Genomic DNA, 210,791 nt, shown 5'->3' with positions numbered 1-210,791 from the left:
GGCAGGCAATAACTATGGAGAGCAGGGAATGCTCTCCCTACCTGGCCTCTAGCATGTAACCCTACCCTTGCCTCTCACTACCAGGAGCATCTGGAACAAAGGGGGTTTGCTTGGAGTTAGGCCCCATTTTACTGGTTTTCATTTACACGTGAGGTCCACAAGCCCATAGAACACAGCCCTCCCTGACATCACTTCCCCATAGACCCATGCTAGCTGCTAGGAGAGGCTACGAATTCTGCACATTAATGAACTATTTTATTGGTGGGTGGGGCAGGAGCAGGGGATGCGTGGGGGCAGGGAAGAAAAGCTGGCAACTGAAGGGCAGGATGGCTGAGAGTGTTTGGGGCTGTGGTGGGGCAGGAAGGAAGAAGGGTGCAAGTGACTTGAGACCATGGAAGCCACACAGCTGGGCTCAGTACAAGATTAATAGGCTCTCTGACCACAAAAGTGGACAATGAGAGGAGGGGGGGTTGGGGCACATCGCTCTAGTAATTTCTAAAGAAATGAGTTAAAGCAAGATACAGTAGAATCTCAGTTAAAGAGCAGGGCTATGTCTGCACTGGTGTGATTGTGTGCCAGAAGTATGCAAATGAGGCTAAGCATGCAATATCGCTGAGCCTCATTTGCATATCTAATGAGCCACCATTTTTGCAGAAGAGGCTCTTGCGCCAGAAGGAGCTGTCTACACTGCCCCTTCTTGCACAAGAAAAACCCTCTTGCACAATGCCGTTATTCCTGAAAATAATCAGCGTAACGGCATTGCGCAAGAGGGTTTTTCTTGCACAAGAAGGGGCAGTGTAGACAGCTTCTTCTGGCGCAAGAGCCTCTTCCGCAAAAATAGTGGCTCGTTAGATATGCAAATGAGACTTGGCGATATTCCACGCTTAGCCTCATTTGCATACTTCTGGCGCAAGATCACGCCAGTGTAGACATAGCCCAGGAGTTACAAACTGAGGATATATTTCCCTTATGGGGTAGATAGACCCTATGCGGCTCACTTATTTCAACTCTGGTACTCCACAAGAACAAGATGTGTAACGGAAGTGGATGAAAGAGTTTCTTCTATTGACCTAGCATACTGTGGACACTGCAGTAAGTTGATCTAAGCTACACTGATTTGAATTATACTAACAACATTCAAATTGTGTAACTTTGGGCATACTATGGCTACATCTAGACTGCCACTTTTTTCAGAAAACAGTACACAAATCGCAGGCTGCATTTTGCATACCATTTTCTCAAGTTTTTTTCAGACAAGACTTTTCCAAAATTTGGCCTGTCTACACTGGGCCAAGTTTCGCAAAAGCCTCCTCTTTTGGAAAAGCCCTTCTTCCTCGTGAAATGAGAAAGAAAATTTCCAAAAGAGTGCATCTGCTCTTCCATAAAAAACATCAGAAGAGCAGATGCATTCCCTGGACGTGGCAGAGTGCCCAGCACCAGAGGAATCCCAGAAAAACTCTGTAGTCTAGACATAGTTTATGGGGATAAATCTGTCTATTAGGGCAGCTCTACAATACTTATTTTGAACTGGAGGTATGCAATTGGACAGCAGTATAGACAAACTCTCCTCCCCTTCCCCCTCCCCCCGAAAAAAAGTACAGTACTGTTTAAGCTTTTAAAATGGGAAGCTGTAAAATACTGTCAAGGTAAATAAACTGTTTCTGTCCTTGTTTTGTTTATATTAAGATAGTTAGCAGTATTTTTCTTCTATATTGTGAAGCCTCTTGTTGTAGTTGGCCTATGTTACTTTTGAAAGAACCGTAACATTGTCTAGAATTTAAAATTTCAGAATTAAACAGCCTTAATTACCAATGAGTTCAAAACTGAGGTTTTTCTGTATTCATATCATGAATTAGCAATGCTGAAAGTTTAAATGCTTGAGACTAGTCACATTTCTGTGAACTGTACATACACCACAAAGTTAGATCATTTTGTTCCAGTGCAGAAAATCCAAATATATGGTGATTAGGCATCATTCAGTGTCTTAATTTTAAAGAAAAATAGGACTTATGGAAAACATATTGTAGCTTAGTTAATTAGATACAGCCCAATTGTTTCCTTCTAAAACAGGCCTGGGCAAAATACAGCCCACAAGCCGCATCTGGCCTACCAAGCCCGGTGAGGCAGTGGGGAGCCCCCGGCAGCCTCCCCTACTTGGCCCACCGCCCACTCAAATGGAGCTATGGGGTGCTGTCTCTTTGTGTCCAGAGAGGAGGGGGAAGATTCAGATGCTGCTCTGCCCCCAGCACAATCCTATGAGCCAGTTTCTGGACAGAAACTAGTCAGTGGGAGCTACCTGTTTGAATTACAGGCAGCCATGCTCCTGCTCACTCACTTAGGTACATAGCAGCAGGAAGAAACATTTTAAACTCTGTAAGCGGGCTGGTTTGGCTGCTAACTGGTAAGTAGTCTGGCCAGAACCTACCTCTGGTACCCCAGCTCCTCCCTCCCACAACCCTTTGCCCCCTATTCCCACCCTGCTATGCCACATGCACCTATACCCCCTCCCAGAACTGGCATCCCAGTCTCCTGTCTGAGATCACAATCCCCTCTTACTCTAGGTCACATCCCAAAACCTGCACCCCAGTTCCCTGGCCCATGTCACAATTGTGTCCTTCACCTAAACTCCCTCCCAGACTCCACTCCCTACTACACCCCAATCCCTTACCCCAAGCTCCCTTCTGCACCCACCTCCATCCCAGACCCCCCTGCCCTCCCACCTCTTATTAATATGGAAGAGGGTGGCCCTCAACCACTTTCAAAAATCTTAGAGTGGCCCCCCATCAAGACATGCCTACCCCTGTTCTAAGACAAGGAGGAGAGCTGTAAAAATCAGTGAATACTGTGCAGAGTCCTCTGAGTTACCAATTGGCCATCACACTGGAATTTAACAACTTTCAGAAGCCTTCTATTTCAGTGATCAACTAATTTCAGTACTAATGGGAATACACATTTTGATAGGCTCAAATACCTGTAAATAGAAGATAGCCAAAACAAATGTGCCATACTTGATCAGGCTAATAATGTGTCCCTGCTTTATAGCCATTTATCCTTCCTGTTGAGAACCAGCCCTGAAAGCAAAAGCACAGGAATCCAAATCCAGTTCTGCATATCTGAGATGGTCACTGCGTTTTTACTTATTTTTTTTAAGACATCTTAACTATTTTTAATGTAGCCTACAAGATGGAAATCTAGAGTAAAGTTTAGTCCATAGCCTAAAATGTAGATAGAGGATACTCCATGTATAAGATTAACTTTTAAAGCTATCAAAGCACCACCTCATATTAGACTTGGGGCTTTACAGTCTTTTAAATATAAGTTTTCCTATCCAAATCCAGAATATCTTTGAATTCACTGTCTCTGAAATGTGAACTTTTAGCATATAAATTTGGTCTGAAGTATCTTGTACTTGGATGACTATGTACATGTTCCATCTTAAGTAATTGAGTTTCATGTGACAACATATTTAGTTTTATGATCAGTCTAAGTTGTAGTTGCACAAACTAAAGCATAATCAACTTTTATAAAATAACCAGATTTTATTTTACATTTTTAGTAAATCATGTACTAGTCAATAGCAAAGATGCGACTGTATACACTTTCATTATTAAAATCACATTAGTGTCATCACAGTCTCACATAAGAGACTCCACTTGCTGTGCAACTCATAGTTTTGTGGACATACTCTCAGCAAAGTACTTGCTAATGCTGCGGTTTCACTTGGGCAAAGTTTACTGCCAGTTAGGTTCTTTTCTAGTTCACTGCACATTGCTGGTGGTAGCCACTGCTCCGGCAAATCTATGTTACAAGCTTCAATTCTTCCATGCTTTACTTGTATATCCACTTTAACTTCAAGGAGAGACTGTTTATACACCATGTTAAAGCAAGTTCTAATACTAAACTTTGGTGTCTTGCCATATATCCAGTCCCATGTTTGGAGTTCTTTGGTTTTCATGTTAATTCCAGGGAAAACTGTCTCATCACCTGGATTTATTAAAGTAATACAATGGTCAATTTTATGGCATCTCGCATATTCTGCAGCAATAGCATCCATGACAATCTCACATGTTAAACTAGGATCCTCTTCAAAGAGATTTTTCACTAACGCAGGCATGCTAGGAGTGGCATTGCTTTTTATCCCCTTGTAAGGACTCTTCAGCACAGAAGATAAAAGAAACCTATCCGCATTGCATAGTAAAGTGCAGTGATGGTAAGCTACAGTCCTTCCTAGCTTTGCAGCTGTACCTGAGATTTTAAAATTCCCATTTAGTAGCAGATCATATCTCTCGGTGGCACGCACATCAAACTGGGGTCGCAAGGCTTTTAGAGCCCTAACAACTAATTTTAGGTTTTCCATTCTTTCATATTTTTTCTTGGATGTGAAGAAAGTCAAATTGATATTGCCCAGATCATGGTAAACTGTCCCTCCCCCACTTCTCCTTCTGGCTAATTTTATGTTTTTTTCTCTCATTATCTTGAGATTACACTCTTGCCAGGGATTCTGGTGTCTCCCAATCACCACAGTGGGAGAATTTCTCCACATGAAAAGAACATGTCTATCCTCTAAATTCATATTGTCATGAACCCAATCTTCAACTGCCAAATTCTGATAAATATCACTAGAAACAGACTGTATAATAAGTCCTCTGTTTGCTGAACACCTGAAGCCAGCTGCTGGAATCTTGAGGCCATAATGTAACTGAAAACAGTTCTTCATGGATAACAGGATTACCATATTTTCAATACAATTCTCAGAAAATTTGCAGGAGACAGGTCTATCAAAATTAGGTGTGAGATGTTCATATTCTGCACTCTTTTAGTACAAACGCATTACTAATGGCAGTCATGCCATAATCTCTTTCTTCCCTGGATATCAAAAATAGAGATACCACTGCACTGAATGTTTTTACAAGGTGGTTTTCCTTCTTCCAAATCCAAGGATGGCACTGGGGCAGGGCCAATATCTAAGATGGGACTGCAGAAAGTGGCTTCCACTTGCTGCATGTTACTAGAAGCCTGCGGAGGAGAAAAATACAAAATCTGATATTTGTTTGTCCTCCCGCATGGAAGCTTTACAACACTGTCATTACCAGTAAATATTTAACAATACAATCTACCATTAATGGACAGGTTACTTTTTAAGACGTCAGTAAGGGGTCTAGCTCATTAGATGTAAATTGCCAGTGTGAAGGGTCTCTCGTCGTCTTATCACGACGCCCCCGCGCTGCCTCAGGGAGCGGCGCGGACCCAGTCCGGCTCCACGCCCCGTTGCTCGCCTGTCTGAGCTGGGCGCGGGCTCAGCGGCTCCCGGGCGGAACGTGCCCCGCCATTACCTACCGCCCAGGGGCCGGGCAGCGCTGGGACGCAGACACGCGGCGGGCCCGGGTCTGCCAGGAGAGCGGGAAACCCCACGCGGCCCTAGGCCTGGACTGGGGGTGTCAGTCGTTTCCGGCTCACCCACGTGTGCGCCGGGGCCCCTTATTTGAGCGTCTCTCCTGGGTGCGCTTCCCAAAGCCTTCCGGCCCCGCGCGGCAGCTGGGGTTTGACGTTCCCCTCCTCCCCCCCCCGAATCGCCCGGTGACCTGGGGGAAGAGAGAAGAGGAGACACCGCATCCATCTCACGGGAAGGGGGCGGGGCTTGCCAGCCGAGCCCTGCAGGTCACATGATCGGGCGCGATCTTGGGCTGGGGGGAGCTGGCTCTGCAGAGCTGCTGTGGGTGGCCCCGGGCGCCGCGAGCTGCGCGGCTCTGCGTCTGCGGCATCGGCCCGGGCTGGGGTTAGGCGGGGGCTTTACGCTATGGGGGATCGGCCTCTGCTGGGGCAGGAGACAATCCCCTGTGGTTTGGCTAAAAACCCCAAACGAGAAAGGACGGGAAGAGCTTGGCCACTGGAGAGGAGTACTTGTCGCAAAGCCACCGCTCCATTCAGTCTTTGGCCTCCTGGGAAACTTGCACAACGGCTTCAATAAATGAACCTTGGAAATTGAGCTCATAGGCTGTGTCTAGACTGGCCAGTTTTTCCAGAAAATCAGCCGCTTTTCCGGAAAAACTTGCCAGCTGTCTACACTGGCGCTTGAATTTCTGCAAAAGCACTGACAATCTCATGTAAGATTGTCAGTGTTCTTGCAGAAATACTATGCTGCTCCCATTCGGGCAAAAGTCTTTTTGCGCAAAACTTTTGAGCAAAAGGGCCAGTGTAGACAGCTCGGATTTGTTTTCTGCAAAAAAGCCCCGATTGCGAAAATGGCAAGCGGGGCTTTTTTGCGGAAAAAGCGCGTCTAGATTGGCACGGACGCTTTTCCGCAAAAAGTGCTTTTGTGGAAAAGCGTCAGTGCCAATCTAGACTCTCTGTTCCGAAAATGCTTTTAATGGAAAACTTTTCCGTTAAAAGCATTTCTGGAAAATCATGCCAGTCTAGACGTAGCCATAATGTTTCCTGATCTTAAAACCCAGTCGAACCAATGACTTCATAGTTCATTACAACCATTTTCCACCCTACTAGCCTTCCTTTGGCCTATCATATATATATATATATATAGTAGCCCAATGTCTGTGAGTCTGAAATGCTGGCTGTTTCCTCTGGGTGGCGCTGTTGCCTGAAATGCTGGCTGTTCCCTCTGGGTGGCTCATGCTGCATAGGGAGTGTGGGGCCCAAACGGCCACTTGTTCCTCTACGGCGGCCCAGCTGAGCAGCTCAGAAGTCAGCCAAGCGCCACGGCGGGAGGGGAAGGGAGGGCGGGACGGTGACGTGTGGCATGACAGCGGCTGCAGGCCCCTCCCCCTGGCCATGAATGTCACTGCCCCGCCCCCCCTTTGCCTCCCGCCGTGGCACTCGGCTGACTTCTGCGCTGCTCAGCCGGGCCGCCGCGGGGGAGCAAGTGGTGCAAGCGACCGTTTGGGCTTCATGCTCCCCATGCAGCACGGGGAGTGCGGAGCCCAAACGGCTGTTTGAGCTCCATGGTCCCCCGAGTGAGAGGCAGGAGGGGGAGGAGAAGAGAAAGAGAGAGGCAGGAGGCAGAGGAGAGCTGAGAGAGAGAGAGAGGGAGGGAGGCAGGAGGAGGAGGAGGATAGGGAGAGAGAGAGAGAAGGAGCAAGAGACCAGAGGCTCAGGAGAGAAGACCGATGTGGAGGAGAGACCTGAAAATCCCGTCTTATGACGGGCTAATTGGTTAGTCATATATATATATATATATATAGTAGCCCAATGTCTGAGAGTCTGTAACAATGAAATGCTGGCTGTTCCCTCTGGGCAGCCCGTGCTGCATGGGGAGTGCAGGGCCCAAACGGCCGCTTGCGCCACTTGCTCCCCCCAGTGGCCCGGGTGAGTGGCGCAGAAGTCATCTGAGCGCCACAGCGGGAGGCAAAGAGGGGGTGGGGCGGTCACGTGCGGCATAACAGCAGATCCAGGCCCCACCCTCTGGCCGTGAACGTCACTACTCCACCCCCCTTTGCCTCCCACTGTGGTGCTCGGATGACTTCTGTGCCGCTCAGCCAGGCCACTGCGTGGGAGCAAGTGGTGCAAGTGACCATTTGAGCTCCTCGCTCCCCATGCAGCATGGGCTGTGGAGCCCAAACAGCTCAGGGCTCCGCGGTACCCTGAGAGGCAGGAGGAGGAGGAGAAGAGAAAGAGAGAGACAGGAGGCACAGGAGCGCTGAGAGAAAGGGAGGCAGGAGGAGGAGGAGGAGGAGCGAGAGACGGGAGGCTCAGGAGAGAAGACCGAAGTGGAGGAGAGAACTGAAAATCCTGTCTTATGACGGGCTAATTGACTAGTAACTGCAGAGTTGTTAATTGCCCATTTTATCCCGAATTATTTATTGCAACCCTGACAATATGTGCCTGACAATATGTTCCACTTGTTTTTGTATTTGGTTGTGGCCCTCCAGTTACCATGCTGAGGCCTGAAGAAGAGTTTTGTATAGCTTAAAGCTCATCTCTTTCACCAACACAGTATGGATAAAAGGTATTATCTTGCCCTCTTTGTCTATCTCATATCCTGGGATCAACATAACTATAGTGTTTTTGAAATAGACATTTGAAATCTGTTTCCTTTTATTTTAAGTGTCCCTAATTCACTGTAGGAGTCTCTCTGATTCTGAATATGCCTCTAATTTTCCAAGTGTTGTCCAAATAATTTTTCACACTTTGCTTTCCCTATCTGTAAAATTGAGCCAGTAATCCTTCCAGTTTGTAACTGTTTTAAGATTAATCTTTGAAAAAACCTAAGTGCAAAGTATTCTTTATTAAAATAGCCTTAATTTGATAACCATTGTGTAGTTTCTCTATAAGCTTCTTCTCCCTTCAGGAATGTAACTTCAAGAGTTTATTTACTTTTGTGGAAAGGTAGGGATTTTTTGTTCTATCGCATTATAGATGATTGAGAAATTTGTTCATGAGTTTGTCTTCATTGTGTTAAAATATTAAAAATCAATAATGATCAGATATCTGATTGTAAAGTTCATATTCCACTAGGTCAGGGATGAGCAATATTTTTTTATTGGAGGCCAGTCCAATAATTTGGAAAGTGGCCAAAGGCCGCATTCTTCCATTATATTGATGGAGGAGGTGTGGGGTCTAGGTTAGAGGTTAGACACAAAAAGGAGCTTGGGGTAAAGGAGGGAGTGTGGGTGAAGGATGCAGTTGTGACCTGGGGCACTGGACTGAAGTGAAGGGGTTTGGATTGTGACCTAGGGCAGGGAATTGGAGTACAGGAGGGTGTGCAGGAGTTTGGGTTGTGAATTAGGGCAGGAGGGACTGAAATATGGGGCAGCGGATTCAGATGCCAGATCTGGGAGGGAGTATGGGTACATAATGGGGGCAGAGCATTTGAGTATGCGGAGTAGGGAGGCAGGAGTAGGAAAGGTAGGGGCTAGGGTGCCAGAAACAGGCTTTGGCCAGGAAACTTACCAGCCAGCAGCACATTCCTGAATTAGCCCCCTGCCTGCGCTGCCCCTGCACAGGCTGCAATCACGTGCTCTGTGAATAACTATGAGCTCCTTGTGCTTCATGGCTGCCTGTTATTGAAACAGAAGCCAGCCAATAGGATTGTGCTGGGGGTGGGAGCAGTTCCTAAAGCTTCCCCCTCTCCCCTCAGGGCTCAGTTTTTAAAGTGGAACCACTCTTCAGATGTGTTTCTGAGTGGTGTGTGGGTGGGGCGAGGCAAGCGGATAACCTGCCCGCTCCCTGCAGCTTTCACAGGCTGGATCCAATGGCTTGGCAGGCCGGATCCGGCCCATGAGCCGTATTTTGCCCAGGCCTGCACTAGATAGTGGCAGATAGTAGAATATGGCTGTAAAGCAGTTCCCACAAGGGCTGCTAGAGTTTGTCACCATTACTTTACTAGGACTGAAGCTGGCCAAGGCAGAAGGAATGCATCTTCATGTATGGTTTGATATACGAAAATGAAGGAGGGAATGGTGGTTCAATATTCCACATTATCTAAAGATAATAGGTTATGGGATAGACTGAAACAAAAGATGAATGTGTGTGTGATGGGACATACTCTGTCCCACTGTCAGCAAGCCTAACAAGTGTCCCTGCATTCAAGTACAGTAAAACTCCACTGGTCCGGCATCCAATGGTCCAGCACTCCTGATGGTCCGGCACCATCAGGAACCCAGAAGTGCTCCAGGCAGCCAGACAATTGGAGCTGCTCTGCCCCCAGCTTCCCCGATTCAGCCACTGCTGAAACTGACCAGCGGCTGACTCTGGGAAGCCCCACGGCAGCACCCCAGCTGCTCTGCCCCGGGTCTGAGACGTTTGTCCAATGTACATAGCAGACGGACACTTTCGGCACATGATAACATAAATTATATTTCTGGATGCGCAGGAATATGTGTTCTTGATCTTATAACTCACTTGGTTAGGTCCAATAATGGTATCAGCAGAATGAATATGTGGACAAAGCTGGCAACGGGGTTTGTTGCAAGGGAAGGTACCAGGGTTGGTATTAGTGTGGTATGTCCTGTGGTTGTTGGTAAGAATCATCTTGAGGTTAGGTGGTTGTCTATAGGAGACTATGGGTCTGTCTCCCAGAGCCTCTTGGAGTATGGTATCCTGTTCCAGTATAGGCTGTAGTTTCTTGATAATGTGTTGGACAGGTTTAAGTTGGGGATTGTAGGTGATGACAAGTGGTGTTCTATTGTTGGTTTTCTTGGGTCTGTCTTGAAGTAGATGGTTTCTAGGTATTCGTCTGGCTCTTTCAATTTGCTTTTTTATTTCTCCGGGTGGGTAGTTGAGATTTATAAATGCTTGGTAGAGATCCTGAAGCTTCTGGTCTCTGTCAGACACTTCACCAAAGGATTAATGCCCACAAAACAGATATCAGACAGGATCACAAAGAAAAAACAATTTCTTGCCATTTCAACCAGAAAGGACACTGTCTCAACGACTTAACTACCTGCATTCTGCTACAAAGACCTTTTACATCTGCACTTGAAAGGGAATCCTCTGAACTGTCATTCATGCTAAAATTCGACACTCTCCGGGGGGATTGAACAAAGACCCCAACTACCTTATCCATTACAAAGATAGCTTCCCCAATTATCACCTCGAATACCATTAGCTCACAGACATCTACCTTTCCCCACCTCTAATATCATTAACTGACAGACACTTACCTTCCTTCCCCCCCCCCCATATCCCTCTTCTGTTCTGAAATGTGATTTGTCCTTTTCATATGTGTTCATTTTTTTAATTGTATCCTTTGGTATATATGGTTGTGACTATTTTCTTCCACTATTTGATCTGAGGAAGTGGGTCTGGCCCACGAAAGCTCATCATCTAATAAACCATCTTGTTAGTCTTTAAAGTGCTACATAGTCCTGCATTTTGCTTCAGCTACACCAGACTAACACGGCTACATTTCTATTACTAGGTACATATAGGCGTTCTAACCATTAGCTTCCCAGCATAGGATTCCTGAGCAGTATCATCCTGACATGGTTAAATCTGGCCAATATATGGGTTTAATACGTGCTCCGCTTCTCCCTCAATGTAAAGAGACCAAACACACTTGTGGTAACCAAGCTGAGATTTTCCCCAGACACCTTACTCCAATGCACACATTAAAATAAGTTTATTATCTACAAAAAATAGATTGTAAATGACAGCAAACAGATCAGAGCAGGTTACTTAACACATTAAAAAACTGCAAATTGAGCTTAATATGCTAGATAGGTAGGATATTAACAGGTTGAACCTCTCTTGTTCAGCAACTTTTTAGTTAGCTGGATGTCCAATTATCATGGGTGCTGCTAAGTTTCCCACAGTCTCATAAAGTTTGTTTACAGGCACCAGTCCTGGCTCTCAGTGTCCTGTGCTATTATTTTGCTTTAATTTACTCCTAAATGTCTTCTAAGAGCCCAGTAAGCAGTGGAAGTGGTGGCAATATTGCTATACAATATTGACCTCCCGTGGTTCAGCAAATTCTCTGGTTCGGCAACGGTCAGGTCCCAAAGGTGCCGGACTAGAAAGGATCAACCTGTAGCAAACTGTCTTTGCTTTGTAGCTTGGGTTTCCCAGGATTTCAAACACAGCCTAGAAATCCCTTTAGCCTGGGTCTATCACTTCCCCAGTTCAGGCTTTGTTCCTTAGGTGTCCCAGGTATGTTGTTGTAGGGAGAATGAGGAAAAATGATGTCATTTCCCTCTTTTGTATCTTCTTCCCACTTGCTGGAAAGGTCCTTTGTTGTGACCTGAGTCAAACAATTCCCATTGTGTAGTACTGTCTGAGATGTTTCTATTGTACCCAGTTTCTGGGGTAATCCTTGTGCTTGTGTGCATTTCTTCGACAAGCCATTTACATTGGCCTTTTTACTGTTGTACATGAAAAGCTGCTTGTGGATGTTTTCAGCCTCACATGTTTCAGTAACACATACATAGCCAAACTTCATAACTTCACATATGATAGCATATTCAATTCACAGAGATACTAATGTCTAGCAGATCAAGACTTTTAGAATAATATCTCACAAGGTGTACTTTGTGCCAAACATATCCTAATTATACAACAGTGTTCAACAAAATAAGGGAATGCCAGAATGTCACAAGGTCTATATGTCCAATAGGTCAAAAGAACAAAATAGGAAAGGAAGTCTTTCTGACTGGGTATTTTATTTTGGTTCAGAATGTATCAAGATATATGCAAACTCTTCTCCATCAACAGAAGCCACTGATGCAATTAACATTTTGGCAGGGGCATGAGGAGCGGTGCACCTCCTGAGGGCTACAATGGGTCACCTATATTCATCTGAGAGCTGATATATGATCCTATATGGGAGTCACCTGTGCTGAAGAAAAGAAGGATTTCTGTCCTTTGAAGGAAAGACATGCCAGGGTGTACCTCGCTGGTCTGGCACCTTCGGGACCTGACTGGTTCCAAATGAGGGCTACGTCTACACAGCTTCCCTCTTCTGCAAAAGCCTATGCAAATGAAGTGCGGATTAGCATATTACCACACTTAATTTGCATAATTAATTAGGAGCTGTTTTTGCACAAAAAGGCACCATCTACACAGCACCTTTTTGCACAAAACCCCCCTCTTGTGCAAGAGCAGTTCTTCCTGAAAAAATGAGGAAGAACGGCTCTTGCGCAAAAGGGGGGTTTTGCGCAAAAAGGTGCTGTGTAGACGGCACCTTTTTGTGCAAATACCTCTTGCACAAAAACGGCTCCTAATTAATTATGCAAATGAAGTGCATCAATATGTAAGCCGTGCTTCATTTGCATAGGCTTTTGAGGAAGAGGGAAGCTGGGTAGACATAGCCAAGGATTTGCTGGTCCAGGAAAGGTCCCTCCCTTCATGGCCATGCTACCATCAATGCTAGGGCTCCAGACTGCCCCCACTGCTGCCTCAGCCCCACTGCTGTTAGGGCCAGAGCACCATGGCCAGAGCTCCACAGCTGGGGCACAACTCCGCAGCTTCCTGGCTCTGCAGCTGGGGCTGGAGTTCTGCAGCCAAGGTGGAGGGATGGAGGCTGGAGGTCCACAGCCCGGCTAGAGCTCCCTGGATGCTGCTGGGGCTGGAGTGCCCCGGCCACTGGAGCCAGAATGTGGTGGAACTCCAGGGACACAGCCAGAGCTCCCTGGTTGCTGCTGGGGTCAGAGCTATCTGGCTGGGGCTGAAAGTCCACAGCCATGGCCAAGCTAGAGCTCCATGACCATTGGGGTCAGGGAGCTCCAGTGGGGTCAGAACTCCACACACACTCTCCACACACACATCCTCCACACACATCTTACGGCACTCCTGCCCCGCTGCCAGAGATCTTTCTTCCTGGTCTCTGTGGTCCAAGAACATCCATGGTCCATGCTGGACCATGGATGTTGCTGGACCCAGGAGTCCCAGTTAAGGGAGATACAACCTGTACCTCCCTGTAATAGAGTCCTCACAGGGCCAAGTGGTTCAGTGGGTAGTGCAGCCAATATCACCTCGCAGTGGGGAGTCCTGTCAGTCCAGTTCCTCACTTGAGCTGTCCATGCCTTCTTCTTATCATGGAGGGACAAGGGGACACAAGATTGGAATGCGGTTTATTCCCCTCTTGCAGTTGGTAGAAGATTCCAGGCCCTTTGACTCCACTGAGCTCCCACAGGACTCTATGAGGATCAAAAGTGCCCTCAAAGATATCCTCCCTGGATAACTTCTTACTATCTGTCTCTTCCCATGGCTCCAAATCCAGTATAAGATAACAAAAGAAAAATGAAAGATAACTAAACTTTCTGTCCCTGTTGGTCTCAGCATGCAGCCCAGTTCCTCACAGGAATGCTTTTTCAACACCTTTGTCCAGGAGCTCTTAGGGCAGGTCTGTCATTCTCCCCACCCTCCTCCTTCTGAGCTTTGTAGTTTCCTGTAAACTACTTCTTCAGTTGAAAGATGCTCTACAGGTGGAGGGGTGGGGCTATTTAGATACAAATTGTCATTTGACCACTTTGGGACCAGTGTGTTTTTGTATACCCCATCACACTTCCATGAAGAATATTCTTTAAGACATTTGATCTGAGGTAGATGGGAAGAGTGAACATTCAACAATAATAACATTTACTCCAAAGATTGCCAAAATATAGGTTGTGATGCCAAAAGCACATTAGATAGGGTTATTTGACTCAACTATTAAACATTTTTTGGCTTTTATTTGGTAGATTAAATAGAATATTTTATGCCTTATCCAATTGTTCAGGCTGGATCAAGTCCTGAATTATACCATCAAACTTTATTCCACATCAGTCATTTCTAACCCATCATTTTCTTTAACATAAGTCACAGAGTGCAATGCATTACTAGAATAAGACTTTGTGTGAGTTTCTTCATTACTTCTAATGCTGTTTTCTGTCTCTTCAAACTTATTTTTTTCAGTATTTTGGAATAAGGCAGTCCTGGTTCCTAACTGGATTCCCTGAGTGTTGTGCAGTAAATAATCCTCTGTAGTATTCCCCATTTTTGGATCATTCTGTAGGACTAATATTGGAGTATTGGATTTACTGAAGCAGAAGCCCATGGTGCAATTTCAAGGCAAATCAGAGGAACATATACGGAGGCATCTTGAAGGTCAAAAAACAGGGCTAGCCAGGATGCTTTGCTTCAACTTGATTGTTATAAACATCCTATGCAGAATATTAGAAAAATATTTGAAAAAGATAAAGTATTAGGAAAAAATAGAATGAGTACAGGAACTCAGTTAACACAAATTAAAACAAAGGGGAAAAAATCTGCTTCTCAGCTGATATTAATGTCATGTTATTGGAAATAGGATAAGCATAAGAGTCCCGATGTACATTAAGTAGGAATTAACAGCTACATCTTGTTTACAATAAAAATTGTCATTATCTAAACCATGGGTTCCCAAACTGGGGGGTATGAAGAAATTCCAGGGGGGGGTGCGAGGTGACCCAGCCATATCCCTCTCACCCGTCAATCCCACCCCAAGTTTTGCTGCTATTTTTTTGGGAGTGGAGGTGTGAGGGTTTCTCAAAAATCAAAAAGGGGGGCATGATGCCAAAAAGTTTGGGAACCACTGATCTAAACTAAGGGCATGTAGTATATTGATTTAGTTAAACTGTGGTAAACCCTTGCATGGACTTCTTAAATTGATGTAAACCTGTCTGATATCAATTTAGTTACATCAGTAAGGAATCATAGCAGGTTTGACTCACTATGTGTCACCTCCTTCTGGCCTGTCCTGGGAATTATCTTTCACCATCCAGAAATGTCCTCTTCTGGTTGGTGTTTCGCCTGCTGTTACCTGTCCCTTCACAATCTCGTCCCTCCCAGACAGCACTGCCCCTTCTCCTGGGTACTGTCCTGTGACAGCAGCCATATTCAGGAGTCCTCCCCACCTAGGGAACTCAGTTACCCTTATGCCCATCACTTTCTTCAGAGACCCATTGCCATTCTTCATCTAGCCCCTTTCATCAGGACCAAACTGGTCGGAACTGGCAACTCACAATGAGCAACAGGGACGGACCTGCTTCCTATTCCTTTCTGGCTGTCCCTCTGCAGCCCTAGTACTTTCTTAGACCCATGTCTTTCAGCCTGGGAGTTAGGCCAGAACTTCTTTGGCTCCCCCTGGTGTTTCTCAGCACTGCTGTGCCCAAGGAACCTTTCCTTCAGTCCTTTTGTTTCCAAAGTTGGAGCGAGATGAGCATGTCTATCTACACTAGGAAATTATTTTGAAATAACTAAATTTGAAATAATAACTCAAGAAATAACAGAATTGAAATAGTATGTCCCCACTACAGGGAGCCTCAAAATTAGTCCAAGGCAGACTATTGTGGATGCCCTACATTGACTAAGAGCCCCAGGAAGCACTGGGGAGTAATTACTTTGAATTTCTCTGGGGAGTAGTTATTTCGAAATAGCAGCAGCGGAGCGTCCACACTAACACTATTTCAAACTAACTGTTTCAAAATAAACATTCCCCAAGGAAAGCAGGAGCACAGATTTTGAAATAACCAATCCGTTATTTCAAAATAACGGGCTGAGTAGTGTGGACGCTCTGCTTATTATTTCAAAATAAGGGGGTTATTTCAAAATAACTCCCTAGTGCAGGCCAGGGCAGAGTGAGCTCCCTCAGGCCAGCTGTCTTTTTATACAGGCCAGCAGAGCTCTCATTGCTGCCTCAAGCATCCCCCTCATTGGATGTTCAACCCCTTGTTCACCAGTGTGGGTGACCACCCATCAAAGGGATCAATTTAAGGATTGGGCCTTATTTATTAGCCCCCCAGGATAGTGTCCCATATCCTTTCTGCTTTGAAAGGAGCACCAACATATCTATATGCCAATAGACATATTAATATTAAGAATACCTTCTTCACTAAGTGCTCTGAGGAATTTATAATCTTCTTAATTTGGAAAGTCACTAATATATATTATTCCCGTACTATTTTCGATCTAAGGGCCTCACTCTTTTTTGACCTCCTATGTAAAAGAGTACCCTTTCAATCTCTCCTACCACTAATGTTATCTGTTTATCTGTGTAAGTTTTTATCTATCTATATTTAAATAAAAAATATTCTTTTTCTTTATGCTGCTTTTCCTGGTCAGGGTCATAGTGGCTGAATAGAGAGTAGGGAGGTCCTTATCTCCTTTTCCTCCCAAACAGGTTCCAGCTCTTCCCAGAGGGTATGTCTACACTACCCCCCTAGTTCGCACTAGGGTGGTTAATGTAGTCATACGGAGTTGCAAATGAAGCCCGGGATTTGAATTTCCCGGGCTTCATTTGCATGATCCCAGCCGGCGCCATTTTTAAATGCAGGCTAGTTCGGACTGCGTGCCGCGCGACTACACGCGGCACAAACTAGCTAGTTCGGATTAGGCTTCCTAATCTGAACTAGCTGTACACCTCATTCCACGAGGCATACAGCTAGTTCAGATTAGGAAGCCTAATCCGAACTAGCTAGTTTGTGCCGCGTGTAGTCGCGCGGCACGCAGTCCGAACTAGCCTGCATTTAAAAATGGCGCCAGCCGGGATCATGCAAATGAAGCCCGGGAAATTTAAATCCCGGGCTTCATTTGCAACTCCGTATGACTACATTAACCACCCTAGTGCGAACTAGGGTGGTAGTGTAGACATACCCAGAGAGAGTCCCCAGAATTCTCAGGCTAGAAATATTATCCCTCCAGTATGTCATGGGTTAGCCTTGGGGCCTCTGCCCAATGGGATGTGACTAGTAGAGTTCCAACGGAAGCCTCCTAGATGGCATCCTTATCAGGTGCCCAAACCACATCAACTAGCTCGTCTCAGTCTGAAGGAATAGCAGCTCTACTCCTAGGGCCTCCCAAATAACTGCGCTCCTCACTCTATCGGGGGGTATGTCTACACTACCCCCCTAGTTCGAACTAGGGGGGTAATGTATGCATACCGAACTTGCTAATGAAGCCCGGGATTTGAATTTCCCGGGCTTCATTAGCATAAAGCCGGCTCCGCCATTTTTAAAAGCCGGCTTGTTCGAACCCCGTGCCGCGCAGCTACACGCGGCACGGGCTAGATAGTTCGGACTATGTAGTTATTCCGAACTATCTGCACGCCTCGTGGAACGAGGTATACAGATAGATCGGAATGGCTACATAGTTCGAACTATCTAGCCCGTGCCGCGTGTAGCCGCGCGGCACGGGGTTCGAACAAGCCGGCTTTTAAAAATGGCGGAGCTGGCTTTATGCTAATGAAGCCCGGGAAATTCAAATCCCGGGCTTCATTAGCAAGTTCGGTATGCATACATTACCCCCCTAGTTCGAACTAGGGGGGTGGTGTAGACATACCCTTGGATAGTAAGTCCAGCCACCCTGCAAAGAACCTCATTTCTGTCACTTGTACCCACAATTGGCGAGGGGGTGTAGGGTGTGTGTATGTATATACAAGATGTAAGGTGGGTATTGCACAATATGAAAATAATATTTACATAAAATAATATACTTATAAAAAGCTTTCAGTGTCCTAACACAACTAATACAACCAAAAAACAAACCAACCCCAACATCTTTAAAATAATAATTTAACCTACAAAAAAACCCCTCTTCATCAATCTGGGAAGCATGCCCTCAAGTCCTTTCCAAACAGTCTCTCCAATAAATGTATTCTGCAGACCATCTACAAAAGTTGCCAAATTGGGGCTATTTTGGACCAATGTGGGGAGCAAACTCCTATCAAATAGTATCTATGAATTCCTTCTGCAATTATAAAGTGCACACAGTATTTCTCTCTCTCGTCATCATTTAGTAGGAACTGGACTTTGTATGAAGTTCTCTCTCTCTTTTAATGCAGTCTTCATACAGGAAGGTGAGGTCAAATCTATCACTATGTTCCATCTCCTCTGTAAACAAAAGCATCTCTGCCTAACTGATGCTCTATCTACGCTCATTTCTATCCTCCTGCTTCCTAATCCTCACAGATCACAGCTAATCACACCATCTCTGTCTTTCCTATCTTTCAAAAGTGCTGCTGTCACCTCTTCTCCTTCTGAAAACACTCTTCTGTATAGTGTCCAGTCTCCATTTCCTCACATTTTGGTTGGTGCACAGAAAATGCATTCTTTATTAGCACTGTTCCTTTAAGAGATACTCATTTTAGTTGGATTTCACTTAAGAGAAAAAAAATCAAAAGTTCAAGAATAAAGCACAGATAAAAGATATTTCCCCTACAAATGAATTTTTCATAGTGAAGAATTTCACAGAAGGATATGAAATCATGTCCTGTAATTTCATTTCTATTTTGGAGACTAGATATTGTGTTAGATAATACAGATTTTCTTATCCTATACTTTCTGCTGCGACAGAGATAAAAAGCAATTATGATGCTAACCTGTCAGAGATGAAAACAAAGAGAGGAAGAGTGTTCCTGATACTGCCTGGAGGATTCTTGAGGTATAGTTGCTCAGGCTTCGCCCATGCTTTGTGGGTGGAGTTGTTTTTCAAAGATGCTGCTAGCTCCTAATCCCCAGGGGGGAATTGTCTCTGTCTAAATACAGGTATGTGTTTATACAGATGCTCAGTGGTGGCTAGTGGCAAACAGTTTGCCATGCAGAATGTCCTGGATACAAACTCCCTGTGCTAAAACCTGTTGGAGGAAGAGATGGTTCAAGTCTTTCCCATTCTCCATCAGCTCAGCTCTTGTAATCTTCAAAGAAGTTTGTCAGGAATGCCACCTTCACATTTTTCTGGACAATGGCAGGCGTTAATGGTGCAAGAGGTCCCGGGGAATGACAAATCTTCTTGTCCCTTAACACCTCTGATGGTAGGGGGCAGGGCTCCACAGCATTGAGAGCCTGGGACTCATTTCCAGTTTGTCTTATGTTCCTAAAAGCTCATGCCTCAGAGTTTCAGCTGGCCACCTGCAGGATCTGGAAGAGATTTTTCTCCCAGTGTACTTGGGGTCATAGACTCATAAAATACTAGAACTGGAAGAGACCTTGAGAAGTCATCCAGTCCAATCCTCTGCCCTCACAGCAGGACCAAGCACCATCTAGACCAGTGTTTCTGAAAGTGTACCATGGAAACACTTTAATTGGCCTTTCCGGTTTATGTACAGGTGCTACAGCCACGGAGCCTCGCAGCTCCCATTGTTTCCTTTTCAGCCAAGAGGAGCCGCGGGAAGCGGTGTGAGAACCACTGACCTAGCCCCATGTATCCTGTATTCCATCAGCGATCAATGTCAGATGCACTGGCCACTGCCCTCTTACCACTGACCCTTTTACCTGCTCTTGCTCCACAGGCACGTTTCAATTCCTTCAGGCTGTGAGCGTTGAGCATAGGCTGTTCTGATGAACCAGCTCTTGCTTTGATAACTATTTTCAGTATCGCTCCTCGACAAGTGCAGCGGTGAGTCCCATGCACCAGGTGAGATAAATGCCAAGAGAGGGAGCTTAGTTGCGGGGGCAGGGAGGGACTATCAGAGCCACGGTCTCATCTCCAGGTGTGCATCAAAAGCATCTCTTGATTTTGTAAACTTCTGGCGGTTATTTCGGGGAGGGCGGGGGAGAGCTGACTCTCAAATGACCGTCATAACAGTATCCAGCTCTCCCCCGCCCCTAGGCTCGGCACATTCAAGTCAATCGCAGCAGGCGGCTCTCAGGGCATTAAGGAATTGCCTTTGAAACCAAAAGCGCGTCTCATCTTCAGCCGCGCGGGCGCTGGCCAGAGCGCAGAGCGAAGGGGATTCATGCTGCGGTGGAAACTCCCTGGGCAGCTCCCCGCAGCCCCGAGACCGCAGGTGCAATTGTGCGTGGGGCTCTGAGGCTGGGGTTCTGCCCCCCCCCCCGCCCCATCCCGTGCATTACCGGGGCCGCAGCGAGCTCCCTGGCTCTGCAAAGGGGGGCTATACATAGCCATTGGCGCCCGGCTCTGCAGCGACGCTGCCCGCACGAGAGGCTGAAGGGCACGGGGCTAGCGCGCGCCGCACGACCCGCTGTGTGCGCGAGCGACGGTTGGGGGGGATGGAGCGCGCGGCTTAGAACGGGGCGGGGGCCGGGAGAGGAGCGCAGGGCAGCGAGGGGGTTAATGCAGCAGGTAACAGGAGAGGCGCAGGGGGTGGGGGGAGCCGGTGGCTCCGAGGGGCGGCTGGTCGGAGCCCGGGGCAGGTGGGGGAGCTCTCTGAGCAGTTGCCCCCTCCCCCCGGCCCGGGTGGCTGCGGGGCTCTCTGATTGGGCTGCCGGGCGGGAGCGGGAGAGGCGGGCGGCGAGGCGGGTAAGTGCGAGGGGGCGGCGGAGTCCGGCCAGAGCCGGGGGAGCCGCCGCCGCCATGAGCGCCAGAAAGTCCCCGGGGCGCAGGAGGAGGAAAGCGGCGCGTGCCCCACAGGTACAGACCCCCCCTCCCCGGATGGGGGGGGGGAGCCGGGGACCCGCCCTGCGCTGCGCGGGGGTGGGGGGGGGAGCGCCGCCTGCGCTGGGAAGACCCCCCCTCGCCCCTCCCCCACCTGCCCTCTCCTGTAAGACCCGGCGCGGGGCGGGTTCCCAGAGCGCGCGGGGAGGGGGCAACAGCCTTTGCTCCCGCGCCGCCTGGGGAAGCGAGGCGCGGGGTAGCCCCGCAATCACCATGGTGACGGCTTGACTCTAGGCAGGGGGCATGGAGAGACGTTGGGCTTTGAGTGCCCGTAGCGTCCTGTGTGGCTAGACAACGATGGGTAAGCGCCTTGTCTTTACTGCGCCTCTTCTATGCAGACAATGGAGTTCGCTTTAACACCCCCCCCCTCCCCCCACCAAGCCATGGCCAAATCTGCACGGGGGTTTGCAGAAATTTCAGAATATAGTAGCACGGGCTCGAGAGCTGCTTGCTCACCGTAACAGTGATCAGGATGGAGAAAAGTTATTTTCTTTACTGGTTAATCTCTGTCCCCCTCCAGTCACCCACAGCGGCTCAGGCAAAGAGAATTCCGAAAGGTTATTGCAGCAAGACCTTCTGGTCTAGTTACTTTCTCAAGACAGTGGATAGATAGAATGTTTCCCGCAATGAATAAGTTAGGAAGTTTCAGTAAGGGACTATGAAAGCATCACTTATGTTTTGTCGTGCCCCTCCCCCCCAGTAGATCTGATCTAGAAGTTTAGAAAGAAATAGCTAAAAGCAAATTTATCCAGGCTTTGTTAGATACTTTTAACATGTGAAAGGCTAGTTTTGCTTTTTTCATGGCTGGATCCAGTGATTTCTAATTTTTTTATAGCAGCAGACTCTAACCCTTATACAGTATTTTACATCTAATATCTTTCATTGCAATTTGTGATAAATACTATTTATTTTTACATTCAGTAACTGATTTTTATTTTTATGTGCTCATTACTAGGCAATCAGGGTGCATGTGTATTGTCTGTGATATAAAGTGTATCATTACATTTTCTTCCAAAGCATGACCACTTTTTTTAACTGAACCAATTTACCCCATTCATTTTTATAGCGCAATCCTGTTTCTTTGAAATTACCGTATTTTCCGGCGTATAAGACGACTTTTGATGTTAAAAAACATCCCCCCAAAATCGGGGGTCGTCTTATACGCCGGGTATGCGGCTTTGCAAAGCCGCGGAGGGGCTCCGGCGGCGGGGCAGCTCAGGCGCGCCTGGGATGCCCCGCCGCCGGCTTCCCCCGAGGCTTTGCAAAGCCGCGGAGGGGCTCCGGCGGCGGGGCAGCCCAGGCGCGCCGGGGCTGTCCCGCTGCCGGGGCATCCTCAGAGGCTTTGCTCCCGGTGTCCCTGGTCTGCTGGAGACGGTCCCCAGCAGACCAGAGGCACCAGGGGCAAAGCCGAAGCGGCGGCGGGGTGCCGCGCTTCTGAGGCTTTGCTCTGGCAAAGCCTCAGAGGCGCGGGACCCCGCCGCTGCTGCGGCTTTGCTCCCGGTGCCTCTGGTCTGCTGGGGACCGTCTCCAGCAGACCAGGGACACCGGGAGCAAAGGAGGTGGAGGGGCGCTGGGGTATAAGACGAAACCCTATCTTTTAACTAAAAAATTAGGGGATCGTCTTATACGCCCAGTCGCCTTATACGCCGGAAAATACGGTACTGGGGAAATTCAAATTTAATTGGAGTAGACTCAAACTCTTAGGCTATGTCTAAACTATGATCCTCCTCAGCAGGAGGAAATGCAAATGGAGCGCTCATTTGCATATATCACACTCTCGTTTGCATTTCCTCCTCGGATTCCTTTTGTGCAGGCGGTTTTTGTGCAAAAAGCACTGGGTAGATGGCTCCTTTTTGCGCAGAAAAACCCTTTTGAGCAAGATCCTTATGCCTCCCGCTGACATAGATGTAGCCTTAATTACTAGCATTTGTCTTATTTTTTAGTTTGTTTAAAATGCTGAATACATGTGGTCAGTTTTGCCATTTTTTATTACAAAAACGTTTCTAATAATTTGACTCTGTAGAGCTGGTTCTCTACTAAATTTGTCGTCCTATAAAATTATAATAATCTACCCACTACTGCCTCAAAGAGTTTGTTGTATGTTTTGAGATCCTTGGGCTTATTACTAATGATTCATTACTAATAATCTTGTTTATTGTGGTGATGCCATAAAGCCAACGAGGCCTCACAGTGATAGCCTCTGCCCTGAAGAGTTTACAGTCTAATGGACAAGATAGTTTTGATTTTTCAGGACTAGATGTAGTCGTTATTTCAGTACTATTCCAGTTGGTAGGTGGAGCTGCACAAATAGACTTTTGGGCTTTTAGGGCACAACTACACTGCAGTCAATTGTATAGCTGAAGTAGAAATAGCTTAATTTGGTCTTTGGCACAGCAGGAAGTCAAAGGAAAAACGTTCTTCTTTCAATTTTGACTTCTCATACTCCTCATGAAATGGGTGTTACAGGAGTCCGAGTAAGAAGTCCTCCATCCCAAAATTATTTTGAAATAACGGCTTGCTGTGTATATGTGCACTTTGTTACTCTGAAATAACATCAGGGTATGTGTACACTAGCCACCCTAGTTCGAACTAGGGTGGCTAATGTAGTCATTCGAACTTGCAAATGAAGCCCGGGATTTAAATATCCTGGGCTTCATTTGCATGTTCCCAGACACCACCATTTTTAAATGCCCAGTAATTTGAACTACCTGCCCGCGGCTACACGCAGCACGGGCTAGGTAGTTCGAATTAAAGCTCCTAATTCGAACTACTGTTACTCCTCCTGCAATGAGGAGTATTATTTAAATCCCGGGCTCAGATATTTAAATCCCAGGCTTCATTTGAAAGTTCGAATGACATCATTAGCCTCCCTAGTTCGAACTAGAGTGGCTAGTGTAGACATACCCTCAGTTATTCCAAAAGAACACTGCTGTATAGATGTACTCCAACTTTCTGCAGTTTTGACTAGACTTTCTCCATCCCGTTCTGTTTGCTCTAAACCTCTTTTTCTCACAGTGCATTCAGTTTCCTCTTCTTCCCTGCCCCATCACTTTCACCTCCATACCCTTTTCTTTGCATTCACTTTATCCCCTCAGAAGGAACACCCCTTAAAAACAACTGTAAAATTAACATAGTATGACGTCTTCTGCCATCACATTGTTCACTTTGCTTGCTTGTTATACTCTTTTATTCTGGGGTGTCTCTAGCTGGCTTCTCTCTATTTCTTTTTTCTATAATTTTTGACACAACTGATAGGCGCATTGCACTTCATTTGTGTAGGAGGCCCCAATCCTGCAAATACATTGAAAGTTACGTGCTTGTGGAAGAGTTTGCAAGGTCAGGGCATATATTTGGTATGCAACAACATTAATTCATGCACATAACTGGAGTTTTAGCTCAGTAATTTATCTTTTGGATTTACAACAGGAATTTGTTTCACTCCTGTGAATAATCAGTGGGTATTCTGTAAGGTTCTATTTTGGATCCACTGCTTTGTTTTTCCTTCATTCTGATGCTTTACGTATCATTTATATATGAACTGTAACTTTATTCATTTATATATGAACTGTAACTTTATTTTGTTTTAGGACAGCAACAGGCTGCTTTTATTTCTTATTATGAACAAAATATAAGTGTTAACAATACTTTTTTTGCTTCCAAGCAGTATTCTTTTGTTTTCTGCATTACGGATCCAGCACCTACAGAAGTCAATGGAAATACTCCAGGGCTACGTCTAGAGTGGCATGATTTTCCACAAATGCTTTTAACGGAAAGTTTTCCATTAAAAGCATTTTTGGAACAGAGCGTCTAGATTGGCACAGATGCTTTTCCACAAAAGCGTCCGTGCCAATCTAGACGCACTTTTCTGCAAAAAAGCCCCGATCGCCATTTTTGCGATCGGGGCTTTTTTGCGGAAAACAAATCTGAGCTGTCTACACTGGCTCTTTTGCGCAAAAGAACTTTTGCCCGAATGGGAGCAGCATAGTATTTCTGCAAAAACACTGACAATCTTACATGAGATAGTCAGTGCTTTTGCGGAAATTCAAGTGGCCAGTGTAGACAGCTGGCAAGTTTTTCCAGAAAAGCGGCTGATTTTCTGGAAAAACTGGCCAGTTTAGACACAGCCCAGTTGATTTCACTAGTTTTGGATTAAGTCCTAATTCCCAGTTTTATAAATTGTGGTTTAATTTATGTTTTATATGTTAGTCAATAATTAAAATGTGTGGATTTTAATATTTGTAATATTTTGTGTTTGTTACTAAATTGATGTAGTTGTATGACTCAGTTATTTCTTAGCTTGACTATTGTAATGGCTTTCTTGTCCAACTTTCCACTTTTTCCTTTTGGTATTCAGGCTGTTCAGAAGTTTGAAACTAGTTTCCAATATATTCTTTTATTACTGCTTTATTCAGGTTATACCTAAATCTACATGTTTTGTTAGTCTATAAAGTGTTACCACACCATTTGTTTTTTAAGTTTATCCTATACAGACTAACTTGGCTATCCCCTGAAGCAACTGGTAGAATTAGGTTAAATGTAAGGATTTTTGTTTTTGTCTTTTGTTTGTGGTTTTTTTTTTTGTATATTTACACACAGTCATTTATAGAATCCTGTTTACTCTCACCTTCAGATTTGAGTCTTATTGTTTCCCAAGTGAAAATATTAGGCCTTTGTAGTGTGAGGCCCTTATGATATACATTTTCTCTTGAAATGTTTTTTATATTTGCTTTTATGTTTGCTATTTTATTATCCTTGTAAAAGATGGTGGCTATTAATTGATGCCAAAGAAATGGAAAATCTGTATGCTTTAGAGTTAAATCACCCTCCCTAGTCAGTGGAGCTAGAGACTAGTGACAAAATCTAGGTTGCGTGCGTGGGGTTGTAGAACAATTCTACTACACGATCAGACTAAACTAAACCCTTTTGTTTGTTTTTAAAAATGAAATGGACAAAACTTTTAGCTTCTCTGGTGCATCCTCTTAGATCATGAACAATGTTAGTTCAGGAGGTTCTTACAGTGTGTGGTGTTAAGTACCTTAAGGGGAAGTGATATGAAATATCTACCAGGTAATGTCTTCTCCCATTTTCAAAGGTCACAGTTCATAATTGATGCCTAAATACCATTCCACAGATGGATTTTTTTATACTATTTTCCATTTCCCCCAAAAGGTAACAACAAGAGAAAATCATAGAAGGGATCCAGCATCTGACAGTGAGAAACCTTTTAAATTGGAGGAAAAGGCTAAGAACAAAGACAAAGTCATCCATAAACTGTATTTAAAGGTTGTTTTATTTTCTTCTTTTTGCTTTGGTGGCAGTTTGTAAGAAAAGGAATTCTGATAATTTTATATAATGGAATAACTCGGCACTAACATTAGTTATTTAAATCAGTGTCACAATCTGTAGAGCTGGCAAGATTTTTCTTACTGAAGAGAGTTACTGAATCAAATCAATCTAGTAAGCTTATCAGATAGTCAACTAGTGATGCAACTAGTTGCTTCCCCCTCTTGCTGCCCCTATCAGAGAGATAGGAAGCAAGGGAGGGGAGCAGGAGCCGGTGTTGGGGAGAACCAGCTTTAAAGCTGGTTCCCCCCAGCACTGTCTACGGGGAGGACAGGGACAGAAGGTAGAGGCACAGTAGGAAACGGTGCAGGGACTGAAGCAGTCTCTACTCACGCTGGTTCTGCTGTGATCCTGTCTGAAATATTTGAGAGCCCCACTAGGGCTCGTGTACATTTCAAAGGCTCAGGTGCTGCAGGGAATGCAGGGCCAGTCCCCTGCTGACCCCGTGCTCCCTGCTGGGCTTCTGCTTTTGAAGTGTAGAAAGAGCCAGGCAGGGCTATTGCTACAGTTCAAAGTCAGAGGTGCCCTTATCGCTTAATCAAATAGGTTAATCAAATGACCTGTATAGCATGCTTCTGGGCCTGTTTATTTAGCCAGGTTTTGGAGACAGAGAGGATGATATAGGTTGCGTGCGGGGGTAATGGAAATTTTTTTTACTGTGGTTGGTTAGTTCAAGTTTGAAGGTGTTGAGAAGCTGCTGGTTTCATCTTTGTTGTTTTTGTCATTTTTTATGTTGTTTATGCTATAACTATAAAGACATGTAAACAAATAATGTATTCCCTCCAACCAAGTGTGCAGATTTTGACCTCGCTGACATTACTTTGGTTTTGTCTGAAGACTCAGCAACTTCACCTTTATCCATTCTACTTCTTAACTGTGTTAGGTTAATCATTCCAGTGGACGAGCTGGATCAGTTGTGGGGGAAATGTGAAGCTGATTCTCTTCAGTTGCAACTCATATTTCCTTGCTAACTCTGTTAATATTGTATATGAGTTGAACAATAGGGGCGACAAAATTAGCCCTGGCAGTATCCCAAATGACAAGGATGTTGATATTTCTTAAAATAAGAACAGGACAGCCTGGAGCTCACCTGAACTGCCCTCCCTCTCCTACCTGTTGTACGAAGCTTGTAAGAGTTGCCCTCCCCATGCTGCCAAGGGCTAGCGTAGACCTAAGCTCTACACCACCCAGAGCTGGGGCTGACCTGCTGAGCTCTCCACTAGGACTGTGGCTAGCCTCCTGACCCTTTGAGGGTCAGCTCTGAAGGCACCAACAGCAAGTTTCTCCACACCCTTGCTGATGGGCACAGTTGCTTTCAGCTGTGTCCTAGGCAGAAGCCACCGCTCTCTGTTTTACTGCTGGCAGACAGTGCTGCCTTCAGCTCATCTCCTGCAGCAGCTGCTGATCTTCACTCTGCCTTACAGTAAGAATGTAATAGTATAGTTGTTTAGCCAATAAGCAAAAATGTATTGGTTAATGCTGTAGAATACATACATTTTCACTCCCCGTCCATTGCCAGAAAATATTTTAGCAGGCTGGCCAGCAGCCCATTTTAGTTCCAGCTCATGCTGGGTCCAGGAGTTCAGACCCGCCCCCTGGACAGGGTCTGCTGCCACCCCTCACTACTACCTCTGATACAGAGGTAGCAGCATGGGGCGACAGGCAGTCAGTCCGCGAGGAGAGGTGGTTTCTAAACTGGCTCCCCTCATGGACCAGCTCCTGTCTGGCACCCCATGCTACTGCCTCTGATACATCTGGCCCCACCCCCAGGGACTAAGGAATAATCGAGTAACTGAGAAGAATACGTGAGGTTAATTGACTATTCAATTAATCAATATTTAATATCCTTACCTTACAGACAGCACAAATGCATAGTTTTGGTGATAAAGTAGGGATGGCTGAGACAGTGAAAAAAGGAACTGTTCCTGCCAAAATGGAACATACGGTCTCCCTACAATAGATAGAATCCTCTAAAAGAAACATTTCACCCACACCATTTGAGGCCTCGCAGATAAGAATGATTCTGTTGACTGCTATTCATGTCTGCAGATACCCCAATAAATTGTTGTGGTTATTGATGTTGATTGCAGCTGACTGATCCAATAATAACATTAGGAACACTTAAACCTTACCAATTACTATGAGATTCTTCACCAGTGCAGTTTTTATTCCATGCTAGGTCTAACACCTGACTGACTGAGATCTCTAAAATTTAAGGATTCAAGCGATTGCCTGAGTGTCTGCCACAACTTTCTCAGTGACCTTCCCCAAAAGTGAGAGGGTCAGAGTAAACTGAAAGGTGGCAAGGTCACAGGCATATGATTGTTTCTGAAGCAGTTTCCTAAATGTAAGCGGGGGAATGGTCCCGCCCTTGTGGGGAACTTTCCTGGCTTCTATACACCCCGGTGAAATGAACCAGCGAAAGGATCTGAGTCCCCGCTCCCACTTCCTTTACCCCACGGCTCCCTGATCCTGAGGGCTCCCCCTCCACTCTCCTGAGTAGCAGAGCCCTTGAAACCCCAACAAGGCTGGGCCCAGGTTTCCTGGGGCTTAATCCCTGACCTTGTAGTCACTAGGGGCAGGAGTTAGGGTGTCCCCACTCCGAGGTGCTCTCTTTACACTGCAGGCCTTCTTGGCCCAGTGATCACTTCATAAGGTTCAAAGCAAATACAATTTATTAAACATCAACTGATTAAAGAGAATAGAATAAGAAACAATGAGAATGGTTAAATGAGAACACACAGCCCTGCTCTGTAGCACAGGGACATCAACACAGCAGTCTGCAGAGTGTAAGGACAGTTCACAGTCTCTTCCTTAGAAGCCCTGGATGTGCTGCAAGGGGCTGCAGGCTGGACACGCTTGCACTGGCAGCGACCACACAGCCTCAGTCTCTAAGTGGCCAGACCCCTCTCCCAGTCCAGAGCCTTTCCCCACACTTTGCAGGTCCCAGTAGCTCACCACATCCAGCTGCAGGCTGTGCTGCTTGGCCAGTTCCAGCTCCTTGTGTTGCTTCTCTGTTCCTTTTGGCTTTCTGAGCACTGCCAGTCTGCTGCTCAACACAGGGTCTGCACTGCTTGGCCTGTCTGTGTCTGGTTCTGTCGCTGCAGGACTTCTTCTTGTACTCCTCTTTCAGCTCTCTGTCTTTGCAGGACCTCTTCTGCACACAGCTTGTTTGTTCAGAGACAGAGCCAGAACAATCCCCACTTACAACCTGTCAGTCAGGCTGAGCTGGAGTGTTGACTGCTTTCCATTGTCTCTGGGGTCTGTCAGTCTCATGAACCCTTCCCCTTCTGAAGCTGGTAAACCAAAAAACTCCCACAGAGTTTTAGTAAGGGGTAACAGTCCCCTTACATAAAGAACATTACATATCCTGCCCTGCCTTTTAGGGAGATAGTAACAGTCTTCACCAATAACGGACCTAGTGTATTCCTCTAGCTTTTACCAGATGAAGGACATAGATCCCACAAGCAGATAGTGGAAAAGACACCTGCAAACACCTCTGTGAGCAAGACTAGTTGATATTCAGGCAGAGCTAAAGAGCCTTTCCTCTCCCAGAAGTATTAGAGGAATACTGCTGTAGCAGCTCAGTTTGTGAGGGTGACAAAGGGTGTCCCCAATGCCAGGGGTTACATGTCACACTGGGAGTCCAACAAATGGTGTACACATTGTGATGGGTTCGGTTACAGAGATTTCCTTGAGACTGACACTTGAGATGCTGAAATATCACTCAGCTCATCTTCCTAGGTTTTATTAAGCCAGGCCCTCCTGCCTCCTTCAACACTGACACAATGGTGGGATTACAACCCATAGCAGTGTAATACAGATGTTAATAATAGCTCAGCTGGCTTAGTTAAAGGGTCTTGCCACAGTACCTAAATTTACAGCCCCAGTAGGACCAGAATCTTAGATAAATGCATCCAAGTTTTATACTGAGCAAGTTAATATTGCCCACCCTCTTTCTTGCATAAGGAGAGATATGCACAGCTGCTTGCCCCTCCAAAGAATCAGTTATTTACACTGAGTTTATTAATACACAAAAGTGATTTTATTAAAAAAGTAGGATTTAAATGGTTGCAAGTAATAGCACTCAGAACAAAGTAAGCTACTAAGCAAAATAAAACATACCAAGTAAGCCTAATACGCTAAGAAACTTGTTCCATGCAATACCTTACCCTAATAGTAGTCATCTCTTTCACAGGCTGGAAAGCCTCCCAACCTGTGTCTGATCCTTCCCTCTATTTAGTCTTAGATATTTCCATTAGTCATCTTGGGTGGTAAGCAGGGGTGTCCTGACATCTGGCAGCTGCCTCTATTGTTTGGTTTCCCACCTTTATGTAGATTTTTGCCCAAGGCAGAAAACCCTTTGTGTTCAGTTTAAATTTTTTTTCACCTTCAGTGGAGAAGTACAAGGACCAAGATGGGTCCCAGCATCAGGTGATCTAAACACATGTCCTTGTGGCTTCTCTCAACCACTCCTTTGGACAGGTCCAAAGGAAAAAACAAACCCTTATGTAGATTGTTGTCCTTATCCATGAGACATCAAGTTTCCAAACTTTCCTTAATTGCCCTCACTTAGGATGCCTATATGAGTAAAACAGGTTTATACTTCATATTTTCTAATTTCAAATACAGGAATGTTACATGTACACAAATAAAATATACACATTCAGCAGATTACAACTTTTCAAATGACAAAAGAAATGTCATTCATGAAGCATATTCCAATTATGCATATTCAGAAGCACATGTCCATAAAGCAAATGGATAGATAGCCCTGTGAGACACATCACATAGAGAAGACAAGCAAAGAAGCTGTGGAGCTGCTATCAAAAGTTAACAGTTAGGATGAATGAGACACAGAAGCAGATTTCTAATTTCAACCCTGAATTTAGCAGTCTGCTTTCCCACTGCCATTACCTTTGTATAGTCATTTACATCTGTACAAAATGTTTCTGGTGTAAATTAATGAAAAGCTTGGGCTTGTCATTGTCTTGCTATGCATTCAGTTTAGTGTAGATAAATATTTCTGCTGGGAAATGCCTCCTGTGTATGTCTTCTAATATTAAGAAAAGTAAATGTCTTTGTTCTTCTTGGTCCTAGTAGATTGATGAACTAAAGAAGAAAAACCATGAGTTAGAGCAACATGTTATGCAACTGCTTGATAAAAAGCAGGTGGTGGAGAGTCAGGTGGACAGTCTGACTAATAAGAATGAGTATCTGTGCAAAGAACTTGCTGTAGTTGATGAACTAGCTGAACAGCTGGAAAAAGAAAAAGAATTAGTATTGGATACTGCTGACCAGGAGCTTGAGGAAGCAAAGGTATTTAATTCGAAATAAAATACACATATTATAGTGGGAGCCAGTAAGTTTACAAAATTCAACCTTTTGGGCTGAAACTTTATAGCCATGGTCTTTGCCTGATGGTAAATTATTTTTGTTTGTCTTAATTTAAAATATTAATTTTAAAACTCACAAATGAATAAAGGAGAGAAGGAGTATTGGGGAGTGAAAATTGGAACATTCCAACCTGGTAAGTGTTGAATAGAGTTCCCAATAATGGGTTAGACTGAATGTCCAAGGGCAAGGAATTATGTTTAAACTAGCTAGAGTTACCCAGCGTTGCTTGGGACAGTTGATATAACTGAGGTGAAGAGCCTGAGAGGAGGGAGGGGGAAGGGAGCCGTGTGCCTGCTGCTGGCACCCGAGCCCACCCTCCACTTCCTTGTCCCTCCACCAGCCTTAGTGAGTGACTGTCCCTGCTGCTTCCCCCGGGAAGCCGCTTCTCCCCGCACTGCCAAGCTCTGTGCAGCCCCGGGGAGAGGCGTTGGTCTCTCATCTCTTCTCTCCCACAGTCCCTTAAAACCTCCTGGATGACAGGTTATCCCTCTGCCGGCCTTAGTGAGTGACTGTCCCCACCGCTTCCCCCAGGAAGCCGCTTCTCTCCTCACTGCCAAGCTCCGTGCAGCCCTGGGGAGAGGCATCCATCTCTCATCTCTTCCCTCCCACAGTACCTTAATACCTTTTTCTGGACAAAAGGTTATCCCATGTAAAGTTTGGTTGCAGTAGCTCTCATAGTGTCCAAGTTATTAGACCACAAACAGACAAACATTCTCCTTTATATATTAGATTAGGAATGTTAAAATGTATTTATTCTGGTAAACACGTATCCACTGAAAATTTCAGTAGTTGCATGTTACATGCAGAGGGAAGGTGGTTTTAAGCAGATGCAAAGCCAGCAGTACCGAGGGAGCCCTGCATGTAAACATGAAGTTTAACCGATGAGCCCAGGCTTATCGGGTAACTGTTTACACTTCCATATCTCTAGTTTAAATTAGGGAAGAGAGGTACCATTATTGGGCCTAACCAAGTGAGTTATACGATCAAGAATACATATTCCTGCGCATTCCGAAATATAATTTATGCTATCATGTGCCGAAAGTGTCCGTCTGCTATGTACATTGGACAAGCGTCTCAGACACTTCGCCAAAGGATCAATGCCCACAAAACAGATATCAGACAGGATCACAAAGAAAAAACAGTTTCTTGCCATTTCAACCAGAAAGGACACTGTCTCAACGACTTAATTACCTGCATCCTACTCCAGAAGCCTTTCAAATCTGCACTTGACAGGGAATCCTCTGAACTGTCATTCATGCTAAGATTCGACACTCTAATTGTCGGGCTCAACAAAGACACCAACTACCTTACCCATTACAAAGATAGCTTCCCCAATTATCACCTCTAATACCATTAGCTCACAGACATCCCACTCTCCCCACCTCTAATATCATTAGCTCACAGACTCTTACCTTCCTCCCCCCCACCCCCTGCATTCCCCTTTTGTTCTGAAATGTGATTTGTCCTTTTCATATGTGTTCACTTTTTTTTTAATTGTATCCTTTGGTATATATGGTTGTGACTATTTTCTTCCACTATTTGATCTGAGGAAGTGGGTCTGGCCCACGAAAGCTCATTACCTAATAAACCATCTTGTTAGTCTTTAAAGTGCTACATAGGCCTGTATTTTATTTCAGTTAACTGTATGTGTGAATGTGTGAGAGAAAACATTAGTGTTTTGTGGCTTGTTGAATTTATTAAAAAGAGGTCCAGATCCTCAGATGATGAAGTAAATTATCAGAGTTCAACTGAAGTAAGAGGCAATATGAAACTTACACCAGCTGAAGATCTGTCCTAGGGTGAATATTTAGAAAATGAATTTTTATAGTAAATTATATCATTCCCATATATTGAATTAAATTTTGTGCCCATCTACATAAAATGGGAGAAGAGTAACTCACATGAAAGACAACAGCCAGAGCTTCAGATTTTTGTAACTTATTTTAGAACTAGAAAATCCATGAAGGTCCCAGTTGTGCATCATATCCATCTGAACAGACCCCTGTGCTTGTAAGAAGTCCTGTTGGGCTCAGTGAGACTTTGGGTGCACTCAGGGTTGTCCTTTGTGGGATGCAGGGCCTAAGGCAACCCCTACCATAGGTCCTGCCCCCAATCCACCCCTTCCTTAAGCTCCATTCCTGATCCACCCCCATTGTACCCCTTGCCTGAAGCCCCCTGCCCTGAGCAACATGAGCCAGGAGGATTACTATGGGTGCCAGATGCGGTGTGGCAGCAGGGGTTGGGCTTCCTGCACTTACTATGGTGGCAGGAGCTGGAGTGACTTGGCAGCCTGCTCCACTCCACCCTACCCACTGTCCATTTCTCAGCCTGCTATGTTCTGCTTCACCGTGGTGGCGGGAAGTGGAGTGCCCTGAGGCTGCAGCCAGGTTGCCCTGCTTGCCACTGCCACAGATGAAGCAAAGCACAGTAGGCTGGGAGATGGGTGGCAGAATGAAACGGGCTGACTGGTCGCTCTGGCGCTTGCTGCTGCTGTGAGTGCAGGGAGGCCTGCCTCTGGCTGCTGCCCATGCCAGACTCCCCAGGTAATTCTCTGGGCTGCTCTGGGCCCCGTGGGTACCATTCATAGGACAGTTGAAGCGGACAATGCAGGAGCGCCCAAAGTGCAGGGCCTGGGGCAGCTACTTCAAATCATCCTATGGACAGGGTGGCTCTGGGTGCACTTAGAAGTCTCCCTGGGTATGTCTACACTTGCACTCTAGTTTGAACTAGGGATTCAAATGTAGGCATACGAAATAATCAGTGAAGCGGGGATTTAAATATCCTGTGCTTCATTAGCATGATCTCGCCGGCGCGTTACTCCGAATGCCAGCTGTTTCGAAAGTGAAAGTGCACGCCGGGACCAGTTAGTTCGAACCAAACCCCTTGGTTTGAACTAACGTTACTCCTAATTTTTTGTATTAAAAAAGGGGTTTGGTTCGAACTAACGCGTCCCGGCGTGCACTTTCACTTTCGAAACAGCTGGCATTCGGAGTAACACGCCGGCGAGATCATGCTAATGAAGTGCGGGATATTTAAATCCCTGCTTCACTGACTATTTTGAATGCCTACATTTGCATCCCTAGTTTGAACTAGGGTGCAAGTGTAGACATACCCCCTGTCTGGAACTGATTGCAAGATTGAGGCTGTAATGACTGGAATATAGTAATTTAAAATGGCTGTAATTAACATTTTATTGTGGGTTCTGGAAGGAAGAAAGTAGCATACATTCTTGCCATTTTTTTAAATGTCCACTTCTGTGACAAAATGGTTGAGGGATGAAAGTTTTAATAGTTGTTGTTAAGAAATGCTTTTGAGCATTCTGCTAAAAATCCTTTTGATTTCACAAAGTGGTAAAAAAATATATTAACACTGTTCAGAAGAAAGGTAGGCTGTGCTATGCCTGTGTTGTTAATGTAACTACATGCTTATTCATCTTAGTCCCTTGGAATACTCAAACTGATACCATTTCCAAAAATTTATTGAAAATGCAGATCTGGTAAAAGGGGATCTTGAACCTTGTTCTTACTCAACCAGATAGACACTGCTTCTTCTTTGTCCTGATCCTGTACAATTTATGTAGGGTAGGGATGTAAAATCTTGTATAATTAGTTAACCAGTTAAATGCTACTGGCTGGGGCTACTCCAGCACAGCTGCTTCCAGCCCCACAGGGGGTGCTGGCTCCGAGCCTGCTTAGGCTGGGAGTTGGCAGCCTTGTGTGGGGATGGAAGTGGCAGTCTGTACCCATCTCCTGCCCTTTGGCTTCTGCTTCTGCCTTGCGTGAGGTTGCCGACTCCCAGCCCGTGTGGGCTAGAAGCCAGGAGCCCCTTGGGGCTGGAGTAGCCCTCTATCCACAGTAGGCGGTGGGTGGGCATTAAGGGTGATGCTTGCTAGGTAATCGGTTAGTGGGTTACCCGTTCACATCCCTAATGCAGGCAACTTTCTAATTGACTGCATTGTTTTGTTTTAATTAATCCTTTAAAGTTTCATCATCTTAAATGGTGTCTCCTGTCCAACAAACCTGGAAGAGTTACAACTAGATGCTTCAAAAAATCAGAAAATTAGACAAAAATGCTGTAATTTCATCTTACTATCTGTAAATAATACACTTCATCTTTATTATTTTTTATTCTAGACCCAAATTAGATGCCAGCAAAATAATATTAGAAAGCTGGAGCACACAATCAAAATACTTAAATCTGTAAGTTAAATCCGTATTCTTAGTATTTTTGCAGCTATTCATTTATATAGGTTATTACTTTCAAAGAGCAATTAATACCAATATAAGTACACATGTCTTTTTGTTTTCACTGGTAAACTAAAAAATAAAGATTATGGAGAGAATTTCCATTTTGGTGTATATTTGTAAATCTCATTTTTAAATTGTGCTATAATTAATCTTTTATATTGGATATTTTTGAGAGTTTCATTACGTTTTCTACAAAATCCAAATTTTAATTGCTCTGAATACTCCTAAACAGAATTCTGTGTATATGTGAAATGCAGTCAGTATTTTAGCCTTTAAACAATTATTTTAATATTCTGTCTTATCCAAATATTAATAACTACAAAGTTGCACAATGACATTTGGAAATATATGCAAATATATAAACGTCTAATAAATAGTTTATCAGCAAGAAAAACTTCTAAAAATGGATGTATATACTGATAATTTGCTTCCAGATTAAATTGGTATAACTAATAGAACTCTTTCATTTAATTACAAAGTAATTTTTTGAAGTTATCAAGATCACATAGACCTCTTACCATATATGTAGTAAACTTTTTCACAAATGTCCATGTTTACAGTATAAGGCTTTTGGTACTTACACTTGCTCCTTAGACCCCAATACTTTAATGAACTCCCCGTCAAAGGATTCCTTTTCAGTCCTCACTGCCAGATTAGGACCTTAATGGCTTTGATCCTATGAGTAGGAATTGTGGGAATTAAGAGCCCAGAAGAGCTGGACTCCAGGAAAATTTTTCTGTGATCTTGTCATTAAACACTGGCAAGCAAAATAGCCTTTTTGTGTTGTTAGTTGTGCTAAATTGAGACAGGTATTTATAGCACATCTTAATTTAGCACATTTATAATGACACAAAAAGGCTATCTAGCTTCCTGTGTGATTAAAATGACCTGATATTGAAATGGGATTTTGTCAGCCAAAACACAGGAATGGTGTACAAATCTTATTTCATGAGTATTCAACACTTTTTAAAGGTGACTTGTAAAACTAAACATTTGGTTTATCGTCCAACAGTAATGAGTGCATATTTAAAACACCCTTTCAGGCTCTCTTCCCTGCTATTTCTTTTCCATTAGAAAATCAGGTTCTCTCGATCTTGTGTTTCCTGAAAGAATCTGTTGATGACTGGAGAACTAATAGGTTTATAACATAAATGGCTTTATGTTATAAAGGTCAAACTGGAGTAAAAGAGAAAGTGATTCATATTCAGTTTAACATGTATTTAACTTAAATTAATTAAAAGCACTTAGGAGAAAAGATATCATTGTTAAAGACTCTGCACTTCTTCCTGCTCATATAAAGGCTTAACTTCCGCCCTCCCTCCAAGTCCACATCTGAGACCTCCAAATAGTTGTCACTCAAAACTAAGGAAGATGTCACTCAAAACTAAACTTGACATTCCTAGCCCTTTTAAAGTTATAAAAAACAAGCAGAAAAATGTGTAAATCTTTACACATCATTTAAAAAATAATCAAATAAACCACACCAATTTTTCTTTGCAGTTTCCTTTAATTAACATAATTACCTACTTTTCAGTTGACTGTCACCCTCAAAACTCACCATCTGCTACCCACACCAGACAAGATAGCACCATGTTTTGCCTTGTTGCAGTAGTAGTTATATTACTGTCTAGTTATGACAAGTCAGTAGTTTAATGGTGTTTCCTGTTAACTTGATGGTACTGTATCAAGGGTTAATCATCACTTCCCCATTTTGTCTTAGAGTTTATTAGCTCAAGACATATTACCTTTTAAGCAAAAAGCATTCTCAAGTGGCCATCTAAGTATACACAATCTTTGTTATAACTGGGATGTTGAAAGTTTCAAAGAGAACTCTTGTAAAAGGAAAAGTAGTTCAGAGATAAGATGGAGGAAACTAAATAACTTAACATCCTGTTAGATCAGCAATAGAGAGACATATTTGAACTTGGGGAAATGTTTCGGAATATGAATGTGCAAATATTCAGGCAGGGCTTCAAAATAATGAAGCCACATTTATTTTAAAATAAATAGTTACCTCACTTTAGTATTCTGAAGAGTATGTTTATCAACCTTGTGTTGAAAAATAAGTGTATTACATTTTTCAAACCTATTTCAATGAACGCATTTTTCATTTTGGCACTTAAAGGTTATTTTAGAAACAGAAACTGAAAAAGTACTAGGGAAATCTCCTTCAAGACTTGATACCTTTATCAAGGCATTGGAGGAGGACAGAGATTATTATAAAAGTGAAGCTGAGAATTTGAGGAAGATGTTTCAAAACACATCTTCAAGTCCTAAGCGCAGCCCTACTCGGAGCACCATTTCAAAACATTCTTCACTTATCCAGGTAAGTCTGGAATATATTATATTATAGCAACAATGCATTTATCTTGTACTGAAATCTGGCTGCTGGGCTCCGCTGATGGTACCAGCTGCTGGGCCTCCTGCCCCTGGCTGGTTTCCACAGCTCAGGCTGCCAGGCTCTCTGGCTGGACTCCTGCTCCACTGACCAGGACTCCCTGCCTTCAGGTGGCCTCCGCCGCCAGCCCCAGCCACCAAGCTTCCTGCACTTGGGCCGCTGATCTCTGCCACTAGCCCAGCTCTGCTCGTGGCCCTACGTCTGGACTCTGGACTCCAGGGCCAGCCCACAACATTTTGGCATCTGAGGCAGGAAGCTCAAATGATGCCCCCATGTTGCCTTGCTTGGGCCAAAATTTGAAAGGTCTCAATTCTGCCTTCTTCCTGTTCTACTCTTCTCATGGCACTCCACCATCTCTGTGCATCTAGAGCAGAGAGAATACATATGCACCAGCAGCAGACAAAATTTTCTACACTCTGGGTCCTAGTGGTGTCCCCTCCCCTCTCCCGCCCCGCCACAGTCTGGCACCTGAGGCGGCTGCCTCAGTTCGCCTCATGGTAAGGCCAGTCCTGCCGGACTCCCAGCTGGCTGGGCTCTCTGTTCTAGGGGTTCTCTGGTCCAAAAATATACGTGAGTCTGCTGGACCAGAATGTACCAGATCAGAGAGGTTCAATTTGTATAAAATGAATAGAGAATACTGAGTCAGATTGATCCGAGACTGTTTTTGCATATGAAAGAGATTTCCAATCTCCATTTAATTTTTTTATTTAATATATAATATTGATAGAAATGACTATGCATTTAGGTTTGATTGTGTTGAATCTGTTTGATGCTAAGCTTTCTACTTTGTGTGTGTGTTGTTCAGAAGTAGTTTCAAACCCTAAAATACTGGAAATGTGTAAAAAAATTTGTTTCTCATTATTAAACTTTTTTGACATTTTTAAGGGAATGAGTTTGGATCCAGAAATTATGAAAATATTCAGAGAACGTGAAGAACTTAAGACAATGCTGGAAAAATATGAGCGCCATATGGCAGAAATTCAGGGTAACATCAAGGTTCTAACAGCTGAGAGAGACAAAATCATCATTCTTTATGATCGGGTAATTTTATTCATAGGAGAGTGAGACATTGGAAAAATAATATTTGCAATACTTTAAAGGAAAAAATATTTTAGTCTCTTGCATTAGAAATTTGGGCCTCATCTACTCTGGAAAATTTTATGGTTAAAGTTTATCCCTTTTTTGGGTTGGCCCTTAAGTGGGTGTTTTAGTCCCCTTGACTTCAATTTAAGTTTGTTCATGAATGCTGTCCTAAATAAGGATGGTTTTCTGAACTGAAGAATACATTCATGAGTCAATACTTTCAGATTATGATCTGATTACTCACAACATTGTTGAGATACACTTGTATCTTTACTCACATGTCTTGTGATTTAAATCTGGTCAGAATTTTTTTTAAACAGTGATTTTTTTTTTGAAAAATCAAAAACTCAATTATTTATGCCAAAAATGATTTGTGCATGCTACTGCAACATCTTATGGGAGTTGTAGTACGAGTACTTCATGCTTTTATTTTCTTCTATAGGCCAAGCTTCCTTTTCAGACTATATCTCCCATGAAGTACCATAGTCTTTCTTGAAGAGAGCCGTAATGCATCATTGGAATGTTCAGGTGCTTAGTTTTTTTCATGAAAAATCTAAATTTTCTGCTTAAAGCAGACTTTTTAGCAAAACACTGAGTGAACAATCCAATTTTCTGTTAAGTTTTAATGGACATTTTTTATCCGGCCTTACTTATAAAATAGGTTGTCTGTAATACAGTACATTATCTGTTGCACATTTCCAATATAATATGTTTAACAGGCACAGGAAGAAATATCCCGACTTCGCCGAGATGTTATCAAGTCCCCCAAGACTTCTAAAAATACTATAACAGCCCAGGCTATCTTGAGGCGTGTGGAGGCAGAAAGGGATACAGCTCTTTCTGACTTCCGAAGGATGACCACAGAACGAGATAGCCTCAGGGAGAGGTTGAAGGTCTGATTTTTGTCCAACCTTTTTATAAGCATAATAGTATAGTTAAGTTTGCAATGTAGTGTTCATTTGATTAAATATACAGATTGAACCTCTTTAGTCCAGCACTATGTGGTCCAGCATGCTTTTAGTAAACTGGATGTCCACTTATTGAGGGTGTGGCCACGTTTCTCATGGTCCATAAGGTTTGTTTACAGCAACCAGTTCTGGCTTCTCAGTGTTCTGTGCTAATATTTAGCTCTAATTTACCCCTAATTGTCTTCTAAAAGCCCAGTAAGCAACGGGAGTGGTGGTAAGGTTGCTAGACAATATTGACCTCCCATGGTTCAGTAATTGTCTGGTTTGGCAGTAGTCAAGTCCCAAGGGTACTGGACTAGAGTGGTTCAGCCTGTACTAAATATATGCAGTGAATTTTAAAAGTAATGTTTTGTGTGCACTTTTTGCTTCTGTTTTAAACAGATTGCCCAGGAGACTGCATTTAATGAGAAGGCTCATCTGGAACAGAGAATTGAAGAGCTGGAATCGACTGTTCAAAATGTAAGGAAACTGTATCTTATTTAAATATAGATTTGTTTTAATGTCATAAAAATGACATTTATTGTTAAAGGTCTTCAGGTATAGGTTTAGTGCCTGCTTTTTACAGGCATATATACAGGCATACGTGCCCTCATAGTCCCATTTAAATCAATTTGACTGTTCAAGTGAGTCAAGTATTCACAGGATTGAGCCCTTAATTTATAAAAGAAAACTTTAATAAAGGAAATGTAAATATTAAGTATATAATTTCAAAGATTATACTGTTTTTTGAGGAGTAACATTAGTCCGAACCAAGGGGTTTGATTTGAACTAACGTGTCCTGGAGTGCACTTCCTGGTTCAAATCAGCCGTTGAATGGAATAATGTACGGGCGAGATTATGCTAATGAAGCACGGGATATTTAAATGCCCGCTTCATTAGCGATTTCGGTCGGCTACATTTGCATCCCTAGCTCAAACTAGGGAGCAAGTGTAGATGTACCCAAAGTGAGATTCTAATATACCAATAACTGAATATTACTTATAAGCAGCACTTATATTAAGCTAAATCCCACTAGAGTGGAACTCTAATAAATATTCTTAAACTTGTGTGATCCCTGAGCTGCAGGGCTTCATTTCTGCGAGAGACCTGGGGGTGAAGAAAGGGTCTTTGAAAAATAAACACTGAGAATTTAAGTTGTGATTACAAGTTTAAATAATTGATCTGTACCCCACATCCTCTTGGAAATCCCCTTGTTTAAGGGACACCCTTCTCTTTCTGAAATTTTCTTGATAAACATGGAGATTGGTTCACTGATATTCTGATCTTGTAATTTTAATGTTGAGAGATCTGATGAATATACATGAGTCCTATTGATTTGCTCTCAAATGGTTTGACTATTGATCAAAATAACTTAGGGTGTGTCTAGACTACATGCCTCCTTCGACGGAGGCATGTAGATTAGCCAGATCGGAAGAGGGAAATGAAGCCGCGATTAAAATAATCGCGGCTTCATTTAAATTTAAATGGCTGCCCCGATCTGCCGATCAGCTGTTTGTCGGCAGATCGGGGCAGTCTGGACGCGATGCGCCGACAAAGAAGCCTTTCTTCATCGGCACAGGTAAACCTGGTTTCACGAGGCTTACCTGTGCCGATGAAGAAAGGCTTCTTTGTCGGCGCGTCGCGTCCAGACTGCCCCGATCTGCCGACAAACAGCTGATCGGCAGATCGGGGCAGCCATTTAAATTTAAATGAAGCCGCGATTATTTTAATCGCGGCTTCATTTCCCTCTTCCGATCTGGCTAATCTACATGCCTCCGTCGAAGGAGGCATGTAGTCTAGACACACCCCTGGTGAATCAATAAACTAAGAGAGAAGAAGGTGCAGAATTGGTAGGGTATTTTTTTCTGCAAACCCTTATACTAGGTGGAGTCAGTAGCGGCCAGGGCCAGGCTCAATATTTAGAGGTTCCTTTCCATTGATACAACATAGAACTGGCTCTAGCCCCCACATAGTAATTTGAGAAAATTACATACCAGCTCTGGGCACTTCTGAGAGACAATACTTCTTAACCTGCAAGTACAGAGGCTGAGTGTAGAAAAACTTGTTATGAAAGGAGGAAAGTCCCCCAACATTAATTAGGGTAAATTCCACAAGAGGATTGTTAATAACAGAATTGTGAGCAGGACAATTCTGCCTCATGTTCTGCTTCATGTTCTTTAGTTCTGCAACCAAAAGTTCCTTTTCTGTGCCCCTTTACTCCTTCACCGGGCTGGGGGCCGACTGGCTAAGCAGCAGTTTGGCAGAAAAGGACCTGGGGATTATAGTGGATGAGAAGCTGGATATGTTACACCAGTGTGCCCTTGTAGTCAAGGAGACTAATGGCATATTAGGGTGCATTAGGAGGAGCATTGCCAGCAGATCTAGAGAAGTGATTATTCTACTTTATTCAGCACTGGTGAGGCCACATCTGGGCTGTGTCTAGACTGGCAAGTTTTTCTGCAAAATCATCTGATTTTGCGGAAAAGCTTGCCAGCTGTCTACACTGGCCGCTTGAATTTCCGCAAGAACACTGACGATCTCATGTAAGATTGTCACTGTTCTTGCGGAAATACTGTGCTGCTCCCGTTCAGACAAAAGCCCTATTGCACAAATCATTTGCGCAAGATGGCCATTGTAAACAGCACAGTACTGTTTTCCGCAAAAAAGCCCCGATCGCGAAAATGGCAATCGGGGCTTTTTTGCGGAAAACTGCATCTAGATTGGCCATGGACTCTTTTCTGCAAAAAGTGCTTTTGCGGAAAAGCGTCCTGCCAATCTAGACGCGATTTTTCTGAAAATGCTTTTAACGGAAAGCTTTTCCATTAAAAGCATTTCCAGAAAATCATGCCAGTGTAGACGTAGTCCTGGAGTATTGTGTCTAGTTCTGGGGGCCCCACTACAGAAAGGATGTGAACACCTTTGAGAGGGTCCAGCAGTGGGCAACCAAAATGATTAGGGGGCTGGAGCACATGACCTATGAGGAGAGGCTGAGGAATTTGGGCTTATTTAGTCTGCAGAAGAGAAGAGAGAGGGGGGATTTGATAGCAGCCTTCAACTTCCTGAAGGGAGGTTCCAAAGAGGATGGAGAGAGGCTGCTCTCAGTAGTAACAGATGGCAGAACAAGGAGCAATGGTCTCAAGTTACAGAGGGGGAGGTCTAGGTTGAATATAACAAAAAACTATTTCATTAGGAGAGTGGTGAAGCACTGGAATGGGTTACCTAGGGAGGTGGTACAATCTCCATCCCAAGAGGTTTTAAGTTCTAGCTGGGATGATTTAGTTAGGGTTGGTCCTGCTTTGGGCAAGGTGCCAGACTTGATGACCTCCTGAGGTCTCTTTCAGTGGGGGATTCACTATACCCCACTCACAATGGTTGTTCTTGGTCAGTGAGGACCCAGGGTTCTGAAGCACATCTATGTGAGTTCACCCCCATCCAAAAGAGAAGGCACCTTGCTTGCTCCATAATCTGAGCATTTGGTTTGGCTGGCTGCCATGTCAGCCACTGCTCCTCACTACCTGGCCGCCCTGCCAACTTCAGTCCTTGTAGACTAGCTGTCCTGCCATCTGCAGTTTCTCACTGCCTAACCAGCCACTTGTCGACCAGTCACCTTCTACTGCCACCTGCCTTCTGCTGTGACCTCTGCCCATTAATCTTTTAGTATTTTTCAGATCTTTGCAGGCTGAGCAGAAACTCTCTCCCATTTCAAGTTATTTCAATTCTCAGTGATTTTTTACACTTTGCAATCAGAAACTCAGTCCCACCACAACTGATTTCATTTTGATTGAGCATTTAAAATAATAGAGGCTCCTAATGAAGTCTGTTTAGCAATTTCTTTGAAAAGTGGTGAGAAACAAGATAAACTAGTCTAAGGATCTCTATAGAGAGCCCACACCTCCTGGCTGGGACACCTGTCTCAACCTCTTTTACTTTGGCAGGCTCTGGCATTCCAGTTCCTGGTTTAACAAGGTTCTTTCTGCTGAGGGTGACTCCCTCATTCAGGACAAGTCATCTGCTTCCCTGTATTTACACAATAAATATAACAATATTGATAACATTTTACTAGCACTGCATTCAGTATTAAAGTGATTTGTAACCCAAAAGACATAGTGATCACTTAAAACAGCTGCATTGTTCAACCTGCTGGATATATTGACATAATAGGTGGGTTCATGTAAATACAGTTTGCTCCTAAAGCTTCTTCCACTTCCAGCTAGCTGTCAGAGGAATTAATTCAGACCCTGATTACATTTAGAGTGTTAAAACTTTCAGTAGATTGGAGCAGATGATTTCTTTAAATATTAAGCAGGAATTGTTTACTAAACAAGCTATCATCTTTTTGAAATAAACTGATTTTAATGATGGTTTACAAGGAATCATAATTGAAATTCTGGAATTAGTCTTTGTTTCTGGATTACAGAATTGAGAGACTACAAGGATAGCTTAATAAAAATTAAATTGGAGCCGTATGCTCTACCTCTCTGTTGTGTATTTGCTCAAGAGAGAGTGATGTCTAACATTTTTGATTCAGTGATTTTACTGTGTTGTGATTCTTTCACTCATTATCATGTTACATTATCCCACTCTGTGATTTTTAACTCTTTTAGGCATGATATGGCTTTTTTGGATAGGTATAATAATCAAACCAAGACTTTCATTAACATGGCAAACTACTACTAGAGATGAAAGATCTGACACTTCCTTTCTATGATTTGTCTCAGTCAAATAATATTGTTTTGCCAGTGCTGTTCTGTGCTAAGTACATTGATATAGAATCATAGAATACTAGGACTGGAAGGGACCTCGAGTCCAGTCCCCTGCCCTCATGTCAGGACTGAATACTGTCTAGACCATCCCTGATAGACATTTATCTAACTTACTCTTAAATATCTCCACAGATGGAGATTCCACAACCTCCCTGGGCAATTTATTCCAGTGTTTGACTACCCTGACAGTTAGGAACTTTTTCCTAATGTCCAACCTAAACCTCCCTTGCTGCAGTTTAAGCCCATTGCTTCTTGTTCTATCCAGAGGCCAAGATGAATAAGTTTTCTCCCTCCTCCTTATAACACCCTTTTAGATATCTGAAAACTGCTATCATGTCCCCCTTCAATCTTCTCTTTTCTAAACTAAACAAACCCAATTCCTTCAGCCTTCCCTCATAGGTTATATTCTCTAGACCTTTAATCATTCTTGTTGCTCTTCTCTGGACCCTCTCCAGTTTCTCCACATCTTTCTTGAAATGCGGTGCCCAGAACTGGACACAATACTCCAACTGAGACCTAACCAGCGCAGAGTAGAGTGGAAGAATGACTTCTCGTGTCTTGCTCACAACACACCTGTTAATGCATCCCAGAATCATGTTTGCTTTTTATGCAACAGCATCACACTGCAGACTCATATTCAGCTTGTGGTCCACTATAACCCCTAGATCCCTTTCTTCCATACTTCGAATCAGCCCCTGAGCACAGAGTAGAATTTGAACACTAAGAAGAAATACTCTGTACAAGACATATTTCTGCAGTTCTTAATGTCTAGTCATTTTACTCCTATAGCTTGACAGTGACCGTTTGGAACAAATATCAAAAATAGCATTGATGAAAGAGACCATAGATTCTGTGGAAATGGAGATGAAAATATTGGCTAGAAGGGCACTGGATTCAGAAAGTGAGCTCAGCAGACAAAAAGCAGAATGTGCTTCACTAAGGTACATTAAAGCATACACATAAAAATGATTGCAATTATAAAATAATCATGTATCCGCTGTGTTTCAAAGCTATTCTGTTAATTTAAAGGAGCTCATAACAGTGTTCTTATGAGAGGCCCTCATCTTGGTAATCAACTCTCTTCCTTTCCCCTGCCTTCACTTTGCTCTGATATAGCCTAGATTTGTTGACTTTCACAGGATGCTGCAAGGTATATTTATTTTCTCTGGCTTTTGTGAAAGGTAACATTTGATAAGAGTTTTGGTTTATATGGGGTATGGGATTTTTCTAGGAATGGATAAGGATTAAGTTTTGTTGGATATTGTTGAATCAGCTGCTAATTTTTATTTGTTTTGTAATTCCTTTAAGACCTTTCTTTTCTTCTATAAATCAAAGTAAATATAAAAACAAACATACATTTCATGTAATAGCTAGATTTTCAGCCTCCTCTAGCTGCCCTCTGTTATTGAGAGAGGCAGCAAGAGGGGTAAATTATATTGGAGCTTCTTATAAGACTAGAACTACCAATCTTACTGGAGATTCTGGCCAATACTAAAAGCTGCTAGTGGGACAAGAGGCATGAGCTACACTCAGGAGAGAAATAGTGAAGAAGGCAAATTTGGCAGCATGTGCAGGAGGAAAGAAAGATCAATAAAGGGGAAGCAAGATCAACAAAAGGGGGAAGCATGTACAGAGATGTGGAAAAGAAGAGGAGAAGGTGGTGCAGAATCATGTACAGAAGAGAGACAAATTTGTTGGTGAAGAGTCAATATGGTTTCTGCAAAGAGAAATCATGCCTTACTAATCTATTAAGAGTTCTTGGAGGCAGCCAACAAGCATGTGGACAAGGGGGATCCAGTGGATATAGTTACTTAGATTTCCAGATTGATAACTGGTTAAAAGATAGGAAACAAAGAGCAGGAATAAATGGTTAGTTTTCAGAATGGAGAGCGATAACTAGTGATGTCCCCCCAGGATTCATACTGGGATAAATCCTATTCAATATGTTCACATAAGTGATCTGGAGAAAGAGATAAACAGTGAAGTGCCAAAATTTGTAGATGATACTCAGTAAATCAGTGGTATCCAACCTTTTTACATCCAAGATCACTTTTTAAATGTCAGAACAAAGCCAAGATCTACCACCCCATCCTTCCCCCAAAACCCCACCCTCTCCTTGAAGCCCCGCCCTCTGTTCTCCTCCTCTCCATCACTTGCTATCCCCAGCCCTTATACACTCTCATGATACGGCTACACTGCCGCTTTTTTTTATACTGTCTTGACTGGGCCAAATGTCAGAAAAAACCCTTCTTTCGGAAGCCCCCTTATTCCTCATGGAATGAGGAATACAGGGGTTACCAAATGAGCATGTTCGCTGTTCTGCTAAAAAAAGTGGAAGAACAAATGCATCCCTGGACACAGAACAGTTTTTCCGGGATACCGCTGGAATCCCGGAAAAACTCCTGAAGTCTAGCCATACCATCACTAGGTTGAGACAGGATGTGTGGGCTCTGGGATGGGAATGAGGGATTTGGGTGTGGGAAGGGGTGAGAGGTACAAGGTCTGGAAGGGAATTTGGATGGAGGAGGAGGTGGAGAAGGGGATGCTGGCTCGGGGAGAGGCCTCCAGGATGGGGAGTACAGGCAGTCCCCGGGTTACGTACAAGATAGGGACTGTAGGTTTGTTCTTAAGTTGAATCTGTATGTAAGTCGGAACTGGCATCCAGATTCAGCCGCTGCTGAAACTGATCAGTTTCAACAGCGGCTGAATCTGGACACCAGTTCCGACTTACATACAGATTCAACTTAAGAACCCCAGCCGTCCCCAAGTCAGCTGCTGCTGAAACTGATCAGCAGCTGATTCCAAGAAGCCCGGGGCAGAGCAACTCTGCCTCAGGCTTCCTGTAGTCAGCCGCTGGTCAGTTTCAGCAGCGGCTGACTTGGGGATGCCTGGGGCAGAGCAGCTCGGGTGCTGCTGGGTTGGTCCAGTAGCGCGGCCGCTCCTCGGCGCTACTGGACCAACCCAGCAGCACCCCAGCTGCTCTGCCCCAGGCATCCTGATTCAGCCGCTGCTGAAACTGATCAGCAGTGGCTGAATCAGGACTCCTGGGGCAGAGCAGCTGGGGTGCTGCCGGGTTGGTCCAGTAGCGCCAAGGAGCGGTGCTGCGGGACCAACCGGCAGCGCCCACCTGCTCTACCACAGGCCCCAGGCTTTGCTCCACGTCTCCCTGGTCTGCTCAGGGGGGCACTAGCTGCGTCCCCCCCACCAGCAGACCAGGGAGACGCGGAGCAAAGCGGCGGAGGACCCGGGGCCGGACCCGCGGCGCTTCCAGATCAGCGCCGCGGGTCCGGCCTGGGTCTTCCGCCGCTTTGCTCCCCGTCTCCCTGGTCTGCTGGCTCCCCCAGCAGACCAGGGAGACCGGGAGCAGCTTTTCTTGCCCCTGAGGAGGCGGGCGGCGGGACCAGGCGTCCCGCCGCTCCAGTCCTCTGGGGCGAGAAAATCCCCGTTCGTAACTGCAGATCCGACGTAAGTCGGATCCGCATAACTCGGGGACTGCCTGTATTGGGTTTGGGTTACTGAGCAAGCCACATGCTTGTGGATGTGAGGGTGCAGGAATTTGGGTTGGAGTATGTGAGGGGCTCAGGGCAGGGAGGTTTGGAGTGAGATGGGCAGTGTGTGGATGGTGCAGATTTGCAGGTATGTGGATGGTGCAGGAGTGTTGTGGCAGAAGACTGAGGATGTGGGGCTGCAGGAGTTTGGGAATGTGAGGGGCTCAGGACAGGGGTTTCCAGTGTATGATAGGCTCAGATCTAGGGTCCAGGGCGTGGTGTACAGGAATGTTATAATGCTGCGGCCAGATGGGGGCTTGGCCCCAATTGGGGGTTTGTAGGCCAGGCTTCATTTTTAAATAAAATATTATGTCAAACACAAAAAGTTTCTGCATTGTCTTTATTTATGAGAAGGGCGGAGAACCTGTTCTGAGTCAGGGGTCACTGACCCACAGAAGTCAGTTGGAGCCACACAAGTAAGATGCAAAAAAATAACTCCTCCAGCACTCCCCCACACCTCTCTAATGTGGCCCCAACTGTGGTGATGGGAGCAGAGGACATGGTACTGGGGAAGGGTGCTAGTGGGGTCTGCGGCAGGAGATGGGATGCCAGTGGAAACAGGGTGCCAGTGGGTTCTGCGGCAAGGGACAGGGATCAGGGAACAGGGTGCCATTGGGTTCTGCAGCAGGGGACGGGGGCAGGGTGCCAGTATGCCACAGACCTGTGCCACAGGTCCCAGTGTGCCACAGACCTGCTTTGTGGTACAGCGCTGGCTGTTTAGGGGAGGGGGAGCAGCCTGCGCACTTCCTCAAACCCCAGAAGTGGCACGCAGCTGCTGGACTTTCGTCCACCCTGCAGAAAGCCGGCACTACTTCCTTCGTTGTTGGAGGTAGGTAGTGAGGCTTCTTCAAGGTGGGGAGAAATGGGAGGGGTCCTCACCATCAACTCGTCGGGGCTTCACGATCGATCGACGGGTTGCTGACCATGGCTGTAAGTGCACTTCTGTCATGATTTAATACAGTGTAACTTTCCTGTCCCAGTCTTGGGCAATTTCTAAGGAGAGCTTGTAGCTGATTAAAAGCTTTGAAATCTTACTCATTATTTAGTGTATGTTCTCTTGAAACCCCTCTAATTCTATGGGATTTTTGACCGGTATGGACTAGCCTTCCTACTAAAGACAAAGATACATGTTGATGCAATATCCAAGATGATCTGAAATATCTTGAATTTCTGATTCGCTTAACTTCAGCGATTGTGGTGACATTACAAAATGTGAGAAAAGCCATATTAATATACAGTGTTTGTATTAAAGCTGTCACTCTTAATACTTCTACAGCTTATTAAATGAAAAGACAGAACAGAGTCTTTCAGAGACACAACGACATCTTGCTAAAAAAAAATATGAATTACAACTTACCCAGGAGAAAATTATGGTTTTGGATGAAAAAATTGGTGAGTTAGATATTAGTTAAAATTAATAGTAGTATTGTTTTCTCTCACTTCTTCCACGTTATATAAAAAATGTTTGCTCCACAACTTTATTTTACACTATTAAGTGTTCCAGTAATACAAAGGCAAAGAAATTAATTCATCATCAGAAATTCAGCATTAAAATAGTCATTTATTTTATGGCTAAAAGGTATATGGGTACATCAAAATGCGATTTTATTCTTATGTTCATCAATAAACAGAAAATAATTTTCAGTTCTTAGGAGTTTTCTCCTTATCTGAGATGAGCTTAATTAAGATAAACTGCTCATTAGTTGAACAATAAGTTTTGTTACCCATCTACTTTGTCTGGGCTTATCAGTAATATTTGTTTACACAAACCATGACTCCCAATCCTGCAGGATACTGAGACAGCACTTCTAAAGACTGTTCCTTTAACTAAGGATGAAAGTTACCAGAATAAATTTTCAACTGACGTTCAGAGCAATATGCTCAAGTCAGGAAAAAGAGAAGGGTGCAAGAATGGTGGGGCAATCTGAGGATAATTGACCAAACTAGAACCCAATTAAAGAGTACTGTATAACCACTTTCTAGATCAGTCAACATAATCTATACTCGCCAAAGTAAAATGCAGCAGTTTACAAAAAAAATATTTTTTTACAGGTGGCAAAACCTACAGTTAAGATTGTTCAACACTTTCTGTTGTGTCATATTTTGTTTTCAGTTGCTTATGTGTACCTGTTGTGATTGTTGGGAGATAAGGGACCTCCTTCCTTCCCTCCAAACTAAAAATCCCTTAAACCAAGAGGAACCCATGCCACAAATAAATTCTGGGGGCAAATAGGAAAAAAAACCAGGTACTGGAGTGAAAGTCAAAGTCTAACAATTAGGAAACTGGGAGGGGATACAGTGCAGAGAACTCCTGATAGTACTCATGTTCCTCTGAGGCATCAGAGGAGTCGGTGTACACTGCCCAGAGGAATTCTGTTCAGATGTGTAATTTAACAAGAAATCTGAATTAGGTTGCTGAAGGTGCATCTACACAGCAGAGGTAACTCGAAATAAGCTACGCAAATTGAGCTACATCCATTGTGTAGCTTATTTCAAAATAGTTTATTTTGAAATTGGGAGCATCTACACAGCACTTATTTTGAAATAGGAGGACTCTTCCTCCGACTTCCCTTACTCCTTGCACAATGAGGGTTACAGGAGTCAGAGTAAGAAGTCCTCCAGCTTGACAGTATTTCGACATTATTTCAAAATAACTGCCTGCTGTGTAGACACAGGTTATTTCAAAATAATGTTGCTGTGTAGATGTGCCAGGAGTTGCAGAGTATACCTTTTGATGGTATGTGCTATTTGTACCACTGGGGCAGGCAAGTTGAAACCCACCCATATCTAAAGGCTCACCCCTCAATTGAGAGCGAGGAACCATTAAGCTGAAGTTACAAGAAAATAGCTGGGGCAACAAAAGAAAAAACAGGAGCAAGAGTGAGGTGAAAGATAAAGAATTCTGAGGGAGACAGTAAGCAGAGAACTCCTGATAGTGCTCATTGCTACTCTAGGGATAAATTGAGAGTCCCAAGCAGCCGTAACAGCCTAATAACAGATATTGAGTATGAAAGTAAACTGATGAACTACAGGTGAGAGCCTGAATTACATATTACCATGCCCCCGCCCCCAACCACCAAATCATTTGGTTATATTCTGGTGGAAGGTGTGCAATGAATGGAAAGAGTGGTCTCATGGTTGAGGCAGCTGAATGCTGCCCTGGGGAATTTGATTCTATCCTTACTCTGCCATTCAGTTCCTGTGTGATGCTAGGAAAGTCAATTAAACCAAACTTTTTACAAGTGATCACTAATTGTTCCTCATTTTCTGGGTGCCAAACCTGAGAGCCTGAGGCCTCATTTGCAAATTTGAGAAGCATTCACAGCTGCAATGGAATTCAATGTAACTTTTCTTTGCACATATAAAGTGCTATATTATACTATATACAAGTTCTTGGTGTCTTACATTAGTCACCTTGGATACTTTTGACTTCAATATATTTTTACATCTTAGTTCCTTGTAGTTAAATAGGGACAATAATGCCCTTTTATCTTACAAGGATGCTGTAAAAATAAAGTAATGTTACAAGCATTCAGATAAGTACCAAAGAAAAACTTAGGATGAAATTAGTAACACTGTCTTCAAAGCAGAATGTGAATGGTATGCAATAATTTAGTCTTGGAGCCACACATATAGAAGGAGAAAACAGTGAAACGCTATTCAGTATTTAAGTGAGCACCACTTATTCTATATACTAAATGAGGCAGAGAAAAACGATGATGATATAACTAAAGAATGTATGATAATATGTATGCACAATGGGACTGAACTAGAGTAGCACAAGCAACCTTAATTCTGGTTATAACTTTTTTGAATGCTTGATATTACAGTCTTAATAATTTTCTTTTAGTGTAGTTGCCTTGTATGTAAAATGCATAGGCATGTCACCATTTATTGTGTGTCATAGGCGTGTGCATGGGGTGTGCCGAGTATGCCCAGGCACACCCTAATGTCTGGGGCTAGCCAGAAGCTGCTGGAGGAAGAGGGGGATTTGGGATGGAGTGCCACAGCCCCTCACTTTAAATTCCTCGCAGCCATCTACTGGGCACTGTGGGGCAGAGAGAGCGCGTGAGTGGCATCCTCAAACGCCGTGCAACTGGTGAGAGGGGAAACGCTGGGAACTTTAAAACCCAGGAGCCCAGCTCCAAAAGCAGCTGGGGCCCGACTACAGACGGCAGCTCGAGCCATTTTTGCAGCCCGCGCCCAGCCCTACAGCACCGCACAGCGCCCCGGGGGCACCCCCGCCTGTCCCAGCAACACCACATGGCGCCCTGGGGGCACCCCCACGCGTCCCGGAAGCACCTGGCCCTGCAGCGCCCCAGGGGCACCCCTGCCCGTCCCAGCAGCACCGTGCAGCGCCCCGGGGGTGCCCCTCCCCAGCCGTTCAGCTTGGGCTGGGTCTGACTCCAGCCCTGCAAGCTGTAAGGCAGAAGTTGAAGGTAAGGAAGGTGGGGGGGAAATAAGAGGAAGGGGTGGGAGAGGAAGGGTTTTTTGCAGTGGGGGAGGGTAGAGGAAGAAGAAAGGGGAAGAGGTGGAAGAAAGGGAAGGCACCAAAGCAACAGGGTAGAGGAGACACAAATGCTAGGGGCGAAGTGGAGACAATGAGGAAAAGAGCAGGAGGGGAGGTGTCGGTGGGAGGTGGGACAGGGTGATGCTGGAAGAGGAGAGGGTAAGGGCATTGGTAATTGGAGAGGGAGGTGCTGGGAGAAGGCTTGACAGAAGGTGTAGGCATGAGGAAGGTGGGTTGGAGCAAGTCATGTGTGAGGGCACAGGGACATGAGAGGAATGGGGGCAGAGGCTGGTGTGGGGATGGGCATCAGGGGAAAAAAGGCAAAGGGAGCAGGGGCAGTGAGGGAAGGGGGAGGCACCAGGAGGGTGCAGGGGTAAGGGAAGGTGCAGGTGCCAGGAGATTCTGGGGGTGAAGCAGAAGGGCAGACACCTGCAGGGGAGGGACCGGCACCAGAGGAGAGAGGCAGGGCAGGTGTGTAGAGGGAGGTGTTAGGAGAGGGGATAAGAAGGGGTAGCTCACATGATCAGAGTGGGGCTACTGCAGGAGTGGGCACAGAGGGGAGAGAAGGGCTGGTGGAGGGGGAAGGTCTCAGGAAGGCTGAGGGCAGTGAGAAGGGCAGGAGTCAGGACAGCAAAGGAGGGTGAGGGGCAGCAGGCATCAGGGGAGCTGATGGAGCAAGGGGAGGAGACATGGCAGCAGAGTGGAAAGGTAGATATTTGTTAATAACTTGGGTGCCACAGTGGCACATCCAAACAAGCCACATGAATTCAGTACTGGTGCACAACACAAAATTCATTCAGCTCATGGGAGGAAACTTTCAGAGGGAACACTCCTTTCCCAGCCTCTCCACTCCCACATTAATGTCACACACATTGGGTTAATGCAATTGCAGGATAGTTGCATGGGGGGGGGGGCAAACTAATCCCTATTGGTAGGAGGATGGTGGGAAAAGTCCTTGGGGGGGGGGGGTCACATAACACTTTTTACTTTTGGTCATGTGCCCATCTTGCCCAGAGAGGGTTACCTCCAGAGGTGTGGCTAATGGGGGTCAGGGGCGTGGTTAACAGGGGCCAGGGGTGTGGCTAATGGGGGGTCAAAGTACATTAAAAAAATTCTTTGGGTGCACACCCTAATGAAATGTGCTGCGCATGCCTATGTTGTGTGTCAAAACATTTCATTAGTTATTTCTTGACTACTAGAACTTACGATAATTTCTTACAAGTTATAGGTAGAGCATGGTCTATGTTTGCTTGACTGTCCCTCTAATTCATGGAGGACAATCTTCAGAAGTTTGAGAACTAGAACTCATCTTCTGGCAAGCAAGGACTGGGGCTTCAGCCCCACTCTTGCTGAAGCCCCAAGCCCTGGCAAGTGTATCCTGCAGGGCTTCAGCTCCAAGACTCTCCTCCCTTCTCAGAAAAAGACCTCAGCCTTGACTCCCTATTGGGCAGAAATCCCTACTATACCACCACTGTTGTAAGACAAAGCTCTCGATTTTTTTCTCTCCCCTCCCCCAAAGTCTGGTAGGTTGAGGATGGAGAGATTTGGGGAGGAGGGGCTCTGAGTCATACTCAATTTGCATGTGGCTGGTGAGCTATAGTTTGGCCACTCCTGAGAGAGTATGTATATGTAATCCTTCTGCCAGGTGGAGCCGGCAGCAACCAGAGTCGGGTATCTAGTGTTTCTTTTCAACAATACAACATATAACAGGCTTGCTCCATCCCCTTAGTGATGTAGGCACCTCTGAGATGCACTACATTCCCACTTGCAAGCACAGTCTGAGTGTAAAAAAGAAACTTTTAAGAAATGAGAGAAGTCACCTGACATTAATTAGAGACTATGCCAAAATCAGGATTCATAACATAAAACTATGAGCAGGACACTCACCCCAGAGTGCATGGTGCAAAGTCTTCTGCCTCATGCTTTTATGTTACGCAACCAGAAGCTCCTTTTTTGTGACCCCGCTCTGCTGCCTGATCATTCTCCACTCACAGTGGTTGTCCTTGGTCAGTGAGGACACAGAGTTCAATGGTGTTAACTGTGTGAGTTCACTTCCCACCTGAGAAAATAGGCAGCTTGCTTGCTCTACCATTTGAGCACTTGCCCTAGCTAGCCTCTCTGCCAGCTGCTGTTTCTCATCACCTGGCCACCCCACCTGCTGTTGTACCTTGCTGTCTGGCTCCCCTGCCAGATGTTCCTGTTTGACTCTTTTTTGCCAGCTGTCAGTCAGTTACATTCTGCAGGAACCTCTGTAGGTCAGTGTCTTAGTGACTTTTAGCTCTCAGCAGGCTGGGCATAAACACTGCCTCATAACAAGTGATTTCAACTCTTTTAGAATACAAGAAATAACAAAATAATGAAGCCTATTTAGCTCTATCTTTGAACTGTGGGGAGGAATCAATTAAAACAGACAGGGGAAGGGACCCTTAGGGAGAGTTCACATCTCCTGGCAGGCAGCCTGTCACACCTCTCTGATTTTCATGGGGCGCTGGCATTTGAGCCCCTGGTGTTAATGAGATCCTTTCAGCTAAAAGTGATCCCCTCATTTGGACCAGGATCAACACAATTCTGCTCTTCTTTATTCATACAATAAAGATAACAACACTGATAACATCATTTCACTATCCTGGCATTCAGCACTAAAGTGATTTGTAAACCAGAAGCCAAAGTTCATCACTTTGAACAACATAGCTCTTCTTCTGGATTTCTTGGTAGAGTAGGTGTGCTCATGTAAATACAGTTTGCTCCAGAAGTCTCTGCCCTTCCCCAGCTAGCTATCAGAGGCAAATTCATTCAGACCCTGCTTACATCTGTATGTGTGTAGCTGCAGTGCACCTGGGAGCCCTGCTTTTCAGCACTGATGCTAGCTCTGCTCTAATTAGCACTCTGCTAATTAGGACATGCTAGTTCTGCTCTAATTAGCACTCTTAAAATGTTAGTGTGGATGCAGTAGCACGGGGTGTGGTTTGGGCTAGCCACCGAAGTATATACCCAAAGGCTGTGTCTAGAGTGCATCCCTTTTCCGTAAAAGGGATGCAAATTAGACACATCGCAATTGCAAATGAAGTGGGGATTTAAATCCCCCCGCTTCATTTGCATAAGCATGGCTGCCGCTTTTTTCCGGCTCGGAGCTTTGCTGGAAAAAAGCGCCAGTCTAGACGAGGGATCTTATTTTAAGAGGAATAAGGAATCTTTTGGTAAAAGCTATATTTTCCAAAAGATCCCCGTCTAGACTGGCGCTTTTTTCCGGCAAAGCTCCGAGCCGGAAAAAAGCGGCAGCCATGTTTATGCAAATGAAGCGGGGGGGATTTAAATCCCCACTTCATTTGCAATTGCGATGTGTCTAATTTGCATCCCTTTTACGGAAAAGGGCTGCAGTCTAGACACAGCCAAGGGGTCTGGCATCACTGTATTTAGACATCTAGCCCATGGTGCCATGTCCACACAGTTATTTTTAGAGCATTAACTTGTGTAGAGCTAGCATTTGTCTGCTGGGATGCATGCTCCTAACTGCAGTGTAGATTTAACCTTACTGTCATATAGCTCAGTTACAGCCTACTTAAAGAGTCTTGCATTATTTATATGACATTTTATTGTGAATTTGTTAAGTTTTCTTTAGTTACTCATTCTGAATACTCTTGTGTGGAATACTCACTGCCCTTTTTGGGTTTTAATTAGCACTCAGGCATGGGCATTGAGTATGTTAGTAGTCTCATTGACATTAGTGTGTCTATTTCTGTATCTATCATTATGCTTAATTGATTTGCTGGTTCTGGGCCTTAGTTGTGTTTTCTTGTTGTTTAGAAGTATATCAAGCTATGTGAAATGGAAAATTAGTATTTTAAACAGAGTTAATGGGGCTTTTATATGTGCAGATAACTTTTCAAAACAAAATCTTACACAACAAGAAGAGATCCATATTCTCAAAGAAACTATTGCTGAACTGGATACAGAAAAGGATTCCTTACAAGAATGTATGGATGAAAAAACTGAAAAAATTGCTTCCTTTCAAGAAACCCTGGCAATTAAAGTATGTTCTTGCATGTACATTTCTATATATTTATTAGTATTAAAATATTTATCATAATAGTTATATATGCTAATGACCCATTAGGTCACCTCTTCATTGGGATCTCAAAAGTGCTATCTGTTAGCCAAACTCTGCTTCCATTAAAGTCTATTAAAAAAACTGTTGACTTCAATTGCAACTGAGTTAGCCAGTGTTGAGTGCCCTGTCCTTCAGTGTTTTATACAGTCTAATTTTAACATTGTCAAGATGAGGAGGGATAGTTCAGTGGTTTAAGCATTGGCCGTCTAAATCCAGTGTTGCAAGTTCAATCCTTGTGGAGGCTGTTTAAGGATTTGGTGCAAAAAATTGTCAGGGAGGGTAGTTGGTCCTGTTATGGAAGGCAGGGGACTGGACTTGATGACTTTAGTCCCTTCTAGGAAATAGGTAATCTCCATTAATTTAATTTACTACTTTTCTTGGGTGAACCAGATTAAACTACAGGTTTGAACCTCTCTGATCCAGCACCATAGGGACAGGAGTGGTCCCAAACTAGGGAATTTGCTGGACCAGGGGAGGTCAGACATCTGGGCTCTCCTAGGGCTTCCCTCCTGGCTGCTGCCCTGGGAAAACCCAGAGGCCTGACCTTGTGTGGCCTATTTGCCTGGCACTGCTGCCCCCAGCCTGCATACCTGCCCTCCAACCCCAGGCAGAGTGTCAGCTGCTTCTGGGGTTCCCCGGTTCTGCCTTGCGCATGGTGGCAGCTGCTTCCAAGGCTCCCTGCCCCCAGTCATAGCTAGGTCCCCTGTTGTAGTTCCAAGTTAGTTTACCTTGTTTTCTTTAAAAAAAAAAAAAAAAGAAGAAAGCTAATTAAAATCTCCCCTCAGGGGGTTTGAACCTGCTCCCCCGCAAAGCCTCTGTGAACTGGGGCTCTTACAGCTGCTTTAAAAAAAAGAGAGAAGAGAAGAAGACGACAGCGACAAAAGAAGAGACAGAAATAAATAAAGACAGATAAACAAACAGCAAAATAAGAGAGGAGGAGGAGACAACTAGATATGTCTGGCTCCTCAGGATTTAAAAGATGTGAAAAGTGCCGCAAGCCAATGCCGGCTTCAGACGGCCATGCAAAATGTATCCGGTGTCTGGAGGGAAACCCACTCACCCCAGACCTGTACACATTGTGCTTCCCTCATGGCGAGAGCCAGAAAAGACAGAGAGCTCCACCTGAGAATGATTTTATTTGAAAAGGTTTTACAACCTACTGAAGAGCAGGGGGCAACCTGACAAGAACTCCCCCCATTTGCGAAAAGTATTTCAAGACAGAGAGTCTCACTCTCTTCCACCTTCCTCCTCCCCAAAACACAGTGGAGGAGAGGCACGGGGCAGTATGAGGACCCCCGCTAGTAAAGCAGTTGGAAGATCCTCTCACTGAGCACTGGAACCAGTGCGTGCTTCCTTGGAGCTGGCAGAAGCCCAAGAGCACTCTAAACAGCCAGCACGGCAGGAAAAGCCAGTGCTGCTTAAAGCCATGGTGCCGCTTAAAGCTGCGGTGCCATAAAAGAAAGCAGCACACGCTGTAAAGCTGGCACTGACTGTACACCGACCGCCTGCACAGATAGGCAGCCAGACGAGGCTGCTATAGAACAGCCTCAAGCCTCTGCTGAAAGTCACAGCAGGCAGCAACATCCATGCCTGCCTCCTGCAGACCATTCACCTGAGAGATCTCTACCCAGATATTCTCCACATAGATCTAGGTCACCAATATCACTTCAAGAAGGTCCTTTATCTGATGATGACTGACACACAATATTCTCCTCGCGTCACACATTCCCTAGGAGATCGTGTTCATATCACTACAGGGGCTGTACCGCAGCAAAACACCTGGCACCATCCTGGGCTTACCCACCCCCACCTTATCCACCACACTGGGAGCCCTGGGACCATTGGGACCCATATAGATGCTGGTCCTCAACCCACTCCACACCATTGAGGAAAAGGTTGCCCCAGCCACAGTCCCTACCTCCTACAAAGCATTCAGAGGAGGAGAATGAACAAATTTCAGATAATGAATCAGACATTCACACAATGGATGTGATGTGCTCTGATAACCTGGCGTCACAAGCAGATGAGGCGGTTATACTGTCTGACTCTGTAGCAATTGATGACCTCAAACAATTTCAAGAATTATTTAAGAGTAGTGACAAGTCAACAAGTTTCCCTGCAAGAAGTACAGGAAAAACAGCACCAATTGCTAAAAAACCTATACCCCACCTTACATGGCAAAATTGCCTTACCAATAGAAGAGGCAATCATGGAAACTTCGGAAGAACTGTGGAAAGCACCTACATCCATTCAACCAACTAATAAAAGGGTTGACAGAAAGTACTTTGTTCCCCCAAAGGACAATGAATTTTCGTCTGCACATCCACAAGCAAACTCATTAGTTGTGGAATCAGCACAACAAAGAGCTAAGCTACTGCAATACAGAACCAGCAACCAGGACAAGGACCACAAGAAGTTAGATTTATTCAGCAAGAAAATCTACTCCTCTTTCACCTTACAACTAAGAAGCTCAAATTATTCTGCTCTGCTAGCAAATCATGATTTTGACAATTATTCTAAATTAGGAGAACTGATGCCACATCTCCCAGAATCCGAAAGATCAATTCTTAAAGCAATAGTCCATGAAGGGCATACAATCGCTTGCACCGCTCTGCAGACTGCAAAGGATATAGCAGACATCACAGCCAGAGTGACAGCTACAACGGTGGTAATGCAGAGGGCCTCCTGGCTACAGTCCTGTGGGGTTCCCCATGAACTCCAACCCAAAGTAGAAGACTTGCTATTCGACATGTTAAAGTTATTTGCGGCTACGACGGATGAAATTCTCCACAATAGCAAAAATTCAAGAACCACACTTCGCACTTTGGGCATGTGCACACCATAAATGGAAATGTTACAACCCATATAACCCATACAACCGAAAAAGATACGGGCAATAGAATCGACCACAGAGGTCCTATGCAGATACCAGACCAAGGCAACGGGGTCAGAGAAGGCACTCCAACCAAGGCAGCCCTCCAACTACTCAACCCTCAAAGCAGCAAATTTGAAGATGTGGTTGAGGGTCTGCACGACCTCCCTCACGATCTGACACCAGGACAACATGGCCATCTTTTTACCCACATCCGTTCCTTCCACAATGGGAATTTATAACATTGGACTGCTGGGTTCTAGAAATAATTCGAGTAAGCTATACCATCCCATTTACTACTATCCCACCAACCTTAACCTCTACCCCACCCCTCTTCAAGGACCACTCTCACGAGACCCTACTAAAACAAGAGAGCAATCGCCTCTTGTACCCATGAGAGGGTACCCGAGGAATTCCATGGAAAGGGGTTCTACTCGAACTATTTCTTGACAGAGAAAAAAACGGGGTTGGAGACCTATATTAGACCTCCACAAATTGAACAAGTTTCTCAAGAAACAACGTTTCAAGATGGTCACACTCACAATGATCATTCCTGCGCTAGATCAAGGGGACTGGTTCACAGCCCTCGACCTGCAAGACGCGTACTTTTACATAGCCATCCATCCAGCACACAGACGCTACCAATGCTTTACCATTGGATTAGAACATTTCCAGTACAAAGTTCTCCCTTTCAGCCTTTCATCAGCTCCGAGAGTATTTTCGAAGGTACTAGCTGTTGTTGCTGCATACCTCAGATAAAAGAACATCATCATTTTTCCCTACCTAGACGACTGCCTTATAAAGGGATCATCACGGGACGAAACTGCCTCAATGATAAACACAACCAGAGCCCTCCTCAGTCGTCTAGGCCTTCTAGTCAATGAACACAATCAACATTGCATCCAGTCCAAGACAAAAAGCTTATTGGCGCACGCCTGAACTCAATCACAGCTTGAGCATACCTACCTCGACAACATTTTAAAACTATACAAGAAATTATAAACATTATATTTGCAACCCCTACCACCACAATACTTACCTATCTCCAGCTAATGGGCAACATGGCTGCCACTACTTACGTAGTTCATCACACTCACCTACACTTTCACTGCTTTCAACTTTGGGTAGAAACCATTTACATCCCATCACAACCTCGGAACAAAAGGTTTACCAGTCCACCAAATGTCCTCGCATCCCTATGATGGTGGACAGTACTGGACAATCTTCTGACAGGGGTTCCATTCCAACAAACCAAATACACTATCCAAATTACCACAGACGCATCCCTCCTCGGCTGGGGAGCGCATATAGACAACCAAGGGGTTCAGGGCAGGTGGTCTCTGAGCGAGACATCACTACATAACAACCTCCTTGAATTGAGGGCAGTAAGGGCCTGTGCACATTTTGCTCCTGAAATTGCCAATCGAATAGTCCGCATCCTAATGGAGAATATCTGCATGGAAGCTATCCGCCTGTGCAACTGGTGCATCCGCAACCAAGTCACTCTCATAGCATCCTCCCTACCTGGGGTGAACAACACCAAAGCGGATTCTATCAGCCGCAACTTTACCTTAGACCACGAGTGGGAGTTACACATGGAGGTCACCAATTCAATATTCCACCAATGGGGATGGTCATCTATAGACCTTTTTGCTTTTACCTGGAATACCAAGTGTCCCCAGTTCTGCTCATGGGCGGGACTTGGCAAGCATTCTCTGGAGGATGCCTTTCTCATCAAATGGACAGCCCCCCTACACTACTCCTTCCCCCCCATACTGCTCATCTCAAGAGTACTACGCAAAATCTGCAGAGACGAAGTCATAGTCATCCTGATAGCTTTGTCATGGTCCCGTCAAACTTAGTATCCATACCTCTACAGGCTAGTAGTTCAGCCTTCCTATCCATTACCACACTGGGCAGATCTTCTATCTCAGGACAATGGGAGGATACTGCACCCACAACTCCATACCCTACATCTTCAGGCATGGCTTCTCTCTGCTTCACAGAGATAGAAGACCAGTGTTCTCAGCAAGTGAAGGAGATCCTCCTCCATAGTAGGAGACCATCCACATGCAAAACTTACCTTTTTTTTTTGGACAGCAGGCCAAAGTAGAACCCTGTATCTCTCCATTAAATATCATCCTCGACTACATTCTAGACCTTATAGCATTGGGACTGTCAATTTCTTCTCTAAGAGTCCACCTCTCTGCAATAACAGCATTCCACACCTCAGTGGATGGCTTCTCCATATTTGCCTATCCTATCATGAAGAGATTCCTTAAGGGACTTCACAATATATACCCACCCCATAGGTCCCCACCTCCCTTATGGGACCTAAATCTTGTCCTGGATCCCCTCACCAGGCCTCCCTTCAAATGACTAGCTACCATGCCACTTCCTTTCCTTGTTATGGAAGTGTGCTTCCTGATAGCTGTTACCTCAGTTAGGAGAGTAAGTGAACTTGGGGCATTAATGGCAGAACCCCCATACACAGTTTTCACAAAAGATAGGGTCACATTGAGGCCTCATCCGGGATTCCTACCAAAGGTCTGTATGGTATTCCATCTGAATGAACCCATCATACTACCTACCTTTTCCCCAAAATCTCATGTCATCACAAAGGATGCTAGCTTACATACTTTAGACATTCAATGGGCTTTGGCCTTCTTCTTGGAAAGAACGAAATCATTCCGCAAATCCCAAAGACTCTTTATTTCCATCACTGAATGATCCAAGGGCACACCCATCTCATCACAATGAATTTCAAAGTGGATATTGACATGCATAGTCAGATGTCACATCCCGGCCAACAAACCACTACGATGCCAACCACAAGCACATTCCACTTGAGCTACAGCTGCTTCCACAGCCTTTTTGAACAATATCCCCTTAAGAGACATTTACCGGGCAGCGACATGGTCATCAGACCATACCTTTGCCAAACATTATGCCATCTTGCCACACAGTCCCAATTCAGTGGTTGCTACAACAGTGCTCTCCATCACCACTAAAAACTGACTCCGGCTCCCTCCAGCCACCCATATTGAATACCGCTTTGTAGTCACCTGGGGAGGGTTGTGGAGCACCCATGGAGACGCCACTTGAAGAAGAAAAGAGAGTTACTCACCTCGTGCAGTAACGAGTGTTCTTCGAGATGTGTGTCCCTGTGGGTGCTCCATGACCCTCTCTTCCTTCCCTCTGCTCAGAGTTATAGTTACTTGGATGGAGACGAGGAACTGAAAGGGAGGGGATTGAGCCGTGCACTAGCAATGAGGCGGGAGCATCTCGAGACACCCCCTGCGCATGCATGGCCCAACCCGGGAAACTGCTTTGCAAAGCTTCGATCTGCGGCTCAGGGCGACCCTTCACATGGAGTGGAGCACCCACGGGGACACACATCTCGAAGAGCACTCGTTACTGCACGAGGTGAGTAACTCCCTTTTCCGCATTCTTTTTTTGAAATGTACAAGAGCCCCACTTCTTCAGAATCAACACTCCATGTCAATGTAATGGAACTACACACAGTTTGCAGTTCCTGTGCACACTATATGCCTCAAATCAAAGACAAAAACATATAGATGATGACAGATAATGTAGCCTGAATGATCCACATAAACAAACAGGGAAGAGTGAGATCCCACTCCAAGGCCATAAAACTCCGGACATGGTATCCACAACTCAATGTCATCATATCAGCCACCTACCTACCAGGATCTCAGAATATCATGGCTGATGCATTAAGTTGAAGTTCTTCTTTAAGTGGTCCCTGTCGGTGCTCCACTGACGGTGTCGGGCTCGTCTCGGCGCCACAGCTCGGAGACTTTCAATAGCTGTGTTAAACCGGGTTGTGCATGCACGATCCACGGCTCATGCCATTCGCACCCTTTGATCATCGCATGCACCCGGCTCCTGCTCAGTTCCTCTCAACTGTCCTCGGCAACAGAGGGAGCTCCTTTCCCTTCAGCACTCTTTCAAACCCCTCAGGAGATCTATAAATAATTAGCTTTGGCGTCCAAGTGGTCTTTCTCAGCGCCAAAATTGGCTTCAGTGCCGACAAGCGGCACCCACGCTTCAAAGGTGCCAGCACTGCTCCGCTCAATCCTGAAGGTGGCGCTGGAGCAACAGCCACCCTCTCGGGCAGGGTCGGCTTGGAAAGAAACTCCACCAGCACTGGCAAGCAGGACGGTGCCGATGTCAGTACCGCAGAGCAGTCCCAGGGTGCAGACAACTCTGGCATTGGCAGAGGAACTGTAGCCTCTAGTAAGTCAAGTGCCGGCACAGGAGGAGGAGCCAGCACCGGTGAAAACAGCTGCAGAAACACAGAGGCAGCAGAGTCCTTGTTCCCTGTCTCCAATGTTCTTACCGGGACCCTCCCCTTCGCCTCTGCTATACTGGTAGCCACTCCAAAATGTCTACCGTCAGGACAGTCCCAGACATCACTACTACCACAGGCACTATTTGCTGTATAGATCCCGCTCTCATTATAATGACCATTATAGACATCGATCCTACTCCCCGCCACAGAGATGGTCAACACACTATTCTCATTCTCCGCATCCAAGTTACAATAGACGATATACAAGCTGCAGATTGTCCAGGTACTGGTCACCTCACCCATCTGATCGATACTACGACCACCATTATGATTCCTCGTATTCTTTGTGTTATTGTTATTGCCAGCGTGCACATCAACAATCTCCACGCTCTGATCCACCATCAGTGTGATACATGCCACCACAGTCACAACATAATCGCCAACTGACCCCTCCTGTACGCAGTCCGGGTGCACCCTCACAGCAGTCTGAGCTAGAAGAGGGCCAACTGTCGGAAGTGGAGGACTAACACATAGAGAACCCAATTCCTGACCGTTCATCTTCCTCTCCTGATGAGGCGGTGTTCCCAGTGGATATGTCTCTGCCGGATGATTTCAAACAGTTCCAGGAACTTTTTAAATGGGTGGCCCAGTCCCAGGAGGTCCAATTAACAGAAATACAAACAAAACAGTATTGGCTACTGAAGAATCTTCACCCAAAACAGAGTGCGAAAGTTGCCATCCCTATCGACGAAGCCATCATGGAGGCTGTGGAGGTCATTTGGCAGACACCAGCGTCGGTACCACCAACCTGCAGGAGAGCAGACAAGAAATATTTTGTTCCTTCCAAAAATCTAGAGTCCCTGTTTAATCACCCACAGCCGAACTCCTTGGTGGTAGACGTGGCACAACAGCGTGCCAAAACACCTCAGTACAAGACAACACCAGATGTCAAAAAGTTAGACATATTTGGTAAAAAAAGTATATTCTTCCACAACCCTGCTCTTATGCATAGCAAATTATGTTGCCTTGTTACCTAACCACAACTTTGATAGCTATGAGAAGATAGCACAGCTCCTTTAGTATCTGCCAGAAACCAAGTGCCCCCTCTTAAAGTCCTATGTGCAATAAGGTTTTGCAGGAGTGTGAGTGGGCTTACAAATTTCATTAGATGTGGCAGACACAGCGGCCTGCACCACTGCGACAGCAATAGCTATGAGGCGCTCATCCTGGCGGTCCCCAAGGAGCTTGAGACAAAAGTGGAAGCCCTCCCGTTTGATAGAAACAAACTATTTGCTGAAAAAACAGACGAGGTCCTCCATTCGGGAAAGGATTCCTGCTCAATGCTCCATACTTTGGGGATGTATACACCTCCCTTTAGGTGCAGGAGGTACTATCCCTATCAAAGGAGGTACGACTACCCCTTTCAGAGGCAACAACATCAACAACGACCTATAGACCAATCTCACCCAAGACAATGCCCACAGCGCAGATGACCCCAACCATCCTGTACAGCCAACAAGCAAAATTCAAAGCAGCAAGTTTGATGGTTCTGTCGAGGGCATGTAGCAAGTCCTTCCAGTAAAGATCATAGAGCAGGTCACCTACCTGTTTCACCATCGACTTTGATCTTTTCAAGCTCAATGGGCAGCTATTACATCAGACCGCTGGGTATTACAACTCATGGTATCTGGGCTCACCACCCCCTTTACCAACATACCACCGACAAATCCACCAACCCTGTCCATCTTCAACGACCCATCTCACGAGACCCTGTTGAAAGAAGAGGCCCAGAGTCTGCTGTCCATAGGAGCTATAGAGGCCGTTCCTTCCAAGTTCAGAGGAAGAGGGTTCTAGTCACGGTATTTTCCTCACAGAGAAAAAAAACAGAGGGTGGAGGCCTATCCTTGACCTCAGGAAGCTGAACAAGTACCTCCGCCATCAAAGGTTCAAAATGGTGTCCCTTTCCACAATAATACCATCATTGGACAAGGACAATTGGTTTGCAGCCCTCAACTTGCAAGACGCGTATTTTCATATAGCTATCCATCCAGCTCACAGACGTTTCCTCAGCTTCACCATTGGCGACAATCATTTTCAATACCGCATGCTACCGTTTGCCCTTGCATCAGCCCCCAGAGTTTTTTCAAAGACTCTGGTGGTTGTAGGGGCTCACCTGCGGCGCAGAAGCATAATCATATTCCTGTATCTTGACAACTGCAAAGGCACATAGAGGCTAGAGACACTACACATGATCACGGTAGCCAAACAAACCTTCCAGTTGCTTGGACTCATAATCAATGAGCAAAAATCGACCACAGATCCCACGCAGATTATGAATTTTATAGGTGCATGACTGGATTCCACCACCTCTCGTGCATAATTACCTCAAGAGCGTTCACAATTTCATGTTAATGAACCTATCGTTTTGCCAGGCTTTTATCCAAAATCGCATGCCTCTGCTCAAGAATTGCTACTCCATATCCTCCATGTAGGTCAAGCTATAGAGTTTTATATCGACAGAATATGAACCTGGTGCAAAACCGACCGCCTAATGGTATCCATAGCGGATCGCTCCAAGAGCAACCCATTAACTTCCCAGCGTCTTTCAAGGATCATAGTTTCTTGCATCACTACCTGTTACTTGATCCGCAACAAGCCCCTTCAGACCTTACCTAGGGCACACTCCACCAGGGCAATAGCAACATCCACTGCCTTTGTCCATGGAGTCTCACTGCCAAACATCTGCAGGGCAGCCACATAGTCCTCAAACTTGACCTTTATGAACCAATACGCAATAGTTCAGCAGTGGGCAGCTGATTCCTCGGTGGCTTCAGCAGTACTTTCTGTCATTGAGAAACCTTAACTCTGGGAATGCAACAGGAGGTACTGCTACATAGTCACCATCAGTGGAGCACCCACAGGGATCACTCGAAGAAGAAGTTACTCACCTTAGCGCAGTAATGATGGTTCTTCGAGATGGGTTCCTGAGGGTGCTCCATGTCCCGCCCTTTCTCCCCGTTCCGGAGTTGTTGTTTTTTGTATCTTTGCAGATACCGAACGGTGAAAGGAACTGAGCGGGATCTGGGTACACGCGATGATCAAAGGGTGTGAATGGCACGAGCCGTGGATTGTGCATGCGCGACCTGGCTGAACACAGCTATTGAAAGTCTCCGAGCTGCGGCGCCCGACACCATCAGTGGAACACCCACGGGGACCCATCTTGAAGAACCATTGTTACTGCACGAAGGTGAGTAACTTCTTCATTCTTGACTATGAATGAGAAATCAATGCCTGAATAATCCAGAGCATATTTCATCTATGGAGATTTCCCCACAATAGACTTCATCAGCACAAAACAAAACAGCAAATGTCCAGCTTTTTCCTCCAGAGTGGGTCTGGAATCAGGATCCAGCAGTGACGCATTTTTCATTCCATGGCAAGCATCTCTTCCACATGTTTTTCTTCCCATCTCATTGTTGTCCAGGGTCTTGCACAAGATCAGAATCGATAGCATCAGCATGGTCCAGACAAAGCTGGTATGCATACTTGAAACAGGGGTCATCATGTATACTGCATTTCTTCCCATTTTTTCCAAATCTCTTTCAGGATGCAGGTCAGACTTCACACTGAGATTTAGAGTTGCTCCATCTCAGAGCCTGGCTCTTCAGTGGTTCCGGGGTAAGCCGATAACTTGTTCTGAGTACATTAAAGATGTCCTCTTATGCTACAGAAGACTTATATTCCACATATGCTTCCTAGGCAAAACAAATAACTCCACTGCTGCTTCCATACCAGTGGTCCTAGACTACATGCTCTACCTTAGGAAATCCAGACTTTCAGTGCATTCACTGTGGGTGCAACTCACAGCCATTACACCCTTTCAAGACAAAGTGGACAGTCTCAAAGTTTTAGTCTTTTCTCCCCCAGTTATCAAAGATTTCTCCAGGGAGTGTGCATCCTCTACCCAGAGCCCTAGTACCCTATGGAACCTGACTTCAGTACTTCAGTCTCTCACAACTACCCCATTTGATTCTTTGGCCAAATGTTTTCTTCTACATCTTGGCTTGAAGGTGGCTTTCCTAGATGCAATCATGTCTGTGAGACATTTAGGAGAAATTTGTGCTCTTATGACTGGACCACCCTATGTGTTTTTTCTCAAAAACAAGGTAACTCTCAAAGCTCACCCCAAAATTTTCTCTAATATTTCTTCTTCCTTTCACATCAGTCAGCCTATCCACCTTCTCAAAGTCATCCCTAAGCCTCATAAGGACAGGAAGGAAGTGATTTTGCACACCCTGGACATCAGAAAGACAGCAGCCTTTTATCTAGAACAGGCCAAATTGTTTAGGAAAACTACTAAATGGCTGTTCTTCACCATGGACTACTTCAAAGGCAAAACCATTTCTAAGGAGAGTCTTTCCAAATGGATTTCAGATTACATTCAGCTCTGCTACCAATAGTATGACCTACAGGCCCCCTCACAGGCTACAGTACACTCCACAAGATCTGTAGTGACATCAGTTGTCTTTTCAGTTCTGCACACTTCATTAACAAAAAGATGACTAATGAGATGAATACAGGCAGTCCCCAGGTTACGTACAAGATAGGGACTGTAGGTTTGTTCTTAAGTTGAATTTGTATGTAAGTCGGAACTGGTACATATTGTAGGGGAAACTCTAGCCAAACATTTCTCCAGAGCTCAGTTTTATTCTCCCACACCTCACTTCCCTCAGTCCTTTATTCTCAAGCTGAGGTGTCTGCTGAGAAAATCCGCTCCACATCTCCCTGGTCTGCTGGGGGAGGAGGGCGCTAGCTTCGTGTCTCCCTGGTCTGCTGGGGGGAAGCAGCTAGTGCGGGGTTGCCTCACCCCGTTTGTAAGTAGGGATCCGATGTAAGTCGGATCCATGTAACCCGGGGACTGCCTGTACTTTATTCCCATCTCAGAGGGATAGCTGCATAGACTGTAACTTTAAAAACAATGAGTAGTCATGTGGCACCTTAGGCTAAGTCTACATACAAAAAAAAGTCAGATTTGCGTATCTTTTCCCACTTTTTTTCCAAAAGAGGCTTTTCTGAACTTTGGCCCGTCTACACAGGGCCAAATTTTGGGAAAAACTCCTCTTTCGGAACATCCCTTATTCCTCTCAACTGAGAGGAATACAAGGATGCCGAAAGAATATGTCCATTTTTTCAGAAACTGTTCCAAAAAAGTAGATGTGTTCCTTGGACGTGGTAGAGCTTTTCCAGGATACCTCTGGTATACCAGAAAAGCCCTGCAGTCTAGACATAGCCTTAGAAACTAACAAAAATATATAATATTGTGCGCTTTTGTAAGACCCACTTTATTAGATGAGTTGTTCGTACCATAGCTATACAGTAATGGTCTATATCCTTCCTTTCCCGTGAATTACAGTTTTGTTTATTCAGCCCAAAATTGTATTGCCCTTTTTTATTGCAGTTGGGTCTGAATAATAACATCCTTTGCATACTAATGAGATGAATACTTTATTCCCATCTCAGAGGGATAGGGTTTGTCTACATAAGAAAGTTGCACTGATTTATTTAATTTAAACTGAACTCCGTATGGACATTATTATTTCAATTCAAGAGTGTTCAGTTGAGTTTAAACTTGATTGTTCGTTAAATCTAAAGTGAAAGAAATCACTCTTGAAACATAAATAAACTTGTCTACACCAGTTTTAACTAAATCGTTTTAAGGATGCTCAGTACCTTGGAGGATGGCCCATAAGCTAGCAGCATAGCAGCAACAACTTTCCTGTTACACTGGTCTACAATTTTTTAGAAGTCGTCTGCTTCAGAGATAAAATGTGCTATGTATTTTGATGTGCTGAATTCAAATGACAGTTAAAACAACTGATTGGCTACTGTTTCCAAGATATTTAAGTTTTTATTTTATGTCTATGTATATTGTGTAGATAGTAGAGTTTTAATCATAAATTGTAAACCTAGGTCTTTTCATGTGTTTATGGTTGCTTTACATGATAATATTTCACCTGTCCAGTTTATGTAACACTTTAAAAATCAGCAAAAGGGTTATATAAATAAAATGTATTATGAAACAAAAGGCAAAAAACTATTATGTACATAGTTTAGTCCTATTCAGTGTCTACTCGGTGCTTCTTGGCTTGTCTCTTGTATTCATTAAATGGAGCATCTCTTGTCACTGTCCAGCAATAGTCTGCAAGCATTGATGGGCTCCATTTGCCCTGATAGCGTTTCTCCATTGTTGCAATGTCCTGGTGAAATCACTCGCCGTGCTCGTCACTCACTGCTCCGCAGTTCGGTGGAAAAAAATCTAGAGAGTGCAAAAAATGTATCTTTAGTGACATGTTGCAACCAAGGCTTTTGTATGCCTTGAGGAGGTTTTCCACCAACAACCTGTAGTTGTCTGCCTTGTTGTTTCCAAGAAAATTTATTGCCACTAACTGGAAGGCTTTCCATGCTGTCTTTTCCTTGCCACGCAGTGCATGGTTAAATGCATCATCTCGAAGAAGTTCACGAATCTGAGGACCAACAAAGACACCTTCCTTTATCTTAGCTTTACTTAACCTTGGAAATTTTCCATGGAGGTGTTTCAAAGCTGCTTGTGTTTTGTCCATGGCCTTGACAAAGTTCTTCATCAGACCCAGCTTGATGTGTAAGGGTGGTAACAAAATCTTCCTTGATTCAACAAGTGGTGGATGCTGAACACTTTTCCTCCCAGGCTCCAATGACTGTCGGAGTGGCCAATCTATCTTGATGTAGTGGGAATCTCTTGCATGACTATCCCATTCGCAGAGAAAACAGCAGTACTTTGTGTGTCCAGTCTGCAGACCAAGCAAGAGAGCAACAACCTTCAAATCGCCACAAAGCTACCACTGATGTTGGTCATCGTTTATGCACCTCAAAAGTTGTTTCATGTTGTCATAGATTTCCTTCATATGGACTGTATGACCAACTGGAATTGATGGCAAAACATTGCCATTATGCAGCAAAACATCCATGACTTCTAGGAATAACATGATGCAATTCATATAATGTATGACACAATACCAGCTTCAGATTGCATCATTCATTATTTTGCCAAAAAAGCAAGTACTGTCCAAACCCAGTCATAGATTTATTCATAGATCCAGTCAAAGATGTATTTTAGTCATTTCTGGTTTAAATTGAGATTTCTTCCCTTAATAACTCACGGTATGTCTACACTACCACCCTAGTTCGAACTAGGGTGGTAATGTAGGCAACCGGAGTTGCAAATGAAGCCCGGGATTTGAATTTCCCGGGCTTCATTTGCATAAAGCCGGGCGCCGCCATTTTTAAATGTCCGCTAGTGCGGACTCCGTGCCGCGCGTCTACACGCGGCATGGACTAGGTAGTTCATGAAACGAGGAGTAACGGTAGTAGGAAACGAGGAGTAACGGTAGGTAGGAAGCCTAGTCCGCACTAGCAGACATTTAAAAATGGCGGCTCCCGGCTTTATGCAAATGAAGCTCGGGAAATTCAAATCCCAGGCTTCATTTGCAACTCCGGTTGCCTACATTACCACCCTAGTTCGAACTAGGGTGGTAGTGTAGACATACCCTCACTTATCCTCTGCCATTTGCAAGTCAAGGGTCGTATATACTGACCCAACAGCATATCTTGAAAACTAGAGCCAATCAACAATTTTAAGCATCATTTTCATTCTCAGTGACCCAGAATTAGTAAATGTTGACTACATTTATTTCAGAAGCATTTTGGCTGTAGAGCAGTGTTATTGAAGCATTAGGAAAAATAAATGTTCTTTCAAAAATTGTTTCTCTTTATAGGGAATGGGGCCCCGAATCATAAATAAATTTGTGCCAGTTAATCAGTGGACAAGATCATCTTATTTGCTCCGGTAGGGGGGAAATGTGTCCATCCAGTTTTGGGTCCTCTCCCGCTGGACCTGTCTCTGCTGCTTTTGTTTGTTGTTCCTCCCCAAAAGCAGCAGAATGAAATTGATTTGATTCTTATTGGTATCCCTGCTGTCAGCACAATTAAATGGTAGCAGCAAAAGCTGACACTCATTAGTTTTCATTCAGCTGCATTATAAGTAAGTTTTGAGAAGACAGAGCTAATTGTTAGTAGTCTTCCAAAGACAACACTGTGTTAACATTTGGTTCATATTCAGGAAATTATCTTTGTAACCATAGAGGTTGAAGAAAGGAAAGTTTAAAAAAAATTAGATTCTGCAGAAGTTAATATTATTGATTTCTCCATTTACCAGTGACAAGTAAGTAATTAGACTTTTACATGTGCTGGCCGTAGTAATGTACTGCCTTTATGCCAAAGTATATAATATTGACACAGTGATTCTCTATAAAATATATAGTGAAGTTTTGCAAAATCAGAAGGAGCTTGTAAGTTTCAATATAAACAATTAATCAAGCATTGAAATACTGACAGCCAAGAAGAAAAACAGTATTTCTGATTTTGCTCAATCTTTTTCATTCATTAACTAGGAGCAATAAGTTTTACTAAACGTTTTATTTCTTTTCAAGGAAGAGACCATTTCAGGTTTGAAGGATTTCATTTCTGAGATGGAGCAATCATCAAAGTAAGTCTCAGATTTCAAGTACAGCATCATAGAGGTTTTAGTTTGACTACTATAAAATATGTGAAAATATTACATTGTGAGCATACACACTGAAATCAAAATGTATTAACAAATAAATTATTTCTAATCTATCTTCTTACTGGAAGATTTGCCTGGTGTTACTTGGTTCCTTCAGGGATGAGGGTGTGTGGGGTGCAGGAGTCAGGACAGGAGCTTGGGGATTTGGTAGGCTCAGGGCAGGGGGCTGGGCACATGAGGGGTGCAAGAGTCAAGGTTGGGGGGTAAAGAGGGACTCAGGGCAGGGGACTCAGGGTGTGGGGGGGTCAGAAGTCAGGGTTGGAGATGAGGAGGGGCTCAGGGCAAGAGAAGGGGGTTCCAGAATGTATGGAGTTGGAAGGTATGTGGGGGTTCAGGGCAGGAGTGGAGGCGGCAAACACAGATGGCCCACCATCTGTCCCCTAAAGCTGGCCTGGGGCAGCAGCAGCCACACTACCTGGCTGCTGGTTTTTCCCCAGCACCAGCTTGGCGTGGCAGTGGCCATGCAGCCCAGCTGCTCCCTGGGGCTGGCCTAGGGTGGAAGGAGCTGTGTAACGTCCTGCCAGCTGCTCCTTGGGGCTGAGGTGCTTGCAGCTTCCTCTGGTCATTTGAGAGAGTATAACTGTCCTTGCTATCACATCCTTCCCTTTCTGTTTGATGAGAAACCATCACATCCACACACATCCCATTGTCCTTGCACAACCAAACCCTTATCTTGCTTTAAGTTAGGATAAGAGGAAGCAGTATGCCAAATTTAGTTGTCCTCGCTTTTACCCATTAGGAGAAGTTTTTGAACAATGGACTCACAGACAGACAGATGCACATTTCTAAAATATATAGTAAGAAGATTAAATGTCACTTTTCATTTTAGACCTGTTTTGCTTAATATTTATTTGTAAACTCTTTCACTCTTTGAAAACATATCAGTCTTGGTGGATTAATTATTATTATTTTATTAATTTAAATGCTTATTACATCCCTATCTTATTTGCTGCATAGACAGTCTGCTGAAGCTCTTTGCATCTGTGAGGAAGATATAACCAGATTGCGCCAACAACTGGATGAAACCAATAATGAACTTGCTCAGACTGGAAGGGACAGAGAATCATTAGTTCAAGAGAACGATAGGTTACAGGAGCAACTTCATAGAGTTAAGAAGGAAAATCAGGTATGTCTATGTACAAAAAACTATGCTGAAAGGTAAAATTGCATATTTCCCAAAGTGTTGCATGTAATTTATATGCTATTTATATGCAAAAGAACTAAATTCAGATCTGCTGACTGGTTTATAATCTCAGCTCTGATATTATCATGCTCAGTTTCCTCCTACACCTCAATTACCTTCTGCAAGGGGTGAGAAATAAGCTTTTAGGTCAGAGATTCTCAATTTTTTTTTTCTTAGAGTAGATTATAGAGAGTATCTTCAGGGACTACTAAACTAATTTCTTACATAGAAAAGTAATATTAAGAAAGTATTTAGTACTTTAGTTGTCTTTTGGGTGACACATTCTTCTCCGTGTGCTTGTTCACATCGATTTCAGTTAGGTGTATGCATTCTGGATACATGATCATTGGAAAGTTTTCTCCTTAACTGACCATTGGGTCAGATGTGGAGCTCCTTAGAGTGGTGCCTCCATGGTGCTTAATATAAAGCCCTGCTGACCCTTCCCCCCTTTGGTTGGTTCCTTCTTACCTCCATGATGATCACTGGAACAGTGTTTGTCTTTCCTGGCAAGTGCTCCTTTATCTCGTTAGTTAGTTCCCTTGGGTATGTCTACACTACCACCCTAGTTCGAACTAGGGTGGTTAATGTAGGAAACCGAAGTTGCAAATGAAGCCCAGGATTTAAATATCCCAGGCTTCATTTGCATCTTGCCGGGCGCCGCCATTTTTAAAGCCCCGGTAGTTCGGACTCCGTGCCCGTGGCTACACGCGGCACGGAGAAGGTAGTTCGGATTAGGTTCCACCTGGGTGGAACGAGGTGTACCGGTAGTTCGGATTAGAGAGCCTAATCCGAACTACCTAATCCGTGCCACGTGTAGCCGCGGGCACGGAGTCCGAACTACCGGGGCTTTAAAAATGGCGGCGCCCGGCAAGATACAAATGAAGCCCGGGATATTTAAATCCTGGGCTTCATTTGCAACTTCGGTTGCCTATGTTAACCACCCTAGTTCTAACTAGGGTAGTAGTGTAGACATACCCATAGTTATTTAAAGTTTCTCCTAGTTAAGAGTATTCTGTTTTGATTATGGACAAGGGTTCTATCCTTTCTCTTTCCGCCACTTCGCTCAAGAGCATAACTCAGACCAGGGGTTTAAGCTATGTGGCAAGTCTATGCCAACAAGTGACCCACCTGATGAGTGTTTGAAAAGCCTCACAGAAGTGCACCAAACATAAAGCTGTAAAAATTGTCATTTCGACAAGGACCAAGAAAAAGAGGTATTTTAGATTAAAACAAATCTTAATAGAGTCTGCTTTCTGACTGCAAATTGTGGATCCAAGTGAATCAGTGTGGAGCAGCCTAAAAAGCAGCCCAGTGATCCTCAGCACCATAGTGTTCCTTGCACTGTTCTCATTCGCCGATGCCACGTAAGCAAAAGGAAAAGGCTGAGCAGAGCCATTCACCAATGAGGGCATCTCAGCCTTCAAGGCTAAAAGTAGTTTATCCCCAGTAGGAACACTAAGCATCCAAGACTCAGGGGCCAGGGCTATTGACTTTGGTTCCCATTGTGCTTCTGTCAAGTCAGCATCTAATCTGTATCCTCCAATCTCAGGTGGAGGAATTGGATTTCCCATCCACCCTGACACTTTTGAAGCTACCTCATTGAGATGGCGGTGCTGTTAAGGACAAGCGTTCAATGCTGCCATTAAGGGGGAATACAGCTATGTTATGCCATTTTTCCTCAATGGCCAGAGCTGTTCTCCTAGGTGCCAGTCCCACTTGCTATCAATCCCAGTCACAGTTGGTACCCCCAGCATGAATGAAGTAGCACCATTTCTGGCACTGACAGAATGGCAGTGATTCCTGATCCTGGCCAAGTATCGACAATCCTCATTGGCACACCATTCAGCAATGGCACATTCAGCAGAGGTTGGTGCCTCCATAGTTTTCCAGCTCCAGATAGGAGCTATCAGGATTAGAAGTAGAATATGTTTACTCTTTTCTCACAGGTATGACAGCCAATACCTGCCTGTAACCTAAACCTGGTATTAGCTAGACTTATAGGACCGCCTTTTGAGCCATTAGTTACTTTTTCTTTACTCTCTCCTGGAAAGTGGCTTTCCTGTTTGCGGTCACATCAGCCAGGAGGATGTCTGAGCTGAAAGCACTAACTTTGGACCCTTCTCCTCCCTTATAGAAGGCCTTCTATAAGGACAAGGTGAAACCCAGCTTCACCCACAGAGCCTCCTGTGAATATAAAGGTCTGCCTGTGAAAGCAGCTACTCACTGGAAACTCCTCCTGACTATGAGACTGCACCACCCCCAACTCCATCCCCAGCTACATCTCCTGTTTGGGGCACTGCAGCCCCACTAGTAGCAAAGTTGGTGACAGTACAGATGCATGGCTGGGAAGAGCTGCCAGTACGGGACACTGGCTCCTGGGAGTGGTGACACCATGCTTGTCTCCTTTAGCCGCAGCATTTTCTGGGAATAGAGCCCTGCGAATTAGTGGATACCAATGTCTATCCACAAATAACTGCATCTGTGGGTAGACATTTGTATCCATGAAGGGCTCCACTCATCCAGCCTTCCTCCTCTAGGTGGTGACCTGGTTCCATATAACACCAGGCAATTGTCTGCCCATTTTTTACCCCAAGCAACACAGCAATGCTAGAGAATGACAGCTCTAAGCACTAGATGTTAGAAGGGCACTATCATTCTAAATCGAGTGCACCAAGCCATTCAGAAAATCGAACTGTTTGTGGCAGCAGTGGATAGCATGAAAGGGCTCTCAGTCTCAGTGTTTCTCTCACAACACGATGCTTACTTTTGACAGAAGGGTTTTCCAATGATTCCTTAACTCTAACCCTATCTCTGGAGAAAAACTTGGAGGTCACCTGCTTGGAATTGATATTAAGAAGCACTTGAAGAAAAAACACTCACCTTCTCGTAACTGTTCTTCAAGATGTGTTGTAGCCAGGAATAGCTAGTGAGAAGGAACTGAAAGGGGAAGACTCATCAGGCTTAGCACAGCCAACCCAGTGTGTTCTGCTAAAAGAAAAACTTTCTGATGATCATACACACAGTGCATGCATACCTGATTAAAAGGGATATGAACAACACATCTTGAGGAGATTTCTTTCCTTTTAAAAATAAGTATTACACTATTATTTTTCATTCTTCCTTTTAACTCTCCCTCCCATGAGTTTTGTTCCTTTTTCTCCTCTTCTTTCTTGCACATGTTTCTCTCATGCATGCATGTCTTCTCCCCTGTGTATGTTTCCCTGTCATCTGGTTGCCCTCTTCGCTCTGAAGATGTTTTCCTGCAATTTGGTTCACTGTTCTTCTGGGTGTGCTGCCTAGTCACCTAGTGGTCTTCTCTGATGTCTTGAATGTTTTATTCTTTTCTTTTATTGCCATTCTTCCTTGCTTGTGCTAGATCATTTTGCTAAATAGAAGCTTGAAGGAAACTCACATTTGCTCTTCTCTTCTTAAATAGCAGTGGTATAACATATGCTTTATTTTCTCACAGAAATTGCATTGATTAAATATATTTCTGAATTGATTTTATTAAAATTAGTGCAACCTCTCCTTGTGTGGACATTCTTAAAAGTAGAATACGTATTGGTATTTGGTTTAATTTTTGTGTGTAGACCAGCTGGGAGAGAGAGCAAAACTTTGTTGCGGCTTCTTGTTTCAAGTTACTTTGACAGGGTTCCAGATTTTTCTTTGCAGTGATGAGTCTAGATTCCTGTGGCAGCAGTTGGAGGGAAGAAAACCAGCCTCCTGTAATCAGTCAATCTTCATTAGACCAATAGGAAGTGCTTTGTAGATTTAATCATTTTGCTCTTGCCCTATGGAACAGTTTTATCTTGGACTCTGTCTCACAAATAAATCAGAACTTTTTAAAATCCTATCTAAGAGGTTACCTCTTCTCCCCTAACCTTTTGTTATTTTGTTGAAGAGCTTTAGCACCAACTATCTTTGCTCCTTTTTATAAATCATTGTTCTTCATTGAGTAGTGTCCCCGAGGGTGCTCCACTCGAGGTGCTGGGCTCATCCTGGCGCTGCAAACTGGAGGAATTTTTCATAGCAGTAGCCCCCTACCGGACTGCACATGCGTGACTGCTTCCTCGTGCCTCTCAGCTGAGCGCGGTCCGGTCCTGTCAGTTTCTCTCCAACCGTCCGCAGCCGCAGACGGAGTTACATTAGACTCCCTTTGCCTCTCTGAGGGGAAAGGGAGATCTCTTAGTTAGACTTTGTTTCTTGTTATATGTAGATTAGTTGTTTCAGTTATAGTTGTAGATTAGTTGTAGTCCCGTTTTTTTGTTGTTTTTTTTTAAAAGAAAACACAACAACAACAACCGTTTTTCTCTTCTGACGGTCAGTCCATGCCTAACCAGCATTGACCTGACTGAAATTGACTTAAAAAAAAATAGAAAGGAGGGAGAGCAGAACGACAGGATGCCAGGATCACCTGGATTCAAAAGGTGTATTCAGTGCCTGGAGGCTATGCCGGTCTCCGATGGGCATTCCTGCTGCGTGAAGTGCCTCGGGGACTCTCATGTCCTGGCAAAGTGCAGCCATTGCGCAAATCTGACAGCTTGCGCTAGAAGGGATCGCAAGCTGAGGCGGAGAGTCCTTTTATTCAACAAGACTCTCCAGCCTCCACAGATCTCTGAGTTGCGTTCTGCAGATGAACATCACACTGGATGAGAGATCCCCCATGGGATCCAGAAGACACTTGGTGGCAGAGCGGCAAAACCGGGGACCTCTGGCTCTTCGCCAAGGTTCCCCGCAGACAAGTCGGGCAAGGGTCGCAGCTCCTCGGCCCCTTCTGTAGCCCACCATAAGGACTCCGCTCTGGCACCCAAAAAGGGCTTGCGAGCGGAGTTGGTGCCAGCAACGGCTCCAATGGCCGCTGTGGAGCCGGCAGGGGAAGCCCCAGCACTGAGGGTATGTCTACACTACCACCCTAGTTTGAACTAGGGTGGTTAATGTAGGCAACCAGAGTTGCAAATGAAGCCCGGGATTTGAATTTCCCGGGCTTCATTTGCATATTTCCGGGCGCCGCCATTTTTAAATGTCCGCTAGTTCAGACTCCGTGCCCGCGGCTACACGCAGCACGAACTAGGTAGTTCGGATTAGGCTTCCTTTTCTGAACTACCGGTACACCTCGTTCCATGAGGAGTAACGGTAGTTCGGAATAGGAAGCCTAATCCGAACTACCTAGTTCGTGCCGCGTGTAGCTGCGGGCACGGAGTCCGAACTAGCGGACATTTAAAAATGGCGGCGCCCAGCAATATGCAAATGAAGCCCGGGAAATTCAAATCCCGGGCTTCATTTGCAACTCCGGTTGCCTACATTAACCACCCTAGTTCGAACTAGGGTGATAGTGTAGACATACCCTGAGACGTTTTGCACATGCGCAAGTGTAGCCAGCTGTACCAGCACCCGCAGGGCTTTCCCTTGGTGCCATCCCATGCTCCCCGGTGCCAGAGGCACCAGCACCGAATACAGCACCACAGCAGAAGACTCTGCCGGTGCAGCCTGAGGCTGTGACGTCATCACCTGATCCAGCGACACCGAGCCTGAGCTCTGCAGAGGATCAATTTACAGAGCCTCCCTTGCTGCCTGCCTTGCTGCCACAAGCGGCTTCCCAGCCTTCCTTCACTTCCTCAGTGCCATCCAAAAGGCAACACAGTTCTGCACGGGTCCGGACACCATCGCTGACACCGGACCGTATGACCTTCTCCCCTGGAACTGACTCACCTCCCTCGTTCCGTTCTGATACCCATCGTCGTCGTCATCGTTACACGCCTCCCAGAGAGCACTACTATAGGTCACCTCGTCGCTCACAGCCATGTCGACACTACTGGGACCACTGTTCGCGGTCTCCTTCTCGCTACTCCAGGAGATCCTTATCGCCACGGTCTCCAAGACATCCAGTATATTCTTGTCGCTACGACACGCTCAGAAGACACAGCTGGTCTCTGTGCTACGACAGGCGGTATGACCGATGTTACCACGAGTGCTCTTCCTTTTCGTCTCATCACAGAAGGCATTTGCAGTCACGCTCACCGCTGTTGTCTCGACCTGAGTTTCCACATGCTCCAGGTGAGTCTGCACATTATGTCACTCCACCGTCGTCTGCTGGAGATGTGGATTCAAGCTATCAGGAAGACAAGCAGGACCACACTCCTCATCAGGGGCAGCAGTGCCCTGATTCTCCAGCACGCCACTCCTCTTTGTCGCCTGATGATGCAGTGGTCCCTGGTGACTTGTCTCCTACGGAGGACCACAAACAATTCCAGGAGCTCTTCAAAAGGGTTGCTCAATCCCAGGACATCCAGACCATGGATGTGCAGCAAAAACAGCATCGGTTGCTAAAGAATTTACAACCCCCCCAAAAGTCGAAGCTCACCTTTCCCTTTGATGACACTATCTTAGAGGTTGCCAATGACATCTGGCAGACTCCAGCTACATCCCTACCAACTAATAAGAGGTCAGTCAGGGTATGTCTACACTAGAAAGTTAGTTCGAACTAACGGACGTTAGTTCGAACTAACTTTCCTATGCGCTACACTAGCGCTCCGCTAGTTCGAATTTGAATCGAACTAGCGGAGCGCTTAGTTCGAACTAGGTAAACCTCATTTTACGAGGACTAACGCCTAGTTCGAACTAGCTAGTTCGAACTAAGGGCTGTGTAGCCCTTTAGTTCGAACTAGTGGGAGGCTAGCCCTCCCCAGGTTTCCCTGGTGGCCACTCTGGCCAACACCAGGGAAACTCTATGCCCCCCTCCCGGCCCCGGACCCCTTAAAGGGGCACAGGCTGGCTACGGTGCCCGTGCCAGGTGCAAGCCTGCCAGCACCCAGCTAGCAGACCCTGCACCTGGCACGGCACAGAGCCACCCACCCGATGCCCCCCAGCCCACCCCCTCTTGCCGGGACCAGGCTGGCGGCTCCTGGGAGCTTGCCCTGGACCGCAAGAGGCGGGCACCTTCCTGGGCTAGTGCGGACATCGTGGACCTCGTCCACGATCTCCGCACTAGGCACAGGAAAGTGGCCGTCTAGGGCAGGAGAGCTGCCAGCCTGGCCACCCAGGACCAGGTGTGCATGAAAATCAAGGGGGTCCACTGAGACCCCCGACACTGAGCCCTGAGCTTACAATGGCCGTCCTGGGTCAGACCAAAGGTCCATCTAGCCCAGTAGCCTGTCTGCCCACAGCGGCCAACCCTAGGGACCCTGGAGGGGATGGACCGAAGACAATGACCAAGCCATTTGTCTCGTGCCATCCCTCTCCAGCCTTCCACAAACTTTGGGCAGGGACACCACTCCTACCCCCTGGCTAATAGGACTCCATGGACCCAACCTCCATGACTTGATCTCACTTCCCTTTAAACTCTGTTCTAGTTGTAGCCTTCACAGCCTCCTGCAGCAAGGAGTTCCACAGGTTAACTATTTGCTTTGTCAAGAAGAACAACTTTCTCTTACTAGTTTCAAGCCTGCTACCCATTCCTTTCCTTTGGTGTCCTCTAGTCCTTCTTTATGGGAACTCATGAAGAACTTTTCTGAATGCACCCTCTCCACCCAACCCCTGCTTTTAGAGACCTCTATCCTGTCCCCCCTCCGTCTCCTCTTTTCTAAGCTGAACAGTCCCAGTCTCTGTAGCCTCTCTTCATCTGGGACCTGTTCCCAACCCCTGATCATGTTAGTTGCCCTCCCCTCTCCCAGCCTTTCTCTTCCCCTCTCCCACCTCCTTTTCCCAGTCTCCCCCAGTTTTTTTCAATAAAGACAGAGTCAATGTTGGAAGAAACGTTATCTTTATTTTGTACATCAAGAAGAAGGGGGGCTAGGGAAGGGCAAGTGGAAGGAGGTGAGGGAGGAATGGGGTACGAGCCCCCGATGGGGAGGACTGGGCTGGCTCTGCGGGCTTCTGGGGGTGGAAGCTCTCCTGCAGCCCCCCAATTACTCCCTCTCCCCAGATGGCAGCCTGCGGCAAGTGCAGCCGGGCTGATGGCCGAGTGGTGTGATGTGCCCAGTGTGGGCACTCAGGGCACTCCAAGCCAGAACTTCTTTGCAAGCGGGGCACCCCTTAGAACTGTGTGTCCGGGGTGGGGGTCGGGACCCTTTAAGCGCAGCCCTCGGCTAGCCTGAGACAGTATCTCCATGCTCTAAGTCCTCCTTTTATGCCCTGCCGGCACTGCTTCCGGCCATCCTTAAGCCCTGTTCAGAGTCCACTCAATGTGGACTTACTAGTTCGAACTAGCAAAACGCTAGTTCGAACTAGTTTTTAGTTCTAGATGCGTTAGTTCGAACTAGCTTAGTTCGAATTAACTAATTCGAACTAAGTTAGTTCGAACTAGCGCTGTAGTGTAGACGTACCCTCAAGAAGTATTCATAAGCCAGAAGGGTATGGAGTTCCTGTTTACACATCCTCAGCCCAACTCCCTTGTGGATGCTGCACAACAAAGAGTAAAAATGTCCCAGGTCAAGAATGCTTCTAATGACAAGGAGGCTAAACGCCTGGATGTCTTGGGCAGGAAAATATATTCCTCTGCTACGTCAGCTCTGAGGATGTGTAACTTTGCAGCACAACTGGCAAATCATGATTTCGACAACTATTCAAAGCTGGTCCCTCTATTTGAACACTTGCCTGATTCCAAGCACCAGATTCTTAAGGCAGTAATCCAGGAGGGCTAATCAATCGCCCGAACAGCCTTGCAGATTGCGCTCGACACAGCTGATGCAGCCGCTAGATCCACAGCTTCGGCTATAGTCATGCATCGAGCGTCTTGGCTACACCAGGCCGCTGTTCCAAAGGAGTTGCAGGCCAAGGTGGAAGATTTGCCTTTCGATCGCCAGTCACTCTTCGCCCAGTCAACCGATCAGGTCTTCCACTCGGTCAAGGATACACGTACAACTTTAAAAGCACTTGGAATGTACACACCTCCCTTCAAGCGTAAAAGATACGTTCCTTACAATAGGCAAAGGCCTTTTACTTATGTGACACCTCGAAACAAGCCATATGAATAACAGAGGCCGAGACAGCGCCCCCAATAGCGTCATCAACAGCCTAACAAAGCATCCTCCCAGCAGCAGGGCCGGCAGAAGGTTTGATATGTTGATCGAGGGACTGTGGACCACCCCTTTGACAGACTCCAAACATCACACAAGGAGTGTTCCATCATCGTCTCAGGCCCTATCAACATCGTTGGGCTCTCATATCCACCGACCGGTGGGGTCACGATGTAATCATCTCAGGATATGCCATTCCCTTCACTTCTCTTCCCCCTTCCTTCTCCCCTTCCCCGTCCCTTTTCAGGGACCCCTCTCAGAAGACTCTTCTTCACCAGGAAGTCTCTCGCTTGCTCACGTTAGGAGCGGTGGAAAGGGTACCAACTCGCTTTGTGGGAAGAGGATTCTATTTTCGTTACTTCCTCACCCAGAAGAAGTCAGGGGGTTGGAGGCCACGTTATCTTCGATCATTCCTGCTCTTGACAAAGGGGATTGGTTCACGTCCCTCGATCTTCAGGACGCTAACCTTCACGTAACAATACATCCTGCTCACAGAAGATTCCTTCGTTTCGTAGTGGGGTCTGACCACTATCAGTACCGTGTACTACCCTTCAGTCTCTTGGCGGCCCCATGAGTTTTCTCCAAAACCCTGGCGGTAGTGGCGGTTTACCTACAGCACCTCGACATTATAATATTTCCATACCTAGACGATTGCCTCCTGAAGGCTTCCACTGTCGATGAGGCCACGAGGGCGGTGTCCACCACTACCAGTCTATTTACAGCCCTTGGACTCATAATCAATCTAGAGAAGTCCTTCCTGACACCAACTCACGACCTGGAGTTTATCGGAGCAAGACTCGAGTCCCTGATCGCGAGGGCATACTTGCTCTAAAGAGGTTTCATCTCATACAGGACTTGGTGCAGTCAGTATCAATTTCTCCCAAGTCCGAATACTCACCTGTTTACAGTTGTTGGGGCATATGGCAGCCACCACATATATGGTTCCGCATGCCAGGCTTCATCTTCGCAGTCTTCAACATTGGTTGTTCACCATGTACACACCTTGGATGCACAGTACAAACAGGGTGGTTTAGGTGCCAACGCAGGTCCAGACTTCCTTGGCATGGTGGGACAGCTCCAACAATATACTGGTAGGGGTCCCCTTTCATGCCTGCAAGCCAGCACTACAGATCACGACAGATGCCTTCCTGCTCGGTTGGGGCGCTCACCTTCAGGAGCATCGGGCAAAGGGTCTCTGGATGCCCCAGGAATCACTACAACATGTAAACTTTCTCGAACTAAGGGCAGTCTTCAATGCTTGCAAGCATTTCCTCCACATAATTGGAGGTCACTCAATACAGATTCTCACCGACAACATATGCACGGTGTATTACGTCAATAGGCAAGGAGAGGCATGCTCCCGCTCTCTTTGCGCAGAGGCGGTATGCCTGTGGAATTGGGCAATTCACATTTTCCAACTCTGGGGCTTCCCCAGTGTAGACTTGTTCGCCACCCAACACAACAGAAAATGTCATCAGTATTGCTCACGAGCTGGCATCGGCAAAGGCTCCTTGGGGGATGCCTTCCTGCTGGACTGGAGTCATCATCAATAGCTGTACGCCTTTCCTCCTCTTCCACTCATCCCGAGAGTTTTGGAGAAAATAGCAGCAGACGGCGCAACAGTAATTCTGATAGCGCCTTTCTGGCCCCGACAGGTCTGGCTAACACAGCTGTTGAGAATGTCAGTTGCCGAATCACGACGGCTACCGAAACTGTTCAACTTACTGTCTCAGCAGCACGGCACAATGCTTCACCCAGCCATCGACCGCATGCACCTGACAGCGTGGAACCTAGCTGGCTCCAAGCATCCGAGCTCTCCTGCTCTCAGGACGTGAGGCATGTGTTGATTAACAGTAGGCGGCATATGACACGTAAATCCTACCTCCATAAGTGGCATTGTTTTTAGTCATGGTGCTTGGCGAAGGATCTTGACCCTCTGTTGCTGCCTATACAACAGATCCCTGACGATGTGATATATCTAAAGGCAATGGGAATGGCGATTTCTTCCCTAAGGGTATGTCTACACTACCCCGCTAGTTCGAACTAGCGGGGGTAATGTAGTCATCCGCAGTTGCAAATGAAGCCCGGGATTTGAATTTCCCGGGCTTCATTTGCATGAAGCCGGTCGGCGCCATTTTTAAATGCCGGCTAGTTCGGACCCCGTGCCGCGTGTAGCCGCACGGCACAGGATCCGAAGTAGCCGGCATTTAAAAATGGCACTGGCCGGCTTCATGCAAATGAAGCCCGGGAAATTCAAATCCCGGGCTTCATTTGCAACTGCGGATGACTACATTACTCCCGCTAGTTCGAACTAGTGGGGTAGTGTAGACATACCCTAAGAGTGCATCTAGTGGCAATTTCGGCCTTCTGTCTTCCGGTGGACGGTCATTTGGTGTTCACTCATCCTATCACCAAAAGATTTCTGAAGGGACTCGGCAATTTATATCTGGCCCACAGGACCCCGCCAGACCCGTGGGACTTGCCGTTGGTATTGGACACTCTGATTCGTCCGCCCTTTGAGCTGCTGGCAACTTGTGATCTACAAACACTCACGATGAAGACGGTGTTCCTCCTTGCCATCACGTTGGCCCGTCGAGTGAGCGAATTGGCGGCTCTTTCAGCTGATCCACCGTACACGCAGTTCTTCAACCATGCAACAATACTGCGTATCCAACCAGCGTTTTTGCCAAAGATCAACTCTGTTTTCCTTATAAATGAGCCCATAACCCTTCAGACTTTCTACCCAAAGCCTCATTCCTCATTGGAGGACACACGCCTGCACACTTTGGATGTCAGGCAAGCACTGGCCTTTTACGTTGACAGAACTCAGATCTTTAGGAAGTCTCAATGGCTTTTCCTTTCTACAGCCAAACGTTCCAAGGGCAAGCAACTCTCTGCTCAGTGTATTTCCCACCTGGTCGTCGCTTGCATCACACGATATTATGCCTTGTGCAACAAATCTCTTCCAAGCGGACTTTGTGCTCATTCCACCTGGGGCATAGCAATATCTATTGCCTATCTTTGCGGAGTTCCATTGCAGGATATATGACATGTGGCAACCTGGTTGTCTACCCTCACATTCGCTAGACACTATGCCCTCGTGAACGTACTTACCTCTGATTCAAGTATGGCCCAGGCTGTCTTGTCTACAGCACAGGACCGATAGTTCCGAAGCACTCATAGGACAATTGAGCACTGCTGTGTATTCACCTCGAGTGGAGCATCCTCGGGGACACTACTCGATGAAGAAAAGAAAGTTACTCATCCTGTGCAGTAACATCTGTTCTTCAAGATGTGTGTCCCCGTGGGTGCTCCACGTCCCATCCTCCTCCCTGCTTCGGAGCTCCTATTTATATCTTTCAGATGCTTCTGGTTGGGAGGAAACTGACAGGACTGGACCGCGCTCAACTGAGAGGTGCGAGGAGGCAGTCGCGCATGTACGGTCCGGTAGGGGGCTACTGCTATGAAAAATTCCTCAGGTATGCGGCGCCGGGACGAGCCCAGCACCTCGAGTGGAGCACCCACGGGGACACATATCTCGAAGAACAGACGTTACTGCACAGGGTAAGTAACTTTCTTTTTTTGTCTTACATTAGCCAACTATGTATTTTTTTGCAGAATGTTGTTTTGTAACAGATTTAAATGTCCTTTTATGACTTTGATAAAAAATGAATCTGAAAATTAACTAGAAGTATAATCGTGTTAATATTTTCTGATATCTGTTTGAACAGCTGAAAAGTTTGAGTTTATAATTTTTTGCCTCTTTTAACCATAAAAAACTATGCATCAAAGTAATATTCAATAGTTCTTCGAGTGGTTGCTCATGTCCATTCGAAGTAGCTGTGCGCGCCGCGTGCACCACATCTTCCGGAGCGTTTTCCCTAGCTGTACCCGTAGCGCCGGCGGGGCGCCCCCTGGAGTGGCGCTGCCATGGCGGGGCATAAGTACCCCTGCCGGCACTGCCCCACCTCAGTTCCTTCTTACCTCCGTGTCGGTCGTTGGAGCGTGTCTCTCTCTATAGCGGTTAGGCTTAGATAGTTAATGGTTCCCGTTTCTCACATTGTAAATAGTTGTGTAGTTAGATAGTTAGGTTTTTTGTTTTTTGTTCCTTCCCCCCTTGTGGGTAAGGAATGCCAGAGCCGCAAAGCTTCAAGGCGTGCGCTGACTGCGGGAAGTTTATGCCCAGGGGCGACCCACACGACATCTGTCTTAAGTGTCTGGGTGAGGCTCATTTGGCAATTGCCTGCAAAATCTGCAAGTCTTTCAAGCCTCGTACGAGGAAAGAAAGAGTTGCCCACTTGAAGCTTCTCCTCATGGAGACGACGCTTCAACCGGCGTCGCCGGACCAGCCTGCGGTGCACAGTGCACCGGCCTCCACGCGCGAGGCCGCACACCGGCACCGGGCATCGACGTCAAGATCCCGGCACCGGTCTCACTCTCCACCATCTAAGAAGGTGAAGAAGTCCCGGGGCAGGTCTCCGTCTAAGAAGCCGACGTCGGCTGGACACCGCACCAGCAGTTCACCGGTGCGTGTTTCCCCTCCGGTGCACCGTCGGCACCAAGGGGGTCTAGTGAGCCCTGGTCACCTGCCCTCTCATCGCCCATCTACGCCGGACACCTTTGAGGCGGCGCAGGACCTAATAAGTCTTACAACCTCCCCGCCATCATCGGTTGACTCGGACGGGTCGAGGTCGCCCCCGGTGCATGCTCGGAGGGCACCGCCGTCGCCCATGCATGGCCAGGGTCGGCATGCTACAGTGGCTTATGTGTCAGGACCAACCCCGGTGAGGTCTGCTCACGCTACTACTATGGCACCCTTCACGACGCCGAATCATTACTCTCAGGGAGCGTCAAGCCATGGCAGGTCGTTGCTCTCCAAGTTGCCAGAGCCCCGCTTGGGCGTACCGATACCATACCCCCATGGCCATGTGGCCTCCCAGGAATCGACGTCCGTCTCCGTGCCGTCATCAGCACCGGCATCGATCCAATGGTCTACCCCGGTACCGGGCCTGGGCACACCGGTACTGCTTCAGTCGGGCACGACTCAGTTGGCATCGAGCCTGAGCACCTCGGTGCCATACCTGCTGGCCACGCAATCGGCACCAGGCCTAAGCACCCCGGTGCCGCAGCTTCTGTCGGCGCAACCGGCACCGGGCCTGGGCACCCCGGTGCCGCAGCTTCAGTCGGCGCAACCGGCACCGGGCCTGGGCACTCTGGTGCCACAGCTGCACACGGCGCACCCGGCACTGGGCCTAGGCACCCCGGTGCCGCAACTCCAGGCATCGCAACCGACACCGAGCCTGAGCACCTCGGTGCTCCAGTTACTGGCGACGCAGCCGGCACCGGGCCTAGGCACCCTGGTGCCACAAACGGTGCAGCTGGCACCGAGCCTGAGCACCTCGGTGCCGCAAATGACATCGCAAACGACACCGGGCTTGGGTACCCCAGTGCCACAGCTTCTGACGGGGCAGCCGGCACCGGGCCTGGGCACCCCGGTGCCACAGTTGACTGCTTCAGCGGAGTTCGCTGCACCAGGCCTGGGTCCCCCGGTGCCGCACTTATCAGCGGCTTTTACGGCACCGGACATGGGTCCCCCGGTACCTCAAACGGCACGTCCTCGCCGCGCCCACGCGGGCAAGCCAGAGTCGATGGCCAAGTTTGCACCACACTCCTCGTCGGTTCCCCCTCGGCCTGAATCTGATTACTCTTCTATTCGGACGCAGTGTCAGTGCGGTCAGGGTCTTCGGGAGCTTCCTCGACCCACAGGTCCAGATCCAGGCACCAGAGGGACCACAACCAGCAGATGTGGCCCCCTCATGCGCAGTGGCCTTTTTGGACTCCCTGGGCCTATCATCAGTGGCAGGGACAACCACTACCATCTATGGGGTCGGAGGCTTCAGGGCACCGTTCCCGCCCCTCTGCGTCCCTGTCTAGGGCGCCTCCTCCCCCCTTCGAGTGCCGCAACAGGACCCTGTGGCACCGCAGCCACCGGTACCGGAGACAGGCTCTCCAGAAGCTCAGAACGTCCAACCGGCTCCGCAGTTGGTCACAACCGCTCCCCTGTTGATCCAGGAGTCGTCGTCATCATCCTCCCCCGATGAGGCACTGGCAGACCCAGCGCCCGGGCTACCATCAATGGATTCCAGAGCACATCAGGACCTCCTGCGGCGCATGGCTTCCAACCTGGCTGTCCCGGTTGAGCCCATAATTGAGGATACCGATACGATGGTAGATTTCCTCACTGAGGACACCCCTGCACGCTTCGCTCTACCGCTCAATAAAACTGTTTCAAAAATTACTAATGCCCTGTGGCAAACGCCAGCAACTCTGACTCCTACCCAAAAAGGGGTAGAAAGGCATTATTTCGTCCCGCAGTCGGGTCACAAATTTCTCTACTCCCAGCCCATCCCTGGATCATTGGTCGTTCAGGCTGCGGCCCAAAAAGAAAGGCTTCCCCAGCCCGGGCCTTCTCCGAAGGCAAGGGAGCCTAAGAAGCTGGACCTGTTGGGCCGCAAGGTCTACGCTACGGGTGCTCTGCAGCTCCGTATCGCTAACCAACAGGCGATGCTGAGCAGGTATGCTTTCAACACCTGGCAGGCGGTTGAAAAATTTAGAGACCGACTCCCGATGGAGGACTGCCAGGAGTTTGCAGCTATGACTTCCGAGGATAAGTCATTACTTGAACTGCCCTCTAAGCAGCTTTGGACACCGTGGACTCGGCAGCCCGCACCATGGCGACGGGTGTCGTTATGTGCCGTGGAGCATGGCTCCACGTCTCGGGGATTCCCTCGGACGTGCAGCACACCATACAGGACTTGCCCTTTGAAGGGAAGGCCTTGTTTTCGGAGCACACAGACTCCAGGCTCCATACCCTAAAGGACACTAGGTCAACTTTGAAGTCCTTAGACATACATATGCCAGCCACGCAGCGGCGACAATTGCCGTATAGGCAGCAGGGTAGAGCGCAGCCACAGGTCCCCTGTGGGGATTTCTACTGCTCCCGGGCCTCCGGTGGAGGTTCCGGGGCGGCTGCGCACCCTCAAGGGCCTAGGGGTTGACGTTGTCGCCCCAGGTCAGATTCCCAGCGGGCAGGCCCCCACGGCCCTTCCAATCAGGGCAAGCCTCAATTTTGACGTGGTGTTCGAGAGTCCCGTACCAGTCTGCCACCCTGGCCCCCCGTTTGGGGCCCAGCTTTCCCGTTTTGCCCAGGCATGGGCCCAAATAACATCAGATGCCTGGGTCCTGAACAGCGTACATACGGGCTATTCTATCCCGTTCCTGGGCCCACCGCCTTCAAAACCCCCTACCCTGTCCCTAATAAGGGACACCCCTCACGAACACATCCTATTTCAGGAAGTGGGGGCACTCCTCGGAAAAGGAGCAATAGCAAGGGTTCCCCCGCATCTGCGGGGCAAGGGGTTCTACTCCCGTTATTTTGTCATCCCAAAACCAAAAGGGGGGGTTCGTCCTATCCTGGACCTTCGATACTTAAACAAGGCGGTGGTAAAACACAAGTTCAGAATGGTGACTTTAGCCTCAGTCATCCCAGTGCTACAAATGGGCAACTGGTACGCGACTCTCGATCTAAAGGACGCCTACTTCCATGTGGCTATCCGGCCCAGTCACAGGAGGTTCCTCCGGTTTATGGTGGGCCGTTATCATTTTCAGTTCACGGTACTCCCCTTTGGGTTATGTACTGCACCAAGGGTATTCACAAAATGTATGGCTGTGGTTGCCGCCTTTCTGCGCAATCGAGGGGTACACGTGTTCCCGTACCTCGACGATTGGTTAATCCGAGGTCGCTCGTACGAGCAGGTAGAAGCTCACGTGTCACTCATAAGAGCTCTCTTCCTAAGGTTAGGGCTCATGATAAATGTCGAAAAGTCATCCCTGACCCCCTCCCAGAGCATAGAGTTTGTGGGAGCCCTCCTCGATGCGAAGGTGGCAAGAGCGTTCCTGCCCCACAGCAGGTTCCTCTCCATAGTGGAGCTGATTTCAGAACTAACCCGGTCCCCCATCACGACTCCTCGGGTCTGCTCCAGGCTCCTGGGACATATGGCGGCATTCACTTACACGGTGCGACATGCCAGGATGAGGATGAGATCTCTGCAGGCGTGGTTGGCGAAGGCCTTCTGCCAGTCCAAGGGTCTATGGGACTCCATAGTATCAGTGCCCCCCGGACATTCTGGACTCCCTACTCTGGTGGACCCAGGAATCCGTGGTGCGCAGCAGGGTTCCCTTCAACAGCCCTCCCCCCTCACTGACGCTGGTCACCGATGCAAATGACCTGGGATGGGGTGCACACCTTGGGTGCCACAGAACTCAGGGCCTCTGGTCCCCTTCTGAACGGTCCCTACACATCAACATCCAGGAACTGCGGGCGGTGAGGAGGGCCTGAGAAGCATTCCTGCCGAGGCTCTCCCACAGCTCCATCCTGGTACGTATGGACAACACTGCAGCAATTTTCTACCTCAACAAGCAGGGTGGGGCGCATTCGCCACCCCTATGCAAGGAGGCCCTGCGTATATGGCACCTGTGTGTCAAGCACAATATCACGCCTCAGGTGGAGTACCTCCCCGGGTGCAAAAACCTACTTGCAGACACACTGAGCAGATCCTTTGGAGCCCACGAGTGGTCGCTCAAGGACTCTGTCCTCAGCCAAGTTTTCCGCAGGTGGGGCTATCCCCACCTAGACCTGTTTGCCTCGGCATGCAATGCGAAATGCAGGAACTACTGTTCCCTGCTGGGGCTGGGGGAATATTCCCTGGGGGATGCCCTGACGACCGTGTGGCCAAAGGGCATTCTCTATGCTTTTCCCCCATTTCCGCTAGTTTCCAGGGTTTTGACCAGAGCGAGAACTTTCAGGTCCTCGATCATCCTCATAGCCCCCAGGTGGCCCAGGCAGTTCTGGTTCCCCATCCTGGTGGACATGCTGACCCAAGACCCTATAGCACTCCTTCCAGTTCGGGATCTGCTAACCCAACCTTGGGATGGGGGAGTAATGGTTCACACGGATCTCCGGTCTCTTCACCTAACGGCCTGGTTTATCCGTGGTTGAACCAACCAGAAAGGGAATGTTCCCGACAGGTACAGATGGTGCTCCTTAGCAGCAGGAAGCCCTCTACTAGACGGTCGTACGCTGCCAAGTGGCGGCGCTTCTCGTCTTGGGCGTCCCAGAGAGGAGTACAACCGTCCTCGGCCCCTATTCCAACTATTCTCGACTATCTCTTTCAACTCCGTTCTTCTGGCCTGTCCTTTTCTTCTATTAAAGTCCATGTGGCAGCTCTCTCCGCCTTCCATGTTGGTACGGCAGGAGCCTCTCTTTTTTTCTAACCAGGTGGTTAAAAGGTTTCTTACTGGTTTGGAGAAATTGTACCCCTTGGTGAAGGCTCCATACCCTGAATGGAACCTCAACCTGGTTCTTCACAGGCTTATGTCCCCTCCTTTCGAGCCTTTGGCTACCTGCTCACTGAAGCACCTTTCATTGAAGGTTGCTTTCATAGTAGCCATTACGTCTGCTAGAAGGATATCAGAGTTAAGGGCGCTGACTATAGAGCCGCCCTACCTTGTTTTTTCACGTGATAATGTAAGGCTATGGCCTCATCCAACCATCCTTCCGAAGGTGGTGTCTCCTTTTCACCTATCTCAGGAGATTTATCTACCGATGTTCTTCCCTAAACCTCACGCATCCCCTAAGGAGCGTGTTCTACACTCCCTGGATGCCAAGCGAGCGCTTGCTTTTTATATTGACCGAACCAAATCCTTCCGTAAATCCCAACAATTGTTTGTTGCATTTGGGGATAAGGGGAAAGGTTCACCTATTTCCACGCAAAGGTTATCAAGATGGGTGGTGCAATGTATAGCAGAGTGTTATCAACTGGCTGGTAAAACCCCACCCAGGGTGAAGGCACATTCTACCAGGGCGCAGGCATCCTCGGTAGCCTTTGGTGCCCAAGTACCTATCACAGAAATTTGCAGGGCAGCCACCTGGTCTTCCCTCCACACGTTTGCAACACATTATGCGCTACCTCAACAGGCCAGGGAGGATGCAAGGGTGGGCTCTGCAGTCCTCGAATCTGTGATGTAAATATGTAAATATATAGATCTGGTTGTCTTGTTCTGGGTTGGTGAATTGTCACTGTTTAATTGTTCAAATAAATCTGTTTATTGTTCACCTTCCTTTTTGACTCTGGTGCTAAGACTGTTCCGACCCCTCCTCCTTGGGGTTAGCTTGGTAGTCACCTACTTCGAATGGACATGAGCAACCACTCGAAGAAGAAAAGAACGGTTACTTACCTGTAACTGTTGTTCTTTGAGATGTGTTGCTCATGTCCATTTGATTCCCACCCTACCTCCCCTTCGTCGGAGTATCTGGCAAGAAAGAACTGAGGTGGGGCAGCACCGGCAGGGGTACTTATGCCCTGCCATGGTGGCACCACTCCAGGGGGCGCCCCACCGGCGCTACGGGTACCGCTAGGGAAAACGCTCCAGAAGACGTGGTGCACGCGGCGCGCACACCTACTTCGAATGGACATGAGCAACACATCTTGAAGAACAACAGTTACAGGTAAGTAACCGTTCTTTTACCTGATAATAAAATGGAATAAGAGTCTAAAGGCATATGAAGAGTATGTTAAATTTGTGGAAAAACTATTTCTTCACAGAGTGTATACCAAAAATTTGCAAAGTGTCAGAATGAGTTTGATGATATGAAGTTGAAAGTGCAGGATTCAAGCACAGATATTGCCAGATTGAAGAGCACTTTGAATTCTATGGTAAGAATGAGTATGTAGGTGAGAAAATTAGAAAAAACTACATAGGTAACAAAAGCTGAGTTGTAGTTTTAATTCTTTTGCATTAGGCAAGCAAGGAAGAAGAGTACTTTACTGATTATTGTTGTTTGTTCGGGGTTTTTTTTTAAGCCCATAAAATGGGGTACTGGATGATGCAGGAACTGGGTGTCTTGCATCTCCAGGTCATTAATTTAATACCAGACTGGATCAGTAGTGACTGAAATGTAGCATCTAATTCAGGGCTACTCAACTTTGGAAGCTCCAGGGGCCATAATGATACAGCACATGCTGAGGGCCTCAACTTAAGTGTAGTTGCATCTATAAGCAAATATATGCAAATAGCTTCTTTCACACCAACGGGCATGAATACATAGATAAGGCAAGACTACACAACATGCTGGCCCTATTTAAGTCAGTTCTGCTATTAGTAAAATGCAATATTTACCTGATTTCTACCCATATAACAGCACTTTTAATGAACAATGCTAGTCTAGGAATTTAACTACTAAAACGCATATCAACAGAAGACCATTATATTGACTACTTTTTTTGTTTTGGATCCCACCTGCGGGCCGCGTGTATCCAAACTGCACCACGGGCCGCAAACAAATGGGCCGTGGGCTGCATGCGGCCCGTGGGCCACATGTTGAGTAGCCCTGATCTAATCAATATCCAGGGACTTTGAGTTCAGTCACAAATCTCCTGTTTGCTCCCATGGTATTCTTTGGCTCTATTGGTTTGGGGAGTGACTGTACACAACACAATGGGAACACAATTCCCATTAATAATAATGCTGACACTATTCCATGAAATGGTTGTAATTCACCAGATTTTTTTCAATATGAACCACTCCAAGTATATTTCAATAATCTCTCTCTTTATAAATATAAAAACATTTCCTGGGGGACAGAGTGATGTCATCTGTGTCCACATGCCACCACCATCACCTGCCTCCATCCTCAGCCGCTTGCTGTGGCCAGTCTCAGTGCCATTCCCTGCTGGGCATAGGCTGCTCTGGCTCCTGCTTTAATCCCCAGGGGGTTGCACTGCTGGGGAGGAGCTGCTGGGGATGGGTTCCCTCCACTATCTGTGCCCTCAGGCTGTGCAGGGTCCCCTCCATCATCTGAGCCCACCCCCCACTCCTTTGGGCCACAGCTGGTCCCCTCTACCATCTGAGACCCCCACCCTCCGGATTGCCCCACATCCCCTCCACCATCCAAGCCTGACTCCCTCCTCAGACCTCTCACTCATTCCACTGAGACCTTGCACTCCCAGGTTGCTCCTTCTCCCTCCCCCCGTTAGGGGGTGGCAAGCATAGAGAGCAGGGGGTGCAGCCCCCTACTGTCTATAAATGTTGGAACTTGTAACTTGGTATTTCTAGGATTTAGTGCACAGAGTTGAAAATCACTTATCTGCAGAACTATGACATTATTCCAATCATTTATGTGTCTGTTCAGGAATTTTTAATTTTAAAATATGAATGAGGCATATCGTTATATTGAAGAAATTCATTTTTATCATTTAACTTAAAAATGTGGTTATAGATAAGCCCATGTAAAAAGATACAAAACATTCTGACTCTTGAGAAACCTTTTATTGGATGTCCTGGCTAAAAGGGCAGACACTTTTTTTTCTTCCCTATAGATATTATGCTTCCTGTTTATTTGATATTACTCAGTACAGAAATCAGGGGTTTTTTTAATCAAATTCTGTATTTTAGGAGAGAGAGAACCGTGAACTTTCAGAGAGCTACCGCAGGGCCAATGAACAGGCAGAAAACTGGGAAACAAAATTTCACCAAGCAGAAGGAGATTGCAGCTCTGTCAGACTGATGCTCCTCAATACTGAGTCTGAGAGCCGTAGGCTGAAAGAAAGAATGGAGTCCCTTGAAACAGAGATTGAGCAAGTAAGCTGGCATAGTATCTTCATAGATGACCCTGATCCAAACAGTGCCTGGCAATATCTTAACTCTACAGTTGTTTAAATATTTCTTGTAATACCGTCTTCTACTGTATATTGCACAGAAGGAGGGGACAGAAGACAAATTTGTATGAGGAATCCTAGAACATGTTGTCACATAGGTTGGAATTCTGTTAATCACTGATTTAGGAGGCTCTTGATAGAATTTACACTTCTAAATGCCTAATTCCCATTTGAAAATGAAATTTAAACTCCTGAATCAGTTAGGCGTTACAATACTGAGCATAGCAACAAATACCTTTAACCTGGGACCAGATGTTTGGGGGATTCAGTAAAACTGGGACAAAACCCCAGTTCTATTAAAACTAACTCCTGTTCAATTAGAACTGTGGGTTGTAACCTACCCTTTAAATCAGCTTCCGTCCTAAAGACTGGAAGATAACTAATGTGATGCCAATATTTAAAAAGGGCTCTAGAGGTGATCCTGGCAATTACAAATGGGTAAGTCTAACGTCAGTACTGGGCAAGTTTGTTGAAATAGTAGTAAAGAATAAAATTGTCAGATACATACATGAACATAATTTATTGGGGAAAAGTCAACATGGTTTCTGTAAAGAGAGATTGTGCCTTACTAATCGACTAGAATATTTTGAGGGGGTCAGTAAACATGTGGACAAGAGGGATCCAGTGGATATAACATACTTAGATTTCTAGAAAACCTTTGATAAGGTCCCTCACCAAAGGCACTAAGTAAAGTAAGTTGTCATGGTACAAAAGGGAAGGTCCTCTCATGGACTGATAACTGGTTAAAAGACAGGAAACAAAGGATAGGGATAAATGGTAAGTTTTCAGAGAGGAGCGAAGTAACTAGTGGGATCCCCCAAGGATCTGTCCTGGGACCAATCCTATTCAACTTATTTATAAATGATCTAGAGAAAGGGGTAAAGAATGAGGTAGCAAAATTTGCAGATGATACCAAACTGCTCAAGATAGTTAAGACCAAAGCAGACTGTAAAGAGCTTCAAAAAGATCTCACCAAGCTAAGAGATTGGGAGACAAAATGGCAAATGAAATTAAATGTTGATAAATGTAAAGTAAGGCACATTGGAAAAAAATAATCCCAACTATACATACAATATGATGGGTACTAATGTAGCTACAACTACTCAAGAGAGAAATCTTTGAGTCATTGTGGATAGTTCTCTGAAAACATCCACTCAGTGTGCAGTGGCAGTCAAAAAAGCAAATAGAAGGTTAGGAATCATTTAAAAAGTGATAGAGAGTAAAACAGAGAATATCTTAATGCCTCTATATAAATCCATGGTACTCCCACATCTTGAATATTGCATACAAATGTAGTTACCTCATCTCAAAAAAGATATATTAGCATTGGAAAAGGTTCAGAAAAGGGCAACAAAAAAGACTGGGGATTTGAAATGGGTCCCATATGAAGAGAAATTAAAAAGACTGGGACTTTTCAGCTTAGAAAAGAGGAGACCAAGGGGGGGGATATGATAGAGGTCTATAAAATCATGACTGGCATGGAAAAAGTGAATAAGGAAAAGTTATTTACTTGTTCCCACAATATAAGAACTAAGGGTCACCAAATGAAATTATTAGGCAACAGGTTTAAACCAAACAAAAGGAAGATTTTCTTCACTCAGCACACAGCCAACCTGTGCAATTCCTTGCCAGAGAATGTGGTGAAGACTAGGACTTTAACAGCTCTTTAAAAGAGCTAGATAGATTCATGGAGGTTAGGTCCATCAATGGCTGTTAGCCAGGATGGGTAGGAATGGTGTCTCTAGCCTCTGTTTCTCCAGAGGTGGGTGACAGGGGAGGGATCACGTGAAGATTACCTGTTGTGTTCCCTCCCTCTGGGGCATTTGGTATTAGCCATGAGAGCAGACAGTCAGGATACTGGGCTAGACAGACCTTTGGTCTGACCCAATATAGCCGTTCTTAAGGCCTCAAATTGGAACATACTTGGTAAACCACGATGTGCTCTGCCTAAACAAGGATGTTAATGAGAAGACCTGTGGCTGTGATCTTGTGAATACTTCTTTGCTGTGATTTATTTTTGGTCACTTCCATAGGAACATCTCATTTTACAAGTAACAGCAATGTAAGTATTATTCACAATATCTAAATATTCATTTTTTCTTTTTCAGTCTGTTTTCTGTACATACAAAGTATTTATTTATTGTTCAGATAAGTAGTTCTGCTATGAAACTAAAGATCAAGCTGAAAGCAGAATTCTGAAGATTATCCACTCCACAGCACTGCAAAATCCCAAATGGATTCCAAAGTGTCAGTGACAACTTTATGATCATAAACAAGGTTTTCTGTAGTTATTCAATACAAGACGTGTGAAAAGTTTTATTTTAAAATTTACTCTAAAATCTTTCAGAAGTTCTAAGTTTTACAAAAGAATGCACAAGGATTTTTTTATTTTCCATGGAAGGTTTCTCAAAATCAATATGGATTGTTTTCTGGCAATATCAGGTTTGTGCATAGTATTAAATAGTTTTTAGTACAAGTAGTTACTTAACTTAGACCATTTGGTTTTGGCAGCACTTATCAACAGAAAAAGCCTACAAGTCACAGATTTCTACCATAAACAAGTCTCTCATGAAAATGGAAGAGGAACTTCAGAATGTGCAGCTGGAGAAAGTCTCTGTACTTGCGGATCTCACATCTACACGAGAGCTATGTATTAAATTAGACTCTAGCAAAGAACTACTAAATCGGCAGCTAAACTCTACAGCTCAAGAAGTAGAAAGGGTATGTAAAATAATATAAAATGAAATTTAATTTTTCTTCCAAATATATAAGAATTTTTTTGGTGCCTTGGGTCTAAATTTTCAAAAGGACTGGTGATGACTTGAAATGTATCAAAAGGGCATGGTCTTCAGAGGGCCGATGCACAGTACTTTCTGAAAATCGGGCCCCTTGAGGTGTCTTAAGTTGAACATCTCAGAAATGGAGTAAGCTAAAATTATTAGTCACTTCTGACAATGTGAACCTAAGATTTTAAATCCATATACCTGGTGCATCTTTCTTTGGAGCAGCTGGTTGCTAGCACAGACTTTTCCCAGAATTAATGTTGAGATGCCCAAACTCTGAAGAACCTGGCTGCTTTTCATACTGCTCAAATATTTTCAGTATAATGCTTCCCCTGTCATTCCCTGTCTTTTTTATTTTCCTTTTGTCCCTCCTCCCAACATAACTAGATCATTCCTCTTTTCTGTCCCTGACTTTCAGCATTTTCCTTTATTTTTCCTCTCCTTTATTACAGACCCACTACCTTTAAAGATAATTCTGTGAGGTCTGGTAGTCTCTTTGCTGGGTTGTAGGTCAATTGTTTTAGTCGAATCTTGCATATTCTGCAGCTTTTCATGTCAAAGTAGTTCTGATAGGGGAAGCCACCTTCTTCTTTCATATGGCTGGGATAGGTAGCAATAATTACAAATTTATATCTAAGCTTGATAGCCAGAACATTGCTTCAAGCGTGAACTGATAAATGTTCTTCAGATCTCCTGCAAAAGAATGTAGGGGACACTCAGAGTATGTCTAGACTACGTGTTTCTGTCGCCAGAGCCATGTAGATTAGATTACTAGATGTACCCAAATGAAGCGTCGATTTAAATAATCGCTGCTTCATTTAAATTTAAATGGCTGCCGCCCTGAGCCAATCAGCTGTTTGTCGGCTCAGTGCGTTAGTCTGGACGCTTCGCGGTCGACATCAAAGGCATTTGTTGACAGCCTCGTTATGCCTCATGGGATGAGGTTTACCGGGGCAGTCGACAAATGCCTTTGATGTCGACCGCGGAGCATCTAGACTAGCACGCTGAGCCGACAAACAGCTGATCGACTCAGCGCGGCAGCCATTTAAATTTAAATGAAGCGGTGATTATTTAAATCACCGCTTCATTTGGGTATGTCTAGTAAACTAATCTACATGGCTCTGGTGACAGAGCCATGTAGTCTAGACATACCCTCAGATACAATTTGCAGGGGAAGCCCTATACTGTATAACTGGGTAGTTAGTTATTTTTTGTCAAGGTATAAATTTCTTCCATTTGATGTGAAGGCTGTACCTCAGGAATCTATTTATGAATGTGTGTAGCTTATGATTTGAAGACATTTTAGTATGCCAGGTCTTGCATCCATATGTGAGCACACTCTTCACATTTGTGTTGAAGATTCGCAGTTTCGTCTTTGCAGATATTATTTGTGAACTCCATATAGGACGAAGAGTCTTGAATGCAGCTGTTGCTTTCCCTATCCTAGCACTGATATCCTTGTCTGTTCCTCCGTCTCTGCCCATAATACTCCCCAAGTAGATGAACTACTCCACATCTTCCAGGTCATCCCCTCCCAGTGTGATGGTGTTGTGGTTGGACTGGTTGATCTTCATTGTCTTGGCCTTTCCCTTGTTAATGCTCAGTCCAATCATTGAGGCAGTTTTTTCTAGTGTTGCAACCTTTTCTTCCATGCTTTCGTGGACATTGTCAGCAAAATCAATGTCCTCTAGCTATTTGAAAAGTGTCCACTCAATGCCCCGTTGATGGCCATCTGTTGTCCTGCTCATAATCCAGTCCATTGTGATCAAGAACAGGAAAGACTTTGTCACAAATGAGGAGCTTTGGAACAGAGCAGGACAAGAATCACTTGTCATTCAAATCAAGAGTAGAAAGTGGAGATGGCTAAGTCACACTCAGAAAACCATCATCCAGCATAGTCCGTCAAGCTCTCATGTGGAACCCGCAAGGAAAATGCGAAAGAGGAAGACCTCGGACAACCTGGAGAAGATCTGCTGAGATTGAAGGACAACAACTGGGGTACGCCTGGAGTCAGCTAGAAGTTTTGTCTCTAGACAGAGTGAAGTGGAGGAGACTTGTAGATGACCTATGCTCCACTCCGAGAACAAGGGTTTAAGAAGAAAAAAATTTCCTCCGGAGAAAATAATACAAAAAACCCACCATGATGATAATATGTAAATAAAAGATTTCTGGGGTCCTTTCAAAAGCATCTGGCATTCTATATTAGTAGAACCCTATGTTTATACAAAAGTTTGTATCCTGTCCATGATCTACAAAAATGGTCCATGGATATAATGTGGATTTCTACAGATTTGCAGGATTCTATAGTTTAAGCCTGCAATCTGCCTATTAACTACCCTCTGTATGAGGGCTGAGTGAGATTACCAGATTTGCTGGATCCTTTCATGAGCTCATCAAATAGGAGGGCTATTAGTGATTGTGGAGAGGAAGGAATGTTGCAGAATCTGTGTCTCGCTTTTCACATCGTTTATGTACATTTTACCCAAAGCTATGTATTCTCTGCCACATAGGTCCCTATTTTCTACAGCATTCCATTACAGAAATTAGCAACAAACTAAAAAGTCTATGGCAGCACGAAGTATATGCAAAATTGGAAATGTTTATGAATTAAAGTGGTCATGAATAATACTGTTATTACAGTATTCTACATATTCTAGTGTGCCTTATACCATGTATTTCATAATTACATTTATGCTGATTCCAAACTTTTAACATTTTCCATGTGCTGCAGATTTTTGTATTGATCTATATAGAACTACACTGTGAAAATTGAGAGGACAGGTAACTGAATTTTTTGACTGTGGGGTAGTAGAAAGCTGGACATCTGAGACCTGGAAAGATGATTTACATTTCAGCAGCCATCCTGCAATTTTAAATTAAAAGTTGAAACAGTACATTAAAGAATGGCTAATAGGCTAAATAGATATTAATGAAAGGCCTGTAAATCTTGTCTTTCAGCTGCAGAGTGAATGGGAGTCTTCTCGTTCTGAAGTAGAACTTCTCAGGAAACAACTAGCTAATGAAAGGATCTCTATGAAAAATCTGGAATCTTTGCTGGTGTCTAACAGAGAGAAAGAATTCCAGTCTCAAATAGCCAAACAAGAAAAGGAATCTGAAATTCAGCTTCTTAAAGAGCAGCTTTTGCTGTCCGAAAATAAACTGTGAGTAAACGACCAAGAGATAAAAGCTACATTATTATATGAACAGAACTAATTTTTGTCTGTCTTCTGATGTACATACATATATTGCTTATTTTCATTTATATTTTTGAGCAGTTAGATCTGAATTTTTTTTTAGATGGAAAAAGTTGAAGATTTACTCCCTGGTTTGGTTTAGCAATTGTACCATACACTATGTTTCCCCTTTAGATTTTTATTTAACTCCTTTTTTGAATTGTTAATTTGACCTGCACTCCAGTACAGCCCTTAATGACTAAATTGTGTATATTGATGTATTTGGAAGGTTATAATAGCCCATTTTTTCTTAAGCACATGCAATTTTATATCCTTTACAGTGCTATTCAGAGTAGAGATTTTGCCCAGCTCAGAAATACAACAACTCAGCTAGAGTCGGAGCTAGATATCACCAAAAGGCAGCTGGGAACAGAGCGCTTTGAAAGGCAAGTGTACGTTTTTATACTACTCTTAATCACCCATGTTATTTTAGATGAAGTGTATAGTACAATTAGACTAATTGAAGGAAGATGGCCAAATATTTAAGGTACTGGGTGATGTGGGTTCAATGCCATTGTGCTGCCACCGTATTAGTTTTATTATTTATAAGCAGTCAAATCAGGGTCCATGTTTATTTTAATTCCAGGGCTATGGCAAAAACATGCAAACAAAATTTTAAAATTGAAAAATGTTAATTGAAAAACTGTTACCCATAATGCTCCTATAGCCAGTTGATCATATTGTAATACTTGAATCCTAATAGATCAATACAACTGCTTTTCAAACAAAACAACCTCTTGACAGTTTTCATATGCTTTCTTTCCACACCATCCACACCTTAACTTTGGAAGTGCTAGCTAATCTGAACAAACCTAGAAAGGGAGGAGAAGAAAGAGAGAAAGTAGAGGAAAAAGGAGCATGGAGAAGAGGAGATCTATAGAAAGAAGAGTAGGAAAGCCAAAAGAAGGAAAGACGTTAAAGGAAATAGGGTATAGAGGGATGGAGAAGGAATACAGGCAGTCCCCGACTTATGCGGATCCGACTTATGTCGGATCCGCAGTTACGAACGGGACTTTTCTCACCCTGGAGGATGCGGGCGGCGGGACCGCTCAGACGTGCCGCGGTCCCACCGCCCGCGTCCTCCGGGGCAAGAAAAGCTGCTCTGCGTCTCCCTGGTCTGCTGGGGGCGGCCCCCAGCAGACCAGGGAGACGCGGAGCAAAGCCGTGGAGGATGCGGGCGGGACCGCGGCGCATCTCGGCGGTCCGCCGCCTGCGTCTCCCTGGTCTGCTGGGAGGGCCTCCCCCAGCAGACCAGGGAGAGGCGGAGCAAAGCCTCGGAGGACACGGGCAGCGGGACAGCCCAGACACGCCGCGGGCAGCGAGACCGTGGCGCGTCTGGGCTGTCCCACTGCCCGGGTACTCCGTGGCTTTGCTCCGCATCTCTCTGGTCTGCTGGGAGGGGCGCACAGCTAGTGTGCCCCCCCCCCAGCAGACCAGGCTTTTCTCGCCAACGCCTGGGGTAGAGCAGCTGGGGTGCTCCTCGGCACTACTGGACCAACCCGGCAGCACCCCAGCTGCTCTGCCCCAGGTGTCCCCAAGTCAGCCGCTGTTGAAACTTACCAGCGGCTGACTACAGGAAGCCCGAGGTAGAGTTGCTCTGCCCCGGGCTTCCTGGAATCAGCCGCTGATCAGTTTCAGCAGCGGCTGACTTGGGGACACCTGGGGTAGAGCTGCTGGGGTGCTGCTGGGTTGGTCCCCGCAGCGCTGAGGTGCGGCGTTGCGGGGACCTACCCGGCAGCGCCCCAGCTGCTCTGTCCCAGGCGTCCAGATTCAGCCGCTGTTGAAACTGATCAGCGGCTGATTCCAGGATCAGCTTCCTGTAGTCAGCTTCCTGTAGTCAGCCTCTGGTCAGTTTCAGCAGCAGCTGAATCTGGACGCCAGTTCCGACTTACATACAAATTCAACTTAAGAACAAACCTACAGTCCCTATCTTGTACATAACCCGGGGACTGCCTGTACAGGAAACTCTGAAGTATTTTGAAAAAAAAAAAATTCACTGGCTTCGCCTATAGAAAAATGCGAGGCAAATAGTTCTCAACCTTTTGATTTGATCTCTTTGTAATTAAAATAGAATTATAACTGATCATGGGCTATACATTTTCAAAACACAGTCATGGACATCATCAACCTCATTTTTATACTGAAAATAAAGGAACAGGATTGAGTAATTTAACCATTTGCTGATGCTACATGAGTAAAATCTCTTTAAAGAGCAGTTGCCTTTTGATCTGGAGACATGCTTGCCACACATAGAAATATCTCAGAAATCCATGGTCCCTGGTTATGATAAATATCAGTAATATAAGCCTTCTGGTAAAATGCACATCTTATATTTCAATTCATTTATGTAAACAATGACAACATACCAAGCTATGGAGTTGTATCATATGCATCAGATTTATGAAACAAAATTGGTATTCCTGCATAATTTCACTTTCTCAAGTCAATTTTTATTGTTCTACAATGGTGGAGCACATACTTTTCCTTTCACCCTTCCCCCCCAGTAATGGAATCTGTCTGCACCTATCCTCCATTCATAGTGTGGACTCTTTGGATAAAAAATTAGCAGTTGCTTAGCACCCACCAAAACCCAAGTGCCTCACACCAGCTAAACAATGAGAAGTCCTCTGGTACCTTACAGACTAACAGATTTATTGGAGCATAAGCTTTCGTGAGCAAAGACCCACTTCGTCAGATGCATGTAGTGGAAATTCCAGAGGCAGGTGTAAATATACAGACAAATGAAAAGAGTACCAATCAAGAGTAAGGCTAGAGATAACGAGGTCAATTCAGTAAGGGAGGATGAGGTCCACTTCTAGCGCTGATGTGGAGGTCTGAACACCAAGGCTGTGTCCAGACTCCATGCCTCCGTCGACGGAGGCATGTAGATTAGCCAGATCGGAAGAGGGAAATGAAGCCGCGATTAAAATAATCGCGGCTTCATTTAAATTTAAATGGCTGCCCGATCTGCCGATCAGCTGTTTGTCGGCAGATCGGGAGAGTCTGGACGCGATGCCCCGACAAAGAAGCCTTTCTTCATCGACACAGGTAAACCTGGTTTCACGAGGCTTACCTGTGTCGATGAAGAAAGGCTTCTTTGTCGGGGCATCGCGTCCAGACTCTCCCGATCTGCCGACAAACAGCTGATCGGCAGATCGGGGCAGCCATTTAAATTTAAATGAAGCCGCGATTATTTTAATCGCGGCTTCATTTCCCTCTTCCGATCTGGCTAATCTACATGCCTCCGTCGACGGAGACATGGAGTCTGGACACACCCCAAGAGAGGAGAAACTGCTTTTGTTGTTGGCCTTTAAAATGCGATTGTACCTTAGTGCTTAAGCATTTGCTCCAACCCCTCAGACAGAGACAAACACCTACAAGATCTTCCCCAAGCATTTTTAAAACTACAGTACCCTCCAGAGGAAGTGAGGAAACAGATTGACAGAGCCAGATGTATATCCAGAAGCCTACAAGACAGGACCAACAAAGAAAATAACAGAACACCGCTAGCCATCACCTACAGTCCTCAGCTAAAACCTCTCCAACGCCTCATCAGTGATCTATAACCCACCCTGGACAATGATCCCTCATTTTCACAGACCTTAGGAGGCAGGCCAGTCCACACCCACAGATAGCCCATCAATCTGAAGCAAACTCTCACCAGCAACTATACACCACACCACAGTAACTCTAATTCAGGAACCAATCCCTGCAACAAACCTCAGTGCCAACTCTGCCCACATATTTACACCAGTGACACCATCACAGGACCTAACCACATCAGCCACACCATCATGGGCTCATTCACCTGCACATATACCAATGTAATATATGCCATCATGTGCCAACAATGCCCCTCTGCCATATACATCGGCCAAACTGGACAGTCCCTACGTAAAAGAATAAATGGACACAAATCAAATATCAGGAATGGTAACACACAAAAATCTGTAGGAGAACACTTCAGTCTTCCTGGTAACACACAGTAGCAGATTTTAAAAAACTTCAAAAACAGACTTCAAAGAGAAACTGCAGAGCTACAATTCATTTGCAAATTGTCTACACTACAGTGTTATTTCGAAATAGCTTATTTTGAAATAACGCGTCTACACACAAAATGCATTTCAAAATAGCATTTTACTATTTTGAAATACTGCATCCACACTGAGTGGACTCTGCATCACATTTAAGGCTGGCCGGAACCAGTTCCGGCAGGGCACCAGGTCAGGACTTACTGTGTGGGGCTGCTGCCTGAGGCTATGTGAGGTCTGTGCTTAAAGGGACCCCCCTGGAGAGCCAGTTCTCAGGTTTCCCTGCTTGCTTGTCTACCTTGATGAGGGACAGCAAAGCATTTTGTCTCTGCATGCTCTGGTTGCCCTCACTCAGGACATCACAGCACTCTGCAGCATGGAGCCAGAGTTGCCCCTGGGCACTCTGGTGCTTCTCTTGGATGTGTTGCTGCAAGCCTGGCTGCACTTTCTGCAGGCTGCCATCCAGGAGGTCCATCAGGGGGCTGTCAGTATCTAGGAGGCCCTGAGGGAGAGCTTCCACCCTGAGAAGCACTAAGAGCCTCCCTGGTGTGCCCCACTGGGGGCTTGTGCCTCATTCCTCCCTCATGTCTTTCCACTTACCCCTCCCTAACCCCCTTCCTGATGTAAAATAAAATACACATATTTTCATGAACACAAACTCTCTTTATTTAACAAAACTGGGGGGGAGGGAATGAAACTCTGGTGAGACTGGGGAAAGGAGGTGGGAGAGGGGAAGAGAGAGGGTGGGAGAGGGGAGGAGGAAACCTGGGAGGAGGGAGCTGGAAGGGGGAAGCAAGGGAAAAAAAGGGGAGGGGAAGCTCAGGGTTGGGGGTCTCGCCGGACCAACTTGATTTTCATGCAAACCTGCTCCTGGGTTCGCATATGGCCTTTGGTGGCCAGGCTGGCAGCTATCCTGCCATAGACGGCCATGTTCTTCCGTCTAGTGCGGAGATCATGGATGTTGGGGGCACCCCCCCAAACCTGAATAAAGTCCATGATCTACGCCCTGGACCAGGAAGGCGCCCGCCTTCTCCGGGCCCTGGCAGGCTCCTGGGAGCTGGCAAACTGCTCCTGGGGAGCAGTGGAGGGCTGGCTGCCAGTGGCTTGCTGGCTCATGTTTTGGGGCCACTGGGTCAGGGGCAGTGACTGCTGCATCTGGGCTGGCAGGCTCGGAGATGGCATAGGCACTGTGGCCAGAGACTACCCCTTTAATGGCTCCGGGGAGCAGGGGAGGGAGTGGAGTGTTCTTGGTTGAGGCTGGAGTGGCCACCAGGGCTCCCTGGAAAGGCTGAAGGCCCCCTATTTCGAAATAGGTGTCTACACAGCATTTATTTCGAAATAGCTATTTCAAATTTGGCATTATTCCTCATAGAATGAGGTTTACCAAATTCGAAATAAGCCCTCCGCTATTTCAAATGTATTTTGAAATAGCGGTTTGGCAGAGGCAGGAAGAGGTGGTGAGACGAGGGATGAGCACTGGGGGAAGGAGTGGAATGTTGTTGGGGTCTAGAATAGAGTGGAGAAGGGAAGAGGCAGGGTGGGGGAAAGGATGCAGTGAAGACAGGACCTAAGATGAGGGGGAGCAGTGCCTATGCCTCCATTACTGCACATTTGACTCAGCAGAAGAGCTTGGGCTGAAGGCGGAGCGAGGGGCAGAACTGGTGCTAGGAAAGGAGCTGGGATGAGAGGCAGAGCTGGCCTGGGAGCAGAGAGGAAATGAGAACAGAGCTGAACTAGGAATGTACAGGGGATGGAATGGGGCTAGTGATGGAAGAGAGGGTAGTATGAAGCTGCAGCTCAGGGCAGAATAAGGTGCTGAGACTGAATTTAGCTGGGCTGGATTTGGAATGAAGCTGCAGCAGAAGCCAGAGCTAGGTGGAGGCAGAGAGGAGTGGGATAGTGCTGCTTTTCTGTATCAATCAGAATATTTGCTTTAACAGATCATTTTGTGAACATACCTCCAAAATCTATTTAATACTGTTTTATCTTAGATTAATATACTGATGTCTTCTCTTCTTTGTGTAGCACAGATAGCAATATATTTTGTATCAGAAAATTCTGATTTTGGGCACCAGTAGAATGAATACAATAAACATTTGGGCTTGATAATATTTTTCATAATCCAGACAATTAAGTAGTCTTAAAAAGTAATGTGCTAGAAACACCTATGGCATTGCCCATAGGGAAATGGAGCAGTTATTACATGCTCTTGCAGAACCCCGAAGAGTGCAAGAAAGAAAACACTGGCTAAGAGATTGGGATTAACATCACTGTAAGGAATTTTTAGCTTTAATCTGAGCAACCACCAGAGAAGTGCAAAAGAATGTTCTGCTTAGTATTTCTTCTAGTGGATAAATATTGCTAAAAGTGCAGAACAGTTTATCTTTAGTGCATTGAATATGTGTCCAAGCCTTGTGCAGTACAGTAAAACCCTGTTTATCCAATCTAACTGGGGGACAGGTACCAAATCAGATAATCCAGACGATGGGAAAGTGAGAAGCCACAGCACTGTCTAATGGCCACAGAAGATATCAGTCACATCTGGATGTGTATCCGCTGGCTGTTCAAATAATATGGAGGGTCAGATAAACAGCGTTCAACTGTATTTCTGCCTACCACTTTGTGATTTATATGTTGACTGCTCTCTATTGAGCTGTGCTAACAAAACATTTATGCACCCTCTTTTTTATTGCACTCCATATTATAACATAAGACTATTTTGGATCTAAAGTAGAGTCTTATAGAAAGGCTTTGCTCCCCTGTTGGTAATGTGTCCTTTAAAATAAATTACCATTTTGATGTAGGGAACGTGCTGTACAAGAACTTCGTCGCCAGAGTCTTACTACTTCATACCAATTAAGCTCTACTTTAAGGACATCATCACCTGAACGTACTCTCCATCGATCTCCTGATTGGACTCTGGACAGGTCTTTAGACGGGTAAGTCATTCAAGAAACAAATAATACCCAGCATAATCTTCAGGAATTAGCCAAGGGGAAGGTATAGTTCTTTCTTAGGTGTTGTCTACATATAAACGTTCCACTGATTTAAGTTACTGAATTAATTTAAATTGATATGAAACAATTGAAGTTTGTCCACTCAAGAATTTCTACTGGTTTAATAAAATTATTTGTTTTAGCTAGACAAAGGGTTGTGTATTACAAAGCCTTCAATTTTCAAAGGAAAATACTTGGAGTTGTTTTTCTTTGTTCCTTTTGTTTGGGTTTTGGGACTTGAATGGTTAAAGTAGCAATAACTCCTTCAGTTCTTTGACAGCTTATACAAACTGGACAGACTGCAGCCACAGTCATTAAGAGTCTGAATTGAAAGAAGAAAACAATGTAAAATAAGTATCTTGATCAAATGAATATTAGTATATGTAGAAAGCTTAAGGATAGTAAAATCAGCAAAATAGAAAAATTGCTTATGGTCATTCAAACAGGTACAATTAGGACTTAATACAACTATTTTCCACCTGTAAATTATACCATGAAATAGTCCTTCTACAGAAGTGATGGTATTTCGTTTATCATTTGAATCATTAATAACTAGACAAATCATTGGACAAAATAGACACAATTTGCCATTGGAAGGAGAGGCCTTTTTTCATAGCTCAAATCTGTTTCTATAGTATCTAAAATATATTGGGAGACCACACCAATGCTTACATTACCAGCACTGCTCTTTCACTACTCCTACCTTCCTGCTTCTCAAATAAAGATCGAGTAACTAACTAATTTGATTGGTGACTGTCAACCAATTAACATATTTTTGCTTCAGTATGATTGCGATATCAGATGTATATCGGACAATGACTGACTTCTCCCTGTTATTTTTTCATTTTCTTCTCTTCTTTCCTTCTATCTTGTTTCATAATATTCAGTGCAGTTTTCTCATGAGTTTCTGCTGCCCATAAAATGGTACTTTGGGTGCTCATTATCTCTGAAAATTAAGCTATTACTGTTTAATCCTGCAAATCCTCTGCACATGGATTCCCTGTTGGAGTGAATGGGAGTTACACACAAAGCAGGCTTGAGAAATTAAGCCAGTAAAGTTCACACACACACAAACCACTGAATTGATTTGTATATTAAGTGACTATACACACAATTAAACTTCATACTTTTTCTTCTCTTGTAGGAATTCTACATTCAGGGATTTCTAGCATTATTTAGGATGATCTGGAAAGAATCAGCATGTCCTCTAAAAAGCTGCAGGTTTAAAATTGAACTCAGAGCTTTCTGACAATTGTTTTGCCCAGCTGACTGCTAGATTTTGTTAAATATACTTACTGAATGTAAGAAAACGTACTTTGAAGTTATTTTATTTTGGTCAATTTAAATAAATCAGCCTAGATGTTTTGTATTTTTTTTATACAGCTAACCTTTATTATTTAGTGCCATATCACAATGATCCTTTTCGGAAGAAAAAAGGAGACATGCACACTGCTGCATCTGTATGCTAATAAAGCACAAAAGAAATATTTTATATTTATATTTCACTGTTAAAAACGTATACTGCAGCAGGGGAAATGAAGAAGACTATAACAATACAAAACTTTTAAAAAAATCTGCATGTATTTCTAATTCCAAATATATTTTGTAAATTGGGTTGTATTTTTGCTAATTTGTGTTTATAATTGAAAGCATGTATGAAGCCTTGTCTTCAAGATGAGGCATATTCTTCTCTTAATTCCTTAGTTTTGCATTTTGATATATCTAGTTTTGCATTTTGATATATCTCGGTAATATCAGGTTTTATTCATTTTTATTTCAAAGACAGTAAACCTATTACTCATTTAAGAAAATTAGTATGTCTGTTACAAATATATGCATACTATGGGAGGACTATTTAATGAGTGAGCATATTATTATAACTTTGCTAAGCTCTTAAAATGCATTATTTTAGATATGTATTTATTTTTATACATAATTTGCTTACAATTTCAAAGAAAACTAATACCAGTTTTAGTAGGTAGGTGACATTTGATTCTTGTGTTCTTCAGGTGCAAGGTAAAGGCTTGACAGGTTTTATTAAACTCATCCAAGTAATTTTATAACTTTGATATTATATATGGATTTTAATAAGAATTTTAAAGTCTGGGTAAAACTTTCTTCATAGCCTGTAAGTGTTTACCATTTTCATATATGGAAACCATGAAAATAATTTATTTTATTTCCAGTAAGTTTCCATTTGGCTCTTTCCCTTAATTTTTAAGGAGATTTCTTCACCCTTGTGGCCATAGTAACATAGGGAAACATTTTGAAAATGTTTTATGTGGTCTTTTTTTTTTCTTTGGGGGCAAGAAGGGGCAGTCATTCTAATGGTTTACTCTCATGTGTTTACTATAAATGCATGCATCCTTCCTCTGATATGTACATATATATCATTTGTGGGGGCTTTCAAATTCAGCTTTTAAATGCCACTCACTCCTCTGAAACCTACTGGTATGCACAGCACATATCAAAGCTTTTTATAGTGAAAGTGTTCTTAAAATTTTTTAAACTATTTTGAGGAATAATGTGCAAAAACAATTGTTTGTAACACATATATATATATATATATATATATATATATATATATATATATATATATATATATATATATATAATAACAAAAATGCTCAAGTTTAGCCTTGCCGTCTTGCAACAATGCTCTAATCTTCTTTTTGGCAGACCTGGTTTAATGTTTGAGGCTTGAATCTGCGATCTTTATTTCAGTGACTAGTACTAAGCCCCACTAACATTAATGGCACTATTGGTATGAATAAGGGCTTTTGTTCATTGGGCTGGTGATAGGCTAGGTATTCTTCAATCAACTCCAGAATAAGAGAGAGAAGGAATAATCTGTGCCATTCAGCAGTGAGGCTGCAGTCTGATAGTTGAGGGAGCCTGAAGGTAACTTGATTATCCTTGTCCATAAAATTTATGTCTGTAACTTAAGGACATGAAGAGAGAGAGGTTAAGTAAGAAAAAAATGAGGTATCCTCAGGACTGTACGTGGTATACAAGGTCCACCCCAGGAAACATAATTTTTCAATTATTCGTGTTAATGAAAACAGTGCTATGTGGGTACATAGAAAAATCAGTTAATTGTTGATGATGTACTATCCAACAAAAAGTACAAGCTAAATATTTTAAGAAACTTGTTGGTATTAACTTTTGAAAATAAGAACTGATTAGAGCCAGATTAAGGGAATATTGCTTCAAAATAACAGTATTAGATATGATAATTCCATAATAATGTTCATGGCTGGCTTTTGTTTAGAAAACGTTAAGTGAACCAGAATTTTACTCTCCTATACATGGAGCTCTCCTATATATGCAGTATAGGCTGTACATAGAAACTAAGATCTTGGAGGTGAAATGGACTGGGGAAGAGAAACATAAACAGAAGATTGCTTTTTGTCATTGATTTGGGAATGGTTTCAGTTTGGTTTCAAGGAGTATTTAGTTCTATATTTATGCATGATAAAAAACGAATAAAGTATTAAGTGAAAAATTTGACAGGATCTACGGGCTGGTACAGACACAATCAGCCCATTTAACTGAAACTGAGATCAGAGAATGAAAGGATGGGAAAGGCAAAAAATATATCTGAGAAATAAACTGAATTTGCTTTAGTTTGTGAATCACCAGTGTAACTTAAACAAGAAACTAAAACCTTGCTGACATTCTTGTTCAGCTATAGGCTGATGAGGAGCTTTGGACAGTATTAGTTCACTGAACATTATATGCTATAACAGTATATTCTAAAAGTCTTCAGACTGTTACTTTATTCAAGTATATTAAACTTTCTGCTTCATTTCCTAAATGAAAACTGTGTAATGAACTGTACTATTTATAGTTTTCTACTACTTCTGACAGCAGCCTTTTAATGGGTGAAAAGAGCAATTATTAAAAAGATTACAACAGGAAAGTATGGTGAATGTGTCCAGATTGAATTGTTTATATAACATTTTGCAGTGGTTTATCTTTCCTCATACTGTGGGATCTTGGTGGTCGGGCAGTTTTCTTGTCATCTTATTATAGGATTATTGTTTGGAAATATAAAAATAATCCATTTATGTATCAGTTGTTGTTGGTATATTGTATTTGACATTTAGGCACACTAACTACAGGTACTGTAATGTTTTTATGCTTTCATATTTCATGTAATCACTTTATTATTTGCAAATAATCTGAACAGTAATTTTTACATTTCTGACTTTGAAAACTTAATTTTATTTTCTAGAATGAATAAAGTCATACTAAATCTGTTAAATTTTATTTAACTTATTCTCAACTATTTATGCAATGCTATAAAATTTGAGTTTGTGTAATAAAACTTGCTGAAGTATTTCAAATAGAATTAAAATATTATGTGATTAGCAGCCATTCTTGGTTCATTTGTGATGAATTCATCCAGTGATTTGTATTTTCCTGGATTTTGCTTATTCAAGGCTGTGAACACAGTTTCAGGGAAAGTGAACAGAAAAGGTTTTTTTATCAAAACATCACTTACTATTAACTAGAATCACAGTTAACAGTAGAGTGTGTCAGTAATCTCATGTCATGTGCTTCATCCAATTTTCTTTTTCAGAGGAAAGTGGCTTATACAAAACACTACTCCCATTACCTTTTATAGTTCCAGCAACCCAGCAGGAGAAATCCATAACACTTGCTAGCCAACAACCATTTCAGCATCTCTTTGAACTATTCCTGCAAGCAGCCTTTTATTAAACTCGGGAAACTACAGACAAGTCAGCTTAACTTCCATACTTGGAAATATAATGAAGCAAATAATTAAGCAATCAATTTGCAAACAACTAGAAGATAATAAGGTGGAAAGTAACAATCAGCATGGATTTGTCAAGAACAAATCATGTCTAATCAACCCGATATCTTATTTAAGGTAACAAGACTGGTGGATAAGGGGGAAGTAGAATTTGTGATTTATCTTGACTTCACTAAATCTTTTGATTCTATATCATGACCTTCTCAAAAACAAACTAGGGAAATGCAACCTAAATGGAGCTACTGTAAGATGGGTGCAAAACTGGTTTGAAAATTGTTCCCAGAGAGTAATTATCAATGGTTCAAACATGCAGGAAGGGCATCATGAGTGGACTCCACAGGGATCAGTTCTGAGTTGGGTTCTGTTCAATATCTTCATCAATTATTTAGATAATAGCATGAAGTGTACACTTATAAATTTTGCAGGTAATACCAAGCTGGAAAGGGTTGCAAGTGCTTTGTAGGATAGGATTAAAATTCAAAATGATATGGAGAAATGGATTTAAGTAAATAAGATGAAATTCAATATGGCAACTTCAAAGTAATCTACTTAGAAAGGAACAATCAATTGCAAACATACAAAATGGGAAACAATTGCTTAAGAAGTACTGAAGAAAGGGATCTGGGATCACAGTGTATCACAAGATTAAATATGAGTCAACAGTGTACCACTTGCCAAAAAAAAAGGCAAACATTATTCTGGAATTTACTAACAGGCACTATAGGCATGACCCAAGAAGTAATTAACATAGAATCATAGAACCACAGAGCTGGAAGAGACCTCAGAAGGTCATCAAGTCCAGCCCTCTGCCCTAGGCAGGACCAATCCCAACTAAATCAACCCGGCCAGGGCTTTGTCAAGCCGAGACTTAAAAATCTCTATGGATGGAGACTCCACTACTTCCCTAGGTAACCCATTCCAGTGCTTCACCACCCTCCTAGTGAAATAGTTTTTCCTAATATCCAACCTGGACCTCTCCCACTGCAACTTGAGACCATTGTTCCTTGTTCTGGCATCCATCACTACTGAGAACAACCTTTCTCCAGCCTCTTTGGAACCTCCCTTCAGGAAGTTGAGGGCTACTATCAAATCCCCCCTCGCTCTTCGCTTCTGCAGACTAAACAGACCCAACTCCCTCAGCCTCTCCTCGTAGGCCATATGCTCCAGCCCCCTAATCATTTTGGTTGCCCTCTGCTGGACCCTCTCCAATGCATCCACATCCTTTTTGTAGTGGGGGGCCCAGAACTGGACACAATGCTCCAGATGTGGCCTCACAAGAGCTGAATAAAGGGGAATAATCACATCTCTGGATCTGCTTGCAATGCTCCTCTTAATGCAACCTAATATGTCATTAGCCTTCTTGGCTACAAGGGCACACTGTTGACTCATATCCAGTTTCTCATCCACTGTAATCTCCAGGTCCTTTTCTGCAGAACTACTACTTAACTGGTTGGTCCCCAGCCTGTAACAATGCTTGGGATTCTTCCATCCCAAGTGCAGGACTGCACTTGTCCTTGTTGAACCTCATCAGATTTCTTGTGGCCCAATCCTCCAATTTGTCTAAGTCACTCTGGACCCTATCTACCTCTTCTCTTAGCTTAGTGTCATCTGCAAACTTGCTGAGGCTGCAGTCCATCCCCTCATCCAGGTCATTAATAAAGATATTGAATAAAACCGGTCCTAGAACCGAACCTTGGGGCACTCCGCTAGAAACTGATTTCCATCCTGACATCGAGCCATTGATCACTACCCGCTGGGCCTGATCTTTTAGCCAGCTTTCTATCCATCTGACCGTCCATTTATCCAATCCACATTCCCTTAACTTGCTGGCAAGAATATTGTGGGAGTCCATATCAAAAGCCTTGCTAAAGTCAAGGTATATCACATCCACTGACTTTCCCATGTCTACAGAGCCAGTTACCTCATCATAGAAGCTAATCAGATTGGTCAGGCACTTAGACTTGCCGTCGTGAATCCATGGTGACGACTCTACTCTGTGGAGTACTGTTTAGGCCTCAACTGGAGCATTATCTCCAGTTATGAGTGCCACATTTCAATAAAGATATGGACAAATTGGAGAAATTCCAGAGAAGAACAACAAAAATTATTCAAGGTCTGGAAAACATAACCTATGAGGCAAGATTGAAAACACTGGGGCTACGTCTACACTGCAGGCTTTTTGTGCAAGAATGGCTGTTCTTGCGCAAAAATTTGCAGAGCATCTATTGTGCACGCGTGTTCTTACACAAGTAAATTTACAGTAAAGCATCAGAAGAGAGGGCTTCTTGTGCAAGAGTTATTCCTCTCCCCACAAGGAATAAGCCCTCTTACGCAAGTGCTCTTGCGCAAGAAGGCAGGGTGGATGGGCACCAAGAGTTTCTTGCGCAAGAAACCCCTATGGCTAAAATGTCCATCAGAGCTTTCTTGCACAAGAGAACATCACACTGCCATGGATGCTCTTGCACAAAAGCACATCTCTTGCACAAAAAGCCTGCAGTGTAGCTGTAGCCTGGGTTTGTTTAGTCTGGAAAAGAGAAGACTGAGAGGGGACATGATAACAATTTTTAAGTATCTAAGGGTATGTCTACACTGCCACCCTAGTTCGAACTAGGGTGGCTAATGTAGGCATTCGAACTTGCAAATGAAGCCTGGGATTTAAATATCCTGGGCTTCATTTGTATCTTGCCGGGCACTGCCATTTTTAAATCCCCGTTAGTGCGGACTCTGTGCCCGCGGCTACACGCGGCACAGAGTAGGTAGTTTGAATTAGGCTCTAATTAGAGAGCCTAATTCGAACTACCATTACTCCTCGTGGAACTAGATAATGCTAGATAATGCTTAGTAGTGTCATTAGTGCAGGGGGCTGGACTAGATGACCTCTCCAGGTCTCTTCCAATCCTATGTTTCTATTGATTTATCATATGGACAGTCTAAACCAGGGCTACTCAACTTTGGAAGCCCCGGATGCCACAATGATATCTACAGCACATGCCGAGGGCCACAACTTAAGCAAGTAAATATATGCAAGTATTTATGCAAATATATGCAAATAGCTTATTTCATACTGACAGGCATGAATACAAAGATTAAGACAAGACTACACAACACAAAGGCCCCATTTAAGTCAGTTCTGATATTAATAAAAAGCAATATTTACCAGATTTCCACCCATATGACAGCACTTTTAATGCCTCTTGCCGCCCCCAGCAGCTCCTGCGAATGCGCCAACATGGCCTGGCTCAGGGAGGCACTGCCACTGTGGCAGGCGTGCTTTGCTGCTACCTTTTGACACACGCACTGCCTCCCACCGGCCGGCAGCTCCCGCACATGTGCAGCCATGGCTTGTGTCAATGCCACGCCATGCCACTCTGCTCGTGGGGAGGCACTGCCACTGTGGTAGTCATGGCAGGTGTGCTCTGCTGCCGCCTCTTGCCACCCCTTTGTCAACTGGCAGCTTCTGCGCATGTGGCCTGTCTCAAAGCCGCTTGGCTCGGTGCTGCTGCTGGAGCCCTAGCAATGATCCCTAGCAATGGCCTAGGAAGTGGCTCAAGGCACCTCAGGCCACATGAAAGGGGCCAGGGGACACATGCAGCCCACGAGCCGCGTGCTGAGTAGCCCTGGTCTAAACCAATGGGATTTATTGTGCTGTCTCAAAGCAAATTGGTCAATCAGATTAATTTTTTCCACCCCTCACCTCCCCAAATAGCTGCTGGTGGCTGCTTCTAGAGAGAGTTCAAATTCTCCAATCTGTGCTCAGTCAGCTTCTTTTAATGTCAAATTTTCACTAGTTAAAAATGCCCCCAGTGTGGAGATTACTTTGGTAGCAGAATCCTGGCACTAGAACTACAGGTCTATATCTCATCAACTAATCCAGCTCAATGCTTAGACACACTACAAGCTGTTTACAGAAGGAAGAGTGTTACATAGCAGCAAGGCCTGCAGCAGAAAATAGGGCCATTCCAGGTGCCTCTTAAGCCTACATAAAAAGAAGTATACTTAGTTCAGAAATAAGATTTTTCAAGCCTTAAAAGAGGTTTTCAAGTACACATTCATGAATGCATGGGAAATGCTTTTAAATAACCTATTCAGGGTTAATATCATGATATAGAAGGGGAAACTATCTCATTATGAATAAAAATGATTTAACAAAAATATATACTTGGTGTCCAGTGCCCCAAGGGCTTAAACAGGTATATTACTCTTTCTTATTGATCTGTAAAGAAGTAAAATATTTAATTCACAACTACTTTAACAGGTATAGGTATTTGAGGAGAGTATATTCTTATATATTAAACAAATATTTTATATGAACCTCTACAACTACTAGCTGATTCCCAGCAGAGGCAATGTATAAACGGAAAATGAATGAATTAGTAACTCTAGCAGCAGCAAAAATTGTAATTACCTGAGCATGTTACCGCCTGAAAACAATTTCTGTAGCAGAAAGTTCAAGATGGGTTTTGAGTTTGGGACATATTTCAAACAGAAAAGTATTACTATTTGAATGAGCCGAGGAAAATATTTTAATTTCTTTATGTCCACAGAACATGTAATTTGGGATTAAAAACATTTATCATCAGCTGAAACATTGTCAGCGTCTGTAAAGCTTTCTTAATACAGTTGTGTCTTTCAGAAGGTAAAACACACTCTTGAGGGTGTGTCTAGACTACATGGCTCCGTCGACGGAGCCATGTAGATGAGTGTACTCGGCAAAGGGAAATGAAGCGGCGATTTAAATAATCACTGCTTCATTTACATAAAAATGGCCACTGCACTGTGCCGATCAGCTGATTGTTGGCACAGCGTGGTAGTCTAGATGGGGATCAACCAACCCCAGAACCCTTTGTCACTCCCGGGGGGGTGGAGGACTGAAGCCCGCCAGGGAAACGGGACAGCCACCCAGGGAAGCCCTGCCAACCGCAGTTCATCCAAGGCAGGGGCCAGCCCAGCGGAGCTGCGGCAGCTGGAAATCCAGCTGCGGATGAAGGAATTAGAAGTACAGGACAGAGAGAAGCAGCGACAACATGAGCTGGTCATGGCAGAACGGAGAAACGCTAAGTATGGACGATCTAATTTACTTACACTGCTGTGATATTTTAAAATGTGGCCATTCCAATGGGCAGCTGCCCTTAAAGAAAATTGTAGCTATCTCCTATGCACTGTAACACTTTTCATTTTTAAAATGTATGATTAGAAAAATGACTATGTAAACCACCACCCTTTCTTTATTCAGCAGGACTGCTTTCTGTGTAATTTGACTCATCTTTTGACATGGCAATTGGTACTCCACAAAAAAGATGAGAGCTAGATTTGTTATGACTGATTTTTAAATGCTCCCTAATTTCCCAGAAAGAAAACAATATCCTGGAAGGCAAAGCAAGGGCTGGAATTTGGAATGGGAAAGGAGCTGTGGCTGGAGGCAGAGCTGGCCTGGGAGTGGCACGGGGTGGAGTGGAGCTGCAGATGGTGGTGGAACTGGTCAGGGGCAGAGAGGGAATGAGGGAAGAGCCCATTATGGGGATGGCATTGAGCTGTGGCTTGGGTTCGTGCTGGCCTGAGGGAGGAGAGGGAATGAGGGCATCATGAAACAGGTTCCTCTACAACAAAGAGGAAGATTTTTACTCTCACTATTTAAACAAGAAAAAGAATGGTGAATGCAGGCATATTTTAGACTTCAGAGAACTCAAAGTTGTAAAGGTCCAAAGGTTTAGGATGTTCACATTAGCAACAATAATACCAGCACTGGAACATGGAGACTGGTTTTCAGTCCTCAGTATGGATGTAAAATCCCATTTAATTAGTTAACTAGTATATTTGTAACCAGTTAACAGATTAAACAGGGAGAGGGCCTGGGCTGGAGCGGCCTCACCATGACCAGGCTAGAGCAGCCCCCATTTGTGGCAGACCCAGTGCAGGTGAGCTGCAGACAGGGGCTGCTCCCAGCCGGGCTGGAACAATCCCTGCCAGTTAGCCATAACTGGTAAGCATCACCCTTACCAGGTGATGCTTATCAGTTAACCATTCACATTCCTATTCCTCAGCCTCCAAGATACCTCAATGAACAAAATTCAACATTGACACCCATACAGTAATTGCAGTTCATCGGGGCGCATCTTGACACTCTAGATAAAGGCTAAAGCATTACTAGAACTGACCAGATTGAATGGTACATAAATACCAAAACAGACCTGTGTTATACCCAATAAAAGCAAGCAGGATCTTATGAGGGGGATAAGGCAAAAAGCCACATTTATTGTAAAGATAACAAAAAATAAAGAAAAGATAGAAGCAAACAACATTGTTTAACTACTTATTCCTATCACTACTTAACCCTTATACACTTATATATAACCATTCATTCATACATCCATTCATTCAAGTTCTGTGTATAGTTACCAGCCTGGAAGTTGCTTGTGACAGAATACTGGCCAGGTATTCTGTACACAAGTGATGGTAGTGGGGAGCGAAGTCCTGATCAGATGCGCATCTGAAGCTCCTGGTAGGCTGGCAGCAGAACCTTGGACTCTAATTCCATAGTCTTTTAGTCCAGTTCTTATAGGAATTTCTTCCTATGCCAGTCTATGGAAATTGCTGCATCATGCTGATGTCTCCAGGGTGGCTGCCAGGTGCTCATCAGTGATCTCATTGGGTGGACCTCCAGTACTTGGTTTTCTCCACTTGACACCTTTTGGTTGCACTGGTACCTGACGCCTTCTTCAGCCCTTTGTTGCTGTATTCTCAGGCTGGCACCTCTCAGAACCATTCACTCATCATCCAAGCACTCTCTCTCTTACATACATTCCTTAATGTTTCCCATACAATATTTTTGTATAATAATAACTTTACATATATCAGAGTTGTAGTTACAAAAAGTTTCTGGGTGGTATTGCTTAAAACATTCTCTGAGTGCTGAGTAAAGTTACAATGTTTTAAAGAGAACACGTGTCAATTATGTAACAATGCCCTTAGTCAATTACAGGGCTTGGCTCCCATAGCAGAGTTAGTGGCTTGACAAAACAAAATACAGGACTATGTAGCACTTTAAAGACTAACAAGATGGTTTATTAGATGATGAGCTTTCCTGGGCCAGACCCACTTCCCCAGGAAAGCTCATCATCTAATAAACCATCTTGTTAGTCTTTAAAGTGCTACATAGTCCTGTATTTTGTTTCAGCTACACCAGACTAACACGCTACATCTCTATGGCTTGACAATGCATTGTTACAATGTATCTCTGCAATGTCAATTTCAAGCAGCCCCTTGCACAAGCTTGAGCATGCCCTGGGGCACAGAGGGGGGGCTGTTTCTGGCTACATAGGATTATATTCTTAACAGTTCTAAGTTACATGACCTAATACATTATATTCTAAAGGGGCAATAATAATAAATCTAAACATTTAACAATCTTAACAAATAATAATAATAATAAGAAGAATTAATAATAAATCTAAACACTTTAAGTTGTGGGGAACAAATTATGGGGAGTAACTTCCATTTGGGGGAATAATTTTCAATACATTAATATGTTATCCCTACACCTGCCTCCACTGATTGGGCCATATGGAAACAACCACATTTGTAGTACGACATGCAGTATCTTTACACTTGGGTTTGGTAAAGAATTGTCTACATACCACACTGACTAAACAGATGCCTTGTAACGCTGCTCTAAGTCAGACTTGCTCTTCTGGTGGACACAACCTAACAATGGATGCACCAGAGCCCCTTTCACACAGTGGACCCAAGTGCACTCCACTTCCCTGTAGTTCCCACAACCATTGTTGTTGCCCCACACCAGGCCCCCTAGCCCTAAATCTGTGTCTCTCAGGGATGGGGTGACATGGGAAGAGAGGGAAGAGCAGGGATTGGTCATTGGGATTGGACAAGCGCCGGGGTACTCTTGGGCAGGATTGTGAATCTGCTCCAGCTGCATGGTCTGCAGGTCAGGAGTTTGAGACCCCTGACCTAGAGGAGCTCTGCCTGGATGTCTATTTGCATTCACTTATGCTACCTATTGGCTGACGTTACACTTCTAAGTAAAGTGATGGCTCACTTGATCCCGAAAGGGATGTAAGCGAGTAGTCGAATATTTGACTACCTGATAAGTTGAAGCTTATTGAGTAGTGAGTCAAATACTCAACTACTTGCTTCCCTTGCTGCCTCTGTATGAAAGGCAGCAAGTGGGGGCAGGGCAAGGAACAGGAGCAAGTTAAAAGCTGGCTCCCCAGCACCATCTCTGCAGTGGTGCCTGCCAATATCAACTACAAAAAATCCCTCTAACTCAGCAGATTAACCACAAAAAAACTTTCAAACATGACTGAAGGCAAGAAATTGTGGCCTTAATCTGCTGCAAGAAACCTGTAGGCTGGATATTAGGAAACGCTTTCTAAATTACAAACTGGTCAGGCATCAGGGGCAGTCTGTCCATATAGGCGAACTAGGCGGTCGCCTATGGCGCCAAGTTAAATGGGGCACCAAATGGTGGCGCAATATCATTGAGGGGTTTGGAGATGGGTGCCAATTGCATGGTTCACCTAGGGTGCAAGTTGCTGACAGCTAGTCTAGGGCAGCCCCTGGTCAGGCTTCCAAGTGAGATTTGGGGAGGCGCGTCACCTTATTCTTAACGTTTCTACACCTTGTTAGTTCATCCTAAAGACAAGTTAAACCTGCCAGAAATCTGAGAGCAAAGGCACGAGGCTTCCAGAAACAGCCCTTGCAAAGAGGGAGGCTTTAAAACACTCGCGCTGCTTCCATTCCCTGGCTTGGACTCTCCGTTGCTAGGATTAGCGGAGAGGGCAACATCCCGCGCTCTTAGCCCCGCCGACAGGCCCATGGGACATTGGGCCGAGGCCAGCTGGGTACGCGGCGCCAGGGGCTGCCAGACACTGGCGCTTCCAGCCGCTTTCCAAAGTAAACCTGCCCGCTGGGGCGGTGCGCGGCGCGCTCCCGGGCTCCCACACAGGGAAGCAGCTTCCCAAGGGCTCCTTCCAGAGGAGGCTGGAGCCCAATGCCCCGGCGACTGCCGCCTTCCTGCCCACTGCTTCCCCGGGCGCCTCTTCTCCGGCAGCTCCCTTCCTCCTCGGCCCCCGCTGCTCCGGAGCGCCCGGGCTGGGCGCGGCGCTGCAGGTGCTCTGGCTCCGGCGCGACCCCCTCCCCGGGCGGTGCAAGCCCCGAGCAGCGCTTTCCTGCCTCCGGGAGAGTGCGGGGCCCGCGGGAGCCGCTGCTGGGAAGGCTGCAGCCTTGGTCTGACAGGCAGGCGGCAGGTGAGTGCGGGCGCCTTCCCTGGCACTTCACGGGGTGACCCAGCGGCGCCTCCTCTCAGAAGTGCGCTGGCCCGGGCTGAGCGGGAGGCCTGGCTTTGCCGCGCCACCACCCTGTCGAGATGACCTGAGTGTGTGGGTCAGAGCCCCAGTGAGAGCCTCCCCTGTCCCCCCCCCCCTCTTTCCCTCCCCAGATCAGGTCTCCCCTGCCCAGGGAGAGGAAGCTGCTTGTTCTGAATCACAGCGTGGCACAAGCCTCCAGTGAGGCATGAGCCTGAGCATAGTCAGCAAGTTACAGCCCCAGCCTGCTTCTCTGGGACATTGGGAACAACTGTTTCACTGGGAGGGTGGTGAAGCACTGGGATGGGTTACCCTCCCTACCAGGGCCAGAGTCTGCCCGGCAACCCTTAGGGCGTGAGATGCCCCTCCCAGGGAGTTCAGGAGGGGAAGGAGGGGCCATTGTTGAGGAAGTCTGGAGCCAGCCAGGGCAAGGGGAAGGCTGCCTATGAGGGAGCTAGTAAGCCCCAGGCCTGCATGCAAGGTCCCCCCTGAGAACTAGCCTCTAGGGACCTGAAGGCAGGATCCCTCAGCTGGGTTTTATCTCTCCACTGCTGATTCCCAGTTTGTGGAGTTTGCTGGGAGGCTTCCCCAGCCAGGCTGAGTTGGCTCTCCAGCTCCCTGGGTGAGACCAGTCACGGCATGGTCAGCTCTGCTCTGTGCTGGTTTGGGGCTGCTGCCTGCTGTGTGTGTGTGTCTGAATGCTGGGGTAGGAGGTTACAGTTTGAATTTTGGTGCCGCTGTGTGGCCTGCACCTTGAGCCTTGCACCCCTTTGTGGTAAAGGGAAATTCTGGGACCAAAGCAGCCTGATTCCTTCCTGAAGAGGATCCCTGCCAGAAGAGAGCAGCCCCTCTGCAGTGACTGAGTCATCTCTGAACCCGAGGCTCATTCATGGAATATGTGAGTGCACCATTTTTTAGTTAGTAAGTCAGGGAATTTGCTTGGGGATTTTATTACCTGCTGCATATTAAACCTGTGGAGGGATTTACTGCCTTCTCCCATGTGAGTCCTTTGGGCCGTACTGGACCTAGTCAGCCCCACTGCTAAACCACAGCAGAGAAGAATTTTATGGTCAAAAGTCATCAAGTGCCCCAACAAAGTACGCGTACCAACGGGACACTAACCTTACAGTTGCTGGGCACCAGTGAATCTAAAAATAGTGTTTTACCCTGTTCTGTTATGTTTGTCTCCTGTTTAATATACTTGTGTTTATTATAGTGTATGTGTTTATGCTATTTTCTGGGAATCTCCAACTATCTGGCAAATACCTGGGGATTATCCTGCGTTAGAATTTTCCTCCCAAGCTGCCCTGGTGACCCTGCCAGGAAGGAGTGAGGGGGGCGGAGGCACCGCCAAATAAATCCATCGGAAAAAATAAAGTTGAGTGTGTGGCGGGATCCAGAAGAACCCAGACCTATCCATCAAAACCTGTAAGCAGATTGGCTTTAAAGAAGGTAACCAGGTGGAGAGGGGGCGCTACATTTGTGTAACGTGAACTTGATTTCAAACATTAGCTTTAATAAACATTCTTCTGTGTAAACAATAATTGTATAATGTATGTCTCTAATTTTGGAAGGGTAATGAAAGAGAGCCATTTACATTTATGATGCTGATTCTGTGTGTCTTACAACCTGGCACTTCCAGTGACTTCAGTGCAGGAAATGCAGGCTCATTTCCAAAGTTTCCAGAAGGCCAGAAAGATTTTGTATTTCCTATTTTTATGTAGCCAGTAGTTCCAGGGTAATTTATAAGAGCTTTTTTATGCAAAGCATATATTGAATGAAGTATTTAAAACATTCTGAGTTATAGCAGACATTTCAGTGTAAAGTGTAGAACAGACCTCTTTTTGCAAGGCAGTCGCAGATTTATTTTCCCATGTAAATAGGAGATATTTGAATGGTGTATATTTCATTATTAAACACTGACAGTAAATTTGTATGAGTCTATACTTTCACAAAGTGTTCATTTTCATTGAATGTCCTCCATTGGCTTTAGACTGTGCAAGATGGGTATAGCTCTGAGGTTTGTTTTTTAATGTTGAAAAGCTGTGGCTTTCTCTCTCAGGAGTCTATAACTATTTATAGCAAGAATAAATGGTGAAAAAAAATTAAAGAAAAATCTGCATAAGTCCTTAAGCTGTCCTATAAGATCTCAGAGGTGGTTGCGTGCATGTATTGTGAAATATTGCTTATCAAGTCACTAATTCACATTCTTAAATTATTTTGGCAGGTCATTTGCTAAAACTGCTCAGATTTTTATAATAAAATACAAATATGGTGTAATTTAATTGCTATACTTAAATATTGACTGTGGTAAATGTAAAATATATGTGGCCAAGTCTTTCTTAAAACTTACTAACTTTTAAAAAATGCAGTGACAGAGAGAGAGAGGTTTGTCGCTCTTAAATTGAAAAAAATAATCATTTAAATTATTCAGATTTTTAATCTTATTAACACTAAGTTAATAAATATGCATCTCCACTTATGGATTTTAAATCATATTCATAATTTCCATCAATCTCGCCTTATAATTCTTCCTTTTTCAATCTGCAGAATTTGAGGGTCTTGGATCTCTAGCTAGCAACAGTATGAATACCAATTTAGAAGGCCTGGTCTGTAGTCTTCTGCATACTTCATCTAAATGTAAATAGTTACTCTAACGTACATGCATGAGATCTTCCACAAATTTTCTCCCTTGACTTCTTTTTTGCCTCTGTAAATTGTCATAATCTGTGTATGTATGTCCATTAGCTGGGGATCTTATATTGTGCTTCATGTCTGTTTATCCCTAGCATTTGCCACCTTTAAAACACCCATTTATGTGTGGTCAGTCTCATATTATTGTTGATGTAATTTGTTCATAGTCCAAAAATGGTAACCGTAGACTGTAAATTCTATTTGATCCTAATAAGGTTGTTTACCATTATTTTTATTGTTTCCTTGTTTTTTCACTCCCACTAATCTCAGGACGTCAATTATTTTCCAGAAACAGGGCATAGTTTGTATTTATGCAAATTTCAGAGTAGATGCAGATTCTCATCAGCAGTTTCCAAAGGGCAAATATTAGATTAGTGAAGGGGAAATTGCATTATTATTACATGCACTTTCCTTTTAACTTTGTAAACATTGAAATGAAACAATTTCATATCTCTGTGGCCTTATCCTAGAGAAGGAAGCATATGCATTCATGTTGATGGCAATAAAACAAGAATTCTGTTGATTGTATTGCTAGGTGATTAATTTGTTTGACTGTTTATATAAAATGACAATAGAAAAATTACATTTGTTTCTTTGTTATTGTCGTTTTGCAACCTCTCCGTTTTACGTTTTAAAATTGATTTTTTTTATATCTGTATCTATTCCTCCAAGTTTACTGGGCCTGGTATTTCTCTCACTATAATGCAGGCCCATTGGCTATGGTAGAGATGCACCTGACTTACATATTTAGAATGGTGGGAGTGGAAGCAGAATCAATGCCTCCAGTCCATGAGCATGCTCCATACAGAGGAGTGTGCTCACTTGATGCTCATTGCAGGATCAGAATAGTAGTGACATTCCAAGACATTCCCACTAGCAAAAGGGACAACCAACAGTATATTAAACATTACATTATTTCAGGCCCAATGATGGGTAGGTGGGGAGACAGTTGCCCTGAGCCCCAGTGATTCCAAAGGACCTGGGGTTCTCAGCCGCTGCCGTTGTTACTGCAGGAATGGCAGCAGCCAGAACCCGGGTGAGGGATTGCGGCATGATGTGCATGATTATGCAATTGAATTGGTTTCATTTTTTTTTTGTAATATATGATATAAGTGGAAAATTAACAAGGCACATTTAGATATATAATGTGCCTGTCTGGGGTCAGAAATTAATACATATCTCTTTGTTGTAGATCAGGTACTATTGTTTGAGACAATTCACATTAATGCAGAATGGGGGAAAAATAAAACTAGAGAGATGTGGCAGTATAAAACTTCATTCTTTACTTATAATTTGCATTTATAGTTTAATTAATTAGGGCTCAGCTGAACATTTTAATGCTTTCAGAAATTAAAAGGTTCACTGTGCAGAGTTTCTGGCTCATTTTCTCTTTGTAGCTATCAGTTTGAAGGGCAATAGTAAGGTTGTAGTCATCAACTGTTTTATAGGGTTGCCAGATGGTTTCAACAAAAATACTGGACACACTTGACATTACATCTTATTTAGAAAATACCGGACATTTATATTTTCTCATTTATATTTTCTCAATTTGTTTCCTGAACAGAAAGCTCAAATACTGGAGTGTCTGGTTCAAAACTGGACACCTGGCAACCTTATTTACCTAGATCTGGTCTACATTCCAGTCCTCTTAAGTTACGCTGACCTACTGGCACCACTGTAATTAAACCGCTGTTGCATGCCCATACTACACTTCTTGTGTATACACTGACACTGAATCATCGTGACTACACCAAGGTGGTTTCATTAGGTTGCTGCAGTGGGTGAGTAACAGCAGTGGGAGGAGTATTGTAGCATGTACACCTCCATAGGTAGATTGATGTAAGATGCTTTACATCAACTTAACTGTAGTGTAGACAAGGCCTATATAGATATAGCAGTTTACCTGTAATTCACTCTCCTCACAACCCTTTCCTTAACCACTATGTTGGGTAACGTAATTTTAAAAGTTCAGCTTAAAACAGCAAAAGGACAATTAGAGAAGGCAATTTGAAGGCTATATAAAATCCTTCAACAGTCTGAAAAGGTAGTGTGGAGCAGTTCCGTATATTAAAGAAAACATGCTACAAAGATATTTGCCATCTAAGTGTGTATAGCCCTAAATCTTAAATATTTAGTGTTTATTTTCAAGAATCATTAATTTTCTGTGGTGTACAACAATACAGGAAAAGCTTTGGATATCTTGCATTTTGAGGGAATGGGGAAGGTGCCTGTTAGTCATTGCTTAGAGTTTGGAATATGGGAGGAGGTTCTGGTCTGAGGCATGGGGTTGGGTACAGGAGGGGGTAAAGGTTTTGACTGGGGATGAAGGGTCTGGAGTAAATGGGTCTGAGGAGTTCACAGTGCAGGAGTTTGGCCTTGGGAAGGGAGTGTGGGTGTCTGAGGGAGTTGGGGCTCAGGAGGGTTTTCAGGTTGCCGAATGTAGATGGCATTCACCTCAGGCAGCTCCCTGCAAGTGGCAACATGTTCCTGCCATTCCTAGACAGAAGCGCAGGTAGGCGGCTCTGTATGCTGCCTCTTCCCACAGGCACTGCACCTGCAGGTCCTGTTGGCTGCAGTTGGTGGCCAGTGAAAACTTTGGAGCCATCAGTTGGGGTGGGGATGGGGCAAGGCATGGAACTCCATTGGCTATTTCTCCACCTAGGAGCAAGACATGTTGCCATTTCCAGGGAACCATGTAGTGAGCCTGAGGCCTTCCCCCACCAACCAGACTGTGAACCAGACTTCAATAAAGATCAGAAATGCCAATTTATAGAGCTTTCCAGTTGGCACAGGGCTGGATAACATAACTTATACTGTATTTTTGTCAGTACATCTACATGGGTCTGAAAAGCTTCTAGATTGCATTTGTAGTTCCTTAACTTTCTTGCTCCATTTTTAAAGTAATTTCCTCTAAAAATAAAGTACTCTTAAACACAGAATTAAGTTTAAAATCAAATGCAAAATACATGATTCTAAGTCATGAATTGCTGATGCTATTGTATGAAATGATTTTGGAGGTGAAAGAGATTGTTCTCACCTCATTTCTTTTTCTGTCAACAGCAAGAATAGACTGTAGGGCTGCTGTGACAAAAGGGGAATTCGATTGTGATGGGAGAACAACCCTCCATTTTACTCCAGCATTTTTAGGCATTGGCGATTTCTACAGCTTTTTCTCTACCTAGTATTTTCTTGAGTTCCAAATTATAAGCAAAGTGAGTTACTAGTTTTTTCACAGAAACTGTGCTTTTCAAAACCTGTTTATTTTCAGAGTAAGCGCTTTACTGTTTAAAAAAGCAGATATTGTATAATGTTATCTGTAGAATATACAAAACACTGTAAGAAACTGTTGTAGCTTAGCTTTGCATATCTGGTACTATTCTTGATAACTTTCTGTACTCTCAGCAGTGTGCTGTTCTTTTTAAAATGCTTCCTTTCACATCTTAGCCAAAAATACAAAGAGAGCGTCAATAGAAAAAGCTGTCTTTCAATGCAGCCAAGAGCATTTTCCTTAGATGCTTCCTTTTTTTTAAAGCTACTCAAGTAATCAAAATTCTTTAACGTCTGACTGGGATTTGATGTTGTGTCAGACTTTCAGGATAAGAAGATGTGAAAGTCCCTTCTTACCCAGCAGTTCTCCCTCAAGCAATCCCTGCTTTTAGGAGAAAAGTACACAGTTCACGTCATTAGATTAAGGCAGAATCTGTGGATGCATGATTCCAAGCTGCAGGCTAAAAAGGGGACTGATGAATCTGCTTCTTGCCTCCTTCCCTCCTCCAACTTTCTTTCCCTTATTTGCCTCTGGCCTCACTTGCTCTCAGGACTGAGAAGCTGAGTGACTAGACAAAGATAAAATTATAGGATGAAACTGAAAGGCAGTTGATGGCCTGTCCCCTTTCATGCTCTCTGCTCTGAGTGCGACAGGGTAGACTGCAAGCATGGCTCAAATAGATACCATCTAATAGAATCTTTCAAGCTCACTCCCACTTCTGCCACTAGCATGGTTGCATATGGACAACCAATTAAAAATACTGTTTTTAGGAGTTATAACCATTCTAGCCTCATGTTGCATATATTGAACACTGTGGGGCCAGTTCTGCCACCCTCATTCATGATGTGCAGCATTATTACTCGGTGAATAGATAGAATCCTGATCTTAAGAGACACAATGAAAATGCCAGTACTTGTACATGTTCTTTGTTCCTCTCCATTTATACAATAGCCATTAAGTAGTAGAAGGGCAGAGGCTGTCGACAGAATTACAATACAATAAGTAGTTGTGTTTGGGGTTTGGAACACTCAAAATTCTGATGTTATGGGAGCGATTTGTTTAAAACGTTCACTTGCTGCCAATGGCTCTCTCAGGCCCTGCCTAAAGAGCATGATTATTAACTGCAGCGTACCCTGGGTATGTCTACACTACAGCGCTAATTCGAACTTAGTTCGAATTAGTTAATTCAAACTAAGTTAATTCGAACTAACGCATCTAGAACTAAAAACTAGTTCGAATTAGCGTTTTGCTAATTTGAACTAGCGCGTCCACATTAAGTGGACCCTGAAGCGGGGTTAAGGATGGCTGGAAGCAGTGCTGGCAGGGCATCAGAGGAGGACTTAGAGCATGGAGATGCTGTCTCAGGCTAGCCAAGGGCTGTGCTTAAAGGGTCCCGAACCCCACCCCGGACAGACAGTTCTCAGGGGTGCCCCGCTTGCAAAGCAGTCCTGGCTTGGAGTGCCCGGACTACCCACACTGGGCACATCACACCACTCGGCCATCAGCCCGGCTGCACTTGCCGCAGGCTGCCATCTGGGGAGAGGGGGCAATTGGGGGGCTGCAGGAGAGCTTCCACCCCCAGAAGCCCGCAGAGCCAGCCCAGTCCTCCCCATCGGGGGCTCGTGCCCCATTCCTCCCTCACCTCCTTCCACTTACCCTTCCCTAGCCCCTCTTCTTGATGTACAAAATAAAGATAACGTGTCTTCCAAAATGGAATCTGTCTTTATTGAACAAAACTGGGGGAGACTGGGAAAAGGAGGTGAGAGAGGGTGGGAGAGGGGAGGGCAACTAAAATGATCAGGGGTTGGGAACAGGTCCCATATGAAGAGAGGCTAAAGAGACTGGGACTTTTCAGCTTAGAAAAGAGGAGACGGAGGGGGGACAGGATAGAGGTCTCTAAAAGCAGGAGTTGGGTGGAGACGGTGCATACAGAAAAGTTCTTCATTAGTTCCCATAAAGAAGGACTAGAGGACACCAAAGGAAAGGAATGGGTAGCAGGCTTCAAACTAGTAACAGAAAGTTCTTCTTCACAAAGCAAAGAGTCAACCTGTGGAACTTCTTGCTGCAGGAGGCTGTGAAGGCTAGAACTGGAACAGAGTTTAAAGGGAAGTGAGATCAAGTCATGGAGGTTGGGTCCATGGAGTGGTATTACCCAGGGTGTAGGAGTGGTGTCCCTGCCCAAGGTTTGTGGAAGGCTGGAGAGGGATGGCACGAGACAAATGGCTTGGTCACTGTCTTCGGTCCATCCCCTCCAGGCTCCCTAGGGTTGGCCACTGTCGGCAGACAGGCTACTGGGCTAGATGGACCTTTGGTCTGACCCAGGACGGCCATTGTAAGCTCAGGGCTCAGGGTCGGGGGTCTCAGTGGACCCCCTTGATTCTCTTGCACACCTGCTCCTGGGTGGCCAGGCTGGCAGCTCTCCTGCCCTAGCCGGCCACTTTCCTGTGCCTAGTGCGGAGATCGTGGACGAGGTCCACGATGTCCGCACTAGCCCAGGCGGGTGCCCGCCTCTTGCGGACCTGGGCAGGCTCCCGGGAGCCGCCAGCCTGGTCCCGGGAAGAGGGGGAGGGCTGGGGGGCATCGGGTGGGTGGCTCGACTGTGCCAGGTGCAAGATCTGCTGTGTGGGTGCTGGCAGGCTTGCACCTGGCACGGGCACCGTAGCCAGTCTGTGCCCCTTTAAGGGGTCCGGGGCCGGGAGGGGGGCAGTAGAGTTTCCCTGGTGTTGGCCAGAGTGGCCACCAGGGAAAGCTGGGGAGGGCTAGCCTCCCACTAGTTTGAATTAAGGGGCTACACAGCCCTTAATTCGAACCAGTAAGTTCGAACTAGGCTTAATCCTCGTGGAATGAGGATTATCTAGTTCGAATTAAGCGCTCCGTTAGTTCGAATAAATTCGAACTAACGGAGCTCTAGTGTAGCGCCTATGAAAGTTAGTTCGAACTAACTCCTTAGTTCGAACTAACTTTGTAGTGTAGACATACCCCCTGTTATTAAGCAGGACACATGCCAAATTGGTTGTGAGTTCTATACTTAGATTTCACCAGCCAGCTATCAAGTGTAAACTCCTCATGCACTATAGCAGGGGTCCCCAACCTGGGGTATGCGTACCCTCAGGGGGTATGGGGAATAATTGGTAAATAACTAGATTATCCTAATTGAAATATTCCAAAAGTAATAGTGTTAGTGAAAAAAGTTGTGGATTCTAGAGTCTGGAATTTATTTCCTTTCATATTGCGTAGGGGGTACAGGAAGGTTTACTAAAAGCCAAGGGGGTACAGGGACCGAAAAAGGTTGGGAACCCCTGCACTGTAGGAATAGCAAGGACATGTCGCCTTTCCCAAGGAGCGTTGTGGAGCCAGGAAGGGAGCCTGATGGCACTATGCCAACTGGACTATAAACTTAATTCATAATCACAGACAGTCCCGTGGCGGACTCCAGTCTGTCTGCCTTTCTTATCGGGCAGCACATAACACCTTCTGCTGGAGACCAGCGTTTTGTACTAATTAACGTCACTCTCCTTACACAGTTACAGAGGTTTCAAAAGCAAAAGTTTAAATATTACCTTACAATATGGAATACCAATGTTATATGTGATATTAGGTTTTATTGAATGATTGTTAGTTGGGGTATGCATTAAACTCTTCCATACACTTTTAATACCAACTTTAACAGTACTAACACACAGGTGAGCCAGACTGGTTTCATCTATGCATCTGTCAGGATTCAGTTGAGATGTGGGGAATTGGCATGAGCCGGTTCCATCACAGGTTCAAAGCCACAATATTCTGATCTGGACTTCAAATATCCCCATATTTATTGTCTGTTTGGATTTAAAGTTTAGATTTAGGCTAATCTCAAATTGTTTCTAAGACTTTCACATACTTTTCATTGAAACCTACAAATGTATGTGGTATTACAAATTGAGTTAAAGATCACACAATTATCAAACAAGGTCGGGTTTCTATTGAATGGTCACTGGGCCTCCTAAAGTGTTGTGCAGAAGAACTTTGTGGGAGGGCAAGGAGAGGCAGGAAGGAAATTTCCAGCGCATACTTTCCTGCTAGCAACCAAAGTTGAACTACCAAAGACTTGGTGGTACTGAACTGTATTAAATAGAGAAAGCTGGGGCCAGCCCACTGACTAGTGATAGTTTTCTGTGCCGCAGAAAACATAGGTTTAATTTTTATTGAGTCTTTAGCATTAGAGGCTGGGGGCTCCTATAGAGGCCATGTATTCAAGCATTGGAGCACCTTCTCTTGTTCAAAAATAACACTCGTGGCACTTTGCTAGGCTTAAAAGACTGACCCAAAAGCAACCTGCATGGGTTCATGATCTGGAGCTTTGAAGTGGGGGAAACTTGGGATATCCTTAGAGGTTTAACTGAGAGTCACACCGGGACAGGGTGAAGAAAGGGTCAGCCAAAGGTGTACCTGGCCACTCTTTTGGGGTGAGAAAGGGTTTACTAGAGAGTCATTTTCAAAATAAAAACAAGGAGGAAGATATACATGGAGTGGTGTTACGAGCAGAGAAACTAAGGAAGATAGCACCAACATATAATGTAGTTCCCTTGGTTTCTTTAACCAAGCAAAATGATCTAGAGACTGATTAAAAATGGGTTCAACAGAAAGTATCCTGAACAAACACATAAAATGGAGATGATCAAAAGGGCAGGTGAGAAACATGTTGGAGTTAATCAGTTGACACTGACTAAGCAAACTACTGAAATCAGTCAATCACTCTCCAGGTTATCTAGGTATCCTCATTCTGCACAGATGAACATTCATATACCTTACAGAGATAGGCATGGCACAGAGGGAAAGAAATGGAAGACAAATCCCCTTCCTTAGTCTTTATTCTGTTTTGCTGCCTTTAAAGCAAATCAGGCTTTTCAGTTTGACAGCTTTCAGTTATTTGCATGTAAACCCTGGTGTTTGTATTCTCTCTCTCTCTAGCTGTTTTTCTGGTGAGGGTGGAAAATGTTTACATTGCTTTCCCTCTCTTTGTGTGGCTGAACCAAAAATATACAGCTAGCCAATCAGCAAGGGTGGGAGATCAAAATGAAGTTAGAATCATAGGGTTGGAAGAGACCTCTGGAGGTAAATTGGTGACCACCCTCCTAATCCACCCATAGAACTGGCCCTACTTATTTCTTGTCTGGTTCATTCATACTAGGTGTGGTAGCTAGATATTGCCAGTTCGTTCTGCTGTGTACAGAGGTAAAATTAAACAGCATAATCAGTACAATTACGCCTGCAAATGCTTGAAAGTAGACATTGTAACACAGTCAGGAAAGTTGGAGTTAAAAGCACAGAAGTAAAGTGGGATGATTTTCAAAAATAATTAATGATGTTTTGGGGGTTCCCTGATGTTTTGAATTCCCATTCAGGAATTCGAGGCCTGATTTTCAGGTAGCAGGTGCTCAGCACTTTTAGAAAAACAGGCCCCTTTCAGGTGTCTCCAGTCTCTAAAAAACTGAAGGATCAAAATTGCTTTTGAAAATTTAGACTCGTGACATGCAAAAGAAGTTTAATTTAGGGAAAGGTTTGTTTTCTCCACTCATCAAGAACAATCTGTAAGTGGACACAGATAACACCATCAGCAGGTATATTTATTTGTGTGCTGTCATTCACTCCAAGTAGTTGGTTTGTAGGAAGATGGAATAGTAACTCAAAGAAAATATTATCCAATTCAGTATTCTCTAATTGTGTAACAGGCTAATTTTTTCAAGCCATTCTAAAACAAAATGACGAACAAAAATAATGTCAACAGGATCTCCTTGCTGGCACAACTCAGGTGTTCTCTTGTTTGCATCTTTATCAGTCACAATCTTCACAAATGTCAGCCTTCAGTACCACATGAGACCATAAACGTATCTTTTTGTCTTAGCTTATGCCTTTTTCACTGATTTCCCCAAATGAGGGGAAAATAGGTATAAAATACCCTTCCTAACAGTATATTCTACTTAATTATACAGTAAAATTCCGATAATATGGCACCTTTGAGACCCAGGGGGTGCCAGATTATTGGATATGCCGGAGTACCGGAAGGGGGGCTATGAGGGATCGGAGGGGGGGGGGGGTTAGGCGAGGAACAGTGCAGCATGGGCAGCACTCCAGCTGCTCTGCCCCCAGCTTCCCCAAGTCTGCCGCTGCTGAAACTAACCAGCAGTGGACTTGGGGAAGCTCTGCCCCTGGCTTCCCCAAGTCCGCCGCTGGTCAGTTTCAGCAGCAGCGGACTTGGGGAAGCCAAGGCCAGAGCAGCTAGGGTGCTGCTGGGTTGGTCCCGCAGTGCTGTTCAGGTGAGAGGCGGCGCTGCGGGACCAACCTGGCAGCACCCCAGCTGCTCTGCCCCGGGCTTCCCCATGTCCGCTGCTGCTGAAACTGACCAGCTTCGGACTTGGGGAAGCCGGGGGCAGAGCAGCTCCAATTGTCCGGCTGGCCACAGCACTTCTGGGTTCCAGCTAGTGCTGGACTATCAGGAGTGCCAGACCACTAGATGCCAAACAACTGGAGTTTCACTGTATATTGCTCTATAATATCATTGAATGCTGAGGTAAATTTATGAGAAAATGATTCTTTAAAATGCTTGGATTTTTTTTCTAGTGAAGTAGTCAATGTACATGGGCTGTGTCTAGACTGCATCCCTTTTCCGTAAAAGGGATGCAAATTAGACACATCACAATTGCAAATGAAGCGGGGATTTAAATCCCACCTGCTTCAGTTGCATAAACATGGCTGCCGCTTTTTTCCGGCTCCGAGCTTTGCCAGAAAAAAGCACCAGTCTAGACGGGGATCTTTCGGAAAATAAAGCCTTTTCCAAAAGATCCCTTATTCCTTTTTTTAAGAGGAATAAAGGATCTTTCGGAAAAGGCTTTATTTTCCGAAAGATCCGCGTCTAGACTGGCGCTTTTTTCCGGCAAACTCTGAGCTGGAAAAAAGCGGGGGGGGATTTAAATCCCTGCTTCATTTGCAATTGTGATGTGTCTAATTTGCATCCCTTTTACGGAAAAGGGATGCAGTCTAGACACAGCCATGATGTTTTACCATCTGTGAATGTTGAGAGTATAGAGTTCTGAGTACAGGTTGAACCGCATAAATCTGGGACTCCCTGGTGCAGCAACATCCGTGGTCTGGCATGATCACGGATGTTGCTGGACCAGAGAGCCCCAGCGCCTGGGAATGGAGTCTGGTCGGGAGTCCAGTAGTGGGGAGTCCCACTATCAGGACTGGTGAGCCCTGTCCCAAGGAACCCCAGCTGGACGCAGCAGCAGCGGGGCTGCTGCAGAATCTTGTCTCTGGAAAGCTCCATCCAGGTGGCCAGAGCCAAGCCCAAGCCCCGTAGTAGCAGGGCTGGAGTGGAGCCAGCCAGAGGGAGGGGCAGCATCCTAGGAGGCTGGTGGCAGGGGACCTTCTCTGATCCAGCAAATTCCCTCATTCAGGATGAGTCAGGTCCCAAGGGTGCTGGACCAGGGAGGTCCAACCTGTATATGGATCAATGAGCCTTTTCTCATTTATGACTGGTTGGTTGTTTTTCAGTTGCTTTCTGAAAAGCACTTTTACTGTATGCCATATTGATGTAAGTTAAACTACTTTGCTACTTTTAACTGTCTTCTGACCAGTTTGTGCTGTCATTTAAAATGCTGCAGAATTTAGTTTATAGGTTTCCAAGGGAGTCGTATTTATTTGCTCCAGTCTGAATTTGAATGAAGATTTTCAAGTGGAAATATGTGAAAATTAGGGATGTTAGATATTGAGTAATAGAATAGTAGAGTAACTGTTGTTACATGTAGGAGCCTAGCAAATTACAGCTATGAAAAATGTTCCTCAAATCATGAAATCTGGTCTTTTGTGTGCCTTTAATCTATACTATACAGAGTTCACAGGGGAGACCAGCATTTCTTAAATTGGGAATCTTGACCCAAAAAGCAGTTGCGGGGGGGGGGGGGGGGGGGGTCAGTCATAAGGTTAATTTAGGTGGGTCACAGCATTGCCACCCTTACTTATGCACTGCCTTCAGAGCTGGGCGACTCAGAGCAGCACCTCATGGCCAGGCACCCAGCTCCGAGGGTGGTTCCCTGCCAGCAGTAGGAGAGATGGTAATACTAGGCTATGCCATCCTTGCTTCTGTGCTGCTGCTGCTGGTGGTGACCTCGCCCCCTTTTTGCATCAGGACCCCTGTGATTAAAACACAGGGTTTTTTTCAGATTTAAATAGTTGAAATAATGAAATTTACAATTTGAAATCATTTGTGAAATTGACCAAAATGGATTGTGAATTTTGGTAGGACCCTAATTATGAGAGACCTGTATGTGATTTCTCATCCATTAGCAGGGAGTGTTTCAAGTCTTTAGGGCAGGAAAGACCACTGATTACTGAGAAAAGATGTAAGAAAAATCCTATGCTTTTCCAGGGGAATTCCAGCTAATATTAATTAGGCAAGCAGCAGGACACAGTGATGTGGGATCATAAAGGGTAGGGAATAAAAAGTAAGTTCCCTGGGACATATGCACATTCAAAAGAGAGCAGACATACCAGTGTTTCCATCTTATTTTTTCAGTATTAGATCATAACGCTAATCATAACTCTGAGATGATCAAACCCAATTTTGTTCCCAGAACTGTTGTGAGCAGATGATATACTGGGTGTTGCTAATGACTGCTCATACAAATCTGATAAACTATAGTGACAGTTTGGTGGCTTTAAGGTTAATTATATAAGCAAGTTTGGCACTGTAGTCAAAGTTAAACCTAACAGAATTACCCATTGATTTTTCTGTAGCTATGTGCCCCAGGGGATTTATTCATTCAGGGATAAAAATTGTTCCATGCTTGTCTGATTTGTTTAAAGATCATGTATGTATTGCCCTGAATCAGAGACAGTCTGAGATACCTTAGAAGTAGACATAACTTTCCATTATTCCTGCCTAGAGGAACAAGCCTTACAGTTACTATTCTATCTGTGTGGGCTTTTATTCCTCTAGTACTTCAAACAATTCCTACTTCTTTCTTGTCCTCAAACAAAAATGAGTTGAAATATCTGCACTGTGAGATGGCTTAAAGTGGCAGAAAACTCAGAGTCAATTTAACAATATTTTAGCTAGATGCTGAACATGGAGGCTTAATTTGCCCCACTAGAAAATGAAAAGTCCAGGCAATTGTTAGGTAAGGTTTGTTCAGGAAGTAGGTCATCATCTCCAGTGCCAGATCTGATCAGCATTATGTATTTCCAGGAAGAAATATGTTTTGCCTTTCCCAATCATATAGCTTTCTCAGACGTTTCATGTTCTTCCTATTACACTGAGTGAATCTCAAAAACCTAATGAGTCAGACAGACATTGCAGTCAGCTGGGAAATCGGATGTGAACACGCAGCATCCTATCTTTAACTTTTTTTACCATTGTAAAACAAACCAACAAGGATATTCAAAGTGGAATCTATAGGTCCATCTTCTACTTGTACATAGGCATTTGTGAAAATGTTTTTAGTAACTGATCAAACACTAATCTAGGGCTCAGGCTACCCTTAAGCAACACAGAACAAGGCTCTGATACAAAGTCAGAATCTGGGCTATGACGTTGAATTTCCTTTTATCTGTGTTGTCACAGCCTTAAAATAATTAATATTTTGTTTGTACATTTCTCTTTTCATTTGAAATTATAGTGCAATCATATTTTAAAGAGAGAAAGAAAGGCAAGCAATGAAAAACTACTGAAGATGAGATTATGGAGACATTATAGTCTACTGGGTAACTATGAGGAGCTTGATCTGACAGCTGTCAATCTGGTAATGTTTCCATGGGATTAAAGTGTTGGGTGCCTTACAAAATTAAAGATCAAGAGAGTTTAATGGCATGTGTACTAGAATGATGGGGTATGGAAAGAAAATGCTTATTGACAAACTGTTTTGAGACGATTATAGTCTTCGAACATCTCCTGTGTAACTCAATATAATCAACAAAAATGTATAAGGCTCTCTGATGGGATATACAAACCCATAATGATATTTCAGATTTTGCTTTGGGGGTGTGTGTAAATTTAACATTGATTCCAGGGGTTACATAGGCACTTTTTGAGAGATAACTTAGCAATTATCTGACATGAGCCCTGAATCTAATTCCTGTATATAAAAAAGAAAATTAAATAAATATTAGCCCCACTCTTCTCTAATAATCCATTCTGACATCTTGTGACAAGTCACTTAAGGGACACTGGTTAGGTTTAAAATTTTAACTCATCTTATTTTGTTAATAACTCTGGGGAGAGAGATATCCCATCAGGACTCATGGACTCTAGCTCTTGGAGAGGAGTGGGGTCTAGTGGGTACAGCAGGGGACAGATACATCTGAACTATATTTAAGAATATCAGAATGGCCAAAGGTCAGTCTAGCCCACTATCCTGTTTTTCCACATTGGTCAATGCTAAGTGTCCCAGAGGGAATGAACAGAACAGGTAATCACCAACTGAGCCACTCCTGTTGCCCACTTCTAGCTTCTGGCAAACAGGGGCATGGGCCAAGCAGAACAAGGTGTTGGATACCTGCTGTCAAGGCTGATTCCCCACTCTGGCATGATGTATGCAGAAGTGGGGGTCCACAGAAGTACCCCAAAACCTTATCTTGGTATAAAATTTCCCCCCAAAAATCCTAAAAACCTAGATTTTGGGGATAGAATCCACTGCCAACATCAAGTGTTTTTGAACTCACAAACAGGACACTTGAAACCAACCCCAGGGGTACCCCAAGCTCTTTTCTCCAAGAAGCTTGAAAAAGAAAGAGAAAATATAAACTGCAATCTGTGGCTGCTATTGCTTAGTCAGAGGCATGCAGATCCCACAGGCAGATTTTCTAGGACACACAACTGAACCAATACCAGGTTAATAAAAAAGAAAGAACTTTTCTTATCAAAACAATACTCCTGTTGCAAGCATAATGACTAGATGGAAAAGTCACCAATTAATATACTCGTGGGGGACTCCCATGGGCCAAAACTTAGTTACAAAGGAGAGGAAACCCCATTTCTAACAGCACAGACATCAGATTCCCCTTTTCCAAACCATAAAACAATAAAACCTAACAGATTTATCTAAACTTTACCCTACTTACAGATGGTGAAGAGTCTTTTCTTGGAAAGAGACATGTTGTCTCTCTCCCTCAATATCTAGAGAGCAAACTGACTCAGAGATAAAGAAGGGAAAACCCAAAAATTCCTCTGTCTCAGTTTGAAATCCCTATCTGCATTTCTATTGGCTGAGCAGAGATGTGGCTCGGTACAGGGACATAGTTAACCCCTTTGTCCCCAGGCTGCTGCCCAACCCTCAGGGTTATGACACCTGCCCATCCTGGTTAATTAACCATTGATGGGCCTAACCTTCATGAACTTACCTAATTCTTATTAGACCCCTGTCATAGTTTTGGCCTTCACAACATCTCTCAGCAAAGAGTTCCACAGGCTGACAAAAGGAAGTATTTAGTTAGTTTTAAGTCTGCTGTCTATTCATCTTATATACTGTATATCAAACAACATATACAGTTGGGACTAAGGTTGAGATGCAAATAGAAAACAGACTTGCTGAAAGTCTGGGAAAGAATGAAAGGGTAAAAACAAGGATGATGTCATGGTAGAGGTCTGTTACAGACAACCTAACCAGGAAGAGGAGTCAGAGTGCTTTTCTTTTTGTTTTTTTTAAAGCCTGATCTAACAAAATCATCCAAAGCACAGGACTTCATAGTTGTGGGGACTTCAACTACTCAGACACCTGTTGGGAAAATATCACAGTAGAGCACCGATTACCCAACAAAGAATGTAATGCAGACAATTTTTTATTCCAGACGGTGAAGAAACCTACTGGGGGGATTTTGATTTTGACAGATAGGGACGAACTGATTGAGAATTTGAAAACAGAAAGTAGCTTGGGTGAAAGTGATCATGAAACCACATAGTTCATAATTCTAAGGAATAGCAGGAGGCAGAACAGCAAAAGAAAGACAAAGGATTTCAGAAAGGTAGACTTTAGCAAACTCAGGGAGTTGGTAGGTCCCACGGGAAGCAAGACTAAGAGGAAAAACAACTGAAGAGAGTTGGCAGTTTTTCAAAGGGACATTATTAAGGGCACAAGAGCAAACTATTCTGCTGCATAGGAAATATAGGGAATATGGCAAGAGACCACTGTGGCTTAACCAGGAGATCTTAAATGATCTAAAAATCGAACAGAAGTCCTACAAAAAGTGGGCTCTAGGTCAAATTACAAAGGATGAATATAAACAAATAACACAAGTATGTAGGGACATCCCTCCCAGTTCTGGTGTCCTCTGACGTCCTCTGGGCCCTGCAGTTCGTGGGTTGTGGGGGCAGTAGCTTTGTGGGGGGCAACCCCAGAGGCAGGAGCAGGGCAGAGAGACAGCAGGGTTCAGGCCCACCCCCACACTCGCTGGCAGTGGTTGGAAGTGGAGCGATCCAGTCTTAACCCAGTCTGCTCACCCAGCTCTCAGCCATATTGGGGAAGGTGGCTTAGGGGAAGGGATGCAACTACCCCCACACTCAGTTGCACTGGGAATCAGAGCACTGCGGCTGGGAGCCAGTGGAGAAGGCTGGGCGGCTTCACTTCCTGCCACTGCCAGTGAGTGTGGAAGTGGATCTGACCCCTGCTGTCAGTACTGGGCCCCCTGGCTAATCCACAGGCAGTATTGCTCAGGGGCAGGAACTTGGGAAAAGGGGTGGAATGGGTTCAAAGAGGGGCAGGAAGAGATGGGGCAGGAGCTGAGGGAAGGCATAGAGTGGGGGAAGTGAGAAGGTGGTTCTACTCTTCCTCCTATAACAACATAAATATAATCAGAGGCGTAAGCTTGAGGATTATATTGAATGTGTCATTATTTTTTTTTACAATGAAAACCTGAATGGAAATTAATGTGGACATTTAAAAGGCATTTTGGACCATGACATATGGAATAATACTAATTTTGCATAGTTTTAAAAACCTAGATGTATACTAGTTCACAAAGAACTGGTCAGACTTTTAGGCTTTTCAAACCAGCTAAATATGGGTAACTGTGCCAGTTGTTCTGAATCTAGTATTAAGGAGAACAGAAAAGACTTGGAAAACCAATGTTCTAAAAAGATAAAGTTATAGATCAGTACATTTAAAGTATTACAGTAATACTCCAATTGTCTGGCATCCAGTGGTCCGGCACTCCCGATAGTCCGGCACCAACTGGAACCCGGAAGTGCTCGGGCCAGCCGGACAATTGGAGCTGCTCCCTGCCACTTCCCTGACTTTGCTGCTGCCGCTGCTGAAACTGACGAGCAGCGGACTTGGGGAAGCTGCGGAGCAGAGCAGCTGGGGTGCTGCTGGGGGCCAAGCAGAAGGGTGAGAGGTGGGCTGTGGGACCAACTGGGCAGCACCCCAGCTGCTCTGCTCCGCACCACTTCCCCACGTCTGCCGCTCGTCAGTTTCAGCAGAGGTAGCAGTGGACTTGGGGAAGCGGCACAGAGCAGAGCATCTGGGGTGCTGCCGGGTTGGTCCTGCAGCGCTGCTCCTCACCCCCCTGCTCGGCACCCGGCAGCACCCCAGCTGCTCTGCTCCGCAGCTTCCCCAAGTCTGCTGCTCGTCAGTTTCAGCAGCAGCAGCGGTTGCTCCCGCACCACTGCCCCTCATCCCCCTGCTCAGGGATAACTACTGCAGTCTGGGGGGTGGGGCGCCCGCTCCCATCTCATCCCAGAAACTCTTGGTGGCGGTGCAGGGCTTCCCCCGCCTTCCTGCAAAACGGTGGAGGGTTCGCCCCTCGCCACACCGTTCTCGCCCACCCCCCGGACGAGGTGCGGGTCCAGAAGACCCGTCACAGCCCCCCTGCTGGAGTATCTCCCGATACTCCGGCATATCCCATAATCCGGCACCACCTAGGTTCCAAAGGTGCCGGATTATCAGAAGTCTACTGTACATACATGCGAAGGAAACTTTAACATCAACAATAAAGCCCATTCTTTTCCTTATCCTAGTGGTGGGCAACCTGCGGTCCAAGGGCCACATGCAGTCCCCTGGGGTTCTGTATGTTGCCCATAAGACAGTTTGTTGTTGGTTGCCACATTTCTCTCTGTGTCTTTTTTTCTCTGCCAGTATTACTAAAGCAACACACATGTAAAGCAAGGACATGCAAAGTGAGGTATGTGCTGATTGCACGTGTAACTGCCACCAGGCAGATTTGAACCTTGGACCTCTGGAGCTTAGTATAAGAGTCTCTGCTGCTTGAGGTAAAAGAGCTCCCTTGTTGTCATCTCTTGCTGTAAGTGGTCTAAGTGCCACCGCATGGGACAGTGAACCACACTAAGGATACGTCTAGATTACATCTCTTTTTTCTCTCGAAACAGGGATGTAAATTAGACACTTTGAAACTGCAAATGAAGTCAGGATTTAAATTTCCCACACTTCATTTGCATAATGGCGGCCGCAGTTTTTTCTGAAAAGGGGCTTTTTGGAAAAAAATGACTGTTTAGATGGGGATTGTTCGAAAATAAAACCCTTTTTCGAAAGATCCTGTACTCCTGAAAAAATGAGGCATACAGGATCTTTCGAAAAAGGGTTTTATTTTCGAACGATCCCTGACTAAACAGCCATTTTTCTTACAAAAAGCCCCTTTTTGAAAAAAAAAAAAGTGCTGCCATTATGCAAATGAAGTGCAGGAAATTTAAATCCCGGCTCCATTTGTAATTTCAAAGTGTCTGATTTACATCCCTTTTTCGAGAAAGGGATGTAGTTTAGACACAGCCTAGGTGTGTGGGTTACACATGCAACATTGACTGTGAGAGCTGCGTGATCCCTTTGCAGCCAATCATAATGCTGCTGTGGTTCAGTCAGCATACAACACAAATTCTAGGTACTCAAGAGCTATTAGCAAAATTACCCTATCCCAGGCAACCATCGTGGTTACAACAGTCTTGTGGCCCACTAAGATGGAGAGCTGCTCCTGCAGCCTGCTTACTAGCCTATGTTGTCTATCACTGTCTTATATTGGGCTCAAGTGTTTACAGAAGGATGGTAAATAAACTCAGGAACCTTTGCTATATCAAAGAATTTCATAAAATCATCGTACAAGTACTTTGTTAAAGGATCATTGTCAAATTGAATGTCTTGCTACTGACTAATTTAACAAAAAATCAGTTTTGTGATCCAGTAACCAGTAGACAATATGTCCTGGTCTTTAAAAAACCGAAAGACTTTTACCTATTAAAAGTTAAATCTGTTTTCTTGTTGATATTCAGAAGGTTCCCTTGAACAAGCCTAAGAATGGCAATCCCTCTTCTTTTTCAATCCCCGTTGTGGCATGCTGCCCTGCTGCCTCTTCAGATCCAGCTTTTCTCTGTCGCTTCCTGTTAACTACTTTGCAGTACTTAAGGCAAAGCCTGCACCAGCAACAAAATGGTGAGACTAATGACTCTTAAAATGCTGTCAAATGCACAGTTAACCAACTGAAAAAAAAGAGTAAAACCCCCCAAGATTTCTTACCATTTTCCATTGTAATAATTTTATGGGTTACTTCCAACAACAGTACATCCAATATCATCAATTGGAAATGTGATTTTTGTGTTGACAGTACCCCTCTAAGGGTATGTCTACACTACCCCCCTAGTTCGAACTAGGGGGGTAATGTATGCATACCGAACTTGCTAATGAAGCCCGGGATTTGAATTTCCCGGGCTTCATTAGCATAAAGCCGGCGCCGCCATTTTTAAAAGCCGGCTAGTGCGAACCCCGTGCCGCGCGGCTACACGCGGCACGGACTAGATAGTTCGGATTAGGCTTCCTAATCCGAACTATCTGTACACCTTGTTCCACGAGGCGTACAGATAGTTCGGATTAGAAGCCTAATCCGAACTATCTAGTCCGTGCCGCGTGTAGCCGCGCGGCACGGGGTTCGCACTAGCCGGCTTTTAAAAATGGCGGCGCCGTTTTTATGCTAATGAAGCCCGGGAAATTCAAATCCCGGGCTTCATTAGCAAGTTCGGTATGCATACATTACCCCCCTAGTTCGAACTAGGGGGGTAGTGTAGACATACCCTAAGGGTTTTTCTACATATAAAAGTTTTACCACTTTAATCATCTCAGAATACTTAAAAGTCCTTCCCTTGCCCCTCCAACTCTCTGGGACGCAGTTATACAGTATAAAAGTACATATATGACTATAGCATATCCACATATGTGATAGCTGAATATAATTAATCTTTGTATTGTACAACTGCATTCATAGTAGGGCTTGTACTGGTAAATTAGTGTAAAAAAATCACTCCACTATCCAACATAAATGTACTACTACAGCTTTCAATTATAGACCATACTTACAATTCAGAGTGTTATCTTACACCTCTACAGTACATGCTTTTAAAATATTGTTTTAGCTTCTCAGATCATCAGTAACATTTCATAATTTGCCTATGAATTTCATTAACTATGATTGACAGACAAAACTCAGGTTGTCTTTTGCATGCAAACCATTAATGCAAAATGGACAAGACAGCTTGGGAATTTCAGAAAATTTATTTCCCCCTTTGGCACTTCCTAGATCACACAGATGTATCAGATTACAATAAGGGTAGGAGCAGGAGTCTAGTTCAATAGAGAAGGAAATTTGTGCTGCAAATTGTGTCTTTTTTGTAGATTACACTATAATTTAATTAAGCCTGATTTTACACCCATTGAAGTAATTCAGAATTTATTAATTGACTTTAGTGGTCATTGGATCAAAGCCATTGTGACCAAGGACATCAGACAACTGAGTGAGGTTGGTTAATAAATGTTGCAAGCTGAGTTAAACGCTGTAGGTTCAGTAAAAGCCTCATTGAAACTGATGTTCTTCACCTGAAATTGAGACATTTAAAGGGGGCCACATCACAAACAACGCCTAATAGAGCATGCCCAGAAATTAGCACCATGTGGGCAGAGGATCTAATAGAGTATTGTTCTGACAGGTATGTATGTGTGAAAAGAAATAGTGCGGGGTTGTGGGGAGAGGTGTGTAGTCAAGAATCAGAGTTCTAGACCTGGTCTACAATTAAATATTAGATTGACTTATTGGTGATGCTCAGGGCTGTGAAAATTTGGCATCCTGAGCACTATAGTTAGGTCAATCCGATCACCAGCATAGATGCAGCTAGGTTGACAGAAGAATTTCTCCATCAACTAAGTTGCCATCTCTTGGAGAGGTGGATTAACTACATAGATGGAAATACCCATTCTGTGAGCGTCGGAAGAGTCTGTGCTACAGTGCCAGTGTCACAGCTGCTGTACTGTAGCTGTGTAGATATTGTGGCTGCAATATAGTCATATCCTCAGAAGGGAGAGAGAAAGCAAAGCAGCAGCAAGTAAGCACAGTATGACCCTGTATTGCTGGTGTAGGTCTTCTCCAGGTATAGTGAGGAGTTTTGGAATATCATACAACATCCCAAATGTTGTGCTTCTTGAGCTGCATGAAACGTTCTTCAGCTGACTGTATAGCACAATTTAGCACCTGGTTAAAGAATTCAACTTTGAATTGTTGTTTGGGGTCTCTTATGGGATTATTCCGTGCCTCGTAATCAAAATGTCTTCTTCTTCGGTGACTCTTGCATTCTTGAATGGGTGGGAAAATAGCTTCAATGTGAAGTTCCTCTGCCAACTTCTGTGCACTCTTCAGAACGTTTTGAAATCCCTCATCTGACTGGTAAGACTGTAGGTATGACTTTGCTTTGTCCGGTTGTTCCATTGCTCCAGATATATCAAGGTCAACACCTTGGAGTCTCTTGCTTTCAACATTTATTTCAAACGGTATGTCATGCCACAACACTAAGCCACACAGAAAGTTTCTGGTGATTCCATTTCCCTCTGCCACTGTTCTCCCATGAACAGTTCCTGTCATAGCATTATCCTATATAATGGCAACTATGGCATCATCTATATTCCCAATTTGGTGTTTGGAGGCGATAAAGCCTATCACTCAACTTTTTTATTGTGTGGCACTCAGTGGTTTCAGTGTCAGAGAGGATGCTCCCAGATGTTGCTTCGAAATTTGCTGTCAATGAGTTGATGCAGAGAAAAATACATAGATGCTTTGAATTACATTAAAAAATTCAGCAGCCTCACTAGAAGCTGATGCTGCATCACTGACCACCAAGTTCAATGAATGAGAATTGCATGGGACAAAAAAAAAAGCTCGAGGGTTTAACTCTCGGATCCGGGTCTGCACTCCTCTGTTCTTTCCTCTCATGTTGGCACCATTATTGTAGCCCTGACCTCTCATGTCAGCTATTGCAATTCCCATATCTTCTAGCTTTTTAAGAAGCACATTTGTCATAGCAGCTCCTGTAGTATCATCAATGTCAATAAATTCTAGAAAATGCTCTCTGACAGTCACCATCGCAGGGACATTTTCACTAGGTTCTGTTGTTACAAAATGCACCATTAAAGTCATTTGTTCCATATGGCTGATGTCAGGTATTCAGTTCATAATAACAGAGTAATATCTTGCTGACTTCAGATCTGTCATACACAATCTTCTGTTTGACTTTTGTTGCTAGTAACAGTATGATCTCATTTTGAATTGTTTTTCCAAGGTAGTGGTGTGTGTACATTTCTTAGGTCGTGACTCTTCTTAGATGCTCCTAGAGTACAGCGTCGAACTCAGCCATCAGCTTCACAATTTTAAGGAAGTTTCCATTGTTTGGCACATACAACTGATCTGACGTGCCATGCAGTGCTAGCTTTTGGGTAGCAAGCATTCTCACAATGGCAATGAGCCTTTTCAGAACATTTTGCCAGTAAAGAGACTGTGATGCAATCTTCTCTTGATGCTGATCATCTATGGTGGCCTTTAACTGTAGTCTCATCTCAAGCTCTTTCCTCCTATGGAATGCTCTCTGATGATTTGATGCCTTCTCATGGCATGCCAGATTTTTCCAGTCCTTTGTTCCTGTAGAACCCAATGTGGCTGGGACATTAGACTGGAAGAGTTTGCAACAAAAACAGTATGCAGCATTCTGAGTTTTTGAGTACATAAGCCATGGCCTCTCCACTTTGTCACCATTGGAGATTTCACACCAGTAATGTGTTGGATGGAAATTTCTATTTTCATTGTCTTTGGGGAACATGAAGTTTTTCTCTTGCTGTGGCCCATGCAGTACAAGGGAGTCCCTTAGGCTACTGCTCAAGTGGGTCCAAAGCCCTGGATCCTCTAGACTTAAGGAATTAAACTCAGCAGCAGCTGTGTCTTGCGCCTCCACCACACTCTTCTCTGATTTACACTTTTCTTCAGGAATGTACATCCATGTGAGATGGAGATATGGATGCTGCAGTAGCTGCCAGGTCACCTGTACTCTGACTAACTGGAAGATCAGGCATCTCCTCACCACTCACATCCTCACTGGGTCTGGAAGGCTCACCGTGAACATTTGTGTCTATGTATCTTAGGAGAGCTCTTTCCTGCTTAGATAGAAAAGCTTCCTTTGCTTGCTTGCTTTTTCTGAATGCTGCCCCAGAGGGGCGTTTTCTTCTTTCACTCATGACTGCTGTTCTGTGCCAGCTATAGTGGCTCTCAACACTCCCCCCGCCCCACAGTCTGGCACCTGAGGCAGCTGCCTCAGTTCTCCTCATGGTAAGACCAGCCCTGGGGGTGAGGGGAAAAGCAGGTGGGAGCTGGCTTAAAAGCTGGCTATCTGTGTGCACTGGCTCCTAGGGAGCCAACTGTCATCTGTGTGTAACCACTGAAATTTTCAGCCATTGCACTGATACTTAAACACATTTTAACATCCCTAATAACTGAGAATGTGAAAATGAACTGAATATCACATTTTTATTATTTATTTATATTACAGTTGCCCCAAGAAGATTGAACCAAAATAAGGGCTCCATTGTACTGGAACTATATGACCACAAGAGACAAAATCCCTGCACTAAAAGCTTACCATCTGAATTAACAAGATAGACAACACGTGCTCAGTAACATCTGCTCAGTAACAACTTGGTTTCAAATCCTCTATGCTGGCAGGCACGAAAAGAGTTAGCATGTTGGTCTCCCTAGACTAGACTCAGAAAAATGACCAAGTGCAGCATCAAGACTGGGTTTTCACTAACAGAGCACCAATCTGTCTTGGACCCACATGTGCATTTTTGTGCTCCTTGCTCTGATATGCAGCATATCATGGCATCCTTTACTATAAAAGGAAGTGCACTACTAATGGTTGTGCTTCCTCTTGACTGCCACTGGGACCATATTGTTTATTTAATCTAGATCAGTGGTTTTCAAACTATGGGTCACAACCTAGTACTGGGTCGTGGAATATCAGGCACTGGGTCTCACTGCTGCAGAGTGATCAAGGGGGTCCTAATGCAGGATTCCTGCCTGCCTTGGCACCGTAGACTGCGCTGCATCTCAGAAGCAGGCCTAGCTCCCAGATAGGTGTGGAGGGAGAAGAGCATGCAGGGCTCCACACATTGCACCTGCCCTGCGCACTAGCTTTACACTCCTATTGGCTGGGAACCTGCTGCTTCTGGCATGGAGCACTGTCTGTGGCTCAAGGAGAAGCAGGAAGCCTGCCTTACCACCCCTGCTGCACCACTGATCGGGAGCCACTTGAGGTAAGCACCTGCTGCCCTAGTGCTGACCCATCCCCAAAAGCTGGAGCCCCCTCCTATAGCCCAAAGCTTTCCCCCTCGTCCCCACCCTGGAGTAGGGATGTAAGAGACTAGTCGACTACCCGATAAGCCTAGGCTTATCGGGTAGTTGAGTCACTACTCAACTAGTCGCTTCTTCCTCCCCCCCCCCCCCTTGCTGCCTCTGTATCAGAGGCAGCAATGGGGGAAGCAGGAGCTGGTGCTGGGAGGAGCCACCGTAAAGCTGATTTCCCCCAGCTCTGTCTCCACAGGGGTCAGGGGAGACAGAGGCGCAGCAGGGGAAATGGTACAAGTGCGAACTGGTTGAGTCCCCGCTCATGCCAGGTTCCCCACTGCACCTCTGCCTTTTAAATGTAGTAAGAGCCATGAGCTCTTTACATTTAAAAGGCAGATGCACAGCCCGGATAGTGAGCATCCCCCACATACACTGACTAATTGAAGTTTAACATCCCTAACCCAGAGCCCACACTTTAGTCAAATTATGTTGGGTCATGGGCATCAACAATTTTTTTCAACTGAGTCATGAGGGTAAAAAGTTTGAAAGCTGCTGGACTAGATTTCTGTTCTTCACTCTGGCTTCACTTTTCATTCCCTCTCATCCTTTCCTTCTGCTCTCCTGGACAGCCACTATCAAATTAGTGCAGAGAAAAGAATTCCCACTGTTGTTGCATAACCTTGCACATATCTGCTGTCTGCCTATCACACCACTCAGAGGCAAAACAGATGACAAGAATGAATCGGTCTTGTTAGATTCAAAAATATGTGGATCACTTAGGTGATTGGACCAGCAGATGGCAAATGTAAAAGAACGAGTCTGAGGGCAAAGAGCCAATCTAGGCAATAAGTGCTAAATTAAATGATTTGGCATATAAAAGAACATAAGGCCAAATTTTGCCCCAGGTATACACAAAAAACCATGTTGAAGTCACTGGGAATTCATTACCTCATACCAGGCAGAATTTGACCCTTAGGAAGTTTTATGGAGGTTGAAACCATCAGCAGACTTAAGAAACTATGAGTAAGGCATTTGGTAGCTGTACTGGAGAATACAAAACAAGAAGCAAAATTTGACCTTTTAGGGTGCTGGTTGTATCCTATATAGAGTGTGATATACAGGCAGTCCCCGGGTTATGTACAAGATAGGGACTGTAGGTTTGTTCTTAAGTTGAATTTGTACGTAAGTCGGAACTGGCATCCAGATTCAGCCGCTGCTGAAACTGACCAGCGGCTGACTACAGGAAGCCCGAGGCAGAGTTGCTCTGTCCCGGGCTTCCTGGAATCAGCCACTGATCAGTTTCAACAGCGGCTGAATCTGGACGCCTGGCACAGAGCAGCTGGGGCGCTGCCTGGTAGGTCCCCGCAGTGCCGCACCTCGGTGCTGCGGGGACCAACCCGGCAGCACCCCAGCTGCTCTACCCCAGGTGTCCCCAAGTCAGCTGCTGCTGAAACTGATCAGCAGCTGATTCCAGGAAGCCCGGAGCAGAGCAACTCTGCCTCGGGCTTCCTGTAGTCAGCCGCTGGTCAGTTTCAGCAGCGGCTGACTTAGGGACGCCTGGGGCAGAGCAGCTGGGGTGCTGCCGGGTTGGTCCAGTAGCGCAGAGGAGCAGCACTGCGGGACCAACCCGGCAGCGCCCCAGCTGATCTACCACAGGCGTCGGTGAGAAAAGCCTGGTCTGCTGGCGGGGGGGAGGCGCACTAGCTGCGCCCCCCCCAGCAGACCAGGGAGACGCGGGCGGCGGGATCGCCGAGACGCACCGTGGTCCCGCCGCCCGCATCCTCTGCGGCTTTGCTCTGTGTCTCCCTGGTCTGCTGGGGACCCCCCCCCCCAGCAGACCAGGGAGACGTGGAGCAGCTTTTCTCGCCACGGAAGACGCGGGCGGCGGGACCGCGGCACGTCTGGGTGGTCCCGCCGCCCGCGTCCTCCGCGGCTTTGCTCTGCGTCTCCCTGGTCTGCTGGGGACCCCCCCACCCCAGCAGACCAGGGAGACGCGGAGCAGCTTTTCTCGCCACGGAGGACGCGGGCGGCGGGACCGCGGCATGTCTGGGCGGTCCCGCCGGCTGCGTCCTCCGGGGCGAGAAAAGCCCCGTTCGTAAGTACGGATCCGACTTAAGTCGGATCCGTGTAACCTGGGGACTGCCTATACAATATTGTTCACCCTAGCACAAGAGTGAGGTATAAGATGTATAAATAATACCCCATCTGAAGAATCTAAATTATGAAGAAAAGATAGGGCTGTTAGTCATCTTATTGGGGGATGAAGAAAAAGAAAGGATTAGATGTTACCAAATTATTTTCAAAATGATGAGAGATCGGTAAAGGTGATACACATTTTTACATTCCTAACTTGTAAAAGTATTTTTTATTATTTAATGTACGTCTGTTATTCTTAACACACAAAAATAAAAGGGACAAGTTAGTAAATAAAAGGAATAAGTTGCTTATCATTCTTTGCTCATAAAATAATACTGTCATAGTTTTGTAACTTTTCATTATGGTATTTTTATTCACAGGAAAGGGACAAGGTGCTATTTTGTGTTTGAACGTTTAAACAAAACAATTTAATAAGACAGGAAATTGAGTTTTGTATGAGTGTAACACTTTCTATTCTTGTTGGAAGTTTGATTTCAGGTAGTTTGATTTTGGTTTCAAGCTGTTTGATTTAGGAGCACAGAGATTATGGGGAGCGTGTTTGCATTTCTGTCATTCCACATTTACAAATAGACAAAAAATACACCTATCTGCTAGTATGTCTTTTAAGTTGTCAAAACAAGAGTCAGGTTTCTCTTGAACTTTTATTTCATGCATGACCATTATATTTATTTGACATGATGACAACATACCTTTAGTAGTACTGGAGAACCTGAATAGATAGTTTTATTGATAGGGAATATCTTCTTCACAAATTATTCCTATAATGGACAACTGGCAAACATTTTACAATGTGAACTTTGTTTCCTGTTATCTGTACTTGTAGCATTAAGCAGTATAAAGGACAACAGATCTGACTGCTATAAAAATCCACTGCCAAAAGGAGCAAAAATGTACACTGGGTCCCTGCTTTGTTGCTAGTAAGGTTAATAAATTTGTCATAATAATGAGGGTGATTAACAGCAGCATGGATTTTTTTTCATCACACTAAATTCAGACATTCACATTTAACAATTATAGGAAGGTTTAAAATCAGTCAAAAACAAACCCTTCAAGAATTTTTTTCAAGTACTCAGTTCATTTCAGAGTCCCATCTGTTATATTACTGGTTAATAATTGTCAACAAACTTTGAGAAACTCTAAGTTGTCTTTATTTTCCCCTCACATATGATAACTGAGCTAACACAAAGACAGTATTTCTGACCATTGCTCTGGTGATTAATTCATCACCCTGCTGTTCTTGTGGTAAGTAAATTTGAAGCTGTAAAATTATTTATGAGACACTCAGGGACCACAGGAATGTATTTGCTGCTGTCAAGCATGTCACTATCTTTTTATTGAGAGAGGCACAACAGTCCATTTCTGTTACATTTTGGTTAAAGATTTGCCATATCTAGCATTAGAATGGTGGAATTCTTTAATTAGGGGACTCCAGAGTTTGGCAGTTTTTCAGTGCTATTCTTCTGATGACCAAGAGTGGCTATTCTTTCCAAGTCAGATTAACAACAGACTAGAGTGAAAATGTCAGTGTTGCTTGGTTACAATTCGTCAGTGTGAATCAATGCTCCACACGGCTCATTCTGGATTTGAGCAGCCAGGAGATTTCTCAGTACTGTATTAGTGATGTATGCTAGGATGTGACTGGACTAAGTAATATCTCAATTACTGTAAAGCTACCCATTTCATAGATATTTGGATGACAGATTTTGATCTTGCAGGATAAAAGGAAGCCATCCCCCTTCTGTTCTGAAATGTGATTTGTCCTTTTCGTAAGTGTTCATTTTTTAAATTGTATCCTTTGGTATATATGGTTGTGACTATTTTCTTCCACTATTTGATCTGAGGAAGTGGGTCTGGCCCATGAAAGCTAATCACCTAATAAACCATCTTGTTAGTCTTTAAAGTGCTACATAGTCCTGTTTTTTTGTTTTAGTTTTACAAAGCATTTCTGTTTTAGTGAAGTACGCATATTTTTTGAAAATCTATGTTTCATTTTGTCTTTAACCCTTACCTTGCTTATCTACAAGTTTTGTTCTTCAGAAATATCTTCCTTTCGAAAGGACTCAGATCTCATTCAAATCTGCCAACTATTGTTTTAATGGTTGACACAGGCAGAGCTCCTAGGAAAGAACAGTTTAACTGGAATGCCTTCCTCCTCAACCTCGGAGTGGTGCCTCTATTGCTGCTTTGCACCCTCCACCTCCAATTGGAAAATTTAGGTAGCAGCATTTGTTCAGACCACACATGCACCCTCCCTTCCTTTCTCCATCGTGGTCTGCCTCAAGGCTGTGTAACCCACAATTCCTTCTCAGCCGCCTTTGGCCTCAAATAAAACATGTAGCAGTCCCATTGACTACTTGACTTTTTTTGGTAGCCTATAGATAATAATTCTTAGTTTCCTTTTTTAGTATCTGTAGAGCTTCTATTTTTCATTTTTTTTTCTTTTACCATTCCCTTCCCCTCACGTCTTTTGCCTCTGGTAGGGGTATACCAGGTTTATCCAGCATCAAGAGGAGCCTGTCCTGCAGGAGGCAATTCCAGTGACAGACTGACAGACTTGTTGTGGCCAGTGCCTTAGAGGGGTGCACATTCCACAGCAGTGCACCTTCTGCGAACGCTAAAGGCTAGATCCCAAAAGGATGAGGAGCTGAAGTTGAAATATCCTCTGGAGGGTGCTCTGAGGCTGGCATCTGACCCTGGCCCTAAATCCTCTCCAGGACAAAGGTTGTCCCTGGAGCCTTCAGCCTCTATAGAGCTGGAATTGATGGAGAAAGTTGACTCACTTCCCCCACAAAACCTCCAGAAAACAGCCCGTTAGCCAAGTCTTTGACCAGCCAGAGGGGATCCCTGGCATGTTCAGTCTCCTCGCCACCAATGCCTCTGAAGCACATTCCTAGAAATCTCAGGGGCCCGGTATTATGAACTCTGTTGTATTGCCTAATGATCCAAAGGACAAAGGCACTGAAGCAACATTGCCACCTGTAATATAACAGGTTTTCTAGAGGATCAAATCAGGATGAATTGCTTAAAGACTGGGCTGCTTACAGCCCAAGACTGGGCTCCTCCACTATAAGGCACACCTAACCAGTCACAAAGAGCACTTCTGTTGCCACTTTGGCCAGCAAGAAGTCACACAAGCAATCTCCTAGACATACCAGCTTCTCCTGTGCCACAAGCAGTTCCAGTCTTTACACTGATATGCAACTAGCGCCCTAGGCGAACCATGCAATCGGTGCCCCCACCTCCAAATCCATCAATGGAGTGATATGAGTTTATGAAAACCAATCTCACCAAATCCAAACAGGTTCTACCGATCCCAAAGGACCAGCCACATTCCCAGGTCAATACCTCAGCTCTTACCCAAAAGAGCTTGCATTTAGAATAATTTAGAATCTAAAATCTAATGGCTTCTTAATAAAAGAAAGAAAGAAAGAAAAGGTTGAGAGCAAAATTGTTAAAGGAAACAAATTACATACACCAATTATAAAATTCCTGGTGCAGACTTGTAGCAGAGAGGGAATAATCGTCTATCTTATAAGCCTCTGGAATACATCCTTTGTTAGGATGGGTCATCAGTCCTTCCAGGCTCAGTTCATAGCAAAGAAGCTTCTGAAGTGATGAGCTGGAGTGAAGACCAAGAAGGAAGAACCCCCAGAGCCTTCTTTATACCCTTGCCCATGTGGAGGAAATTCCATTGTTCTCTTTGTGTGAAAGAAAGCCCAAGATGGAGTTTGTCACATAAGTTACCTTTCCATGCATGACTCAGTCCTTGGCAGCCATTGCTTACATGCTGGTCTGAACATTCATAACAAAGTTCCTCATATGAATTGGCACTGTTTAAGGTTCATTGTCAGCAAATTATTGCTATTCACTTGACTAGTCAGCCTTTTGCAATAGGTGAGCGAAGTCTGTTGATACACTCCCAGAAGTAAACATTTGAAATACAAGTATAAAGCCAACACTCATAACTTCAAATACAAAGATGATACAGGCATATGAGCAGTATAAACAGAATCAACAAAGCATAAACTTTCAATAGATACCTCTCTTGGCCCACTTTTTACAAGATTTCATGAAACATACAACAGTGGTTGCAGCAAATCATTGTTGCATGACCATGTCAGAAATCCAGTAACGTCACTTACCTGAGATAAGGACAGAGACTTTACCGCCTCTTAAAAAATCAGCAATAACAAAAAAAACTTTGACACCAAGTTCTTCAAAACAGCCCTCTTCAGAGTGCACCACCGATAACGGGCCACAGGAGTTCTGTTTCTTGAGAGAACTTGTGGTTGTGGAGGACCCAGAGTCCCCACTAATTCGTCCTTGGGACCTCCCCAACTGCACCTACACTCTAACCCTCAGTCTTCCTGGTACCTCTGGGTACTACCACCCATGTGCCTCCACCCCCCGCAAGTGCCTGTCCTAGGATCCATGGGCAGTCTACAAGCCCCATGTTTCTTGGGCATTGAGTGTCTCCCAGAGAGGGTCCACTAGACATTCCAATATGGCTTCTGTGTCCAGAGCCCCACAGTGGAGCTCTGTACACAAACTGTCCCACCAGCAAATATCAGAGGGGAGGCAATTAAAGCCCTGCATGGATACAAAATTTATATTAACGGATGCAGCAGTGAAAGCAGCCACCTGTTGGACCACCACTCGCATGAGCCAGCGCCCAGTCTGGGCAGCTCCTCTGACATGACTGTGCTGCCCATTGGGGCAGGCAGCAGATTCATCAACAGTTATCCCTTGTTACACTTGTGTGTGAAAACACTTTACACGCTCCTAGACAGGCATCTCTTCCACACAGCAGTGTGTTTTCTGATTCCCAAGACAAAGGAAGGTGAAGATGCATGCTAGATGTTAGAGTACCACATAGATATGTGAAGGCACAAAAGTTCAAAATGGTGACACTAGCAGCCATTATTCTGTCTCTGGAGCAAGGAGACAGGCTTCTTGTAAGTTTAGGACCAAAAACCAACTTATGTTTCAGCCCAACAACCTCACAGGAAATTCCTCTGATTTAATCTTTGGGGAGGACCATTAGAGAGTGACCTTATTTGGCCTCTCATCCACACCCTTTTTCAAGGTCCTCTCCATCATATCAGTGTTCCTACATGCATTAGGTGTTCCCATCTACCCGTTCCTGGACAACTGTCTTCTGCGGGCTCGTTCCTTCCAAGACGCCCTGCAGGCCACCAAGGTGCCTGTGCACAGCTCAACACTCAGAAATCAATTCTGAACCCAGAACAATGTCAAGTTCATAGGTGATGAATTCAGAATGGTGCGAGTGAGAGCGTTCCTCCTGCTGCGTCCATCCAACATCCTAATGAATCTCCATGGAGATAGTCCAGGCCAGCCCACAAATACTTGCCAGGAGTTGCCTCCAGTTTCTTAGGCGCGTGGCAGCATGCACAGTTGTGACTCCACATGCCCAGTTGCTCATGAGACATTTGCCAATCTGTCTACTTTCCAAACAGCAACAGGCTAAACCAGTTTCTATGCCCTCCAGGGCCTAACCCTCCCTGGACTTGTGGAAAGAACCGTCCAACACCGTTGCAGCCATTGCTTTCAACACGATAACTTACAGTACTATTGTGTGTAACAGACTTCAGTCTGCTCCACAACTTGCTGGGTCCAACAGTCCCTGTCCGTGGGGGTCCCAGTGGGGAGCTAGGACCCTGCCCCCTGCAGACGGAGCTGCTGCCGTAAAGCAGCCTCTGTCCATGGTGGTCTGGGCTGGCCATGAACAGATGCTGCTGCCAGAGCAGCCTTTCTTCTCAGCCTTCGCGGACTGCTGTAGTCAGGGGCTGCTTCACGGCAGCAGCCCCTGTCTGTGGGAGGTTCCAGCGGGGAGCTAGGACCCCCCGCGGCCAGGGGCTGCTCTGCAGGGAGCCTGGGCCTGTCGAAGGCAGAGGCTGCATTGTGGCAGCCTCCCCTGTTCTCTCTTCCCCTGCGCTGCTGCCTCTGGAGGCAGCAGGGTGGTGGGTGGCACCAGATGGCACCACAGAGGCCTGTATCAGAGGCAGCAAGGAAGGGGAGGAAATGTGAGTAGTCGATTCGACTACTCGCTTAAAGCTAGGGATGTAACACAAGAGTGCAGGGCATTTCATTGCATCTTGCTATGAAGGATTGCAACTGCGAAATACACTTCTCTTGTTCTACATTGCTGGTCTCATGACTGATGGCATTTATTCACCACATGCCTTTTCACCTCTGTCTTGTGTAACTTCTGCCAGTTACTGTCTGATTGTTTTGCTACTTATTTATGTAGCACATTTTGGGATAAAATGAGTAGGAAAAATATATTGGAATCAGGTCCATTCTTAATCTCACTTGCAAAGAATGCAGACTTAGTTTCTCTATAACTTCAAAAACTAGGACCCTTGAATCCGTATATCATTTTCATAAATCTGTGTGGTACTATTTCCGTGTTTAAAATATACTTTTTATTTTAAAAAGGTCATGATAATATTCATATTAGTAAAATTGTAACTGTGACCTCAATATTTCTATTCATGCATATCAAGTTTTCTTTGACAGTAGGTAAGGGTTATAGTTTGACTTTTGTACTCTTACTACAGTTAATATACAGTTAACTATAATTGCTTTCTCTTGTTGCTTTTTAAAAATCCATCTTAATTTGAATCTCACTGCTGCGTGTGCCATGATTATTTTATTTAGCGCTTTTAAGCAGCCTCAGCATAGCATTAATATATCCACTAAGTTCTTCAATTTCTGAAGAAAGGTAAGACAGAGTAAATGAGTGAAAGAACCATTACTCTTCTACAAACATTCCAGTCTTTGGGTAATACTCAGAAACATAGTAAAGCATGTGCCTAACTTTAAGTAATAGGTTGTCCTGTTCATTGAGGCCTATACTTAAATATCTTGCTGGATTAGGACTTTAATACTCAGTCACCTCTTCTAAGCCATTGCCTGCTAAGCAGTGGCCTGTAAGGACCTAATTCTGTTTCTATGGACTGATTGTAATGGAAGAGGCTCAGGCTCAAAATTATTGTGCTGAAATAGTGTAAAAAGTTTTATACAGTTTCTGTACTGCGTTAAAATACTGCATGTCAGCATATGCCATCTACTAGATTTAACTCGCTTTTAAATATTTAATTCAACTGAGTAATGAATAATTTTTTTTAAAAGTTTGCATTTCTAAAACAATATACAATTATAATTTCAGTTCTTTTATAGTGGGCACAAATAAGCCTCTTTTCTGTTTTCTAAATAATTTTTCAAATTTCCAAAATAAGGCAAGAACAAAATTTTTTTTTTACTTCAGCTAATGATCATTTATTCAGATGTGCTACTTTGACCAGCTTGCAGGTACTTTGTTAGTGAAACAAAAATATTGTGAGCAATACTGTGACCACCTGCTGGAGGTATAAACTATAGTCCCTCTCCTCCCCAAAGTCAGATATCTTAAAAGCTGAAGTTTGCAACTGGATCTTGTCTATGTAAGCAGGGAAGCATATGTTTACTAATCTTGAAAAGGAAAATTGTTTTAAATTAACAAAGTTACCAGTGTCTGAAAACAACACAGTCTTTCCCCTTGCACTTCCAGATACAAAAGCATGTAAAATAAGATGAACACATTTTGAAAAAAAGTTGAGCACATAGTTGGACTTTTTCAGCTGTAACCTGCACATTTCTGCCCTCCACCCAACTAATGCTCTCATACCCTTCTTGATTATTAGCCCACACATCTATATACATATCTTCCATGCTACAGAACATGTTTGTGCATCTAGAAGGATGTTTGGATCTCTTGCACTAACTGAGGAATGGATTCCCACACTTGCCCTTTTCCTGCCAGGGTTTGTTTTCAAGCCAAGCCAGGGATGGGGTCCCCCACTCTGTTCTTTGGCAGAGCCCTCTGTGTGGGTCTTATAAATACCACACCATTCCTCCGAGACACACTCGTTATGGGAGTATATGCACTTCCACGGGTGCTGATACTTGGACCTACTCTATAGAACTAGTGCAGATCTCCTGTGAAATGAAGGAAATAGCTGGGCGTGGGAATATGACTGTGGGATGGGAAAGTTTCCAGATAGGGCTGAAGAAACTGCTGTTGCACCAACTTCAATCCTTCTCACTGTTGACTTCCTGTGTAAAGGCCTGTGAGGCTACTCTAGCCTTTGGGAAGGAATATCGTTCACTGGGGAGACACCTTTTTCCTTTTTATATATTTTTGCAGTGCACAGCTAGGTGGCTGGTTTAGGATTGGGGCACAATTGTGAACTTCAAGGCATATGAGCTTCATAGAAGAAGCCCTTTTGTAACCCTTACAAGAAACATGCTGGTGCATCTAGGAAGAAGGTAAATATGAGTCCTTTTCCTCTCGTCTTCATCTTCCTCTCCTCTTTGCCGGCCCTTTTTTTTGTTTTCAACACACACAGGAAATTAAATGCAAAATATAGTAATTAATAGAGTAGTGAGGTGTGGCTTTTAATATTTAAATGCATAAAATGCAAAAGTAAAGGGTTTGTGGCAACATTAATTTGCTGCATTGCATATATGCAATATTCGGAGCACAATTTTTAGAGCTTTAAGGTGTCTTTTAATATATTTTACAGTGAGGGCTATTTGGGCCAATTTATTTAGCAATCAGAACCTTTACTTTTGCATTTCCTGATTTTTGTGTGTCTAATTTCACTAACACAACACTGCACTAATGTTACATTCATTTGGAGGGATGTATTTATTTATTTATTGTTTCTGTAACTACGTAATTTGACCATCATTTGGATTAGTGAAGCACAACAAACTGATGATAAGGACAACATTTCCCCAGCATTTTTTGGTAAAACAGCTAATTCACCATAGGTTTTTGTAAATAAGCTTAATGCTTTCATGAGTGGTGCCTTACTGTTACAGAAATGATTTTATTGTTGTTTGCACCTGATGGTTCTTTGCTGTAATCTTTTAAAAGTTAAGTGATAACTTTTGCTCTGGACGATCTCTGTGTGCATATTAAACTCTGGTATTTCAAGGAAGTCATCAGAACCTAAGCTTCCTGGGCAACATCAAACTCAGCTAGGAATTCAAGTCAGGAACTCCCTCCCTGTTTCCTAGCAACTCTGGGATAGTGGTGCTTTCTCCTTTGACTGAATTGTTCCGCGTCAGATAGAGGATCAGGGCAGTATTAATGACTCATACTTTGGGAGTATCTCATTGGCATAGCTTGGTGTCTGGTTGTTCCTGAAGTATATGATGTGTCGCTGAAGTCAAATGAAATCAAAACATCTTCAGAATCCTTTTGTGTGAACTTAAAAGTGCCCATGTTTTTGTTTAGTGCTTAGGTATTTGACAAAGCGAGGGATTTTGCTATACACACCAGCAACGTTTTGTTTTAGATCGAATTTGGCAAAACAAGAACATATACAGGTAAGCAATTAAATTTCATGTTTGATCTGCTTGGAGGTTAACTTCCTTGTGTTGTAATATGTTTCTTAGCTACTCAGCTGAACAACAGTAAATTGTACAAATGTTGTGCTGTCTTTTTACTTATTAAAGTTTCGTCAGGTGGTAAGGAAGAATAGTTAGGTGGAAACATGAACTGGCTCCCTACATTGTTTGCTGATCTGTTTTATGAAGTGCAAGAAACAACCTTTAAACTTCTCTAGTTAATTTATTGTCATATTTAGTAATGAAAAATCCTTAAGTGATTAGGAGTTATTGTTGCCGTATCCTCTCTGAACTTGGCTGTTATATATAGTAGCGTGTTTACCAAAAGAGAAATAATTAAGTTTTTTTATGTAAGCGTTGTTTGCAGTCACTGACATGCATTGCCTGTTGTATTTAAAAGCTGTATGTTGCTGCTTTTTATTTCTACCTCACTAGTGTACAAGTGGAAACTTGTTCGTAAAGGAGAACAGACTTTGCACTGTTCTTAAAATAACTAGAAGCTAGATTATTTTCCCCTTCTTCTGCTAGTTCCCTTTCTTTTACATTATAAATCTACACTACAGTTCATGTAATATATATTGAAACTCTTATCCGTTATTGATTGTGTGGCTAGTCAGTTTTCTAAAGGACAGATTTTTACAGAAATTCTTGTTTTCATACTTTGAAAAATCTTGAAATGTACACTTCTAACTTTGTGTATGTTAATTTTCTTTAGCAGCCTATACAGTTTGATCCCCAGCTGTTGTAAATTGGCATAGCTTCATTGATTACAGGGGACGTGGGCTGAGTTACACCAGCTGAGGGCCTGACTCTCTATCTTTGCATATGTAGCCTAAAGTTGTACAGTAAAAGCTTTTTGTATCCAGAATATTGAGAGATTGGCAGCAAAAAGTTCCAGTTAACTGAGGGAGGGAGTTTGGATGTGGGATGGGGTGCTGGGTGCAGGCTCTGGAAGGGAGTTTGGGGAAGGGAATTGATACACTGGAGGGGTTTGGGGGTGCCAGATCTGGGGGTTGCTCACCTCTGGTGGCTCCCAGCAAGTAGTGACATATCACTGCTCCTGGCAGAAGCACAGCTAGGTGGCTCTGTGTGCTGCCTCTGCCTACAGATACCACCCCCACTTCTCCTTTTGGTGGTGGTTCCTGGCCAGTGGGAGCTACAGAGCCAGTGCTTGGGGCGGGGGCAGTGCTCAGAATTGCCTAACTGTGCCTTTGCCAGAAGCAGCAGGGACATGTCCCTAAAACTACTCCCACATCCAAACAGCTTTTCAGAGCCCATGCCCTACACCCCATCCCACACTCTGAACCCCTCGTGGCTGTTCCCGCACCTAAGAGCAGCCAGGACATGTTGCTTCTCCTAGGCAGCCATGTGGTGCCAGGTTAGGGAACCTGACAACCGTGTGCCAACCGGACCACAAACTGAATGTTCTATGAAGATTAGAAATGCTGGTTTATAGAGCTTTCTGGTTGGTACAGGGCCAGAAAATACAGCTTTTATTGTATTTGCAGTTAGTTCATTTGCAGGTGAGTTTATAATGATTTCCTTACAATCTGAGTAATAGATATTAAAGACTGGAAATCTTTAACTTGCAACCATTTTTTTAAGTGTTGGTCTCTAGCCTGGAATTCCTTAATTTGAGATGTGCAACATCTAATTTTCATATCTGCTGAGTTACTTACAGTTGCTCTTGCTGAGACTTTCAGTGCTCAGCAGTTCTGAAAACAAGCCCAATAGGTCTCAAATGAGGCATCCAAAATAGTGGCCACATAAGAAAATTTTGACCTGGATATCTTGATTCTGATACTGAGGTCCCAAATATATACAGGCAGTCCCCGGGTTACGTACAAGATAGGGACTGTAGGTTTGTTCTTAAGTTGAATCTGTATGTAAGTCGGAACTGGCGTCAGCCGCTGCTGAAACTGATCAGTTTCAACCGCAGCCAGTTCTGACTTACACACAGATTCAACTTAAGAAACCCAGGCGTCCCCAAGTCAGCTGCTGCTGAAACTGATCAGCGGCTGATTCCAGGAAGCCTGGGGCAGAGCAACTCTGCCTCGGGCTTCCTGTAGTCAGCCGCTGGTCAGTTTCAGCAGCGGCTGACTTGGGGACGCCAGGGGCAGAGCAGCTGGGGTGCTGGGTTGCTTCTTTCAAGTAGGAATAAGAAATCCTCCGGAAAAGGCTTTATTTTCCAGAGAATAACGTCTAGACTGGCGCTTTTCTCCGGCTTTTCCGCAAGACAGAAAAAAGCGGCAGCCATGTTAATGCAAATGCCGTGGGAGATATTTAAATCCCCCGCGGATTTGCCTATTCCAACGTGCTACATTAGCATCCCTTTTCCGGAAGGGATGCCAGTGTAGACGTAGCCCCCATGTTTAAACATCTGTCTAACATGACATCATCCTTCCAGAGCAGCCGCTCCCGCAGGTAGCGATCCCAAGTGCCACAGACTGTCCAGTCCCAAAACGGGGGGGGTCTTTCAGATCCCCAAAACTACATGCAGCAGCCAGTGTGTTTAAGACTAGTAATATAGAAGTCTGTTCCCTCCCCTTCAGATTAGTCTCTTTTGAGAATTCTCTGTTGCTTCACAGTTTCAGGCCTGTGAACAGCTTGAGCGCTTCGTTCTGTTGGCTCCATTTCTAGGCTAGGTTTGTGTCTGCAAAATCCATGGGGATTCATACTGAATTCCATGGCTCATACTGCCAGCTGCTGCACTATACAGAAATCACAGCTCTGGCATTAGCACCCTGTTCCATTAGCAAAGAGTGAAGCTTGAGTGCAGGTTAAGTTGAACAAGTGGAAGTGTATTAAACTCTGTGCACTAGTCTGTCTGGGTATGTCTACACTACAATGTTAGTTCGAACTAACGGACATTAGTTCGAACTAACATTCATAGGCGCTACACTAGCGCTCTGCTAGTTCGAATTTAAATCGAACTAGCGGAGCGCTTAGCTCGAACTAGGAAAACCTCATTTTACGAGGATTAAGCCTAGTTCGAATTTACTAGTTCGAATTAAGGGGTGTGTAGCCCCTTAATTCGAACTAGTGGGAGGCTAGCCCTCCCCAGGTTTCCCTGGTGGCCACTCTGGCCAACACCAGGGAAACTCGTCTGCCCCCCTCCCGGCCCCGGACTCCTTAAAGGGGCACGGGCTGGCTACGGTGCCTGTGCCAGGTGCAAGCCTGCCAGCACCCAGCCAGCAGACCCTGCACCTGACACGGCACAGAGCCACCCACCCGATGTCCCCCAGCCCACCCCCTCTTCCCGGGACCAGGCTGGCGGCTCCCGGGAGCTTGCCCGGGACCGCAAGAGGCGGGCACCTTCCTGGGCTAGTGCAGACATCGTGGACCTTGTCCACGATCTCCGCACTAGGCACAGGAAAGTGGCCGGCTAGGGCAGGAGAGCTGCCAGCCTGGCCACCCAGGAGCAGGTGTGCATGAAAATCAAGGGGGTCCAATGAGACCCCCGACCATGAGCCCTGAGCTTACAATGGCCGTCCTGGGTCAGACCAAAGGTCCATCTAGCCCAGTAGCCTGTCTGCCGACAGTGGCCAACCCTAGGGACCCTGGAGGGGATGGACCGAAGACAGTGACCAAGCCATTTGTCTCGTGCCATCCCTCTCCAGCCTTCCACAAACCTTGGGCAGGGACACCACTCCTACCCCCTGGCTAATAGCACTCCATGGACCCAACCTCCATGACTTGATCTCACTTCCCTTTAAACTCTGTTCCAGTTCTAGCCTTCACAGCCTCCTGCAGCAAGGAGTTCCACAGGTTAACTATTTGCTTTGTCAAGAAGAACAACTTTCTCTTACTAGTTTCAAGCCTGCTACCCATTCCTTTCCTTTGGTGTCCTCTAGTCCTTCTTTATGGGAACTCATGAAGAACTTTTCTGAATGCACCCTCTCCACCCAACCCCTGCTTTTAGAGACCTCTATCCTGTCCCCGCTCCATCTCCTCTTTTCTAAGCTGAACAGTCCCAGTCTCTGTAGCCTCTCTTCATATGGGACCTGTTCCCAACCCCTGATCATGTTAGTTGCCCTCCCCTCTCCCAGCCTTTCTCTTCCCCTCTCCCACCTCCTTTTCCCAGTCTCCCCCAGTTTTGTTCAATAAAGACAGAATCAATGTTGGAAGAAACGTTATCTTTATTTTGTACATCAATAAGAAGGGGGGCTAGGGAAGGGTAAGTGGAAGGAGGTGAGGGAGGAATGGGGTATGAGCCCCCGATGGGGAGGACTGGGCTGGCTCTGCGGGCTTCTGGGGGTGGAAGCTCTCCCGCAGCCCCCCAATTGCCCCCTCTCCCCAGATGGCAGCCTGCGGCAAATGCAGCCGGGCTGATGGCCGAGTGGTGTGATGTGCCCAGTGTGGGCACTCCGGGCACTCCAAGCCAGGACTGCTTTGCAAGCGGGGCACCCCTGAGAACTGTCTGTCCAGGGTGGGGGTCGGGTCCCTTTAAGCGCAGCCCTCGGCTAGCCTGAGACAGCATCTCCACGATCTAAGTCCTCCTCTGATGCCCTGCCGGCACTGCTTCCGGCCATCCTTAAGCCCTGTTCAGGGTCCACTCAATGTGGACATGCTAGTTCGAATTAGCAAAACGCTAATTTGAACTAGTTTTTAGTTCTAGACGCGTTAGTTCGAATTAGCTTAGTTCGAATTAACTAATTCGAACTAAGTTAGTTCGAACTAACTCTGTAGTGTAGACGTACCCTCTTTGTGGCTGAGTTGTTTTCCTCATATGTCCTGCTTTCCCTGCTGTTGTGGTGGTGCCCCCGGAGTAACATTCCCTCTGGGAACTTGGCCCTTTTGACTCTAGTTCCACTGTTTGAGATACCATTCCCATGTCAATTCTGAGTTCATATCCTTAATCTGGAGCAGAGATAGTATTTATTTTTCTAAATTCCAAGATAGGAAAAAAATTGGTTGCCTGAAAAAATTGTCTATTTCAAACATTAAAATACAAAGATAGTTAATTGCATAATCCGGTATTAAGAAGAAAAGGTTTGTATGTAGAAAGTGAGGAGTCTACCAGACTAACAGAATCTGTTAATTTGTAAAAAACTCATGGTGCTTTTTGATTAAATTTAGAAGAAAGATTAACACAGGAGGAGGAACATAACAATGTAGCTTGATAGGAAGTGGACAGAAAGTAGCCCTTCCTGCTGACCACAAAATTAATCATCTACTTTCATTGTGAAAAGGTTCTCCAATTTAGATCTTGTTTTGGAGAGATGCTGAAATCAATTTGGAGGCAACTCTGTGGATATGGCTTGCATTCACAATCTCTTGCCATTTTCCCTGAGCTAATGTTATCAGGTTGACATGCATTCATGATGGAGAAAGCAGGAACACCGCTAGAATGTAATCTATCCACCTCCAACCTAGGCTCAGCACAAGAGAGTCACATTCAGCAGCAGGGAGGAGAGAGGAATTAAATAAAGTGGCAGTAATTATCATTAAAAAGCTACAGCGTGTACTCCTTTAGAGTGAGTCTAGTGCAAAGTGTTCAGCAGCCTGTTCTGCTTTGCTTTAGGCCCCTGGGTTTAGTGAAATGAGAGCATGTGGAATGTGTTTACCGGGTAATAGTTATTGTTAAGTAAGTGAATTCTGTTGCCTGGGGAGATTTCAGCAGTTGAGATTGTGGTGGCAGTGGCAGCACTTCCTGGATATTGTTTGTGTATGCTGGGGAAAATGCTGGACTCTGAATTAGCAGGTGAAGATCTTGAGAGTGAATGTGAGGAGGAGTGAAGAATGGTGAAGAAGGTGCCCATGCTCCTCGTGAAAATGCCTTTTCTTCAGACCGGTGTTGCAGCATCCATATCCCACTTGCTTTTCCTGGCTATCTGTTGCTACGATGATTAAGGAGGAGGACTGGTCCAGGGACTGGAAACATGGCTTCTTTTTACAAGTGCCTCCGAGGTGACTTCAGGTCAGAGCATAATAGCAGCAGATTGTGCAGAGTGATGTGGTCTAGAATGAAGTAAAAACTATAGGCTGCAGGTAGGGGGGCAGTATTGGCATCGTGGATGAGTAGATAATTGAAATCAGCCTTCTCAAACTCTGTCTCATATTAGATGCCATGCTGTTGTTTCTTTCTACAGAAACACAAAGGATCATCTAATCATGAAACTGTTTAACTCTGTGTCCACTAATGGCTTTCTTTGTTTATAATAAGCAATGTTAGGCCTATTTCTATTTTCTGTATAGACATTTACTTAGACTGTTCTTACCTTTGTACTTTAGGAAGTCTAGACTAAGAAGTGTCCACTTCTCTACTATGGCATGGACTTTGTCTCTTACTTTTCAGTCTTCACTTTTCAAAACAACAGCTATTGGCCTTGGGATATAACTGTGTAATGCAGAAAGGTATTGCATATAGAGATTACAGTGAAACGTGAAAAGATTTTGTTACTGTTAGTTCCTAATGGAGCTTAAGAAAATTCACTGATTGGATCACATATTATAAAGTTGGAAGCAAATAGTCAATGCATCATGGAAGGGCTCAGAAATGATTAAAATGTGCAGGATGTATGAACAATGGGCTGGGTTCAAACCTTCTGTATGCAGGTGCAATTCCTGTGACTAATTTGGTCCACTGAGCTTTGTTAAAAGCAGCTAAAGCTCACGTAAGGGCCTGATCCTCTGAAGTACAAAACACTTCCTGCAAAGTGCCAAGCATTCATAAACTCCCATTGAGCTCAACATTTCAGAAGATCAAGCCTTAAAAGGGTCTAATTGATGTACCTACTTGCATTATGTACAATGCTGTTCAGTTCTTCAGAGCTTACTTTCAGGAGTGTTTCTTTCACCTAGAAAGTGAGTGTGTGTGTGTATAGTTTTATATTCCTGGCTTCAAAGTGAAAGGAAAGAACATTAAATTGCACAAATGATAGCATATAATTTATGAAGCCATTTAGACTCAATAACAATTTGACTTTCTACTAAATCTGAATACTAATAGGCCTTTAAACAATTGCTTTAGTAAAATAGTTTCAGGAATGTGCCTATAATGAAATTCAAGTATAATTGTGATTGCTGACTGTGGAGTTTAGATGTAATTCTGTAGTTAAACTAAGACATTCTACTTTTTTTTTATTGGTTTCAAAGGGTATGTGCAGTAAGTTTACAATATTTGTACTGAAACTCAGCTCTCAGTCACTGTAGTATGCTTATGTGTGAAATGCTGCACTGTCCATTGAACAAGGTTCTTTTTTACGCTATAGGAGGGTTTTTTAGGAGGTATATTGGATACTATTTTAATCCCATTTTAAGAGCAAAATCTTTAGTTCATTTCTAACTGCGAAGCACACTTGAAACGTGTAGCTATTTAGCTGTTCGTGCTGCTAACTATGCCGTAACAACATTCTGACTTTCTGGGGTCTTGAAACTTCATACAGCATAGCCATCATTCCAGTGTTTGCTCCAAGAAAGGAAAAGAGACGCTATCCTGTTACCATATCAGACAGTCATTACAATGCTTTCTACTGTATAGAATAAAAATGAAAAACTTTGTTTTAGATCAGGAACTTTGTAAAAAAAGAAAAAAATTAATGTGTGGAGGGATTATGTAATGAGTTTAGTGTATTCTCTTTTCCCCATATGATTTTTTAGGTGGAATTTTGCTTTTATTTGCATCCTGTCTGGAAGGGGTGGAAGCTAAAGCTATCTCTTGCACAAGGCATGACTTTTTACAAGACATGCTCTATTCTAACTGTATGTTATTGAGCTCAGTAGCTTTCAGTTACATGGTAGGGAAGAATAATTTCCACCATTGCAGGAATCACTGGGTGCAATTCTGTGGGCTGTGTTATGTGTCAGATTACACGCTTAGGCTGTGTCTACACTATACCCCTTTTCCGGAAAAGGGATGCAGATGAGACAAGTCGGAATTGCAAATGAAGCGGGGGATTTAAATATCCCCCGCTTCATTTGTATAAACATGGCTGCCGCTTTTTTCCGGCTCGGGGCTTTGCCGGAGAAAAGCACTAGTCTAGACGGGATCTTTCGGAAAATAAAGCCTTTTCTGAAAGGTCCCTTTTTCCTGATTTTAAGAGGAATAAGGGACCTTTAGGAAAAGGCTTTTTTTTCCAAAAGATCCTGTCTAGACTGGCGCTTTTCTCCAGCAAAGCCCCGAGCCGGAAAAAAGCGGCAGCCATGTTTATACAAATGAAGCGGGGGATATTTAAATCCCCCGCTTCATTTGCAATTCCGACTTGTCTCATCTGCATCCCTTTTCCGGAAAAGGGGTGCAGTGTAGACACAGCCTTACAGTGGTCCCTTCTGACTTTAGATATATCACTCTGTACATTAATTGTTACAAATGTGCAGTCTCCTTTCCCCAATTTATTTTCTAACACAGGGCTACTCAACAGGTGGCCTGTTTGTTTGCGGCCCGCGGTGTGGTTTGGGTTTACGCGGGGCTCAACACGCAGCCTGAGGGTTGGATCCTTTGAATATGGCCTCCACTGGGAACATGCTCCACAATGGTGAAGCATCTCCCAGGCGGGGTGAGCACTGAAAGACACAAGTGGACGGGCTGGCTGGAACAGATGGGTACAGGGTGTCAGCATTTCTAGCCCCCAGGGAGGAGGTGCCAGGAGCGCCGGGGCATTGGGGGAAGTGCTCTCTGCTTAGCCTTGTGGGCAGAGCCTCAGAGGTGCTGACTGGCTCACGCTGGCCACATTTGGGTCCAGTAGCACAGCTTAAGGCTTAATCTTTGTATTCAGGCCCATCAGTGTGAAAAAAATCTATTTCCATATATTTGCATATATTTTGCATGTATATGCAACCACACTTAAGTTGCAGCCCTTGGCATGTGCTGTAAGTATCATTGTGGCCCCTGGGGCTTCCAAAGTTGAGTAGCCCTGTTCTAACAGGTGGTTCTGGAGGAATGTTTGTAAAGCGTTTCTCTCCTTTCCTTTTGACTCAGAGAATAAAGAATGGTCTTTGGTTTGGTTTGGAAGCATGAAGGAGAAAAGTCGCAGATTTCCCCCTCCCCCACCCTCTGTGGAAATCTGTTGTGTTTGTAATAGAGAATGGAATGTGCTGCTGCAGCATTAGCTGTTCTGAGGATTCTTCACAGAGGGTCTGCACATTCTTTAGAAATCTAGAATTACAAATGCACCAGGGATGAGAGTTCAGGTTGCCTGGTGACTGAAGTAAAATGCCAAATCAAAGTTAAAGAATTAAACGAAGAAGCCATGTCTCGCATATCTGACCAAGCACTCTCATAAGAAAACAGAAGAGGCAGTAGGTGCAGTAGGTGTTACTATTTTTCTGTCCTGCTCTGTGATGACTGAAACATAGGTCATGGCAAATGTTATGCACAAGTCTTTGTTAAGGGTGTGTGTGAAAGCACATGTATTCCAACTCCCTCCTCTGTTTTTCTGCTCTTCTCATATTATATTTGAGGTCCTTAGGTAGTACGACAATACCAGCAGGGATCATGGGCCATGTTCAATTTGGCTTCGTACAAACTAGTCCCCTATGCCTGAGAGGTCATTACTAATATGACAATATGAAAGGGGGAAATTAATTGGCAGGGGGGAGGAAAACAGGTGCCTTCATACAGATCTGTAGCTGCGATGGTTTCAGTAGTCAGAGCTAGTGCTGCCTCTATCAGGGTTTCCTGCATCTACATCTTTGGTATTGTAATAGAAACATGTTGGTGCCCCTTGGCTCTGCTCCTTTGTGAAGGAAAGAGCAAACCACCAAAAGGTACTTCTGTTTGCCTGAATTCCATGAACAGGAGGCCCAGGTTTCAGACTGGGGGATGAGAAGAAGATAGGGAACTTCTGGCTCACTTCACAGGAGCCTAAAAAAAAGCATTTTTCTTAATACAGGTTGGACCTTTCTGGTTCAGCACCCTCAGGACCTGAGTGGTCCTAGATGAGGGATTTTGCCAGACTGGGAAGATCATTTCTGACCCCCCTGCTGCTGGCCCCACCCCATAACCTGCTGCTCCACTGGCTTTTCCGGGCAGCCCTGATGGGTCATGCTCCGACCTTCCAGGCTCCCAGACTGCCCCCAGCAATACAGCGAGTTCCTGGTTTCCAGTGCCCGCCCCCTGGGCAGCCTAGCTGGCCTGCTCACTGGGCACCCCCCCACCCACTGCAGTGTGCAGGGACTCTCTGATCCTGGAACATCCATGGTCCTTCTGGACCATTGATGTTGCCACACTAAAGAGTCCTGGTTTATAAAGGTGCAACCTGTATTATAATGTGCAGTCAGGGATGTGCAAAAGAGGTTCATAGCTGGAGATGTGTGGGTTTGGCGGGGTTTTAATGTTAGTAGGTACAGGAGGATTTATCAACAGAAGGACGGAGGTAGTGGTTGGCTTGGAAGTGCTTGTCACTGAGGAAGTTGAAGAAGGGTTTGGCAGCCAGGAAGAGAGGGCCGGGTAGAAGGCACTCATCACTAGAGGTTTCGGCTGGACTGGATATTGAGTCGGGTTATGCTTTTCACTAGTGGATATTCACTTGATATATTTCCATTCTTCTGATTTTTTTCCCCCTTCCCCTCCAGTGATCTTGCAGGTTCCTCCTTCTGCCTACCATGGTATCTTCATGATCCTCCCTATTACCAGAGATAAACTTGGGGTTTAGCTGGCTATTATGAAGGTAAAAAATTGTTTTGTTTTTGAACCTGATCACTCCAAATTCCGATCTCCTGGGATTTGATTCATCTGACACCACAGTAAGTCTGGCGTTTCAGAAGTTCAGGGCAGTGGAGAATCACAACTGTGCTGAGGCCCATGAAGGTCTGTTCTTTCCTCTTCTGTTGCTAGAGAAGCTCTGTTCATTTTCTGGGCTTGCTCCCTCCTAAAGGTTCTCACTTTTATCTTCCTACCCATCTATGACTGCAGGGAAAGTACTGGGTGGGGCTTAACCTCACATTAAATCTGTGGAAACAGTTAGGGAAACCTTCAGTTGTACCCTAAATTGTCTGCTCTGGGGGCTGCTTCTTCTGGTCTGCTGTAGGACAAGTGCCATGGTGTCCAACATGCTAGCCACTAGTCACTTGTGGCTATTTGGCAGGTTGGATGTGGCTAGTTCACTATAGCAGCAGCCACTGCTTCAGAACTGGTTGGACACCATGGGACAAGTGTTTTATGGATTTGTGACCTTGTTTCATTCCTAAAGGTCCTGATTTTACCTTCTCTGATCCATATGATTGGGGAGGGGATTGTGAGGAACCTGACCTATGGAAGATGCCCCTTATGTCAAGACTAGATCTGTGGAGAAGAATAGAGAGACCCCCAGTTGGGTGCTTATTCCCTGGATCTGGTGTGGCTTCTGTTGCTTCAGCTTCTGCAGCTAAAGATTTTGTCTGGCTTTTGGGCTTCCTTGATGGCTCAAGAATGTCTGCATTTGCCTACCTGAGCCCACATTAGCACAATGCTGTAATCTAAAGGTACACATTTTAGTACATTTCACAATATTTTGAAGATTAAGGGCCAGATCCTCCACCCACTGAAGTTATGTTTATCTATCCTTTTAAAATACTCTTTATATTGAAGTTTTTCTCTAGCAGTAGAATGTCAAAGCAGAAACAAAAACAGCGGGTCTGTGTTACTGACACTCAGCTCAGTTGTCATTTTGTCCAGTTGCTGATATTTCCCCCTCTCCTCAGGTTGGTACACTCAAAAAATTTACAGTTAGCACATGACCACATTATCTATTGCATTCTCTTCTTTTATCTTTTTCTCTCAACTCTAAAGCCTTACGTCTGAAATGAGTTAATTTTTGAAAAGTGGTCAGGAAGGAAGAAGGGCAAAGAGATGAAGAAATTATCTCGTCTAGGAAAAGTTTGGTACTGAAAAAGTCAGCATTGTAATATTTTGCAATTTGTTATGTGACAGTGTTTTGTAATAAATTGATTAACTATCTAGAGCATATCATTGTGGAAAAAATGCAAAAATGCTATTAGTGGTTTGATCAGTCTTTCTCTAGCTAAGACAGGATCATATAAGAGGGCAGTTTAAGCAGTATGTAGTCTTACTGATGCGGTGCAACAACTCAGAATTGGTGCCTAACTGGACACATGAAACAATAGACACAAGTGTTACATGAATCTTGCTTTGGGGAAGCTGTGGAGCACCAGAAGCTGCCTAGAAGTGCGGGCCGGGTGGCAGTGTTCCCTATAAGCTGAATGCTTTGGTGGCCACCGAGGAGAGATTTGTTACCTGTCCTTGGACCAGCCAAGGGAAAAACCCAAACAAAGGGTGGGCTAGAACAGCGCTAAAGCTTTTTTATTAACACCGATTCTAAAGGGTACGGTAATGCTCACACACACACATCACATTCATGCTGGTAATTTGGAGGCAGGCTGCAGGTGTGGCATAGGTTACTTCCAATTTCACAGGTGGCTGGAGTTGGCCAGGTGTAAGCTTCCTGGAGATGGATTGTGAGGCCATGACAATCCCTAGAGTCCCTCTGGATCCACGGGAAGGCCTTATTGCCTCTAGTTCAATCCTGAGTTTCATGTGCTATTACATCGCTGCTGAAAAGAGATTCCTACCTGGCCACTCATCATATTAATTTACATACTTTGCAGGGGTTGAACTGCTGTTTGATTGGGTGTTTCATATTCACACTTCTTCACTCATTCCATAGATTAAATACATATTCATAACCACAGATATAATTAAGCAGTGTGGTTTCTCAGCAAAGTCTGGCATTAACAGCTTTAATATAACAGGAAGCCTAACATAAATTGTATTGAGAGAGCCAGAACCAATTGGGGGTGGGGATGGCCGTGTCCCGCTGGCTACAAGATTCAGATGCTGCCCAGCTGATTAGCAGAACGAACCACAGCTGGCAGCATGTGTTTCTGCTGGTTGTGCACATCTTCATCTGCTTCAGTGCATATAACAAAATTTATTCTGCACATGGATGGAAAAAATTAGAGGGAACATTGGTTAGCAATGGCTGGACCAAGGTTCCCTGTAAGCTGCGCGCTTGCGCAGCAGTTCAGAAGTCCCACGCAGGCAGGGAGCTCAGCTGATTTTCAGGTGGAGGGGCATCTCACTGAGCAAGCAGCTAAATGGAGCTAGCTGCCTGCTTGAATCGAGGTGGTCTAAGAGCCAGTAAAAAGGAAGATAAGGAGATAATTAGTGGCTGGGGAGATGGAGCAGGAGGAAGGGAGTAATTAATTAATTGGCTGAAGAGGAGTCAGAGGGGAGTTTAGACCAGTGTTTCTGGAAGTGTTCCTTGAAATCACTTTCAGAAACACATTAACTGACCTCCCTGGTTTATTTATATACCGGTGCCATGGCCACAGAGCCTCACGGCTCCCATTGGCTCCGTTTCGTCCTTTGCAGCCAAGAGGAGCCGTGGGAAGCGGTGGCCCAGCGCCGGTACGTAAACACCCAGGACAGCCAGTTAATGTGTCTCTGAAAGTGACTTCGCAGAACACTTTCAGAAACACTGGTTTAGAGCATCCCTCTACAGAAGGAGAGAGAGGCAGAAACTCAGCACTCAAGCCTCCTGGGAAGGGGGAGATATGGGGCTGACTGCATAGGCTGAGGTTGAGGAAAGAGAGTAGGTTGAGGAAAGAGGGGGAGTGGGTGCTGGCATTGGTGCAGTGAGATGGAGGTAGGGGGCAGTTTGTTTGGGATGTCTGACTACCTGCAGTCCTCTCTGTCTGACTGGGTTGCTGGGGGAGCAGGCTGCAAGGGAAGTGTGTGAGCCAAAACATTTGCATGATTGTGTTTCAAACTAAGTTTGCATAAGGTGTTAATGGCTTAAGATAAAAAAGAAAAAGATTCTTTTAAAAGAATGTTTTTGGAGTGTTGCAGGTATCTAAAACTCTGAATTTAATATTTTAAAAATCTGTGTTACTAATTAATCCATAGTATATTGTATTGCATTAAGGCCAGATCTTTGCTATTTGGTAGAGTTCTGGCTCTTATGAGTCAGAAGTAGCAAGTACTAGCTTGAGCTGTTAGAAAGGTTGATACATGTACTCCAAGGGTAGTGTTCATTTTCTTTTTTATTTAATTTCATATTAAATGTTGCATGCATTGCTCCATGTTAAATAGCCCTTGTTTTAAGATTTTTTCCTGCTTAAAATTATGTGTGTGTTTTGTTTGGATTGGTGGTGCGCGCGCGCACACACACACACACACACACACACACATTCTACCTCAGTATTGGTGTTGCACATAAGAAAATTCAACCCGCCCAAGGATAGGAAATGTTAGAGGAAACACTGCTCTGGACCATGGCCCTCTCCCCACTTAGCTTCTTCCTGATGCCTTGTTCCATGCTTCCTCTTTTCCCCAATGGCCCTGCCTTCTCTTCACTGCCCAACCCCAGCCTGGTTCTCTGCTATTCCTTATTGCCTCTTCCCATCCATCCTGAGCTCCTTACTACCCTAACGTCCCCTGCGGCTTCTTACTGTCCCCTCTTCAGGTTTCTTACTGCCCCATTATGCTTCCCCCCCATCCCCCCACCCCCAGGGTTCAGCCTTAGGCCACCCTTCGTGACTGCCCTGTAATACCATATAGCAGCACAGAGGTGCACAGTGCCAGTGTGGTCAGAAACTGATCCCAGCTGGCAGGGAATTGCCATTAGAGGGCACCCAGACTTCTCGCTACTTCTTCCTGGCAGAGGTGCATGGGGGAAGAGGTGAATAGTGACAAACAGATACTGCCTTCCTCCCTCCTCCCCCCCAGATGTTCCTCTGCCTTTCCTTAAGGGGCTGTGAGGGGGGAGCAAGGCACAACCCTAAGCACTCTGTGCATGCAAGTCACTTTCCTCACCTTAGGAAGCAGTGAGGCAAGCATCAGGAGCTGCCTTTCCCTTATGGGGAAAGCAAACTGGATGAAAATGGAGGTGCAAAGGAACAGGGACAGTGAGCAGTAGCACCAGCTGCTCTGTGCAGCTGGCTCAGTTTCCCCACATGGGCACAGGGATTAGGGGCAATGTGAGTGAAGAACCCTCAGAGGCAATGGAGAGCAATGCACCCCTATGGGCCAGAGGCACCAAAAAACAAGTTCACCCAGGTTGCTATTTTCAATAAGGTCGGCTCCTGATCGCACCACATGGGGCACTGAGAGAAGAAGGGGGAGAGGCAGCTTGCGGGGGCGGCTCCCTGGAGAGCTCAGGTTAAGCCAGAGCTAGCCCTCAGGAGGCAAGAGCTCCATGGCTGCTGCTGTTTCCCCTGGCAGTGCAGAGGGCGGTGTGGCTCATGTGGTTCACACTGCCAGTGGGTGCTGGCCTCCCGGGGTTAGCGCTGAGGGGAGCCAGGCACGGGCACCTGCACTGTGTCATCAGCTGCACTGACACCCATCCCATCAGCATCCTGCCCCAGGCTCTCCACCTGGCCAAGTGCAGCACCACGGGTAGTCCAGAGACATGCCTGCGGGCAGGAAGAGCCATAGTGCCACACTGGAGGCAGGCAGGGGGAAGAGGTGAAGTGATGCTGGGCAGGGCCATGGTCTGGACACCACTACCTCCCCCAGGCAGCTTCCTGTGCTCCTGGCCAATGCGCCTCCAAAAGGAGGTGACCCGTGCCACATCCAGCAATTGTCCCTTGCCTGGCTAGCTTTTGTAATTTGAGGGAGTTTTAGCTCCTCCCCGCAAACCTCTTATACACAGATGTAAACTGCCCTGGATGATATTGCCGGCCCCTTTTAAGTTCGGGGGTAGCCAAGTTAGTCTGTATGGGTATGTCTACACATCAAAGTTAATTCGAAATAACAGCTGTTATTTCGAATTAACTTTACTAACGTCTTCACAGCCAAACCGCTATTTCGAAATAAATTTGAAATAGTGGCACGCTTATTTTGAATTTGGTAAACCTCATTCTATGAGGAATAACGACTCCAGCCTCAAACAAGAACACTCCTCTCCCTCCCTCCGCCCCAGAGCCCTTAAAGGGGTTGACTCTGGCCACAGTGCCTGTGCCAGCTCCAAGCCTGCCAGCCCAGAGCCAGCAGTCACTGCTCCTGACCCAGTGGCCCCAAAACATGAGCCAGCAAGCCACTGGCAGCCAGCCCTCCCCAGTTTTGAAAATCTGATTCTATATAACTCATCCAAAGTTCCATAGAGAATCAGCGGCTGAATGAGAATAGACTCCAGGAATCCTGACTCTGTTGTACCATACTCTCTAGACAAAATTAAATACCACATAACATGTTTTCATTTGCATTTCATCCATTTGTGATTCCTCTTTTGCAATTCAGCAGGAAAATGCAAATGCTCATTTATTTAAGTAAGCAATTAAATCCTTATTTGCCAATGCCAGCCTAAGACTCCTTCCCCTGCAGGAGTGTGACTGGTAATCATCAAGATTCAGACACACCCTTGTTGTCATAGTGACACAGTATGTTTTCATAACATAATGACTTTAATGAGAAACTACTGACCTTCTGATCCACTGAGCTTTGTGTTCTTTCATGCTAATTAATGTTTATGGTTGTGATAAGTCTTTAACTGTTAAATCAAATACCAGTTCTGAATCCATCCACAAATGTTTATCAACTGAACATTCCCACACCTGGTGATTTGACATCCTAATCAATGTCTGGCTAGATTTTAGGGTGCTGGCATACAGGCATTGTAGATACTTTGTAGTTTAAAATAATAGCGAGATTTATTATCTCACAGGGTTAGGAACTTTGATAAGTGTAAATAATATAGTACATCTGCCCCAAATTTGCAATACTCACTTACTGACTACAGAATGATTTTTTTTCTAAAAATGGACAAGTAATATTGTTAATTTCCTTATGAGTTTTTATAACGTTTCAGTGTGACCCTTTCTGACATTTTTTGTAAGTCTAATATTTTTTTTCTGATCCCTCTAGAAACTTCTCTGTTTATGTACTTGTCATCAAATTGTTTTATCATCCAAAAATTTACTTGATAAAGTGACTTCCAAATATGCACAGAACAAGTGGTCTGTGCATATTTGGAAGTCAAATATGTGTGTAGGATGTTTAGGATCTATAATATGCCTGATCTTCAGCTCATGTAAATCAAAGTGAATGGAGCTATGCCAGTTTGCACTAGCTAAGCCTTGTCTGTAGTTTATACAGGGACTGCAAGGTCCAAAGAGCTCACACTGTCTATAGATAATACCAAAAAAGACAATTGCAAATAGGAGGGGAGCTAAACCAAAAAAAAAAATTCTCTCTGAAGAGGTGATTCACACACTATGGAAGAAGTTAAAGACTTTATTTTCTGTCCGCTGAAGCCAGTGACAGAGTGCTCTTAGAATGAAATAGGAGTAGGATTAGGGGTAACCATAATATCCTATAGAATTCATTCCAATATTACCTAAAGCATTTTGCCTCATGAATGATGTTTATCAGTCTGGGTGTATACACTTACTTACACGTATCATTTTATAGTAATCAAATGACCCATTTAAACTAACTTTTCTTTAAAACAAATAAATACATTTTTTTCTTACATCAGTGACTGTCACATGAGTTCCACGAGAATAATGGATGCTAAATTGCGAGAAGCTGAAGGATGTGGTGAGGACAATTCAGGTAGAGTGTCTACTTTCCCTGTGTATATGAAAGTATTCATTCACTGTTAGAATTCTTGAGTTTCAGTACTGGGCTCCTCAAGGTAGTGATTCTATTTATGTAGGAAATGAGTTTTCTTGCACTCAGAATGATAATTTTGGGACATTTTCAGATGGTTAAATTAAGACACTTTCTCTGTATGAAATTCAGGTGTGGTGTAAGTTAGCATAATTCTTTTCACGTCAGTGGACTTGCAGCATGTCTGACTTTTCACCCTTTGCCTCTAGTGACTGTTATAATCTCTGATGTTTGAAATGTGTGCATGTTGTCCCTGCAAAATACTTGTGCAGATGTTTGGGTTTTGTTGTTGGATTGCTTTGGGTAAGAAGCTAATTTTTATCCAAAGAAGGTTGGAATTATCCATATTTAAGATCTCTCCCCTCTGAGCAGCATAGCATCACATTTCAAGATTATTGCTTAATTCCTGTTTTAATATTCCGAGAACCACTGAGTTACATAATTACCATTTAAAATATATTGGATTTGTTATAAAACTGATGCTATTAAAGCATTAGCCTCCTGACACTGCATTTTCCACCCAATGTGACATTTTTGCATTTAAATTAGTTTTGCCATTTGGAAACAATTTTGTCCTTATCTTAGAATCATAGAATCATAGAACTGGAAGAGACCTCAGAAGGTCATCAAGTCCAGCCCTCTGCTCTAGGCAGGACCAATTCTTAACTGTTTAGTTTGCTAAACAAAGTATTATAATTCCATCTCTGTAGCCCAGCTAGTTAACAAACAGTGTTTTTTTCTTCGTGGTCTATTTATATCATATCTTATCTGAAAAGGCAGGTAGAAACGGTATTTTAAAAGATCCCATTTCCTGAATTGTAGGTTATTGGCAGCATAGCACATTTTGCCAGCTAATAATAATAATAAGTATCTAAATTCAAGTATCTAAAAGAGTGTTACAAGGAGAAGGGAGAAAAATTGTTCTCGTTGGCCTTTGATGATAGGACAAGAAGCATTGAGTGTAAATTGCAGCAAGGGAGGTTTAGGTTGGACATTAGGAAAAACTTCCTGTCAGGGTGGTTAAACACTGGAATAAATTGCCTAGGGGGTTTGTGGAATCTCCATCATAGGAGATATTTAAGAGCAGGCTGGACAGACATCTGTCAGGGATGGTCTAGACAGTGAGTGATCCTGCCGTGAGGGAAGGGGACTGGACTCGATGACCTCTTGAGGTCCCTTCCAGTTCTATTATGATAATAATAATAATAACAATAATAATACATTTAGACTTAAGACCTGTTAATACAAAAGCCACTGTGGGCCAGGTTGTCTCTCCTAAGAACTTCTTATAAAGAAATGTTATGGAATATTATAGAGAATTGTGACTTTTTTCTTAGAATTTTAAAACTGTTATATAGACTCTCCTTAACATTTCTTTATTTAGGAAAGAAAAAGTCAAAGTTCAAATCTTTCAAAAAGTTCTTCGGGAAAAGGAAAAGGAAAGAGACCGTAGTATCTTCAGGGAACACCACTCTGAAACCATGCCAGTCAGCTAGTGATGTTACAACCCCAGAGCCCTTGCACCTTGGCTATGATTCTGAAGAGGAACTTGAGTAAGTCTTTTAACTGTTATTCACTAACAAATGAGCAATTGCTTGTCCAAGAGACAGAATGATGTTTATGGATTAAATATCCAAGTGCTCACCTCCAATTCGTATTCCCAAAGCCACATTCTCAGGCACCTCATTTTTTTTAGGGAAAATACTGATTGTAATAATGCAAGTAAATATGAGTTAGTGCAACATTACTAATATTTTTAAACAGTCATCTGAGGAAAAATAAGCTTTATGATGAATTTTTTTAAATTACCCAAGCAGGCCAACACAGTTCCCTCTCTGAAAGGGATGTTTATGAATGTTTAATCCATAAACATTATATTTGTGTTCTTCAAGACAGAGCTAGTCACTTAGTGGAATCTTCCTAACCTGTTTTGACACTTTTGTAGCTAAATCCCATTGAAGCTAATGAAAAGTAGGTGCCTACTATGCATAGGCACTTCTGAAAATCTCCCTAGGGGTTCTTTCTGCATTTCCAGGGATGTAAATGTTGTTGAAAATCTGACCCAAAGTTCATTTTGAAAATGGAACAAGGGTTCCTTAATCACTTAAGTGTTTTTGAACAATTTTCTCCATTTTTAATCTATAACATGTAAACCATATGACGCAGATAGCATAACATTAAAACATTGAATTTAATATACATACAAAGGGAAAGGCTCATTATTTGTTGCAATGCACTACTTTGAATAGGGGTAGCTGCTGAGAAAGAAAGTTCTTATTTTAATGGACAGTGATTACTCATGAACAAGATTCTGGTTATGTCAGAATCCTTGGTTACACAGCCAAGAAAAAAAGATGCTATTTTTGGAGGTGTGTGTAGGTACTGGATATTAAATATTGCAAAATGCACTGTCTAAACAAAAGAAGCAATGAGGAGTCGTATGGCACCTTTAAGACTAACAAGTCAAGAAGTGGGTTTTTACCCATGAAAGCTGATGCCCAAATCTGTTAATCTTTACAGTGCCACAGGACTCCTTATTGTTTTTGCAGATACAAACTAGCACCCGTCTGATACTTGTCCATTTAAAGTGACTTTAGACAGTGTTACCACTAGATAGCGCCACACAACCAAATAATCTTTTTATAAGAAACCTTACATTTTTGTAGTATTGGCAGTAGTAAGATTCCTCCTGCTTGGTCTTCAGTGTGAAAGCCTGGGGGTTACGCAAGAGTATCTAAAGTGGCAGCCATAGATACAGCAGAGTTGTTGTATTCTTGCTCAACAAAAACCCTTAAGAACACTAATGGTCAGATCTTCTCTGCATGCTCTGTAACTCAGCCTTATCATATTGGAATGTGTGGAATAGCTCTCTGACTTTTTGTTCTCATGCTCTGTTTTTGTTAAGTTGTTGGGGTTTTTTGTTGTTTGTTTGTTTGTTTTTTAATTTTGATATTAGAAACAAAGGCAATTAAATATTCTGACAGAAGAAAAAATTGAATTCTGTCTCTCAAGATTTGTTGGGACATTTTATAAACCTCCAGTGCCCATTTAGAAAGCTCACTTGTCCTGAAAAAAGCTGGAGCAATTAAAAAACACGGATATATGTGCTCATACAACATTGCTTCTCCAGCTATTATTTCAGTCTTGGATAATATAGATGCATAAAGGAACGGTAACAGCCTTGGCTGGCACTTAGCAAACTACTATAGGTCTCTTTCTGACCTTGACTGTGTTATCGAGATCACATTTTCACTTAGCTACAGTTCTTGTAATGTCTCTAATGTTCTGGGCACAAGCAGCAGGCTTTCCTTCCTTCTGCAACTGGAGTACAGATCATCTCTTTCCGCCTATTGTTTTATCAAATATATTTATAGTTTTCACTGAAAGGAAATTTCACCCCTCATCCACGTTTATGTTCCCTTATGTCCCTCTAGCTGTTTCTCAGTTTCAGGCTACACAATGTTCTGATTTTTTTAAATTTACTGGTAGCAGTGATTTTTTTTTTTTATAATCTGCTGAAGATTTGAATGCTATAAACTAACAGTTGTGAGTCCCAACATTTTACATTAAGTTTTGCAAATGTTTTGGCTTCATTTATTTATTTATTAAAAAAAGGAGGGAAAGAAGAAAATCTAGGTGCGGTAGTAATACAAATAAATAATAACACCACCATCTGTTAAACAGAGTCAGATTCGCAATTGCAAGTATTTTGACTGTGATTGGAAAGGTTAGCAGCCACCCAGTCCTACTACTCTGCCATGCAATTAAAATGATTAGGACAGAGCCTTTAACAACTACCTGAGTGACCCAGGGCAGCACCTTACCGTTCTCAGGAGGAAACAAGACATAGGAGTGATCATGTAAAACATTTGTAGAGGCAGTTACCTGCTACTTCCCTCAGAAACCAGAAGTAAAATGCTAATATCAGAAGTAAATTGAGAGGATTCCCACATCTCTGCAAGCCCACAAGCAAGTGTTCCTGAAAAATTTAGTTTGCAGGTTGCAGGGAGACTAACAGCACTGCATGCATAGGTTCCATATAGCAATTGGTTCTGTGTGTGCAGGTCAGTCTATCAGCCTGGAGTCTTGTTGAAGTCAGTGGGACTCCCTATGAGTAGAAATGTCCAAGCTCTTAGATCCACTTGCAGTATGCAGGCCCATCACCGGGTGGACTCACCGACATGGCACCTCCTTCTGGTAGCGCTGGGAATTAGCTCACATACTCACAGGGGGCCTTCCTTTGTCAGTGTCTCCCCTTGTCCTCACTTCTCTCTCCCTTCCAGACCCGTGGCGTCCTCTTCAGGACACTGCCCTCCTGCAGTGCCCACTCCAGTGTCTCTCGACCCCCTTCCAGTGGGTGGGGTGTTTATGAGTCTCTGCACTCCAGGGTCCTCCCTTCCCAGGGAACACCCAGTTCCCCTCTACCCTCCTTGCCTCAGTGACCCACTGCCAGTCTTCATCTAGCCCCTGCCACAGGGGCAAACTGCAGCCTGAAATGGCCACTCATCATTGATAAGGGTGTATGGACCTGCTGCCTTTGCCTACCCTGGCTGCCTCTCTGCAGCCCTAATAGCCTCAGGCCTTGCTTCAGGCCCTGCAGCCTGGGAGCTTGCCTGGCAAGAGCTTCCCCAGGTCTGCCTTCCTTCCCCAGCACTGCTCTACCTCCAGGAAGTCTCCTGCTTCCCAGGGACCCCTGCTGTCCAGCCAGAGCAAGAGCAAGTCCTCCCCTTTCCCGTCAGGAGCCCTTCTTTATATAGCCTCAGCTGGGCTCTCAGTAGCAGTACCCGCCTCAGCTGGGGCTTCGCTCTCAGCCCTTGCTCAGGGCTGGGTTTTTGCCCTTAAAGGGCCAGTGCAGAGGCAGATGTCCTATCACAAGGCCATAATGCCAAGGCCTCAGCTTGTTCTCTCCCACAATATAAATTGCCCCACCATCTCCACACAGATTACCATCTTTAACCTAGCCGATCCCAGGGGATCCATGTCTAGAAACAAGTCCCATATAGCCAGTGGAGTTAGGGATGGAAGACTGCCACATCAGAGTTGTGCTGCTAGGATTCCCCTCTTTTCTCTCCCACGGCTCCCCATGTCATGGCTTTCCTCAGAAAGAAACAAATCGGTGAAGATGTTAGTACAGTCTAGTAGAGGGGAAATCTGTATATGGAGAACCTTATCAGGACTCGAGAGTGTAAAAGGGAACAAATAGTGCACACAGATGTGTAAAATTATTCATGGATAAACCTTATAGCTTTAATAGAGAAGAAACTAACAGCGTTCCATATAAACTATTTTTAAAAACACTTAGAATTGAATTAGAAAACAAAATCCTTTCTATAGTTCCCCCCCCCCCCTTTTCATTCAAAATCTATGTAATTCTATAGGAGGGATGAAGCAAAATACAGGACTATGTAGCACTTTAAAGACTAACAAGATGGTTTATTAGATGATGAGCTTTCGTGGTCCAGACCCACTTCCTCAGATCAAGTAGTGGAAGAAAACAGTCACAACCATATATACCAAAGGATACAATTAAAAAAAATGAACACATATGAAAAGGACAAATCACATTTCAGAATAGGAAGAGGATGCGGGGGGGGGGAGGAAGGAAGGTAAGTGTCTGTGAATTAATTATATTAGAGGTGGGGAGAGTTAGATGTCTGTGAGCTAATGGTATTAGAGGTGATAATTGGGGAAGCTATCTTTGTAATGGGTAAGATAGTTAGAGTCTTTGTTCATTCCTTCTCGGAGAGTGTCGAATTTTAACATGAATGACAGTTCAGAGGATTCCATTTCAAGTGCAGATGTAAAAGGTCTTTGTAGCAGAATGCAGGCGGTTAAGTCATTGAGAGAGTGTTCTTTCTGGTTGAAATGGCAAGAAACTGTTTTTTCTTTGTGATCTTGTCTGATATCTGTTTTGTGGGCATTAATCCTTTGGCGAAGTGTCTGAGATGTTTGTCCAATGTACATAGCAGACGGACACTTTCGGCACATGATAGCATAAATTATATTTCTGTGTGCTCAGGAATATGTGTTCTTGATCTTATAACTCACTTGGTTAGGTCCAATAATGGTATCAGCAGAATGAATATGTGGACAAAGCTGGCAACGGGGTTTGTTGCAAGGGAAGGTACCAGGGTTGGTATTAGTGTGGTATGTCCTGTGGTTGTTGGTAAGAATCATCTTGAGGTTAGGTGGTTGTCTATAGGAAACTTACCCATTACCAAGATAGCTTCCCCAATTATCACCTCTAATACTATTAGCTCACAGACATCTAACTCTCCCCACCTCTAATATAATTAATTCACAGACACTTACCTACCTTCCTTCCTCCCCCCCCCCCCCGCATACCCCTCTTGTTCTGAAATGTGATTTGTCCTTTTCATACGTGTTCATTTTTTTTAATTGTATCCTTTGGTATATATGGTTGTGACTATTTTCTTCCACTACTTGATCTGAGGAAGTGGGTCTGGCCCACTAAAGCTCATCATCTAATAAACCATCTTGTTAGTCTTTAAAGTGCTACATAGTCCTGTATTTTGCTTCAGCTACACCAGACTAACATGGCTACATTTCTATTACTATAGGAGGGATGTAATTCTTTATATAATGTAGTAGGATTTGTAAAGAAAAGCCCACTATAGTAACTATAATTATTCTGTTAAATTCTTCAGGGTTTTACTGTCAGGATTTTAGTAGTCTGTTTTATAAGCATTACAGATGTCAGTGCTTTCAAGTTGTTTTCTTTTTAAGGTACAGTACAAGTTTATCTGAATGTTGTGACCATTGTTTTTTCAATAAGCAATTTAGAATTTCAGTCATAACACATGATATGCACACTTTATCTGACATCACCATTTACAAGATCCTTTTTAGTTAACCTAAGAATTAAGTTCCAGTAAAAGGATTAAAAAAGCAAGCATATACATTTTCACTAACTTATTATATTATCCTAGAACCCACAAAGGTATTATGGGAAGCAGAGCTTTTTCGCATGATAGCATTTTCATTCCCGAGCCTGCGCAAGAGCCTACTCGGCCAGTACGAGTGTTTTCTCAGGATAACGTTTCTGATCGGATTAGAGCTTTACAGGTAACACAAGACATTTTTTTAAAATAATAGAAATAGAGTCTCTTTCAAGCTTAACTTTTTTAGAATTATTTATAACTGAACTTTTGGTTTCTGCTAAGTAACCAGAATTACATTTGTGTATAATTTGTTAATCTGACACCATTACCATATCTTGATTCAACCTGAATTATAGTGGTCAAGTATATGAGTTGTTTTGTACCCAGGGTGAACTTGAAATGGAGGTGCTCTACGCTCTGGCTCTTTCAGTTGTATCTTGTTGTGTAGAGTTAAAATCAAAGTAAATAATGGAGTGGACAGAGTCAGATAATGCAGAAAAAAAACATTCAAAATGTATTTCCATGTCATATGGTAGTTGAAACTCCAACAAAGCATGAAACTGGGACCACCACCTCCTTTTGGAATTCATGCAAAGCGGCTGGATGATGCTGGGACTAGTTCTGAGGACGATGGGTTACCCAGGAGTCCTCCAGAAATGTCTTTGCTCCATGACATTTTAAGTTCCAGCACAGCAACAAAGGTGAGTAGATTATGATATTGACAACTGTCAACACTTGTGGACTGGACTTTGCTAATTGAGCATTCTTTATTGAGTGAAAGGGTAGGATAAATGATTTCTTTTTGCTGTCCTTCATCAAGTTTGCTTTTTCCTTCGGAACTGGTTGGACAATTTAGAAAGCCTTACCTTCACAAAACACTGTATTTTCATAAAGCTGTTTAAGTTCTGTGTCCCTCAGTCTAGAATGTAAATGACAGGCCTATCAAAACCAGGAAATTAAGCACTAAAAAAAGAAGTGGAGAGTCTACACACCAAGCACATGTCACTTTGGAGACCAATGGTGAGACTTCTACAGAGCGGAAGTGGCTTCTACAAATGGCTGTGCATAAAACCATATAGGAATCAGGTTGTCAGCTGCAGTAGATCCTGGAAGTTTATGTCCCTCTTCTCTTTAGATTGTGATTATGTGTATTGGGTTATTGTAGCCAGCCACTGTAGCAACCCAGAGAGAGAAAGAGTGTGTGTTCAGGAATTGTAGAACAGCCAGGAAATAATAAATGGATGGAAAAATCCGTAGTTTTTCCTGAATCAGTCAGTAAAAGCAGAGTCTCTCACTCTGAACTCCGTGTCCCCCAACATGGGAAGAAGAAGAAACTTTCAAGAATTTGTAATTATTTTTAAAAGGTAATTTTGTGATGTAGTATTTAATGAATCCTTCATTCTTTTCCTGCGTCTTTTATGTTTGTAAACTCCTCACTAATTCTTAGAAAACTGTATACTGGACAGTAGCTTAGATCATCAGTATCTCTGTTAGTATTATGTGTAGAAGTTTTCTGTTAGAAACCCATCTCATTTGTCGTCTTTTACTGAATCTCTTCCTCATTCCATCCCACAGTTCTCTGACTCTCACAAGCATCCTAGCTCTTTGAGTTTAGCTGGAACAGGCAGTGAAGAAGAAGAACAGGTAACTTCCACCAAATGTATCAAGGAGCAAGCAACATATATATTAGTCTTTTAAGGAATGTAAGGCATAAATATGTTACTTTGTTTTCTGTTTGTTGCAAGAACAAGTTTTTGTATATATTATAGCTGTTTGCTTTTCTTAATCCTTGTCGTGCTAGCATAAACAGTTAAAACTCCTTATCAACAGAATGAAATGCTTTTTTTAACTGAGCAAAGTGGAATTTTAACTCTTTTTATAAAAAAATTAGATAACGCTGATGGTTCAGGGGGGCTGAAAACAGGTGTACATACTTTGTAAATGTATTTGGGCCAATTCCCGGTACACCCAGGAAGCACAACAATGTGAATGCATTCCTGCCAGATTGCTGGGCAACAGGACCTGCTACACTTTGAAAAAGATGTAGCCTGAATCATCCTCTCTCCATTCACAGCAAGAGAGCTTTGTTTGTTTGAAGTGGGAAGGTGGTGACTTGATTTTACTGCTACCAGATACTCCCCCTCTGAGGTTGGCTCCTCTCAAGGGCTACGTCTTTTCTGTGCAGCCAGTGGAATGATGGCTGTCCCCTAGCAGTGTGCTCTGCTTGGAAAGGGCTCTCTCAAACTTCTCCCCCTTTCTATACGTGCACACAAGGCAGCCATAACCTGGCATACCGTGTCTGCAGCAAACATATGCGTGGCACTCAACTCAAATGCTGAATTGTAAATGAAATGACAGAAACTGTTCTATAGTGTTCTGATCTAAAGCTCAGTGTTAGTAGTATGTCAGGTCTGACCTCAAGTGATCAAGAAGGGGCAGGGAGAAGGGGCACCAGGCAGTCTTGTTAGTCCTTCAGGTGAACAGGTGCTGTGCCTTTATCAAAGAGCTGAAATGTCAATGTTATTCGCTGTAAGTTACTATTGTGTAATGTACCCATATATCACTGTTATACATTAGTCATGTATGCATAGTAAATTGCAGATATTGTAGAGAGAACTTCAGTTCAAATTAGTTAAAACTAAGTCTGTGGAAGTTTTTCCATTGATTTCAAGAGGAGCTGGAACAGATCCTTTATATATAAAAGAATGCCATTTGGCTGCAGGGCATAACACAGGAATCTTTTGCACAAATGTTGATATTTCTCTATAAGCAAAATAAATATTTCACTACCCTTATCTGAGAGAAAAAAATATATATCAGGCAGTAGCCAAGCATACTCGGGTAAAATCACAAAGCACAAAGAAGGTAAAAACTGCAGTAAGGGAATATATTTCAGTTTCAAGCTGCCACGTGGCTCTTATGAATGGTGATAGATAAGACTGATACCTTGGCAATATCCTTTTTTCTTATTTTGAAGAATTTAATTATTGAAAGAGAAAAACTACTTTAAAAATTCATTTTGTAAGATGATCCTAATTTCGTATCTGAGTGGACATTGAGAAGTATGCATAAACCGTGGAACTTGCACATTACATATATGGAAGGTTGAAAAGTTGAACTCCTCTGGCAGGAAAGTACCAAGTCCTAAATATGGCAGCAAATTATTTATGAATAGATTGTTGTATTGGTTAGAAATTCCAGGCTGCAAGCAGGCCATGATATTTTATTTTAGGGAGTGGGGTGTGTGTGTGTGAAATATTCTGTTTGGAGAAAAAACTCACTGATTTACCAAATGCAAATAAACTGAAAAAATACACATTGATTAAATACTGGGGACACTAACCTTTGACATTGTTTTCTTAGCGAGGGATGTAGGATTGGAAGGGGACTTGTAAGTCTTCTAGCATTGTAGGCAGGAGTCAGAAAGGGAGCTAACACAGGAGGATTGGCCTTTGAAGTTCTTCATAATTTCTTTTCTCAAATGTGTTGACACTTTTTTTCATTTGTTGTAGGTTTGCAATTCAACAGTTTGACTATTGAAATAAAGTGTGTCTATTGGAAAAGATTCTAAGTAACTGTTAACATAGAAAACTGCTATCACAGTTTAGCAAAAACTAATAATTGCAGTGCAATTGAAATAGAAGTAAAAAAAAACCCAAACAGACCCAAGTAAACAAGTCTTGTCTCTGATAAATACCTGTTTTCGTAGTTCGGTTTCTATGTTTAATGTTCTCTTTTGGGATTTTTTTTTTTTAGGTCATATCAGTTCCTTCTTCTAGGCCCTGCTCTACAGAAGGCCAACTATTCCATAGGCATTCAAGTGCTAAAGCTCTGTCTCCCCAAACATCTGATAGCAGCAGCTCACCTGCAGCTGATTTTGATTCTCCGCCTGATTTCGCTACTTGCTTGGATAATTCTGCTGCTAGACACAAGCTTTCAATCAAACCGCGGAACCAGAGATCTAGTAAAATGAGAAGACTTCCTTCGGTAACTATAAAAACAAATGGAAAACTAGGCACTGACTTTAAACGACAGGTTGGATCTCCCTTATCCGGGATCCTGGGGACCTGACCCATCCTGAATGAGAAAATTTGCCAGATGTAGTGTGGACCCCTGCCACCAGCCTCCCAGGATGCTCTCCCCTCCTGCAGTTGGTTTTGCTACGGCACCACTGCCACTGGGCTCCAGCCTGCAGGTCTTGGACTTGGACTCCGGCCTGCTGGAGCTCCCTGGGGATGCTCCCACTTCTCTCCCCTCCCCGCCCGTGAATCCTCGGGGATGAGGCTTGCAGGCTGCCCCGCTTCTACCGTACCCGTGGACAGTGCTTACTGGCTGTGCTCCACCGGGATCCCCAAGGACAGAGCTGGCCAGCTGCCCTGCTTTTGCTGCTAGCTGCCTCACTGCTGGGGCTTCCATCCCGTTCATGCTCACAGGCTCTGAGGCTCTCTGATCCAGCAACATCTGCGGTCCTGCTGGACTATGGATGTTGCCAGACCAGAGGGTCCCGGATTTCAGAGGTTCAACTTTTACACATTCTTACTTGACTTGCCATTCTTATTTCAGCCTCTATAAGCACTTAAGTAGTGCCAGAGCTGTGAGTGGATATTTCATTGCTTTCTAATCACTAACGTTTAATGAGTGTTGTGTATGAATCTGGAAAAGAGCCCCTAAGAGCAATGTCCAAGCTGCACATTGTGAGAAGGGATTATTTGTTAATTCTCTTGCTATAGGGATTTATGGCCATATTTCTTTTTAAACTTCCCATGAGGTGTTATGCAGTGTTTAACAGTGAGGCGGTGATAAAGTTGAGGATCTACTAGCATGTGTTACTCATTTTAAAAAAAACAGAACATAGCTTGGGTGTAACCTATTTTTCTGGAGGGAAATTGGGTCTGTCAAATCTGACCCTTAGAAAAAAATTGTTATGGGGCTTAAAAAAAACAAACCAAGCCAATTGGACTATTTTATCTTTAGAAAGCACACAAATAAGAGATCAGGTGGGCTATCTGTTGGAGCCAAGTTCTGGTTCTTGGGGACATCAATTATTTTAATCTGCCTTGTACAACAATCTGGTCATATAACCCTTGTGTGACTTCACCAGTAAAGGTGGAAAACTGAGCAAAATATATGCCCTCACAAAAAAATTCTGTCAGTGCAGTTTTGCTGAGCAAAATGACAGCCATTTTAGTACACCCTTTTCTGATTCTGTCTCAAATCATGATGCTTTTAATTAAAATTGTACAAGCTCTTTAATACATGATTTGCATTAGTGTATTTGGATATTTTGAACCTCTTTTGTAAAAAAAAAGTCAAATTGTCTTGTTTAAAGACATAAATATCACTTTCCCCAACTATGATATCAAAAGAATGTTATTTTTTCAAAAACAGTTAGCAACTTTTGTGCTTGAAAAAGCAGTCTCGAACTATGCGTAATGACAATGGAGACTGTATCAGAGAAGTATGAAAAGTACCAGTGCAAAGGTCTATCTAATCTATTCTTTTCTGCTGGTGCAGGAGTGTCGCCAAAGTATATTCACTATTATTTTGTCCAGTCCTGTCTTAAATGACAAAAGAGATGGAGCCTCCATGATTTCCTTTAGAAAGCTCTTATACTGTTCAGTAGATCTTACCACTAGTAATTTTTCCTCATACAGCTTTGCCTGAGTACTTCTGTACTGATCTACACATAGTTTTTATATTACTGGACCCTTATTTGGCATAGACAAACTTTTATACCAGATAGCATGGCTACTTTGTAGTTTGCAAAACTGGGAGCAGGGTAAGACATAATTCACTTTAGAATGCAGGCTTTGTATTCCTCGAATTAGTACCTACATCTGTAATATGGATTTACACAAGAGAGGACAATGGTTCAGTAAGCAATCAAAGACACTGAACAAAAATACATATTCTACATGTTAATAAAAAAGCTTTTGAAATAATCCTAAATATTCAGCCAGTCCTAAGTACGTATTTGCAAAAACTTATCTGATGCACTATCAAAAAGCCCTCCCCCAAATAAATAGATGCTTTATAAGCTGCCATGAAATATTTGTACTTGAAAGAACACAGAAATTCAAACACAACCTACAAAAGAGTGCAAGGGTGTGCCACAATTTGACCAAAAATAATACCATCTGCTGTGCATTATCTTACAATTGTTGCCCTGTGATCTTACTTAATACTTTTATTTTGCTCTTCCCTTTGCATAGACTTGCCACTCAAAGGTCAGGTCTTACAAAGAAGGGTGTGTTTGATTTGTAATGGCAGGATGTAGTTGCTTCTTTTGCCTTTAGAGCACCACAATGTAGACAAATTGCATTGGTGAATCCAATCCCAAAAACTTGTCCCCAGAGTCCTACAGTGCCTGCTTTGCTGAATATTGGCTACGGATATAAAGGCATCAAAGAGGTTAATTATGTAGGGGTAAGAAATGACATCTTAATTTGATTGCTTGATGGTTTGATTAGAAATGTATTACTCATATAATACAGCTTGCCAATTATAATACAAGGAAGTGAGCATATAGTGCTTAAATATAAACTAACTAGCAGACTTACCTAGCATTGCCCAGTAGTGCCAAACAGAGCACTACTGCAAATTTCTCTGTGCTTTTTCTCTTTTCTGTAAGGTTTATTGAGAAACAATTGGTTCATCCTATTTTTCTGGCTTGATTCAGTCTCTTTCAACATTCACTCAGTTATGTCAGTTTTGAGGACTGTACTTTCTTTAGTGACTCTGTTTTCTGTTTGGTTTTATGAAAAGCAATCCCATTCTAGGCACATCCCATTGTTCTGGCACAAACCAAACCCTTATGTTGCTTTAAGTTATGATGAGAGGAAACTGTATACTATATTTGGTGGTCATAGCTCTTACCATTTAGGAGACAGACAGACAAACTCTCTCTAAAATGTATAGTAGATTAGCTATGAATTCAAGACAGGGACTGTCTTCCCCTCTGTTTGGAAAGCAGTTGCCAGACTGTGGAATCTGCCACACACTAAACAATAAATAGATTAAAATATATGATATTATAAAGAAATAATAAAATTGTAATAATTGTTTGTTCTTTGTAGCGGACACAATCAGAGTCTCTGAATGACTTGAGCTGCACCCCAGAAGAAGAGGAGAATGATGGGGAAGAGATGTTGACAGACTTGACACACGAAATCTTCACCACCAGCTATCAGAAATTGACACACAGCACAGCTGTGACAAGTGATGTGGCCTCTTGGCAGAGATCTGAAATGCCTGAAGATTTTCCCCATAGTTCCAGACATGGAGACGAAAGGCCTCCCACACGGCAGTTTGCTTCTGAGTCTGCTGTTGTACAGGAAGCCTTGTTACTTGAGAATGATCCTGCGGGCTGCCAAACTATGCTGGCATTAACACAGTCTGAGTCAGATTATCCTTCTCCTTTAGAACCTAAAGAAAATGGAATAACCCTGATTCTGTCTCCAGATGGAGAGACACGAAGGGGAAAAGAGCCCTCAGGATCTCTGAGTGTGTCCACTGAAAACATATGTGAGGTGTCAGTTAATACTTTAAATAAAGAAAATAAACAGTTTCTTCCTGGGTCGTCCCTGAATAACTTGCTGTCTAAAGAGGACACTTCAACCAGTACTGGCAGTTTTTCTTGTTTGGGAGGGCCAGAAAAATATATACAGGAGGGTAGTAAAATACCCATGGAAACATCCTGTTACAAGGAAACAATGAAGGAGTCTGCTGCATTGCCAGTTTCTGGCAAGCAATTACCTGAAGGATCTTCTCAGCTCACAGACTCACCCTGTGTTTCCTCTGATATTCCACTGCCTGCTTTATCACAGCTGGGGTCACCTGCTTCCTGGGCTCTGGAGCAAACTAAGCTCAGTCAAGAACCAGCCACCTCTGACAAGGAAAACAGTCAGTCTCTGGCACCCGGGGAGGCAATATTGGAGAAAAAAATGGAGAAAGCTGCCAATGAACTCAGTGTCTTGAGAAAATTTTCAGTGTCATCAGCCTGGGAGAGACCCAGGGCTGGCAGCCTTAACCTGAAAGAAAACTCAGAATCTGAAAGTTCATTAAATACCAAATTACCCCTCCCAAAAACAAAGCTCTTCTCAAGAAATGAGAAGCTGGAAGACAATGTGCAGGTGGGCGCGGAGCTAAAAGAGGAAAACAATCATGTCAAAAAGCAGGTGTCACTGGCAGATTCTGACTCCGAGGTCATGGGCAAAGCAGCAGACAATATGGTGGCTAGCTGTGTCTCTCAGGCCATTGGTGAAATTCCAGTGCAAAGTGGCTCTGTTGTGGTATCCCCATGCCAACCAGACTGTGAAGATAAAAGTCCTTTTCAAGTAAAACTTAGATCTACTTCACTATCCTTGAAATACAGAGACAGCTCTTCACCAGAATCAACGGGGTTTAAAAGATACAGTGCAGAGATTAATTTAGAAAAAGAGGGATTGGCGTCACTTCTAAAAGCTGAAAAGGCATCAGTCAAAAAAACAGCTGATGTAAATATCAGTGGCTCCGGGAATGACAGCATAAAATCTAAAACAAAGTCCTCTGAACTGCTTAGCACAAAACCTCCATTGCCTAGGAAGCCTGTTTTGCAAAATGTAACTATTGCAAACAGTAATGTGAACGTGGAAAAGCAAGAAAAAGTTACTAAATCTCCTGAATCCAAAAGTAAAGACAGAAACTTGGAGAAAAAATCATATCCTTCAAAAGTGCCTGGTAAGACTCCTGATATTTTATATAGTTATCAGAGTTCATTTGAATTCAGAAAGGGATTTTCATGGTCTTGAAAGTTATACTTCTCTTTGGAACAGGGATATAAAATCCCACTTAATCTGATGTTTGACTGGTTAACTGATTAACTGGTTAATCACTTAAACGGGGATAGGCAGGGGGCCCGGCTGGGCTGAAGCTCCTCTCACCCATGGTGTGATGGGCCCAGCCAAGATGGAGCACCCTCTCCACCCCCCATATTATAGGCTGCTCCAGCTGGGCCAGTCCCAATGCATCACACTATAGGTAGGTGAAGAGCTGCTCCAGCCTGGCTGGGCCACCAGTTAACCACTGACATCCCTGCTTTAAAACAATGAAGATTTCTTCTCGCAGTAACGCATTCCTTACATTTGTTGCTTTGCTTAATTTACCAATCTGTTTGCCAAAGCAGAAGCATTTGTGCAGTTGCAGCCTAGCAGAAATGAAATGTTGCAACAAAAAATGAGAAATGAAATCTCTACTATTTCTCAAAGGGAAACAGAGACTGATGTCAGCAAAGTAATATTTCATAATCACTCGAGCTGATTACCGTAATTGAGCTAATATACCCTGCATCCAAATATAACCCGCACCCGAATATGCCCCGCGTTTTTTTTCTATTTCAGTAAAAAAAATCTTGTATACCCCATGGGTTATACTTATGCAAGAGGCATACAAGACTTTTCTGTGCCGGGGGTATATTTGCCGGGGGTATATTTACTAATTTACGGGGAGGGGGGGAATTAGCCAGCCACTCACCGCCCCGGTTCCTGCGCAGCCTCTGGACGGGGGAGCACTTATTCCCCTGGTTCCTCCGCAGCCGCAGGAAGGGGCGGGGGAGCAGGAACCACCATCCACTGGGCGGGGGAGCACTCACCCCCTCCACCCCATTTCTGTGCAGCCGCAGGAACCACCAGCCTCCAGTGAGTAAAAACCACTGGTGAGTTAAAAAAAAAACCTATATACCCCGCGGCGGGGGGGGGGGGGGGGAGGAGGTGAGCGCTCCCCTGCCCGGTGGATGGTGGTGGTTATATTCGTTAAATTATGGTATATCTCTGGCTTTGTGGAAGCCAGGCAAGATATTCTGCAGCAGGTTGAAGCAGTGTCCCTGCTGTGCTAATGGAAAGTTACATAGCAAAGTGGTATTTCTCTTCTAGTTCCAAAGGCTCACTTTTCTGGTGGTCAGTGATGATGACTTAGGCCGAGGTCCTTAAATGTATTTAGGTGCCTAACTTCAGTGAAATGCTTTAGAGGACCTGACCGTTAGGCTCTGATCTTGCAATTGGCTCTGCTCAAGCCCAATAGTCCACCCATATAGAGGCAACTGCAGGGTTGGAGCCTTAATAAGAAATATTAAAGCTTTTGGTAATGGCCAGGGTACTGGAAGAGCCAAGCCATGATTCACAAACATGTTTGAAAGAAAGTGCAAGGGAAATAGGACTCTACAATATGTAAGAATTTTCCAAAAACATCCCTTATAGTATACCAAAGCAAGATGAAAATATGACCTCGAATATCCTTTTGGCCACAGTCCGGTTTCTCACTGAGATTTCTCTAGTAAGGTAGTAGGAAGTTTAATGGAATTTTTGCCATGATTTGAACGTGCGTGTTTTAAAGTTTAGCAATATTTTTAAATACTGACTCAAAAAGTAGCTAGAGATTTTCATGACCAGATCTGCTGCAGTGCAGAAGTAGGTCCAAGTCTATAATCAGAATGTGAACTTCCCCAGTTCAGTGCTATTTGAACTTTGTGGTGGTGTTATATTGTGGTGGCACTGAGCTCTGAGACCCAAATCAGCAATTAGCCAAAGTTTAGGTGTATGTGGTCGCATCAGATGATGTACTGTGGTCCAAATCTACTGAGGAGCTGATTTCTCCTGGGTTTAGAATGAATAAGGATTCTGTATTAAAGCAAAACAACCTCTCCACACATAACCAACAGATGTTTAACATTCTTTTGTAAGCATATTTTAGAATACTTGAAAGATTGTTGACTGACATGACATACAGCCACATTCAGTCTGGTTAGATTTAACAGTGTTTGATGGTGGTAGGGAGAAACAGATTTAGCAATGCTACTCTCATACCTGTCCTCTCTCCCTTGTTGAGAAGGCCTTTGTGGATATCAAAGGCATGTAGAAAGTCCCTTATTGAACATTTTTACTGTCTCTTTTTTTTTTTAAATGAAAATCATTCTATAGTTCAAAACCTTTTGTCCAAGCACCCATTAAGAATCAGCCAGTGCAAAAAAAAAATCAAGTTGACTAGATTGATTTAACAGTAAAAGAGCTATTGTTGGAGCTGCTGGAGGGCAGTTCCACAAGAAACATTCTGCAGGTGCAAACAAGCCTTTCAGGGTACAGATGACTCAGATCTCTGGAAGGCACAGTCCTTCTTTTCAACAGGGACATTGAAGGTGGTTTGCTAATTGTTTGGCCTGCTTGGCACATTATTTATGGGCTTCCATAAATGCCTTTGAAAGGCTTTCTTGTTGCCTGCTCATTGTAAGCAAGGCTAAGATTGCTGGCCTAGGGTTACAAATATATTTAGTATGAGATAGGAAATGTTGATATAAGAACCCTGGACCATTTCATAACCATATGAAACCTGTTAAGCATATAAAAGAAGCCATCATACTATTTCATGTGTATTCACTGAATAGCTGTGGGGCAAGGGAATAAATAGAATAGAAATGTATTCTGGCATGTCAGCAGGAGCTAACTGGGGGCATTGTTAGTTTCAGTATGGAACAGACTGCTCTATGTTGCTCACCTGTGGTCCATAGTGCTTAGAAATCTGGTCATGGCTCTGTTTGTCCTGGCATTGCTTATCGTGTGACTGTGGGTTGGCATGTGGATAAGTCCTCTTCAGTTAAGTATGCATGCTGGGCCCATCCAGAGCTAGCTGGGTTTCGAAGGGACATTATGCAACACCCACTGATGGGGGTATAGCAGCAGATGTGCTCCCCCAACGCCCTGAGAAACCGGCTCTGGGGCAGTGCAGTACTGCGGGGTTCTCAGCCTTCTCTCTTCTGAGGCGCCCCACAACATGTTATAAAAACTGCAGGGCCCAGAGGGAACTCGAGGCTCTGGGCTGAGGGCGGGGCTCAGACACTATGGCTGCTGTTTTGGGTGTGCTTTTGTGGGCACAACCCATTTTTTCAGATGACGTGGGTTGTGCCCATGAAAGCTCATGATAGTATCTATATTTTTTGGTTCATCTCTAAGGTGCTATAGGACCATTTGTTGTTTTTAAAGTTTTTTTAGCTTCATTTCAGTGATTTTTTAAAAAAAACATTATCTATAGGAAACCAAATATTGCAGATACATCACACAAAGAACTCCCATTAATGGAATTCCATGCACTTAAACCTTTTTAGTGAACTATCACCTCACACCAGCTGGCAAAAACACTTTAACATGTGTATTTCTTTACTTGTGTGACTAGTAACCTAGTAGGTCTTTAAAATCTAAATTCTCATGAAGGAAGTTATACATACCCCTCGATATTTGTAAGATCAGGGCCATCATTTGTAAAGCAATTTGGTATTCTTCTGAGTGGACAGCATGCTATATTGTTTCTTAGGATAAATGAATGCACAAATCATTAAAAAAAAACTATCACTGCAGAAAAACACTGTGGCTATGTCTACACTCGCAGCTTCTTGCGCGAGTAATATGCAAATGAGGCTAAGCATGGAATATTGCCGAGCCTCATTTGCATACCTAATGAGACATCATTTTTTTCAGAAGAGGCTCTTGCGCAAGAAGGAGCGTCTACACTGCCCCTTCTTGCTCAAGAAAAACCCTCTTGCGCAATGCCTTTCTTCCTGAAAAGTAATAGGTGTAACGGCAGTAATAGGTGTAACTTTGAAGTAGGAATAAGACCCTCCGGAAAAGGGCACTTTTTCCGGAGGATCGGGGCCAGTGTAGACGCAGTGTTCCACGAGGCGTACAGATAGTTTGGAATGGCTTGCTAGTTCGAACTATCTAGCCCGTGCCGCGTGTAGCCGCGCGGCACGGGGTTCGAACAAGCCGGCATTTAAAAATGGCGCCGGCCGGCTTATGCAAATGAAGCCCAGGAAATTCAAATCCCGGGCTTCATTTGCAAGTGCGGTATGCCTACATTACCCCGCTAGTTCGAACTAGCGGGGTAGTGTAGACATACCCACATAGAATAAATGCCACAGTCCTTTTCCCCAAGTGGAAATGGGAAGATAGGTGTTGGGGCAGGGGACCCAGGCCACCCTTTACTCCAGGTTCCAGCCCAGGGCCCTGTAATAGTAGCTGCCGGTGTGAATTCTCAACACCTGCTATGAGACATCTCCAAGACCCCAAGACCCCACACCTTCCCCAGCACCTTCCTTCTCTCTGGTTTGTCCTCCTAGTGTTCAGTTGTTGTCTCCTTTCCTCCTACTCCCAGTGGCTTCTTCCTCCCTCCTCTCAGCTACTCACACATCCCAACTGTAGGGAAAACTTCTTTTATAGCCAGTCTGAACTGGCTTTCTTAATTACCCCCAGCTGCCCTAATTAGCCTAGGCTGGTCTGACTCTGCAGGCCTGGTCAATTAGCCCCGATTGCCTCTGCTGATTCTAAACCAGCCCCTCCCTGTTACTCTGGGAACAGAGATCTCCTCAGTCTGAGGCTTATAAATCTCCTCTCTACTCTTTTTCTATAGCCTTCTGTTCTGACCCTGTCACACTAGTGCTACAACATTTTTGTGCTTGCAAATATTTGACACAAATATATAGGAGTACGACTTGAGGTTACCTCTGAAAAATTAAACCTTGAAGCATCAGTTACTTTAACTTAGAGTTGGAGAAAATAATTTTCAAATATATTGTTAAGTAATATAGGACTGCATATGGATAACAGTGACCAATTATTAAATAATCATTTTACTTTTTCACCTCTCACATGTGTGCAAAATCATTCACACTCACCTAGTAAATATGTCAACAACAAAATTCCTTTTATATCTAAAGATTAATTCTACAGGTTTAATCTTATTGTTCAAATAACTAGAGATAAATATATTAAAGAATAACCTTCACACAAGGATGAAGATAAGGGTATACAGGCTATATTGACACGTTTCCAAAATGAAGGAAAACTTCATTCAAAAGGAAGAAGGATTTCAATTGTTCTTTCAAATCCCCTTATGTCAAATTAGTTTTAAAGAATCAAAAAGCTCAACCATGAGGGTTGACATATTCTGAATGATTGAATGTGATTCTGAGTCACCACCCTTTATTACTTGACAAAGTCACTCAATAACTATTTTTAAATATCTTAAATGATTTTTTTCTACACAGTGAAGTAAAAACCACAGGAATATTATTCAACATTAATGCAGTGTTTTTAATCCATAGATCCCAAAGTGTAATCCAAAGGGGGAATCTATGTAGTTCTATTGTACAAATGGGGAAACCAAGGCAGAGGTTACGTGGTATGCCCAGTGTCACACTCCATGGAAGAGCTAGGAAAAATCGAAGTCTTCTGACTTCCAAGCCTGTGTCCTCCCCTCCCTCTACAGGACTCCCTATCTCCATAAGAAACAGAATATACAAGTCTTGGAACTCTTGGCTGTTCTTCTTGTGAGTAATAAGCAGAAATAATTGATTTATGCTAAAGCTTGCTACCAAGTTTTACTGTACCTTGGCCTTAATTAAAAAAAAAACAACTTCAGAGCTATTGAAACTGAGCACTTGGGCAGCCACCCAGGAGAGATTCAAATTCCACCCAGTTGATTAGCAGACCGCCCATAGCTGGCAGCATGTGTTTCTACTGGTGTGCACATCTGCACATGCCTTGGTGCATATAACCAAATTTATTCCAGGTGTAACCCTTCTGCCAGGTAGCACGAGCATCAGCCAGGGCCGGGTTCAATATCTAGGGGTTCCTCTCCATCCATCCAACACAGAACTGGCTCAAGCCCCCACCCAGTAACCTGGGAAGTTCACACAACACCCCAGGCACCTCTGGGAGGCAGTGCTTCCCCACTCGCAGGCACAGAGTCCGAGTGTAGAAAAGAAACCTTTAATGAAAGGGGAGGGAAATAACATGGCATTAATTTGGGAAAACACCACAGACAGAATTCATAACCAAACACCATGGCTACGTCTAGACTGGCATGATTTTCCGGAAATGCTTTTAATGGAAAACTTTTCTGTTAAAAGCATTTTCGGAAAAGCGTATCTAGATTGGCATGGATGCTTTTCCGCAAAAGCACTTTTTGTGGAAAAGCATCCATGCCAATCTAGACACGCTTTTCCGCAAAAAAGCCCCGATCGCCATTTTCGTGATCGGGGCTTTTTTGCGGAAAACAAATCTCAGCTGTCTACACTGGCCCTTTTGTGCAAAAGTTTTGCGCAAAAGAGACTTTTGCTCAAACGGGAGCAGCATAGTATTTCAGCAAAAAGCACTGTTCTCTTACAATAGGAAGTCAGTGCTTTTGTGGAAATTCAAGCGGCCAGTGCAGACAGCTGGCAAGTTTTTCCAGAAAAGCGGCTGATTTTCTGGAAAAACTGTCCAGTCTAGACATAGCCCATGAGTAACAGCCCCACCCCAAGTAGGTTGGGCGATGTCCTTTTCCACTTAGGTTCTTAGGTCCAGCAACCTAAATGTCCCCTTCTCATGCCCAGCCCTTCTCTGCACCCCACTCAGAATTACTGCACTTAGTCATGGCGAACCCAGAGTTCAGAGGTGCATCCACAGAGTTCACCTTCCACCCTGAGTGGGAGGGAGATAAGGAGGCATCTTACTCCACCCTGTCACTCACAATACACCTGCTTTCTGCTCTTTGGTGCTGCTCTGCTGGATATTCATTGCACCTCGCTGGCAGCTGCTCTGCTGGCCAATCATTACATTTCTCCATCACCGCTCTGCTGGCTGCTCATTGTGCTGTCTCTGCTCATTGCATCTTCCACTGGCTTGTGGATTTGGCTCTGGGCCAAACCTAGTGATTTCAGCTCTGTGATTTCAGCTCTTGGCCCAAAGCACAGGAGACTCCAGCCACAGGAGACTCCAGCATCCACTGAACTAAATTTAAATAATAAAAGAGACTCTTTATGAAGCCTTTCTTTAGCTCTATCATTGAAACAGTGGGGAGAAACGGGTTGAACTAGTCTTACAGCTCACACCTGGAGGTCATGTAGCCTGCTGACTCAGAGTCCTGCCAGTCCCAGTTTAATCTCACAGGGCTCTGAGATGGGAGCCTCTGTCTATCCAAGTTTATTTACACTGACAATGTCTCTCTTTTGTGCCAGGTGAAGCACAGACTTTGTACTTTTGTATTCCCACAACAATTACAGACATTTCACATTGTGTTAACACAGTTTGTGACCCAACACCAGCCAAGCCTATTACAATGAGCAAAACACCATTGTAACAGCTGACTATCTAACACACCTAAGCAAAGCAGGGGCAAACTGTATTTACACAGACACACCCAGGGTTTCTCTCCCATTCCTGCTGGCTGTAATGGAAACATTCATTCAGTCCCTTATTTCCATATGAATGGAAATAAATGAGGGGGAACATTGCTACCAAGGACTCTTGGTTCCACCCTGACTATCTCTATTTCCCGATCCTTTGACTTGCCACATCACAAGTCAAAAAAGTATATTGACAGTCTCATGCTTGAAAGAGATAAGAACAGGGTTATTCAAGGTGTAAGACAGCGTAGGTCAAGGCCATAAAGGAGGAGAATATAGTAAAGAGTGAGATGAAGGTCTAAATTAGTGTTTTAGGTGTGTGGGCAGAGAGGCAAGGCACTGATCTTAGATATACTCCACAGAAAAGAGCAAGAGGATTTGAAGTATGGTTTAGTAATATATATTTAGTAAGACAGCTGCCCAGTTTATGCACCTGAATAAGGAGGAGGATGTTGGCCATGTCCATGATTACTGAAGTAGGGGAAGGGCAAGTGCTTCGGTGGAAAGACTGCGAGCTCAGTTTTGAGCATAAGCTGATTGTGACAGAGTGTCGGGCACCCACAGCGAGGGTCCTGCACCCTGCATTAAAGCGGCGTCTGGTCCCGGCGCCGCAGGCAGCCAGCTGACTGGCGGGAGTGTGCCTGTGCTGGCATCCCAGCTGGAGGGCGCCGGCTTTGAAAAGCGGGACGCTTGCCTGCTGGAAGGGGGGGGTCTAGGGGAGACGGACTGGCGGGAGGACGGGAGTGGAGGTGGAATAGATCCCGGACTCCGGGGGGAAGATAGCCCAAGAGGGCTCACCAGGAGGGGAGGAAGTAGCCCAGGACGGGGCGAAGGACAGCCTGTGGGCCAGTGAGTTGGGGGGAGCGACCCCACCAGCCGAACAGGCAGCGACTGTGCTTGTTCTTAGGGTCCTGGGCTGAGGTCTGGAGCAAGGGCAGGCCCAGACCTCCCTCCCCTCCCTGCGTGAAGGAGATTCAGGACAAGGTTAAGGGACTTGACCAAGGCCGTTCCACGTCAGGCAGGGACTATTGACTATTAGTAAGGGTAGAGACACTGAATGGGGTGGTTCTCTCCGCTAGGGGCAGGGAGACCTTGTAACACTGATGAACAGACATCCATTAGGAAATGCTGAAGGAACAGGTGGCGATGTTAGTTTTGGATGGAAGTGATTTATGACTAAGTGATTTAGGATTAATCATGCCACTTTGCCTATTACCAGAGAGGTGCCCACAACTTATTACCTGGGGGAAGACATGCATGGTTCCCCTCCATGTGCTGATAAATGTTTTAAATCTGGGCAACTTCAGATGTTGTTATGTTTCTTATGGAAGTGCCTACAAGCCAGCCACGAATAGGCTGACTCGTGCTAGGCAGCATACCAACAGAGAAGCAGGCAATCCAAATAGACAAGACAGACATGGGGTGAGGAGAAACAAATAAACACACAAGCAGTAAAGAGCATGTGTTAGTACCCTGATTTTTTAGTTTAATTCAGAGATGGTGAGTTAAATGGAGAGTGGATAATGAAGGGAATGAGGGAGCCATGGCAGTAGAAAAGAGGGTACAGGGTGAAGTGAAGCTGAGATGAAGAGACTGTGATGGTGGAGAGAGTTGGAGCCGATCAGCAAAGGACAGAGAGTGTCCATACAGAACTGTAGAAAGGTCTCTGGATGCCCAAATGCCCCTGCTTTGGTTGCTTCAATGATTATAAAAAATGAGCAGTACTGTAGCACCTTAGGGTACATCTACACAGCAGGGCTAAAATCAAATTAAGATACACAACTTCAGCAACGTCAGTTGCATAGCTGAAGTCGAAATAGCTTAACTTGGCTTTTGGCGCTGTTTGCACACAGGAAGTCGAAGGAAGAACACTCTTTCTTTGACTTCCCTTACTCCTTATGAAATGAGGGTTACCATGAGTCGGTCGGAGTAAGAAGTCTTCCAGCTCGACATTATTTCAGAATAAGGGTTTACTGTGTGACGCGTCTGGGCTGTCCACTGCCTGCGTGTTCCGCGGCTTTGCTCCCTGTCCCCCTGGTCTGCAGACCAGCGAGAGGGGGAGCAAAGCAGAGCAAAGCCGCGGAGCCCGAGGGCAGCAGGACAGCCACGGCGCGTCTGGGGCACTGCCGGTTGGTCCCGTAGCGCCGCTCTGGGCGCTACTGGACCAACCCGGCAGCGCCCCAGCTGCTCTGCCCCAGGCGGTCCTGATTCAGCCACTGCTGGTCAGTTTCAGCAGCGGCTGAATCAGGACACCTGGGGCAGAGCAGCTTGGGTGTTGCTGGGTTGGTCCAGTAGCGCCGAGGAGCGGCGGCGCTACTGGACCAACCCAGCAGTTCCCCAGCTGCTCTGCCCCAGGTGTCCCCAAGTCAGCCGCTGCTGAAACTGACCAGCGGCTGACTACAGGAAGCCCCTGCCTCGGACTTCCTGGAATCAGCCGCTGATCAGTTTCAGCAGCAGCTGATTGGGGATGCCTGGGGTTCTTAAGTTGAATCTGTATGTAAGTCAGAACTGGCGTCCAGATTCAGCCGCTGTTGAAACTGATCAGTTTCAGCAGCGGCTGAATCTGGACGCCAGTTCTGACTTACATACAGATTCAACTTAAGAACAAACCTACAGTCCCTATCTTGTACGTAACCTGGGGACAGCCTGTATTTCCAAACATCACCAGTAATTATTTATATAGATTAACATAAGGCAATTGCTTTCTACCATTCACAGATTATTTGCTATACACTTCAAATAGACATGAATACATTAGAGACTGGAACTGCTTGATTAAATCGGGGGTGGGGGACCCAAGGTCTGGGGGCTGGATGCAGCTCCCAGCTTGCCTGGAACCAGCTCCTGAGGCTTGTGGCTCTCCCCTCCAGCATTGGGGAGCCGTCCATTCTAGTGCACCTGGACCCCACCATCTCCCCTTGGGGCTGGAGCACACAAAATCTACTAGCTTGGTCCCCTCTATGCTCTGGTGTGCAAAGGGAATTTGGGGAATGTCTGTCTCCTTCTCAGTCAGGGGCCATGTCTGTGAGAGTTTGTTTTTTGTTGTTGTTTTTTGCTTCTCACATTTTCTTGCAGCCCCCGACCCAGAAAAGGTTCCCACCACTGGGCTACATTATTAACCTTTAACAATATATCTGTAAATACACAAAAACACAAACCTTATCTACCAGCACGTCCCTAAAGATTGGGTCATTTGGCCTGTAAGCTACTTACCCCCTCCTTCTGGCCATGTTTCACAGCCGGATGCATTAATTTTTGTGGTTTTCCATTTTAACATTTCACTCTTTTTAGTGCTGTTGAAGCTGTGCCTTGGTATTTAGGAGAGAGAGAGGGCAAGATCAAAAGTAGACAGCTGTTGACAGGTTGCAACTGACAGTTGCAGTGTTGTTCCTGCTCCTGTATGTCACTCATATGAGTGGAGCAACATGGTGTGACACTCTGGACAAAGCTAAAGAAAGCATCTCTTACAAGTCAAATTGCAATTTAACAAAGTGAATAATGAACAGTGATATCAAACCACCTAAAAGGATCAAAATAGAATAATTATTTAATTTACTGTAATAACAAATCAGTGGACTGAGAAAGTGGAGGAGCTAAAATGAATTAAAGTTTTCTTTCAAATAACCTTGTTTCCAAATGAATCTGTCAACAGAGAAGACTGTGCCTTCCCCAGTGTTTACAGCAGACTCTGCAGGAGGAACTGATAGCCAGTCAACACCAGCCTGGATTACTATAGCAAGACAGAAGCAGAGAGGCATGCAACAGGAGCAAGAACTCAATAAAGAAGAGAAACTTGTGGCTGAAGATGTTAAGCCAGACACAGAAAAACAAAATAAGGAGAAGGAAAGACTGGAGGTGCTTATAAGCAAGCTTGCTTAATGCTTTTGTGTAAAATTGCTGTAGCATTCTTGATTTGGATCAGTTGCTATTAAATAATTCTTCAAATTCTAATTATTGTTAATGCTTATTTATGAAGATTCTGATCCTGGAAATAATTGTACACATGCATAGTCCCTGTAGTGGTCATGGTATTGCTTCTTGAATGTAAATTATTTATCTGCTTAAATGCTGGCAGGATCAGGCCTAGCTTTGTGTATACGTACACTGAAGTAAATAGATGGATATGCTAAAATCTGGTCTATCCCTACTGAGGGAATCTGTTCTTTTTTGTTTGTCTATAAACCCCGCTCCTGCCCCATCCCTCATATTTTATAGTAATCCTAAATCTTCACAGTGATTTTAAGGCTGACTGAACAGCTTGGTTTCAAAACCTCCTACTCAACCATTTTCAGTGTCTGGAGAAATGAAATAAGGTAAAAATAACTTTTCTGTGTGCGACTCAATGACAAACCCGAGATCTAGATTTTGGCTCTTTTACAATGATAAATGAGATTTATGAGAGAAGTTGTGTCTGTCTATTAGCTAGCATTGCCTCATAGAAAACTCATGCTAAATAATTCCTTCCAGTAAGCTCTCCTGATGGTAGCTATGGGTAGTGTATTGTATTCTAAAGTTTTAAAAGAAGCCTTTCTAAAAGACGACAAATGATAAATAATGACAATGTGATTGACAAGAAATTTCCCTAATGATGTGTCCAGATGAGATTATAAACTGTAATAAGTTTGTACCCATTCATGACTCCTAAAACATAGAGGCTACATCTAGATTGCATCCCTTTTTCATAAAAGGGATGCAAATTAGACGTATTGCAATTGCTAATGAAGCGGGAATTTAAATCTCCCCCGCTTCATTAGCATAAAAATGGCTGCCGCTTTTTTTCGACATGGAGCTTTGCCGGAAAAAAGCGCCAGTCTAGACGCGGATCTTTCGGAAAATAAAGCCTTTTCCAAACGATCCCTTATCCCTCTTGAAATAAGGGATCTTTCGGAAAAGGCTTTATTTTCCGAAAGATCCGCGTCTAGACTGGCGCTTTTTTCCGGCAAAGCTCCGTGCCGAAAAAAAGCGGCAGCATTTTTATGCTAATGAAGCGGGGGAGATTTAAATCCCCGCTTCATTAGCAATTGCGATACGTCTAATTTGCATCCCTTTTACGAAAAAGGGATGCAATCTAGACATAGCCAAAGGGTTTAATCATTCCCTGTGTGAGAAATTCCCATGTAAGGTTTAGGAATCTCTTGATTTCAAAAAACTTAAGAAACAACAAGTCGTTCTGCATCATCTTAGAGACTAACAAAAATATAGATGGTATCAGGAGCTTTGATGGGCACAGCCCATTTCTTCAGCTCTGATGCTGTGAAAAAGTGGGTTGTGAGCAGGAAAGTTCATGATACCATCTACATGTTATTTTAGTCTCTAATGTGCTGCAGAACTATTTGTTGTTTTTTAAAAGTTTTTTCAGTTACAGACTAACGCGGCTACCCCTCTGAGACTCTTGATTTTGAGTTGCCTTGTATCCTGGAGATTGTGCCATGTAGATTGGCCCCCACAGAACAGCTAAAGGGATGTGACCCTCCTAGCCTGTTGGTTTCCCCGGGATCCTGCTGACAATATGGCATGAGGCCTAATGCCACTACACTGCTTCCATTATCTCTGCCCACTGGGCTCCTTCCAAAAACACTACTATGGATTTCTGCCACGGTGGAGTTTCACAGGACAGTATGGGAACCCATGGGAGAATATATTGATGTAGTTAGCATGGCCTTCCTTCAGGAAATTCCTGAAGATCTAAAGGAAATGCTGCCTCAAAGAACCTCTAACCACAACCCTAAGCCCCTTCACTACCTGCACACTAAACTTAAGAGTTGGAGAGAAGAAAGAGAAGCATACTGTGAAGCCACTACTCCCCCATGTGTACCTCAAACCATTTTCTGCCAGGTGTGACTCCTGTCTCTTCATGTTAGCAGAAAGTTGCATATGTCTCAGAATAAATTTTCAGTAAAAATAACAAAATATAGAGGTTTTTTTAAAAAAAATTGCAAAATAAGAGTCCTGGAAACAAATCCCAAAATCTTAAGAGCTTTATGAACTGGTAATTTGAATGAAATAAATGGAACAAGTGTGTGACCAGACTTTTCTATGGTTATGCAAGAGTATCTTGTTCACTGTTGTGTTGCTCATGTTTTGTTTTGTTTTTTTTAATTCCTACTGTTTTCTGCTGAATTATTTAAATCTTTTCTACTTGCTTTTTTCCCCCCATTGTAATTAGTGGCCAGTGAAGCAACAAGCAGACTTCATCAGGAGCAAACCTTCACATTTTACAACTAAGGCTTCTTCAGAAGAACAGAGGAATGAGACAAAGTCTGAAGTGAAAGAGCCACTGCCAAGAACCAACTCACTGTCACGTACTATTCCTGGTATGAAAACAAATGCTCAAAATACTGATGTAGGATCCAGCCCTGCAAACTATGAAGCACGTGAATGACTTTGCTCATATGAGCCAAAACTATCCATGTGCTTAAGTGTTTGGAGGATCTGCTCCCCAGTGTCTAGTCTTGTCTCTCACTTGCCACTAGTTGCAGTGAGGACAAGAATTAACTTTATTTATTTAACACAGTTTTATTTAAAAGAATGCTGCTTATAATGGGCCAATTCTGTAGCTACTTCAATTCTCATTGAAGTCAATGTGAGTTGAGGGTATTGGATGCATCATGGATTGGGACCTAAATTGCCCCCTTGAAAAGAAGGCAAGTGCATGTGCATGTTGCCTTAGATCTATAGTACAATTTTAATTCTTTGCTATGGCACTGCAGAATAAGTTTCCACGTGAAATATAAAGATTTTATTTTATAAGAAACGGATGAGGTCTTTTGGTAAGCATCAAGCTAACATATATATATTTTTTCACAATAGCTCAATCCTCAGTGCTGATAGAAAAAGAAGAAATGAACCAGTTTAAGAAAGTCAATCACTCTGTTCCTGATCAGCCATCGTGGATGGAACTTGCCAAAAAGAAATCCCAAGCTTGGAGTGATATGCCACAGATTATAAAATAGGACAGTACATCTCAGATCAATAGTATATGCAATTTTGATATGTCAGTAGTTCATGTAATTTAACTTCTATAGATTAATTAATCACAAAGAAGAATCTATGGTACATCAGAAGGGTTTTGTTATAAAGCTTTTGAAAAGAGTGCAATAAATGCAGTCAAAAAGTTTACCTTAAACATCCTGTAGCAGTCAGGATGCTACTAGAAATTATTTAAGAATAAGATACTTTAAGGACACACACCAACTTAGAGAAACATTCTGCCTATATACATTGGGTATTTCCCTCTCATTAAATTTGCCCAAAACCAGTGTCTTGGTTAAATCTTGCTGAACTCTTCGTTGCAATCATTAACAACACTGTAACGGGAGATTGTTAACACTGCTCATTAGCTGTTTGTGTATTGGCCACTATCAGGTCATGATAATATAAATGTTTAACTGGAATTACCTGACAAACACAACTCTAATGTGGGCCTGAACTTGCCACTTTCTGGATGGAACCCTACCCCATTGAAGTCAGTGTGAATTTTGCCACTGACGTCAGTGTGGCAAGGATAATACATCCTTTATGTTCAGTATTTTCTCTAACTTGACTTTGCCAAGAACAGTGACAGTTGGCTGCTAGGAGCCTGCTTGTAGATCCATTGAGATCAAATTAAGACTTCCAGTGATTTTGATGGGAACTAGCTTTGGTTTTACAAGGTGGTCAATACTACTATATGGTACTTGCTCAAATGCTGGTTTCTCTTCAGATCATATAAATCGTTTGCCTTTTATTAAAGTGCTAACCCATCGAAACAGAATGAATTTAAATATCTCAAATGTAGGGTCTGATTTCGCTTCAGATAGGTTATAGTGTCAATATTATCCTGTGCTGGGGTTTCTTTTAGATCAAAAAGTCATGTGACTCTGCTATAGACAATTGCTATTCTGTCACCAACAGCAACGTGGGAAATATCTTAAATAGTTTTGCACTCGTACATATCTTCTTTCAGCCAAATGTATTGTAGCTGACAATCCCAAGATGTAATACAAATGCATTTAGGCAAACTGATTTATGGTTTATATTCTTCAATGTGTAGAAAGAATGGTGATCAACTTTACTGTAGATGTCACTGTATTTTTCCAGCCCAGAAGCAATATGACTGACTGAACACAGTCCATTTTGCTCAACTGCAAGTACTGTACAGCATAAAGTAGCAAATCTACTGAAATAATACAGGCAGTCCCCGGGTTACGTACAAGATAGGGACCGTAGGTTTGTTCTTAAGTTGAATATGTATGTAAGTTGGAACTGGCGTCCAGATTCAGCCGCTGTTGAAACTGACCAGCAGCGGCTGTATCGGACACGCCTGGGGCAGAGCAGCTGGGTTGATCCCGCAGCGCCGCTCCTCGGCGCTACTGGACCAACCCGGCAGCACCCCAGCTGCTCTGCCCCAGGTGCTCCCAAGTCAGCCGCTGCTGAAACTGACCAGCAGCTGATTCCAGGAAGCCCGGGGCAGAGCAGCTCTGCCTCGGGCTTCCTGTAGTCAGCCGCTGGTAAGTTTCAGCAGCGGCTGACTTGGGGATGCCTGCAGCAGAGCAGCTGGTGTGCTGCTGGGTTGGTCCAGTAGCGCCACACCTCGGCGCTGTGGGACCAACCTGGCAGCCCCCCAGCTGCTCTACCCCAGGCCTTGGCAAGAAAAGCACTAGCTGCGCCCCCCTCCCCCCAGCAGACCAGGGAGACGCGGAGCGGCTTTTCTTGCCGCAGAGCACGCGGGCGGCAGGACCGCTGAGACGCGCCGCGGTCCCGCCGCCCACGTCCTCTGCGGCGAGAAAAGCCTGGTCTGCTGGGGGGGGGGCGGTGCACTAGCTGCGCCCCACTCCCCCCCAGCAGACCAGGGAGATGCGGAGCGGCTTTTCTTGCCGCGTCTTCCTGGTCTGCTGGGGGGAAGTG

At 44.4% G+C, this 210,791-nt stretch overlaps 3 protein-coding genes and 1 pseudogene across 19 annotated transcripts; 3 read left to right on the top strand and 1 right to left on the bottom strand.

Moving 5' to 3' along the window:
• Window positions 1–3,516: 3,516 nt before the first annotated feature.
• Window positions 3,517–5,587, bottom strand: LIPT1 (lipoyltransferase 1). 6 transcript variants are annotated; one of them, XM_089775380.1, is made up of 2 exons: window positions 5,458–5,587; window positions 3,517–5,016 (listed from the first exon to the last, which is right to left on the bottom strand). In XM_089775380.1, the coding sequence occupies exon 2, from the start codon at window positions 4,733–4,735 to the stop codon at window positions 3,614–3,616; it is 1,122 nt and encodes a 373-aa protein (XP_089631506.1). In that variant the 5' UTR covers window positions 4,736–5,016; window positions 5,458–5,587; the 3' UTR covers window positions 3,517–3,613. The 6 variants fall into 6 exon arrangements, with proteins under 6 accessions (XP_089631506.1, XP_006137469.3, XP_075772825.2 ...); XM_006137407.3 differs by having other exon boundaries at window positions 5,338–5,476; XM_075916710.2 differs by having other exon boundaries at window positions 5,334–5,462.
• A 14,839-nt stretch (window positions 5,588–20,426) lies between these two features.
• On the top strand, window positions 20,427–110,374 carry TSGA10 (testis specific 10). Of its 7 annotated transcripts, none has more exons than XM_075916692.2 (20): window positions 20,427–20,487; window positions 25,969–26,082; window positions 31,246–31,461; window positions 35,673–35,738; window positions 37,912–38,112; window positions 39,070–39,225; window positions 39,987–40,160; window positions 40,617–40,694; window positions 45,767–45,918; window positions 49,802–49,917; window positions 56,911–57,065; window positions 72,856–72,911; window positions 73,947–74,115; window positions 93,851–93,961; window positions 95,700–95,885; window positions 98,474–98,683; window positions 101,704–101,906; window positions 102,260–102,370; window positions 108,814–108,948; window positions 110,150–110,374. In XM_075916692.2, exons 1-20 carry the CDS (start codon window positions 20,479–20,481, stop codon window positions 110,172–110,174), a joined length of 2,643 nt encoding a protein of 880 aa, XP_075772807.1. In that variant the 5' UTR covers window positions 20,427–20,478; the 3' UTR covers window positions 110,175–110,374. The 7 variants fall into 7 exon arrangements, with proteins under 7 accessions (XP_075772807.1, XP_075772823.1, XP_075772804.1 ...); XM_075916708.2 differs by having other exon boundaries at window positions 20,468–20,487; window positions 31,243–31,461; XM_075916689.2 differs by lacking the exon at window positions 20,427–20,487 and adding an exon at window positions 20,544–20,775.
• Window positions 91,692–93,529, top strand: LOC149525718 (uncharacterized; annotated as a pseudogene).
• A 12,266-nt stretch (window positions 110,375–122,640) lies between the features above and the next one.
• Window positions 122,641–210,336, top strand: CRACDL (CRACD like). Of its 6 annotated transcripts, XM_075916679.2 has the most exons (14): window positions 122,641–123,048; window positions 123,887–124,003; window positions 160,056–160,177; window positions 161,154–161,245; window positions 178,684–178,760; window positions 180,202–180,370; window positions 185,768–185,903; window positions 186,256–186,420; window positions 187,295–187,363; window positions 189,476–189,706; window positions 192,796–194,437; window positions 205,558–205,760; window positions 208,072–208,219; window positions 208,716–210,336. In XM_075916679.2, exons 5-14 carry the CDS (start codon window positions 178,694–178,696, stop codon window positions 208,856–208,858), a joined length of 2,973 nt encoding a protein of 990 aa, XP_075772794.2. In that variant the 5' UTR covers window positions 122,641–123,048; window positions 123,887–124,003; window positions 160,056–160,177; window positions 161,154–161,245; window positions 178,684–178,693; the 3' UTR covers window positions 208,859–210,336. The 6 variants fall into 6 exon arrangements, with proteins under 6 accessions (XP_075772794.2, XP_075772803.2, XP_089631504.1 ...); XM_089775378.1 differs by lacking the exon at window positions 122,641–123,048 and having other exon boundaries at window positions 123,412–124,003; XM_075916688.2 differs by lacking the exons at window positions 160,056–160,177; window positions 161,154–161,245.
• Window positions 210,337–210,791: the final 455 nt, after the last annotated feature.

This window comes from Pelodiscus sinensis, chromosome 1, assembly GCF_052426305.1.
Source record: "Pelodiscus sinensis isolate ZL-2025 chromosome 1, ASM5242630v1, whole genome shotgun sequence".
NCBI lineage: Eukaryota > Metazoa > Chordata > Testudines > Trionychidae > Pelodiscus > Pelodiscus sinensis.
The sequence above is the reverse complement of the archived record's forward strand: the minus strand, read 5'-3'. Positions and strand labels throughout refer to the sequence as shown.

Excerpts from the sequence above, each read along its gene's own strand:
- LIPT1 (XM_089775380.1), bottom strand. The coding sequence starts at position 4,735 with ATGGTAATCCTGTTATCCATGAAGAACTGTTTTCAGTTACATTATGGC.
- TSGA10 (XM_075916689.2), top strand. The coding sequence starts at position 20,719 with ATGAGCGCCAGAAAGTCCCCGGGGCGCAGGAGGAGGAAAGCGGCGCGT. Across the intron at positions 40,161-40,616 it reads GCCTCAGGGAGAGGTTGAAG|ATTGCCCAGGAGACTGCATT; the intron begins GTCTGATTTTTG and ends TGTTTTAAACAG. Across the intron at positions 108,949-110,149 it reads CTGGACAGGTCTTTAGACGG|GAATTCTACATTCAGGGATT; the intron begins GTAAGTCATTCA and ends CTTCTCTTGTAG.
- CRACDL (XM_006137404.5), top strand. The coding sequence starts at position 167,149 with ATGGCTTCTTTTTACAAGTGCCTCCGAGGTGACTTCAG. Across the intron at positions 187,364-189,475 it reads GCAGTGAAGAAGAAGAACAG|GTCATATCAGTTCCTTCTTC; the intron begins GTAACTTCCACC and ends TTTTTTTTTTAG. Across the intron at positions 194,438-205,557 it reads ATATCCTTCAAAAGTGCCTG|AGAAGACTGTGCCTTCCCCA; the intron begins GTAAGACTCCTG and ends ATCTGTCAACAG.